General features: G+C 40.3%; 2 protein-coding genes across 3 annotated transcripts; one reads left to right on the plus strand and one right to left on the minus strand.

Moving 5' to 3' along the window:
• Positions 1 to 39,930: 39,930 nt before the first annotated feature.
• On the minus strand, positions 39,931 to 163,700 carry PARP8 (poly(ADP-ribose) polymerase family member 8). 2 transcript variants are annotated; one of them, XR_008463834.1, is made up of 27 exons: positions 163,577 to 163,700; positions 162,754 to 162,808; positions 110,177 to 110,214; positions 105,350 to 105,439; positions 103,978 to 104,048; positions 101,435 to 101,512; positions 96,093 to 96,187; positions 92,520 to 92,580; positions 91,376 to 91,466; positions 87,806 to 87,872; positions 85,941 to 86,066; positions 83,252 to 83,816; positions 80,889 to 80,942; positions 80,690 to 80,785; positions 64,999 to 65,091; positions 58,147 to 58,272; positions 56,556 to 56,621; positions 55,142 to 55,209; positions 54,734 to 54,782; positions 53,814 to 53,926; positions 53,574 to 53,646; positions 51,553 to 51,622; positions 49,630 to 49,706; positions 48,629 to 48,698; positions 46,621 to 46,705; positions 44,574 to 45,983; positions 39,931 to 44,227 (listed from the first exon to the last, which is right to left on the minus strand). XR_008463834.1 is itself a non-coding variant. In XM_054185827.1 (26 exons), the coding sequence occupies exons 1-26, from the start codon at positions 163,665 to 163,667 to the stop codon at positions 45,881 to 45,883; spliced, it is 2,571 nt and encodes an 856-aa protein (XP_054041802.1). In that variant the 5' UTR covers positions 163,668 to 163,700; the 3' UTR covers positions 39,931 to 45,880. The 2 variants fall into 2 exon arrangements, 1 of the variants encoding a protein (XP_054041802.1); XM_054185827.1 differs by having other exon boundaries at positions 39,931 to 45,983.
• A 31,938-nt stretch (positions 163,701 to 195,638) lies between these two features.
• On the plus strand, positions 195,639 to 221,357 carry EMB (embigin). The gene is made up of 11 exons (XM_054185761.1): positions 195,639 to 195,840; positions 200,811 to 200,897; positions 203,096 to 203,185; positions 204,449 to 204,532; positions 206,758 to 206,932; positions 208,154 to 208,242; positions 211,778 to 211,905; positions 213,057 to 213,339; positions 214,108 to 214,141; positions 216,130 to 216,202; positions 217,439 to 221,357. Exons 1-10 carry the CDS (start codon positions 195,705 to 195,707, stop codon positions 216,185 to 216,187), a joined length of 1,164 nt encoding a protein of 387 aa, XP_054041736.1. The 5' UTR covers positions 195,639 to 195,704; the 3' UTR covers positions 216,188 to 216,202; positions 217,439 to 221,357.
• The last annotated feature ends 67,001 nt before the right edge of the window (positions 221,358 to 288,358 follow it).

The raw sequence follows: 288,358 nt of genomic DNA on the forward strand, positions 1-288,358 counted from the left end.
ACCCCCGTACCCCCACCTTCCGAGGGAGCCGCGGAGCACCCCCGGGGTCACGCTGGGGCGAGCGCTATACCCGGGGCAGAGGCCCCTTCCTCCGCCGCCGGCAGCGGGCAGCGCTTTTACCGCGGGCTCCTGCTGCCCCCTGGCGGGCCGCCGCCTCGCAGCCTTGCGCGGCAGCGGCGCGGATCGGCGCGACCCCCCTCCGCACCCCATATAGTCCCCTCTTGAGGAGTCTGGGGTATGGTGAGGAGCAAAAAGACCTGAATTTTCATTAGAATTGTCCGCCTTTAGGAGATTCTGCTTCGGTCTTGTGCTGGATGAGTTGGGACGGCCTTCAGTGTTGCTAACAATACCTAGGGTGAACAAAATGCTGTCTCACTTCTAAGGTAAGGAAGTTCCTCTTCGGTACCTTCAGAATTTGGGTTAGTCTGAGAGCAGTTGATTTGACTTCTTGCGTCTCTCCCTGCACAGGCTTGTTTTGGTAGAGCCAGCTGTAGGCTGTAGCTGGGGATCTCGCCGTGCATAAAGCTCATCCACTCTGTCCGGCCAAAGGAGTGCCAGGGTAGAATGCCCCGGCAATCAACAATCCAGGATCTGAACACAAGCCCATTGGATGAGCCATTTAAGCTGATAAGGAGACGACAGTGATTCCTAGCAGGGTCCGAGGTGGGTAACTGGCAGATCACTGCAGTTAAACCAGGGCTCACCTGTCAGATGTGTTAACTGTGGAGATCCTGATGGCAACCAGGTTTCAGTGGGTCCCAGATCACAACCGGTTTTCTAAGTACGCTTGCAGCACAAATTGATGAGCATTTGCCCTATTATTAGACTGGTATAGTTATTCATCATTAGCTTAGCATAGTCAATTATGATTGGCTTTGTTCTATGGCAGAACTAAAGGCCGTATTTCTTGCCTCCATTACTGTGTACGCAAAAGGCACAACCAGTCCTGACTTAATGGTATGTTACACACTTCGAAGTACTTATTAGCCACAAATCCCATTACAGGTATCCAGTGGGCTTTAAGTTTAGCCCATGCCTCCCTCTGCTAGCTGCACATGTTGGTGTCCTTTCATTAGCTCTTTCCTAAAATCTTAAAAGTTGGATTCACACATAAGTAGGGTTAGAGCACGCTCAGAATTTTTACATTTATTTCCAGATACTATTAGAAATCCACAGGTCATGGGCACTTATGGATCAAATGTTCTCACGTTAAAGTACTTCAGAATTCGTGGCTGATTTGTGTGTAAATTGCACACAGAGCCATACTGCCTGTCAATATGTTATCAAGCTGAGAGCAAACGGCATTCTGTGCTTTGAAGACTGATAGCTCTTGCATCCCTTCTGTTACATCCCCCATCATCCCATTTAAATTAAGAACTTTATTGACCACTAGGAACTCCGTAACAGATTCTTTCCCCAGGCAAGACAAGGGATCCCAGCTGACCAAACAATGAGGTGAATGGTTTCTTCATTATTATTGCATAAGTCTAAAAAATCCTGAGTGTGTTCCTTGATTCTTAGAATGTATCACTGCAGGAATCACTCCTAATAATGTTTAACTAGCAGCCATTTGTTAGACTCATTGAGGACTAGCAGCTTGAAAGTCAATGGCACTATGGCAATTGCCCCTACTTAGGATGTGGCTGTACCAACTAGAAAACATCTGTAACAAAATAAACTAGCTACAGAAATTTCACTTGTCTTTTTCCAGCAGTCTAATACAATGGCAAATAGACCCTTAATTTTTTTTCTGTCACCGCTACTTCTCTGTTTCCTTTTATTGAAGCTGTTGAAAATAAAAATAAACTATGAAACTGTTTGGATGATCATTTCATCACCTCCCTGGGAGAAAAACTACATGCATATCTATACACACATGTATGCACATATATATATATATGTGAAAATTATTTTTCTTGCCATGACAAAAGACCTTCTCCACTAGTCTTGTGTGTAACTCTATAAAAGTTACATAGTATATTATAATCCATTTAGGCTATCTGTTAGATGTTTATTACAGGCAAGCAGATTAGTAACTATTAGTAATGATTAGATTATTAGTAATTATTAGATACACGATTAATAATATCAACAGTAAAGGCTATTAGTGCAACCTCTACCAAAACTACAATAGAAATAACAGCCCCTTTCTCCCAGGCTGTACATTATATACCTTTGTTTTATTCATTAATTTACAAATATTAATAAGAGTGTCTCAAAAGCATCTCTCAAATGTATGCTGACATATCACTAATAACCATTAATATGTCTTTCTTCGCTCTTTAAATACCAGACAAGTTCAGTAGCTGGTGGGCTGGTGTTCTTTACACGATTATATCAGAAATTTATTTGGCCCACACGCCTGCCTAATTCAACAAGTCCAAGCTGGTGCCTCACGTTCTCTCTTTACACTTTGATTGCCCCATATCACTGACATTTCCACTCTGCAACGTGTGTTTTTCAGCCACTAATTTTTATCAAGATGTCTTAAAGATCTACAAAAGAATTTGCCATTTCAACATTACGTCTGTGTCCCCCAGGCTTTAGTTACACCTTCCGCTCTGTGGCAGAAAAGCCTATTACATCATTTACTTTTACCCATGCTCTTTTTTCCTGGGAGAGAGAGTTGTGGGAGGATCCTCACAGGGGTTCATACCCTCCTTCCATTGCTGCCTCATCAGTTCTGCTTCTGAGACAATTGCCTGGGCAAAACTCAGAGAGAGCAGCTCATGAAGAGGCAGCCTTTCCACAGGTGAGGGCAGGAGCTAAGTGCAGCAGCCGAACCAGTGCTGAGCAGGGAAGTGACAAGAGCACTCTCATGATGGAGAGACTGAGAAGGATGTGGTTTCATAAAAATCAAGAGTGCTTGGGAGCAGGCCAGTTAGAAAGAAGCAGTGTGCACTAAAGCCCAAAGCATCTGCTCTCCATGAAAAGTGCAAAGATGGGAAAAAAGAAAAAGATTCCCTTTAACAAGAAGCAAACCTATTCAGGATAATACATCAAACCTAAGCTTAATACATGGCCATGTCTACGTTTGCATCTGTGGACAGTACTATGAACATGCGTTTTGTTACATTATAAATTTTCTGGGTCAAGTACCATCTGTGTTTGCACAGGCTTGGAGTATGACTGGGGACTGCAGGAGTTACCACCACAGGCAAGCCAAGCACCTGCTTTGGTGCGATTCAGGACACAAGAAATGATGTCCAACAAACCTGTGAAGGTCTTAGGCCTTATGCGTAGCATCACAACTACAGGAATAATAGCTTCAATGAAAACCACTGTAACTGATTCTTATAATTGAAATATGAAGTCTCTTGTACCTTATGGGAAATTCTGTTCTTCGGGCTTTTTTTTACTGCTTTCTCTTTCTGACAGAGTTGGGGTAGATCTGGGCATTTCTTGCAATTCCAAATCCAGAGTCAGAAGCTAAGGAGGGCTGTGAAGTGGGGAGATCCAGAAACTAATAGGGTTCACTGTCATGCGGCAGTTGCTCAGGAAGAGCATTCCTACAGGCACCGTGATTATATCAGAAAAACTGTACTTTTAGCTTCCTTACGGAATTTAGCTAGGACTAAATAAAATCAACACATTGTCCAGATAAACCAATAACAAAACAAAAACCAATGCATCAGAAGATTAAAATTTTATAGAACAGTGTAAATATTCCTCCTCTGTTAAACTCAAAGAAATTTAGATGAGATATTAGGAAGAAATTCTTTCCTGTGAGGGTAGTGAGGCACTAGAACAGGCTGCCCAGGGAAGCTGTGGATGCCCCATCCCTGGAGGTGTTCAAGGCCAGGCTGGATGGGGCTTTGAGCAGCCTGGTCTAGTGGGAGCTGTCGCAGCCCATGGCACGGGGTTGTAACTAGGTGATGTTTAATGTGTCTTCCAACCCGAACCATTGTATGGTTCTGTGGTTCTATGATTCCACGATTCTATGATTCTATGATTATGTGCCCCGTGCCATACTTCTCAACCAGCAGAACAAACAATACACCAGTAGAATAAAATGAGAAAAAACACTGGAAAATTTAACAGTTGTCTAGATGTTTCCACACAAAAGAATCATTGATGTACCTCTGAAATTGCATATAACTAAAATCCCAAATATCTGCAAATGCATGTGATGGAGATTACTGCTGTGTAAAAACAGTTGCTGTGCAAAGAAGGAAGCCCACAGTACCTCCACAGATTGTAACTAATTCACAGACAGTTTTAACAGCAGAGAACTGTGAGGTAAGGCTTGGTTTCTCAGGGGCATGTGTGAGCGGGAGCTTGTGAAACCCAAGAGAAAATTCAGCTACTGCAAATCTGTCTTGAGGAAGGAAGACAGAAGCGCAGCCGGCAGCATCCCTGCTGAGACAATAGGTAATGTTTGTGCTTCACTCCCAGTCATGGACAGGCCCTTAGCTAAACTTGCACAGGACACACTGACTGTCCTGGTGTTTGTCCATAGGAGGTTTTTCAGCCTGCACGGATTTTCACAGTGCTACAACATCTTGTAGTTAGCTAATTTAAGGCCAGGTAAATCCTTCCCTCACAAGAAGAATTATATAAAACCTGCAGAAGTAATGAAGTTCCAACAACGTATAATAAACTATTGCTAAATACAATTCTGCATTCAGCAGCCTTAAATGTGGGGTAACAATTAAGCATGCCTGTTTAGAATGGAGTTGCCGCGGTGTCAAAAAGCTCCTTTCAGTTTCTTCTTATTAGCTGTGCCAACTAATGCAAATTAATTCTGTATGTTGTATTTGCAAGCAATCATTTTCCTGGAAGCAGGGAAAAAAGCTGTCCCTTTGGGTCCAGCCACTAAAGATGTATTGCAAGGTAGATGAGTATTGAATCATTGAAGAAGGTAACTTGAAGAGCTGGAACATGGTGCATCTGTGTGTAAAACTCTCCAAAAAACTTCTTTGTACAGTACCACTTCAAGTCAAAGTCTATCTAGGAAATAAAAAAGCCCCAATGCAAGAAGGCAGCGCTCTGAAACAGCAGTCTCCAAACTCTTTTGAGTGCGCACCCCAGAGATATGTATATTTATTTGAGTCATGTACATATACTACTGAGGTTCTAATGTTTTCTTCCCACACCGCAATGTATCATCTTGTGCACCCCCCTGGAGTGCATGCACTCCGCTTCGGAGACCACTGCTCTAAAAGAACTTATTCTAATGCTGTACACTGTCCTAAGAAATATTTTGCAGTGTCTTAGACAAGAAAGACCCAAGAGAAAAACAGCACAGTTTTAGCTAAGGGGAACATTGGTACTAAGAAACATCTTTATCATCAGCACGTTAAAATACTCAGAGGCTCTGAAGCACCATATGTATTCCAGATAAGAGCTTATTATGAACACAAACAAAAGATTGTTGCTAAAATGTGACTACAGGATTAAACCGAGTTTAGCTGTAGGCAGCAGATAAGCGTGTTTAGAAGTGGTGTACCCTGGACAACCTCCAGAGTACCTGGAAGAACAGAGATCCCCATCATTATTTCTACCACAATAGAAATGTAAACAGTTATAATGCTTTCTTTCTGCTCTTCTAGAAATCCACATTCTGTTAGCTAACTTGGTCTCGCTTACACCTTGAGACTTGATATAAACAGGATCAACATTATATTCTCCATGCGAACTGCCACCATCGAAATGTAATCAAATTCTAGTTACCCTGCTCTAAGAATTTGTCTCACTGCTGAGAATGCTAAGGACATCTTCTTTAATGACAAGTATATTTCTTTTGTCCCTTTTGAAGTACAAAAGTGATGTTCTCGCACAAAGTGATGTTCTGAGAAACTGCGGAATGAATAATGTGTGGGTTAGTGGTTTAGCTTGTGACCATCCCAGAGCTGAGTGCTGAAGCCTTTGAGTTAGACATAAAACACCCCTGACATCAGCATTTCGCATTGATCCTCCACCCATCCCCTTGGCATGTGTGAGGCTCATTACAAGGCACCTAGTGTTCCTGGGTTTGGCATGGGACCAAGCTGCTCTGTACTGACAAGGCTGACATACTTCAGGGCATGCAAAGAAACAGAGAGAGTGAGAATTAGCCTCCTAAATCTGGGGATCAGGATCGCTTTCCTTTGTGACTTTCCCAAGGTTACAAAGGAGGCAGGTGAGGAAACAGGGAACCGAGCCCTGGCAGCACAGCCCTGGTGAGCTGTGGGGTGGGTGCAGGAACAAGCAGCCTGCAGGGATCATGGGATGACACTTAAACCTGCGTCTCTGCCGGAAGTGGAGTACATGAGGACCTGGATGTGAGTCAGTAACAGGCAAGAGGAGTGCCAGGGGTGGTCTGGAAGCAGAACCGTGTTTTTCTTTCCCTTGCTGCTTGGCTTCACTCTGGAAGTCCCCATCCTGCATATCCAATCTCTGGCTGCTCCGTCCGATCCTTGCGCCCCTGATCCACCCATGCACTCATCTGTGCACTGGGAGCAGTTGAAATTCCTTTTCCTTCCTGCCCCTGAGCAGAACCTTAATTCTGAGTGACATGCAACCTGCCTGCATAGGGGTTTGGCAGACCCAATCCAGCCAGTGGATTCCAAATTTCTGCTCCATCTTTTTGTGAAAAGAAAAAAACAAACCAACACCACCACTAATAGAATGGCAATTATATTAGTCTAAAATCCTACAGAATTTGCTAAATTTTATCATCCTCAGAATGGTTTGTAAACACTAGACAGTATAATTGATAGAAATCACCAACTCATCTATAACATACATTTGTCAGAATAAAACATCTATGGAAAAGTTATTCTCTGTTAAAAGCTGCAGGCTTTTTCATTAGGAACTGACACTTTATATATTTCTCATAAAAATTCTGGCATCTCCCACCTTTTGGCACTGGTTTCTCTCTTTCATAGTATTCTTGTGTGCTACAGATGATAAAAGAGATGGCTGAGTTTCAGTGGGCGATCGTCAATGAGATGATTACTTGTCAAACAGTTGATCCAATTTGTCATGCTCTATTGGGATTTAAATAAATGAAGGAGGCAAAAAGGTGATTTGCATAGAGTCAGAAATTGATCCAAACTTTCCTTGCCCCAACACACTGCAGAGAACTCTGAACACTTCAGCTTTTTTTATTATTATTTTTAATGAGAGAAGACCAAGCTATAAATCTCAAAACAAGATTCTTATCCAGATTTGAACCATGATGACGATCAGGATATTTGGCTCTAGGTTTTAGGTCATCCAATTACAAGAGTAAGAAGTTCACTGTAACGTTTAAGATTCAGATCATCTTAGTGTTTTCTAACATGGAAAGACGTTTTGATTTGGGGTTTTGAATACAGAACAGGTTGAGTTTATCTTTGTCTATGTTTCTATAAGTGCATTTTCTTCCAAAAGCAGTTTGAACTCAAAGCTCTGCCTGGGGACAGGAGCCTTGCTCGTGCAAGATTTCAAAGAGAAAGAAGGAATAGAGTATCTCTCTAACTAATCTATCAGGCTGAGAGGGAACAGGTTGGTAAAGTTTTGCATACATTTGGACAAAGCATCTGCACTTTTCGGTGATTATCTGAAATGCTGTTCCCAACTTTTGGAAAGATGTCTGGTACTTATCAACATCGATGAAATACTATTCCCTATTGTGTAGGAATCTGGATTAAAATAATTGCACAAAATCCAATGGTATCATGACACCGTTGTTAGACTACTGTAAGAACTGGAAAACAAGTTCTCACACTCTAATATTGATCTAAAGCAAAGCCTTCCTGTTTATTTAACTCTCTTTCTTATTGTCAGTTACTTTCTGAAAATTGTTTTTTTAAAGTCAATCTGAAGCTGACTGCAAGAATCTGAGTACTTGGCATGGTTGCCTTGTTTAGACTTTCCCTGCATGACAGCTGTGAATAGTGTTACTGTCAATCTGCTCCACCAGACCAAGCATTTCTCAAACATCTGGAGTCCTTTCATTTCTTCTTGACCAACCTAACAGCCTTCTGCAGGGCAGCTTTCTAAAGGCCATCAAAACGAGCAGCATCTCCCAACTCCTGGAGAGAGTAATTTCCACAGATGGGATAGGCAGCTGCATTCAGAAACCACCTGCCTTAGGAGATGTCGGTTACATCCACTGTGTCCAAAGTTTTCCTTGGCTAACAATTTTTTATTATCTGCTAAGGAGTGATGTTGGCAGCACTTTCTTGCAACATCACTAGAAGAGCAGTAGGAATGATTTAAAAGCCAGGAGCTTTGAGTTATTGTTTAAGGTACTTCATTAGCTGTGTACTGTATTGTCCTCGAATTTGTCTACAAGAAAAGATGCATTTATGGGAAGTTTTCCAGGTCTCTCTTCATTAAAATGAAGAGGTCACATTTTATTTGCTGCTAAATAAAATAGTATATTGCATTGCAGATTATTATACCTAAGTGTGTGTGCTTGGACGGTACTTCACAGAAAGCAAGTCAAGTGCAGAGCTATAATTTCTTTCTTCTTGAGAGCCATCTTGGCTCAGAAAAGACCTTTTCTCTCCAAATGTTAAAGGTTTTGTGGAGCACTTCTAATCTTGCATTCTCTGTATCATAATTTCAAATGCTTTCTTTTGACTGTTTAAACATAAATCAAAGTACAACAGGGCAAATTTTGCCTAGCAAAGGCTTGGAAACCGAGCCCTATTGGATTAGAGCTTTAAAGGAGACGTATTCAGTTTTGTAATGTTCGACTTTCTTGTGTACTTCTGCCTCTTGAGTTTAACAGCTCCAGCTGTGTGTCCAGCATGCAATTAGACAGTCTAAAAGGCGTTGTGACTTAAGCATTGATCTCACACTTTAGGAGTTAAAAAAATGAGTCCTCTCCTTTGACACAAAAATAGTCATACATGAAACACCTCCATCCCATGTTTTAGGAATATTAGATGTCACAGCTTCACTTTATGTAAATAATTAAAGATCACAGGACAGGTAGCAATCAGAAAAACTGTTGAACTGCGGGAGGAGTGGTACATTCACCCAAAGGGACAAGTGGAACAGGTTGGTGAGACTACCTGCCTGGCCACGTCTTCAGGAGCTCAAATATTTCAGCTAACCACAGCCTTTTCCTTCATGGTTATGTCCCAAAGGGTTTCAGTCCAGACCACAAAGAATATTCTACATCCACCTGGCATTTGGAAGCGGTGCCACGTGTACTGCACGGGTTCTGATGCTTGTTTGCTAATTCATTTATAACCATTGTGTCTCTGTGGCACTGATAACTTGTATTTGATTTATTTTTGCAGTTAACTTGCAGTTATCTTGGAAGTTCCAGCACAGAAATCAGTTTCATTCCCTGTAGTTCTTACATCTGATCTAATAGTGGATAGAGTATTTGTAAAAAAATGATTGCTTTCCTTGCTAAGATAGAATGGAACAATGAGGTGTGTTCTAAAAATAGCAGCTTCATAGGATTACAGCGTCCAAGGGATGAAAAGGCCTTGAAAGGTCATCTGGTCACCTATGTGCCCCACAGTAAAATCAATTATACCCCCATTATTTTTGATAGATGTTTAGCTAACTTATTTTTCACAGCCTCTGAGGATGGAAACTCCACAGGGTCTAGCGCTTCACTATTTATATAGTTAGAAAGTTTCCATAATATCCACTCTGAATCTTTCCTATTGCAATCAGAGCTCACTAGCACTTGCCCTCTACTCAAAAGTTACAGACTACAGATCTTTCTCTTTGCAACAGCTTTTGTGTAAGTTTTTGTATTTCCCCTCATGCATCTCTTCTTTGGCAAAACAACATAGAAAGCGAATGCACATGCTGTTTAATCAAAACAGGTTATTTTTTAGGCTAGGTTTATATGCCAAAAGGAAGAGAAAAGACCAGAGTGATGGCGAGATTAAATTAAACGTTCAAGTGGTAACTTATTTGCTATGAATTAATACCTCAGCCATACCTTGGCATAGAGGTCTGCAACTCATTTCATGTGGGATATTACTTTATTTAGTGTCAATTCAACATGCAGAAGCATGCTTACAGAGATGAACGAGATTGCCAGCTCAGTAGCACTGGAAAGATCTGGTTCCTCAAAGGCTTGTATGTAGGTTACAAAAAAGATTTCTCCTAGGTCTCTTCTTCATCGGTGATATCAGAGTCATGGTGTATTTCTGTCCTCTTACTGATGTTATTTAGCCTGCAAATAACTAACTATATAATCCAATCCACTGTATTTTTCCCAGCAGCTGTAATTATTATTTGAGATGATACTGGAGGCCATAAAGACTTAGCAGGTTAAGTGAAGTGGTGGTAAGGCACAGGATCTGCTTGTGACCCGGAGTTTATCTTCCAAAAGCGAACCAGGTGCCAGACTTGCACTTTTGGGAGTGCTAATGTACAAGTTGAGGCTAAAGCATTGCTGAACTTCTTGATACTGTGGGACTTCATAATGCTTTGGAAAATCATGACTTTTGTGAGTTTGGGTATTTGGTGGCTTTTAAAATGTTATTTATACTAGATACTACAGACATTGGTATTTCATGTATAGATCTTCTTCTCTCTTCTCTTATGTAGAAGGTTCGGGAGCTGCTAAGGTCCAGATTGCATCCACTTAACTTCAACTCTGGGTACCCAAAAATAACCACTTACACTACCTGTATCATGCACTATAGTTCTCATGAGCCTAATCACAATACCCCTTGTTACTTCTTTCTTTTCCTTTCTCTCCAGCATGCGCCTTCCCCCACACATCAGGTTCACTCTACAGTCTCATATTTCAATTGCCCTAGTTTGAGGAAATGTCATGTTGTGTTGGAGTCTAAGAATAGAAGGTGCTCATCAGTCAACATTTTTATAGTGTTCTAATCGTCACTGCAGTGAGCTGATTTGGTACTCTGGATTTTGGCCACTGCCTTGGTCAATCACTGAACAGCTCTATTCATCATCCACCCTATTCTTATGGATTTGTTTCCATCATGGTGACCTAGACTAAAAAGAGACAAGGGAAAAGAGGACAAAAATGATCAAAATTCATGTCTCCAGTGAAGAGTATTCAACACAATCTGAATTCAATAAATGCTGAAAATAACCTACTTTAAAAAAGAACACACATTCACCCCAAAAAATTGCAGTCTAGACTATGGATAAATATATACTATGAATAGATGAGGGAATCTGATTTTATCAAATAGAAGTTTTGTTTCCAAAAAGAAGTCACTACTTATTAGAAGAATGGTTTTCTTTCCTTAAAATGGAAAAGTTATACTTTCTGTGTATTGACATCCTGTAAAAAAAATGAACTTTGGATGCAGAACTTTAGTGCTTACCCCTGATCATTTTTTTCTGTAATTAAGAACCAGCAGTGTTACTCTGGTTAGAGCTTAAGTAACAGCCATAGTCAAAGAACACCTCTACCATTTGTGTTATGAAAAGTAATGTAGTAAACATGTCGGACAAAAGGATTAAGATTCTGATACACTAATGCTCTCACATTCTTTTATGAATGTCTCAGCTACTTTTGACAAGAAAGAACAAGTATACTTAATAAATATATACATATCAGGCAAGAATATATATAGTCATATATATGTATAAAATGTATGTAAGAAAAGCAAGTACACAGATTCAGAGACTGTGTTCCAACCCATTTCTCCACAGCTACAACCTCCCATGAAGTATAATTTTTCTCTAGTTAACCTTGATTTCCTAGCTGAACTGAGGGAGATCTGATGTGCGTGCCACATGGAAAGGCTTACCCTTCCTGAGTGCCAAAATTTTGTACTATCTTATCAGACTACGTAATGATTATTGAGAGCACCCAGTAACAGGGGTATTTTCCTCCCTAGTGGATTGCTGTCAGTAAATCAGTTCTTTCTTACTGGCCTGTACGTCCCAGACACGTTAGTCAGGAAATAAAGTTGATCAGACTCCAACAAGAAATAAAGTTGATAAGATTCCAAATTTGCTGGGTTCTGAGAAAAATCCTTGCAATAGTATGCAGGTCCTTTTCTGGGATCTTTGACAATAGCACCAGTATATCCCAGTCCTGAGTGAGCTGTCTTACCAGTTTGAGTGTGAGATTGCCCAAGCCAAAGTTAGGGTCCATAACATCAAGACTACTGTCCCACAGGAAAATGTCCGTTTGTGTAAGGAAAATTATACATTTTAAAGGAATAAGGGCAAATTGACAAATGAAAGTATGTCCTTTGTGAAGGGGGGTGGATTTGTGTCCAAGATTTAATTTAAAAACATGGGAAAAGGAAGGCAATGACCTTAGTGAAGAAAATAAAAGTGAAAAAATCAGAGCGTAATCTAGTCAGGTCTAGCTCTATTACAAAAAATAAAATACTGTGCCCTATTCACAGAATCATAATAAAAGTCTGGCTTGAAAGGGATGTCTGGAGGTGAGACATGTCTGTGTCCTGCCTGAGGCCAGGATAACTTCAAAATACGATGAGGTTTCTCAGGGCCTTGCCTAGCCAAGGATTGAAGCTCTTCAAGGGCAGAGATTCCTATGAGGGACTCACCTTTCTAGTTCACTTTTTTTCTAACCCCATTTAAAAAGATTGTTTATTGAAATATTTCATCATTGAGCTTCTCCTAAGTGTATTTTTGAAAAGGCTCTCATTTCAGATTTACTTCAGAGACCTCACAAATGTAAGCTGTTCATTTTGTGTTTATGAAACCTGATGGCAGAGAGGTCCGTGGACTCACCACACCTGCTACAGCAGCAGGAACCAGGTGTGTAAGCTCTGGTCTTGGCTTGCTAGCTCATCCCAGCCTTTAAAAAGTTCTTCCTCCCAAGGGGCAGTGGTCTGCTAGAATGATTTTTAATGTCAAGGAAAAGTATTTCAAATAGGAATAATTATATTCATCCTCAAGGAAGAAAATACAATAGCTGTCCTCATCCTGCAAATATTCCTGTGCTTCCGTATCAACACAAGGACTTCCACTACCTTTTGTAACCCATTGATTTTGGTGGGATTTCACATCTGTCTACATCTAAGTGTGCTAGTAAGTGTTTGCAAAACACAGGTATTGGTACTGAAGATTGCTGAAACTCCTTGTGCTTTGGTGCCTGAACAGGTAGGAAGAGGTACACTGAGGGTACGTGCCAGAGAGAGGCACCACAATTCTAAGCCTAAAGGGAGCCCTGTCCAAAAGGAGTGTCCTGTGTCATAGTCAGAGGAACCTGGATATCCATCCAGGATTTCTGGGCACATTGCAGAGGTGCTGCTACTGCTTTAGGGCTGAAGAAACCTAAAAATGTCATAGGCCCCTCAGTGACATTTAAAAGCAAGGAAGGGATAAAGAGCAACTTTAGCCTCGTGGTGTTCTCTGGTGGCACAAACTCTCCTGGCATTCCCCGCAAGCCGTGACAGCTGTGCTGCTTCCCAGGATGTCATGGAGCCGGAACCCGAGGATGCAGTATGATGCTGCTCTGTGTTGCTGATTTATATTCTAGAATGAAATATTTTAATTCAATTATTGTGGAATGAAAATATGATAATTTTCAGTAGACAACAGAGTAATTGGACATTAGAGGAAAATGAACTGTGACTGGGGCAGCAGTTTAGTACCACAGGAAAATTGCAGTAATCCTAATGAGGTGCTAAAAAGCAAAATGAAAGGAGTCCCAGTCAGATAGTTGATTTAAAAACCCAGTTGCTTTAGGGCTTTCATGTAAAATGTATCAACCTCATTCTTATCTACAACACTTTATCTATTATTGTCAACCACTGTCATGACAGTGTGAGCTTCACCAAATGAGCACAAAGACAAGGGGAAGTTGAAGTTAATTAAAAATGTAGCATTTTAAAAAATTAAAGTCTTATTCAAGCCCTGGTCAAGTATAGACTCTGTTTTACTGTATTAGTTCTGAAAGTAACATGAAAAATTGAAATAAACTCTGAAAGGCCTTACTATTTCATAAACAAAATATGTATACACAGGATATCTTCCAGCATGGCTGCCTAACTCACAGATAAACATTATACTAAATATTCACCAAAATAAATCCACTTCTACATCAAAATACATTTGCTCTGCATAATATATAGTGCATTCATACAGAGCTCTGGCATAAATGCATTAAGGCATCCTAATTTCAGCATTTAGCTCCAGTCCATGTATAATTTCTTTCTTTGTATCTGCAGTGTTATCTGTTGTCTGATTTTAAAAAAGATTTTCTCAAGCAATAATATTCCTAGCTTCAGTCTGATCACTGAATTCATGCTAGGCTCATGAACTAGCAAAGCTCATAGTTATATGCTTAGTTGTACCTATGCAGATAGACTCATTGAGCTCTTGTGTGGTAAGACCTGGACACAGTTGGGAGTGTTCTTCAGGATCTTCCCAAACCGCCACTATTTCTGGTTGAGAAGGTGTAGGAAGGTCAAGAGAGTGAGGGAGGCTGATGGTCCAGGACTCAGAAAAAGGAATTTCAAAGAAGGGGCTTTGTTGCATTATATTAACGATTCTGCAAATAGAAAGTTAGATGAAACGTGTGTTCTACTCAGTTACTATGTTTGGAAGAAAATTAAAATCAGGGCACGAGGCTGCACACTTCCCACACTCTCTTTGTGTATAGAATATCCCCAGCAAAAATGATTTTTTAATTAAAAAGAAGTGCCAGTGAACTGTTGATATATTGTGAAGCCAGAGAAAGTCTGACAGTACAATATGCGGACCAATCAAGTGAGAAAGTGGCTGAACTTTGAAAGAAGATTATAGAGCAAACAGCAAATCGTCTCGATTGTCTCTGCCGCCCAAAGATTGCCTTACTTTCAGGGAGACAAAGACAAGACCTGCCGCACCGCTGAGTACCAGCCTGGCGGTTGCCACCACTTGCTGTCATTGTGACTCGGCAGAGCATCTCACACAGGCCGCTGTTTCCACGGTGGTGCGAGCCTGACATCTACCGTGGGCTGCAGCTCAGCCAGCTGTGCAGCGGGGAGCGCTTTCAGAAAGAGGGTGCTCTTGAAGAAGCTATTGGCTTCATACACCCCACCCCACCCCCCCAAAAAAAAAAATAATTATGATGTAACTATTCCTGTGTTCTCTGAATGTTTTTTTCTCTGGCCCTTCTGAGCCAGTAAGTATTTGTCAGGTAAACTATACATCAGTACTGAAGCTTTTATAATAATTTTTAACTTTCTCATTACTCAGTAGCAATTTCATAGATATGAAGTATCTAAGGCAATGAACTTTCAAGCAACACTGAACATAATTTCAAATCTGAAATTAAACAAAAAAAAAAGGAGGAAAATAAGAAAGTTATTTCAGCCTGCATAGAAACTACTGATTTCTGTGAGTTGGTGAGCTAAAGGACACAGTAACCTGAAAGAGCTGGCCCTGAGCTCTGCCTGACCCCTCTGGCTGAGAACCTAGAGCCAGCTAGCCAGAAATACTAGACACTGGATTTAAGATTGGCGTGAAGCTGCCAGAACCCAGCTGGAGGGGGAAATGCTGCTAATACTCTGTCACATCTTCAGTAGAAAGATAATGAAATGCTTTAAAAAAATTTGGGCAAAGCTGGTGTCCAAAAATAAATTGTAAGATAAAATTTGCAAAGTCAAAGGTGGACTTTAAAAAACATTTAGGCACACAGAGGTACACAGTGGGTTCAAAAGAGGTAAAGCAGACTTGGATCCTAACTCCTTTTGATGCTTTTTAATTGTTTTAATTTATGTGGTTAATATACATAGATTCGGGTAAAAACTTCAGCTTTTTGATTTGTCAGCTAGGCATCCAGCTCCCACCTAGAACTCAGTTTGATTCCCACCTGGAAACAGGTCTTAATCAGGCAAAAGAAATAGGCACCTCCACATGCTGACCCCTCCACTTAAATGTACATAATTTAGGACAGGCTAAATTATTCTATAGAGGTTCTTACTTTTTCCCATTGACAGAGGAGAGAAAATAATTACTTTGACTCTTATATGTCACTCACATTAAATGACCTTATATAATGCCCTCCCCTGAAATTGCCTGAGGAATTGTACACTAACCTAAGAATTTATCTGGTTGATCACTACCAGAATAGGGATTCTTGAAACAGATGATTTCCTGGATGTCCTCGGCTGGTATAGAGAACATGACAGTCCTTGAAGAAAGCATTTTCTTCAGGGAGACGCTCTTCTGAAAAAAACAGAGCAGACCCATATGCAAAAGACAGGAAGAGAAAATCCTATAAATTGACTTAGATTTTATTGCCATAAAAATTCAAAAATTCTGCAAGCACCACTGAGCTAGGACTCTGGAGCAGGATGGCTCTGCGAAGACTCATCCTTCAGGCACATCTTCCACATTGAGGGCAACCAGCAGGAGTGGCAGGTGGGGTTTTTGTTCTGCCTGCTAGGACAAAGAGGAGTAAAACAACATCAAGAATTTGGCCCAATTTTTGTTAAAATTTTAGCAGAGCAGAATAACATGTAGACATATACATCAATTCATTATTTTTAAAAAGTCCTCTGAAAATACCATTCCTTAGACCTAATCCAGACTATAGCACAGCACCTGGTGCCATTAATCAGTTCTGCTGTTTTCATAGCTGACACTGGGAATAACCCTGAATAGGCCACAGTTCCCCAGACTGATACTTTATGGCACAGCCCTAATGATTCACTTTAGTAATTTTAAATTAATTCTCACTTTTTTCCCCATCCTCTGATTCAGTTTTCCACTTTCTGGTAACTGTCTTAGACTTTTATCTCGATCAATAATGTTGTGAGTAGTCAGAGTACCTGACAGATGACAACATCTTTGTTATTTAAGGAGGTCTCTTATGACATGGGACCATCTACTAAGGACATTTTCTAAAAAAAAAAAGCTTTTACTTTATAATATACTGCAGATGCAGATGGAAAGTGATGTATTATGTGAAGTACTAAACAAAGAAATAAATAACCAGCTATAGGAATATTTTTTTCCTTCCTGTCACAAAGCAATCTAAATTTTAGTATTTATTCTAGAAATGTCTTAGCCTCTTAGAGGCAAATTATGCATGAAATAATGCAATTAAAACTGAAATAAAAGATTTAAATGCGGCCTCTTGAGGCATCAAATGGCACCACACTGTCTCACTCTTTACTGCCTCTTAAAATGAGTGCTCAATTGATAGGAAAACCTTTCCAGTCCTGGCTCTTAGAATCCCCTGGTTTTGATGGCACTAATCATAATTCAGTTTTCCCTATGCCATGGGAACACATCAACATTTCCCTCATGCTCTAACATGAGCAAACAACTCAATGACCAAACACAACCTTCTTACTCCATGCAAGGAGGCGTGTCTTTAGTACTGATCTCTTGACTGGCTTGTTCCAGCTTTTTCAGAAGACATTCATTCTTATATCCATACTGAGACTCTCAGTTAATAGTTTTGTCATTGGAAGCCTTGGGAATGATGCTTGGAAAATCACTCATGGCACCACTATGAAGTGAGGGATCTTTGGGAGTGGTGGATGTCATCTTCAAAAATGATATAAATGTTATGTCTCCAACACTACCAGTGAAAACGGTGGAAAAAAGACACACATTGGCAGTGGTGTATCAACTTGCAAAGAGGCTAAACTACTACTTTTTTTCTCTTCCCTACTCTAAATTGCTAAAGAGTTTTTGATTACATTCAACAGATAGGAATACCAGCAAAATAAATTAATATTTTTTTCTGGATTCACTGGGCAAAAACAATGACTTCGCAACTGGTTTCATTTGTGAAGAAAAATTCATGGTGAAAGAGGAAGGGGTTAGGTCAATTTTCAGTTCATAGAACTTAATAAATAGGTTATATTTATCTACTGGCACACCAGGATTGTAAATAACTTCACTAAAGTCTCTCTGACTATTGTAAACTACAGTACATAATTTCAGAAACTGATTTTCTCAACAAGAACAGAGATCAATCTATGGAAACTTCTCTCTCTGACTGTGAGCAATGAAGGGCTATCATGAATGACATCAGAATAACTTTAGGCAATGCATTTGTGTTGTAGAAAATGCTGTTTAAGAGGGTGTCCTGGTTCCGGCAGGGATAGGGTTAATTTTTCCTGGTATTCCATGCCATGTGAGCCATGCCCACCCCGAGCTGCCGGGGCAGGGGGCAGGAAGTAGCTGCTTGGAGCGAGCTGGGGCGTCCCGGGTCCGGTCGGGGAGCGGCGGGGAGCGGCGGTTCCGTGATCGTGTTCGTGTATTCCTCTGTCCGTGTTGTTGTTGTTGTTTGCTTGTCCCCTTTGCTGTCCTGTTAAACTGCCTTTGTCTCAACCCAAGAGTCTTGCCTTTTTCGTCTGATTCTTCCTGTATTGGGAAGGCCCGAGCGAGCGGCACGTCGTTCTTTGTTGCCGTCTGAGGCCAAACCACGACAGAGGGTCACAGGTATGGCTTTGCTAGCTTGAATAGCTGAAATATCACAGAGGAACATCAGGATTTGTTGTCACACTATTACTGTGACACTGAGTTTTTTAAGAAGCAATCTCACAAAATCTCAGTGATGCTTTTATGAAAACTGTCAAACCAAAAAGACCCACCAGCTGGAGATTTCAGAGCTTGTTACGTGGTTCGTTTGAAATAAATGCCATGAACACAATCAACATTTGAAGCAGCCCACAAAGTTAGATTTTGATGGTTTCCAGCAGAAGTGAGTGATATGTTATCACCTGAAGACTTGCCGACATGGATACACCAAACAGGGCACGCCGTGAACATAGTCGTACCCAGCAAGTCCTGACTTGCCACAGCCAGCAGAGTTTCTATTTACATGACCTGCTGTCAATGATCCAGAAAGCCGCTTGATTATCCCCATGTGGTGGGATGGTAGATCACTGCTGGCAGCAATACCACGCTGCAATTTTGGTAAGGTGCCAGTTTAAACATCACACGTGACCATTCAAAGCAACATAACCTTCCAAAATGTTAAAGCATACAAGAAATTGACAGAAGCAACATCTCACATTGCAGAAAGGCCAGAAAAGCTAAGTTGGCTTCCCCTTCATCGTATAACAGGTGTATGTTTGGTAAGTGTTGGTTTAGCTGGTGTTGACAGAGATAATAGAATTCATTTTTTAAGGGGTACACTTTTTTAGCAATCTGCTTAAAATAGTTTAAATAATTTACCTGTTGCAAATGTTCCAAAATGAATGCTTTGTTTAATTATTAAACATCATCATTAGATGCTACTATTAAATCAGTATTTAAGAAGGATAGAAATTTGTACAGAATCCTTTAAGCAAGGCTTCCAATGACATAATTAAAGTCTTTTAGGCCTAAAAATGCAGCCAATATTATTAGCATATTAGCATGTTAGCAATACACTAGTTAATATGTTCCAAGTAACATATTTGAAAGTACAACAAAGGCAATGCACACAGCCTTTAACATCTGAGAAGTTGTCTTTGACTTCTGCATGTGGTCTATCCCTTCTTTCCTCAGACAATCTTTTCCAACCTGTAAATTAGAATATTGCCTCATACCATTTTTCTTGTTGTGAAACAAGCCCCAGAAAGCTGCAAGTCTCCACCGGTGGCAGAATCTAAAACGTGTAAGAACAGCATTAGATGTAGATGCAGGTTGCTTCCCAAGACACACAGAACTTACCCCTAGCCCAAAGTTAATGACAAAACGTCATTAGTGCCAAAACATCACTAAATCTCACAGAAGAGGAGACAAAGTAGACTAAACGTGTTACAGAGATATTGCGGTTTGGGCTGGGATGTCCGCTAAAACAAATGACAGATGCCCTCTTTTACTTCTCTCCCATTCATAGAAGGGAGACGATCTCCCTTCAGGGAGAAAAGGATGAGAGAGAAAGAGACTTATGAGTTTAAAAGAAAACTGACTACTTCAATGAAATATTAATAATAAAATACAGAAAAGATAAGATAATAATATCAAAAATGGAAATAATGAAATATATACAATATATATAAACCCAGTATCAAGCTCCCAGGATGATGATCACATCATTGGCAGGCACTGGGGAAGTCCCAGGCTGGACTCAGTGAAGGACGGGAGCTGGATTCCAGGTCTGGATTCAGGAACACACAGATCGGGATCAAAGGCAGACAAACAGGCAGAGTTCTCCTCAGATGCTGTCCACTGAAGAAAGAGAACTGACCCTTTGATCCCTCGGCTTTTATACTGAGCATGATGCAGATGGGATGGAATACCCTGTTAGTCAGTTTTGGGTCCCCTGTCCTGTCTGCTCCTCCCTGCAGGTGTGACCCCTTTATGCTTTTCTGTTGCCAACCCTCCAACGAGGCAAATAACGAAATTAGCTGACCTTGGTTGTTAGAGCAATAAGTATAAGCAGGAGCGTCTCTGCGTACTGTTTCTTCATATTAACCAACAACATCAGATTTTATCTCTGCTAGAAGTAGAAACTGTCTGAAAAATATGCCATTAATTTCAGAGAGTTCAGTTAGTTAGAAGAGACTTAATTGAAAAATAAAATTACTGAACAGAAAATTGGTTCTGTTTTACCTCAAACCAGGACATGAGATGATAGTACAAAAAGGTATTAGGCAGAGGATAAACTGTATCAGGCATAAAAGAACAGCTAGGAACAGTGTATCCTGGTTGTAGACATGGTTGAAGACAAGAACACAGCATGTGCTAACAAAAAACATTGTGACTGAAAGCATCTGTAAAAAAAAATTATTTCTGTCACTGCAGACTTCAGAATAGCCCATTATAAAACCCGTGTGCTAGATAACCATTATTGGCATGTGGTGTTCACCCATTACTGACCCATGGAACCAAAGCAGCTAAAATGCCAATAAGAATCTGGAGGTCATTACAGACACATCCAGATTTGTTGTGTAAGTGAGTGGTACCGACAGAACATAATAATGAGAAACCTGATTTATAGAGCATGGACTGTGCTACAGAGGTAAGTAAGCAGAGCCAGAGATAAGATGTTTTGTAGATACTTAGTCAAAGAGTGTATATATAAATACCAAAGCAGACCATATAGTCTTTGATGGTAGAGTTTGATGATGTCTAAAGAAATGGGGCGTTTTACAATGACTCATATCATAAAAATGAATCACAATGTACCAGCAGCTGTTCATGTTGGCAGAATTATGCTTGTTTGCCTTAGATGTATATTAAAAATACAGAGCTAAACTGCCAGATAGGAACAATAGAGAAGGCAGGAGAACCTATGGAGTTAGGTGGTTTAATTTTATGAAGAAGCGTCCTCTCACTCTAAGGGACTAACAGCAAGGTTCATAAATGTGTGAGGATTTGGTGGGCCACAAGGAAGAAAAAGTCTATAGTGTTTGCAGCTGAGGTCTACACAGGAAAAAGTGAGGGAACAGGCTTACAGAATACAGTCAATGCTGAGACATTATTAGTAGCATTTCCCTCCTACTGTAAATTTTCCTGCAGAAATGTTGCATTGCTACTTTCCACAGGAACTTAAAGAATCCCAGCTAAATTAAAATACAACCCACCTCCCCCCAAAACAGAAGAAATACTACAGCCTGTACACATGCAAAGTATTTCAGCTACTGAAACAAATCCAGGTAGCTTAGCTATTAATGCAGCTAATGAGTACTGGCATGGAAAAAACAATTGGGAGCAATGTCTCTAAAGTATGAGGGGGTTTTTTGTTTGTTTGTTTTATAATCAGGATTATCTACTTTTATCTGAAGAAAATTCATCTGTTTGAACAGACATAGAAATGATACTGATACAGTCATTGCCCAGGATTCTAGACTGTGGAGCAATTTAGTAATTAAGATGTTATCAGCCACAGTAGTACCCAGGGCAAATTCTTGGGGTTTCATGGGTAATTCCAGTATCACTACTGAAGTCATCACCAACTGCAAAGCTGTTTTTCCTTAGAATTCTGCTGGTCTGGTAAGAAGTTGCTAATGTAATACTTGATTGTTTATTGGAAACCGTTCAGGATCTGCCTTATGTGAGTTGAAGTCGATATCTGTTTTTGCACCAATCCTATATGATCGATAGTCCCTTACAGAAGCAAAGGAAGATATATGCTCATTGAAGATCACCATTTCTATTCTGGGTTATCAGAGCTATTTGTTATTTTATCACTGTGTGCTTTGGCATTTTTTTTTAAATCCTCAAGGCAGAAGTGGGTGCTGAGAAGAACCCAAAAGAGATGATACTATTTGTAATGGTGTTGGTACTGTTTGATACTAACTGTAAGTATTTGTATTCCTGGCTTTAAGATTGACTTCTAAAACATAAGAACATTACCATTATTTTATTATTATTATTGTTACTCCTATTATTATTATTATTACTCCTACTGTTGTAGCCTTCCACAACCATGTCATTGTGCTAGGCACTGTTCAAACACCTCAACAGTCCTCCCCCAACTCCTTCTGCAAAGGCAGTTGCTTGGTGGCCGCAGTCCTTCCTGCCATGGAAAACCCTGGGCAGCACTTGGAGCAGTTCCACAGAGGCTACAGAGATCAAATGCACTCTGCCATCTTAATCTTTGATCTCTCCCATGTTTCAAACGAGAATTTCTAGTACTTTTTGTAGTGTGTCTCAGGTGTTTTGCAGTAGCTGAGCAACGGCTGCTTAGGAGCACTCACAATATTTTCCATTGTTTTGACTGCACAGAGCTGTGAAATCACCCCGCTGTTTCGTATTCTCTCAGAGTATGCATATTCTCTCAGAGTATGCATTATGAAAATCCAGGAGCACACCTCTATCTGATTTAGACTTTTCATTTTTCATCTGTTGGGATCCATTTTGTGTGGAGTCATCCCAGGATTTAGAGTCAGGGGCATTTTCAATTTATAAAAATTTGTGCTTCATGCTTTCTTCTTTTTAAAAAAAGGAATTTTCACTCCCCTTTCAATATTAGCTTAAATTTCTGAACAATTTCCTGCTCATTTTCAAACTTTTCCTCCACATATATCCCTATCTTCAAGTGCAACTGTGACATACTCTATATAATTAATATTAAATTACAGCCTTTATACTTCCTGATCTCATCTCACTATTTAATGTGAATGTGGGATTAGTGCCTTTAGAAGACATGCGAGCCTGCCCTTTCAAAGCAATTATTTTATGAGGCATTTCAAAGATTGCTTTATTTTTACATAACGCGGAAAAAAAGTATCAGGCTCTGTGCGTCTGAGCAGAAGGCCTGGAATTTTATCAGCCATGCAGCCAGTAGGGGTGTTTACACTTCTCTAGTTACAGCTTCCTTATGCCTACAGCCACCGCATCTTCAGCTGATCGAGTTATATGCTGTTCTGAGTTTCGAAACAGTGGAGGGGGGGGGAAGAAAAGGGGGAAAGCGAAATAAAGGGAGAGGAGTGAATTAGAGGAGCCGGAAGGATGCAGGAAGACATCAAAGTCTGCGGAAATCAGTCAGAATCTTGTTTCCTCTTGGCTACATTAGAGCTGGAAGGTGAACTAACAGGCAGGAACTGGAAACCGAGTGGTTGTTTTCTTGTAAAAAGATTTTATAAAAAATGTGAACTAAGGAATTACATTCATAGGGGAGCCAAGAATCATGTGCCTAGTGGATGCACACCTGATGTATCCACATCATACTTTAGGAATCCATTCTCTCTGAAATATACTATCTTTTTTCTTTTTATATTATAATCTAAACCCAAATCAGCCTTTGAGCTGCCAGATAAAATAATTGTTTTGAAAGTGTGCACACACGTGATTTCAAAAGAAAGCAATCTAACCCTGCACTTCTACTGAGGTCAGATGAATTTTTTGAGGCAGCTACTACCTGCTTCCTTCAATTCTCTGTTAAGTTTCCCTCTCTACAATCCGTCCAAAAACTATTTAACAATTAAAACATAGATTTAGAAATCCATTTACCAGAGCAATTATGAAATGTTTCCTTTCTCAGACTCAACAGAAAACCTTAAATGTACAATCCACAATGGAAATATTTCTTCCTGCCATCATGCAAATATGAAAGGAAAATAATTGTAAAGACTGATATCATCAGAAAGTGTTAGGTGAATTTTAAAGCAGATGTATAATCTGGTAAGAAAAATCTGGCCAGACAGAAGCCCATGGTTTTCTCAGTAGCCTGCCCACAGCAATGCACGGTAGCAGCCATGTAGAGAAGAGTATTAGAAACAAGGCAAATACAGAGGTTTGATGTTCTTCTTTCCTGATTCACCCCCTTGGCTTCTGCCTGTAATTACAGGGACTTTCTGAGCTACAGATAGAAGTAGGATCACCATATCATCTGATGGTTTTATCCTCTCTTAATTTATCTAATCCTATTTATTTTATTAGCCTCCACAGTATCCTGTGGCAACGCATTTCACAATGTCATTGTGAGTCATGTGGAAAGCACCTCATTTTTTATGTCTGATTTTGTATATTTTATTATGTGCCTTGAACTGCTTGTGTTGTAAGAAATAACAATGCATCATTTCTATTCACCTTCTCTATGGTGCTGATGACTTTACATAGCTTTTCCCCTTAAAAAGACCTTTCCCACAAGCTGAAGAGTCAAAGCCTGTTTATCATACAGAGCATCTAGCCATATATTCAACCCCCTGCATTATTTGTAGCTCTATTATAAAATTTGTAGATCTCGGTGTCTGAACAGTATACAGACCACAGGTGACCCTAGTACGGTGGTCCATATTTCACTCTGAAATTTCTTCCTAGTAATTCCTATAATTTAATTTGTCTTCTAAACTACAGCTGAGTAGAGAGTTGATATTCTCAGAAGATTGTCCACAATTACCCCACAATTTCTTTCTTGTTGAAAATTCTTTGCAAATAGTAGCATATTTCTTACCTCATTGCTCATTTTTGAGGAAAAGGTTGTCTCATTATGAATAATTTTTCCTGTGAAAAACAAATGAAGTTACTCCTATACAAATTGTTATGCCTGGGAATATTTTCATTCGTTTTGGTATTCCTGTGCTTGCCACCCCTTTAAAGACTCTGCTTCATAGTCAATGGACTTGGAATGATCCTAGTGGGCAAATTCTTGCACATTCAAGTAGTTATCAACAACTTCTAGGCAGAGGTTTGTAGCAGTAAAATTGCGAGATCCAGTTTTTACCACTTTTCTAAGTAGTTCACAAGAAGAGTGAAAGACTAATGCAGATTTTTATAGATTTAATATTGTGAAAAATAGACCTTCCTATCTAATCTGAGTTTCTGCATAGCACATTTCATTGTGTTTCACCCTGTGAGTCCTGTAACAAGCCTTATAGATGTCTTTGAGAAAGATGTATATTCTTTGCATGAAATCTACAGGTAACTTCACCCCATTCCCAGTGGTTACACCTGCTAAAAAACTGAGTGTGATTTTGCATCCTGTTCGTCTACTAGGGCCAAAATTGTTTTGATCTTTCTCTGATGGATTCATGAGTTGCCTTTTAGCAGATCTACTTCCCTCTCTCTACTGAAGTATCTCGAACACTGCACAGGGTGGGAAATAAGAGCTGTTCAGATGATTACAACCAGACATGATTTGTTTTCCCCTGGAAGGATTACTTGTCCAATTACTACTTCCAAACATGTTGCAGCTGATGTTATGGGACCACGTGGAGTTAGTGACTATATGTTTACAAAAGCCTTTAGAAATCAGTACAGATTTCAAAATGGAGCCACACAAGAATAGTGGTAAGCATGTCTGGAGGAAGAAAAGGGATAAGGCTTTGAAGGCTACTACAAAAGTAGCTAGTTTTTTTCCGAGCAGAATTCACAAATGCAGTTTTATCTCACTGCTCCTAACTCATTTAGGCAATTCTGTAAATGTCACTAAGCCTCTCTCTGCTTTACACCTGCACAAATTTTGTCCAACAATGTATTTTTTAAAAAAGTTCTCACCAATACCATATATTTTTGATGCTTTCACAGACAGACCAGGTAGAGGATAGGAGGTGGAATACAAAACAAGATGTGAATAGCTAAGTGAGAGGAGGTAACAGAGGCTAACATCCCAAGACGCTCTGTTCAGAGACATTTTTCTTTTAACATGTGTTGAAATAACCTGAAGTGAAAAAACAACTGTAAACTCAACGTTCTTTTTTCAGAAAAACAAAGTATCTATAAAATAAATGAGAGGTTGGTAGTAGAAAAAGACATGTATTCTGTGCAGGCCAGAAAATTGCTTACAAATGAACGCAACACAAACTAGAATTATTACTCTCTTCAGAGTTTGGGGGTGGTACATTATATCAACTTACACTCCTGTTTGGGGCACAAAATGTGAAGAAAATGTGGCTTTGGGGGGCATGAAAAGAAGGTATGTGAACTGTTTTATGAAGACTGTGGTATAGCTGATCCTCAGATGACTTGACCAGTGTAGGGAGGGAAAATAAAGCAAACACTTTGAGTGCCAGAATTTTCACTCAGCGCTAAACTCAGTGAGGAAAAATTTTCTTTCCTACAGTGAAATATAAGCATTAAAAAATTGCTACCAGATTGGAAAATCCAACACAAATAATTCTGAAATAAAGCATTAGATGTGGGTATGTTTCAAGGACTCTTAATGAACAGCTCAACATCCTGTAGAAGGGCTGGGGGCTGGGGCTCTGGGCATGGGGTTCTGGGGCACGGAGCCTCTGCATCCTGAGATACTCCGGAGTTTCCGTTTTCAGAATGCCCTAGCAGAGTCCCAGGGATCCCCAAGTATCCTTGGGAATTTTGTGCTACAGAGCAGCGCTGCAGAAGCAGAGATCCCTAATGCTGCTGGGGGCTGGCTGGCTGCCCAGGAGACAGAGATTTGGAAGTACAGACTCAGCAGTGCATTGGCAGTGTATCTATTTGTCTCTAATATTTATTCACAGAAAACAATACATCACCACAAAACATCCTGAAGCCTTATTGAATTGCCACTTTCAGATAAAATTGCTTTTTCTTCCAAACATTCCTGTGCAGTCTTATTTCAGGGGCAATAAGAAATCAGATATTCTGTACATTAACACCTAACTGGCTGCTCATGCCCAGAAGTGGTAAAATGTGTAGAAATGCAGTTCTGCTCAAACCCAACAAGCTGAAGAAATGTTTTTTAAAATGGAATTTAAGGTTCTTGGACATAAAATCTTTTGAAAATTTCACTCTTGATCTTTGGCCAGACTGCAGAATTTTTCTTGCTGAAGAAGCAGTCGGAGGCAGTTTAGCTGTGAGCATGATGCTCAGGTAGTCTGTGGATCTTGCTGTGCAGGTGACAGGAAAAACAAGTCTAAGAAATGGCCTCTTACTGTGTTTGCAGGGCTTCCATTAAGATGTCCTGCTTCTCCGCATATTTTTCAAGGTAAAACTTTATCACCTCCTTTTCCCTCTATCTGCGTAACCAGAAAAGGTGTTTTGCAATGACTTCTAAGTCATGCTGTGTGCTGCCACTAGTATCTCCTCACACACAGAAACTTGCCAGCCACCTAAGGTAGCTCCCGGGGTGGCAGGGCCCATCCACTGTGCATGGCAGAATTTGACATTTTTACTCTGTTTTTCTGATGAAATTGTTTCTTTTGGTCATTATCAAAAAGAAAGAGGGGAAAGAAAAGACCACAACTTTGTTGCTTCTTCTGTTTCTTTCCCTTCCTTTTCTTTAAATTAAATACCTGAATCATTTAGGCACAAAGTGATTATGAGAACTGATGACCTTACTGTCATTTTGAAGATTTAGCAAAGGGCACTCATTTGCTGTGATTTGCCAGAAAGTTCTGTTCTGCTTTGTGACACTGGCTGGTACCTTTCCTTTGTAAAGGGTAAAGTGCCGAGTACAGTTGTGACCCAAATGCCTGTGCCCCAGTAGAGATCCCCAAAGTTCCCTTGCTATTCAGTCCAGAGGCAGGAGAACTAATTATGTTGCTTAATTGCACAGTGCCAGCATCCAGGAATCTCAGCCACAAATGAAACCTTATTGTGTCAGACATCCAGATGCCCAGAATCAAGAGCTTACCACCTCACGTTCCTTCTGTGTCCTTTCTACCAGCCTGCTGCTGCTTCCACCTTTGCATTAATCACAAATTTTACCTGGACATACTGGCTTTCTGAGGAACAGCATGTTGTACTCCATGCCAGAGGACATTTTATTGCTCAATGATTCAGTTTCCCTTTCTCTAAAATGGAAGGCCTTGATAACACTTCCCTTAGAAATACTGTAAGTAACTCTTAGTGCATTCAACATCATAGGTGTGAATTGCCTAATAATGGCGAAGATGTAAGTAAAAGAAATATCTATTAATGAATAAGATGTTACAATCAATCACAGCATTGCCACAATGAAGACACCGTAGTGGGCAGCAAGCATTTCTGATTAAGAAAGACAAGAGACAAACAGGATATGTTGGGGATATCCCACCAACTATTTATACAAAGTCTTTAAAATACCGCAGTCATTTTGTTTGTATTAATTTTATTGCCAATAAGCCATCTAGAGCACCTGGCTAAATCAGTGCCCTCAGAAACAGGCTGAACTACATATGTGGTCTCTGCAATAGTTCCAGACAAGCATATGTTTAAAATGAACAGGCGTATCTACTCTTATGCCTTGGCTAACAGCTCCAAGCAGTTAAAGATTATTTTTACTTTTGCCAGCAGTCTAGTTTTTCTCTCCTTTTGAATATATATCATTTCATTTATGTACCTGTAAAGAGAGGAACAGGATAAATGAGAGGAAACATAGGAACAAAGACCATCCAGAGAGTGCTTGGGAGTGGAATATGAGCCAGCAGTGTGCCCAGGTGGCCAAGAAAGCCAATGGCATCCTGGCTTGTATTAGAAATAGTGTGACCAGCAGAAGTAGGGAGGTGATTGTCCCCCTGTACTCAGCACTGGTGAGGCCACACCTTGAGCATTGTGTCCAGTTTTGGGCACCTCAATATGAGAGAGATATGGAGGCCCTGGAGCAAGTGCAGAGGAGGGCAACGGAGCTGGTGAAGGGCCTGGAGAATAAATCTTATGAGGAGCGATTGAAGGAGCTGGGACTGTTTAGTTTGAGGAAGAGGAGGCTGAGGGGAGACCTCATCACTCTCTACAACTACTTGAAAGGACATTGTAGAGAGGTTGGTGCTGGTCTCTTCTCACAGGTAATTAGCAATAGAACAAGAGGGAATGGCTTCAAGCTGCAACAGGGTAGGTCTAGACTGGACATTAGGGAAAAATTCTTCACAGAAAGAGTGGTTAGACCCTGGAATAGGCTGCCCGGGGAGGTGGTGGAGTCACCATCCCTGAAGGTGTTTAAGAGTCATTTAGATGTGGTGTTGGGGGATATGGTGTAGGGGAGAACTTTGTCGAGTGGCGTTGATGGTTGGACTCAATGATCCCGAGGGTCTTTTCCAACTTAAACGATTCTATGATTCTATGATCTTGTATATCACTATTTTTCAGTTACCTTGTGAGATGGTAACACATTTTGGCAAGTCAGATTTACTAAATGCATCCCATGTGTACTCATGCTGACCTCAGGGCCAGTGTTTCAACAGGGAAAAGCTTTTTCTTCTTTGCCAGGGTTAAATATATACAAATGTTTAGTCATTTAACAGTTGCTGGCATGCCAATATACATCTAGCTTATTTTCTTTATTTTTTGAAGACTATTGCTAGTGTTCTTTCCATGTACAATACAACAAAAATCTTGTGAAATAAGCATTCTCTTAAAGTGTAAGCCATATAAAATATAAATGTTCAGGTTATATGCCATACCATGAACCTTAACCGGTATCCTCTTGCAGCCCTGTTCTGGATGACACTGCAGTGAAAAGACAACCCTTACTGTCATACTGAAAGAACACGGAAAAAGAATCATATCATATTCCAAGAGAATCAAATCTCCGAGTCTAATGCTGCAGGAAGATCAAGTAACGTTACAGGTTTTTGAACTGTCCATTTCACAGACATAAAAATTAAGTATTCACCTATTCATACAGATAATTTATTTTATCCTTCTCCGGCCAAGAAGATGCATTAATCATTTGTGCTGGATGAACACTATCAAAGATTTACAAAGTCAAAATCTAAACCTTAGGGCTCATAGATCCTTGAAACTCCCTGTGCTTAAGTGCTTCCACATTAAATGGATTTTGGCCATACAGTTTGTGGCGAAATGCCATATCTGATAATGCTTTTCAATGCCTCAACACAGCTGATAATGATAATTATCAGTTTACATAATTCATTGCAGTAATAAAAATGGAGGCAAATGACAAAAATCTACAGTAGTAGGAAGAGGAAATAGTATCAAATCTAATCCTGCAGCTCAGCAAATTTAGAAGAGAATTACTATGGTTGCACAGCTCATCATTTCCCCTCAGATAAAAATATCTAATAAAACTTAGGAATGCTCATTTTACTGACTTAACTTTTTTTTTGCCGTTACCTGCAGGGTTAACAAATATTACAACTGTGCAAGAGATCAAAGTTAAAAATACGTTTTTAATACATCATTCCTTAAGGAAGCAAGCAAAACACAATACTTTACTCAGGTGACAGGAACAAATAATTTGCTGAGTTGCTTTTAAAGTTATACATGAGTCGATTCTGGGAGAAGGAAATAAATTACTTCAAAACCAGAGCTTCAACTTTATAGTCCATCATTATTCCCCTCCCTGCTGGCTAACATTCAGGTCCTAGAATAATTTCGGAAGTCTAACAAGGTCTGTTTGTAAAAACTGGGATTACAAGCCAGAAAGCATGAAGATGACTATGATAGCTGGATCTTAACAGTCAAACCAGAGTGACTATGCTCCGATATAATATGTGGAGGCAGCTGCACCCAGTAAGAAGACATCTTAAATCTATATACAAACCAGTATTTACTTAAAATTCAGAAACATGAAATACGTGGTACATTTCCTGAGATCAAGCGCCTGCTGGGCAGCTGCAGGCGGGTGTTTCTATAATACAGGTACGGAAGGTAGGTGTGTTATATCTACTCTTTTAGAAAAACTGAGCACATCTGATTTTCTTTTTTAATGGTTGCCAAAAATGGCACTGGCTTTTATGAAAAAGCCCTATAGTTTATGACTAGTAAGAGACTTGGATCTATGGTTTTCATCCTTATATTGAGATAATTAAATTTCGTATCTACTCCACTGGGAAGAACAGACCAGGTTGTGTGGGACATCTGTCACCCTTTCTTCGGCATGACTTGTCTCTTATTTTGGCTTTAGGAAATGCCCGATAGCCCAGTCTGCTGCAGGAATTCCAGTAACCAGGTTTATTCTCAAGTTCAGAAGCAGGGCTAAAGAAAGTCCTATGAGAATGATTCATTGGAGTTAGTTGTATGAGAAAAGAACAACTATAAAGACAGCACCACTGTTTATATGGAAAATAATTGGGCACATAACATTGCACGCACACTTCAGCATCACCCGAACACTACCCAGAGCCCAGTCATTCACTGGTATGCAGGTAGAAAATGCATTGCCCATACTACCAATTTTCTGCACCTCTCATTCCATAAAATCATGGTTTTATCTTTCACAGATTAATTTCCCTCTCTCCTGAGCTTTTCTACTGACAGCTGATACCAGCTGGGACTCTCAGGCCTGAGCCCCCAGAAAGGAGCTGAAGGAACGTGTCCTCAGCATCATCCTTGAGACAGCTTTCCTCGGGGACTGTTTTGCACTGTTCGTGGTGATGAGGAAGAGCTCTCCTCTCTGCTCGTGCGACCAATGACAGACCCCAGAAAATACTCGCTTTCACTGTGCTAATTAGTTTTACAAACTAAAGGCAGCTTTGTGTGTTGTAGAATGTGCATTCTCTGTGCTTTCAGTTGTTTTTGGGGTGTGTTACATGTGTGGTTGTATGCCACTGTCCTCACTGTCTTTTTGAGTTGTGTCTTGGTGTGCCATGGTTTTCCATGAGTTATGAGTTGAGAACTACTGCCCTGCAACACGAGGAGGGTAATGGAAAAGAGGTTTTTGGAACAGACGGAAGAACCCAACCCACCTCCTATACAGAATAAATAGCTATCGTCAGTTCCTGCATCTTTGACACAGGGCTGCATCGTGTTCAGAAAGATGTTTCTACCCCCACAGGCACAGCTTTCTAGTGATATTTTCTCCTACGTATGACACACTGCATGCACGGCTGTAGAAAGACTGAGTTTTTGAGGCTGAGCTCTTCCAGGACTGCTGTATGCATGTGCAGAAGGCAGGCTCTGGCTTGAGTTTAGCATGCACACATGTATTTCAAGGGACTGCAGAGGAAACAGTATAGTGCATTCATCTCACATAGCACTGATGAGAATCTAGATCTGATTATGCTGAGGTGAGCAGAGAGTTTGACAAGTGTTTGAAAGCTCAGGCTGCTACAGCTTTGCTACTGCAATGCCAGTATTAGATGTCAAAAGTATCACTTCCTAAGTCCAGCAGGGAGTTTACACATGTTGTTTATTTTTCTATCAGCTTATACCTTTTACACAGAAGAAGAATCATTTGAACAAAAACATGTGATTGGCGACTTCTCTGGTAATACGGCAAACCGAGCTGGTAGAAAGGCCAGCTCTTCTGATGCTTAGCCAGGGCCTGTGCCCCAGTGGCATGGCCATTTTTTATGTGAAACTCCTGTAAGCAAGAGGAGACTGAGGCAATAATGTCTAGAGTGAACCCAGGGAAAGGTGAGGAGATGAGCTTTCAACCCACAGAGATTGCCCAGGAAAGGCAATATAGACATAGCAAGGTGATCTTGCCTAGTAGGTGTTCTCCATAGAATCACAGAATAGTTTCGGTTGGAAGGGAGCTTTAAAGGTCATCTAGCACAACCCCCCTGCAATGAGCAGGGACATCTTCAACTTCATCAGATGGAGATCAGAGCACCATCCAACCTGACCTTGAATGTTTCCAGGGATGTGGCATCTACGACATCTCTGGGCAACCTGTGCCGCTGTTTCAGCACCATCAGGATAAAAAAAATTGTTCCTCATTATCTAGTCTCAATCTACTCTCTTTTAGTTTAAAGCCATTACCCCTTGTCTATTGCAACAGGCCCTGCTAAAAAGTCTCTCCCCATCCTTCCTGTAGGCTCCCTTTAGGTACTGGAAGGCCACTCTAAGGTCTCCCTGGAGCCTTCTCTTCTCCATGAAGAACAACCCCAGCTGTCTCAGCCTGTCCTCATAGGAGAGGTGTTCATCTGTCTGATCATTTTTGTGGCCATGACAGGGTATATTTCCAAAACAGAATTGAAAAAATAACTTTTATGAAAATGTTTAAAATGTGAGCACAGAACTAAGTGCTTTCTTGAGCAGGAATGCATGCTCTACACTATGTGAGCCTTTGGAGATGCTGAAGTTGAATTAAAAAAAATAGTTCAGCTTGAACCTCCAGGAAACAAGGGCAAATGCAGCTGGGCAAATAGGAGAAGGTGAAAGAGTCTGTAGCTCAAGTATGACTGAAGATAGCCCTCGGTTCAGAGGGAATTTGCGTTAATGACCAAATTTCCAGGCGTGCTCTCTGGTGCACCCCGCAGGAGGTAACCCCTGCCCACTAAAAAACAGCTCAGAAAAGCAGTTCTCGCCCAGGCTTCCTCGTACCGTCAGTATGGTCCAGTATGGACGCTGTAGGAACAATCCTGTAAGTAAAATTGCTTCCTCAGTTAAGTAGCCGTTAGGTGGTTGGCCCAACATCCTGACCTAAAGAAATCAAGTCGAAAGTAAAGATACAGAGATGAGCTCACACCAGCAGAGGAAGGGGAGAATAAATTTCACTTACTGCTCAAAGGGCTCAGTGAAACAAAAAAACGCTCCCCAACATTCCCCTTCAAAATATCTAAGTACTATAGCATGATTTTCATCAAGTGATCACATTATGTTGATTAATCACTGCAGGAAATTAGTACCTCAATTCAAGTTTTATGCAGACCAGCAAGAGGGTGCAAGGAAGTCTGTGTTGCATATTGCTACTATACCTTTCAAGTTTTTATGGCCCTCAGGAGAAATGAAGCATTCATAATGTGGGGGAAAAATAAAAATCATAGAGAGCACCATAAATCTCAAGGACTAAGTTGTGGAAATCACATCTTTAAACTGACACAGCTGTGATTAACTGGCAATGGCTTTTACAGTTAGAAAAGTTTTTGGATATAGTTATTTGCCCAGAGAAAGTTTCTGGTAGAAAAAAAAAAAAAAAGACAAAAAAAGGAAAAAAAGAGCAAGTACAAGTATTTAATCAAATCCTTGTTTTGGAGCTGGTGGGATGGAATATGTTAAACCACAAACCTTGCACCTCAAGAAGCTTGGTTTTGAATCTGTTCTGATCACAGAGACTTAACTTTCCAGTAGACGCTGGCTCATATTTTTTTTATAAAACCACCCACAGGATTCAGTAGTCTCTGTTCAGCAGAGCACGGGAATAAATCATTGTTCATGACTGAGCTTTACTTGCTCAGCCGTCTTTGCAAGTTTAGGCAGTCTCTGTGTATATAAAAACAATGGTCCCCACTTGCCTGTATTCAAACAACAACTTGCCAATCAAAATTAAAAAGGAAATCTGCATGTGTATGTATGTATAGTTAAAGAAAACAAAGGTAATTATTGTTGATATGGAAGTTTATATAGAGGCCAGAATGATAATTGACTTAAATGCTGCGGAATAACTTGTACTTACTCAGGATGTAGGAATGATGCTACAAATCAAAATAATAGCATCCTTCAGCCATTTTGCATTTTCTTCCCCCACAGGAGACTCTACAAAATGAAAAGCAAGCACAGCAGTGCCTTAGGAAATGTAATCTTCCACCAAGGAATAGCTTTACCGCTACAGAGCAAAGACCTAGGTCTAGACAAACAAACCTCTCGAGTCTGACCAGGACGGCTGTGCCTGTACAAAGCAAATTGAACAGGCTTGAGAACATTGCTGGGCATGAAAAGCAACTATATGGCTCGTAAAACTGCGAGAGCAATCCCATGCACAATTTTACCCCACGTACACTCCTTCACAATTTCCAGTCAGCATGGACCATAAACCACTTCTTTAGTGTAGCTTTGTTTTTCTCTTTGCATTCATGCATGCTGGAGTTGGCAAGAATATATGTGAATAAATATCCACAGAGCAGCCAACGTAAAGGGACAGTTTACACAATGTAACATCATTTGCAGATAATAGAATTAGATCAGAATGGCCAGAATTTTTATCTTTATCTAGTGGGTCAATGATACCCTAAAAGCCAAAATCAAAATCATTCCTCATTTGGACCAATTCATAAATTGTTGCACTACACCAAAGCATCTGCTGCTCAGGCCATGGAAATCCCATTTACAAAGGAACAAGTAAAAAATTTTCATAATAAGTCTCATATACACATGCCACCAAATCTTTCAATCCTCTAAGTAAAAGTTTGATTGAAGTAAATAGACTTGGGGCTTACAAACGTAAAAAATATCTGTGGAAAGAAAGTAAATGTATATGGTAGCTTATTGATGAAAAAGCCCATTTCAAACCAAATTGTGGACATTTTTCAAGTAGATTAATCTAGGAGATCAGTAACATTCCTTAAAGTAACTAAGACCGCAGTAAGATTTACTAATAATAACAACACAGGAAAAGAAGAATCTGGGAAGGAAAGACCATCAATCCAACATGAACCCTATTTAAAGGCATTGTCAGAACTACAGGTAGGGAGTATTTTAAACTTACAGTGCCAATTTTGCTTAGACGAAAGGAAATTATGAGACGAAATTGTGTATATAAAACTCCTTAGCTTTTAACAGCATCCTTCTTGGCATACTCTTTCAGGCACACATTCTTGTTCTCATGTATAAGTTAATAGTTTGTACACATGCTTTTCATATTGCAGGACTGCAATTTCCACACTTTTATTATTCGTGGTGACACATTTTTGCATTTTAACTGAAATATCCTCAGTATTGTATTTTAATGCTAATATTTGATGCTTTTCTAAAGGCTAGCTGTGTGAGCAAAGGAGTGAGTGACAGAGAACTGCAATTGATCAGAAATTCAGGTCACATTAGCATAGTTACACAGCACATGAAGTCATTGAATGTAACAAATGGCAAAATGATCATGTCCCCAACAAGCCCTCTCTTTTTTATACAACTTTTTGGTAGTGAAAGAAACTACTGGAGACTTAAAAAAAAAACAAAACAAAACAAAGATCTAGACAAAAAAGATATGCCAGCCTGTCAGAGAGAGAGAGAAGTGCCACAGCTCAGGTTTAGCAAGTTGTTTAGCAGCCACTCAAAGACCGTTTTAACCAGGGCATAAAATGGACCAAATGCTACTGGTACTGTCAAGAGATGTGGCCGAAAAAAAGATGCAAAGGTCCAAAACATACAGTATCTGATGGAATCTGAAGACAGGTTAATACTAAAAAATAAGGCAGTAAGGGAGACCTCGACATTTCCTCCACAAACAATAGTCATAAACCAAGATGGTTTTTAAGCTGAAATCCCATGTTACAAGTAGGAACAGCTCAGCAGCCATAGAACAGACTTGAGCTTTTTTATATTTATGTTCTATTGATTAGCATGGCAAGCATGAAATCTAAGTTTGCAGAAGATAATAAAGAGCCAAATAGTGGAATAATACAATTTCACACAGATAGAATATTGCATGAAGAGCAACACACCAGCTATGTGGTAACACGTACAGAGTAGGCGTGACTGGCCCCTAGAAATTCCCCATGGGCAAGAATTTAAAAGCCTCTAGCAAAACATGTCATTGCCAAAAAGACAGCAACTCAGATCTACCAAAAGCTACAACAGTAGGGTAGTTAAAAACCCTATTTGTAACAATCTGCATTTGTCAAAATAATGTTATAATATCCTGATCCTTAGTTCTGAGTAAATAGAACTGTTTTAATTTACATTCCTATATAGTTGCAAATATATTTACATTTAAATATATACTTACATACTTACATTAATATATACATTTAAATTAGCTTGGGCTCTGACTCCTCTTATACTCAAACTTCTTCATATTGAATTAAGCTTGGTAGATGACTGTGAGCAGAAATACCCCCAAACCTCAAGCTATTTGTCAAGGAGGGATGGAGGGAACAAGATTTTCTTCTTAAAACATAGGCAAAACTGTTCAACAGCTCACACAGGAAGAATAATCTCCTGAGAGTTGAAAACCAGGAAGGGAAGTATCAGCCACCTATTCCCTTTCTGGACTGTTTTACCTGTACAGGCTCCACCAGAATATGTAAATAAAATACAAGATAGGCTTCAAGGAACTGTCAGCTAACTAACTGAGCCATTCTTCATTCTGCCCCAGAACGTCACTGACTACTGTCACAAGAAAGTCACTAGTGCTGTAAGTAAGCCTGCTACATGTAAGTAGAGTGGGACATTGCCCCAAGCATGCTATTAGACTGGGCTATACAGCTACAGGACAGCAGGTTGCCGAAAACTAACATTATTTTTTTTTCTCATTTCTCCCAAACAATGGAAAGCTTTCTCTTTAAAGGTCACAAATTAGAATTGCTTTGCTGATGATAAGCTCTGGCTTTTGTTGAGCAAACCTTAAGCCAGGAGTTCCTGTATTTTTTTCCAGACTTGATCTCTGGAGACTTACGCTGCTCTCGCTTCTGCAGCAGTCACTGTTCCTGCTGCTAGTGTTATTCCCACTGCTTCAGCATTTTCCAAAATGCCAGTTTTCTTGAACTGGCTGAAATCCAATAGCTGACGCCTTGAACAGGGGCTCGCTACATTCAGTGCTGCAACTAAAACGGTCTTATGTCCCGTTCAGAGGCTTCAATTTCTGTGTGTTGAATTACACTTCTCTCTCTCGAATGTGAATGGAAAATGTTTGCCACATTTAAGAAAATCATCCTGAGGGAGCTATTATGTGGCCTAATAAAAAATGCCAATTTAAAATCTATGGGTTTTGGTGGTTTTTTTGTTTTGTTTTTGTTTCTTTTCTTTTCACGTGCTGTTCCTTTTTCACCTGTTTTGACACTAGGCTTTTGCAAGGCAATGAGCCCTGAAGTAAGACTTTGTTATATTCCTTAAGAATTCTCTTTAATAACTAAAGAGCTTGCACTGTGATGAGAGCTGGGGAATACTAAAGTTGTGGCCCTTGGTTACTATTTGCTTCATTCATTTAATGCAGCTCTATTTAAGCAGCCTCCCTGTATTTCAGGTGGACAAATCCCTCTTGGAGAGGGCCCAGGCTGTGTGACTTGTGAAAACAATATTTGCTGCAATCTGCATTGCACAGTAATTCACAAAAAAGTACTTGGTCAAGCATGCAAACATAGTTTAATGAATACAGCACATACTTTCTCCAATGGCCATATTTTCTTAGAAGATTTTCTGCTCTTCCTCCTTTCAAAAAGGCAATAGAATCATAGAATCATAGAATTGCTGAGGTTGGAAGGGACCTTTAAGAACATTGAGTCCAACCTTTAACCTACCCTGACAAAAGGCACTTCTAAACCATGTCCCTAAGTACCACATCTACCCTTTTTTTAAACACCTCCAGGGATGGTGAATCCACCACCTCCCTGGGCAGCCTATTCCAATGTTTAATAACCCTTTCAGTGAAAAAATGTTTCCTAATATCCAATCTAAACCTCCCCTGACGTAACTTGAACCCGTTCCCTCTCGTCCTGTCACTTGTCACCAGGGAGAAGAGGTCAGCCCCCATCTCTCTACAACCTCCTTTCAGGTAGTTGTAGAGGGTGATAAGGTCTCCCCTCAGCCTCCTCTTCTCCAGGCTAAACAACCCCAGCTCCCTCAGTCGTTCTTCATAAGGTTTGTCCTCCAGACCCCTCACCAGCTTTGTAGCCCTTCTCTGGACACGCTCCAACACCTCAATGTCCCTCTTGTAGTGAGGGGCCCAACACTGAACGCAGTACTCGAGGTGGGGCCTCACCAGTGCCGAGTACAGGGTGATGATCACTTCCCTAGTCCGGCTCACCGCACTGTTCCTGATACAGGCTAGGATGTGGACTTGAAAGCAGCTCTGGTCCATTGCAATAATTTTGTATTGCTGTCAATTAATGTTTGGATTGTTAACCTCCAAGGTCCCACACTGAAGTGTTCAACAGGTGAATACAATATGCCGTAAACTTTCTCAATGGAAAACTGATTATTGATGCATATTGAAAGAGCTCTGAATGCAGCGGCTTGGAAATGGAGTAGCAATCAAGCCAAAGCTGGTGGTATAAATCCTGTCCCTCCTGCTATCTGTGGGTACTGGTTTTAGTGAAGTCTGAGATTTCACCATGGATTCAGCTCCTGTTTTGCGAGTCTGGAAGTTAACTGTTTCCTCCAACTTTAAGGTCCCCAAAATACAGAATATCTCTGCCAGTTTAGAATTCAAGCTCCAGCCTATACACTCCAATCAAAGGCAAATTATCAGTCATTTAGAGTAGCAATGATGTATTTTTTCCTCTCTCGCATAGTTGTATTTGTATAAAATATTTAACAGCATTCAAAATAATAGTACCACCTTGACTTTTCCAATCCAAAATCCACAATAAAAAAATAATAAATTTAACAAAGCAAGAGCTAAAATTTTCAAAAGATACAAGTTAATATCCACCCATATAATTAAAATGAGCTCATACGCAGTGAAAAAAAATAGTACACTCACTGAATTAATAACCAGTCCCACAAATGTCTGTATATTTTATGAGCTGCAGATGTGCATTTATACTTTAAACATACCCACATTAAAGTACTACATGGTTTGTCATATATTTGCTGTGTTTTCATGACAAAAACAGGTCTACACAAAAACGGAGGACTACTTTAAAAGCAATTATAAAATGCATCTTGATACATCCTTATGCATTTTATATGACATTGTACATACAAAATACTGCTTTAATTCCAGTATCTCTATTTTGAACCAGATGTGTAACCCATTCAGATAAACATAGCATGGAAAGCTGGTTTTATTGTTCATCTAAGTGTTTTTAAAATTATCACTGCAGGAAAATTGTACTAATTTTTTTTTTAAAAGCATGGCATAACCTTTAGATGTCATTGAGATTAGCAAAAGTCAAGAATCTCCTTCAGACGCAGTTTCATTCTTAGATGACTGTTTTAACTTTGAACAGTGCTCTCAAAATAGTGCCCAAATGCACAGTACTTGTTGAACAAATTCTGATTTATTGAAAGTAAACGTTTACATTGGCTACAATGTTATAACTGTTACAAAGCTGGATAAAAGAGGCTTAAATAGCAATAGAAAGCAAGTGCAGTAAAAAGTGAATAGAGAAAATATTTGGCCTTAGTGATCTTCTGGCAGTATTTACATTATGTACATTTTGTTAAATATTTGTAGTAACTCTAAGGCACCATAGGCTAAATAGCAGGCTGCAGTACTATTTTGTGCACAGAATTTAATAAATTTATTTGGAGAAAAAAAGGCTGTAGAGTTAAAAGAAACATAGGCATATTTTATGTTTACATAAAGGAGTGGCTGCTTCTTAAAATTCAAAGATACAATACATACTGGGTAAACTAAAAAATTATTTTTAGAACATTAAATTATATTGAACGTCTGTATATAACGACTATTTTTACTGACTTGCTGGTAAATGTTTAATGTAATCTATTCTTCAACAGGTTTTTCACACACTAGATATGTTCATCTAAAAACTACTTGACAGAAGTCTTACAACTAGTATGTATACAAATCCCCAATGCAACGTGAAATGGGTAGTAATTTACATCGTAGCCGTTCTGCGGCGGACTGAAACTCGGCAGGAGCCACGCCATCAAAATACTGGGGAACAGCAGCTGCAGGCACTGGGTTCCCCCCGCTCCTGCTGGTGGCCGCTGCTGCAGCCGGTGAGCCCAGCTGTGGGACCGCCACCCCGGGAGAGACAGAGGGGGTCAGCGCTTCCAGACCCGGCCGTCCCAAACCCCCGTCTGGAGTCAAACTGCTGGAGACATCCTCGCGCGTTTTATATGACACCGCGCCCGCAGAACGCCGCTCTGCTTTGAGTAAATCTTCCCATTTTTATTTATCCCCTTCTGAAGCACAAGTGTCCATGCACTCCTGAGTGCTTTAAGCAATAAATTTGATTATTATCATAGGCCTGACTGACTGGGCTCAAGATCCTTTCAGAACCACTTTCAGTGCTACACGTATCTTAATCGCTCTCCAAACAACAGAACCAGCTCTGTTTAGTCAACAGGCTCGTTTTTCACCTTGAGGTAGCGTTTGTAACGAAGAAATTGCGCAGGACACCAGATTAACGCCTCAGTTTTGCGAATACAGCGTGGCAAGACCCTACGTGCCCCCAGAGAAAAGTGGATGCCTGGCCATAGTGTGGGGGCTGCCGTGATGCTGCCGGCGCCATGGCCACAGCGCCGGCAGATGGCAGAGGAACCATGCATGGCAAGGCTGGGCCCAGCTGTCCGTCTCTCCCCCTCAGCCTCGCCACCAGGGCTGCCATCCGGCCATAGAATCGTAGAACAGTTTGGGCTGGAAGCGCTTGAAGATCATTGAGATCCAACCCCCCTGCCCTGGGCAGGGACACCTCCCACTAGACCAGGCTGCTCAAAGCCCCATCCAGCCTGGCCTTGAACACCTCCAGGGATGGGGCATCCACAACTTCTCTGGGCAACTCGTTCCAGTGTCTCACCACCCTCACAGTAAAGAATTTCTTCTTAGTATCTAATCTAAGTTTCACACAGCCACGGTGCAGATGAGTCCTGCCAGCTCCTGCCCAGGCCTACAGGCCATGCAATGTGTGGGTGTCTACACGCTGACCCCATGGCCACAGGCCTTCACCTCAGTGGCTTCTGAAAAACTTACCACGAGAGCGAGGAGCGACTAGCACAAAAACCACCCACATCTGTTTGAGGGCTGACACCCAGCACCTCCCATGGGTGCTCAGCACAAGGCGGGATCGGGCCCCAAACCTATCTGCTGTGAAAATGCTAAGATTACAGCGTGCTTTTGCTCCCGTAGCATCACCTCCTGCTTGGTCGTGGCTCATAGTTTCTGTTATCTGACTTACGTTTTCTAGAGCCAAGAAGAAATCCATATAAATTAATACAGTGCTTAAGTAACTAGATACTGTTTTTATATTTGTTTAGTTTTTTTTTTTTTAGGTGTGTCTTTTTAAATCATGAATCTTTTCATTCCATTGTCCCTTTTCGTTTTTTTTTTTTTTTTTTTTCGCACTTTGTACTCATCTGTGTTGGAAGTATGCTAATTGCTTCCACAGTAGTAAGTGGTTTACAAGCAAAGTGTAATTGATCTAAGCACAAAGTCTTCATTTGGAGTGATCTTATATTTGTATTAACAAAAGCATAATCTTAGCATTATTCATCAGATGCATTTTTAGTACCAACAGCTATAATATTAAAATTATACATCATCAATAACAGTTTTTCAAGGGCTGCAGAGGAAAAATATAAGCATAAACAGTCCCGGTGTCATTGGCTAGTTCCTGTAAAAGATTAAGCAGAACATTACACAAACTGGCCATTTTATGGTAAGTAATATGCAACCAAAGACTCAGGTTATCAAAACAGTGTAGCACTGCTGAAGAAAACAGACAAAAGATAACTCAAATTGCTTAACCCCTTGAATGCTAAATATCTGCCTGAATCTCAGTAAAGGTTTAAAAACCTCTTTTTGGATTTCTTTCTCAATGTTTAAAATATTCAGAAGTATAAATATGTCAATTCATAATTAGGGTGCAACATTAAGCTATTAACATAATTTTCCCATCAAGGTTTCCCCATTTGAGGGCTTGTAATTTGTTGTGGGATGTAGGAACAAGTTAAAAATTCTTTCCCAAGAATTCCTTCGGTTGCTCTGTGCTGGACATGGTCACAGCTAGATAGGTATGGCTTCATAGACATTTCTACCAAGAGAGATAGAAGAGCTACGGGGGTCTATTTTCTTTGATTATAAGCTATCTGTGAAGACCTACAGCTTTATAGAGGGAGATACAAAGATTGCTCTATCACCAATACATGCGCATGATAACAGACAAAAGGAAATGCAAGGGCTTTGGGGATAACACAAGGTCCTTGCTTAGATGGGCCTGGCTTTTTATTTTTCATTCCCTGGAATCCTTGTGAATGCAAGTATTTGGAAGAATTTGGCAATATGCAACTTCTGCCCCTGGATAAAACCTTTAAAGAAAATCTCATCCTTGAGTTTTTTTCATTCCAGTTCTTGGTGATAAAGTCTTTGTTTCAGCTGTGAAGTTTGCTATAGACAGGCTATTTACTGTTGAGTAACAGATCCCCAAAGACCTCCTTCTTTACCCTCACCTTTTAAAAATTATGAGAACTAGTACTTTGTTAAACAATGCTCACCTGCAGATAATTTAACACCTTAGAAGAAGCTTCTCGTTAATATATTGGCTAAAGAAAAAAGTGACTGAGTTACTGTGCAGCAAGTGAACTGTGGTTTAATTCAACTGATGTTTGTTTGTCACTGGGCTTGTGTCCTTGCACTGTCCCCTAGAACGTGACACCTTCCCAAGTGTCCCTGGGCATGAAGCTGCCCCATACCTCTGTGAGCTGTGTTTCCCCATGCTGCAGCTTCATTCTCACAGTTCCTTTTCCTGCCATGCAGTGTGTGGGACCTGAGCTGCTCATGCCACTTGTTAGTAATTCTGTGGCTCCTCATTTTTTATTTTTTGTTTTGTTCTTTCCTACGAGCAAACCCCTTGTCCCTTCAGAACTACCTTTCTCCCTGAGAGGTTTTGCCCTCTCCCACCGCTATGTAACACCTGTGCTTGTCACACTCTGCCTTTTACTCTTAGCTACCCTCCTTCTCCCCAGTACGTAAGCCCATCACCTCACCGCTCCCTGAAGTGGGCACCTTACAACAGCAAGGCCCCCATATACCTCAGAGCCCTGCTTTCCTCCACACTGTCCCTTCCTGCTGCTCATCCATCTAAAACAAATCTCTGAGCAGCCTTAAAATTTGGTACAGATGTATTTTCCCTCCCCCTTCCGGTGGTTATACTTACGATGGCACTGGGCATGGCCAGTATCATGACCCCACTGTGCAACCCAAGGCTGACTCGCTGCCATAGCTACATTTCAGGTTTCTTCCTCCAAGGGGTTCACTTGTGACCCTGCTGCAGCTTGAAGGGACAGGGAAGATGACTGCTTACTTGGCTTCTCCAGTTGACTCATGGTCATCTTTCTTTTCTCCTAGTTTTTTGAGGAGGCCTCCCAGAGTGGTGGACTATCAGCCCAGCAAGTAAATGTAGGATATCTTTGTGGATTTGCTTCCCAGTTTCTTTTTGTTATGCAAAACATAGTGATTGAGACACATATGGCAGGACAAATTACAGAGAGATGGTCATTCCAGGGTTTCAGCTCCACTTCTGAATTATGCTGATTTTGTGCAGCTGCACAACGTAAGGCAGTCCTTACGCAGATAGACAAATTTCAGGAATCCTCTTTGTTTCAAGAAGTTAACCTGCGTCCCAACACAAAAGATAACAATTAGAGTAGTGATTCTCAAATTAGGGGCCCACCAAATGGAGATGAAATTCAACAGAATCTCAACAGCAAAATGTGGATTTGCAAACAGGATTGACTTTACAAGTCTAGATATGAACCCGGAAAAACTGAAGGCCCCAGCAGATAAGTCTGCAATGCTAAAATACACCTCCAAGTATGCACTCCTAGGCCCAGTAACACTATTTTACTTGTAGGGCGCTTCAATTGCAGCAAGTAATAACGGAATGTAGCTTGAACTAGAAAGAAGGAATCGCCCATTACAGCATTTCTAATGCAGTTCTGTTTAAAAGAAGCAAACCCACCCATGCTCTGTTATGCTGTCACTTGGTGCTTCAGTATGTTTATTATGAAAATAACATAATAGTGGATTCGGTCTATTTTTGCTTTCTGAGGTGGCTTGTAATAGTTGCACAAATAGGTAAGTTGAACTGCTCTCCGTACTCAAGGGTGTCACTGATGCTCCAGGATAGCCACTGTGAGGCACCAAGGGCACTCACTAGGGCGCAGGATATGCTTTATGCCTTGGAGATTGGGCCCCTTCCAACCTCTGTTGCCATCATGCTCACTTGGAAAAAACAGTTCTTAATTTAAAGGACAGAGAGATCTGAATTGGTTTGTTTTCCCTCAGGAATAAATTAATAAAAATATTTCACAAAGAGAAAATCAGTAAAATTTTGCATTTGTTTGTATTTTCTGATGTACCAACAATCAACTCAATCATGTAAAAGTCTTAATTCAGCACATACTTTTATGTGGCTAGATTTAACCACAGAGCAGTTTCACTGAAGTTAAGATGAAAACATTAAAGAACCTTGTTGATCTAAAGAAAATGTAAAATCTAGTATACAAAACCCAAGTTTGACAAAAGGAAGTTAACAGCTTCAGGATTTCCAGATGCTTGCTAGGCTCGTATAATTAAAAAATGCAACTGAGCTGCTTAATGGATAAGACAGTGTTTCCAGAGAAGATAAAGAAAACTAAATATACACGATCACATTCACTACTTTTTGCTTTGTTTCACTCATTAAATAGAAAATGTCTTGTTGTTTTAACCTTTGACTCTAAATCCTAGCTGCATTTGTGTAAAATAAAATGAATCAAAGATAGCTGCAAGTAACCAATCTCTTTAACTTGACATGTTCCAGACAACCTGTTTTTGTGTTTAAATATGAGAATATTTTACTTATTGCAAAGTATCCTGCATAATACAGGTGCTCCGCTATAAAATCTTCTCGCCTATAATTCAGTCATTCTAAATTTAAAATACCAGTATACAGTACTAAAACCTCCAATTGAAGTTTAATATAAAAATATCAGCACAAAACTCCTTTTTAAAGTCTGTTTATTGTGAGCAACCCAAATGCCTGTTTAATTATTATTAGTTGTAGTATATTAATAGACTTTGCACCCCTACAGTTGCTAATTCATACCATCTCAGGTATTTTGATGAGATAAGAAATACTAAGTAAGAAAACAGTAAGTATTCAAAGGGTTAATTTGCTTAGAATAATAATAATAAATTAGTTTTTCGCATCTTCTTCAGTTCAAAATCCAGCTTTGAGACTGAGGAAGGCTTCCAAATCACATCAATTAAATAAGAGTGGTCCTTTTAACCAGTAGCAGTTTGATTGCCAATGACTCGAAGAATCTCTTTATGAATGCTTGGTTCCTGTGTATTTATACTTGTATCACCCACTTGACCATCTTCATAACTAAAAGAAAAGGTACAGAAAATAAAATCAAATTAGTGTATTATTAATCTAACTAAAAACATCCAAAACTCCATTTCATTCAATAATCGAGAGCGCTCATTCCATATGTTAACATGTTTCTATTAAAATGCTCTCCTGCACTTCACCATGACATGCAGATCCTAAATTCTAGAGAGCAAAGTGTGGTAAAGCTGCCATTGTCATTGAAACTCCGAGGCTGAATAAGCTGCTAGGACCCCAAGGGGACAAGCCATAGGTGAGAGGGGAAATGCTCACATCATAGACAGGAAGCCTTCAATGAATTCCCCATCTTAAAACATACGGCCAAATAGATATGATATTTTATGATACATGGATAGACTTACTGTAACATGAGGTAACGCTATACAGTGGGAAAAATCAGTAACTCTCCATTAATTTATCCTGTAACAAAACATCTACTAAACCTTTGTCACTTGCTTACCCATACATTTCCTAACAAAAGTAAGTACAGAGAAAGATAAAAAAATGAAGTAGCACTGAAAGGAATTAGGAAGAAACGTCTATTATCTACTTCAGTTTCAACTGTTGGAGCGAACATGGGGAAAAAGGTCTAGGATGAAAAGAAGTTGAATGTCAAGAGAAGCTTTGTACTCACACAAAGAAAAATCTTGTACACACATGATCCGTATTGGGAACTACCCATATCTCTCCATGTTTGTGCAGATCGGATGAGGTTATCACTATGAGGGAAAGTGTAAGTTTCATAGTGATGAAATCATGCCTGGAAAATAACGCTTTAAAATATTTGCTTTTTTATACACTTCAAACAGTCTTCTGTGAATGTGTTGTTTTCCACTGCATGTCTGTGGTGTGGCGCTGACTGAGTTCGCTTCTAGTACAAACAGGGAGATGAACTTCATTCTTGTTTCCAAAATATGTTACGTTTTCCAGAAAACACAGATACTTGTCTTATGGGAGCCAGTTGTTAGTTGCAATGAAAAATGAAAAGTATATTTATCAAAAACTGGTTTTAAATGGCCACAGGGCTGCTAAGGAGGATGTTTAGAAAACAGTAACGTAGGATGCGTGGGAATGGTTCAAAGCTGCATGAGGGGAGGTTCAGAGTGGACATTAGGGAGCATTTCTTTACCAAGAGGGTGGTCAAACACTGCAACAGGCTTCCTAGAGAGGCGGTCAATGCCGCAAGCCTGTCAGTGTTTAAGAGGCATTTGGATAATGCCCTTAATAACATGCTTTAACCTTTGGTCAGCCCTGAATTCGTCAGGCAGTTGGACTAGATGATTGTTGTAGGTGTCTTCCAACTGAAATAGTCTATTCTATTCTATTCTATTCTATTCTATTCTATTCTATTCTATTCTATTCAATTCATAGAATCATAGAATGTTTCAGATTAGAAGGGACCTTAAAGATCACCTAGTTCTGTTCTGTTCTATTCTATTACTACCATGAGTAAATGCATATTCAATTTTCATACCATTTCTTCCATGAATTGTAATTTTTAACAAATATTTATATCCTGTAATTAATTTTATCTAAAATCTATATTAACCATCTCCCCATAACACTTCTTTCCACAGAAAAATGAAGTGAATATGAAGTAAAATATACTAAATATTTTAAATTCACCTTTATAAAATCAATAATCCATTAATAAGCGTGAAGAAAAAATTACATGGATTAAAAAGTCCCTGTGAAAGATGTGATTTATATTTAGGAACTTCAGGCATTAAAGGCCAAGTAAATTCTAGTAAACCCTAGATTCATTTCATATCTTTTTCTGAAAGTTTTAGAATGAAATTTGTGTATTTTTCTGTCCAGATCAAATTGCATTTTCATGTCGACTGGCATCTCTTCAATCACATTAAATATTTCACTTGAACAGTCTCAAGTATATATATATAAATATATATACAAAAGTAGCATACATAGCTTAAAGCTTCCATTTTGAACTAAATTCTACTGTCTGTCTTAATTGTTACTTTTAAAAATAAACAAATGCTCCAAATGAAGGGCAAACTGAGTTTCATATAATCTCTTTTTTTTTTGGCCAATGACACTAAATTTCTGGTACAATTCTCATTCAAATTTCATAATTCTTTGGTCTCAAACCTTTCTGATGTTTCATTAGTTATTAAAAGACTAGCTAAATCTTTCAAGAACGACTGTACTCATATGCACTGGATTTTAACTTCACAAGATTTCTGAAACAGTCAGAGAGAACACACTAGCTACCAGATGAAGAGTATACTTGCTTGAACAGTGAAAAATCATTTGGAAATTCAATAGGAAAGCTGTTTTTTTCTGACTTTTAGGTGTTTAATGCATTTGTAAAGAGCTTGCAAGAAATCAGTGTTTCAAATAAAGGCTATCTTCAAATAAAGATTATCTTGATGGCTCAGGAATACAGTCACATTTCAAAGACACATCACATGATCAATCAAGCATGTGTTACAGGTTTTGTTCGACGAGGGAAATGTTCTGAACTGAAATATAAAGGTCAGCTATTACACAAGTACTCGTATGCCTACCAGTAGTCTCTTTACCTAAAACCAACCAATACTGGAACTAAAGGTTTCACTGATTTGCATCCAGTAACACAGTATCTATGACTAAAACACTTTTTTCAAGGGCTTTCAGCTTACCTTCACATAAGGCTATGCATTTTAAGTTACGGCTTTGCAAAAATTGTGACTGTTGTCCTTTCTTCTGTGACTGAGATGTAAAAACATGAGAAAACGTAATTAGTGCAGTAAGACAAACTGAGCGAAGAAGTAACGAAGGAGAGCGCTGCTATTTTCAGTGCTTTATTAGTAAACAAAGATAGGGGCAGTCTTTCTAAAAAAAATCTATTTTATTTCTAAATTTAATAGAAATTCTAAAAACATTTATACTATTTGCTTGGATTATTGTAGGAGGGATTTAAACTCCTTTATCCAGAAAGAAAAGTTCCCAATTTTTACAGAATGAATAATATTATTAGAAATATCAGTGTTACCAATAAACAAATTGTAGCCAAAAAAAAAAAAAAGGTGAACGTGATCACCAATTCTTTGGACACTACCCTGATATTTTACTGGCCTTCCCATTTCTGACGGTTTCTGCTGTTATATACCAGTCTCTCTCTGAAGCCAGATTATTCTGCAGTTTCTACGTGTTAACTATGGAGACAGATGTAAGATTTCTTTCTCATAACTTAGCTGCACACATAAATGCTATGAGTTTGCTTTACATAAAGTATTGTAATGCTTTAACATGTAAAAACCATGAAAAAGAAAAACTGCTATATATGAAATGATATTCATTTTCCAGAAATAAGCACTCTCAATTCTTTTTGCATCATTATTCCGCAAGTCTAGAACTCAGAAAGCAAGGGCTTGCTAAAAGTCATAATGCAACCGGTCTTTCATTTTCATTCTCTTCCTAGATTATTCTGCTTGTAAAAAAAGGGCATGAGACCTGCAGTGTACTCCATAAATTGTTACGAAAAGCAGTTGTATTTGATGTTTTCGGTCTCTGAAGTTGTTGATTTCATTCAATAAAATAAAACCGTTAGCTTTCACAAAGGGAATACTACCTGCTTTTCAGCTATCAAGTTCCCAAACATAAAATCATAAATCTTATAGAGATGACTGATGTACTATACCTGTGATGTACTACTGCTCTTACTGCCTGAGGCTGGTTCATCTTTAGCTGACACCTTCTGCTGCTTCTTATTCATCCCTAAGAATATTAAAAATCATTTAAGATACCCTGGCATATAAATACCATAGTAAGCAAAGTTACATATGGAGAATGAAACAGGTAGCACAGTGGGAATCACAGTCCTTTGCATTGCACCCAAAAAGCTTGTTAACTTTGTCATAGAGTATCTCAATTTAAACCTGCAAATGACCAGTGCATCTGTATGTATGGCAAAGACCTCAGGAAAGTCAAGTTAGCATTAAGCAGGTCCAAAGACAAATAAACATAAGCTTAAATGCCACTGAATTCAGCTCAGGAACGCTCTTAGGTGGTTGCTTAACAGAGTTGCATGTCAGCATGTCTTGAGTCTAAGTGACTCTACTCAGGCTGAAGTAACACAGTCTGATTTACTGTGTGTGGGATAGTAAAATCATGAGAGAAAGAACTTTAGATATCAATCTTTAACACTTTATTTAGAATCATTAAAGGTCTAATTAATTTTTAGGAGTAGTTAATTTTTTTAAAGTTTTAAAGCCTACCTTGGTTTAATTAATTTACTACATGTAACAGTATTAAATTATTTGTCAGCCACACTGGGTTCAATTTCCATCTCAGAAATCTAAACACCATGTTTGTGCCTCAGGTCTCTCTCATATTCCTCATGTTGGTTTACGTAAAATTCCCGTATTGTATGCTACTGCAGGCTTCCTTGCCTTTCCACTATCTCGTATTTCTTGGCAGTTCACAAACACAGACTGAATTATGGGGAAGTTTAACTCTTTGAAGGAACAGCGAGTGTAGGACTCCATGGTTTTTACTGGCATCAAGTATTACATATTTCATAGGAACGTAGCCTCCATTCTAGAGGAGACTGTATGGAAGGGACCAAGAAAGTCAGAGAGATGAGAAAAAACACACTGGAGTTTACAAAGCAGTGTTGTCCAAAAAGAAGGGCATTTTGTTAGATAATGATACTGCAACCTGCACTTTTAGTCAGTCCTGAAAAGCTTCCATACTCGTGTAATCTCTGAAAAGCTAAAAGTGCATGTGGAGATTATTGATATTGAAATTAAATAAATAGTAGTAAAAAATGCCGAGCATTTAAGATGAATTGTGACATTAACTAAAAATACTGAAAATCAGAAAGCATAACAAAAACTCTCAGAATTATCTACATGCACACAAATACACATTCAACTATACCAGCACTTTTATATCTGAGGAAATGGTAAATACAGCATACCTAAAGGAAAAAGTAAAAAATCTCTTAAGTTTCTTAATGTACATGTAGGTATATCTTGTTTCTATTATGTTTCTATTTATGATTTAATTCTTATATGGAGAAATCTGCACAACTCACTTTTGGATTTGCTAGTGGGACAATTTAAGTTCCCTCCCCTTCTTACGCTAAAATAAACACGCTGTTCTGTACTTTCTGTGTAATCCTGACATGGTGATATTGGGAATACTCTTAAATATACAGAGTTGAACATGTCTATTGATGAATTTTTGTTTTGTCGGATCAGGTTGTAAAAGCCCATGGATCCATAGATAATGTTGGATGGACTTAGGCAGATATTGACAAAAAATCACAAACATAAGGTTGCATTTCCACTGCATAATCAAGACCTGCTCCATTACACACAGCATCCAGCATTAGCAACTATTTACTTCAAGCAGAGTTTCAAGATACTCAGCACACTGGAAAATAAGGACAGGTACTTAATAAGGGAATTTATATTTTCTCTTTTTTGAATAAATTAAATCTTGATCAACAAAGATAAAATTTAATACAGTGTTGTCAACAGTGAAGCTGGTAAGAAAAGCAGTAGACTAAGATACCCCCGTATGTTTCTCCAACTTTAGAGTGATTTATAAATATCACCTGAGTAACCAAATGATATGCTTGACAATGGACTAAGGTAGATTCCACTTCCAAACATTGCACCATGGAGCTGAAAAAGAGCGCAGTGATTGTTTAACATTAATTTGGTTATCTGGACACAATAATAATGATAGGCATAGGTCATAATGTAGATAAGCATCTGCCCTACTGCATGAATTTATTGCCTGGTAATAAGTAGTGTTCCAAGAAGTCTTTAAGTATATTCTGGAAACTATGTCCAAATGCCCAAACATAATTTTACATCAGATTTATATATAAAATAGCATCTTCAGTTTTTAAATCTAACATTACTATGGCGGATGCCTACAGAAGGTGCTTCTGTACATGGCCAAATACACCTCAGCCTTAGTAAGGCTGCGCAGCCTCAGCACGTGTCTCAAATCAACACCTTGGCAGGAAGCGCAGCCTGAGCCAACCTCCGTGAATCAACAGCAGAAACAGCTGCTTTCACCTTCTTTAAGGTAAGAAATGAAGAGATGGTGATCACACTGGTCATACGCTATAGAAAAATTTAGTGACTATCTCAGCCTGAGTACTGGAGGAATGGCTTACAATCTAGCTTTTGCCTGAGCCAATTCAGACACGCACATTACATCACTCAGAACTGAGCTTTAGCCACAAAGTCACCAGCTGTCTGAAAAGAACAGAGGAAAGGGAAGACTCTTCTTCACCAATATCACTGTTCCATGTCATGAAGCTTGGGCTAAACAACAGAAGTGAGCACTTTTTATTAGCCCTGCAGTCATTTTCTTGTCTGGAAAGGGGGAAGTATGGGTTTCACTTCTCCACCAGGGACCAACTGCTTTATGTGGAAAAGCCTTTAAAGAAATACATACCAAGTAGCTGCTGGAGCACAAATGAGAACCCAGAGTATATCCTACCCAGGTAGATGTTATGACCACTGGGCTTCAGAGTCATGCTCATCCTTATTTCTTTCCTGTGGCCCAGTGACATTTACATTGTCTCTGCAATGTGCCAGAGCTCTCATAGGAATGTGCAAACATGCTTTCACTCCTCCAGATCCCACAACGTTGTATACAATCCTTGGTGAGTACATATTTTTCCTGACTGGTACTAATTTAAATAGGATGAACTGGGCTCAGGATATGCCTTAGGTGTATAAGAGAATTAAAAATGACGACTTGTATAAAATAGGGCTTTACTGCTTCCTCCTACTTCCAGTATCTCAACCCTCAACAAAAAAGTAAGCATAAACAAAGGGGTTTACTTTGGTGAATTTTGGTATGTAAATCCTGCTTTCCTGGGGAATTATCTTCCAAAGATACTAATAAAACCACTCAAACCACTAAGAGGAACAGCAGAGATTTCCATTTCCTTTTTTTTTCAGTGTCTTCTGTACCCTGATCCTTAGTCAGCACCCTGGGATCCTCCTCCAAGGTACCATGGATTCAGCTCTGGGGAAGAGCTGTCAAAGCCATGATGCTTAAATACTCTGAGTTACAGCTCCCCAGTCGCTTTGGTACTGCCTACTTCGTTCTGCAATAGTGGTCTCCAGATCATTCAGTCTGAGAAAACGAACCAAGGTTTGGAATAGCTCCCTCCTGGCCAGTACACTCATCTTTCCATTCTCAAGGAAACCAGAAGAGAAGATAAGATGCTGCAAACCCAGTTCCTGTAAATCTAGTAGGCTTTTGGATCCTGTAATATGGAGATAGTTTATGTAGCACCAAATTTTAATCCCAAGACTGCTTTTAAGCAGTACCGAGATAAACCTCCTGGAGGTGCTGCTCTGCAATGTAAAACTGAAACACTGATTCCGGCAATGGGATTTTCTAGCCATTTTAGCAGACGTATTATTTTATTTTAATGGCATCGGAAAAGTACTTTTTCCATGAAACAAGACAGTATTTGAAATCATAGAATCATCCCTTTTTTCCACCTATATGACTACCAGAACCACACCCCCTGAAAACTTGCCTAAGCTAGTATGTAATCAAGCACACACAGGTTAGCTGAAGTCAACTTAGTCTACTATTTACCTGCAGCCTCGTATTGGAAGCAACAACTAAGCCGTTCCTCAGGATGGAATGCCAATTTTCAATGTGTGAACCACTGAAAAAATGAAAGAGCAAGCATTACAATCCACGGGGGTAAAATGCAAAATGAAACCAGTAATCCTTTAAAACAATAAATTCACAGCTGTAAACCTCAAATGGCAAGAACAAAAAAATAGGATGGCATTTTGATAACCTTTGATTAATACAAATACATGTACTTACTGAAACGCAAAAGTACTTCCGTAGAGATTTTTAGCAGCTCGGAAATTGGATTCTTTGGCTGGTGGACTGCTGAGAAGCAGGAACTGGTGGGGAGTGTGCATAAACTTTAGTTGCTGTAAAATATAACAGTGCACAAATGAAAAGAAGTTGATTAACACAAAAGCATCCTATTTCCATAATGGTAGTTCTTAAGATACCACGCTGTTTCGCACAACACAGGGCTGTATAAAAATAACCTCATCAACTAAGTTGAAATTGGTCTCGTTACCTCAGTTTTTACCTGAAATCAAACAGTAAAAATGTCTTTCAGTTTATGAAACATATGCAAGTTTCTGAAATAAATTTCAGCCTAATATGGCTCTGCTAAAGTAATTAAATTGAACAATTTCATCATGGTATTCTGATCAGACCTGGCTTTGAATTCAGGTTCAGATTTGAAAGGCTGCAAAAAAACACGTCCTTAATCAGGGGCACACATACTCAGAAATTAATTTCAGCACCACCCGTCTAAAATTCAAGAGCTATACTCTTTTTGAGGTGTACTCATTGTGGATCTCCTGGTACATCGTGTTGTGTGTACTGCTTTCTGTACAATTCTGTATCTAATACTCTATACGGTAAAAAACCAAACAGTTATTCTCACCCAATCTCAGATGGCTACAAGGGAGACACTTGTATTTGAGCTACTCACCTCAAATAAGCTTTTTCTGAGCACTATTCCTTTGAGCTATTTTAGATATTCACAACAGGACTCTATGAATCATGACCTGAAACTGCCTATTTCCGTCCCTTGTCCATTAATGGAGTCCATGTGATTATTTTGAATGTAGACACCTACGTTTGGCTAGGAGACTCACACCTAAAATGCTAATACAAGCCATGAGAAATGAGAAAATAGTAAAGAACCTGCAGACACTTACCCTATTCACCGGTAGCTTCACAATATGTGATCTATTACTAGAAATAACCCTAAAATAAGAAAAAGTTAGATGTATTAGACATTATAACCAAACGGAACTTTTCTTCTTAAAAATGTGTTATGAATGGCCACCGCAAAGCACCCAGCTGCAGGTCTTTGAACCTATCAGATGGAAGTAGACCAAATCTTGACTAGGACATTAGATCAGAGGCTGTACAAATAAGCTGGAGTCTTTCCAGTGTTTTCAGAGGGCCCAGATGAGGTCCAGAAACAGTCCAGAAACACCTGCAGTTGCAAATGTCAACCCTGATGTTAATTCTTAGGGTGACCTTATACCAAATTACACTGGTGAAGTGATTATTCATTAAACTTGGTAATAATTATCATCTTATGTGAGTCAATTTTATACCATTGTAGAAGAGGATGTGCAAGCGGGTCTTGTTTATCCATCTGCTTCTTTATTTCCAAGTAAGGTGCCTAGAAAAGAGTAATTACGTTCTTTATTTCTAGTTGAAATCGTAAGGTTAAATTTTATATGTTACATTGCCCATGATTTCATCTATTAAAAGGAATACATGGGACTCATTATTAGGCTTAAATCACAGTTTTACTGACATTTAGTGTTGTACAGTTATAAATGTGTTTTGACAACAAGAAGAATTAATATAGCAATTATTTTCCCTGGAGTAAAATAATAAGCATATAATTAGCATAAAAATTAGTATATTATAGGAAACATTGGTGATCTCAGGGAGAACTACATAAGATATCTATTTATGTTCAGCTCTTGGATTAAGAAATTGGACTGGAAATTCACAAAATTAAGTTGCTCAAAATACCCCAAGATAATCCACTCCATTTTTTTTAACTGTTTCATGGTATAAACTGGTCAAGTAAAATACTGTATCAGTTTATAATCCCTTTGAAAACCATTTTTGATTTCAATCACAGTGTAAAACATCCCTTTAAAACTCTTCAGTCCAAGAATTATTTTACTATTAAAAAAAGGCAAAATGGTTGTTATTTTTCTTTTCTATTTAAAAGACATTATATCAGGTAACAGAAATACCTGATTTTTTAAATATTTACAAGACATTACCCTAAGTAACAAAAATATGTGAATTTTCATTTTTAATTTATTTTACTCCTCTCTATACACCTCATTCTTCATTCCAGAATCTCGAAGTATTTTAGGAATACATATAGAGTAAGATTTATAAACTGTTGTGAGCTGACATTTGTATAGCAGTTGGAAAAGCAAGGTACATGGGAGAGATTTCAATAATCAGTTATAATCAGCTGGGCTTTTGGGAAATGAAGTGTAATAATAAACATAAGTATTGCTATCAGATTCTGTCCCAATGTGAATATTGAGAAATGATAAGGTAGTAATCCCAAGAGACCCAACCTTCCACGTCCCCAACCATACTTAGTTCATCAAGTGTTTTGCTATAATAGAAATAAAGCTATCACTCAGAATGCTGTCACAAAATCAGTTTCTCTTGCTTTGGAAATGAAAGACCCAGTTTGGCTTTCATATTTCCAGAAATGCAGTAGTTGGTGATTATCAAATTACAGTGTCCCATTCTGATGTTATCTCTTATTTAAACTTCAAAAGATCTGAGTTCTGCTTCATCACTTTTATTTGACTGCCATTATGGATACTCTGGGTTTGTTATTTTTAACACACATTTTAATATTATTAGAGCTCTATAGGAAAGAGATGATACTATTGACTTCCCCACCCATCACGGGCAAGCAGTAGAAACATTTTCCTAGTTCTAGAAATAATGATTAAGTTAGGTAAAGATTTTTAAACTCACCTGTGTCATCTCTCTAATAGAAGTGATACTGTCCAATGCTTTCATGACACGGTCATAGTTCTTCTTCTGATGTAGCATAAAATTAGAAAATAAATTAAAAGAATATTAGTCTTTGGCTCTACAAAAAGCTGAATTTCTTGTGTATAAAACCAAAGCTAGGACGAATGTTCAGCAAACCAATCCTTTCAAGTGTTTCTTACCAATAGCCTCCTTCTACCTCGCACACAGACTCTCATTCCTAGTCCAGGAAAATTCCCTGAAAAAGTATTATCATGATGGTTTTTCTTTGAATTTCATTGGAATCTCCAACACACTGAAAAAATTAGCTCACTTTTTAAACAAATATTTTAACTAAATACAGATTCTGACAATTATTTGGATAACATGTCATTAAGTTAAATAATGCAGTGACCAAACAGATTTTAAATAAAATGCTAAATAAACAGACGTGTTTACTTTGCAAACAGCTCTATAAAATGTCAGAGATCCTTCAGTTGTTCCTCTGCCTCACTATGATCCTTGCCTATCTTCTGATGGGAACCGCTACCAGACAGCTGCACATTTTCTGCATAGATGTGCTTAAGAGTCCATGCTTCACCATCTCCGCATGTCACATTGCCTTCACAAGCTTCACTGTTCCCCACCTTTAGGTCTTGCCAACTTCTGCCCAATGGCATTCACTTTGCCTATGCTGGCAAGAAGCTGGGAGGAGGCAGTGTGCGCCTTGCCAGCCCACGGGCTCTCTCCATTCCTCTTTCGCTATGACCCTCTTTCGTATTCCCTCGTCTGCTTCAAACTCCTGCCTTGCCCAGCCACCAGACTAGCTGTCTCCTTGTCAGCCCCTTTCCAAGCACCTCCTGGCAAGTCTTTCTTCCCACATGCTACAGTACATGCTTGCCCCTTCCAGAGGAAGAATCACTGCTAACTGGCCTTTGTTCGGAAAATGTGAAATGCATCCCAATACAGGACATCCAAAGTTCTCATTTGTGCCCTTGGGGATGGCTCAAGTGAGATGTAATATGCAATAGTTCACGGCCTCTCGAGGGCTTCCCTGAGAGGTGGTACTTCCAGGCTGAGAAGCAAGTAGTGCAAACACAATTCTTTATCTCAAAATTGATGCTTGTACAAAACTAAACTATTGTGTCAATATTTGATAAGATTACATTTAAGGACATAATTGCTTGCAAAGAGAAAATGAGATGACAGCAATAACCACTTTAAGAATAAAAAGATAGACTGGAAATCCCCCAGTTTACATGGTCTACACCTCCCAAAGGCCATCTTTATCTTTGTGTCCAATGTACACTGAGAGAAAGACGCTAAGAATATAAAATTTTGCATCTAGAACTTGTACCCTAAAAGAATTTATTGGTTTCAACATAACTTTGAACACAACTTCTAGTTTATACACAAATACCTTCTCAGCGACAATTAAAAAAGCTACAAAGTTCTGAAAATAGTCACATGTTTGTGCTATAGTCTAGAGATGTATCTTTTAGAGTAAAGGAGACTCCTCCAGAAGAAGGCTTTGCTTTGAAATCTCATGCATGACTAAAACCAAACTATGACATAATGAAGGGCAGCTACTTACCCTAGGGTTAAAGGCCAGCATCTGAGGATCATTAGGATCAACTACAGAAGGATATGGCTCAAAAATGACAACTTTCCTAGGTGACTCTAATGCAGACCGACACATGGATACTAACAGATCAACCACCTAGGGATAAAGAAAAATATTTATTCAATATATGTACTTTCATACTGTATCTTCCAGTTTGCTTTTTTTGCACATTATAGTAATACCCTATTTCATTGTTATCTATATAACCCAAACCGTGTTATCCACAGGACACAGTTTAGGACTGAAATTTTCCCACTGATCTCAAGAGGCTTCAGATTCAGCCCTGGTACATTATTCCATGTGCATAAGTAGCACCAGTACCTGGTCTGAAATGTATTATCACGTCAAATACATTGCTTGCAGCCCTGCTTTCTCTTACGCATATAAGCTAATTCTTGGATTGAATTAATTCTCTAGGGAAATTAAATCATGCTGGACCTATGTATTTCTGTACAGTAGAATGCCAGTGAAAAATGTCGCTCAAGAACGAAGAAGTTTGTGAATCTGTACCACTGCCTGCTGTTCCCCTGAAGACTGTAATCATAGAAACACCTGTAAATATTGCTTCTGTTAAAAGACAGAACAGGGCAGTGATTTAACAGTCATCTGCACGGCTCACACTGGGAGATCCTCTTCCTTCCATCCTGTTGTACAAAACTACAAAGTGGCTTTGAATATCTATGATTTACAAGACTTCACTGTAAGATCATGCATGTAATGTGTACACAGGTATATATTCACATATGCACACACAGGCACATGTGTGCCCCTGTACTCGGCACTGGTGAGGCCTCAAACTGGTGTTCCGTTTTGGGCCCCTCACTACAGGAAAGACACTGAGGTGCTGGAGCGTGTCCAGAGAAGAGCAACGAAAGCTGGTGAGGGGTCTGGAGAACAAGCCTTATGAGGAGCAGCTGAGGTAACTGGGGTTCAGCCTGGAGAAAAGGAGGCTGAGGGGAGACCTTATTGCTCTCTACAGCTACCTGAAAGGAGGGTGTAGCGAGGGGGAGGTTGGTCTCTTCTCCCAAGTAACAAGTGATAGGACAAGTGGAAATGGCCTCAAGTTGCACCAGGGGAGAGGTTTAGACTGGATATCAGGAAGAATTTTTACACTGAAAGGATTATCAAGCATTGGAACAGGCTGCCCATGGAACTGGCAGAATCGTCATCCCTGAAAGTATTTAAAAGACGTGTAGACGTAGTACTTAGCGATACGGTTTAGTGATGGTTTTTGTCAGTGTTAGGTTGATGGTTGGACTAGATGATCTGAAAGGTCCCTTCCAACCTAGGCAATTCTATGATTCTAATATTCTGTGATATACAACTTAGCAACAGATTTCTGTATAACTGTTTCAAAATTTGTAATTCAGAGATTAAAAATAGAATACAGCAATCACAAACCAGAGAGAAGGCAGATGTGAAAACTAAATCCAGTTCAAAATGAAATTCAAAGTAGCTACATAAAAATGTAGCTGCAAATTAGCTCATTTCCCCCTGTCTTTTCTGTGCCTCCTGAAAACATTCCTGTCTGAAAACAGACTTTTCGATGAAAGAAAGGAAAAGCTGAGATGAGTCGTACTTAGTAGGCACCCCTGGTTCCTCCCACAACTCCACACGAATCAAATCTCATCTCACAGCTCAAGCTGTTCTAGAAGTTTTTATGTATTTGCCATTGTGTCTGACCATTTGGAGGAAGAAAAAAAAGATGGCCCTTTAGAGAAGCAGAATGAAAATAAGAATCATGATGAAAGGGAAAACGAACTGAGCTGCAGTGAGTCATGCTGTTGCCATTCTCCTCCTCTGCTCCTTTAGCATGTATGAACAATCTTCTCCATCAGTTTAAAAATACTCTGTTAGTTCCAGTTACTAAATATCTCACATATATTGAAAAATGAAGTTATTTAAATGATGATCCCTTCCTCCATGGTGCTCTGATTACTTTCCAGTTCATAATACCTCCAAGTGTGATGAATGCTTCGAAATAGGGCACCTGCATTAGCATTTGCAAAGGAGACACAGCCAGGTCAGGCAACAGGCCTGCAACCATGTAAATGTATTACCATGAAATTGAGCCGAAGTTCATACACTCTGCTTCTCAGAAACACTTCATAGTCTCCAGTTGCAAAACACTACTAGGGAAGAGCTGTTTGAGCCCTCAGATCTCTTAGTGCAGTGACTCAAAGTTGTCTTTCTTTATGATTTGCATGATGGACTTTGTCTTAAAATTGGCACAATTCCTCATCCGAAAGCCCTCCTTTACACCGCCTGTTGACTCCGATTTTGTTTCTTACCATGATACCTGCATATTGCTCTGACATGGGGGAAAAGTGCACACATTAGGCTTAGTTAAATGCTCAGTTTCCCCTAAGATCATTGTTTTGAGCTGATGGAACATAGGGCAATTTAAACTGGGAGGCAAGTTTAATACAAACATTATAATACAAACTTGCGTATGTGTTCCTTGATAATAGAAAGTACTGTGGATCTAGTAAATGTCCTTATACCTGGGCCTGAACTCCTCTTCCTTAACAGTAGGTACTGAAGTACATAAGTAAGGATTAAAATATTTTCAAGAAGGAGAAGATGACACTTTCTGATGACAATTCCCTCCTATGACATCAGTCTCTCAGACAGTGCCTCTCCCTCTCCAGAGACTCTCCACAGGGAGTCTGGACTATCAACAAATCAGGCCTTTAACTTTCAGGCATTTTGACTACATAACTAAAATAAGCCAAGGTGAGTTTGTGCTTGAAAGTTTTATAAAGTACAATCGCTTCTCATTAAGGAAGAACCATCAGAATATTGCGAGTGACAAAGTAGGGGTGTATACCTTAGGAAACTAGCGGAAAGCATAGCAGGAAAAAACAGGATGTGATTTCTAATAATGGGAACCTATATTTAGACTCCTTCACTACACAAAATGATTTGGAGGAAGCTTCACCTGACAAAATGTAGTGATTCACAATGCGAACACCTACCTCTTACTAGTCAGCCTAGGCTCTCTTTATAATCAATGGAGAAAATAAACACTGTGCTGATAGTCTATGCTGTGATTCACACTATCCTAAACTAACGTCAAAAATAGCTCAGATGAATCAAACCCTAGAAGTGCTGAATTCTTTCTGCAAACAGGAAGGGAGCTCAACCAGATCGGATGTAGTGAGATAGATGCGATTCTATCACTAAAGTGGAACATAGCAAAATTTAGTCACCTAGGTCCAATGGGGCAATTGACCAAACCTCTTATCCAACTTAAGCACCGTTAAGCTTGTAATCACTTCAGTACTCTACAGCAAAGCTCTGCAGATTTGCACGTGCCTGCAACAGTGATACCTACATAAAACACAGACTGAGAGCTAACTAGGACCACCTCTTCTGTCAGATGTATTTAAAAAGAGAAGTGAGAGCTACTTGTTTGTACCTAATATACAATCTAAATGTAATGTACCATCTAAGTTTGTACCTAATTTTTCCTGAGTTTAGAAAAGCAGACTTCCAGCTCTTCAAGGAGTTAGTCAACAGGACTCCCTGGGAAACTGCCCTCCAGGATGCGGGAGCAGAACAGAGCTGGCAGATCTTTAAGGATGCTTTCCAAAAAGTACAAGATCTCTCAGTCCCCAGGTGTAAGAAATCAGGAAAGGAAGGCAAGAGACCAGCATGGTTGAGTTGAGGCCTGCTGGTCAAACTTAAGAGCAAGAAGGAAATGCACATGGAGTGGAAGCAGGGACAGGTGTCCTGGGAAGAGCACAGGGACACTGCCTGGTTATGTAGAGATGGGGTCAGGAAGGCAAAGGCGCAGCTGGAGCTGAACTTGGCAAGGGACGCAAGGATTATTAAGGGCTTCTACAGGTATGTCAGCCAGAAAAAGAAGGTCAAAAAAAGCATACAGCCCCTGATGAGCAAGACTGTTGGCAAACTTGTGACAACAAGCGAGGAGAAGGCTGAGGTACTAAACAACTTTTTTGCCTTAGTCTTCACTGGCAATCTCTCTTCCACACCTCTCGAGTGGATGGACTACAAGGCAGGGACTGGGGGAGCAAAGAAGATCTGCCACTGTAAGAAAAGATCATGTTCGCGACCACCTGAGGCCTGAGGAACCTGAACATACAGAAATCTATGGGACCTGACGAGATGCATCCCAGAGTCCTGAGGGAACTGGCTGATGTAGTTGCCAAAGCCACTCTCCATGATAGTTGAAAAGTCATGGCAGTCAGGTGAAGTCCTGGTGACTGGAAAAAGAGGAACATTGCACCCTTTTTTACACATGGTAGAAAGGAGGACTCTGGGAAGAACTGACGTGTCAGCCTCACCTCTGTGCCTGGGAAGATCATGGAACAGATCCTCCTAGAAGCTATGCTAAGGCACATGGAGGACACAGAAGTGATTCAAAACGGCCATCACGGCTTCACTAAGGGCAAGTCCTACCTGACCAACCTCATGGCCTTCTATGATGGAGTGACTACATCAGTGGACAAGGGAAGAACTACAGATGTCGTCCATCTGGACTTCTGTAAGGCCTTTGACACATATCCTTCTCTCTAAATTGGAGAGATACAGACTTGATGGGGGGATTGCTCAGTGGATGATGAACCGGTTGGATGGCCGCATCCAGAGGGTAGGGGTCAATGGCTCAATGTCCAGAGATCAGTGACAAATGCTGTCCCTCAGAGGTCCATAATGGGATCAGTAGTGTTCAAAATCTTCATCAGTGGCATAGACAGTGGGATCAAGTGCACCCTCAGCAAGTGTGCAGATAACGATAAGCTGAGTGGTGCAGTTGACATGCCTGAGGGACAGGCTGCCATCCAGAGAGATCTGGCCAAGCTTGAGAAGTGGGCCTGTGTGAACCTCATGTCAACATGGCCAAGTGCAAGCTCCTGCACCTGGGTCAGGGCAACCCCCAGTATCAATCCAGGCTGCGGGATGAAGGGATTGAGAGTAGCCCTGCGAAGAAAGACTTGAGGGTACTGGTGGATGAAAAGCTGGACATGAGGCAAAAATGCATGCTTGCAGCACAGAAAGCCAACTGTATCCTGGTCTGCATCAAAAGAAGCATGGCCAGCAGGTCAATGGAGGTGATTCTGACCCTCTGCTCTGGTGAGACTCTGCCTGGAGTAATGTGTCCAGCTTTGGAGTCTCCAGCATAGGAAAGACATGGACCTGTTGGAGCGAGTCCAGAGAAGGGCCACAAAAGTCATCAGAGGGATAGAGAACCTCTCCTACAAAGAATGGCTTGAGACAGTTGGGGTTGTTCAGCCTGGAGAAAAGAAGGCTCCAGGGAGACTTTATTGAAGCCTTTCAGTACTTAAAGGGGATCTACAGGAAAGACAGGAACAAACTTTTTAGCAGGGCCTGTTGTGACACGACAAGGGGTAATGGTTTTAAACTAAAAGAGGGCAGATTCAGACTAGATCTAAAGAAGAAATCTTTTACAACGAGGGTGGTGAAGCACTAGAAGATGTTGCCCAGAGAGGGGGTAGATGTCCCATTCCTGTAAACGTTCAAGGTCAGGATGGACGGGGCTCTGAGTAACCTGATCTAGGTGAAGACGTCCGTGTTCATTGCAGAGCACTGGACTAGATGACCTTTAAAGGTCCCTTCCAACCCAAACTGTTCTATGATTCTGTGATTTTAAATGTACGTGTAATGTACCATGTAAGTGCCTGAATTAAAAAAAATAAAATTCTAGCTCCCCAGAAACAAATAGCTGAGGTCTTCAGAGGACTTCAGGCTGAGGAAGAGGTGGGACTTCATCAGGACACCTCACTCCATTTCTGACAAGCTTACACAGGTATCACAGCATTTGGTATCTTAGATGTTGCAAATACAGCCATCTAACGTTCTTCAGACATCACAGGAAGAGCTGATGTTCAGATCCTGCAATTGTATTCTCAAGTGAGGAAGCTGATGTACATTACTGCAAGTTTCTTCCTTTGAGGATATGCCCATGGTGGGTATTCAGGCACTTAGTCGAATAGCTTCTTTCCAGTTGCTAGACTCACTAATGCTAGCTAAAGTTAACTGAACTGAACACTTGCTCTTCCAAAAAAAACATGTTGCTTACTACATAAATGCACAGTGAGTGACATATATGTAGGAAATCAGAGAGGAATGCACTTTTCTGTAAGATGTGTAAACTTTTAACTTAAGATCTTAAAAGGATCTTAAACATAATACCTTTCAACTTTTGTACTTACTTTAATCTAAGGTTGAAGGGTGATTTGGAAACATAGTTTAAAATACTTTGATTTGAGGTACATACAAAATTAGGAAAGAAAACAATGATATTATAACTACATGAATAACTGAGCTTAGAGTCAGAACGCAAGCTTATATTAAATTCCTGATCCTTGAGAAGAGTGAGAAAAAACTATGTAGCGACATGAGTAAGGACTTTCCCACTGTTATTTAATGATCAAAACAACAGATGCTCAGTGGATAGCTGCATCCCAACACCATGAACAGGAAGTAGCTTATTAATTGCACCAGAGTAGTAATGGCTCATTAGGTGAAAATAAATGGGAATTATCTCCAAATGACAATGGCTGTCTTTATTAACAACCCAGGTGACCTAATTGAATAAAACAGAACAAGAAAACAGGGTTACTCTAATTACATGGTAGCAAAACAATGGCAGCACCTCATTACTGTTTGAAAGTGCCATGCATAAAGCAGTGTATTTACAGCTGTAAGAGTGGACAAATAAATAATACTTACCAAAGAGCACTCACATGGGGAATACAAATCAAAATAAATAGTAGAAGACACTGAGAAGACTGAGTATAGCAAATCAGACAAGAAATAAACTTTAGATAATTCTACCTGAGCCCCAGTTGCAATTTCATCAGCAGCTTCGTTCATCACTCCTAATGTTTGGAAAGCAAATACACAGAGCTCCCGTTCACAAACAGTGGGCTAAACAGAGAAAGAAAGTTAATTATATTTTATTTCCAGTTTTGGCTTGTTGGTTTTATCAGGTAATACCTACAACAAAACCCAAACTCATTGAGTGTTAATTTTTTTCTTCAGATATTAACGGCAACATTAATTTCAAATTGTAAGTACATGTAAATTATTGAGGAGGATACATTAGAGAAGTATTTTAATAATCTGCAGAAGAAGCGTGAAGAACTCTAAAACTCATAAGTACTCACAGAAGCTAATCTTGAAGGGAATCCAAGTAGATTACAAAACCAAAATTACCAGCATAGTACCCAAATGTCCTTAACAGTATGCTACCAGACTCTGAAAACCTCCTACATAATTAAAAATTAATGGAGGATAAATCCAGAAACTAATGGGGCCACACCCCCTTCGTAAATGCAGGTTCATTCTTCAGAGCTTGTTATTCTGCTGTTGAGAAAACAACGAAAAATCTGATCTAGAAAATAAATTTACTGAAGAAGCACTTTTAATTTATTTTTTAACTAATTTAACAATTTATTTGTAAACTTTAGGAAAATGCATTATATTTTTATAAAATAAACACCATATTTGGGGATGCCATATGTTATTTTAATAAATAAAGGTGCTTCCACCCTTTTTTCAGATACAAAAAAAAATAAGTAAAAAAACTTGCTCTTGAACCATTTTTTGCCTATATTTTTGAAAAATTTAATTCACAATGCCATCACAATGATCAAATAAAAAAACTTATTTAAACTGCATATTGAGTGGGAGTTGAGCATTCTGCCTTCATATAGCAAACAAAACAGAAACAAAAAAGAACACAGCTTTACGTAATGAGAATAGGCATGACTTCATAGGCTTCCTTATTGGTTACAAGCCTTACTGCAACTCCATGCTTATTTATTGAAAGATAATTAGCAGATCAACTTTTTAAAGGCTCAAGTAATGAATCACACAGTGAATTGTTATAAGCATTCAAAATGATAAACAGTTGGCAGAAATACAAGAAAGAATGTCCCTTATTAAATTAAAATGTTCCTTAAAATTGACCTGAATAAAAATAACTTTTTGTTACAATGTTGAAAAAAACCAAAAATATTTTTTGGATACCATTTCTTTGAATCCGCATTATTAAATCCTAGCTAACCGAAACTTAAAATGATCTTTGGTAGGGACTACTGAACTTTTGTAAGTAAAATTCTGACTCTTAGCTACAATGACAATCACTAAAGCATTTGTAGCAGTATGCTTTGAAGTTCAAGCCAATGTCTCTAGGAAGCAGTTGCGGAAATGAAAAAATGAATTGAGCACACAAAGAAAACATAACATTTAGCTGAATTCTGTTTCAAGCAACAGCTTTGTCAGTAATAAGCATACTGCTGTATTTGTAGTCACTTGTTTCATAGCTCTTAAAATATGCATTTGCTGAGTTTCAAAGACTCAAGACTTCAATAAACATCTGAAATCTACTTCATTGACATATTCTCACATCAGTTGCTTTACAAGAGCTATCATCTTTCAAGTCTAATAGCGTGTCACTCATTTGACTTATTTTATCTGCTATGTTAGATTGCATTAGGCAGCAGACGAAGCCTAACATGATCCAATTTGCTGTGCCATGACACGCGAGACAAAAAGTATTTACTATTGTCATTATTCTTAGGTTTTCCACATTTAGAAGGCGGTTAAATCATTTGCTTAGGCGGGAAACATGGTGGCACCACCACTTTGACTATCATAATCAACCCTATACACAGACTCCCTTATTAGAGCAGATATAGCAGAGCAATCTAAGTTTAGCCATGCTTGCCATGAAGAAAAGTGTTAAGAAAATGCTTATTTTTGACATTTTGTTTACAACCTCAACAAAGTAAGTTATCCTGAGACTTAAAGATGGCAAAGAGAACACAGGATTTGTCATCTTTGCTTTTTTTTCTTTTTATTTTTCTTTTTTTTTTTCCTTTTTCTTTTTCTTCCCCCCCCCGCCTCTATGTTATGATCCCAGAAATGTCTGAGCGTCTGAAGGGGGAAGTTAGGAAAATGGTCATTTTACTTATGTTTGACATTTGAAAGGCCTTTCTTCTCTCAGGTGGACACCGGGGCTAAGATCTTAAGGATAGAAAACTGTAGATATAAGGAGACGCAGGACAGCAAAATTTGAGCTCTGAAGAGGAACAGGCATTACTGTTAGGGTCTATACAATTATTCTGATTTTATGTATTTGATGAAGCTTTATGCCCACTGAATAGTTTGACTCTGCAGTCTAATGGGGAAAATAACCCAATCCCTGTAGCTATACAGACACTTCAATAGCCTGCCTTCACATATACACCTTGGATGCTTTCTAACCCAAAATGCAGCCATTTTAAGAGCACTTTTGGATCCTGTTTCTGAAATTTATCCCAATTTAATCAAATCAGAAGCCTTTAACTTAAATTTCCCACAAGTGTTAGTAAAGTGTTCCAAGAGATGTTGGTATCACCGTTTCACTGTCTTCTACTGCAGTCATTAGTTAGGCTCAACCATTTAAATTCCTTTCTTTCCCTCCAAAATGAAAAGATTGGCTTACAACTAAGAAGCAAGCATTTGGAGGGCTTTTGTTTGTCACACAATGGTGACTTATCTATTCAGTGTCACGTCTCCATATTCTGGTTTGTCTGCAGTTGTGCATGCTAGAACCAATGAAAACATACAAAAACTAAGTTAATAAATCAATTCTAGAAGACAGAGCCTTAGGAAAATCACAAGCTTTATGGGAAAACTGGGATTCAAGGCTGCTCTTATACTGCTGCTAATGTTTTGCATACTGCCAGTGTGTTTCCCTTTATGGCGTCCGCTTGTGTCTTCTCTTGTAATAGGATGTGAGCCCTTGGGACAGGAACAGTCTTGTTCTGACTCTGTATCATAAATATGAGAAATGTCCCTAGCCACAGTAAACAAACATGAACCACAACACTAACACACTTACAAAAGCCACGTTGTTCCAATGTCACTTTGGGATACTCTTGTTTTGGTTGAAGTACAAGTACTATTCAGCTAGCTGAACTTTCTATGAACTTTTGCGTACGTACATGGAAGTATAGACAAGTTCTTACTGATATGGATCCATGTCCACTAAGGTACTTCTATTAGATTATTAGTTTCCACTGTTTTCAAATGGAAAACACATGACAAAATACTGCTTATACACTTAAGTATATATTTCTGAATGTGAACCTCATCTTAACGTGCACACAGAATTTTGCAGATTACAACCATCACCTTGAAGGCATGCAGGGCTGACTAGCTGGGCAACTTTGTTCTCCACTACCTGAAGAGGGCAGCTGTAACTTCTCTTCAACAAAAGCAGCCGCTAGCGATCTCACATGTACTTTATTTTTCACTTGAAAAGAGAAAATTAACATAAAGCCATTGAATTCCACAAAACTATTAGCTAAGTGAAGATCATTGGTGCTGAAAGACTATTTAGAAGGATAATTATTCCAGTGGGGAAAAGCCAGAAGAAAATAAGAGCTGGGCCGTTAACTTGAGACTGCAAGCGTGTGGAAGCAGAAGGCACTGACAGAAGCAGAAAGCATTTTTTGAGCTTTTGAGGTTTTTGGACTTTTCCTTTAGTGACCCCCATTCTTTGCGTGCTCAGTAGCATCTACCCGACTGCTGCTGTGATGAAAATGGGCTCAATGAGGGTTTCCACATGTTACAAGTGTCACTTCTCACAGCAGTGACTGTGCATGGCAGACAGGCAAATCACCTAGTTACTATGATATATTATGGTTCCTGGACTCATACACTACTTAAAATATTTTCCAGACATTTATTCAACTTGAAAAAGCTGAACTTTCATAGCCAATATTGATCTATCTTGCTACTTTCTAACGTGTGCTGCAGCTGTGCTCCAAAGAGCAATGTGACACCCCTTCCTGTATCCTGAGGGATGTCATACCGACACTAATGAGGCTGCAACGTGACTGACACACCTGAAAACTCTTGATCTAAAAGGAGAAGCTCAGGGAAGGCTCATAGTATGACTTACAGCAAATGTAACAAATGGTAAAGGTGAAACCATTAGCGACCATCTCACTTCTCCTAACAAAAGCAACAGGCACGGAGATGAAATGTAACTTCAAATTTCTGTTCCGTTTCCTGCTTTCAACCATGGTAATTGTTAGTTTTTCCATATGAGGAACTTCTCTCTTCCTCTTCATTACACTCACCAGAAGAATGAGCATATAACACAGCAGCAATAACATTGAAAATGTGGATAGACAAATACAGAGAGAGAGAGAAAGAGCAAGAAACAGAAGAAAGAAGAAGGAAGGAAGTAAGGGAGGAAGGAAGGAAGGAAAGAAGGAAGGAAAGAAGGAAAGAAGGAAGGAGCAGGTGAGAGAGTAGGGACAGAGGAAACAAGTCTGGTAGGTATAGGATTCTTTTGCAAGTGAGCTTTCAAGATTTTAAGGTTTATTACAGTTTGTGTCAGTTATGCATTTTTAGATATGTCAGCTATATTTGTAAGAAAAGGCAAAATAAGATTGGTTGCTAATTCTCTACCACCTGAGTCTGTATTACCTAAGGATCAGTTATATCTGGAGTAGTGAGAATAACATTACTAATTCTGAAACAGAATGCAGAGCTGTAGGAAAGGACCTCTTCCAGCTCTCTCATAGCTCACATCTCTAATCCACGCTTTCAGATGAATTAACAAATGCTACAGAAGCCTTCAGTTGCATCTACATATCTGACACACAGGTAAAAGTGGTACCTGGAAGCCAGGCACCGATGAGGCACTTGTATACTTTCTACCAGTGCTGCTTAAACATCGTATGTAAAATTCTCATTCTCTGTAAGAGAACTAGAGCAAAGCACGTTTATGAGTTTAAAGCTTTTACGTTTTCCTAGAGTATGACAGTATTGACACATCAATTCAATTAAAAATTGATAAAATAAAAATTTGTAGGTAATGTGTGCTTTAGAACACACTCCCACAGAATTACAAGGTAAATATTTGAGTCAAAACTGTATGATTTCTGTATTTACTTAAATCGTTACTGAAATAATGCAGAATTACCTTTAACTGTAACATAAGGTTCATTATGCTTCAGAATTTAAGCAATTTTTAATTATTAATTATCAGTATTATTTTGAATGGCAAGTTTAATGCACCTCTGCCTACTCTGCCATGGTTTATACTTCTGAGTGAAGCATCCAGCACTAGCTCATAGTGGATTAAAAAAACCTAAGATTCATTAAAATTAAAATTCAGCTTTGTATTTTAACAACCCTTTTTGCTTTATACTAAAACATATATTTTAAAAAAAGAACTTATTCAAATTAAGTATGTACCCACTAACACTGATTTAGGAATTGCTTTAAAATGAAATAATTACCAAGAAGTACACCTGTGTCCTGATTTTTCAAATTAAGTCAAACTATTTCAGGGAACTGCAAACCTGTTAGTCCAACCTCATTTCCTGGAAAATTATGGAGAAGATCATACTGGCTACTAATGAAAAGCATTTAAAGAACAATGCAATCATCAGGCTGAGTCAAGATGGGTTCACAAAGGGAAAGCCCCATTTAACTAATGTGACACCCTTCTATGATAAGGATATCCCACCCACCTAGTGGATGAAGGGAAGGTGACAGATGTAGTTTTTCTGGATTTTAGTAAGGCTTTTGATATTGTCTCTCACAGCATCCTTCTGGACAAGTTGTCCAGCTGTGGGCTGAGAGGGTTCATGGTGCACGGGGTGAAGAACTGGCCTAAGGGCGGAGCTCAAAAGGTTGTAGTGAATGGGGCTACATGGGCCACATCTGGCTGGTGGTGTTCCTCAGGGTTCAGTTCTAGGGGCAGGTCTGTTCAATATCTTTATCAACAATCTGGAGGGAGAAGTTGAATGCGCCATTAGCAAGTCTGCTGATGATACCAAACTGGGAGGTGCTGGTGACTCTCTTGAGGGACAGGAGGCCTTGCAGAGGGATCTAGATAGATTGGAGCATTGAGCAATGGGATGAAATTTAACAAGTCGAAATTCCGGATTCTGCACCTGGGACCAAGTAAGGCTGGGCAGAAGTATAATTTGGGAGAGGAATGGATGCACACCAGCTCTGCAGAAAGGCATCTGGGAGTGCTGGTTGGCAGCAGGCTCCACGTGAGTCAGCAGTGAGCCCTGGCAGCCAAGCGGGTGAACCGTATCTTGCAGTGCATCAAACACGGCATGACCGGCCTATCAAAAGAGTTGATTATCCTGCTGTATTCAGCATTGGTATGGCCTCATGTTGAATATTGTGTGCAGCTCTGGGCCCCACAATTTAAGAAGGGTGTGAAGGTCCTTGGACACATCCAGAGGAGGGCAACAAAGCTGGTGAAAGGGCTGTCCTATGAGGAGCAGCATGGGACTTTGGGTTTGTCTAGTGTGGAAAAGAGACTGAGGGGTGACCTCATTGCTCTCTACAGCTTCCTGAGGAGGGGATGTGGAGAGGGAGTGCTGAGCTCTTCTCCCTGGGATCCAGTGATAGGATGCGTGGGAATGGGTTCAAAGCTGCACCAGGGGTGGGTTAGACGGGACGTTAGGGAGCATTTCTTTACCAAGAAGGTGGTCAAACACTGCAACAGGTTTCCTACAGAGGTAGTCGATGCCCCATGCCTGCCAGTGTTAAAGAGGTGTTTGGACAATGGCATTAACGACATACTTTAACCTTTGGTCAGCCCTGGATTGGTCAGGCCGTTGGACTAGATGATTGTTGTATGTCTTTTCCAACTGGAAGAGTCTGTTCTGTCTGTTCTATGCTATAAGCCCAATGAAGTCAAGCTACAATAAGCTCTATATTGGTATACAGACTGTCAGAGAGTAAGAATAATTTATTTAATACCCTATCTCACTATAAATCTACAAGGTAAACTCTCTGAATAATCTCACAATATTCATGTGATATGTGGAACATGCTGCTGAAAGGCACGGGAGATACCTCAGTGGTGAGCAGGTAAAACCTTTAGAAAGATGAGAGTAGACTGAGGCTGAGTGAAAAATGTCACTTGTTCCATTTGGTTTTGTTTTGGCTGTTCCAGATTTTATTTCTGCTTTCCCTTTTTTCTGCGTTCTTGGACAGCTTATACACACTTTTTAAATTTATTTTTACTTCCCACATATATAAATAGATGGCAAATAGACAAGCACTATGGAGTGCTAGCTGGGCAAGGTGCATATGGGTAAGCTCTTGGTGACAAGAAAAGCTATACTGCAGCCATTTTTCTCTCTCACTAAAAAATAAAGTGATTGAAATCCATTCTACCAAAGTACTGGTTGTAACCGGGGAGTCTTTTTTCATAAAGAGATAAAACCAGCCTATATCGTGGAGAAATGATAAGAAGAATCACGGCGTTATTCCTCAAGCATCCTGGCTAAACTCCAGTCTGGCTAAACATATTTGCACACCTACACTTTTATTCATAGTTCAATGATGTTTATTGTATTCCAAAAACCTCCCAACCCTAAGTGGTGTACTGTTTCTGGAACATCAATGCTACTGTGTTTCAGTGGTGACTAAGAATCTTATATTCAAATGACAGAGAAACTGAAGACCTCTTCAAGTCAACAGGAACATAGCAAGGCCAAGATTTCACCCATATTGAATAAATCATGACTGAGCACTTTGGGATGAAAAACTTTCTAAAAATATAAGCTTACTAATACAAGAACAGATACATCAGAATGACCAAACTGTACTTATTTTTTACAGCTAAATACAAACAAATGATATTTCAAATACTGTTTTACAGTATTTTACTATTCATATTTTATGGGGAAAACTTTAAACATCAGAGATGTCTATACCAGAGTACAAATTTCAAAGATACTAGCTTCAATATTTAGTTTTGCTGAGTTTTTTTACTATTTCCTGCTTTTGTTCTAAAAAGGCTTTAGTCTGAGGTTTCAACACAAGATGGCACTCTAAAAAGATCTCTTGACTGAAAGAAAAATTATTGATACAGAGAGGGTTTTTTTGTCACCTTATTGAATATATTCTGAGATTTTTTTGTCCTGTATAATTTTCTGGATTTTTAAAGGTCTTTAAAATCCATTCAGTGATGCTAGTTTAGCAATGGCTTTAGTATTTGTAAATGAGGAATTCAGGAAGGCATAGACAGTAAGATAGACATTAGTCACACAGATTATACTATGTAAAAGCTGAATATGATCACAGAATTACAGAATGATTAAGGTTGGAAGGGATCTCTGGAGGTCATCTGCTCAAGCAGGCTCTCCCAGAGCCAGTTGCCCAGCACTGTGTCCAGATGGCTTTTGAATGTCTCTATGGATATAGACTCCACAACCTCTCTGGGCAACCCACTCCCATGCTCAGTCACCCTCAGAAAAAATGAAAAAGGTAGAAAGTGTTTTCTGATGTTCAGAGGGAACCTCCCGTGTTTCAGTTTATGCCCATTGCCTCTTGTCCTGTCATGGGCACCACTGGAAAGAGCCTGTCTCCATCCCTTTTGCACCCTTCCTTCAGGTAATTACAGACATTAATAAGATCCTGCCTGAGTCTTCTCTTTACCATCCTGAACAGTCCCAGCTGTCTCAACCTTTCCTCCTAAGGGAGATGCTCCAGTCCCTTAATCATCTTAGTGGCTGGACTCTCTCCAGTAGCTCCATCTCTCTCTTGTATGGGGGAGCCCAGAACCAGACACGGTACTCCAAGTGTGGCCTCACCAGACCTGGGTAGAGGGGAAGGATCATATACCTCCACCTGCTGGCAATTCTACCGATTAATGCAGACCAGGGTACCATTAACCTTCCTTGCCCCAAGGGCACATTGCTGGCTCATGTTCAACTTGGTGTCCACCAGGACCCCCAGATCCCCTTCTGCCAAGCTGCTTTCCAGCTAGGCAGTCCCTAGCATATATTGATGCTTGGGGTTGTTCCTCCCTAGGTGCAGGACTTCGTGCTTCTCCTTGAACTGCATGAGACTCCTGTCAATGCATTTCTCCAGCCTCTTGAGGTCCCTCTGAATGGCACCGCACCGCTATGGAGTATTGCCCACGTATCCCAGTTTTGTATCATCTGCAAATTCACTAAGGGTACACTCTGCACCATCATTCAGATGATTAAACAGGACTGGACCCAATATTGACCCCTGGGGTACAGCACTAGTTACTGGCCTCCAACTAGACTTTGTGCCGCTGATCATCACCCTCTGGGCCTGGCCATTCAGCCAGTTTTCAGTTTACCTCTCTATCTCCTCAACCAGCCCAGCATCAACAGCTGTTCTATGAGGAACTTATGACAAACAGTGCTAAAGGCCTTCCTGATGTCCAGGTAGACAATATTCATAGCTTTCCCCTCATCTACCAGATGGGTCATGTCATCACAGAAATTTATCAGGTTGGTCAAGCATGACTTCCCCTTGGTGAAGTCATGCTGACTACTCCTGATGATTTTCCTGTCCTTAGTGTGCCTGGAAATGGTTTCCATGCTTAGATGCTCCATCACCTTCCCAGGGATCGAGGTGAAGGTGACCAGCCTGTTATTCTCTGGGTCCTCCGCTTCTCACCCTTCTTGTAAAGAGGAGTGACATTTGCTTTCCTCCATGCTTTGAATAAGATAATACATGATAATATACTTTTATTATACTTCTTTTAATCAGATCCTTAAATATAATAACTTTTGTTAATGATTCATGATCTCATTATATTTAAATGTTTGTAACAAAAGTACATGCTGAATTCCTAAACCAAGGTATCTCTCTACTATTATAGCAGCAAAACTGTTGCATTATTAAAATGTAACTTAGTCCTTCCCTAGAATATTATTATCAGCTCTAGAGTAGCAGAAAGAATATCATATGGCATTAAAAAGAAGTTAATAGCCTTCTAATATAGAACCAAATAACGCTGAACTTTCTTTAGTACATTATTATATCTGCTTTGGAAAATACATTTTTTAGCTAGATGAACGAAATCATATGGTTGAGAAGTACCTTTGGAGGTCAGTTAGTGCTTTTATTCTCTCAGGGAGGACTGGTTTTATCTAAACTTTATCTGAACTTTTAGAGAAAGCTAAAATTAGCTTTCTCTAAAGCTTTATCAAGCGTTGGAACAGGTTGCCTGGAGAGGCTGTGGAGTCTCCATCCTTGGGAGTTTTTCAAAAGCCAGTGAAAGACAGTGGATGAAACAACCTCTGGTTTCAGGGGCTTCTCACTAGAGATACCTGCCCTGTGGGAGAATATCTCAGTACTTTGGAATTGACTTCATGGAAGTCGTTAAAATTTCCTAAGTTTAATCCTAATGTTTAGTCTAACATGGTATTTTGACAGAAATCAGGATAGTCTATTTATCTATTATAACAACACATATGGGAATTATACACTGTTGGAAAATGTCAGAAAAAAAGCATTTCAAAATATGTTTTTGAAACAATTAAAATCTAACCATTAACTACAAGCAAATAATAGTCCACATCTCACTCATCTAAACAACTTCTCTATTGAGGACAATTCGAAGACATTAAACAGGAGGCTAACGATTCAAATGAGCAGACCCTTACTGCTTTCAGTAGGTTTATGAGGTCTGACATATCTCTCTCCTCACCACAAAACCTATGTCTGACCTTGTACTTCCCACTGGTTTTCGAAGCTGAGCAAAGAGCTCCTTCACAAGAGACTGATGATAGAGCTCCTGAGAGCCGAGCAGCACAGGTCGCCTTGCAGGAGGATGCACTGTGATTCTTTACATGGATAAGGGAGCTGTTTGGATGTAAAGGCTGCAGTCCCAACCCCTGGTGATGATTTCAAAGCTGTTTCTTAATTCTTCTAGGAAGAGTGAAATAGGTAGGATTCAGATCACTATTAGGAATAACCCATGAAATAGTATGGTCTATGTTATGCAAGAAGTTAAATAATAGTTCTTCTTCTTAGGCTCTATGCATTCACTGAATTTTCCCTGTGCTTTGCAGAAAGACTGCAAATCATGCCATGCAGTGATTCCAGGGAATTTGGAGTTTTCGGTGGCTTTCTATTTAAGTGTGTATTTCTAAACATCCAATTTAGCTTTTATAACTTTGGGTGCACCGTAAATAATCATTAGATCTCACTGTGCTCTTGAAGTAAATACTAAAGAAACATGCTATGATGAGAAATTACATGTAACCTCATCCCATATGGGAAAGGTGTGACTATGTACAGGAAAGCATTGCATTTTTCACTGTTTTTTTTTTAAAAAGAGGATGGAATGAAGCAATGGACCATGGACCTTTAAAACAAGAGTGTTACAGCTTCATGATGCGTTATAGTACTTCTCTAGGACTTCTTCCATTCCAGAGAACCTCTGCACTTCCCCTTCACGGTAATACAGCTGCAGTTCCTTGTGACAGCATTAGGTTTGTGAGTATTTCGAAGTTACCCCATCTACCTAATGTGTTTTTATCTACACACACACTTGTGGAATACACACAGGAACTGTAACTGTATCTGTAATTCTGGTCTTCTGTACTTCAGGGAACTTTTGGAGCTCAAAAGAAAACTGGTTGTCCTGAAAGATCCATACTTTGCTCTGTAAAGAAATTCCCAAGAGAAATCAAAGAATTTTGTCCTTATTTATCTTCAGTAAGTCACTACGGTAGCCTCTTTATTTACCCTCAATAGGTGACCAAGACAGCCTAAAAAAATCCAAAGATTCCTGTGTACAACAGGATCCCTGAAAATTTGCATTATTAGATTAGTACCATGGGCTCTGGAGCAAGACAGGTGTCCACTGTAAGAGCATAAAGGCAAACATACGCAATTGTCTTATGCAGCTGCTCTGCAACAGACTTCTTGCATACAATGGCGTGTCTGCCATGTGGATCTAGTGTCTAAATTACGCTATATAAAAAGACGCATCTTCTTGTCATCAAGTTACTCTTATCTTATGGGAAAGAAGATGTCAAGATTTTAAGAAAGCAAAGTAAATTGAAATAGATATTAAAAACAGAACACCTCCCAGAAAAAGTTATCTAGGAAAATGAAACACAATAATGAGAAGGAAGCTTGTGCTGAGAGAGACTGATTTAAAGATACTTTATAACTAAGATAAAAACATAGCCTGTAGAGTAAATCTGCAGAAAGAAAAAAGTTATCTCTCAGTTTCACTTGCTATATTCAGTTGTCCTCAGGATGAGACATCTGAATTATGCAAGTCATTAATAACCAGCACAAAAAATTACACTCAAATATGAGAGTTTACAGTATTAAAAGAATGTAATTATTATGTGATGGCAATACAAAATCAAATTCTTTACTGGTTCCTTGCAATTGCGTAAAACTCCCATTAAATACCAGAAAATCAAGCCGAATTACACTTTAAAATAATTTCTCAAGCAGTAACTTCATATGCCTTCTTTGTTGTTGGAAAAAAGGCCCAAATGGTAGAAGGGAAACTCATCATTAAGGATGCACACACCCAGAAAGGACCCTGTGTGCATCTGTGTGTGGGAGCTAGTCTTTAAAGGAAGAGACTGGTGAAGCATCCAGAGTGATTTAGTCTGTGGCATCTCTTGTGATACAACCAGCTACAGACAGAGCTAAGTAATGCCTTTGAGATGCAGACATCTGTAGAAAATGGGATCTAGACACAGAATCTAAAAATATAAGCAGACTGTAGTAAGGTTCTGATCATTATGAAACGTGGTGAAGTTACTGCGGTATCAAAAGTACAAGTGCTCTAAATCCCTTTATGACGGCCAGGGACACTACATAAGGGATCCATTAAGTGACATAAGGCCAGATTGCATGTAGCCTTGCCTTAAACGAAAGCCCCTTGCATTCTGCTTAATAAAGTACTGTATTTCTGAGATCCGCTGTGGCAGCAGTATTAAACATATAGCGCTCTTTCAGTTGGGTCATTTTTTATGCAGTGTGCCCAGGTGGCCAAGAAGGCCAACAGCATTCTGGCTTGTATCAGGAATAGCGTGGCCAGCAGGAGCAGGGAAGTGATCGTGCCTCTGTACTCAGCACTGGTGAGGCCTCACCTCAAGTACCATGTTCAGTTCTGGGCCCCTCTGTACAAGAGGGACATTGAAGTGCTGGAGCGTGTCCAGAGGAGAGCCGCCAGGCTGGTGAGGGGTCTGGAGACCAGGTCATATGAGGAGAGGCTGAGGGAGCTGGGCATGTTTAGCTTGGAGAAGAGGAGGCTGAGGGGAGACCTCATTGCCCTCTACAACTGCCTGAAAGGAGGGTGTAGAGAGGTGGGTGTTGGCCTCTTCTCCCAGGTGAATAATGACAGGACCAGAGGAAATGGTCTGAAGTTGTGGCAGGGGAGGTTTAGATTAGATATTAGGAAGAATTACTTTACTGAAAGAGTGGTCAGGCACTGGAACAGCCTGCCCAGGGAGGTGGTTGAGTCACCATCCCTAGAGGTATTTAAGAAACGTATAGATTTGGCGATTTTGGCGATTCAGGGCATGCTCTAGTGGCAGAGATTGTAGGGGTTTGTTTTTTTGTGTCTGTGTATGGTTGTACTCGATGTTCTCAAAGGTCCTTTCCAACCATGAAGATTCTATGATTCTATGATTTATTCTCTTTAGATACATTATATATATGTATGTAAGTGTATGTGTACGTGTGTGTGCAGCTGACGCACATAAATAAACCCTACAGTTGACTACTTTAGGCTGCCTCTGCCAGAGCTCTCAGTAGAGTGAAGGATAAATTTCCTTAAGACCTTTTGGCAAGCTCTTGCTCTATTCAAACTGAGATCTTTTCTCACCTTCTACAGAACTGCAAACTCATTAATGGCTCTATATTGGTTATTGAGTCATTCAAGCATACGCAGAGCATGCTAGATTTCTTCCCGCTATCTCCTTCTCCCAGGGTTATGTAAGGACACCCTTTCATTTTTGCAAAGCTTGCTAGCTTATGCTGCTCGCAAAGGCACTGACGAATATGTGCTTAGTAGAATACATGTCTGCACTCTCCTCTGTTTTGAAGCGCTGACAAGCTCTCAAACAGATAGCAAAAATGACCCCTCTTTAAGCTGAAGACAGTGAAAAGTAATTCTGAGGGTTTTAATCTCCAAGGTGGGAAAGCAAGAAGAACTAAGATTTTTTTATTTAGAGCAAATGGCTTTCCATCCTGTTTTCTTTTAATAGTTCGTCATGTGAACAGGAATAAATCCTACCGTTTGCTTTGTTCTATGGACAATAGATAAAACCCAATAATTCAAATAATTATATTACCCAAACTTTACTCACTATCCAAACATTACTCACTTCATCTTATCTCATCCTGTCACTGGTAATATGCATAGCAGTGCATTCAAAGATGAACAACAAGGAACTGATGCCTTTTTTTACAGGCTTCTAATCAGGGTTTGGTTGCTGATAAATCTGGCAGAAAACCATGCTTTTAAAAGGTAGATATGAAGAGGCAAAACCCCACCCGACTGGATTTTCAAAAGTACAGAGGTTTAATGATGACTTAAAATGGTGTTAACTGAATATGCAGATGCTTTTGCAAATCCTATTAGCAGCCTATTTGCATACCCTGCTTGCAGTCACAATGCCTGACCACGGTGCCATTGTCAAGGGAGATGACGCTGAGGTGACTTTTACTATGTAAGCAATAACCTTCCTGAATTTAGTTCCATGGAACTATGACAGATGATGCCTGCTTCAGCTTATGTATAGTTGCTCACCACACTGTGGAGAAATTGGCAGGTGTCAGACCATTCACACACTGCTATTAAACAGTTTTCCATGGCTTTAATCTTTTAAGATTACTCAGGTTTCCATAGCATTCAGGACAGGTGAAACAAGGATTCTAAACTGCAAGATCAGTCCTAAAGGTAAGAATCTTATGCTCCTAATATACTCTTTCACAAAGCTGTACTGATCCAGTAGTTCCAGGCAGAGCGTGTCTCTCATGACCAACCTTACTCTTTTTCACTCTATGCATCCACCAGCAGCATGTGAGGGTACAACTTTCAGCATGCAAAACTCCTGGTTCCCCATTGCACAGGAATGAAAGGAAGGAAGAGCTGCTTCACTGGCCAGACTTTGCGCATACTGAACCACAACAGTGGCCCTGGACGAGGTCACTGCTAGATCAGACACGACACCGAGCATCTCCTCCTGATGCCTTTTTTATCACATTACAGAGGATGGCTCATTCCAGTGAGCAAAAGAAGATCAGAAGAACTTCACAGCCTTGTGGCATTAACACCAGTCTATCTGAATATGCTGGTCATGGCTTGATAAGAGCTCAAGGACTGAGGTGACCCTGAGCTTTTAAAAGAATGCCAGAGGACCAGGAAAGCACTCTAATGCACTTCCTCTATCTTATCTGGTTGTCACTACTGTAGAACAATAGTGTTCAGTGAAATACATCCCCCCGTTTATGTTTCTATCATATTATACGAGCCTGATTTCCACCTCCTTGCTTGCAGTACGTTTTATTTCAAATTTACAGCAACATCTAGTTAATATGCGTTACACTGTTGCATCTTAAAAGAATATTAGGACAGAACACATCTGAAATAATAATTCAATAATTTTGTAACAGGTTTGTATGGTCCATTGCTATTTAAGGCATCAGAAAATGCATTGTTTACCCCAGCAAGCACACCACTTACCCTCAGCATAGGGCCATTCTGGAACACATGGGGTTCGTCACAAACTACACAGTATTCGTTCAATACTGGTATCCGCTGCTCAGCAAATTCAATAGTCTGAGAACAATGAAAATGAGAATAACAACATCTGCTTAAAAATAATTAACAGTCAGCTCAAGTTCCACAGTGTTTTATAAATGGGTAAGATATGACACCCTACCTGCACAAGAAAGCCACGGTCTCGTACTGGAATGCATTTTGCACCATAATTTTGCTGCAAGGAAAAAGTTGAGGCAACTTCAGTGTTGGTAGACTAATTAAAAGGAAATGATAAAACATTTGTATTTTTTGCATGCAAATATTTTAATTAACCAATATTTGCATCTAAAAAGAACTCTCATTTGCATAAGCCAGCCATTACAACTAACCAATCCTTTTACTGTTTCCTAAGTGTGGGGCATATTTTTAGCATTTCTTCTTAGTCCTTAAATCTGATGAGGTTTTGCATCTCAGCAACCCAAAAACTCTACTCTCAAATGGAAACACCAGTGCCTTCACTCTATTCTAATAAACCGGCATTTGGTAACTCCCATTACATTTTAACTGCGGATTGTCTATCCAAATATGGGCTACCTGCTTAGGCTTGAAAGACTAATGTAACTCTCAGAACGGCTGAAAATCTTTTCCTTTTATATTTACTGACATCTCACTTCCATAAGCACCATGCTAACAGATCTCCATGCTCAGATCCCACTCAAATTATTTCTGCCTTATTCTTTCAACACAACAGCAACATAAATTAGAAGGAATTTCCATTACAGGAGCCAGTAAGGTACAAAATTCCCTCTAGGCTGACACCTATTCCGATCAATCCTTGTTTTGAACAAGAGTCAGATCACCTCCATTTACAGCTTTTTTTTGTTTTTGTTGTTTATAGGCTTATTTCCTTTCATTTCTCTGCTTAATTGGAAACTTTTCCCTTTTTTTCTCCTGAGAAACAATCCTCCTAATTGTATTCATGTATCAGATTGAAATACTTTAGCTGAGAACAGAGGAGAAGTTAGGGTCCCAATTCATTGCTTCCATATTCCATTTGACTTCAAATTGCAGTTAGGCACCCAGGCTACCCATATATCTGATGCCTGCATGTAAGATGGACTGTTGATTTCCTTCCGCTAACATCAGTCAAACTGCACCTGACCATGTGTGTGATGATCTTCCTTCAAAGTACATGCATTCTAGCAATAAATTACTGGTATTTTTTAAAGACTGCCAAGCAGGGCTTGCATTTTTTCCATATCAGCTGATAACATCAGTAATGAAACCACTTGGTCAACTTTTCATTATCTTATCAAAATCAACCCCCCCAAAAAATGGGACTTTTCCTTCTAACTTCCGGAGAGAAAAGTCTTGCTATGTTAAAACATCCTCTGCTGATTCAGAAAAAAATGCATCTCTCAACTGTAACATGTAAGAAGTCTGTCGGCTCACCTTAAATTAATATTGCTGTGCACGTTACAGGAACCAACCACACAGCATGTATATAAATTATCTTACATCATTTTTGTATATCACTGCTTTTAGATCTGATGAGTATTGCTCACAGCTTATTAAACTAATTCACCATGAGACATAGCACACTCAATGTAATTTCATTATGCAGAATACACTGTTTTGAATATATGTACGGCATTTCAAGTGAGAATCAGCGTTTTCTTGCTGAGAACATCAAGGTACCACCAGGCTAAGGGAGTGGAGAGGGCCGTCTCCTAAGTGCCCCTCCACAGATTTAACAGAGAAAACAGACAGGTGCCTTGAAAGAGCTCAAACAGACTCACTCTTTCCTCTAAAGTATAAAAGCCATCTTTTAAGAGGCAGAAGAATTAATTTTGAGCGCTCTTTCTTAATTTTAAGAATATGTGCTACCCTTTGTTTTCCCAATCGATCGTGTCTCTGGGGAAAGAAAGGGGGGCAGTATGGACCTAATTCCTTCCCTGACCTCTGGCTGCCACCAGCACGTTTGAAGGTTGAACCTTTCACAAAGCACAAGTGCACAAGAGGTGAGCTGAATCATGACTGCGTCCCTTCCCCTGTGATGATGACCACAGACACAAAGACCAGAAGGAGAGGTGACCTGGCACCCAATCAAGCCAATGGACGGTTGCTTCCTCCACAAAGCAAACTGAAATGAGAAAAGATCTGTGTGACAAAGCCGATTCTGCAGCGCAGAAGCGCACACTCTCCCTTCTTCCTGCAGCAAGAAAGGAGGCAGGGAAGGAAGTGGGTGACTGAACTTTTCCCATGGCCAGCAGGTACACTGAGCTGTATTCAACATGACACATAAAATCTCTGTCTTAACCTAAGTAAATTTTGGTTTTATAACTTAAATATATGTGCATGAATAGTTGCTTACATCCTCCTTAAAAAGCTGACTCCGTTGCTCTTGTCTTCCAATACGCTCAATATATCCAATATATCCACTAACACATGTTCTAAGTATTCATGCCTTTGCATAACAAGCTAACAGCATGTTTGGAAAATAATAGGAGGAAAATGAGCAGAATAAAAAAAAATATTACGCACAGCAGCTTGTGAAGGTGATGATGAAGATGGTGTTAAGATACCAATAAGCCCTGAGGTAAGAGAGAGCCTCCTGCTCTCTGCTATGGTGGACTCCTTGAAAGGCTCCATTTTGGATGATTTAGGGGCATTGGAGTAAGTCTTGCTGAGTAACTTGTGATTCTTCAATCCATCCAATTCTTCCATTCTAAGATTACTGGAGCAGGACCTGCTTAAAAGTTTGTGGGGCTTCAAGGTGCTGTTGTGCTCACATCGAGGATCCCCAGAACACGACCTACTTAACAGCTTATGGGGCTTTAAAGTGATGCACTCCTCCTGCTTGACGGCTGCAGAGCAAGATCGGTTCAACAGTTTGTGCGATTTAATAGCCATTGTCTGTTCAGCCCTCGGGTCACTCGACAACGAGCGGCCAAAGGTTCTGTGAGATTTTGTGGCACACATATCCTCCGCCTTGACTGTGCTAGAGCAAGTCCTTCTCAGTAGCTTGTGAGTTTTGGAGATGCCATCCTGTTCTGACTTCAGTTTTGATTTATTTTTACCACAGCCAGGTGGAGGATAACTTGGCGACCTTAAAAAAAAAGGAGAAGACCAAGTTGGAGAACGATCAAAATCTTGTGCAAATCAAGCAAGATCACACATATGTAAAAATTTTTAAGTGTCACCTGTCCTTACGTATTTCACTAGTGACAAACGCAGCACAACATTAAAAAAATAAGCAATTGTACGTAGCACTAATTTTCCAATACCAAACAGACATCTTACTCCTATTTACACACAAGCTCATTGATCAAAAAGACAACTAACTGCTGAAGTAGAAGTTAGAGCTATAACCTTACAGCTCTTTTAAAGGCCCCTATGTCCCACAACAAACCAGTTATTCAGGAAGTTATCTTTGAAATGAAATCCACATATTTCATAGGAGATTATAACACATTTTCATTATCAAAATCTATCTTTCCTATGTAATAATCATGGCACAATCCCATTAAAGTTATTGTCTTCTGGACCCAGCATAACAAATTCTATGTTCAGATCAATGGAAGATATAATTAGCAGTGAAACTTGCAGGTAGTAAATCAAATTTAATTCAGCTGCAATAAACATTACTCTTAAAAACCTTATAATGACCTGGGTGCTTTGTGCAAGACAATTTGATGCCCTTCTTTCCTGTTTTAGACAAATTCTAGCTCTGTAACACTAGAATTTAGAATGTGAGGGACTTAAATTATGAATGCGTGAAGTAAAGAGCAAAATGTTTTTATGAAACAACATTCACATGAACTGTCACATTTCTACAAGGCTCACATATATTTGCCTGTCCTTTCAAAGCATGTAACTGGTAGGCTGAATAATTTTTTTATGCTTTATAGCAACCACAGTCTTTGGAGTATTTTCTGGCCTTGGATGGAATAGAAAAGAAGTGAAACCCCAAGGGAAGAGGCTGGCAGGTTTCCCCACCCTGTTAGCAAGTGGTGACAGTAGAAGATGCAGGTGGAGGTTGCTGACTCACTGTTGCAGTTGTGTCACCACCACCCTCCGGCAGACAGGAGGCAGGAATGGTGCTCCAGGGAGAGGGAGGGTCCTTGCATGTGGCCTGAGGCACCTTTGGGCAGAGACCCCAGCAGCAGCCAAATCAAGAGGAGAAAGACTGGGCTGGCTTTTGCACGCCCTTTCTGAATAAAGCCAAACCCCAAGCTACAGCTCGCGCTAGGCATGGCGTGTGGCACGGCAGGGTAAGCCTTCTACTTAAAACACCACCTTCCTCTACTTAAAACACCACCTTCCTCAACGCTACCTTTGGAAAGACGGTCTTTTGTCATCCCTGACATGCTTCCCTTCTCTAATGCGAATGATCGCTCTACTCCCTCTCTTTTTTATACATGGAATTTAGAATGGCAAAATTCATCAAAAAGAAGGAATGTTCAAAGAGGCATTCATTTCAAATGTACAGAAGGGGTGATCTGTCAACCCTTCATAAGCAGGAAAACACGCTAGACTAGTCACATCCCTGAAAGAGGTAAAATCAGAGCCTGATTTTACATACACTTAGGAGTATGAGTAACTGGCAGAAGTCATAATGAATTCAAATGAACCATTCACAAACTACTTTTTATGGTTTTAATGCCTTTTTTCTTTGAAATTCTGTGCCTGCATTTCAAAAGTGGTGAACATTAACGTACTCAAACAGTGGAGAGGGGTGGGTGCTCAGCAGCTCTAAAAATCAGTCTTTCATTAAAGACCATTCTAGTTTTAAAAAATAAAAAATATACACAGCTGTGGAAAGAACAGCTAGACAACCACATTTTTTAAAATATATATTATATGTATGTTATATATTACTTGCATATATGACCTATATTCTTGCTATTCAAGTAACAGTCAAATGCTACCAAGCTACAAAGATACAAATACAACAAGTTAAATAACGTAAAATTAATTATTTTCAATTCTAGACGAAACATGGCTGTTTCAGACAGCAGAGCGCTGAAATGCTCTGCCTTCAAATAGTCTTAGAAACTGCAGTAGTACTGAGTTCACTTTTGATGTCATGCAAGGCAAGGACTGGAAACCCATGAGGTAAGATATAAATAGAGCACTTCTCTGTGGAGAAAAGTCAGCGTTTCACCTTGTGAAGTCTGCTGTGGATTTTGAACAGGATATGGTGTTAACAGCTCATTTTCCTTGCTATTACCTGCGCAACGTAGAAAAGATGTGCAGAGGGGATTTCACCTTTTTATCAGACACCTTCTTATTGTGCGTACAATTAGATTTCTCTTTGCTGTTCTTCCACTGTTGTGTAACAAACGTCTGCATGATTCTGCAAATTAAGAAAGAAAAAAAGATTTTCTTATCCTAGCCAAGATATATTTGCTTTAATACCGGTGTCTCTCTGTTCACCACATAGGTGATATGATGCGATGTCCTCACTCTACAGGTAGCTGTAGCAGTCTCAGCTCCTCAAAAATGTTGGGGTTGTTTTCCACATACAACTTAATTTACACTGAACTTTTACTGAGAATACAGTCTGGGTAAACAACTACTGCAGGACTTACACAGGTATGCCTCTCATGGAGATCTAGAGACAAACTGATTCAAAGGCATCCCGTCCAGCTGTAGGCATCTGACTCTCCAGTGACTACAGAGATGGGGTACAGCATCCACACTGCTCAAGTAGGAGTATGTTCTCCTACTTCACAAATGTGAAGGTAGGGATGTCGAATATTAAACTACCCAAAGAGGGTTTACAGAGAAGACAGAGCAAGACAGCTCCCAGAGATGGACAGCAGAAGGCTGCGGTCACAGCTGTAGCAAGGAAAGCTAAAAAACATAAAAGCTATAAAAAGAAGACATCCAGAAGAAAAGTAGTTAAATACAATCGGTTGCCCACAAAGGCTGGAGATTTCACAGCTAGGTTGCCTGAGACTCAAGAGTTTCAGGCACTCTTCACACTCTAACTGAGTTAGAGGAGTGAACTTATCTAACTTTGAAGATAGAGGAGGTTACCTGGAGCAGGAGGCTGCACTGGGTGACCTCCAATAGCTCCTTCCAAGCCAAAGTACTCTGACTAATCTAGCAATGGGGGTCTTTGAGTGATAAAATCCAAGTGGAAGTTGGTACAGATTTTATTGAAAATTTAGTGAATCCTCAAAGATGAATATCCTGTTGCTACAGCCATGAGGGGCCATGGGGTTCAGGGGTATTCTGACTTCTGCTCAACTGTGAATTATGCAGCTACGTCCTTGAAAATGTCTTATGGGAACCCTTTGTAATTGCCTGGTGCACAAATCAGAGGCAGTGTTAAGTACTGAAACATTTTAAGGGACCGTTCACTCTGGGGAGCTTTTTATTTTTTTTCTTCAAAGTCATGGACCATAGAGAGTTTAGTAACATTACTTCATTTATAAGATTATGAAAGTGGTGCACTGAATTTCTTTAAACACCGAACAGCAAAAGATTCTTTTTTTCTTAAGGGATTCTTATGTTGTTATGGTCAGATATTAAAGCCTATATTCTTGTCATTTTATTACACATACACGACCATATGTGAAAAGATGACTTGGCAAAATTTTATTAAATTGAATTGTACCACGAACATATGAAACTGCTAATTTTTCCAACTGTTCTTCCCTCTTGTCCTCGAAATGTGAATGGCCTAATTACTGTGGTAATATTAAAGGCGACCATGAAAGCATAGCCCCCTTAGGGTATGCATGATGCTCAAAAAGCCTGCTCCAGAGGTTTCACCATCTAAGCAAAAACATGAAATTGAAAACTCCTAGCTACAGTCTTTTGAACTTTTGTAGCTTACTTCCTAAATGGCAGCAAAGTGACAGAAACCCCCGGCAGGCAGCACAAATCAGGTTCTCCCCAACAACTGTCAAAACTGAACTTAAAAAAGAAAATCCTGTTATTTTTTATTTCAAGAAAAACAAGTTCAAAACAGTTTGATCCAACCAACCTGACAACCTGTGAATTTCATCCTACTTGGCACGGTCCAGGAACTAAAAGAATGTGATATTCTCCTAAAAAAAGGGGTTTACGCTTTTCTAGACTTACTTTTTCAGCTGATGTCCCAGCCCAAATCTTTCCTTAGTAGAGATCTGAAATACATCCACAGTTGGCACTACAGAAAAAGGAGATATTGTTGACATATATGAACTTAAAGCAATAATTGAGAACTCATGACCATGTAAGTCATATTTAAGGACCCTGTTATATCTGGACCTTTACTATAGACAATGCCATTGAAGAAATGGTGAAAGGGGGACATGTCATCTATGCCTATTAAGAAATGAATGGTCCTTTTTGGAATATCACCCAATATAATTAGTAATTTTACAAACGAGTAATTCAGAAATTGAATTCCCCCAATTCCCACTAATTTTAATTACAAAAATGTGTCTTTTTTTTTTTTTTTTTAAATATTGTGCAGGTACTAGAGCAGCATCAGATTAAATGTATCTGGATTGGTAATTCATGTTGCCTCATCTCTTATATTTGTTTTCAAGTAAGTAGTCTTTACACACATTACATTTCCTGTGACTATGAAGAAAACTGGCATAAAAATGCCTCTTTCTGGAGGCATTTTAATACAAGATCCACAACTGTCATCTAAGTACCTGATATGCGAATTCCAGTGGCCCAGAATTACCCTGACTTTTCCTCAAGACCCGTCCTATCATTGGTATACCCATATTCATCTGTCAGAAAACTGGAAGTGTGCAGGGTGAAGTCTGGAAATTAGCTCCTGGTATTACTAAAATCCTTTAATAACATTTACTAGATAGAAGTGGCAGATGGAAACCAGCACTTGTTAGGAGAGCCTCAGGTCCTCAAGGCAGGACAACAGCCAACACATATGACACGCCCAAATAGACCTGATCTTTCATATTACATAAGGTAGTAATGACTACAGTAAAATAAAAAAAGGAATGAAAACAAAAAATCTGGGGTTGGTTCAAATTTTATTATAAAAAGTAAATCAGTATTTTAAAATCTGTATTCTCCTGATCACTCAGAAAGCCAGACTTTATTCAGAATGTCAAATTGTATCCCTTAATTTCACTTTAATAAATTAAATTTAAAAATAAAATAAAATATATCTAACCTGGCTATCCAATTTCACTTAGTTCAAAGCCCTGTAGATACCCTTTCTCTAACGTTATTATTCAAATATAATCCTGTCTTTTAAAGACAAACTGATGATTTTTTCAAAAGGGATGAATGATTTGATCAGGGATAGCAATGTCTTCAGACCGACAAATTTAGAACACATGGTTGGGGGGGGGGTAATATATTCAATGAGAATCATCATACCTAGACCAGCAATCTTAAAATCTGACATTTAGACTACAATTGTTGTCTAAGTTCCACGGCCAGAGGAGACAGCCTGGTACCTCCAAAAGCTGATTCATCCTCATCTAAGACACGTGGGAGAAACTGCCCACAAGTACAATAATGAGAGAAGCTATTAACTAGAAGAACGACTATCTAAAATCAGGATATTACACAGCTACAGGGTGGTATGAATACCCCCCATAGTGCTTTGGAGTACACTGCATTTCCGTTTATCAGTCAACAGAAAGTACTACAGGAGAAAAAGATGTATCATAACGTTATGGCCCAGTAGTCTCAAAACAACACAGAATCACAGAATCAGAGAATGGTTTAGGTTGGAAGGGACTTTAAAGACCATCTAGTTCCAATCCCCTGCCATGGGCAGGGACACCTCCCATTACATCAAGTTGCTCAAAGCCCCATCCAGCCTGGCCTTGAACACTTCCAGGGATGGGGCATTGACAACTTCCCTGGGCAAACTATTCCAGTGTCTCACCATCCTCACAGGAAAGAACTTGTTCCTAATATCTAATCTAAATCTACCCTCTTTCAGTTTAAAACCGTTACCCCTCATCCTATCGCTACACTCCCTGATGAAGAGTCCCTCTCCCCATCTCTCCTGTAGCCCCCTTCAGGCACTGGAAGGCTGCTGTAAGGTCTCCCAGAAGCCTTCTCTTCTCCAGGCTGAACAACCCCAACTCTCTCAGCCTGTCCTCATGGCAGAGGTGCTCCAGCCCTTTGATCATCTTTGTGGCCCTCCGCTGGACTCGTTCCAACAGGTCCATGTCCTTCTTGTTCTGAGGACTCCAGAGCTGGATGCAGTACTCCAGGTGGGGAAGTATTTAAAGGGGAAGAGGAATTTACAGAGATATGGTCTTGTTGACACAAAAGATGGTGGACATCATTGTCTGGTTTTTGTCCTAAATAAAGAGATATGGCTGCAACAGCAGCTGAGCTCATAAAACCAGTATCAGTGAAGCACTTGCCTCTGGCCCTGACTTTGCCTTTCTTGGTACTCAGGCACTCCCGCAATCAGCTGCAGGACTGGGAACTTAGGTTCCCATTCTAACCTTGTCAACTGTGCAAAAGACATGTTGTTGTTACTCCTCATTTCACTAGATCATTTCTTACTGCAAGCTGCTCTTCACGCTTCACCTTCTCTTATTTGGTGCACTTTTTTATGTTTTAAATTACATTTTGTCAGAAATATTCTGAATACTAACACTGCTACCTGCAAATACATATTTTAAGATCTGCATATTTACAAAAAAAGATTGAAGCAATAAAATACACACAAAAAGACCAAAGTCAAGCAAAAAAAAAAAAAAGATAGATTGATCTGAGGAAATGCTTATTTGAATGAACAGAATATAGCTTATAGTTAGCACCGGCAGGCAACATATCCTACAAAAATAGCTCACTGGGACAGATTTTGCTAAACGTATTATGGCTAGAAATATCTGCTCATTTTCCAGAGGCAAAATTCTCCCACAGATACAAGCCTGAATGGACAGCTTGCACTGGAAGCTTGGCAAGTTATGGTCCAAACTGCAACTTAGTTCTGACTTCCCACTGTAATAATATATCTGAAGTTGACTCTTCCATATGAATATTTCCAAATCTTCAAAATCAGCTGATTCTTCAGGAGTTTGATCATTGTTACTCTCATGAGGAAGCTTTACTCACTTAACAACTCATTCAAATCTAAAGATTCCCAGAGTTCATACAGTCATAGAATCATAGAATCATAGAATCTTCATGGTTGGAAAGGACCTTTGAGGTCACCAAGTCCAACCATACACACACAAAAAAATCATATAGAAATCAGAAGCTGAAAGGATAATTATCATGGCCTGATTCTTCAAAGGTACATGAAAAAGCGCATACTAATGCACTGCACAGGTCTGTGTATGTATACCTTATCAGTGGTATCTCATCTGTGCAGATGATCCCTGATTTCCAAAATCAGGAAATCACATATGAGAAACTGAAGCTCTTTATTCCTTAACCCTGGTTCCTAGGGGAAGCAGTTGCATTTCAAAGGATATCGGGGAAAAAAGTTTCAAAAATCAACCTATGAACGTTTAAATTAGATGCCCATGTCATTTTTGAGGGCCGAGCTACGCAAATAGATGTATACTTAATTTCATACCAGTAGGACTGCTCTCAGCAGTAGACATAAGCACAGGCAGGGTCAAAGATTTGGCAGTGAACGAGTATGTATCACCCAGTACATGGCTCAGACCGAGACACCATACAAGGCACGTGAAGAACACACGGGTGACTAACCTGGACCATTTAAGTACTGCGTAAGTGAACAGTGCAATCGCACTATTATAGGCTCTGTGCGAATTACATCCCAGGCCACAGCAATCTCTTCCTAGTTCAAGACAAAAAGAAAACAACAAACACTATTAGCCATCATGACGAACTGCCACATTTTGTCAGTCTGCCTTAGGGTTGTTATAAACATCATCCATCCATTTACCCAGTTGTGGAGTATCTACTCCAACTTTAAACTCGAGACTTAGGACAAACTATTGCCTGCTGACACCCCTAAGAGCAGCGTTAGACTGCTTCCAGTTGTGGAGTACGATCATTTAAACTGAGCACAGCTTTATATGCAATACTACACTTACAGTGCAGGCAGACGCCTTCCCTTCTATCAAGAGATACTGCTTGAAAGCTGAGAAGCAAAGGAGCAAATAAAGATGGAAAGGAAACTTATCCCGTAACACAGGGCAAAGGAAACATTTGCTCCTTAAGACTGATTAAAATAATTCAAGGTCTGATTGGATTTTCTTAAATTTTAGAAAAGCCCTATAACATCTTATGCTGTGCTAAGCTAAGAATATGACATATCTGTGCAGAAGCTAACGATGCCCCTAAAAGCAGTAATTTTTATTCTCCATCTAGAGGACAGGAAGTTACTGCACAGACGAGGTGAGGAAGTGTGGAGTTAATGACAGCGCCGCTGTTACAGAAGCCACGCTGCCAGCCGGCAGCACCGCTGTCCTGTGTCTCCTTTGCCACTCGAGCCTCTCCCCAGTCAGCTGCAGATGCTGAGAGGCACACAGCAGAGCCCCTGACAAAGTCTTCTGCCCTATGAAGTGCCTTCACCTAACTAATGTCTAGGATAGCAAAAAAAGAAATGTATTTCATTTATATCAGTTAAAACATTTACCATGCACAAAGCATGTCTGAAAGGCAATACACATGCAGTAAATAAAAGTCTACAAAGCATTTTAATGGTGTGATCATAAAAGGAAAAGGAAACCTTTCCGCTGAGCAGCAATCAATAATGCGACAGGCACTTTTGAAGATCAAGTCTCCAAAAAAGGAAAGTCTCAGTGGTTGTCTAGAGAGTCTGATGTGTAGCAGAATTAAATGGATATTAATGTTCATTATGTAATTCTGTGATTAGATTACTTACATCAAGAAAGCTAACATCAATATGCAGATCAATATCTACATCATCAATGGCTCCATATTCCCTGAAAGGAAAGAATTACATTACATTAGAGCTCTTTAAGATACTCCTCAGCCCAGGAGTACTTATAACAGGGAAGATTTTATAAAGGATAATCTTGTCTGTAAAATGAGAATGGTTATAAAATACACATTTACATAGATTGGATCAATATTCCCAGTGGGTGACCGTCTGCTGCACTGGAACTTTCTTTCAGTGGATCTTGCTTAAACAGGCTAAATCTTTTTTTCTACTAATTCCCTCAAATTTTCTTTCCATTGCTGCTATGTATTTTTGCCTTGTGTATTGCACAAATAAATCACGAAAACAATAATGGTAACGTGCTGCTCCTATATTTACGACAAAAGAAAATCCTAGTTAATTTTCAAACGTATTTCAGGTTAACGGCCAGTAACCTAAGGAGAGGCTTGAGATAAATCATTGAAGACAAACACAACTTAGCCTAGAGGGTGGCATATTATAACGGCGAGATTGTTTCATACATTCAAGCATTTGTTTGTCAAAACATAAAGATTGCCCTGTAATGCACCCAAGGCAATAGCTGCCTAATTTTATCTGTTATGTGTAGTACTGCTGGAGTCCCCAGGGTTCAGATTTAAATTATTTCATTACCATCCGAAATCTTACATTTAAAGTGTGACTTTTCTGCCTCTTATTTTCTGACTCGTTCTAATTGCCCTCCCTCAACGTACTTGAAGACTTCTGAAAAAAAGGGCTAGAAAATACTCATTCATACGCCTTAATAAAAAATTGGTTTCCTTTCATTTAAATTACCTAAGTGGACAATACTGTAAAAGTGCAATCACTCTCAATTTTTCAAAGATTCTAGTCACTAGGTTTTTTTCTTTCCACTGCATTTATATCCTTGTTCTCACATTGACTTCCACGCTTTTCTATTAAACTAGACTGAGACAGCACACAGTGACAGTCGTGCATAAATAAGTTGATACAGTAATTTTGAAATACAAAAATATTTTTACGAATATAACTATCTCCTACCAAAGTGGCTCTCAGCCCATGGCAGGACGTAGCTCACACTGGAAATGCCTTGACCTCTTGCGAAGTCTGGTGGAGGGAACCCCTTCCACTGAACCTCAGCATCCCAATGGTTCTCTCTGGGAAGGGCAAACCCAAAGCCCCTCTCTAGGTCAGACATGTCCACACAAGGCACACACAGGGCAGGACGATGGCTGGCCAGGGCTGTGCTGCCTTGAGGCTTCACAGTCACCTTGAGAGCTGCTCCAGGGTTTGCTCACCCAGAGCTACACATACAGGTGCTGCCTGACCTCCTACACCTCGCTGAAGACCTGGCTTTGAGACAGTGAATTTCTCCACCTACTGAATGGCTTAACCACTGTCCTGCACAGCAGAGGCCTCAGATTTTTTTTGTTAATTTTCCAGAAGATCTAAAGAACAGATTGTTATGAACTCTTCAGTAATATTTATGAACACAGGCTGGTGTTACTCACATGACTGAGATTCAAAAGGCTGTCAATAAGTGTAATTTTATATATTAAACAGAAATGTAGCTGAAGTAATGAAACACAGAAATATTAATGGAAGAAAGGATCACATAAAAATAAGATATAATTGTGGAATTTCCATACTCATTGAAATCCCTTTGCCCCTACTCCATTGCCATCATAGAAAATGGATTTTAGACACATGATGCTGACTGTTGTTTTTCTTCCCCAAGCTGAAAGGCCTGGGGGGGGATGGGGGGGGGGGGGGGGGGGGCGTGTGGGGGAGAGAAATCATGCAGCTTATGATCTGCCGCCTGCAATGGCTCCATGAACACATCTTGATTTTGAAGCTCCCAGAGGTCCTCCGTCCATCAATGCACAAGCAACGTAAATAGATACTGAAGAGTTTGGATCAGTTGGTCCAGGGGGCTTTCTCATGGCTTTGGTGGACAGATTTCAAATGGCAGTGGTGAAAAGCATGTAGGTATAGGAATTTCATGTTTATATGTACAGTTGATTCTGTGACAGCAAGAGACTACTAAAAGAGGGTCAACTGTCTAGGAAATATGCATCTTAGTGGGTGCCACTGTCAGACAGACTTCTCACTCCACAGAGAAGTGGAGCTGCAGGAGAGGGATGAAATTGAATGGTTAACGCTGTGTTCGTCATTGCCAAGAATTTATGAGTATTTTCAACTACAGCGGAGTGGAAGAAGCATTAAAGTTTTCCACATGCCAAAAGCGGCCACATATGCCAATTTCTACTACAGTGAGCTGAAGAAGATCACAATGCTTCCAATGAAACAGTTGATTCAATAAATTAGAAGCAATAAAGTTTTTGAAAGGTTACATACAATGTTTCAATTTTAGGAGCTTGAGGGAGCCTATTGTCAAGGTACTCTCAATTTCACAGTTATCAGTTTGGCAGCTAAACATTTATCTCATTCACTTCCTAAACCCATATACAACTATTTGGATTTCAGTTCCCCAGGTCCTCAAAATGTAATGAAATTTCCACTTAATTTGAAAAGGTATAGTACACCATAGTTGTAGACACGCTTTCTCTTCTTAGACAAAAATAACAGAGCTTATTGTTTAGAGGTTAATGGGAATTGTTACTTGCAATATAAGTATGCCTAAGGTTATTATCTTCTCTGTAGTTTATTACTTAGTTTGTATGACAACTTTGATATTTTCTTTGTAATACAACTGACATGTCTGTTACATCTTGCCTACCTGTTATTTCTATGAAATTGTTAAAATTGCATAGATGGAAAATGAAGTTATAAAAGACCTGAAGCGTATTAAAAATATCATACAGTTATGCCCTATGGCAGAATCATGCATGCTCGTATATGCCTGACAAAATTTTTGTGTAATTACACCTCGCAATCCACCTCTGACGGAGGTTCCACCACTTCCCTCTGTAGGATACTTTAGAGTCCCACAATTAAAAAGCATTCATAAAATCTAATCAAATCCTTTTTTGTTGCTAACACAGCTAGTTTCTTATTGTCTCTCTCATGATGACAATAGAGAACATTTGATCACTCCTATCTACAAACAACTTTTTTGAAGAAGAACTGTTATTATGTCTTCCCCTTCTTTTTCCAGACTAGACAAATCCAGTTCCTTCAATCTTTCCCCAGGCAAAACATTTACTAAATCTCTTAACGTTACTCTTGTTCACCTCCAGGGCAAAAGACACAATATGACAGAAAAGGAGTTTAACAAGGGTTTACAGTAATGCTGAACAGTAATTTTCAACAAAATGCAACATTCTGATCAAATACCAACTGAACTGCAAAAGACAATGATGCTTTAGAACAGGATTCCAAGGCTTGTTCTCAGCACAGCCAGTTGTATCAGTACCCAACCACAAAAAAACCCAAAACCAGCATTATTGCTAGCCAGCAGTGCTCCTTCCTTTTGCCACACAATGTGCAGAAATCGCTAGAAGGGCTTGTGCTTTGGGGAAGTGAGGGAGGGTCCACACAGAACTCAATCTCCAAAACGTTAAAATGTTCTGCGGTATGGAAAAGTCAATGACATACCTGAGAGATACTGCATTAGGTCCATAGATCTCTCTCACTGCTGTCAAATCAGCCTCCAGCTGTGGGTGCTTGTGAAGTTCTCCATCATAGCTAACCTACCGGGGAGAAAAAAATATCCTAGGAGTTTTTATTTATTTCATTACTGGCACCTGACCTAAGCTCTTGAAAGTTCCCCCTGCAAAATATGCTACATAAAGATTCATTAATGCCATGCTCAGAAAGGACACTGTGTTGATAACCTGGAGCACTGATGTGGTCTAGCTCTGCTAAGCAATGAGATTTGCAAAGCAGGCACCTCTGTGTTGAAATTTTTTGAGGGTCCCACTCCTGTTTGTGGGAAGAGAAGCTGCAAAGGACTCATCCCTCTGTCCTTTCTTGTCCTGGAGTTTGTTCTGGGACCCTTGTGCATTTTAAAACTGTTAAGAAGGAGAAGAACCGGATCTCCCCAGTCATATCATCCCAGTTCAACTGCTGCAGGACAAAGGTTTGCTCCTTCTTGCTTATTGTCACAGTCTCAAAAATATTAGCCACAGAATGGCTTGGGCTCAACAAGAGAAGCATGAAACTATTCTATATGCCAAATGTCTCAGCATTTAAATTACATTTTCGGTCTGCCAAGTGGCTGTATTCTATCCATCACTGCAATGCTACCAGATTAAAAAAAAAAAAAAAAATGAACGCTTTCCCATTTTAAGTATTTTACCAGAGAAGGTGTAAAGAAACATGTATTTAGATATCATCCCCATTTTTTTCAAAATCTACATGAAAAATGGAAACAGTTATGTTAGTGTTATAAAGCAAAACTTGCGAGCTGGTTTGGTTGGACTGCATGAAGTCAAAATAATTACTATCTTCTATGTTCTACAAGGACGAAAACACCTCTTTAGGCTTGTAACAGTCTATTCACAGACTATTACTACTTTCTCATTAAGCATTACGCTCCTGATTGTGTGAACCTAATTCTACTTCTTTACAACAATTAGAATGACCATAATTCCACAAAACTCAATGAACTCCCTAGATTTGAACAGATTCAGAAATGAGAGTAGGATTTGGCTTCTACCTTTAAAAAGTTCAGAGAGCAAGGCACAAGACTGTAATTTATCCCTTCAGACACACATATATATATATAAATCTCCTTATACAGGAATTCCTGCAGAGAATTCTTGCTATTGCAGAACCATATCTAACTGCAGTATTCCTCCTTCTGTTTGTACATCCAAATCTGTAGGAGACCAGTGCTGTGACACTTTCAGCTCTGCTACCTGGAGATATGAGATATCTATATCTGATTACCTGAATTTAAATAGCTTTCAAATAATAATCAGCTGATCACTTTTTACATGTAAAAATTGGCAAAGAATAATTAGATTAGACTTAGGCACAGAACTCATCAGCACAGCATGGGCACGCGTTTATCGGGGATATCAGCGATATTCATGACCAGAAGGCCATAAGCCAAGCACCCCTCCCTTGTTTGAGCAGGCATGTCAGAACAATTTTCCAAGTAGAATAGCACGGGAATAAAACCTTTACTATAATTTTTATTTTTTCACTTCAGCTAGGAGAAAACCAATCCTTTTCACATGCTCATTACTCAAAGATGATTTCTTTAAAGATGCATAAATAATTGCTGTCCTGCTTCCAAGGAGAGCACAGCAATCATTTCACAAATTGTAGCTGTGGCACACCTGCCACCTTTGTTGGTCCTAAACTGCATTTTTTAATCAGTCTTATGTACCAATAATACTAAAGTCCAAAAGGAACACTATACAGAACACTAAACTGCTCAAGATAATGCCTTCTCCAATCTATTTTCTGATGGTAAGAGGTTATGAACTCAAAAAGGAAACAAAGCAGTGTTCTGGCAAATTATAAGACCACAGTATGGCATTTTCCAGCCCTGAATTTGTGCCACAGACACAGCAATGTATGCAGAGGAGACTGCCAGGGCTTTGTGTATCTGCATTTGCAAGTATGTCCTGTAACTGAAGCACAAAAGAGAGGGGGAGAGAGCGCCAAAGGCAGTAGTATTACTGTTTCAATCTGCTGTTCTCGTTCGCAAGTGTGGAAGACAGAGATTCAAAGCAAGAATTAACAAAGAGTCTCAGAGAAAGTGAATATAAAAGCTAAAAAATCTGATAACTTTGCTGTGTCTGAAAGGTCTGTGTTTAGAAAGTTTCAGTTTTTAATCTGAGACTTGATTCAGATTATTTTGTCCCACATAATGACAAAAGGTTGCATTTTTAAAGGAGATTAAGTGATTTACAAACCTAAATCCCATTGAAAATCAATAGGACTTAGGCTATTGAATCACTTAGCTACTTTAAAGTATTTATCCATTAAATCCTTAGGGAGGATTACAAGCAGGTGCCTAGGAAGCGGATACAAACATTTACTTTATGACCAAAAGGTCGTATCTTGTTTTCACTGCCCATCAAATGCCATTTCCCATCTTCCACGGTCCTTGTTTCATCACCAGCTGCTCTCTTGTCTTTCCAGCTGTAACCACTTAGAAATGTTAAGAATTACCCCTGACCTCCATCTTCCCCGACTGTATTACACACGTTTGCACTGGCATCTATTCCCTCTAGTTCCTAAAGTCGGTATTTTTATCCCCGTTCTCTGTGGGCACAGCACACACTTGTCTCAAATGAAGTAGCCTGCCTTGCTTGTTCCCCACATATACAGCCAACTATTTTGTCCTGAAAATCCATCTGGTGCCCACTTAATAACTCTTACAATCACTTTATTTGAAAAAGGACTGTTCTTTTTATCGCTAGAGGGACTTTGCTCCTTACCTGATTTCCTATTTATTTTCTGAGTCCTCAATATTTTCTTCAATTCTACAGGTCTTCTTTAGAATTTTGTCTTTTTTACCATGAAATTTTAAATTCAAAATTTCCTTTTTTCGCTTTCTTTAAATATACTTTCTATGATGTCCTGTTTTGGCTTTTTTTTGTTTTAGTTTTTTTTTTTTATTTTTATTTTGCTTTTTGAATATTCTCTACTCAAGACTTTCACAAAGATACGATATTTTATTTATATCGCTGATCTCCTTGTGTTTTCTTTTTTGCCAGTTATAATTACTTTAATTAAATGTGTTACCTTAAAAATATGACAATGCAATGTAGTTTCCACTTCAAATACGAGCCAACCACATTCTAACCAGTACCGCCTATTACACAGCTCTTGTACATCTTGCAAAATGATGTAATGCTTTCTGTGTTCATATCTCATAGGCAGCATCAATATTCATTCATTCATCTGTGCACTGGAAGGCATCTTTTACCAAATGTACTAGTGCTTGTTCAAGAAATAAGCACTCCCCAGCTGTTTGCTGCCTTTTCCTTCACCTTGAGGTTACTGCCCTTTCTGCAGAGTTGAAAAATGGAGCCAGTAAATGCAACTCATCACCACAGGGCAAAATCAGAAGACTTTTCCTCTCAGGCAGATTAAAATAAGACATCACTCTGCATTGAAATCTGTGTACACGGTCCTCCCTGGCGCTCTGTGGGGCTGTAAGAGCCAGCAGCTGAAGGGAGGCAATTCATAGAATCACAGAATGGTTCGGGTTGGAAGGGACCTTAAGGACCATCTGGTTCCAACCCCCTGCCCTGGGCAGGGACACCTCCCACTAGACCAGGCTGCTCAAAGCCCCATCCAGCCTGGCCTTGAACACCTCCAGGGATGGGGCATCCACAGCTTCCCTGGGCAACCTGTTCCCGTGTCTCACCACCATCACAGTAAAGAATTTCTTCCTGATATCTAATCTAAATCTACCCTCTTTCAATTTAAAACTGTTACCCCTCATCCTATCATTACACTCCCTGATAACGAGTCCCTCCCCATCTCTCCTGTAGGCCCCCTTCAGGCACTGGAAGGCTGCTGTAAGGTCTCCCTGGAGCCTTTTCTTCTCCAGGCTGAACAACCCCAACTCTCTCAGCCTGTCCTCATAGCAGACGTGCTCCAGCCCTCGGGTCATCTTCATGGCTCTCCTCTGGACTCACTCCAACAGGTCCACGTCCTTCTTGTGCTGAGGGCTCCAGAGCTGCACACACTACTCCAGGAGGGATCTCACCAGAGTGGAGTAGAGCGGCAGAATCACCTCCCTCGACCTGCTGGCCACGCTTCTTTTGATGCAGCCCAGGATGCGGTTGGCTTTCTGGGCTGCAAGCGCACATTGCCTGCTCATGTTGAGCTTCTCGTCCACCAGTACCCCCAAGTCCCTCTTCTCAGGGCTGCTCTCAAGCCATTCTCCTGCAGTCATTTCTAAAGTGAACATGAGTCAATCCCTCATGTCAGTTGTTTCTGACACTGAAAATACACTCTTTCAGTTTCAGTTTCAATATCACTTTTAATAGCCCTTTAGGGGCATGCTCTGTTTGGATTTTTTTAGAGTGAAACACCTCAACATGCATTCTGTGTTCAAACCCCGCCTCACTGTTGGCTCTGCAAAAGAAGAGGCTTGTCAACATCCTGCTCATCAGCATCCCACGCTCTCCGCACTGACCCAATGCGCACCCACGGCATGGGGGCTTCAGCCGTGTGGCAACTTTCATAAATAGCAAGCACCACTCATTAAAATGTTCATCAAAATAAACAGGTCTAATAATATAAGTGAGGAATGACTCCTTTGGGGCGATAGCGAGACTAAAAAAATAAGAAAAATCGTAATAAAGAGAATGGAGCATGAAGCACTCTATTGACATTGCAAAAGGAAAAGAGATGAAGAGATTTTATTTCCCAATACATAAGAGAATGCAATAATAACTAGTTCTGCTGAGGGAATAAGAAGGAAAGACACAGAGCAGTACATTCATCTAAAAATATGCAGCATTTTTCAAGGTGAATTTAACTGTAGAGCTCAGAAAAAGAATGGACTATTGCCTACATCAAAATTGTTTTGTAATAACCATTTTTACCATTAAATTGCAGTGCTCTTGACTTTACAAAATTGCAGTCCTCCAGAAGGAAACAGATTTGGATCCAGCCTGACTTCCCATTTGTATCAATAATGGGATAAGCTTTAAAAAGTGAGTATCTGTTTCCTGGAAGTAAGCAACTGCCTTCTATTTTCAAATGTTCTGAAGAGTACTTGCTTTTCCTATTCTTACAGCTTTGCAAATATAAACAAACTAATCTTATTTTAAATTAGATGTAATTATACAGCATAACACACTCAATGCTTCTGCTATAAAATACAGTGTAGACATACACATGGCATTCTAGTCAACGTTGAATAAACATAAGAAATTATTATCATAAATTTATAATGGAATGAACAACAGAAGCCTTCGAATTTAATTTCCTGAAACTTGTGCAAAAATTTCCTCCATTACCTGTCCTCCATAATAAAATTCCTCCGAGTCATTATCTCCTTCAGAGTCTTCTTCAACTGTGCTGTTGTGCCATGACTCCTTAATGGAAAAGGAAAGTTAACAATGACACAAGCAATATGCTTATTTTACATTTACAGTTCCAATTATAACTACAGGAATAATGTTTTTACAAATAAGCTCGTAGCACCCTTTATCAAGTGATCTTTTAGTATCATTTTTCCAGAAGATTACTAAGGGCCTGTTTTAAGAGTAGTGAAATATCAGAAAAAAACAAGCACCTACTAACTGGGCACATAAAACCAACGTGAATATACGTTGGAGAATTAATACTTTTTCTGGCTACAGACACAGTGTGGTATTTTAAGGAACTGGGGAATTCAGTAGACTATGTGGGAATACTTCACTGGGCTTTTGCTAAGCAAAGCATAATTTACCCACCAAGACAGGTTCTGGATTTAATTAATTTGGTGTTTCAGTGACCCAATAAAATTGTAGTTTACTTTATTCTAGTAAATCAATTCTAATAGATTAAGGAAATAATTAAAGTCCGAGCATGGGATCTCTTAAGTTCCTTTCTGTTTAAAACTGACACGTTGCTGCTTAATTATTATTTCTAACAGAAGTACCAGCCTGTTGCCAGGAAAGTTCAAACTTAATTTTCCGACTAGCTCTGCTCTGAGACTTTGAAAAGCAAGGATTAGAAAGTAATATGCTTACCCACGTAAAACCTGCTCTAAATAGGCTGCTCTGTGAATAATTGCACTCAAGTAAATAGAACTGATCCTGGTACAGACTGCAACTCAGCATGAGCTGAAGTGTTACACTCTGCTTCCCACCAATGGAACCTTTACTTATAATTATGTAATTGCTTGAAGATACTAATTCTCTTTCCCACAGTCCTGTGTTATTTCTAGGCCCTATGCTGACAACGATCCCCTAAGGAACACCTGTTAAAATCACAATTCTTCACTTCAACCTGAACATGATGTACTTGCTGCTTATTTTGTATTTATGTCCTGCATGGAACTGCCATAATGGAATAGAAATCAGATGTACACGTCAAAGAATAGAAGTTACCCCTAAATCCCATATATTCACGAATGTCAAATATACCCTTATCACCCATTTCTATGGTCAGACATTCTAATCCAATTTCCCTACCTTTGCCTCTAAATTTGTGCTCCATTCACTGTATGTATACATAGAACAAAAATTCTATTTCAGACAATTTCACGGCAATTTTCTACAACAAGGCATAAAAATAATTTCTGCTTCTACTTTGCTGAAAAGAAACGAAGTGACTTTAGTCTTCTTTGTTTTATAATAACCTTAGCTCAAGGGGAAGTCTGTCTGAAAACAGAACTCAACTGAACAAAAATTCAACACAAGACAAAGAGAAATGAAACTCTCATATTAGAATAGTCACAAACCCATCCTATCCTAACCAAACCTCAGTCTAGACAACAGAAATGGTCAGTGTTAGAAACCTTTTTTTAAAGTTGTTTTTTTTCCTTCACTACTTTCATATTTAAGTACCTCATTTCAACTAAAAACAAAATAAAAGCTCAAATTCTGTCCCATAGAAGCTAACCATATCTCAGGCTTTTAATCAAATGGGTAAATTCTTCCCGCACTTGAATTTTTCTAAAGTTTACCAAGCACTGAATTCAATGTTGAGGCAGTAGAAGCAAAGTATTTCCAGTGCAGCTTTTTACATCAAATCAGGTTCCATCCATTAAAAAACCCAACTATACACATTAGCATATCTGTGCATGCTTATCTCACCTTTCCAGGCTCAAATACAAATTTGAGCCTATAAAGCAGCCTATAAAAGCCTTCATCAAGAAACTCAGCCACCACCCTTACCAAGGGAAGTTTTTGAAGTCAAGCACGTGAATTCTTGATACAACACTCAATTTTTTGCTTGGGGTTGGAGCCCATCTGATACTCTCTTTGAGCCCACAACACTGTCAAGCCCTGTAGACTTCACGTTAGTGTCACTTCTTTCTTGAGTTAATGTCTCGGTGAGACTGGTCAGGGAACCATGCCAGAGGTACAGCACAAATGCGACCGTGATGGAAGGCCTTACTACTCCAGACACTACTTATGTCAAATAGAGTCATGCAGAGGTCTAGAGCCTCCAGTGGGGCTGCCGTGGGCCGCAGGAAGCAGCAGTGAGATAATGAATGGGATGCGGTCCTATGCGCAAGGGTAGGTTAAAAGGTAACGTCATCATGATCAGCTTCTCCAAGAGCTGTGTGTTTAGGGTAGACAGCATCTATAACGCTGTTGAACAAAAAATGAAATAAACATCAAAACCGTATTTCCTAGGATGGGAGCACCGCTATCTCAACTAAGTGATTCACTGGCTGATCCACGTATGAAACCCAGAGAACTATGCTTATCTTCTAAAACATGTAAACGTGTACAGTTTGCGTAAGCACACATTTGATAGGAAATTTATGGTAAACACTCATATTTTATTATTTTCTGTTGTTTCTTAAAATAACTTCTCTTAAAATATGGATACAAGGAATACATACCTCTCCATTCTCCCTCTGTAATTTTGATTTTATGGATAAGCAATAGTTAACATCACTGGTTTTTCTTAATTCTTAAAAGAAAAGGGAAAATACGGAACATCTGTGAAAAATGTGAAATAATTTTGCATATGCAGACCTGAAATACTTAGTTGCAATAGTAGAACAAATAAGGAACAAAAAGTGACAGATCTGAAAAGCATCAAACAGTTTACAATACAACAGTCTAAAATTAAGAAGCCCCTACGTCTCAGAAGATTCATATTTTTAACTGTGAAATGAAACTCAGCTGGTCCATCTAGATTTGTTTTTCCCAATCTGTGATTTACAATTTAGTGTCATTCATTAATTTTGTATACTTTATAAAAGAATGAAAAATCAAAACCCCTCAGCAAAATTAAATCAGATCATCTTCTATATAAAACATAGGTTTTTATTGTATTTCAAATGTCAGGCTTTATTTCTTTTTAAATTACAGAAATATTTGCAAGTAAAATTTATCTTAAACTTCGGACTATAATGGCCAGTTTTTGTTTGTGTGACACTGCACCGACTTCAGTAAAATTATTCTTGATTTACATCAGTATAAATGAGATCAGAGACTGAAGATCATATTGGTTTTCCAGTGGAAATCAAAGTAATTCTGTGTTACGCAAAAAAAAAGCCCTAAAGCATTGTAATAATAATAAAAAGACTGCAAAGTCAAGTGTTCCTAACTGAAGAACTGCCAGATTTAAGACTGCTCTATGCAGCTTCTCCTGCAGCCTGAAATCATCAGGGAATTTGGCTGCTAAAATCTAAAAACTCTCTATGGAGTATGCACAAATCTTGATTATATATTGTATAAATGTGCCTGTATTTCTGAAAAGCATGCCCTTTCACGTATCAAATACTTTTTGAAAGTATGGCAATAATGTCAAATGAGATGTTCCCAAAAACTAGTCTAACTTAGTGAAACAGCTGAACCATTTTGTTTGAAATTTCCTGAAATAATTCACCAGAGGCAACGGTAGTTATAGACTGTTTCATCCCCAGTGGTGAAGATTTAGTGAAGTTTTAAGCAAGTGAGCATGAAAACTTATAATTGGGAAGTATTAAGCACCTCTAACTGTATTCAAGGAGAATTGCTTTAGCACAGGCTGCAAGACATTAAAAGAATAAAATATATTCTGCCTACACAATCATGGTGATCCCCAGAAGAAATATTTCAATTTCTTCTACTCTAAAATGTAGGACAATTTACTACAGCAAGACTGTGAGAAAACAGCAAACTGCATAGCTGCACACATTAACATATCTCCTTTCAAGTGCAGGCAACATCTTGTCTTTCCTCACAAAACATGAACTTGATAAAACACTTGGGACACAAGATTACCTGTAGCGATTTGGTGGAAAATTACTGGAATTGGCTCTGTTGTAACTAACACATCTTCATCGTTATCAGAACTGGAAACGTAGGTGTTATCTACGAAAGAAAAACACCCGGGATGGTGAAGTCCAGTTGTGTTCTGCCAGCCCCTTCCCGCATTGTGCGTCCCACCCTGGTACCATAAGGAACCACTCCCCGGCGCGCTATCATCTTGCTGGTGTGGGTTTTTTTCCTCTTGAGATTGCTAATGAAAAAAAAAATACCAAAAGGATGGAAGATTTGGAAAATTTTATACAAGGAAACCCCTGGCGTCTGATGTCATGGCTTTTGCGAATCACACCAAGCACTACTCTGAACTGTCCCACAAGGCTTACGGGGGTTTGAGCCAACCTTTTCCCAAGTGAAGACTTGTTCTATGCTTTTTGCTTTGCCTGACACCAAAATTCAAGCTAGATCTGCTGTGCAGAGTGAAGGCTGCATTTGGAGCTGGGTGTTAATAGCCCGTTATGCAAAATACCTGCGCCTCATTTTGCCTAGTCACATAAAGGTTGTTTGAAGTATCTTCTAATCAGTGGATAACCTTTCTTGTGCCTGATTCAGGAATAAAAAAAAAATGCCTCCCACTTAACAAAAATGTTAGGTATGAATATGAATATAGAAAGTCTATCATAAATTACCTTACAAAATGTAGGGATTAGGCTGAGGGGGGTGTGCGGTGCTTTTCTGGTTTGGTTTCTTTTTTTGCTTCCCAACCAAATGCTTAGTAACAACAAACAAGGAGCAGCAAGTTTTTATGTACTATACCTGCAGAAGTTAATTTTGCATAAATTGCTGAACAGTCCATGAAAGTAAGAATATTTTGTTTTCTACTGATCTGGGCTGGATTGAAACTTATGCTGTAGAGCAGAAAGGCTGACAAGATAATCACAGATAAAGAGACAAATAAGGTAACTGAAACAAGGACTTGATATATCGTAATTCCAAACACTCCAGTCCCACATCAGCAAAGTGTGGGAACTCAGGTGTGACTTTAAGCATGCTGCTGCAATCTCAAAGCCTTTCACCACAGTGAAAGTTCCAGTGAACTGTTAATGGTATCAACATTAATTGAGCAGTAAACTCAGTAATGTGACCCTTTGTATGACAGAGGCTCTTCGCTATCAGGAGGGATGCCGGGCGCTGCCGCCCTTTCCTTGCCGAGGTGCAGCTGCGCAGCTGCGCCGCCACACAGGGACGTGCGCCTGGGGCTTTCCCAGCGTGGGAACCAGCCCTTCTGCCACATTCGCACACATCTACCCAGTCTGACGCCATCCCACACCTTCGCCTACTTCCACTCCTGTGCTGTCCCGCCAGGCAGTCCCGGCGATCGGTGCTCATACACACAGGCGCTCATACACACAGGTTTGGGAGTGCAACTTATTGCTATAGAGTTTACAGAGGCCACCATTTGGCTCTAAACATACCTAACACCATATATACGGATGTGAGAAAGGAAATCCATGTGCTGAACTTATTGCTGTATGAAAAAGCGAGAAATAACAACAATATGTGCTGTACAGAATAGACAATTACCAAGATATACATATATGGAAAAAAGGACTGCTCAATTACAGTTTTTATAGATTTTAATTATATTTTTATGCCCATTGTCATTCTTTTTTGGCAGCTGGATAATGCGATTTTCACTGCCAAGTTTTTGTTTTCCTTTTCTATTTGGCAGCCATAAGGGTTTTTTTTCTCTTTCTTTCCATCAGTCTAATTAAACTTGAAGTTAAGACACTGGTTTTGTTTTGCTTTCTTCAACATGCAGTTTCTAACACACTACACCTCTCCTAAGCGAAGGACGCAGTGCCTGGACCTAGTGGAGGGATGCACGAAACCACTTGCTGACAAACTGGTTGTCTCCGTCTCTGCTGCAGTCTAATGAGGTCTAAGAAAAGGATGTTCCTGTTAACACGTGTGTAACCCACAAATCACTGGGATAAAAGACTACAGCATTATGGCAGCCAACACGTATCATTCCGAACATATATTCATTAGCAAAATGCTTGCTGCTGTAATGGTTCTCACAGGAGTCATGATCCACTCATATTAATGGGACTTTAGTCTACTCATTGATGTTAGATTTTATAACTGCTCCTTAGGAGCATTATTTTTCCCCAGTTGTGTCAATGTTATGAGAAAATAGTTACAGAGATATTTTGCTGGAACTGTTATTACCTGCCTCTAAAATTTTCAGTGATATTTTCACAATTTCAGCAATGTGTATACAACTTTGAGACATTACTGTCTCAACACTATTCCTATTAAGTTCTTCAGTGTGCCTTTGTAAGCATATTTTTAGCTTTCGTTCATAATTACGAAACTTTCAAACACCTTCCATTATCGAAAGTTGTCATGTCATATTACGGTTCCCATAGGTATGATTTTATGCTCAGCTGTTTGTAATCTTTTGATGCTTTATGAAGCAATTCAGCAATAGCTACACACTGTTACCAGTGCCAAAGCAGCAATGCTGCATACATAACAGCAATGCAGGGAGCTAGAGGATACGCAGAACCCAAAGCTCTTCTTATAGTATCTAAAATGTACTTGTGGCGGTATCACTTTTAGCCGAAGGAACATCATTTGTATAGTAACTCAATCTCTTCTATTTTAATATATTTATTGCATGTATTAGCAATTTATCGACTCTGACGGCCTCCTCTCTGATTTCCAAATTTGATCCACTGTGTATTACATGCTATCTCCAGAGGACACAACTTTGGTATAGCCAAGCACTAATGGACTGAAACCTTGGTCTGTAAAGATTTATCCTATGAGAAATTTAATTTGATGAGCACATGTTGCTCTGAACTCTATCAAATAGCAGCAATACTTGAAGATCATCTTCCAGTTGAGGAAGAGGAGATCAGCACACATCTTCCTAGACTTGTACCCTGACATGTCCCTGAAACATCCCTGAAAATACATGCTAGAGATGAGAGCCACAGCCAGCAGTCATGTTAAGTTAGAGATGTAGGACAAAGAATCTGGCTCACAAAGTCAAAACGAGTATTTTTACGATCAAAGCTGTAAAATGGCAAAGAGTCATTCTCATTCCTAACACACTAAACACCTCTTCATCACAAAGCAAACACAGATCCTGCAAAACCTCAAGACACGAATGAAATCAGCTCTTCCAAAGCCTTGGTCAGTAAACATGTGCAGCTGGTTTACGCCCCCCTCACCAAGTTAGCTACGGCGTAAAGTGCTCAAATTCTGTCTGGCTTTAAAATATAGGGGGTGATGGCAGAGAATATTCATGAGGTTTTAGAGCCACCAAAGTCACTCAGGCGCGTAGGCCATCATGGCATGCTGCAAATAGCATCTGTAAGGAAAGTCTGAGGTCTGTCAGCCAGGATTTGGCCAGGAGATGAGATCTCATGTGCTGTGGTTCAGTGCTCCAGCTTGCACCCCTGACTCCAGGTGGGGGGTCCCAGAAAGCAAGTTTTGTGCCTTCATAATAGCTTAATCCCTGAAATGAATAAATCCATTACTGACGTTTAATAAAGCAAACTGTTAATAACATATGATGCAGATTTTTTTCAACTATTTGTGCTCCATTTATTGTCAGGTCAATGTTGTAATCAGTAAATTAGCTTGTCACTAGTATGACCATGTATTTTATAAATGTCCATTTCTCCCTTACTACGTGTTGAATAGATTATTATTAGTAGCAATTTTCCCTTCAGTTTTTACTGGTAAAAAAAAATCTCTCTCATAAAGGTTGTTAGCATTCTTTCATATAATCCATCGCATTTAGCATCACTGCTGATGCCGATTTCCCCCTATATCTGCTTCAAACACCCTGGTGCTTTGAACAGACATACTCTACTGCTTATCCGTGAAGAAGATCAAAGCCTCACTTCTTTAGAGATTCTAAAAGAAATAAGAAATATTTCTTTTAGAAATATTACAGAGATGTTATGGATAAAGATCAAAAAAGGCCAAAAGGTTTCATATCATTTATGGTACTTATGCTATTAAATACTCCCAGGTCCAAAATACACAATGTGCTGCAGTCCAACAGTACTACCCTGTGCCTTTACTGGCACAGCGCCTGCCTGCCCTCATCCCCTTCTCTCTCTCCTGTTCCTGCTAACTCCTGTGCCGCCTGAGGTATCTGCGCAGTCTCTTTGTGAAGGAAAGTGGGGACATAAACTAGCTGAAAACTTGCTTTTGCTCTTGCCTGGTTGACTTTCGTGTGAATTAATCCCCTCGTCCAGACTGTCCGCACAAAAGCTTTTCCCAGACCAGCTCGGAGTGTGAACGACGAGGCAGGGCTGAGCAGCCGGGAACAGTTTGGCACGCTGGCGTTCCCAAAGACATAGCCATGCACAAACCCTTGGCTCCCACTGACCCCGAGAAGCATCAGCGAACAGTCCACAGGCTGAGCTTGAAGCACGTGAGGAGCCTCATTAAGGTCTAGAGCAGAAGTGCTTTGCTGGCCCCGTGCCAGGCTGCTCAGCCTCTTGAAATATCAAGCTTTCTCTACCATGCCAAAGAGGAATTGGGCACTTTCACACTGCGACCACCGCTGGCCCCAGACACGAAAAGCATCACAAGCTCCCGTCTCCGTAAACTTGTGAACCAGGTTTTCACGCCCTGACCCAGCTGACAAATGCCGCCTGAAAGGGAGAAATGAGTGTGAAAATAATCTAACTAATGGAAAATGATTAGCACAAGGATGCACCTGGAAGACATCAACGCCCTTTCAGATATTTTCATCTGAATACAGCAAATTGCGGTAACATGCAGATACGTGTCATAGACAAGAACACTGCACTGTACCTGGGTAATCCTCAGAGACATGCACTGAATAGGATACACTGCAAAAAGAAAAGAAAAAAGAAACAACAGAATTAGTAACAACAACATTAACTGCTGGCATAACATTTTTTTCCTGCTCCTGTATTATTTTATGTTTATTTATAGGTTCCTGACAGTTTCCAGGACAGAAGGTAACAGCTATTTTGATGGCTTTTGAAGTGCTCAGCTAAAAAAAAAAAAAAATGTCATGCCCATTTTGAAAGCTTACTTTGCTAAACTGGCACATCCCGATTCCAACCTTCTTAAAAAGAGTATCAAGACTGCATTATATTCACTTTAGAGTAACATTTCACAATATCCATACTTATCCTTAGGAAAAAAAAAAAGTTGCTCTTTGAACACCACAAAACTAGAAAAGCCCTGTTTTCCCTGCATCTGGTTTCTGGTTTTTGACTCAAGACTCGGTAGGGAGCCTTTCTCACTGGCTGGGGCTCTTCTGTATGTTCCTGCTGGTCTCAGCAAAGGCTCTGGACGGCTGGGGCTCCTTCCTCTCTTCAAACCCCCATATTTATAACCGTTGCAGCAATTGCATTTGATACCCATACCTCTTTGCTGAGCCACGCTCACACTAAAGGGGAGCTTCACTACATGGATTACCTGAATCCGTTTCATCAGAAAAGGGTCATGCAAACACACCGTCCCTGTCCCCCAGCTCAGCCCACGCCTGCTTTCCCTACTGCCCAGCGAGATCTTCGCTAAATTCACTGCTGAGGGCAGGACAAACGGACACGATGGGCTCAGGTATCTAACTACACACCGGGTCCTTTGGATTTTTTTTTAAGGTTAATGTGCGTTTTCATTTTGCATTAAAAACATTCAACTGTGCAGCATGGTGAAAGCTTTCTGTTGTACAATTCATGTTCGTTCCAATTCTAAATCCTATAAATCGTATGTGTCAACTTGCACATTCAAATAATACATGGCGTGTGTTCACGTCTGTAGTGAGTTACGCAGACAGGAAGATCCACTCAATGAATTTTCAGCGATGCACAATACATGCCGAAATTTATGAAGAGGGCTGTGCCATCCTGCCTTTGTTGTAGTGAGTTAAGCAGACAGATGAAGGCAGGATGGCACAGTCCTCTGTGTAAACTTTAGTATGTACCCTTCATCGCCGAAAACAACCTCCATGTAGACTTACAAAATAGAACCATGTAAAATTTTTTTTCTTTTTCTCTCTCAAGAGCTTTCATTAAATGAGCTCCACCTTCACAATCCAGTGACTGGAGGGGGCAATCAATGCGAGAAAGCAGATCCCTCACACTTTCCTCCATAAGTCAATGTTACCGCACAGCTCTGTCACCTGTTTTTGCACATTATCTATTCTAGCATAATTCATTTTATGTATTGTTTGACTAAGAGGCAAAGATGCCTGTTTCTTCAACAGCTGCAAATGTTCACATAAACTGAAGCAGAAAGAGTGTTTATTACAGCTGACAACAGATTTAGCCACACAACTCTTGATAGCCTCAGTCAAGCCAGAATTAAATCCCATCATTGTGGTGAAGTCAACATTTTGCGATTGTTCTCTTTTAATTATTTTTCACACATTTCGAATAGGCAACATCTGTATCCCCTCATCTTGGAGCATTTTCCCTAAAGACTGGGGTATTTAAATCTACTTAATCTGTCACTGCATAAAATATCACTATATTAAACAGCGAAATATTCCAAAATAAGAAAATGTTTTATCTCAGTGCAGTTATGTGTAGAGAGTTTTGCCCTGTGGTGAAAAAAAAGAACAAAACCACCCCACACCAACAAAACCCACAAGAAGTTAACTAAGGACCTGTTCCTATCAAAACCCACCTTCTAGATGCTGTGTTTCTAACCATGACTTCTTCCTTCTACTACCGAAAGAGGTACCTTGGTCTTACTCTTTTAGACTGGCTGCTTGCACATCTCTCTGCTGCCTCCAGAACTGCTGTGTAGGGGTTTGTTTGAGTATTATTATACAGGATTATCTTCAAGTGTGGACTTTTATTCCAAGAAAAGAAATATCTTTCTAGAACTTACTCCACACTCTGATTTTAAAAAAATCTCAATCTGATTTAAAAACTGCAGCAAAGCAAGGAAATTCCACACATGACTAGAAGAAAAGTTCTTCATATCGAGACTAAGAACAGGGGCTTAAGAAGTTACAGAATTTCCATCAGTGCAGATATTCAAAACTCAACTGTGCAAGGCTCTCAGCAACCTAATCTAACGTTGAAGCTGGACTTGACTTTGAAGTTAACTTCTGCTTTCAGTGGGAGGTGGACCAGGTAGTCTGTACAGGTCACCCTCTCCCCCAATTACTCCATGTGCCTATGTGCAGAAACTCTGTGAAAGTGTGTTTCTCTTCCTTCTTCTTCATCATGTGGTACCTGTGGCAGCAGCAGCTGTGGTGACGTTAAATGGAAACTAGTGAGAAAAAAATATGCTCTGGGTCTTGTGAGATGGAACTACAATGAAAAGGTTCATGAAGAAGCAGATTAGAAATAGTCTCAAATCAGATCCGGTAATGACTGTAAGCAAATTCAGAGTCTGACCCAGGGCGCACTGAATCCAGCAGTGGTCACACTACTAAGATGAATATTATTATCAGAGAGGCGAAAGGAAAGGTAAAAATCATGTAAAGAAAAATTATTCTGTGATCCCAGTAATAAAAAGTCCCCTTACAGAAAAAAAATTTCCACAAAAATCTATGTCACCTTCATCTGAAAAGCATTAATAGAAAATCTATCTGCCAAACCAAAATTAAATCATAGAATCATAGAATCTTCATGGTTGGAAAGGACCTTTGAGATCATCGAGTCCAACCATAATCGTAGTATGTTGGAAATAGTAATGTAATCTGATGAGCCTGAGCTGTCACTTCAGAGAAAAGCGTTTAATGGAGATGTGAACCAAAGATTAAAGAACAAAATGCCTGAAAAGGGGATATTTACTTCCAATTAAAATAAACCAGTAGTTTCTATTAGTAACACTGCTGACTCAGATTAGGAACTAAAAAAACATAGCTTAGTCCTCAACTCAGCAAAAGTATTGGTTTATTATGCTGGGTGTGTTTAATCTAAAACTCTATACATTATTAGTTCTAGCCCATGCCCCGCCCCTTCCCCACCCCCCAAAAAAAAAAAAAAAAAGGAATGTCTAAATGTCTTCCTTCCATCTAAATTCACATTTTCAGCACATGTTGGGATCTCTCTTCAGTGTCCCCAGATCACTGTGCCTGAGAAGTATTAATGAAGTATTATGCCAGAAAAGGCTCTTGTGGGAACAGCCTTTTAGATAGCCCATTCCTTTCAGATGTATTTAAACTCATATTCGGGGAGAGTAAATGGCTTGTTTGAGCCCCCAGAGAGAGGTGGTGGTGTTTTGCTCAGGCTTGTAATCTTATGCTAGTTATGTGCAGGCTATGGAAGAAAAAAGTGGAAATGAAGCTCCTGAACAGAACAAAATTTGGTTTTGTGTCCCAGCTTGCCCCTGTGATTGTCACGTTGGATCACACTTTGCCACATTTTTCTGCACTCAGGTTAAACTGCTTCCTACTGATTGCGCACCTGGTTTGTCAGAAAACAAGATATACCAGGCTAACAAAGGTCTCTTACGAGGCTCCTGTCCTGCAGCCACCCAAGCATTTTCCCACTGACTTCAATGAGATTTAAAGCCGAGACAGAAACACGGGACTGCGATGGCTTATAGCACCTTACGCAGCACAGACTCCAGTGAAGATGCAGATGTTCAACGCCTCGTGGTGTTAAATCCTCTCAGAGCCAAAGAAAGCCTTTACTGAAGCAGCTTTCTCGTTTAAGTACTCAGAAATGCAACTGGAATTAATTTAGGCCTGGCCCCCACATAGAAGTACAACGTGATTATTCCAGTGAGGGATGTGATTTTTCCTTCTGGCAATACAGTTCCTCTGTTCGACCCTATTGCAGTTACATTGCTATAAATACAGCTTATAGCACTATAATTTATTTCCATTCCCATAAACACATTCTAACCATCGTCCTTGCCTGTTCAGTTTTATTACTTTAGCTACACGGACACAGTTAAAACTCTTGGGTGTAAACAAAGCCTCGGTGATGGTGTTATTTCTGTTTTATTCAGCTTAGACCCTCCGCAGAAGGCATCCTGCAGCACATATGTTTCTCGACCCTTAAGCTCAGAACAAGCTTCATAGTAGAAATGGCCTAGTAAAATTTTTGTTATTTAACAAACAGTAAAGCACCACATGAGAAATTAGTGAGAGCTGTCATGTTTCAGTGGTTATGAGTTTTTAATGTAATCTCCTTATTGCTTGAAATAATATTAACATGTAGATCCACGGCCTTAGTTTAGTAACAATTCTACTCACAGGGGACTCCTTGCAAGCATTTTCCAATGTGATTTAACCGAACTGGTTCCTTCTTCAGAAAGATTACCCTGCAAAGGTCCATCTGCATTTGAGAACTCATTCATCAACTAGATGGGGATCCACCATGTAACTGCTATTTTTTGGATTAATCTGTCCCAGTTTGATACAGAACGGACAGATTCACCTGAATTTGACATTACTGTAATTTCTCAAAGCTAGTTAAAAAGGAGCCCAGAGTCCAAACTGATTATACTACCAGGCAAAATATTACCACAAAATTTAAGGTCCAGGGCAAAGAAAAAATCCATGAAAACTGGAAAAGGCAGCAAAGCAAAAATTACTGTGACAAAGGACATTCATAAAAAGGGAAAGAACCAGCTTCACCTCTTTACATCAGTTTGTAAGATTGTCTCCTGTGCCTTGAGCTGCAGTTGTTACCTGTCGTGGTACAAACCCCAGGATCAGAGTGTCCTGAAGCCACAACAGCGACGCTGGAGCGCATGATGCATCTTCCCATCAAATTCACGTGATCTCAACTCTATGCTACCTGCAGTTTCTCTCTAGGAAAGAAATCCTTTAAGCTGAATTTCCAGCTGTTTTGCACAGCAGGAACAGCGTGAAGCATCTGGCACAAGTCTAAGATTTATGCCCATGGAACGGTTATGACAATTCAGCCAGCTCTGTCCCATGGCAACAGCTAACTTACTGCCTTATTAAGTGTGGAAATTGTGATCTAGTTCCTATTCCAGTTTTAGCTGTCTCTAGTAGAGCCAGAGCTCCATGTGCTAATGTTGTAGCTTGCAAACTTGCTGTAGAAAGGAAACAAGATTTTTTGTCACGTGGAATCTTATGGTAGTCTAATGCCAATCTATAACAAGATAAAAGAAAAGAGTAAATAGGAGTTCCTTAATCCTAATGCATCTGGAGCTACAGAATTCAGAAGAGATTACTTTTTGTTTATGTTACCCAAAATCCCAGATCTAGCTCATCAGTGAAGTAATCCAATAAGTTAATAGAATGCACGAAGCTTTATACCAGAAGAATACTAAGACTCAGCAAAGCAAGCTATGGACAAATACATAAGATTAAATGCTACTGTGGTATTGATTATATGCCAGGATCAACTTCTGAACAAGTCAGTGAGCTGAAGAAAAGGTAGTGAAACCACGCCTTGATATGAAAAATAAAATTATACTGGTGAAAAATTTGGGCCGAAGGGCCTTTTTAATGACCTGTGTAGTATTTCAAAAAGCACAGCATGAACACAGACCTGATGATTTTACTCTCTTCTAGGTAAGGCAGTAAGAAGGAATAAGAACATCTGTCCAACTGAACAGATGCAACTGAAATCATATTCTTTTACCAATTTCTAGCTATCATCTCTCAAAATTACTACTCATCTTCCGTATTTACACATAATGTGCCACAGTAGAAAAACATTTCATAAATATCCACTTATATAGAAAATATTCCCACTCTCATCGTCGCTCCCTTGTTTCCTTATCTTTGAAAATGCTTCCGAATTCTTCAATGGATTCCTATTACTTTCACAGCCTTCAGCCTCCTCTTCAACAAGACCACAGTTTGATCCTGAAGCCAGACCTTTCATACTATTTTACTTCTGATCAGCCTTTTTCCTCAAATTAAAGAAAACTGGTTCCAAAAGGATTCCCCAACGAACATGGGCCACTCTTTTCTAGTAACTGGTCTGAGATCCATTTGAAACCTAATATCTTGGCAATAAATCATAACACAAAGACAGGGCGGAAATTATGATTTTCAGATGATGTTCCTGTGGGATCCTATTCAAACAAAACTTTCAAATTGCATTCCTGAAATATCTGACCTTTGAACAAGTGCCTTGAGAATTGGTAGGAGACGAAGGCATTTAGATATTGGCCAGCTGAAAAACTAGGTAGGCTATTTACACAAAAAAATTGGAATACGTAACAAGAAAAAAAATCCATTAATCTTTTTCTTTTTTTGGTGGTTGACCTTATTTGAATTAGGAAATTCTCTGAAGAGAATTACAATTCAAAACTAATAGTTAAACACATTGCAAAAGTCTTCAATGTCAAGTCTTCCTTCCAATTTGTATGAAGATCACATGCATGCAAATAACAGCAGAAGAGACCCAGCAGCCATAAGCAGCGTTTTTCTATGCCAAAAAGATCTCTTCTGCTTAATGGACACCACCAAAAGACAAGCTTTCCAAAGTCACAGCCTGGAAACAACCATTTTGTTCTATGCTGAGAACAGAAAAAAAACCAAAATAACTATAAAAGCAATGGAAAAATATGCAAAAATTATGACTGTGTTATTTACAGCTAGGACAAAGAAACTTAATGTAAACTCTTTTTGATGTTCAACTGACACAACCATAAGTGAATGATAAATATTAGGGTTTTTGACAATTTATGAACAAGTGACTTAGCAAAATACTTCATCACTTGGTATCTATGACTACTGTGCTATGAAATACTTCATTACCTTTCAATGGAGCTCTTAAAAAACAAAGCAATTACACTCCAGGATAAATAATCTTGCTGTCCCACTCTGGAGCGTTTGAAAGATTCCATCCCACCCAGGACACATCAGTGGAGGAAGTGTTACACTGAACCTCATATTCAGAAATATACCTAAAACTATGGCAGCATTCTGAATTTTCTTACCAGGTAAATTTTGTAATCAACTATTGCTAACATCCATGATGTCTTTAGTAAACAATATGGAGACTTTTAAAATATATAGATAAAATATATAATCATAGAATGCACATTTTATTGTACTGCAAATCACATTAATGAGTGAAGTAACTACTATTAGCGAATACAAATCAGCATTCCATTGATTCATGGTACCTTTACAATACAATCCCAGTAATGTGACAAAAGCATAAATGGAACTGAAAAAAGTTCCAGTTGCGTAAAACAGTAACCACAAAGTGGCATACATCTCCAAACAGACAGACAGACGAACAGTAATTAGAATCACACGAGTTAGAAATACGGAAGATAGCACAACACATGACATAGTTCTGAAAGTAAAAGTTTGCATATGGCTTTTTAAAATTCAAATAAATATACAGGCTTTTTGCTCTTTCACACAGTGAAGCAATTATTGAAGCACAGGACTTGTGCTTTTTTTTTTAAGCAGTGAAATAAAAACTGACGTCATTAAATAAAATAACAATTACTGAAAATAACCTTATAATCTTCTGGAAAAGAGAAGTAGAAGTCTCCACAATGAGACAAAAATTAAAATGAGGTGGACCTAGGTTTTCATGCACATATTAGTACAGCTACGGAAAAAGCGACTGTTAATCAAGGGCAGCAAGAATAATCTCACTATCTTAAAATCTATTTTCTTTTCTGTTACAGAATTTAGAACTTGAATTAAATCCCACTGAAGTCCAATGGAGACTTTAGCACTTGACAAAAAAGATTACAGACAAGGTGCACAGAAAATACAAGACTTCTGGCCCCTCACACACTCCTGATATTTCTAGAAACAAGTACTCAATTGCTTTGCTGAAAATTTCAAGATGTATTCCAAAGAGTGCACATTTTGGTGAGTACTTTTTTTCTTTTTTTTTTTTTTTGTATTTGCAGCTTGCTGTACTGTGAACCGTTTCACATCCATGCTATTTTATGGATTCCTGATTAAAACAAGCTTCATGGCTTTCTAAGCAGCTTTTGAAGTACCCTTTAAAGTGTTTTGAATGTGCGTGTCTGGTTCTCAGCAACTTGTTTTCGGATATACAGGCCACCTTAAATCTCCTCCTGAAACGCATTAGTTCAATGAGTTTCCGTATCCCTTGTGATCCAGTAACTGATGACCCAGCATCAGTCACAGCTATTTTTTGCTGCCAGATAGAGCCAGGTGCTTGCAAAGAATTGAAATTCGTTCACATGCTCTTTTCACTATACATCAAAACTCCCCCTGGTGCACCAGCAATTACACAGAACAGAGAAACAAGTGACTCTGAGTAATCTTTTCCTCTGGATGTCGGAGAATGTGCGTGTGTGATGACATATGAAAAGTCCCAGGCACATCTATTGATGACAAATTAGAACTGTTCCAAAGAGAGAGGAGCAGTGTCAAAGCGTCAAAAATGGCACTGTGTTCATTTCTTGACATAACCTGGAGGAACAGAGGCGCTGAGTCAAAGTTATTACATGTTTGCATTTGTCACTAAGAATAATTGCACTGCTGGCCCTTTCACACAAACAAAGTGCATCTGAATCAAATAGTGAACGTTACTCATAAAGCCCCGCTTGATTTAGCATGTTATTCAAATAAAGGGGCTACAGAAGACTGCAGCTCAACCATTTCCCTTTTGCAAAGCATCCAATGAAAAAGGCACAGCAACTTCTAGTAAATGCACCAAAGTCTACAGGATTAATCATCACTCCAACAAACACAAGGGCACTCCTAAAAATAAAAATAGCACTTATGAAATAAGCGAATCAAGGACACTCCCGGGGAAAAAAAGTGCATCCTGTGTGTCATTCTAGAAAGAGTTACATCAAAATATGGCTACGTGTGCAAGGCCAGGTTGTCCACAATCAGACTACACCAGAATCATGCCATTCCACCCAGAACTACAAAAGCCACCTCTTCTTGCAGTCACCCTGTGTCTGACCAGGTCCAGTTCCCTCCCCTCCACACGGATACTCTTTAAACCCCTGTGTTCTTCCTGCTCTGGAAGAGCAGGTTTAGATTCTGGTTTAGAATTCCCCCTCCATCCTACCCATTCGCTCTTCATCCAATTTCAGTCTTCCCCAGGACACAGAGTGCAAAGCAAACTCAGGACAGTAACCTCTGGACCCAGCTCAGTTGCAGCGAGAGCAGCATGTATGATCAAAGCCTTTGGGCTCCTTATTTCCAGGGCTGGGCCCATCTTCTCCCACCACATGTATTCTACAGTTTCCTTTTTTTTTTAAAAAAAAAAAAAAAAAGGAAGAAAATTTTTCGTCTCTTCAGCTTCTTTCTTTTCATTTTGGAGTGCTACCGTCAGAAGCAACCATGATATGCCCTTTATGGGGCCAGTTAAGAGTTATCTTAAAGCCATGAAGTTATTTTTTGATCCACATTGTTCCTATTGGAAGGCTGTTCTGAGGCTCTTGTGGCTGTAATTCTAGTAACTCAGTTTTACATTCGTATCAATTGAACAGAAACTCCTTGTCCAACCCCTACAAGAAGCCTCTGTGTTGAGATCTTTCAAAATAAAAGGACATAAAATGGAGCAACCGCGATCCCAAGGCAGACACAAGGCAAACTGCAAACTGAACAGTCACAGTGATCCAAGCAACAGAAGAGAGCGTCTTGCCATAGGACCCAATCATTTTAGCAGATAATTCCAGCACCTTACCAATCATTTAAAAAAAAATTTTAAAAAGCCCATATAAATCCCTGGACACATTAGTTTAATTTCATTGTGTCCCTAACAGGTGGAATGGCTCCTTTCTTTTATGTGCATTGCTCGGCAATGGAGAAAAGTCCCAGGCATCCTTCTTCGACCACTCTGCACATTCATTAATTAGTTGGCATTTTGCTTGTTTATCTAATGAGGTGTGCAACAGCCACTGCTGTGCAGGGAAAAAGTAACAAATTTAAATACTCTTTCTCTTCAGTTCTTTGAGATATCTCACAGAATTGAAATTTTTCCCTTCCCCCTACCCTTCTCCCCCCCCCCAATAAAGTCCCCAGTACTTCTTGGTATACCTGAAATACTGTATTTATCGACTAGAACTATTTTTTTCTATAAGTTCCACACATACAGCTTCCAGTAACATCAGTGCAAACTCAGTATATTTCCAAATATAGCATTTGAACATCAAACTACAGCTTTTAGGAACAGTCTTAAACTACAAGTGCATATTCTTGCACGCATTCAACATAACAAAATCCCATAGGGCAAGACTTTCAATAGATGTCACCTATGAAATTGCCCAACCCAGTTTATTCATGCTGATACAATGCATTCACGTCATTCATGACCACTGGCATACCTACAGCCAGTCATTTATCTATTGCTTACAGGTACACCCAGTCTCCTGTCAAGTTGGTAAGGCGGTGTGCAGCACCTCTGAACATTGCTGTGTGAAGATACACCGCCAACCCACACCCCGCACACATTTTAATCCAAGGCCACGATCCCTGTTCCCAACTCCTCCCCCCGAGGAGTCAGGGGAACTGCAAGGGTTGCTTGCAAACCTGAGGGGGCTGGCTCATCCTGATGTCCAAAGATGGACTAAAATGGCCAAAACCAGACCGTTTTCGGTGGTTAGAGACTCAAAAGGAGGTACTAGCCACAATGCCAGTGGGCTTTGCCTCCTGGGCCCCAAAGACCCAAGAATGACAGTGGTGCAAGGGACAACACGAAGCACGAGACCAGGTCAAACTCTCACCCCTGGATCCTCACTGGGACACCTGTAACGTCTCTGACGCTATACCACAGTCATGAACAGGACGTACTCATGAACAGCAAATAACGTGGAAAATTCAGCATGAGATGACAAGAAAAGGTTTTCTTATTTGTTTCCTTTCTTTCCAAATATGGCAGTTTCAGTCTGAGGGCACAGGTACACTTCAAATGCAACGTTCAGTCCTGTGTGTCCTTAGCATTAGAAAGATGTCAGTAAACTGAGGGGAGTGCAGGAATCATCAAGAAACAACCACCGATCTGGCAGAACAGGCCAGCAAGCAAAAAAATTTAAATGGGTTCAGACAGGTAGGTATAGAGAGCATGGCAAAGCAATGAGCAAGCGTGGCAGCAAATGCGATGACTGCTGAGACATGTTTTCCAGAGTGCAAACATGAAGACGGATATCATATTTACATCATGGCGCAAAGGAAAACGGCAAGCCATATTCAGGTGAAATTAGAGGAAAAAGTATAACTTGGCTGAAAATCAGAAATGGAGAACCCCATTATACAGTGAATTAGTCTCTCAGGGAAGGGTTAGAGGGCTAATCACGTAGACATCTAAAGTCAGGATAAAACAGGAGCTTAAGTAAGATTAATGGAAACATTTTGCATTGGCACGTTAGTAACAAATATGTTTCCCATTACTAGTTTCAATGAGTTATGAATGAGTAAAACTTTACTTGCCTTTCTCAGAGAGTAGTTCGGAGAACGAAGTTGTAGGTTGAATATGACATTGATGACTCTCAATGTGACTCATGGAGAAGAACTCAAAGCATACCCCTGTACTATATTTCAGTAGTATGCAGAACAATAGCAGCAGGGAATTTCAGTTCAAGCGCTTTTTATTTATTTGAAGTGGCAGCGTTGGCTAAGATCTGAAACAGTTCTTCCACCAACTTCTCATGAATTTTAGCTGTTCCTGAACATCACACACACTGATTTCTTCTTCATGACAGAATGCAATAGAAGGCATACTGCACTATTTTTTTTTTTTTTTTTTTTGCATTTAGGTATATTTAATAACAGCCCATCCAATAAGGAACAATTTCTAAATACATGTGCTGTCCTGGGGCCGAAGAATGCTTCTAGATGCATGACTGCTCATGGAATATTAATTTTATACTATACCCAAACAACCATACCTTAATATAGTCTGGCGGACATTCCTACAGAGAATCCTAAGCAAACTATAGAACAAATAACAAAAGATAATTTTAGTACCCTCCCCCAACATGTAGTTAGATTCTGAATAGCATTTTAATTTGTAAAGATACAATTAAAAAATCCCTCCACTAGTCTTAATTAGATCCCTGTCTTCTCAAAAAACTAATTACATGTCAGATGAAGCACTGTCTTAGGAAGCCCCTGTATTCTTGCAAAGGCAGATGTAGTTCTATTCCCAGCTGTGTTACAGTGACTTGCTATATGCCTCCCAGCAAGAAAAAACGCACACATTTTCAAAAGGCAATCAGTAACTACAAAGCTTTCTAGACACTGATTTACCTTTCATGTGCACTGAACCTCTACATCTCCAGCAGAAATCAGTGGGAACCATCAGCAGTTTTGAAAAGTAAGCCTTACAGTCCAGACTTTAAAAATAATTAAGCAACAATAATTGTGCAGAAATGTCAGTTAGACACCTAAACTGTTTATATTCCCTTGAAAATCCCATCAGTACATATCCACCATTTTAGATAATTCGTTATACTCACAAAGGTATAAAAATGTCCATTTTATCATAGATTTCTATAAAAATCTAGGTATCTTAAAAGGGATTCCGCTACCTAAGCAACTTTTATGAGGCCAGCATGTAAGTACCTCTGAGAAACTGGTAAAGTAACACTCATGCTAAGGTACACAAAATTGGTACATACTTTTCAAAATAGACAGTGAAATCCTGGCCCCATTAAATTCAATAGGCAAAACACTCACTGACTTAAAAAAAAGGGAAGGTTTATCTTTGCCTCAGTCACCAGCAAAACTGCAATGAAACAATGTCAGAGATGATCCATCCCTTCATCGCTTCCTTAATCCTTGCTCCATCTGTACAGTTTAGCACACTCGGCCACCACAATGGTCACCAAAATTTGAAAAGCATCCCGAAGATGGGAAACAATCTGTAAGCAGTAGGTTTTGTAATCAGACGTTCTATTATTAAGTATTTCCAATAAGTCTAGAGAATGAAAGTAAAAATGGCCAGAAAACTTCAGTCTTCTGCTAATATGAGATTAAAACCAGTAAATCTTTAACTAATTCAGAGCTCTTAATCTGAAGATCTCCTCAGAGCCTTTAATAAAGACAGAGCTACGAACATAAAGAAAAGTGAGATGGTATAAAGAGAACAAAACCCATTAAGCTGTAAAATGAAAGAAAAATGGATCAAACACCAGAGAATAACTCTTCCTTCTTGATGTCTCACTGACACCATATGCACTTGCAGTGAGTTGAAGAACTGTTCAGCCAGCAGCGCCCCAGGCTGCAGAGAAAGCGTCAATGGAAGCAGTAATGCAGCTGCAAGTGCTTGTCACCCTGTTAACTGAGGCCATTGTACTGAGGAACCTAAATATAGAGATAAAAAAATCTGATTCAGCCATTTACATCATAAAATCTGGGCCAGTTTTACCAAGATCCAAACTGTCTTCTCAGGCATGTCGGGATACATAAAACGTACTCACCACTGGACAACTGAACTGCGAATACTTCAAAGTAGGCAGAGTCAAAATAACATAAATATGAACACTAGGGAAGATTATTTTTTTCGTTTGAGGGTTGGGGTCTTGGGTTCTTCCTGAGGGAGGAGAGTTCACAAAGAAAAACCTTCAGACATACTGCCCCAAGTGGCTGGGCACATGGCATTTTAATCTCCGCCAAAAATCTCCCCCGAAAAACTTACCAGAAGACATGGGTTACGCTGCTCACGTGATTGTTTATCATCGGAGTCACCAGCGACACGAGTCATGCGACCACCGCGATCAATAAAGCACCCCCACTTCTTTCACAGCCCCCCCAGGCGCTACGGGGCTGCTGCAGAGGCTGCCCTCCCCAGCAGAAACCCAGGACCCCGGCGGCAGAGTGATTACAGTTCACTCCGTTTTGAAAGGTCACTCACTTTCCATCACCTGATAGCATCATTAAGCCCAAGAGAAGTGGGATAACTGTTCGAAATTACTGCCTGGGGTGAAATGGAACAGTAAAGCCGTATCACTTATTTGCACCAGAGAAATTGAAAGGAAAAATAACCATCTCCTTTCACACCAGGACACACATAGCAGAGGGCCTGAAAAATATAGCAAGATTTTACTGCTTAACGAAGTACTTACAGTGATATATTAAGGCACAGAAGTTATTACTGTGGGATAGTCCATGATGTATTAATCAAAACACATTTGAAAAGCTTCATCGTATTTTTAAATTACGCTAGACTGTGTGTGACCCAGCCTCGCGAGGACCCGGCCACCTCCCAGGGCGTGCTGTGTCCTCAGCTCCTGCCGAGAAGGCTGTGGGAGCAGAGGATGCTTAGCACTTTGCAGGATAGAGCCCTCAGTGATCAAAGGAAATTCTAACCTAAATTTGAGCTAAGTGACTCAATCAGATCAAGCAGCTTTAATTAACTTTCAACAAGAACATAGTTAGTGATGGAAGCAAACAAATTTCAAGGTTTTTTTTTTTAAAAAAAAAACAAGCAAAAAACCAACACCACACAACAACTTAGCACTATTTCTCCTCCCATGTTACTCAGCAGCAAAACTCTGGTTGAGTTGAAGGAAACAGAAATAAGCCTCTCTTCCACACAGCCCCCACCAGCTTGTCTAGTTGGTGGACCACCAGAGGACATCCCTACTGCTCTTGTTCTTGACTGCTTTCTCTCTGCGCCTCAGCACTTGTGGAAACACCATCAGAAGTGCTGGGACCTCCTGTTTCATAGCCCTCCTGTTTTACAGGTGGGAAACAAATGCCCAGGAATAACGCTGAACTGTTTCAGCTCACACATAGTCAGTGGTAGATAACAAGAGATCTTTTCCACCACAGGCACCAGCTGGAAGACCACCCTTTCTCATATAAAGTTCTTCAGTGCTGGCAACACTATTGCTATACATGACTCTCTCACATCCTCCTGCCAAATACAGGTATTACCAATCTCAAGAAAAGGTTTAAAGTTGACTGAGGTTTTGCTACATTTTTTCAAGTCATCAGATATATATAATAAAATATATGTAATAAAAATGTTACATCTACTGCCTGCCTGATTTAGCTAGGTGTATCCAACTATGAATATGTGGTGCAATGAAATTCCAACTAGTAAAGAAAACACAGCTTTGCTCCTCTGCAAACTGCAAAACCCTGCCACTTCCCTTTTTGAAACAACAAAGTAGAAAGACTTACATGAAGGCACATGCTACGCATTTCCAGTAAAATAAAGATTTTGAGTTTTACTTTTGGATCACCCACTATACATTTTTTACCAAACTTCCACCAAACGTAGTCACAGCAGTTGACCATTCAATTGTCGCTGCTTTCCGGGGCAAGGGGATTTTACCGGCCTCACAGTTGCTGAACTGTCTACAAATAGTTGTAGTAGCTGAGTAGTAGATGAGTAGTAATCAGTTTGGTTTTTTTAAAAGCTTAAAAATTTTACAAACATTATGTCCTAAAAGTAGTATGAGCAGCAATGGGAACAGGAGGTAATTCCACTGGGAATAAGAGGTGTAGCTATACCTCTTATAATTAGGACAATGCATTTATACAAGACTTTACTGAGCATGAGCACTCTTGCACAGTCCTACCAAAGGGACCGATCCTACCATCGCCACAACCTTTACAGCAGCGGCAAAGCCAATGCAGAGCTCACAGATACAGCAACGCTACAGAAAACTGGTAAGCAAAATTGGACAAAAAATCACACAGAGACAGCTAAGTGACTTTAATTTACAGACGAACAAGTCCTCTGTTTATAGATGTTCTTCTGGTTTTTTTTTTTGTTTTTTTTTTTTTTTTTAAAAAAACATTCTTTGCAACACGGATCACATCGAAATATGAGAAAGAAAACCGCTCTTGTATGATACACTTCACTAATGAATCCTAGCTTTAATGAGAAATTACAGTAATTCAAATTCAATCTCTTAAACAATTTGTTGTCCCTCACCTTCTGTGAATTTACCATGTCATTCTAACCTAATGAACATCAGCATAATGCACCCTACATCTCTCTAACATCAAAACCACTTGCCTCCCAAAATGGTAATTAGAAAGAAATGAAATTACAGAGAAATAACATTTTGTTTGTTTGATTTGTTTTAAAAATAAAATGCAGATCCTGCAGAACACTGGATCCACTACTGAGTAAGTGTGAAATGAAGCTAATTTCATTTGATGTACTATATTTACTTTATTAGATCAGGAGAGAAATGGAAATGCAGCAGCATACTGTAAATGTGCCTAATAAAGTAGGCAAACACAGGCATCAACAGCTTACACAATGTATTTCCAGTGAGCTATATTTGTTTTCATCAAAGTATTTGTGTAAGCAGAAACTACAGCCTAAATCTAAATCTGAAAAGGAAAACAAAAATGGTACAGCTCATTCAGACAACTAGAAGTCTAGGCATGTAAACTATTTAATTTAGGCATCTATTATTCTTTTCAGGGTCATGCAACCCCCCCCGTGACCTCGGTGGATCTTACTTATGCCCTCAGAAAAACAGAATTCTAAGTCAAAGGTTGTTTGTGTTTGCCTGTACACCCTCTTCTTTCAAATCCACAAATGAACCTCCTTTCCTTAAGCAAGAACCGAAAACAACATTCCGGCCCCTCTTCTGTAGGAGAGGGCGGGGGAAGAGAGGGGCAAGCAGACGGTATGTTTTAACCCAGAAAGTGTGGGACCTAGAAGATGTGGAGAGCGATGTGAACTAGCAATGCTTAGCAATTAACATTTCTCAACCAAACGGCTCCTAAAACCAATGAGAACCCTGACATCCATTTCCACAGGGGAAAAAAGCTTCCATGTGGCTACAAACTCCATAAAGGCTCAGGCAAAGAGAGGTTTCAGTAAGTGAGCATCCAGGATGAGAGATGCAAGTGAACTGCCTGCTTTATGAACTATTAAGAGATCTAGCCATATAGAAAAAAAAAAAGGAGAAAAAAGTCGTAATTTGCCCGAATCAGTTTGCACTCAAATCACACTTAATTTAAATAAACAGACACAAGGGTTCAAGGAGTTCAGCTCTGCCTAGGCACAAGTGAAAGTAATGCAAGATGGTTTATTAATAGACAGATAAAATCATCCAGAAATGGCCTGATGAGTCAGTACAACTCGGCAGCAGAGGGAGATCTCCACAGCTTTCACACATGATGGCTGCCTGTGACAACAAGGTCTACAGCTGAAGGCCCAGTGCCAGCACGCAGCTCTGTGGAGCTGATGGTGGGAAGCGCTGAACAGCTGTGATGGAAAGAGAGGCACTCAGCACTTCACTCCAGCTGCTGTCAGGTTAGGTGATCATTGCCAGACGCAGTCACACTAGCCAGGGAAGGAACAGGATGGAGTAAGGGGGCCCCAGGGAAGTTATGGGCTGAGACCCAACATGGGGGTTCAATGGGAGAGGTTCCCCGCAACATCTGAGGGATTCCTGACAAGGCACATGGGACACTTTATGAGGTGCCGGACAAGAGCACTTGGCAACTGCCCAAGGCTTATGATGGGAAAGACCAAAGGTGGGCAAAGGTGGTCTAGGGGGGAATAAGCAAAGTAAAACTGAGGGACACGGGGATAAAAGAGTTGACATAACAGTATGCTTGCCTGGCCATGCCCTGCATGGCTGTGTGGGCTGGCCTCTCATGAGCACCAGGCTGGACCATATTGTGCCTACTGGGAATACATGCTCAACCTTGCTTACCAGCTGGACTTGGGGACACAGAGCTGTGGCAGCCTCACCTCTGTCAGGCTACCAGCGTTGGCAACTCCTGGCAGATACCATCTTTGTGCTGGATTTACACAAATAATTGTCGACTCCTCATTTGATATCCAAATAGAAAGAACTCTATACCTACCAAAGTACAGTTACGGATATCCTAACTATAATCCTCACAGCTCACAAACTTCCAACGATCAGTTATCATGAAACAATATAGAAAGCTTCCCAGATGTTCTACCTGTGCAAGCTTGGTATCTGAGAGTTAATACTAACAAATCTAAATAAAAGGTGTAATCATGATGTAGAAACTGTAATAAACGATGTAGCCTTCTACTGGGGTAAAATACTAACTCAAAGTCACACTGGCTTCCCAGAAAACAAGTTTGGGGCAAAAAATACTCATCTGTGTTTGTAGGTTTGCAGCTTCACATTCAGCTGAGCCATCAGCACCTCTGAACAGCTGAGACTGACAAAAGCGTAGTCCAGTGGAAACAAATGAGGATGAAATACAAGCTGTGCACCTGGCAACTGATGAACTCCTTTACATGGCTTTGAACCTCATGCTTCCTCTTCCCCTTCTGCAAAATGCTTTGAAAACTACAGATGAAAAGCCTATCTTTATTAGACACTATACTGAAGCCTTATACTCCAAAGCAAGATACAAAATATAAAAGTAAATTAGCATCCGAATTCTCAGATGGTAAACAGCAGCTTCCTCCCCATCCCAGCTGATAATTTTCTCAAACGAAGAGGTTGGCTCACAAAACAGCTCTTACTTTTCACCTGTGACAGGAAACTTCTCAAAAACTGCTTGCAAAGCTGTGTTATGTCAAAGCCTCCACCTGCAAAAGCAATAAGGTCCCTGGGCACATCCAAGAGAGCTGAGGCCAAGCTAGCGAGCCAGCCCTATCCTGGCAGAGCCACCATGCCACCACAGGCTGGGCTTGCAAAAGGGCCCGGGACAATCAATCTCTGCTGAGGATCTGCCCCAGTTTCTTCCGAATACAGACTCGGATAGCCCAGCAGCTTGGCACAGCCCTCACAGCAGCCGTGTCACACAACTGCCAACGTGGGAGCCACGTCTGAGCTGCTTGTGAATTCTGGGCAGCCCACGTTGGTCACTTCTTGCTGTGACTACTTGGCGGTTCCAAAGAAAATAAGATCTGTGTAAGGGGATGCAAGCAGGATCAGACCTTTTGACTGGTAAATCAATTGACACAGGGTTTGTCTGAAGATCAATGTTTCTCTAATGTCTGTTGCAAAGTAAAAATATCTTTTCTTGATGACTCATTTTCCACACTAAAGAACATCCGTGGGTGGGAGAACAGAGCTGAAGCAATTCTATTTTTTTCCTCCTGTCAGTATTGTAGCAGCTCTAAACTCCAGCATGAAATAGAAATGAAGCACTTACAAGATGTTTCCAGCAAGTGAACTGAACAGCACTGTTTTGTTACCTCTTTTGTCATCATTTTTATCCAGATGCATATTATATTCAAATCATTTCAGCACTGTTATGTTCACCCTCAGAATCTGACCTTCCAAACAGAGAGGAAGAAGTGGAGTTTTTATTGCATACACTACTCAAATGGATGGTGTGTCATTTGCAAAAACCTCTTCGCTGTTAGTGTTGTGAGTCCAATTACGCTTTAGTTAAGTTAGGACCAGAGTCCCTATGCACTGAATGAGAATATATTTATTGCCCAGGGCTGGACTAAATGGCAGCCTCTCAGAGGAAGGAGTGCCTCAGAAAACAGCTGCAACGTTGCTGGACTCTCACCAAACTCTACAGAGCTTTGCAAGGGCTTTCTCCTGTCCCAGTGCTCCCCTACTACACTACACTTGAAGTGGAGATGGTACATCATCCCTTTTGTTCTAGATGGGGAAAGGCGTGGAATACTGACACCTAGTATCAGGATAAGTAGGTGATCCCAGCATCCTCCTAGGGAAGGAAAAACTTTCGTACATTCAGAAGGCGGGCAGAAAACAGCCCACAGCTTCTGAAGAGGGTGCCCAAAACAGAAACAGCAGGAAGTGTGGGAAGACTCATCATAAAAAGAAATTTCCTCGCCTCCTCCTCCTTCCCTTGAGCAAGCTGACTCATGGTTTCTCAACAGCACGAGCACAGAGTCTTTCCCAGTGATGGCAAAGCATCCATCCTGGGAGCAGCTGTAAGGAAACTCTGGTGGGTTGAGAGGGGATGACAGAAAAATTGAGGGTTTTTTAAAGGTAGAGGGCTAGGAGAAGCTAGTTTCAAGGAGGATCAGAGAGCTCTCATGAGGTGGTAAGAAAGACTGGGCACCTCTTGCCCTCCAGTGCCCCACCCTGCTCCCATACACCTCTAGTACCCAGCATCCCTCCAGCAGGAGCCGGAGAGGCCCATTGCACACCGTCCTCTGAGCATCCATTCTGCCCTCACCCGCCTGCGCCTCCCTGCCTGCCGCGGAGGGCAGAGGACGAGGCCAGTCGAGGGAAGGGCCAGTGCACCTTGTTCCTTGCCACCACCGAAGCAGGAAGCATTAAAAAGAAATTTATCTGGGTGGGGAAGGAGGCAGAGGAACCCTCTGTACAGGAGGCCATCCAAACGCAGATTGCTCCAACATGTCCTACGCTTTGTACATAAACGTAAATCAAGAGTTGCCTTGTTCTTAGCTTAAAAGGGAAGGCATTTACACTCATTTGCAGTGAAATATGAATATATTTTAATTTAAACTCAAGTGCCTCTTCATATTTTGAGACAATTTTCTCTAATACTTTGCTGTGTTGCAAAAGGCGTTAATTTACAGGGTTGTCTGTGACAACTAAGGAATTCCTTACCGTGTTCTTTCCTTATTTGCTAGATAAACTTATTTATTTATTCAGGTTTAAACATTACACAGCGGTAGGTCCATGCTCTGTTAAAACCATTGAAAACGCAGGTGTCCAGTTAAACCTGTCCAATAGCAAATATTTGACATGGTTCACAGATCTCTATCAGAGATAGTACAGTCTTGCAGACTGACTTTGATTTTATATTTATAAGGGGAAAGGATCAAGGTTTGCTCGTACAAAGAGAGAGGACAGGTGCTTTCAGGCAAAGACCAAAATGTTCCCAAGCGACCGCAGGTATACCCAAACGAGTAGGGCTTTCAGAGAGCATTTGTGCAAGCGGCCCTAAAGATATAGACAGAATAATGAGTCTTCTGTGTGCATGAACTCCTCAACCCAGCAGCTGCTCATCTGAGAGCAGATCTGAAGATGCCGTTTCACACTTCATCTCTCAGGTCAATACCAAATATGCAGCTACAAATGTATCTCCCAGATTTCCCAACATGAACTTTTTACTGACCGCAGACCCAAAGATGGGTAACACCAAGCGGATTCACTAATATTTGTAGTATATGATGAAGAAACAAAAAAATGAAACAGCAGAGGCATGAGTGCTCCCAAACTGCAAAACAGTGCATCAGAAGAAGCACTAAGGTTTCCTGCTCACTACATTTCCAAGCATGACTTTCTTGAAACTGCTGACACAGTCGAAGTGCTGACAGCTGTCATGTATGGACGGTTATTTCTCTTGGTGAACCTTTTCCCTTCTGAAATCTTGACAAATGCAGGTGCTAAGCCAAGAAAAGCTAGCATAAGTTACTACCCTATATTGACCTCAGTGAAGCAACTGCCCTCGGCATATCTCCCAGGATTAGGAATACAACCACGATAAATAGAGTACATTCACCAGGTAACTCTACTGTTATAAACAGGAGCCATAAGCTGTCCCTGTCTGTCTGAGCCTGTAGTGCAGAAACACTAAGTAAACACAGATCATTCACCAAACAAGAGGCAACTATTTTCAGAAGATCTTTAGAACTTCAAAGAGCTCAGGTTTCACTGGACCACTGTCCAAGGACAGCATCTTCACTCAGGATTCAGACTTCATGCTAGTCGTGAGTAGTCATAACTCATCTAAAATATCTGCAGGCTTATCAAATCTCTCCTTAGTTGAGAACCTCCAAAGCAATATATCACTGAAGAACTCAAGATTTGTCCTCAGGGGGCTTAAAGATTCATCACTTTTTCAAGGTAATGTGTTATACTTTATTTCTTTTAACTGGAGGTCAGAACAGAACCCTCAGGCAAAATATGAAAGATCTGCAAATTCTTGTCTCAGAGGGTTTTTTAATCCATCCATGCCCTACACCCTCACACAAACAACAATGGAGAAAGGTTTATTTCTCTTTCCCTCAATTTCAAACTCATCTAGATGACAATCTGGTACTTTCTGTGATAGCTTGTTACGTCCTTTACAGAGAGATAAGCTTTCCACCCTTGGCACTTTATTTAGATATGGCGAGGTCAGAAGTCTGGTGGAAGTATCTTTGCTGATACGTATTTCACAATGATCAGTAAGAGAAACAGAAAGGAAACAAAAGGCATGCGAATAAAAATAGAAGAAACCCAATGGCAAACATGGCACACAATCCTGTAGGGGTCTTGGAGAATACTTTTAAGGTTAAAAGAAAAAAAAAACCACCCTCGTCCCTCTCCCCCACTATAAAGCGGTTTGTTTAGATGACGTGCAACACTTGGCTTGGCGAGAAGAATTCCAGCCGAACTCTGCCCGGGTGACCCAGGGCCTCTGCCACCCTCATCCAGCAGACAGAAGAACACTTGTTTTCCACATCCCCAACTAATTTAATTCTCAGGACTGAGCAGCCTGAAAAAGTACTATTCATATTCCATGCCAACGTACTTTTCTATCCTGTAAAAAAAAACTAAGCGACAATAAATTCAGGGCTATTTTTAACTTAAAAATGTGTATGTTACTATATTTTCAGCATACGAATAAAATCTGGTGGCATTAATTTGACAGTTTCTAAAATCTAAATTTCAAATACAAAATAACACTAGGAAAGCACTGTCACCCATGAAAACAGAAGTCTGCAGATTTTGTGGAAAGCTAAGATTTCCAAAGCATTTTTAATAGTTTGTGTTTACAATATTAAAGTGCACATTTATTTATGAAAGAAATTATTAAAATGACTTTTGCTAAGGATTCCTGCACTTCAAATTACATTACTTTAAAATTACTGAAGAGGCAATCTTTTGTTTCTCTTTGTTCCGTTCTTTTAATCACTTACTGATATACAGACAAACTTCATTTGATTCTAATATGGCGAGACCATTAAAGCCTCCGTTCCCTCTCTCCCCTAAGAGGTCTTTCTTCCTGATTTGCCTATCAGATCCTCTCCTCTTCCCAATTTTCTTCTGCATTTTATTTTCTCACCTTTTCTTCCCAGCCATTTCTCCAGGCCTGCACAGAACTCTAAAAGGGCTATAGTCAGTATGCTAAATGCAATGGGTTTAAAAATTCTTGATCGTTTATTTAACCACTGAAAATCATGCCTACAGTAAACCAAAAAATTCCACGAGAAGCATATGCTTCCAACAGATGAGCTGTCACTCAAAATGGTAAACATCTTCCCACTGAAATATTGTTATACATCCTTAGTGCATCCTGGAAATTGTAGTTGAGGAACCTCATGTCCTTTGTGGCCTGAATGGAGTAAGCATCCCATATTTTAACACGGTGTTGGACCCTCTTGCACATGATCCACCACCCCAGGCAAATAACCAACCAACCAACCACACATTTCATTGCAAAGAGATTATAAAAGGAACCTTAGAGGGAAAACAGGCGCAGAAGCGCCATGGGAGCTGAAGTGCAAAATGTCTTCGGCCAAAATAAGCAATTTAAACTTTGCCGCATGGAGCTGCCAGGCCAGGCAAGCCCAAAGGGCGTGGGAGCAGCAGCCCAGGGGTCACCAGGAACAGTAATGTTCATTAGCTTTGCCGTTGCCTTGCCAATAACACAATAAGGAAGACAAGAAATAATATCTGGCCAGTATCTAAGCTGAGATGTTTACAAACTTTTATAATTAGACAATTTATTACCAAAAAAATCACTTTAATTGAGTTTAATTATGAACAGCTTAAATTAATTACTTGTACAACATTAACTCGGGCAAGAGTAAGGCTCCCTGTGCCTTGCACAAATCTATATTATGAGAGTACCTACCCAAGCAAAGCTACAGTCACATTCGATCAAAGTCTTATACTAGAAAAACACACAAATACGCAGCAAAACTGGACTAAAAGTCATGGATTTAGATACGAGATCCTGCATGTAAGCAGGGAGGGAATGTCCATACTAGGACTCTGCAAATACATAATGCATAAGATGATGTGGCTTTTCTGACTTTAATGTAGGTTCACCTATATATGTTAGACAGATGTCTGACCTAGACCGTCCAATTATTTTCCATCCTGCTAGGATGGGTGACCTGACGGTGACAGCCATAAAGCTCAGCAGAGAGATCCTATGCTGTGTCAGGAGGCACTAAGATGATCTTTTAGAACTCCTGCAGACAACCACTGACAAATCCTCACCACGATAACCAATACCATAGGAGAATAAAGAGTGAAAGAAGGGTAATAGCCTTCAGTGAGTATTTCCGTACAAAAAAAACCTGTTATACAACTAGGAACAGTTTAGTTGATGCCGATGCCATCGAGAAACAAGGTATATGGCAAAATAAGTTTGACATAAGTCGTCAGGGAGGCCTAGCCAGTACTGCTCCGTGCCCTCAGTTTATTCAGTCCTTCTAACGCTTACCTCAGCACCACTTCCACCAGGGACTTTTTTTGCCTCTTGGTGGGAGAGAAAAACAAACTTCAGCTGAAAATTGCACTTCACAATTAAAATCCTCCCTGGGCTATACTTCCAAGTATTATAGAGTCTTTACTCAAAAGCACTAAAGGGGGTGAGATGCATAAGCCTCATTAGAGAATACACAGACTTTGTATTAATTTAATATTCTCCCTCTTTTCCCCATTCCTATTAGGACACAGAATTAACAATTCCCATCTACGTGTCAATGGTAATAAATAATAAAAATAATAATAATGCTAGTTGCAAGCACAGGAGACTCTCCACAAGCTGAGGGTATAGAAGGTATATTTATTATTCCCCTAAAAGACTTGCCACATAGGCTATATTGGTCAAGTAACAAAATAAAGCACAGAACCCGAATCCCACTGTCCTCATAATGACTAAATTATAATATTAGTGCAAAGCTATAAAGGCCATTTAATATGATCCTCCTGGAGTTCCACACAACTGTTTCACCTTTTGCCTACTTACAAATATATTGAAATGTATCCCAGCTAAATTACTGTTTTGGTTACTTTGGAGTCCGTTCATTAGCAGAACCCCTGCTTTCTCCATGCATTATTAAAATTCCTTCCTTAATGAATCTTTCTACACATGGAAATATATTATTGACACGACTCAGACACAGGTTTATACTGTGTCAACAATGCTAAATTATCTTCATTACACAGCAAAGCAGAACTGAAACAAAAGCTACAGCAGTACATCATTTAATGCGGCATGCCAGGCTAAATGGTCCCACTTCAAAAATAGTCCAGAAGTCATGGATTTCAAAGAGAAGAGCATCTATTTATTGAATACAGGAATCTGAAAGGCTTACACAAAAAGAGAGAGATTTCTAACTCCTCACTTCCTCTAAATGCAGAGCGAGAGGAAAATAGATCTTTTCCCTGAGGAAAACAGAAGAGCTGAACAGAGAATGCATGGAGAAAAATAGCTCATTTTGATCATTCACCCTTCACACAGTCAAACATCCCAGAATCAAATGACCAAAGCCAGAAGGTAAAAATATGAGACAGTAGGTGTAAGAAAGAATAATATTAATTCAAGTAAGTTAGAAAGTCATATCATATAATATACTCTTCACATCAATTCCGCCAAGTGGAGCAGAAGCATCAGTCCCAGGTAGGTACCTAAAGCCAGGTGGAATACATCTGCATCCATGTCAAGAGATCCTACAAAATTTGAAGACACGCGTTGAGGAACGAAGGCACGCCCTTGCACAAAGACACACACATGTGAATTGAGTCTTGTCGGTGGGCCTGGTCTGCAGCTCGCACATCGCTGTGGCTCTAGTGAAGCCTGCAGAACCAGCTTATGCCAGTCCTTCAGTACACAAAGCAGAAGTTGGTAATTTGTAAATATAAACCCAAGTATAGCTTTATCATACCTAGTGTATCAGGTGCAAGCACAAAATACGCACCAATGAAAAGAAAAAAAAGAGTAATGCAGCTTTTATTTTTACACTCAGGGGAAAAGAAAGTACTGCTACAGCCATTTTTGAGCTATGTCTATATGCCACGTATTGAGACTCTTCACCAAGGTCAGAAAACCAGCCATCTGAATTACAAAGTATTCATGTATATTTGCATTTGCCTTACTTTTATCCTAACATATCCATTTTTTATATAGAAGAAAAGGATATCCATCCCCTTAGTCACTCGGGTAGATTTTCCAGATACAATTTTTATTACCAGAACCCAGGGCAACACATGCTTGCAATAAAGTACTGAGAAACTTCTTCACTCCACGGGCTCTTCCTCCACCTCTACCATATGTGAACCTACAACTTAACAAACTGTAGCGTAAATAAGTTGTTATAATGGAACAGCCTGGTCAACAAACGAGACTGTTAGACAATACCAAGGAACACTGAGTTCCTTCATTTATACTATTGTCTTACACTAAGAACAGACGGTTCAAGAGAAAATGCAAACATTCCCTTATGAGATGACAGGTTAATGGCTGCCACTTTTTAAATGGCTGAAATCTTTTCCAGCTGAGCAGAATAAATGAAATGCAGCCATGAACAAGAAGCTATGGCCTTCACTTACGAATCTCTAATTTAGAAGTCTCTTTCTTTTAATCATATATAATTGTCAAAAGTGCAGTTTTTACTGCACTACTGATTTACTACTTTTTTAATAGTAAATTTACTACTGATTTAACAGGCCCTACCTAATGCAATAAGCTGCAGCACAAACACAGAGTTTATTTTGCAGCCTGAAATCAGAAGTCATGTCCCAGGTTCCCAAACTGAATGATAAGGTAGAGGGATCCAAACACAGAAGCCAAGAAAAATCAAAGCTGAGATGAGTTTGGCTTGTCCCTGAGAAAATTCCAAAAGAAAGAGCAACCTTTTAATTTAGAGGAAAACATCTGTGCAAGAACAAGAGGGTGGGTGCTGCTTTACTACCTACAGTTAGGTCAGAAACGGCAAAAGTTTCTAACAATGAAAAGAAAGGTGTCTAAAACTGTCTCTCAACATCATTAATTTACCTTATATCAAGATTTATACATCTTATCCAACTGGACAGCTTGGATTCAGTGTAACAGAATCTATTCAGTTTTATATTCAAAGCTTCTGCCAGGTCTGTCACCAGAATACATCATCTTGAGAAAGCCCGTCTCATTCTCAGGGTATTCTTAGGGAGGCAAACCCCAAAGTACATCTAACACACACCCGCTCCTTTCCCAGTTCTGTCTTTACGTGTGAGGACGTGGCTCGCAGCCTAGTTACCACAATTACCTGCTTTGGCAGATACAGATAGTTGGAAGTCATAATACCATCGCTGCTGCCCTATAGTGATTAATATTAAGGCTAAGGAAAATTTCTGATAGCTAATTCTCAACCTGTCAGCTCTAACCAGAGCCTAGTGGGAGCGGAACTGCTCCTGAATCCTTAACTGCTCTGCGTGCAGCAAGGATGTGCCTGCTCCTGCCGCTGCAAGACAGTGAGAGATTGTCTCAGCGTGCTCTCTGCATAAAAACATGAGTCTGAAGGAGCAAATGTTACAGTGTGCATCACCTCTTCTCTGGCGTCACTGGAACTGAACACCAGAAGGTGTACGCCTAATGAAATCCAAACCAGACCACCGGGGAACAAGGCGAGATGCTTACGGCTTTCTCTATCGGAATGCGTATGGCACACAGCTACGCCTGGGATGACAAATGTATAAATACAGGGAATGAAGCAAAACAAGCCAAAACCAAGGGAGAGGGAAATGTTCTGACTGACAGGGGAGATATGCGCACACAAGGACAACAAGTTATAGTGGTACTGAAAGATCTCACACTTAACTAAATATGAGATCCCCAAGAGAGCAGCTTTGTACTGCCTTTAGTTGGACCTAAACAGGCAGCTGCCACCAAAAAGAGACATCCCCTTCTCTCCCCTCCTCTCACCACCTTCACTGCTTTGGAGATCCAGCTACCCATGTAGCCTCTCCCTTGTGCTGCATCTAACGTCTGTGCAGCCATAATCATCAGTTCTCTTAACAAATCAATGCACCGGTGGAAGGGATGGGATGTTAGCATAGCCACATATGCCTCTTTTTAGGGGGCAACGAAAAAGCTGCCTTTGGGCAGCAGCCTGCAGCTGCTTGGATTACATACAATGAGGAATCGAACTCGGGAACTGCCCAGCCTCTGCACCCACACTTTCCTAAATGTTTCACCCATTTCAATCTTGAATTTGCATCATCTGTTTCCTTCAGTTTTCCAAACTGGATAGCTGTACACACGAGAGACCATGTTGATTATGAAGACGTTTTCCCCATCTAGTCCCTATATCCCTATATCAAGGGATGTCAAAGCACCCGGGAAAATAACGAGCACGGCCACAAGCATAAACTGTGAACGTAAATCCTTGTAAATTCTTGTAAATCATTGAAAAGCCAAGCACTGAAATGTCAAATCCTAAGGTACATATCCACAAAGACTTAAAGTACCAACTGCATACGTAGTTCAAAATAAAAACGAATGTCAATGTTGCACAAGCAAAGGCAAAAAAGAAAAAAGAAAAAAGAAAACGTGGTGATGTTTACTAGGCAAGTAAATGGACTACCTTATAATTTTCTCACTAGCCACAGCAGGCGAGCACACAGAGTTCAGATGGGGGAGCAGAAATCATCTAGCACTGAAACTGCAATTGCTCTTGCAGTAATGATGGCAAAATTTGACAGTTCTGATTTAATATTGATAAAGCACCATAAACTAATCAATCTCAGAATACTACCAGAAGGTAAAGTAACATTATTCCCATGCGATATTGGTGAAATTGAGGTACGAAAAGAGTTGACAGTTAAGACACTATTTTCTGGCTTTCGGGCACGTACTCCAGGCTTGCTTTTTTAAGAATAAAATATTTTCTGCAACATACTGAACTCACTACACTGATCATGTGTTCTCTGACCATACGAAGATTAAGAATGTGACAGCTGAGAGCCAGAAAAAAAGAAAAATAGTATTTTCGATTTTTGCCAACACAGTTGAATACTATATACTACGAAATAGGTGCTTAAAACATACTAACCTTTCTGCCAAATCTCTACTGTAAAGTCACTGAGTGAACACCTACACATATGGAAGAAGTAGCCTTTCAAAAAATATTTTGTGCTCATCACATTATTTCTGGCAACACACAATGAGCTCTTACCCACACAGGAATCCCTTTGAAACTGATAGTTTCCTCCTCCAAAACTGCTGCCCAGAGGTATCATCTTCCCTGACAAGTATGGCAGCCTTCCCTTCAGCCCTCACACACAGGAGCTGTGTGATTCTGCGCAGGGTTTGCCGTGCAGGTGGCAGCAACTGCAGCTCGAGGAGATGAACCCTGCACAATGCTAGGTGCATCCCCCCCCTCCAAGTTCCAAGTCTCCACTCAGGCACAAAAACCCCAAAGAAAGACAGGACAGCAGAAGGCAACATGCAAGAGAGAAGCACCTAGAAAAAAAAAAAAAAGAGTATCTCCATTGGGCATCTTAAGCCTGGATTTTTTTCATATAGAAAAGATGCATGTACAACTGGAGGCATGACAAAAATTTTACAGAAAGAGGGAGACAGCACAAGCAAAACTTGAAAATGTTGTCTGTAGTGCCGTGGGTGAATCTGTGTATATAAAACACACAAATTCTGGTTTGCCTTTATGAACTGCCTCTATTTTTATGTCTAACAGCTGCTTTTCACTCTCACAGCATATTGAACTGTGCTCCTTCCGCTAGAAGAAGAGCAATAACAACTACCAATTTGTCAGGGAAAAAAAAACACACCACAGCAATTAAGAGCTAGTAAGTAATAAGTACGGTTACCTCAACACAGAATGTCTTTTCTGTTTTTTTCAGAAAAAAAAAAAGTGTTAAGCATGGAAATAAATAACTTCCACAGCAACAAAAAATAAAGAGTCCAGGCTCCGATGCTGCCATCACGGACAGAAGCTCCAAGCCTGAGAGGGGCCAAGAGGCAGCAGGGCTCTCGCAGCAGGCAGGCAAGACCCAAGTCTGGGGGTCAGCCTGGGCTCCAGGAAGGTGGTGTACACAGATGAGAGCCAGCAGAGAAGACCTTGACCCAGGGCCACAGGATGCTTCACAGCAGCAAAGACACAAGCCCACCAGCCTCTGCGTATAATATGGGCTAAATTACGCAAATGTGAGACAAGAAACCCATGCTGAACCTACCTTCTACTTGTTTCCTTTACCTCTCACTTCACAGCTGCTAGTTAAAGCCTAAACCCACCCTGGAGGTGAAGCTCTGGAAACAAACGTTAATGAGCAGTGCAGAGCCTGAGGCATCAGCAGCAGCACTGGGACCTGCAGGCTACGTGGTCCCAAGCCTGGAAGGGTAACAACAGCATGCCTGTGCCCGGGTAACGTGTGAAGAAAAGAAAAAAAAAGAGTGGTGGTCTCTACAAAACTCAAAGAAATGTGGAAGCTACAATTACACAACCCAGACTCCACCTCCCACTGACAGTACAGGAGGGGGCAGAGGTAACAGCAGCCCTGAAGCTTTCCTTGTCGTGCCCTTCCATCCAATTCCCTGTCCTGGTTTACCCTTTTCTCACTGCCCTCACCACCACTTTGATTTTGGAGGAGGACCCACAACAGTCAAGAGACAAAGCTAGTAAGTCTGACCTGTTTCTAAAAAGCTGCTATTGTTATAAAGTGTATGGCCCAAAAAAATGCCTTCGTTCTCTGGAAGATGAGGATCTGGCTAGGGAGACCTACTGGACTCTGGTCAGACAATGGCGCTTTTCAAAAACACCATGGGTGACCAGGTAGACCTGTACATGAAAGCCACGGTCAAAACAATCATCTGGGAAGATCTCACTTCCCTAGGGGCGATCAGCTGAATTCATACGCTGAGCATCTTTAGGATACGTGATAACCCTTTCCTGTCAGACAAAGCATTTCTAACACACACAAAACAGCATTCATAACACAAAATGCCTTCTATGCAGAAGGCACAGCAGTCAAAATGCTTCTTGCAAAGGGAGAAGTGTTCAGTATCAAGAGCTACCTTGTACACAAGAGCCTCAGGTTCCTTAGAAAAAGAAGCCAAATATCTACAGATGTTATGTATCTACAGACATTGGAGTTTTTATATACACACACATATATATATATTTATATATACACACACACACAGAGATAGACAAAGGCCACTTTCACAGCAGAATCAGGGCACTTATGCTAAACGGGAGGAACGTTAGGATAGTCTGAGCATATTTGGTTATACACCGGGGCTTCCTATGCAAGCCGGCAGAGAGTAGACTGGGAGTGTCACCAGTACATCCCACCGTTCAGACAGAGCAGTTCTGCACGGCAGAACACAGAGCTCGTGCTCTGCCTGCAAACGTGACCACCGACAGACCTCAGTGGCTGTGCAGTTTCAGCAGCAGCAGATCTTAATGAAACACTCTGGAAGGGATGCTGTTAAGAAACAGCATTGGCAGCAGTCTTTTACATAAATCTTATTCCTCTTCCAGAAAAGAGGAAACTCTTCCAAGAACGGGAGCCAGGGGGCTGACATTCCCACTGCTGCCTCCAGAGAGTACACAGATGACTGGCTCTAACCCACAGCCCTGTGCTGCTCTGAGGGTGCACAACAAACACTCTTCTTTACGAAATGTATACACTGAAAAACAGTTAATGGGACCATATATTTTAATTTTAAAGTGTCGCAGCACTCATGGATTAAATACACGACAGCATAAAAATGTCATTCGTCTTTCAGGTCCGCTGAACATCTGAGTTCCCATTGCTACTGTAAGTCTTAAATTAAAAAGGAAGATCTGAATTAAATCAGATTCTCCCTCAGACATTTTTTTTCCTCATGACTGTTGAACAGCAATGTTCAAAGGTTTATTCTAAAGTGAATCAGTGGAGGAAAATACCTTTTGGTCAGGTAAACAAATCCTCTGAGTAATAAAATGCAGAATGACATCTTGACCTGACTTAACTTCCTTGAACCCGGAAGAGTGGCCCTGGTGTCTCACTTCACCACAGATTTTTGTTTCATGCAGATTTAATGTCTACACCTATATGAAACACAAGGCATATAAATTAAAGCAATCTTACGAACAAATATTTGTTTAACATGCTTCAATTACATTTTAAAACATTTAATGGATTTTATGCAAATCCAGGTAGGTAGCAATTGTTACAATTTAAGATCAAAGTGAGCTATAGTCTGAGATGTGGGAAAGAAAGGATACAACAAGATTAAAAGAGGTGGGGTTTTTTTGCTTCGTTATAGTTCCATCAAACTTTTTTGATTTCAAAGGAAATTGTTCACAATTTAAATGTCATTAGTGAGGGGAGAAAGGGACTTGCTGAGCTGCGAAATAATTAGCAACTTATTTCCTTCTTCCTGTAGGGAGAAAAATTCCCATAAATGCCAGTGTCAGTGCAGACTGACATACGTCCTCTCAGTTTGTGCTAGATATTTCAGTTTGTGCTAGATATTTCTTGCATTACCAGTATGAAAGTATGGTACTGTACTGATTTTGTCTGGGATGCAGTTAATTTTTTTCATAGTGGCTTGTATGGTGCTGTGTTTTGGATGCGTGACCAGAACAGTGCTGATAACACAGGGATGTTTTAGTAGGCAGTGCTTATACAGCTTCAGGGCCATTTCTGCCCCACCAGCAAGTAGGCTAGGGGTGGACCTGAGTTTTGGAGGGAACAGAGCCGGGACAGCTGCCCCCAGGAGGCTCCCACTGGGGAGGGAGATCCAGCAGCTGTGGGGGCTGAGCCGCCCCACGGGGCTGACCACCACAGGCACCAGATGGTGTGTGCTGTGAAGTTAGATTTCTTGTAGCAGTATGGACATCTCCAAATTTGAGTGTTTCTGTAAATATTTAAATGCATCCAGATCCACTTTTCTTCTCCCTCTTCTCTATTTTAACTTGGGTGGGTCTCAACAAGACTGTACATCTCCAGTTTAAAAGGAACTTTGAAAAGAATCAAGCATATTACCTTTTCAGTGATGTCCAGTCTTGTCTCAGGTATTGACTTCAGGAATACAGAATCACAGAATGGTTCGGGTTGGAAGGGACCTTAAAGATCATCTAGTTCCAACCCCCTGCCCTGGGCAGGGACACCTCCCACTAGACCAGGCTGCTCAAAGCCCCATCCAGCCTGGCCTTGAACACCTCCAGGGATGGAACATCCACAGCTTCCCTGGGCAGCCTGTTCCACTGCCTCACCACCCTCACAGGAAAGAATTTCTTCCTGATATCTAATCTAAATCTACCCTCTTTCAGTTTAAGACCCTCACCCCTCGTCCTGTCATTACACTCCCTGATAACGAGTCCCTCCCCATCTCTCCTGTAGGCCCCCTTTAGGTACTGGAAGGCTGCTATAAGGTCTACCTGGAGCCTTCCCTTCTCCAGGCTGAACAACCCCAACTCTCTCAGCCTGTCCTCACAGCAGAGGTGCTCCAGCCCTCTGATCATCTTCATGGCCCTCTGCTGGACCCGTTCCAACAGGTCCATGTCTTTCTTGCGCTGAGGGCTCCAGAGCTGGACGCAGTACCCCAGGTGGGGTCTCACCAGAGCAGAGCAGAGGGGCAGAATCACCTCCCTCCACCTGCTGGCCACGCTTCTTTTGATGCAGCCCAGGGATGCAGGAATATCACGAGAGCTCCTTTTAAAATACACATAAGAGGACCAGCAACAGCCCATATGTCACTGCAGCTCCCGTCTGTAACTCTGCCTACCACAGTCCCCACATACTTCTGCAGATTTCATTCTGAATCCTTACCTGAGCATCCCCCGCCGTAACCTCTTTATATGAGTAAATTTATGTGAATCAGGATTGCAATCCATATTTAAAACTCCACTGACAATTAGACAGATGTTACAAACCTCTCCTCCATCTTTATGCATGCAAATATGCAAGTATTTAGTTTTCAGACTGCAGCCAAAAAGTAAAGTATTTTAATAAGAAACCTAGGCCAGATACATCCAAAAGCTATTCTATAATTAACACAGATTTAATTTGCCTGAAATGAAAATGCTAGTTCAGACAGGAGTTAGATCCAGTGATTGCTATTACAGTTTGCAATAAGACTCATACGTTACAGGGACACAAATTAATTTAAAGCCAAATTTGAATCTGATCAAGGTACACAGCATGGGCACTATTAAAAATGTCCTATGATTTTATCAGACTGCAGTGTTTTAGGGGCAGCTTCCCCAACAGATTATCTATCTTGAGTTTTCTCTTTTAAAAGGAGTAAAATCTAAAATGGGCCTATAATTTCTAAGAATGAGACTAATAAAGACTATGTTCTTTACCCATATGAAAAAACCACATCTTTGCAAGACCTGGAGGCCTCATGCTTTAGATCAAGAACTTGATGACTGGCAAGAGAGAGGCAAGGTTTCAGTCTATATGGACTTTTGTCCATAATACATACTAATAAAACCCGCCTTATTCTACAGAGCTGCACTGAATACATACACAGTTACACACTGTTCTGATTTTTAACCCTATTTTATTTTTCTGTAGTCTATTTTATGCCTGTAAATCCAGCCACAAAATGTATCTTCCCCTTCATTCCTAGCCTATTTTAATCATTTCAATGTGGAATGGTATGTTTCTTTAGCATATAACACATTTTTAAATCCTCTCCTTTTTTTTTCAAGAGGTTTTTTTTTTCCTTTTTTTTTTTTTCCCAAGAGGATCTTTCCTCACATGCCCTCACTGGCGGTGTTTTCTCACTGATTGAAGCTCTCACACCTGTCTTTCTATTTTCCCTTCCAAAGCATGTGTGTATCTCCTTGTCCCTGCCTCTACGCTTTCTATCAGCATCCAGACATCTTCAGCTCCCCATTCCCCGCCGCCCTGTTTCTCCATCACCATCTCCTTGTTACCCTCTTCTCTACACCTGTGGTGGCTCTGATGGGGCAAGGCAGCTCCAGCACACCCAGCTGAGGATTGGTTTTGTCTATCTAGGCTGAGCTATGAATTTCCAACCTGCGAAGCTGCTGGAAGGCATGAAGCTGGACATGGGGCAGTGAAAGAGCATTATTCCTGCAAGGTCCAAAAGCTCTCCAGCGAAGGCAGGGACACACCCTGATGTCACTAAACCTTTGCATTTGTAGACTTCACAATGAAACGAGACAAGAGCCTTCACTGAGTTGTGAGACGTGCACCAAAGCTACATTAGGGCAAGACTTGCATAATCATATTGCTTTAAAATTGACCTGACAGCATTGTCATGAGTGAGATACACAGATGCCTATGCTGATGCAACTGTATGTCACCTTTCCTTGTGCCACTAAGTAACACCTTAACATTATTTCAGATATCTGAATGCAAGTATATGCATTCATACAGTACAGGTGTTCAGGTTCATAAACTCATGATTGGATTACATCTTTTCATCAGTGCATACCCATCTGTGAAAGATAATCTAAGCTAGACCTTCTCTTCTATTATCTCTAACCTTTTTAAAAGGAAGAGGTTCTCAGAAGGAGAACGTATGAGATCAGAAACTGGTTACAACCCCCGTTGCACCACAGCAGCTTGAGGTTAAGTTGTAAGAATGAGATATATTTATTTGGGGATCACAATACACAGACCTTAACAGTGAAAAAAAATATTAGCTGTTATTTTTCTTTACTGATGAAATATATCCTAGATGTCAAGGGCTTGATGTACCCTTCACAATTCAGTGGCTCCCGAATCTCACACAGAAGGCGCGCTGGAGCTGCAAATGTCATTTTACTGAAAACACCACAGTGAGGCAAGAATCTCACAACTGCTTTGTATTAAAAGATGGATTTAGAGCAAAATTCCATTGAAAAATACATGAAGCTATGTCAACTGACATCAGAAGAGTTTCACTTCACAAAAGGAACTCATTAGCTGACCCAGGAGACAGAAGACTGAATGCTCATTAAGAAGTCTTTTGACATCTCCGTTCCTAACCAGCCGTGTCCCCTAAGCACCTACGTTTCTGCTCTGGACCCTGCATCCAAGCTGCCGGGGTCCAAGCAGTCTTACACAATTAGTCACAGGCGTACAAAAGGATTTAGGGATCGTGAGACCAAATTTCAGAAACCTCCGCAGCTGAATGACAAAGGAGAAAGGGCCTGGACAATGATGGTGTTTTTAGAAACATTTATGGTCTGTGTTCAGGCCAGAGGAGCCTAATTGTGGGGCTGGATGTGCTGTGGAGTCTCACAGTTGAGCATCCCCCTGGAACTAGAGCAGGATCACACACTACTGAAGAAAAGGGAACCATTGCCACAAAACATTTAGTTGTATTTTGGAACAAAAGGTCTGGTGAAGTTCTCTCAGATTTTATTCTAAAAGATGAATGTTTTTACCATGCTGCTCCTCAACACACCTCCGCAGGGTCATTTGCCATTTTACCAGTGTAACTGTGAAGTAGCTGCTTATGGAGTAATGAAAGCTGAAAGTTCAGTGACCCAACTTCTCATCATCAACAGAAATATGTGCTTGTATGAGGAACATAAACATGGTAATGTCACGTGTTGGAGGAACCTGATGGAAATCTCAGACAAAGAATTCCTCACAGGTTTAATTAATGGATAGTCCTCATACCAGTTATTCTTCTCTCAAAATACTATTGACCATGACATCGACCATGTGAGATGGCCAATGTTAATACAAATAATACGAACAAAGGAATCACTGAGTACCTGAAGCCTCTGTAAATAAATATACATTATGTACACACATAAGGAGGATTTTTAGCTGGATAGATGGCCAGGCAGATACACAGGGTTAAGTTCTTTGAGTGTAAATAAAAACAGTATCATTGCTTCAGCTTTACGCAGATGACTGCAGCTACAGGTATTAAAACAGCAAAACACATCAAAGCAATTTGAACTATAAATGGAATTCTTTTCAAATGAAATTTGGCCAAACATTAAATATTTGCCTCAATTACTTCAGTAATCTCTAACTGAAATAAATGGAATGATAAAGGAAAAATATGACCATGTAAAGGAAATTGAACTGCTCTTTCTCTTTAGTTAGGCTTATGTCATCTCATCAGTTTATATAGTCTAGAGGTGGGGAGGAACAGGCTCAATGTAGAAACCTTTTATGCATTTCATTTCAGTCAAAAAACTGATCAGCAGCAAAATGAAAATGTTTATGCAATAAACTCCTGAAACTTACCAAGTACAGCAATAAAAACCTCAGCAGTTCTGACCGATTGACTTCAAAACAGAAACAATCTATGCAGGGAAGTCCCAACGTCACCCCAGCCCACTCAACCTTCACCTCACAATTCAAGGATTTTTCAATAGAGTGTATTATCTAGTTAATCATAAGCATATTGCAATCATTAGACACTGAAATCACTGAAGCCTGAGAACCGTAAAGGATTCTCACTCAGGAGCAGCTAATGTCCCATCAATGTACTGCCACTGCAGAGCCATGGGCAGCATCTGACAAGGAACTTCAAAATACTAGGGGCAGAACAGTTCAGCCGTTTTACCTACCTGAGCTTTGAATGCATGTCAGTCAGATGCATAAATTAGTTCTTCTAAAATTTTGTTTAGAAATATTGGAATAAGGTGTGGTATTGGCCATCCTCAGCTCTTCTAAATAAAATGAAACAAAACTTGGCATTGTATCTCTGGAGGAAGTAACACTATCATAGTGAGTAACACGCCCGGGTTCAACCTCTTACCAGAATTATTCATTATCATTAAAAATAAATGATAAACAACTCTGAGAGAAAATACAGAGGTAAACAGATAATGAGAAAACAGGTATTTACATCGTGCATATTGTCTTTTAAAGTATTTCAATTGCAGGTGAAATTAGATGGCAACAAATAACATCTTATTCTGTCTTCGCCGTTTAACACACTAATAAAGACGCCTTTCCACATACAGCCAGGCGTCCACTTTGCACTGATGTCACTCAGAGCTGAACGCCAACCCATGCTCCTTCTTTATACTGCTCCCTCCAGATTTCTCTGCTGTAGCCCTCCTTCACGCAACAGCAGCAGCGCCGAAAAGGAAATGCCGAACCTCTTCCTGCGAGGAGGCTCCGCCACGTTCGGTCACACATTAGCGCTCCCCCAGGCAATGGTGCAGAACCCCTGCCACCCTCCTGGCCACTGTGGCAACTCACCAGGAAACGGAGAGGCAAAACTGATTTGCATGCACATGTATAAAACGCACACCTATTTGAGTCACAGAAAAATGCAGCTTTCATTATGGAGAGCTCAGATGTGTTCAGAGCTACAAAACCTCTGAGGAAGAAGAAAGGAGAAAGTGCTAAAGAGAAAGCTGACACCACTTGTCTAAAATCAACGTGCATGCATGCATCAGATATGGTCTGGAGCGGCTGCGTACGCTGCAGCTTTGTGCATGCTACATTACTGTATGAAATTAGCACTGGAAAAGAGACACTCTCAGCTTAGGTCCTCTCCAAGAGAAAATATTTTATGCTTAAGCTGAAGGACACCGAGCCCTCCAGGAGGCAATGAGAAAGGTCTGTGATCCGTCTTCAACTCTTCATCTGAATTTCACAGCTACTGAACTCACAGAATTCCTTCCATCTGCCTGATAAGCTTTCTGCTGGCAACAGAAGGGTTTCCTCCAGACACATACCTATTATTTCATTGAAGTAGTTAAATATTAATTTTACCTGACCTGACTCCCGCCAAACGGTCCTGTGGAGCTCTGCTACCTGCCAGTCTGCCAGGAGTCACACCTGTCCTGACGTGGGAGGAGAGCAGTCATTCAGACACGGTTGGTCCCATGGCAGGATGCCAGGCTCTGACCCACAGCCGCAGCACTGCACTGCACCGCTGGGAGCAGCTCTTCTTCCCGCTCTCAAACATCTCCCATCAAAGATGGTCACTGAGGTGAATCCCAGTGCTACATTGACTGAGGTGTGGAGAAGCAGCCTTCAGGGAGGGTATGTGCACAAGAATTTCATCCTCCCTCCATTTACAGCGTTGTCCAGGGCACAGCCCATGGCCCATTCCTCCAGTTGTACCTACTGGCACACTTCCCCACCAGATTTCCTTAGCCATACAGGTCCTGTGTGCTGAGGGCCTGTGCCTACAGGGTGGGTGATCTGCACAAAGGCAAACCCGGTTTTCAAGCCTGACCCTTAAAAAACCACAGGAATGACCCAGGAGTCCAGCTCACCCTTGTGAAACTCCACCAGCAGGTTTGCAAGAGGATGAGTTTTTCACTGGGACCTAATGCTGTTTAACATCTTTGTTGGAGACGTGGGCAGTGGAACTGAGAGCACCCTCAGCAAGTTTGCCAATGACACCAAGCTGTGTGGCACAGTTGACATGCTGGAGGGAAGGGATGCCACCCAGAGGGACCTGGACAGGCTTGAGAGGTGGGCCTGTGCCAACCTCATTAAGTTCAACCAGGCCAAGTGCAACGTGCTACGCTTGGGTCACGGCAATCCCAGGCACAAATACAGGTTGGGCGGAGAATGGCTTGAGAGCAGCCCTGAGAAGAGGGACTTGGGGGTGCTGGCAGACAAGAAGCTCAACATAAGCAGGCAACATGCTCTTGCAGCCCAGAAAGCCAATTGTATCCTGGGCTGCATCAAAAGAAGTGTGGCCAGCAGGTCAAGGGAGGCGATTCTGCCCCTCTACTCTGCTCTGATAAGACCCCACCTGGAGTAGTGTGTGCCGCTCTGGAGTCCTCAGCACAAGAAGGACACGGACCTGTTGGAGTGGGTCCAGAGGAGGGCCACAAAGATGATCAGAGGGCTGGAGCCCCTCTGCTATGAGGACAGGCTGAGAGAGTTGGCGTTGTTCAGCCTAGAGAAGAGAAGGCTCCAAGGAGACCTTATAGCGGCCTTCCAGTACCTAAAGATGGCCTACAGGAATGATGGGGAGGGACTCTTGATCATGGAGTGTATTGATAGGATGAGGGGTAATGGTCTTAAACTGAAAGAGGGTAGATTTAGATTGGATATCAGGAAGAAATTCCTTCCTGTGAGGGTGGTGAGACATTGGAACAGGTTGCCCAGAGAGGTTGTGGATGCCCCATCCCTGGAAGTGTTCAAGGCCAGGCTGGATGGGGCTTTGAGCAACCTGGTCTAGTAGGAGGTGTCCCTGCCCAGGGCAGGAGGGTTGGAACCAGATGGTCCTTAAGGTCCCTTCCAACCCAAACCATTCTATGATTCTATGATCTGTCACTTACATCATTATAAATCAAAGCAGAAACCAACAAACGAAACCCTCAAGTGGTACCATAGAGGGCAAAAGGTCACCCTCAATCAGTCATATTACTGGACAAATACACTAAAAGAACATTGTGATGATCCCCAAAGCAAGTACTGAACACCCTGTGAAGTGTGGAGTAACAATTAATAGTATAATGCACCTAATGATACATGCATTGGTACTGATGGAAATACCAGAAGGTCTCCTATATTTGGGGGAACAGCATTAGAAGATAGTTACTGGAGAGAGACTCCCAGAGGTCCATAAAGAATCTTTTTTAAAGAGTAAGTAGGCTAGTAGCCTGTAAAATGAAGAATGGGAAACCGTACAAAGCAACACCTTTTTTTTTTCATTGCTTTGCAGTTCTATTTAAAACATTTCCTGTAACACATAAGACCATACAGCTTCTATTGGTTCAAGCTAAAATGCATTCCTAGACCTGTGCAGCATCTACAGTGAAAGATCTGAAATACAGGCTTTTTCTAAACACCTCTGTTCAGTCTTACTTAGGTACAACAGAAATCTCAAAAACATCCCAGGTAAAAGAGGTTTTTAAACCTAAATCAGCAAACAACTCAGGCTGCAGCTGCAATTATTTCAGTAGTGATTTTTTTTCTAGCCACCCACATATTAGACACCGAAAACAGAATAACGAACAGCAACAAACGTGTGATTGCTCTGATTAACAGTCTGAGCACCCGTTGTTAGTATGGTGAAACTTCCCAAGAACTGAAACCAGAACTTCAGGTTATACGTATAATCTGAAGAGAACTGGGAGATAAGCTATCTATAGCTGCTCCATGTTGTTAACTTGCATAGTATAGCTGTTTAATAACAACTATTTCACATCTGTCTTCAACAATATGAACACAACAGATCGCAGTTTTTGCCAGAATCAATCAGTATGCAGAGCACCTCTCTGGAAAACAAAAGGCCAGAAGGAATGGAAAGAAAACTGTAATTTGCCTACGCTCTCCATCAGCGTGGCTGAAATGGAAATGGCATGGTCAGGGTTGGTGTGAAACCTTCTTTAACTTCTGCAGAATAAAGTCATCATGATCTCTCAAGACGCAGTGCAGAGGTGGTACTTTCTGTGGGACAAGACCTTCCTTGTGCCAGAGGGATCCTGTGGGAACATCTGCGTTGCACACAGACAAGCAAGTGCTGTGTCAAGCTCACCCTAGCACTGAAAATGCAAAAAGAGACCAGCGTGGTGTCTTGGCTAGTGCCTTTGCTCATGGGGTTGCACCACACGTGTAAACCCGAGACTTGGGTGCCACACTGCCGAGAGCACCTGTTTGCTATGCAGGAGAACTTCTCAGGTCTCTATCACTTCAGGCATCTCTGCCTTATTTTGCTGTCATCCCTCCCCTTCAATACAAGCCATTCCCAAAGAATATAATTTAGATCTCACTTTATCAGCTTCCATGAAACTTGTCCTTACCTTGTAGGCTAAAATTCAAACACAAATAATGTGTAATTTCACTTTGGTATATAACTAATCACGCATATATTAAACTCTTCCACTAGAAGTCAATGAAGATAACATACTGCATTTATATTTAGCTTTGCTCTATTTAAACTTCCTTAACAAGATGAATATAATTATAGACAGGTCCTCAGTGCTATAAGTTGGCACGACTTTACTGAATTCCATGGCAATTTGTCAATTTAAATTAGCTGAGAATATGATAATAATGTTACATCACATAAAGTACAACAGAGAAATAACCTGGGACAAAATACAGATGGGAATAAGCTGCAAGCAAGCAGAGGAATGGTGAAAGGCTCATTAATACTAGCAATTTATGATGATTTGCTGGGCACTTTTGTCAAAAGTTCTGCAACTGTTACATGCACTGAAATATGCTGGAAACACTCTAGAAATTGCCACGCCAGACAAGACGTGACACCTTTCACATGGCCTTGCAGCCAGAGACTTGACCCACTCTGCTGTTGGCTGGTGACACCTTGTGAATAGGGGAAATGAGGAAGGACTTTGTAAGCACGGTAAATGCTTTTCTTGGCCCTAAATGATGACTGGTTTATGTGCTCCACGAGTGAAATCAATAGCTTTTGTAATTTTTATCCCGACTCATGTAACTTCAACTCCTGGTCTCTTCACAGACAGCAAATGCCTAATCCTTATTAGCACACTGGGAGGCCAGCGTCTTCCACACATCCATGCCAGCCTTGAAGCCAGACAGTGCTAGATGTAAAAGGTATTTGCACTTCGTATCTCTGTGTGTTTGTTGTCCTTGGCAAAGGTCAGTTTTTAGCTGAACCACAGGATGAATGTTTTTTCATGCCTTAAAATAAAGGCATACGCTTTTTAATATCTAGTTATTGATGTTTAAACACAGAAACAGTACAGTAAGCAATTATTCACCACGAGACAGACAATATAAAACAAATAAAAGCTTATCAGTAAAATATAAATTCAGTTACAGAAGAGCCTGAAGTCTCCTTCAACTCATCTACTCCTTATAGTACGGTTCACAGGGAGAATACATTTCTTTTAATTCATTCTATATAGCTAAAATAAAATAAACACTAGATTGTCATTTTAAATGAGAATACCAAAGCAAATAAAAAAAAATGTAATAGCCAAAACATGGAATTGTAGATGTCCTTAGATTACTGAGCAAAATACCTTAATAAGAACTAAACTGGTGGCTGCTAATCCATGTAATTTTACTTCAGTAATGAATGTAGAACAGCTTTAACCAACACTGAAGTTTGATGTAAAAAGTCCAGCAAAGCTAAATCTGGCACAGTGAACATGTAGAAGCAGGACTCTATGCCAGAGGCGATGCTGTGCTTGTGTTATACAGGTATTTGGGGGGAAAAAAAAAAAAAGAAAAAAAAACCAACTACGGGCACATATGTCTGCTAAAGGCAAGAGAGCTTGCACCTTTGGTGGGCTGACTGACACTTTACTTCACGCTCTAGAGACCGATACTAAACTAATTTTAAACTTCTGTTGGCCTGAGTTAACAAAACTAGTATATGCCCAAGGAGATTCTTGCAGAGGTTATGGTCCTCTCATTGCCACCTAAACGTATCCGGTTTCACTCTTCCTGTCACACACTGGCAAAACATGAGTCCTCCTTCAACATAGAAGCCTACAACATCCTACTACTGAAATTTTATGCCAAGCCTAACAAGCCTTGTTCTATAGGATGATTAGAAGCCTTTATAGCAAAACAATTCTCTAACTTAAAAGAAAAGAATTAATAAGCTGTTTTCAGCTGTAACGCCATTAGAGCTACAACCATGCACAAAAGATTTCATGTAATAGTCATAGAACTGTATTAAAGCAGTAGACTACCTTAATTTATATAAATCCCTATCTATAAGAGAAGGCTGTTTACAGTGTCCATAACTGCCATACCAAGACATTAGCCAAATATATGTTTTCCAAAAGTTTTTAATACTTGCAGGTTACATTTTTTTGTCTGAAATACTGAAATAAAACTATTTTTTTTGTTGTTTTTTAACATTTCCACTGTTTTGCACAAATATATACTGCAATGGCCAGATTTCACTTTCTGGACAAAGTCAATATATTCCTTTCAGGTGTTTCCACATAATAGTCCTCATTAAGAAATCACCGTTTCTATTTCGACCAATGGTTATACCTATACAAAAAGCTCTGAAACCATGTTGGGACTCAGCTTAAGATTTAATACTGAGTGGCTGAAAGATAAAGAGGTTTTCATGTGGCCTAGCAAATTATGTTCTTAAAAGAGGACTCTGTGACAACCAGGTTTTCAGATGCTAAGGCTAAAAGGACAGAGGAAGAAAAGCATGGTTTTGACAACTGGCCTTCTGTCTGCGCTCTCTGCAACACCAGCGACTTGGTAAGAATGCATGACAGCAAGCTTTTTTCCTTGGATAAATTGCAGCTCTCCCACCATCCAGAAAGGTACTGAAAAATGAGAATACATCTGGAAAGATGGCAGAAAACAGAACTCTGGTCGTCGTAGCTCCCCTCCAGGTGAAAAAAATGACCTGGATTGCCATTCACTAAGAGCAAGCAGGGTCAAATAAAAAATTGAGCAGCATTGCTGTGGACCCAAGCGAGCCCCATCACATCAGAGGAATTACTCGGACTCATACAGCTGTAATTGAGATCAGGCAGCTGAGTATCAGCAAGTACTTTTATGACAACGAAGTGCCTCCTGGTTTTAACACCTTTATCAACCTGAGGTACTAATCTGACAGAAAAGCATCCTAATTATTTTCATATTTTGCTGTATGTATGATTATTACGGGGTGAGGACTCCCCATCAAAGACCAAGTTTTCAACATTAAGGAAAAAGAACAAGCAAGAATGAGCAACGCCACAAAAATAAAATAAAATAAAATATTCTACCATTTGCAGAAAAGCTAATGACCTGGAATACCACGTCTAACCCATAGGCTGTTTTTTTTCACTTGAGAGCAAATGCTGTCTGTCACAAACACCTTATTGAGTAGAAGCATGACAGCTGAACGGTGCAAAGTTATCCTGCCTTCTAGCTTGGCTCTTAAAATATGAAAAATTCGTATCTATAAACATAAAATGGAACATTCATTTAAAGCAACAAGATGACAAGATGGCAACCTGTAATATATGAGATGAAATGTAGAATGCTACACAGTTTGAAAGGAACTTATTCTTTAATTACATACTTCTCTCTACAAATGGTATATCACCATTTTTTGTACTCTCTTTCGGCAAACAGAACATTTCATTACACAAGAGACACGCTGTTGTCCCTTGTCTTTCTGATCAATGCCTTGAGGCTGGAAGCAGACATCCAGAGGGTTTGTTAGTTTCTTTGAGCTTCCTCTTTGCCCTCGATTCTTTGCTCCAGACAGGCTCCCACTGAGCACTGCAGAAGTCTCCCTCAGAAGAAAGTGATTCAGCTCAGTCCTCATTGCCAGGACACACCGTGGTCTTCTGCAACAGCCAGGAGAAGCCAAAGCCTTCTAGAGGGCTCGGGCAGGTACCTGCCTTCAAGCAAGCTACAGGAAGAAAGATGTTCACCCTCCAGCCTTTCCCCAAGACTGTTTTCTGCCTTGTTACCTTAGGTGAGCATGTGCCGAACCATGACTTAGTCCCACAGGATTACACCGTGCCAAAAGCACGCACGATGGTGCTTGGCCCTTGCAGTAGGGGAACACAATGTCTGACATAAACCTCCCTGGAGATAATGGGTCCTCCCAGGAGAAGTCTGACTCATAAAAGCAACAATTGTTCCCAGTCCTTAGGCAAGGCTCCTTCCTCCCATAGAAACAGGCTGGATGCAATCTTGTGTGAGCGTGCAGAAGGCTGTCAGAGGAAGGAGATGTTACTTCTGTACCTTGTTTAGTCCCTCTTCTTTCAGTGAGATTTTCTAGCTACTGCCGTACAGGATAGTAGGCTTATCTTTATGAGTCAATTTTACCCTTACCAATTTTAAAGGAGCTGCTTTTCCTCAGATGAGGCCAGTTCAATGAAACATCTGTAAAAATCTGCACCCTCCTGTAGCAAGGAGGACATTAATTCTTAAGAGCTGTCCTCTTAAGTGGGATTTATTTACTGCCAAGGCAGAATTATACATTGGAGTTTTTCTAGATTTACTCACATTTCATCCCTTTCTTAGTTTTAATTGTAACTAAAGTGAACTATCCCAGCAGTTTAAAATTTACTTTCCAGCTAGGTGCTGAAGCTTTTTAAAATAAGTATTTTGACTCTGAGTGATTAGACTCTTGACTGAAATGAGAATTCATATTCTGCACAGTAAGTAATCCATGGAAAAAATATGCCAACAGGTATCTCCATCTCTTTATTTATGAGCAATGAAAAATACGGGGAATTATTAGAGACTAACAGGAAAAGCCAGAAATGGCATTAGTCCCAATACAGAGAAAAGTGATCTAAATTAATTTTGTCAGAGTGGACTCTGCTTTCAAATTTATTTGTCTTATCACATTAACACTTTAACAATGACAGCCTACAGGTCTATTTTTAGGTACTTAATATGTTAAAATATGTGATGAAAGCAGAGAAAGAAGAAGTTACTGAAAACGTTTTCTGTAAAGACGTTCAAGCACTCAAGCAACTCTGTGCTGGTGAACCATTCAAACAGCAGTGCATACATTTGTATGGCAGCAAAAACACCTGCATAAAGATTGTGATGCTTTTTAAAAGTGCTAAGCAACGGCACAGTAATACTGAGACCACTACATGGTGTGGGAGTTCAGCACATCTGAAAACCAGGCCATTCATTTAAGCGCCTAAAAACACGTTTTTCTCACAGAAAGGTAGATGTTCACAATTTGAATGTATTGTTCTTAGTATCAGTACAGGGTGCAGCTAAAAGAGGACAGCCACTCACTTCACCAGACCAGTAACACATCTCCACAAAACCATGCTCTCCCTGAAGGATGTGATTTTTCCAAGATGCAATGATGGGGACTGGGTTAATTTCAGACAGAGCTGGTTTTCTAACAGCAAGGCGAGAAGAATCTGTTAGACACAAGACCATCAAAAAAAAGGCAAGCTCAGAAAGACCGTGAGTAGAATGGTGTTGATTTTGCTTTTCACAAACCCTCAACGTTGCATTTTTTCACATTGACTTTTTTACTATGGTGTTGTACTAGATCTCTTTTTAGAATGAATCATTTGTTAAATCACACCTACTGAAATTCTTGCAGTATCTATCAAAAAACTATCTATAGGAATGTATGGGTAGGTTTCATGTACATACTGCACTCTGCCAATACTAGAAGGTAGTATAAAGTCAGAATAGGTATGGTAGCAGGAATTCACAGAACGGAAAATGCTTTTTGATTTTAAAACTGAAACTTAATTAATACCTGACACAAAACTGTTTTTAAAAGTACCCAAGGCTGTATTCAACCTTATTTAATCTACAGAACCTTTAATGAAGAAATGGAAATCATAATGCTTGCCATGTTATATCTAAACTAGATTCCTGTCTCATATCACAGATTTCTGTCACAGGAAATGGTGCGGTCACAGGAAAAATGTTAAGCCGTATTTGATAAGAAAGTTAAAATTGAAAGACGATGTACTATCAAGGTATTTTGAAATAGCAATAAACAGATGGCTAAGTACAAGCTGTGTACCTAGTTTTCACCCTTCTCTTACTGTAGTAGAGGTATATTTTAGGAATGTAATTACATATTTAATAACCTGAGCACAAAGTTAAGCACAGCCATCAGCAACAGAAGATGAACTGTGCTTGTGCCAGCCCTTCCTAAGCCCTGTATAAATCCGATTCCAGCTAAACTAAAACCATTCAGAGCAATGGATTCCAAAAAAATCATCTTCTTAAGTCATACTTTCATGGATACTTTTCATCTTATGTAAGCCACCGCTGCTTCCAAAAGGAACAGTCCAACCTTCTCTTCCCAAACCTTGCATAGCCAGGCAATGAACACTGCCAGGCAATGAACACGACAGAGCAGCTAGGTTAAAACTAACCTATCCAAAAAAGGCTGGTCTTAAATTACATCATTTTGGAAAGGAAAGAAAAAAATGAAAATGCTCAGAAAACTATTCCACTTCGGTATTTTCTGATGGACACAATTTTATGTTTCGGTTTAACAAATGTTTTTCAGTTCTCTCCTTCCTCTTTTGCTACAGTATATATAAACTGAACATAAATTTTAAGATAAAAACACTCATCAGTTACCCCCAAACCATTTTTCTTCACCACTTTTTTTGTACTGAAGACTTTCAGCGTTATGAGAGTGACATCAGAATTTCCAAATTATTCACCAAATCGAATCTCTCATGTAGGCAGTTTTATTTAATTCATGTAAGCAGCAACAGGGCATACCACTAACAGGGGAAAAAAAAGGTTATCTGTATCTATTTATCATCAAGTGGTTCAAACACCTGGTGGACACAATGTGCTATGACTGCCGATAGTGGTTTTCATCTCTAGCTATAGAAAGCCACAAGCAATTTAGTTACTCTTTCAGAGGCATAGCTCCCCAGCTGTGAAATATTTCACTGCTACAGTGAGGTGGGAATTAATTCATCAGTTTACATGAAAATTTCTGATACTACAATATTAAGCACTATGTGGTAACCTCTTGAATAGAAAACAAAAAGCCAAATATTCAAAATCAAAACAGCCTAAATTAACAATTTGTCATTATTTTAAGCAAAAAACACCAATTACTTCAGACCAAAACTCAACTTTTCTTGCTTCTTCAGAACTGCCATTGTTATAATCATTGTGCTAAAGTATGGAAAGCAGAACACAGGAGTCCTCTATGCAAATATGAGATGGGAATTTTGCTGACAAAATTAATGTGTTCCATTCTTACAGGTCTTATCTAGTTTCTTTACAATATGCTGCAGTATCTGATCTGTTCTCATGCACAGCCTTATTGTCATCATCCCTTTCTGCCAATGGAAGTTAAGTACATATTTGAATGAAGAGGTATTTATTTCAGGACTGATATGATGTCCTTGTTTAGCCTCAGAAAAAAAAAAAAAAAAGGGAGGGGGGGAGAGGCGAGAAAAACACTAAAAAAAAAGGAAACATCTTTTTTTCCAGGACAACCAAGCACTGCTTCTATGTAAACCATGTCAAATGACATACCAAGTGAAAACAACTTCAGGGCATCATGCATTTTTATTTGAAAGATGACAGTTCAACAGTTCTGTTCAGTCTGCACGGTTTCTGGAGGAGCAATGTTTCATACAGGGGCAGAAAATAGGAAAAAGGAAACGAGATTTTTTTTTTTTTTTTGAAAAAAAGATAACTTGACATGTTCACACTTTAATACCCTTTTTTAGATCCTGCAGTAAAAAGCATAAAAAATCCAGCCATTTCTGACTTTCTGCCAGATGTAGTTAAAGAAGAGTAAATCTTGCACAGTCACAGCGCCCAAATGAACACCTCACTTTATAAGCAATCTATCACCCTACTTAGTGCTTTCTGACAATTAAATTAAAAATTATTAAATTGATAAATAATCTGCCCCGTATTTAGTGCCCACATTATGCACAAATATGCACTTTCGCTAATAAATTGCTGATTACAGCCTTCCCAAACTGGGAAGCACCTCTGCAGTGTCAAACAACTCTAATTGTTTGGAAGTGTGAACGCTGTGGTGTTTTTATTTTTAAAGAAGTATAGTGAAATACAGTCCAAAAAGTTTAACTGAACTACATAGGTAGGAGATCATTTATGATAATTCACACAATATGTTTGTATTTACAGAGATTATTCCCTTCTAACTTTTCAAGAAAAATCCTGCAAATGCACAATCTCCATGAAGCGTATTTATGCCCATCCAGTGATCATTTACACATAGATTATTTACACAATATAATAGCTTAATATCACCTAAAGGTCAAATGTTGGAACAGGTCTATATGAAGAATAAAAAAATAATAGTTTTCAGTTGGTTTCCCTGGAACTTCTGTACTTGAACAAAAGCTAAGTCATGCCCTCGGGGTTTGGTTCGGTACTTTACTGTGGGAATACAAGTTAACTCCACTGAAGTGATGATAAATGTGCTCTGGATCAGGCCCATCTATTTGGATTGATCTGCAGCGTGGTTATGTACTACCTCAATATTTGAATAGTACTAATGTAGGAAGAGGCTGTGCAATCAATGCAAGCAACAGGGGAAAATCAGATAAAGACAGAGAAGCTGGCCCCAAGAAGAAAAATCTCACACAGATAAACTTAACAGTTTAAAGAACAAACACAAATAAATCTTAGGTCTTCACCATAACTGAAATAATATTGGTACACTGACTTCCATGGACTTAAACTGATTTATTGAGAATCTGGCTCTCAGTTTATAAAATAAGACTACTGATAAATGGACCTAACAGGCACTAGATGCAATTACAGTATGCAGAGGACAACGCTCAGTGATGTTTAACTTGCAAGTATTGTCACCTGCCTTTTGACAAGGGTAAGACAAAAAATCCACCTTCTCAAACAGAAAGCTTACTGCCTTCTTTTAAGGGTTTCCACTCTTGTATCTAACTGCTATGGCTAAAACAAAGCCATAATACACACTGACCTAAAGGAACATCAAAAGGAAATAAAGCATAAAAAAGACTTAGTTCCAAGCACGACTAATGAGTGCTACAGTCCTGTAATCTTCCTTACACACCATTTTTACTCTTACTCATTTAAATCTGTTTCTTGGTTTGAACAACCACCCAGTGAACATCCACCCCTTTGCCCATTACTCAAAAGCCCGCATCCCTGTCAGTTGGAAAAACAAAGTAATCAGGATGAATATCTGAAGTAGGTGGACAAGGCCTGCGGATGATACTCAAGTCTATGATCATGAGCTAACAGAGGTTTTGTAATTCAGGGACAAGTCCTGAGTGCAATAGTCAAAAATGGGAGTCACCCCTCAGGCAGCTCACAGCTGCAGCAGTGGCAGGAAGAAGAAGAAAATAATCACAGCCAAATGCAAGAAAAAGATCCTTAGAAAGCCTTGTGCTCTCCTAACCCAATACCGCGTACCAGTGACTGCTGTTGACCCTGTACTGGAGACTTGCCCGAATGCTGCACAGTGCAGTATGGCAGCACCTTCTCCCAGAAGAAACCAATAACTCATCTTCCATGTGAGAAAATGAAGTTTGGCTCTTAATAGTCAAGGCTTAGGGTCTTCATTTTATGTACTTCACAAGAGAGCTTACTACCGTAAATTGGCCACTCAGTACACCACTCTACACTAAGAATATTGTAAAAAGTCTTTCTAAATCACAATACAAACAAGCAGAGAACATGGAACACGTATCTCAGAGGATACTTTTTAAATGTCCTTAAAATGTGAAAAGGAAAGTGAAATTTGAGTATGCTCTAAATAATAACGCACTTCCACCATTTTCTGTAAGCATAATGTTTGTTTCTCAATTCAGTTTGTATTTTCAAGGTCCTGAGACTAGTTTCCAGTCAAGTTTCCTAAGCAAATGCTGACCCCAGGAAAAATTCAAGGCTGCGGGATGTAAGGTCGTCTTCCGTCTCTCCTTGTACAAGTGACAACGTTTTGTTTCAATATTTATAAACCAGTTTGTTTCCCATCAGTTATGCCCTCAGGCTTTTCACTTTATTCAGCTTGGAAAATGGAAACAATAGACAGGTTTCACTTCCCGATCTCTTGCTGCAATATTTGGTTTAGAAAGCTGAGCAAAGTAACTTTCAAATTAAATTGTTTTAATTACATGATAAATAATATTTCTGATGTATAATTTTTACTGTATCAAGCCTTTCAAAATTGTCTTTTAAAACAAGACCGAAGTGTATGTTTTCTTGTAGTAAAATCCTAAATGAAAGAGTATACTACAAGCAACCTAAAAATGCATTGATTCTCAGCTGCTGGGTGAACTATTCCATTCCATTGAAAAATGACAGAAGTTGTCTTTTCTTTTAGTGGGAAGAGGCAGGGTAGCAAACTGGGAAAGCATTTTTCCAAGCAATCTCTCAGCCTGTGGAACATCTGCAAGCCTGGTCCTGCAGCCAGCCCACGGAGCATGCACGGGGGAGAACCGATGGCTGCGGGAGTGCTGTCTGCACTGAAAGGTTCCCTTGCAAGGAATACAGTACTTTAACCTGGCATACCCCAGGAAAGAAAAACAATTGCCAAAGATATCAGATGAACTGGGGCGGGGGGGGAATCAAACCAAGACTTATTGCCAAGTCTAATAAAATCTGGCTAAAAGATAAGAGCATGACGTAACATATACTGTTAACACCTTATTAAGTAAAAAGGTAATGAAGAGACAGGGAAATGAAAAGGATGTGCATTCACGCTTTTACATGTATTTCCTTCTGAAAACAGATAAACACAACAAATGCTGAAATATAATTAAAAATGTGTACATGCACAATCCAGTTTATAACCAAAAGCTCAGAACCACTTAGAAATAATATTTAAACTGCCATTCAATAACAGCATTTTTTAGCCTTATAAGCTATACTGACATTTCACTTAATGTCTCAGGAATCTGATTTGGTCAATCGCTCACAATCTTGCATCTGTCATGGGACTAAATATGGCTCTCATGCAAGAGAATAAGGTGCTGATGTGAAATTTGCCCTATTGGTTATTAAAGTTGTAACTTTTCGCAGTTTTTTAACACGAATTAACTTTATATCACGTTGACACCTTTGCTATGCTTCTGTTAAGTTTATACCTAAGCAGAAATTCTGCATATCCACATAAAAATGAAAAGAAGAGAAACAGTGCAGAGCAGCACTCAGAGGAATGAGCCTCTGACAAGTAGGATCACCTTTCTGATCACCTCCCTCCACGCTTCCTCCTCCTCGGTTTACGTTTGCACGAAGGCAGATGATTTACTGATCCTCCTTGCAAACGGAATGGAAACAAAAGAAGCCTGCCACTGTGTTGAACCACTGCACCTCGCTGCCACCAGGAAATGATTTTTTGCTAAAAAAAAAAAAAAAAGTACCTTTTGGAGCCTCCAATATAGGTGAAGGTAAAGGTGGAGTCTGAATACCTGAAATCTGAAAGACAAAGAGATGCATTATTACAACTTGTCTTTATTTTGGCTGAAATAACCGAGGTTTTACAGAGCAGCATTCAGTTGCCGACAAGGGGGTGGGTGGAAGGGGGGTGGGGGGTGGTCGGGCGTGAATCAGACGAAATGCAACATCCCCCAGCCGCCCCCCGCCCCAGCCCCTCGCAACAAGTGCCTGGTACTATGGCAACGGCAGGGATTTCCATTGTCAGAAACGGCAACAGGCAGCCACAAGCCGGGCTCCTGCGACGGCCCATCGCGGCCGGCACCGCGCCGGCACCGCGCCGGCACCGCGAAACCCCGGGGGGAGGCGGGGGGGAGAGGGGGGTGCTAGCACGGAAAGGTGGGACGCTTGTCGCCGGCCGAGCGGGGATAAAGGCATGCACCGAGGAGCAGAAAGCACAGGGGCTGCGCCGGGCTGCGCCAGGCAGCGGGGGGGCCACGCACACGGACACATTCGCCCACACCCGCCCGGGTTTGCGTGTGGCCGCTGCCACCATCCCTGACTCGGGATGTGTCGTCGTCCCCCCCACCTTTCCCGGCCGGCGCCTGGTCCCATCTGCCCTCACATGCCCTCCGGAGGAGGAGGAAGAAGGGGGCCGAGGGCAGGCACACGCCGGCTCGGCGGTGGCCCCTCGCTGCCGGGAACAGCGGCGAAGGGCACGGCCGCCGCGGCGGCGGCAGCCCGGTGCGGGGCGGGCGGCGGCGGCAGAGCCTCCGCGCCGTCAACCTGGCGCCCGGGAGAGAAACTCACCTGCAAACAGGCAGTCCTTCTCCGCCTTGCACTTTTGGATCACAACGTCAATATCCTTCTGAATCCTCTCTTGTCTTGAACACATCCCCATGAAATAAATCCCAGGGGAAGAAAAAAAGCAGCCTTTATTTCCACCCCACCCCCCCTCCCCGCGCTGCCAGTTTTTTTAATATTCAGTCCGAAAGATGGACCCTGGGGCTGGCGGGCGGGAGCCTCCCCGGCGGCCCGGAGGGATCCGCTCGGCCGGCTGGAGGACGGAGGAGGAGGAAGGCGGCGGGAGCCGATCTTGCATGCCCAGATGTGCCCGCCCAGATGTGCCGCCGCTGCCGGCGAATGGCAATTTCCTCACAACGGATCCAGCAGCGGAGGGTGGCGGCGGCGACACGGGAACCCCCCCCTCTCACCCCCCACGCCCTCTGGGTTTTTTGGGGTTGGCTGGCTGGTTTGTTTTTTTTTTTTTTTTTTTTTTTTTTTGGAGGAGAGAGGAAGGGAAAAAAAAAAATAAAGGGGGGAGGGTGGGCAAGCCGACCCGACCGCTCACATCCCTGCCCCTCCCGCCAGCAGCGGCGATCGCCGCGCAGCAGCAACGCGGAGCCGGCGGCGCCCGCACCCGGTCCCTGGCGGCGCGGCGGGGCCGGCGCTGCTGCAGCGACGCCGAGCCGCAGACCCTCCCCTCGCTGCCGGCCCGGCACGTACGGCCCCCGCCGGCTCCCCCGGCGGAGGCGGCGCGGGGGGAAGGAAGAGGCGGATGCACAAGAGCCGTGCGGGCGGCCCGGGAGGCGGCGGGCTCGGCGGCCCTGGCCCCGCCGCCGGCTCTCGCCTCCTCCTCTCCCTCACCGCCCTGGGCATAGGCTTCCTCCTCTTCCTCTTCCTCTTCCTCCTCCTCCTCCCCAGCATCGGAGAAATGCAAATGGCAAGTGATCTGGGCGGCGGGGCGGTTCCCGGGCCGGCACCGGGGAGGAAGCGGGGAAGAGCGGCGCTTCCCTTTCCAGCCGGGCCGGGACAGCGGGGCTCCGCTCGCCCTTTGTCCCGGGGCGGGGATCGCCGTCCCGCCGCGTCCTCCCCCGGCAGCCGTCCCCCCGGGCCCGCCCGGCTCTCTCTCCCCGCCGCCGGCCGCCTTCCGCTGGCCTCCGCGCCCTTCCGCCCCCGCGGCGGCTGCGCCCCGGCCCGACACCGCGGGCGGGCGCCGGGGAGCGGTGTTCCGTCCCCGGGCAGGGACACCGAGCAGCCCACCCCCGTTGCCTGCCCGCCCCTGCCCCATCGACGGGGACGCGAGCCCGCGGGAACGGTGGAAGAGGAGGAAGGCGTTTGTAGACCCTCTCCGGCCACCGGGGGTCTCTGCCGCGCCCCTGTCGCCGCCGTCTCCGGCAGAGCCATCTCCCGAAGCTGAGGACTGCGGGAGGGGGCTCGGGATGTCGGTACAGCGCCAGGCGGCCGGCACTGATCCCGTATAGGGGACAGCCCTAGCACAACTCGGAAAGAATGGTCAGGTCTGCAAAACCAAGCATTTTTCATCAAAGTGCAAAGCGGAAAACAAAACAAAACAAAACAAAACAACCAAAAAAACCCACCCCAAACGGGTGTGAATGTAGTAGGAACAGTTTTGATAAAAAAAATGGAAAGAATATGCACAAAATTCATTTTTTACATATTTAGCCGTCTGTAAACAGCTCCCATGGATTATTCATTATGGAGCTCAGTTGTTTTAGTGTTTTTTCATTAAGCAAGTCTGTATTAATCATGTATTGTTGAGTTCAAACACTGGACAAACACAAATCATTATTTTCTTATTTGTTGTTAAGTGGAAATAGCTAAAAAAGTGAGGATAAAAATATTCTGTATGTATTCCTGTGTAGATAAGATTTTGCATCTGAAGGAAGGACCAGAAGGGAAATAACAAAGAAAAGCAGGTAGTGTTTAAAGAGAACAAAAATCCATCACGTGATAGGACTCTGTCTCTAAGAAAATAATTTATCTTTGAAGGGATGTTTCCAGATGACTTTTCGGTGCTGTTCACTAAATTCTGTTCTACCACAGCAAGACCTTTCCAAGGCAGGACACAGAACGTGTCACTGTAGTCAGACATACAGTGTAATATGGTAAGACACTGTCATTCTGTTAAGTTACGCCAGCTTGGTCAACGAGTGACGCTTTTCTAGAGGGCTTTTTTTTTGCTATTCAGGATAGGACGTCAGCAGCCATGTTTGCTGCCTTCCCCTTAATCATAGTTAGAAGATGTAATCAGAACTTGATTTATTCTGGTCGGGTGTTGGTCCTGAACCTTGTAGGAAAAGGTCTCTGTTATCCCTCCCGCATGGACTGGGAAGGAGGGAGGTTATTAGACAGTTACAGGATATTTATGCTGACAATTCTGCTCACAGCTTATTTTGACCACAGGGCTCTTCTCAGTGTCATGTCAATTAACACAATTCTTGGCTGCCTTTTCAAGCCTCAGACTATTTTTCATAGGCTTGGTAACAGTGAATTGAAAAGTCATCCACAAAGAAACACCACTGTTTTCAAGAAAACTAATATGGGTGGTATCTGGTTTCGCAGCATCAATGGACTAGAACAAGAAGTCTGGAAATACGGTTGGTTATTTATCCCATTTATTGTTATCTATTGTAAGGGGCTCTTGAATTTCTAGATTCTTGGCCAATTTGGCCCTTGATTTACCTGATGGCTCTAGTACTGTTACAGCAGGAACGGCTGATTTCAGTGCAGAAAAGCTAGATTGTATATTGAGGTCATTCTATTGATTAAAATACCAAAAATGGAAATGTTGGAAAATCAAGGTGAATCTTTGGAATTGATCCCTAAATTTTTAAAGATTGACAAGATGCTGACATCCAGGTAGGATTATTGTGTTATTGCAACAGTATCTGTATGCGTGCTGTAATCTCTATAATGATGGACATTATACCACCCTCTTGAAGAAACTTTCTGAAGAGCTTTACAAGTAATTCCATGAACGATAGGACAGCTGGTCTTGGAAGTAATGGTCGTGGCTCAAGGGAATTCAATGTATGTCTTTCCAATTGCTTTTTCAACCTTAAAAAGTGTCCCATGTCAATTTCTAGTTTTGTCTCAAGTTCAGTTCAGCTCAGATAGATTAACTGACCTGATTACCCCAATTAAGTAAAAAAGAAACACAAGTAACTTTTGTGTTTGCATTCCTGAGAACCTGAAAACATTTATGGAGGTGTAAATGAGGTAAAATGAAATTTAAATCCGTAGAGCTACATGATTATAAAATTCATGTGAGAAAATTGGCTCAAAATGTAATGGGGACAATTATCTGAAGAGAAACAACACAGTGAATGTGTTGCAATAATGTGTGATGGAGAAAGTTGCTGAGGAAATGCATAGGTCATACAATTTCTGCTTGTAGATGGGTTCTGCCTCCTTTAGCCTAAGCGATATTTTTTTCATTTTATGCCAGGAAAAAAACACACTTTCCATGTATTAGTAAAGCTGTTAGATATGCTTCAGTAAGCATCAGGACACCCTATTCTGTCCCAAAGTATCTTCTTTATGTATTTTTCTAAACATGTTCCTGTTACATATAAACAAATATTAGAAGTCTTAAAAAAAATAATAGTAGGCACACTTGCCATTATAGGGAATATACAGAATTCAGGGCAATGTGACATGGCATCTCTCCCATACTTCTGATATGGGAGAACATTCAAAAGGGCAGAGATAAGGAAAAGAATCCAAACCCCTCCAAAACACCAAATTTCTATCAACCCTCCAAAACAATAACAAAAACCTGTCTCCACTTTTACATGCTCCAGACGAAACTGTAGCACAAAACAAACTAAACCTCTGCTTTTCTCCAATTTCAAGGACTATTTGTCCGTCACTGATACAGCAAAGCTCGCTGATGTCTGTAGACAGTGAGCTCTGGGAGGTGGAACGTTTAAAGGATCAATACCATTCCACGCTTGCAGCATAAAACACAATGCTACCCTTCCAGTAAGATGCTTCAAAATGACACAATCATTTCTAAATGACACTGTGGCATTAAAGTCTGAAAACATAGGCACTAAGTTGTGGGAGATGTAGGAGCAATGCTTAGCTGTCCCCACCACCAAAGAAGTGACACAAAGCATAAAGAAAAGCTTTAAGTTTCACTAGAACTCTATTGTTAGCAGTTGCAATCTAATATTCAATGCAATATTCAAGTAAATACACTGAGTTTATAGTTCATTTCCTGTAAGCCTGTTCCAGTTTCAGACAGATAACAAATTGGCTGTCCTTTACGGCATTGCTCTCAGTTGTCCATCCAAGTAGTCATTGCCACTCTGTGTAGCCACAATCCTTAGCCAGAGCAGTCCATATTAGAATACAAAGCCACTCAAATCATGGTGAAATTATAAATAGATTGTCTTCTTTGGGTCATCACTGTAAATCTGTGATGATTTTGATTAAAAAAAAACCACTAGCATGGTGGACCTATCATGATTTAAGTGTGGATTTCACGGTGAATAAAGCATCTTAACTGATTTTTGGAGTGTATTAGCACTGGTCCATTGGTAAAAAGCCTTTGTTTTTTAAAAAAGAATGACAGTTAAAATGGAATTAATCGCATGATTTAAAATACTGCGTAATTCTTAATAAAATATTTAAATATTTTTGCATGATAAAATCTTAAGTAATGACTTAGATTACAACATGGAACAATAGCTCAAACTATCACCTGTCCAATCCTCCATAAGTTTTTAAAAATCATTTCAAGCCATCTCATCTAGCCTAGGGGATGAAAAAACCTTCAGCTAACATATTTTAACATTACATATTTTATTTGCTTTTTGGGGTTGGTTTTTTTTTTGATAGCAATGGAGGGGTAAAAAAAAAGCATTGACGTGATATACCAGAGGACCAAGGCTTACTTTTTCAATTCAGTGCTGAAATTTCCAAAGCAATTGTATTTTATTTTTTTTTAAATATATGTTAAACAGCAGCAATAGTCACTGCAAACAAAACAAAAGGATGCACAGGCGCTACACACAGATGTGTGGACTGCTATGACAGTGACCTCTAACTTTCCATCAAAGACCAAGTACTCATCCTTCCAGATGTCACTGAGGCCCACAGTAGCTCAGGCTATGGCTGCTGGCATGATAAATGCTCCTAGTCATGTCAATAAATCATGCAGTCAGAGTCCCAAATGACACCACAATTTATTGCAACTCTTAGCATTACACTTTCTAATGATGATTTTGACTTATTCTTGTTTTGCCTCCTTTGCTAATATCATGTCATCTCATCTTTCGGTCTCTGCCTGTTAGCCTCATTTCTCATATTCCGTTTTCCTTTCCTCACTAACTCTTACACCACTAAGGCCTTTTTTTTTTTTCCCCTAGTGCATCTTATTATTCCCTCTTTTGAACTCTTACTTCTGTCTATGCCATCCATTCAGTTTCCCTATTCCACCTCACTCGTGGCAGCTCACTTCACGAGCAGCTCAAGGAAGAGGGCTATAACACAATGGGAGAAATCAGAGTTTTGCAGGGGAGGCAAGCAGGAATATTTCTAAACCTTTTATCCATGACTTTCTGATGTCAGTCACAGACAAATCCAGAAGGGGGAACCCTGTGTTTCCTGCCAGCTCCTGAAGCAAGTTGCCTCTTGCCAGCTTCCTCGTTATTTCCATGAAACGTGGACATTTCTGGCTGCACACTGGCATTGCTCAGTAAGGCAAATAACAGGGGTGTCCACCTCTATTACTCTGAAGCCCAGTAGCTAGAATATTTCTCTAGAAGTTGAGAGCTGTGAGTGTATACTCATAGGCTAACATTAAGTTCACGCTTATTGTCTCCACAACTATCTCTTATCAGAGTTACACCCTAAGGTCAAGCAGTGATCAGTGCTGAAGGTACAACCATCCTGCCTGAGCATAACAAATGGCTTTCCAGTCAGTCTGAGGCACCTATCTCAGGGGTGCAGATAAGCGCCTAAGCCCAGGCAATAGGCAGAATTTCAGCTCCGTTCCATTCCTTACTTGGCCGTGGGCTGTGCTCCCTTTACAACTATTCTAAATCCCCTTCCCGAGAGCTTTACTGATCCCATTCACTGCGCAGGGAACCTAGATGGCTTAGCTATGCTTATGGAATACCTGCATTTACGGCCTGCGGACAACACGTAAGCGCTGCTTCTCCCAATTCACATTTAGTCCCAGACAATAATGTTTAGTGAATGGCTCCAGGGTACGCAGACTGTTTCTGAAATCTGTAGTATTACTGATATCATTTACTGCAGCTGAACTTATTACCTGGCAAATTTCTCAGTTGCTGAGCACATACATGGTTAAAAAGCCTTAAAAAAACCCTCCTCTGTTGCCTATATCCAGATTGCAATTTCTTAATTGCAAATAGTCATGCCAGAAAGTACTCACTGTAAAATACTTACCTGCTAAAAATATTCCATTTAGTCCATTTTCTGCAACAGTAAATATGATTCACCATGTCACCATCTGTTATCAGGTACCGATGCTTTCCTGCTGTAACAAGCTCCATTGCAGCCAACCTGTGCCTGATCTTAACTAAGAATTTGTAACCCCAAATTAAAAGGAATTGTCAAGTACTCCTAGTTTAGCTGACATTGATAGGGTGGGAAGCACTCAGCACCTTACAAGATTAGCCCTTAGAAACTGAGGACTAATTCCATTGGTAGACCACGTCTCATTCTGCAAGCTGTGGGGTACTGTTTTGATCTCTGACCAAACTTTAAATGAGAGGCTGAAAAAGAGGGAAAATTAGCACATACAGGGTTTCACGCTGCTGCAACTACGCTGCTTCCTGTACCCAAGCAAACCCATTTAGTGTTTGCTCAGCTATTGCTGCACAACCAACTGTGTTTAACCTCACCTATGTAATTAGACTTGGGTGCCTGCATTTGTTCCCTTCAGAAGACTGGAACCGGGGGTTAATGCAATGTTCAGTCAGCCGCTTTAAACAAAGGCACTCTTTAATCTTAAGGAACTAAACATAAAAGAAAGTGACATTTACAATAATTAATGAGCGTTTGCAACTGTCTCATTTAACTCTTACCAAAAGCATCCCAAGCTTGCATACAACAGCCTAACTTTCAGACTCCATATGGGTGTCTTCCTTAGTCACTTTCCCACAGTCTCTTGTCCAGTGCCCCTATGGCTAAGAAAAGGATTTTGGCTTTTTACCTGTTTATAGGCCATCTTTTATGTTTGTTTCCTATTGGTAAAACAGTTGTGTAACCTGCAGGAGCCATAGTAGGTTTTTTTTTCTTTATAAATAATAGTTGACATGGTATTTAACATTAAACTCTTACAAGGGAGCACATTGTGTGGGGTTTTGCTTATTTCTTCAGCTGCTACGAAACACAGCCAAACGTGTCCAGTATTCATCCCATTGACCATTTATTTTGGTAGTTACCCAGATAATTTGATGCAAGCCATGTTCATGATTACTACAAGTCATCCCATTCCCTGGTTTCCTTGTTATCTTAACACTGAAGTACACTGTGAGCCAAAGGTATCCAGAATGCAGAAGTAACTTTTAACTAAATAACCCATAATCTAAACTAGTAAAAATCTGCGGTCACTGCTATGACCCAAACAGACTGGAACAATTCAAAAAATGTTAGGCAAAAAGTCTGTGTAGTTATAAACCAAAACCACCAAAGTATTTGGAGAAATAAATCCACTCCCTTTCATGTATTTGCTGCACTGTGTACAAAATCATGCTTACCACGTATCAAGTAAATGTCTTTCCTTTTAAAACCCTGTGCTAACCTCAGAAGGCTTTTCAGTAGATGACCAGCTTCAGAGGTCCAGTGGTGAGACTGCTGGATGCCTACAAAATAGGAAATGGGTAAAACATAAGCAGTGTCAATGAAACAAAATCTGACACCCCTCAAGGACATATGTATCAAATGCAAAAAAAAAGTGTGCAATATTTACAACAAAAAGATCCGTTCGAGGTTAATCTACAGTCTGGCGAGGGGAAGGCAAGGGAGAAAGGGGAGGAAGAAGGTAGGGAAATTAATAAAAAAAGTTTAGAAATAACTGGGAGAAAAGGAGTAAGATTGCTTTTACTTGGAAGAGAAAAAAATTTAAGTACTTCACTTGATCTTCTTTTTAAAGGAGATCATGTCAGTATTCTTTCTTCTTATTAAAAAAAATGTCCATGGGTATTAACGATTAATAATGAAGACATTGATTTTGCAAATCACATCTAAGCTTTCAGTATGACTAGTCCCAGTGATGTGAACAAGACAAGGTATGAATTAAAATGAAATTATTAATTAGTTTTTTAACACAGGTCTTAGTTGTGACACATCCATACTTTGATTTTAAAACCCTTAAGTTTGTATGCAGCATAGGCATTTTCTGTAAGCCTAGTGAAGCTTTGCCTATTCCAGTAATATTATTTCTATATATTTCTAATATTATTTAAATTAATATTAAAAGCAAGTTTCCTTAAATACAATATATTCTTGAAAAGAATACCAAAATAATTCACTGTCATTGTTGAAAATATTCATAAATGCCTTTGTGAGGAAGGAGGTTGGTATATGTCCATTAATGAAGCAATACCTATATTGTATGGGTTTGAGCACTCACAGTGCTATCTAGCTTCTCAATTCCTTCTCTGGTACATAAAACTTGCGATATGACCAAGGTTCTATTCTGAAAGTAAAACAAAAATATCCTCTTGTTGGCAATTCCTCTGCCTTAGCCCTGCGGGGTGCCATATTACTTCAAAATCACAAAATTAATGAGGTAAAACATGCAAAAAAAAAAAGTTTCTGGATTAGGTGTGTTTTTGAGATCTTCTGTGTGACCTTTTTCTCTTCCCTCTTCTTCCTCAATGCTGCTTTGATTTTTCTCTGAAATGAGATTTCGGCTGCCAGCAGTGAAGTAACCCATTTCACAAATCCTGTTGGAGCCCCATCTGTTTCAGTTGAACTTTGTATTTATTTTGTCCCATCTAACACCCATAAGCACTAATTAAATACATCGAAAGATGTAGATGAGCGGTCTTGTGACTGATAAGGTTGTTTTACAAGGCTTACAGCGTGTTTATACTAAAACTTGTGTGGTATGAGACCAATTTCTTCTAACATTCACAACATAAAGTATATACTTGTGTAAACTAACACAATTATACAACTATCCTTGCTCTGTGGGAATAGTATAGAAAAACAGCCACAATTGAATCTAGGCCATTGTTACTGATTTCTAGATGTAAAGTTCAGTTATTTTATATCTTTATATAGCATTTTACATTTTATGCTTTCCTTTTTTTCTTTCAAAATGGTGAAAACCATGAGGCTAACATGTACATTTTTCAAAATATTTCAAGGCTGAAAAGAAATTTCCTGTAAAAAAAATAATCAGTTGATAATGTTTCAGCAAACTTTTCTTTATACGTTTGCCATGCCCCGAAATAAATTATTAATATGTCCATCATTGTCTTTAAGCCATTTCAGTTTTACTGAGGTGCTCTATGAGGTTTTGCTGTGCAGAACAGTTATAAAATGTTACATAAGGAGATTTGTCTTAGTTCTTGTGTCTTGGTGATTTTTTTGTACAGCTACAGACGGTTGTATACTATAAACCCTATTTTAATTTTCTTATTAAATTAATTTTTCATCTTCCTACATAATTATCTAAATTCTGTAAACTGCACAGATATAGCTCTTGGCACAATATTTCATACTGACAAGAGAATGCTAAAAGAGAAATACAGCTGGATAGACTCCTAAAATACTCAGCGCTGATTTATGCATTTCAGTAAGCTCAGTCACAAGAGCAGAGCTGGGTAAATAGTAGGAAAAATTATTCATGGAGACATTTACAAATCCCTTACAATTTGGCTATAGTCCCACCCCTTATATTTTCTTGTTTTAAAAAATATTCAGCAGGATTTTTTTATTGGATGATGTCAATATGCAGCCATGATAATTCTGGTAACAGTATCAGTATTTACGTTTGAGCCAGAAAATTATTTTTGACTGTCAAGATAGACCCAATATTGTGTAACACAAGTCCAATGCATATCATACAGTATTGTAAATTATTCAAAATATTAGAGTGAGCACTTTTCAAGCAATACAGTACTTGATAGATGTTCACATAAAGGTGTTTAAATAATGAAGAAATGATAAATGCGGTCATAACAATGGCAGGGCAAAGGGCTTCAGCATTCTAAGGTCCTTTCAACCGGGACTTCTGCTGTTGAATCAAAGAAAAAGGAAAATCATATCTGGTTTCTATCAAGCTAAACTTATTTTTGTCATCTCTTTTTGTGATTGAAATAGAGCATAGAGAAGTTCTGATCCATTTAACACAAAATTGATCTTTTCAGCCTGAAACAAAAAGTTTCATTTTGGGACGCTCATTTGAGGAAAAACCAGAAGTCATAAGACTGCACTATGAAGAAACATCCTTTTATTCTGTAGCTTACAAGTCCTGAGGAGACCTCATGTTGATGTCTCACATCTTGGCCTCCCGACATTTATTGAAGTATCTTATAGAAGGTCAAACAGCTTCAACAAGAGCACTCCACCCTAGAGATTTCCCCCAGCTCCTAGCTAGAATACTTGGCAGAAGCCAGGTTTGGGTTTGGTCTTGCCTCGATAGGAACAGAGAAGTAATGAACGTTCAGCTCCATTGTTTGAACAGTCACTCATGAGAATTCCAGGCCCTTGCTCAATGTACTTTTGGTTTAGACAAAGAGAAACAGCTTTACAAGTGCAGAGCAAGAGCACTTGTCTGAGAGCTGAGTATTTATGGCACTCTTTTAGAGAAGCATAAGATCCGTCTCCCAAAGAGGAAGGAACTGAGTTCAACTTTCCCATATCTGGAGTGAATGCACTATCCACATTACTCAATGAAGGAGGAGATTATTTTCTGCTGGGGAAAAAAAAAAATCTATCCATAAAATTAACCGGAATAAATAATTCAAGATTTCCCTTAGAGGGCATTTTTGTTACTTCATAAAAAGAACAATTGTTCATATATCACTCTGATACTTTCCTAAGGAGGAATAAGGAATAAGTATGAGAAATGTTTAATATAGTATAGTTTGAGCACCTCTGGAGTTTGGAAATCCTTAAATCTGAGAAAAATATTTGATTGACATTGTCATTAGTGTTCTCCAGGGTCATGTTTCTCAAATGGTCAAAATATGATCAATTAAGTGGCTGTAAAATAGAAGATTTTTAAGCATACAAACAAACAGGGGAAAAATACAAAAGGGGATAAAGAGATAAAAAAAAACACAACAAACAACTCAGATGAAACTTTAAATAGGAATTTATATTTGAATGTAAACAACAGCCACTGCAATATATTGTACAAGGTAGTTCCTTCATTACCCTCCTCTTTCCTCCACTGAAAATGATGAAATTTCACAGATTAAATTCAAGCTTCCACAGTCCACTTACCTTCTGCCTTTGGCTGTTTTTTTCAAGCCCCTTTGCTTGACCAGCATTGGAGCTTGTGCAAACCCACATTGAGCTGGTGCGGGGAATGAAACCAAAAATCGGGTATAAATAAAAAGCAATTTTCAACAAGATCAGCTCTTGAAGTGGCTTATTTAAAAATGTTAAGTGACCTGCTGATTCAAAAGAGGGGACAGCACCACAGCTAATCCCATTGATAGGTTGTAGCTATTCTGAGAAGTTTCCCAAGTCCAAATCTGATCTCACATACCCTGATTATAGTCAAGTAGTCTACTTACCCCTTGCACAAGAACAGAAATCATATAGTCTAAAATGTAAACCTTCTACTAAAGTATGGAATATGTCACTTCACATCAGGGGTGCGAAAAAATGCCAGTTGAGCTGTACTGCATGAAACACTTGATGTGAGAAGGACACAATAACTCATCACAAAGTGGAGTTTTAGAAAACAGAAGGCCAAATAACATGATGCAGTTATCTCAGTTACTTCTTTACCACAGAGGTGACAAGGATAGCTCGGACCTGGAGAGGGGGACACTGCCAAGTGGTAAGGACACAAAATAACCAGGAAGGAATGCTCACCGTGATAACGTAAACTGCAGTCTCAAAACCATTTTCCAGATAGTCTAGGAACAGATTTGTGGGTCCCAGTTTATGAGGGCACAGAGCCACAAGTCAAGTAACTGCCTCTTCACAGCCTGGAATAACAAATGTCATCATTCTACCTAAACAGACACCAGCATTTTTGATGAGGTGAGCCTCCCCACTGCGTGATCCATAGAAGCAACCCTTGTTAAGACCATCCCTCACTTCTGTCCTCCTACCCAGGGAGGAGTGGTGATACTATCCAATAAATTATTTTAAACACCACTGTGTAGGAATATAATTCAGAAAATATATTGCAGGAAAAAAAAAGGCATAGTTACTCTCCACATAAGCAGTTGATCACAACTTCAGAAACTAATTTCCTTTATTAGCATATGGCCCATTAAATTCGTTCACATTTTAAAATTATGTATTGTCCTATGGCCATATTACATTTTAAGGAAGTGATGTAGCATTTCTAATTCTTCAGGAAGAAATGAGTGTGGAGACCTATATACTTGTATTCATTCTTTGTCCGTTGCGGTATTCAGCTTTAGTTTTTAGTCAGTTTACCCAGGTTATCCTGAAATATTTTGTACTGGTAAAAACAGTGTATTGGAATCAAATTTTTCCCAGTCACTTCAAAGAATAAAGCATTTTATGTGGCCTTTTGCAGGTTTCTTTAAATATTCTGTGCGTTTACTTTCTGATACACATCCGGAAATCACTGGGAAAAAAGGAGTAAGTTTATGCTTTCATAGCTTCATACTACAAAATGTAAAAGGGATTTGAACTGATAGGATTTGCTAAATCCTACCTTCATATCTAATTATCTCTGAGATTATAGCAAATAATAGACATCCAAATGAGAAAGTAATTGTGCAAGTGTGTACCACAGCCCTACAACTGTGTATAATCAGAACTATTAAGTTAGGCATCCGAGGCCTTGTATATTCAATTTTTTTGAAAGCTAAAAATTGGCTTTTGGCTGTACGGATTCTTTGGGTTTTAGGACAGCTCATTTTATCGGTGCAATTTTGTTTTCTTTGGGCTTTTCTGGGAGATGGGTGGGATTAAGGGCTTTGAGAAATGGGAGGGGGTTTAACACAAAGGAAATATGGTAGGCGGGCAACCAAAGTGGATAGCTTAGTTTTCATTTAAAAGTTGCCTCCCATCATACTTCTTTTTTTCTTTCCTAAGCAACCATGCTTTTATATATTTCTTCCAAGAAACGCTCCCCTTGGCTCCTCATCAGTGTGCTGATCACTGCTACAGGTAATAGCACATGACAAAAATTATTCGAACACTGAGAGCTGGGGCATAGCTAATTGTGGAGATGAGGCACCTGTATGTGGCCTCAGCTGCTCTCTCAATAGCTGGAGGCAAGCAGTCTGTCCTACTAAAGTGCATGCGTATGTTCTGAAACCCATTTTCACTGTCTGACTAGTTGCAGATGTCTTGAGGTAAGCAGAGCCTCCTCCTCTGCTGTGGGCTGGAGGCGTCCCCAGACTAGCTGCTTGTTTCTGCCTTCGACTACCTTCAGTTTCTTACACTCTTCACTCTTCCCCTTCCTGTTGTCTGCCAGGCTGCGAGCTCTGCAAGCAGTTGTAGAGAAGGCTTAAACTCCATTGTGCAAAGAGATTTCCTTCAGTATCATAAGGGGGGACAAACAAAAAGCAGTGATGGATTTTCTTCAAAAGACATGAAGTTCATACAGCTGAAATATGCAGTAAAACAAAGGCATGGACAATGTGATTGCACAATTACCATGCTGGTAGAAAATCCACTGGAGGAATAGTTGCAGAAAGAAGCTACAAATACCCTTTTTGGCTACAGTCAAAGTCAGCGCTTTGAGGTTAAGCAAGCAAAGTCTCCTACAGACACTGTATGGAGGACCAGATGGAGTCTGACTCTCTTTTATTGGTGTCATAGTTTAACCTTGATGTTCTAGTTTAACCTTAGTATTTATTTGATAGCGTTTCATTGGTAAAGTATATTATCTTTCAAAAAATAATACAGTTTAATATCTGTAAGCACCTGAGATAACTGCCCCCTCCTCCCCCAATATAGCTTCAAATACATGTACATATCTTCCAAATACTAGTTTACTTTCTCATATGGACGAGAGATTTCCTCTTTCTGAATTAGATCATTACTACATAGTGCTACTTTCTGTTTTGAGAAGGAGAAAAATGACTCCTGGGTATTTGAAGAAACATGACCACTTGTAGTTTAAGCAAAACCAAGTAGGAGGCGTTTATGTTAAACTATCATCTTGTGGTTAATAAACAGCCATCCGTATATACAGACTGTGCTGTACTGGGTTGTAATAACTGTTCCGTTTAATAATGCTGGAGGGCAGCCTAAAATCAGATATAAACACTTTATACAATTTTGAAGCACATGCAAGATTTATCACTGATAACTGTTTCTGTATTTTATATAAGGTTGACAGTATATATTGCATACAATTTAGTAATGCAATGTTAAAGAATGAACAAAAAATGAATAGATTATAATATATATCTTATCAAAGAGTTATAATCCAAGAATGTGTTGACAGAAAAAATGGGAGAGGAAAGACTGCAAGGGGTAAGACAGTTCAGAGACTAGTAAGAGCATAAAATTTAAAAACAACCAAGGGACATCTTGCTTATTTATTGTTTTACATTGAAGACACTAATTTTGCCTCTGTAGTTATATTAATATTCTTTGATGCCTCTTCCAGAAATTGGAATCTCAGCTCTAATAGCATTCTGTTCATCCCTAAAAATACAGCTGATTATGGTAAGTAATTAGTTTACGAGTGTTATTTACTGTATCACAGTAGCACATAGTTTATTCCTTCTCCAAAGTGAACTATAAGCAGTTTTCTCTGGTGAAATAGAAGTCTTGAAACTGTACTAGAGACCATTAAAAAAACCCACTGAAATTACCCTTTGATCTGAAAAGGCGTTTAAATTTTTGCCACAACAAAGTTTATTTCACCTTTGATGGTGGAGAAATCTCCCCTTAAATGACCACGATGCATCGGTCAAAACTGATTTCATCATGTTATTGACAGTTCCCAAAGGAAGTGATTGGAGAGATGCAGATGAGCCTCTTCAACTCTTCTCTGTATCTTGATGTTTCAGTACTTGGAATTACTTAACCGTCTTTTGAATTACATGAGAATTTTAAACATGGTCATCAGAAAGGACTAGACATCTTCAAAGGTATCAGCCAGCCAAAGTGCTTATATTAGACAATTTATTGACCTTTCCAAGTCTTCCCAGTTTGGAATTATTCTATTTGTTTGTATGTTGTTTTACAATACCTTCTTAAATTATTTTGATTTTCAACATAGTGCAAGAAATGCACTGTGTTACAGGACAATTAAGATTGTGTGCAAACTTCATGATATTATCCGAAACTGAAATGCCATCTGCTTTAGTTTATAATCATTCTGCCACTATACCTTCTTCTGCTTTCTGCCAAGGAGCCTCAGGAATTTTTGAAAGTAGTAATTTTTGAAAGGAACGCTGCAACTAGAAGAGACTATTTAAGAAATCATTGCCAAGCCCTAAAGAGGCACAAACTGATGACAAATTGCATGCATAAAAATACAGGCAAAATGCTGACTATTGTACAACATAAGCAGTTCTTACTGAGGCTTAAAACTAGTGGGTGAGCAAAACTGTACATAGAGGTGTATTTTTATTTCAAGAATTGCTAAACCACTAAAGTTACAGGTAGGATGATTTTACTTCGTTCAGTTGTATGCTGTTAGCAAGAATTCGCTGCTCTACTTCAGAAACAAAATCATAATTAAAGGAATACAACCTACCATACTTCTCCTTGGACTTTTTTTTCTTTAGATAAAATGAAATGCTAAAATCCTGGACCGTTACCAAATCTAGACTTCCCTGAATGAGAATAAAAGAGGGCATTTAAAGACTGAACTATGTAAAAGTGCTTCAGTTTTGAGGAGATTCACAATGACAGTAACAAAAGAGTTTGCCTGTCTTGAGGCAACAAAAGATTACTTTTTTTTAATAGATTATTATGTGAGTCCTTTAGAGAAAATGTAACCCTTAGGAGGTATGTAACAGTCAAACGACAGCTAGTATGAACCTGGGTTAGATCCAGGGAAGAGAGAGGTCCTTCATGTAGGCGTTCAGAGAAGAATTAGCTACTCAGCCTAAAAACACCATTTAGCTGGCATGTTACCTTGGAGACACCCAAATGCCACAGGGTGCCACGGGCTGTGCCTTTGACAGGCGTGCCTCAAATGGGCTATGTCTGTACATCCTGCTTTTGTTTTGATGGGACTGAGGTGCTCGGCTTCTCCGGCCAGACTGCACTATAATCCCTGCGTGTGCCTCTGTGTTTCGGGATGTTATTTTTAGCACTGCTAAGAACCAGCTCCCTCCCCGAGGACAGCCAGTCCCCCAACACCAGCTCCTTACAGGACAGCTTGGAGACAGCCCCATAGCAAGTCCCAGGAGCCAGAGTTAACGATGAGCAGGTAGGACGCTCCCATAAGCAGGAGAAAGAGCTGCTATTCCAAGTCCCTCACCCAGGGGATGTCCTCAGCGCCCGTCTCACCTCGCCCTCAAGGCCAACTCTCTGCCGCCCAGAGTCCCTGTTCAGTAACCGGGTTGCAGGGGCTGGCAGTGTCATGAAAGGAATTTAACTTCACAAGGGCCTTTTCCTGGTCTTTGCTCCAAGGTCTGCTATTAATTAAACTGTCATTAGATGAAACACCCATGTAACGACTGGAGCAAGGCCTAGCACACCAACGGCACCGTCGCCTGCTCGTGCTGCCTGCCTTGGTGGCCTCTCACACCTCTGCACCTTCATGGGCTCCGCCACAGAAATACCCCTCCACCCCAGCCGCCCACCTCCACAAAATGAGAAATAAAGACGTACCCGAAAGAGGCAGATGTCTGGTCACAGCGGCCATCACCCTCCAGGCAGCCCCGTCAGGAGCAAGAGGAGTGAGACTGCGGACAAGTGGCAACAGGGGCCTAACCTCCCTCCTGCGGGCAGGACCTGAGACAGGCCACAGAAGACACAGCCCAGGCAGGGACTGGCAGCCTGCTCTGGGTGGAAAGGGGGGCACGGGCAGGCTGGGGCGGCTGGGGGGCCAGGCAGGACCTGCTGGTGTCCTCCGGGCCTGGCGCACACAGGAACCCGGTGGGAAGAGGAGGGCACCGCCTCTGCGGCTTCATACTGCAGTTGCCTTCTGCGCTCTGACCTTTCGAGGAAATGCTCATTTTCAAATTTGTACCCAGAGGTGCTGGAGTTACCAAGAGCACCATGAACACCTCAGTGCTGGGGCTCGGCACCTTCCCCTACCACTGGGGCTTCTTTTGCTTCCCACCATAGGGCTGAAAAATGTTTTCACTGTAGGAAAAACACAGCTTGATACCTACTGGATAAGACTTTCACCTTGAAAGGAAAATTTGAAATACGCGATGAAATGAAAAATTGGATTCCCAACACTCTTTCAAGAACAGTTACTGAACAAAGTACGTAAATGGGGTGTAGAGTATTTCCAGTCACTCCCCAGCGAGTGCTCTGACCGCACGGACACAGATTCATGCTCCTTTTCAGTCTGTCTCTTTGATCCAATTAATCTTTAATTACACTGAGACAAATGCAAGAGCTATTGCAGAGGGGGTGGGGAACGAGGGATGGGGCTGTATCCTGCCATGGTTAAAACGCAAGTCCCATCTCAGTGCCGCCTCAACATGGGGATTTTATCCCACTCTGGATGTTGAGAGGATGTAATTTCACAATTTCTCATTCATCAAACAATTTAGGTCAGGGTCAATCCTTAGGACAGACAGATCTCTACAACTGTTCTAACTATAAATGTAGAAAGGACAATTTAGTTGGGATGTTGGTATCAATAACTCTTGCCTTGAGATCTAGTTATGTACTTTAAGTACCGTATTAGAGAGACAAAAGCAGAGTTGATTTACCTTCTTCCTTAAGGAAATCAATATATTCTGATGTGTCTGTACAAGCATAGCTACTGAAACAATGAAAAAAATTCACAAACAATGCCAAACAGGTACAAAAATAAAAGCATTGTCTCCATTCTTGGACCCAGGACAGAAGGGAGTCTGTTAAAAGGACAAAGCTCTGAAGAGTGTCAGGACAAGCCTGAGGGATAGAGAAAAGAAAAGACAATCCCTTGTTGAAGGGGAGAAGTGTGAATTCTGGGAAGATACAAATGATGACAGACTACAAGCATAAAAACATAGTCAAACTGCTGACTGTAGTACTGAATATTCTAAATTCAGCATAACGATAGGTGAGCAGATTTTCATGTGCAGGAGTACATGAATTCCTTGCTCCAACAAAATAAACAATTGAGACAAAATCTAGAACAACATTTAGATTACAAGCAGAGAGAACTTGGTGCAAGCAAAGACAGGAAAAAAAGGACACAAGTCTTACTCTGAGGTGCAACTTTCTCAAGTTGCACCTTTTCTCACCATGAAGGGAAACGCGGAAAACATTGAATTCATGGAGGTTTGGGTAGGTACAGCAAGGGAAAAAAACAGTAGTAAGTAGGTGCTGACTTTACACACAGGGAAAGACATGCAAAGTAGTAGTAATACACAACAACCAAGTTTTTTGCAAAAAGTGGTTTCCCTAGCTTTCCCAGTGGTTTTGCTAGATGCTGCCTACAACGTGAAGCATCTATCACTTAAAGATATTTGAGGTGCTGTGCCAACAAACCTTTAAGGACCTGACTCATGCTGTTGCATTTTTTCCCCTCTCTTTAAAAGAAATGAAACCTCTCAAAAGCTCGTGCTGACATTTTTCACAATGTATTTATCACCAGCACTAGAACTCTGGAATTATCAACTACAGTTAGATAACTAAGGCTTTGCTTTAGGTAATTACCAGATTACAGGGATGTCCTCAGTAACATGTATGCAGATATGCCAGGATTAACTGTAGCATTCAAGTGTTTGAAATAATGCACTTCAATGTTCACAAGGAAGAGTTAAGACATTGTTTCCAAGGCCGTCTCCTCATTTTGCGTTGACTGCAAAAAAAAGAACTCTTTGCCAACATTCACTATTCAGTATCCTCTCAGATTTCTAAGTGCCTGAAACAGACCCAACACTGTCACCATCCAACCTACTACCATAATAGGCATGAGAGAGGTGAATAATGGTTTGAAATGTTCAGTTGATTTAAGCATTATCAGAAATAACAGCAAAAAATCACATCAACCATGTTAAAATATTTACACTTCTTGATCTAGTCATACGACCACTATTCATTATCTTGCAGCTTGCTATCAGAGGAAATGAGACATTCTTAGATGCAAACCTGCATACTTACAATGTCTGTTTCTCTTGACTGAGGAAAAAGCAGGGGTCTGATACACACTGTTTGGTAGCAGTTGAAAATCTTTCTCCTTTTCAAACTTCTGTTCAAAACACTCTGTTTAACAAAGTTTATTTTGTTTCTTCATGGTTGCACTAGTTCTTCATGACCATGGTATTTCTGATGCTTCTTTGAAATTCTCTGTAAGCTTAAGTGCCAGTGCTGTTTCTTTATTAGAGCTCACTGTGGAAGTAATCAATATTGAAATGGCATTAAAATCTAGGGATAAAGGACCCCTATAAAAACACACAGCTCATTTATTATTCTAGCCTTTCCCCCCTCTGTTTTGACCACAAACTCTCTGCACCTCCTTTAAACCACCGATACAATAAAGTTCTTATTTTTAATATGTCTTGTACACTGTATCACTGCTTTAATTATTTTATGCAACACTCAGCAGAACAATATAATGCAAGTCAGAGAGAACTGGCAGTTCAGCAATTCAATACTATCAGTAAAATTCAGTTATTAGGAACACTGATGTTATGACTATGACATTCCACTAACCGTATGATTTACCACAACCAGTCTCACCTCACTCCTGTCACCTCTATTCAAAAAACCAAGATCTCCTAAACAACCAAATGGTACCTTCTAGCAAGGATCAATGAAAATTTTTTACATTTAAAACTAAATAGTTGTTTAGGGGTCTCCAGAAAATGATCACCTTTCCTTTTATCTTACAGGTCATCAGTTCAAAACTAGCTTGTCTCAGCAATGAGTGAATGCTGTTACCTTCATAAAAGTATTCAGTGCTCTGTAAAATGCACTATAAAGTCTTGTTGCATTCAGAGCTTTTTATACCAAAACATTATTGCACTACATGGAGTGCAAACATATTGTACTCTATAGAGATAATTTTATCACATTTAAAAACAACTGGATATTTGCCTTTAGATATGTCCTACCTATAGAAGAAATAACAAGCTCAGAAAAAGGAAAATAAGCGTAGTCTGAACACCTATTTTTTGAAGGAATATGGCTTTAAAACGAAAGGATAAAGGGACTAAATGTGCGAGCATCCAATGCAGTAATAAAACACAGCGGGAATCTGTGTTTTGGAGACTATGCACAAAAAAGTACAAGAATGTTATTTATTGTAATAGAGGAATGCTATCAGATTCTTAGCTATGTTTAAAATAGTACCGGACATTGTAGTCCCAGGAGTTTCCCTGCAGTCTCAAAGTCAAACATGAAAAAGGGAACTGCTGTTTGAAAGTGGGCTCACAGTGCCCGCTTAGCATCGACACGCTGCAGCTTACAACCTGCTGGCATTTGGTGTCCAAAACAGCCTGGCTGCAGGGACCTTTGCCGCAAGGCGCTGCACCTCTGTTGTCTGGAGCAGGAATTCAGGAGATTCACGATTTACGCTGAGTATCAGGGTGAGATCAAGCTCCCCCATGGGGGCTGGCTCTACTCTAAGATTTCTAGTCATAAATACAGAAGAAACTAGATGGCGTGCCAGGAGTAGGTTATCCCTCTAGCTCATTAGACAGAACGGAGGTTCAGATATGCACTCGCCTAGCCAGAGAGCATAAATGTGCCCTACCTAAAAAAAAAAAAAAGCATAGTAGCATAGTAGACATAGTAGAAAGTGCAAAGAAGTGAAAACAAATCCAATTTTCTTTTCTAACTTATCATTTTCTAATGATAAATACTTGTAACAAGAATTGGTGAGAACTCAGAGAAGGGCAGATTCTGTATCCATCTTTTAAGATGGATATTACTTTTCGTTGTCCTTAAAAGGGAAAGCCTTTTCTTAATATGTGTTAGTGATTTCTGTTATACACGAGTTTAACCCACCACTGAATTATTGCAGATATGTGCGCTTTTCTTCTTGTTAGCTTAACAGAGCTTAGTGATTTGAAAAACAGAGACCGTGATTTAAAAATATGTTTAATGGTAGACTGTGATAAAAGCTAATTTATCTCCCAGCTGAGCAGAGATCACCTTCTTCCCCAAAATAAAATAGCTGCCACCGCCCATCTACCCTCTCTACTGTCACTGAATCCAGCATGCTGGCAAGTGTCGATATCAGCAGTGAAATTGCCTAGGGATAATGAGGCAGAACCTATAAAGAGGTTTTCTTTCCTGCAGAGTTGTGCCCCAGGGCAGATTACTGTTATCTGTGAAAGGAAACTAATGACTTGTCATTATCACACAAAAAGTTAATTTTGCATTGGAGAAAGGTTTCTTGTTTTGTTTTAAGCCCAATTTGCATATTCCTTGTGTGTTTGGTTTTATATAAACATGGCTTGTTTTGGATATGTCTACACTGCCTTCCAGATACAGACCCAAACCTGCACTCAAGTCCAAATTCATCCATGCCAGAAGTCCCTGGACTTTGGTCAAGATTCGACTATTCCTAATAGGACAGTGCATCAAATGTTACTGTTTAGTATGATCCCAAGCACGTTCCTGCCTGCTCTCTGATCAGTGCCTACTGACAGGAAAACTGCTGCCTCAGAGACAGTGTGAAGAACTTAATGCATGTTTCCTACTAGCCATATTTTTGTGCCTGTAGTTCATGATCTGGTTGTATTCTACAGACAGCATTTTCCATCTAGGTCTATGTAGGAAGAAGAGCGATAAAGAAAAAAACCCTACATAAAATTAGCATTAAGGAGATGGTACTCACATTTCTTATCTCATCTTCTCCAATAAGAAATACAACTGATAACTGTACTTCTTCATTCAGATAATACTCATATGCACACACACAAAGAATGTCAAAAGCTATTGCAGGTAGGTAACCCCGAGAGAGCAAGAAACAAACATGCAGTTGATAAACATTATTCTCTAGCTTCTGCTGTAAGTGTGAAAAAGTAGCAAACACTGCACAAAGGTCTTATCTGAACAAGAGTCATAAAAGTGCTACTTGATAGCACTGCTGTTCTCAGTAGGAATCTTCTGGAAAAATGTTTGCGCAGTTCCCAGAGAAATCCAGTCCTTTTGTGAGATATCTCCCTTTTATACTTTGCTTCCTTTTTAAAAGCCCAGAAGTTAAATTTTTCGAACTACAGAGGATGCCTGTTTAGAACTAAATGTGGACAGTCATACTATGAATCAGATAAGCTGCATACTTGGCATACAGACAAAGAATTGGAAACAGTGATGCTTCCGGCTTCAGTTGACTTCAGGTTGCCACTACAAGATCCTGTCTCTTTTGAAAAGTTCCTCTTTTGAAAAGTTCCTCTTTTGAAAAGTTCCTCTTTTGAAAAGCTTTGAGTGTGGTTTTTTTGTGTGTTACACAATGTTATGTAGTATGTGCTTTAGGATAAACGCGGACAGTAAAAATATCCCCCTTTCTTCTGACATCAACTTAACACCAAGAAGTATGTGAAAGGAGATTAATCTTTTTGCAAAAAAAAAGAGTGTGAAATGAAGTAATAGAAAGGCAATTAGTCCGTTTGTGAGACTAAATTAAGTGTTGTACGGACCGTATGATATTTCTTGTTACAAACCCATCTAGAGATGGGCTTTCCTTGCAAGGATCTCTGTTTCTTCAGTAATAACACCTGTATTGCTTCTACCTGCAACATCACAGAGCATGCTTCGAAGGTCTGCTGAAGAGTGCAAAGGTTTTCAAGAATGAATACATTGCCTAAAGGGGAACCTGCCAAAAAAGTAATAAATCCACAAGTAATTTCTTTTCATACTAGGAAGGAAAGATGTGATTCATGGAGTTTCAGTGGGCAGAGCAACTTCTGCAGCACACAACAGCTGGAAAAAGTAGCACACTGTCATGAGAGCTGCCTTAGAACTGGTTAGAGAAGCTGTAGAAATGGTGACGAATTATACTGCACTGGTAACCTGGTATGTACTAGATGATGCAGGAGATCTGTTCATTCCCATACAGTATCATAGAATGGTTTGGGTTGGAAGGGATCTTTAAAGGTCATCTAGTCCAACCCCACTTAACAAGATTAAGAACAACAGTGACTAAGAAAGGCACGTGAAAAGAGGATAATGTATTTTCCAACCACTCTAGTCACAGATTTCTGGCAGGGACTTCTGCAATCCGGATTTATTGTCCTATTTTTCTGCTACTAAGTTCAATTAACTTACTGGATGGAGGTCATGGTCTTTGTGTGAAGTACAAACTATTTAATGATTACTTTAAAAAATGTAATTAACACCTGCGCTGCCCCTGGCTTGACGCATTGTAATAGTGAGGCACCATCATCCTCAAGGGTGTATTATCAAGGGAAGAAAAAAAGCCTTTAAGTAATTTAGAATTAATAAGCTTTGTTTTAGCAACTTTATGAGAAGCTTTAAATAATTTTATAAAGCTTTCAAGCATGTTTAAAAGAAGTGTCTACCAGTAAGAAACTGTAATTGAAATTTTACTTCCAGTTTGAATATCCCAGGGCAGTTCAAACGTAGGAGTGAGCACACCACTTTTACTGTAAAGCTGTATTTATCTGTAAAGTGTAGAAAAGACACCTCTGTAAGAAGCTTCAGCTTAAAAAATAGTGTTTTTCCTAGTTGATATACACTAGCTCTAAGTCCAGGAGACCTGTAACCATCAAGTCCTGGAGATCTACAATCAAATCCCTTGAAGAAATCCTAGAGGATAATGAACCTGTTGCACAACAGCAGTTTTGCAGGTCATTTGTACTTGGAATCTAATTTCCAACATAATGCCAATGTGTAAAAGCGCTTAAACATTTGCTTGAATCAAAATCACCATGTTCATGCAGCTGTCTGCAGTCTCAAATGCTCACCTTGCAATCTGTGCTGTGTGTTAGAGAGGGCAACTCAAATTCTTCCCAAGCCAAGACCAAACATGCTGTCTGTACAAAGGGCATGGCTTGCTCTCTCCTAAAAGAAAGAGGAGTAATAAAACAGGTCAGCAGGGAATGCCTCTGACTTTTTCAGTGCACCCTGACTAGTGTTTTTTACCTACTCAGCTTTATCCTGGGGAATCAGAAAGAACCTGGCACAGGGCAGAAAAGGCTAGAAAAGAACAGTCAAGTGTAACACTTTTCCTGGGTTATCTCAGGTGACCCACTTAGTGTCTTACCGGAGTTAACATTACCCACAAGGCTGATGTGAGGACAAACACATTAAATGTTGTCAAGCATAGGAAAAGGGTCCATGTGGAGAGATCACATTTTCCTCTGACCTGTTTCAAACACTATGAGAAGTCAGTGAGAGGAACATAAGTCATCTAAATAGTCAGAATGGACCAACTTCCTCACAGTAGACCGATTTACATTTTTCTCTGAAACCTTATTTTTCCATTAATAATTATGCAACCCTTAGCAATACGCTTTCTAAAGTCTTACCGATGACACATGTAATTTATTACTTATTCTCCTTATCTGAGTTATTTAAAAACTAAACAAAATTATTTTTTCTTTTAGAAAGCTGTCTGAGTGTTACTAACTCTAACTTGTGGCTGAATTAATCAAAACACAATAATTACAACAAGCTAATTCTTACACTATACATTGAAATTCTACAAAACCATTAGTTCCAGTAACTCTCATAACCAAATGAAGGTGAAACAAGGAAGCTGGGACAAAAAATAAGATGCTTTTTTCTGGCATTTATGGGGCTTACAAAACCTGAAATAAACTCCATAGATCAGCCAGGATAAGCTGATTTACGTTATTGTTGAAAAAATTTACATTACCTTTGTAGATTTGTCACTATTGATATGTTCTGCACATTCTTCTCTTCATGAGGAACTCTTTTTTTTTTTAATTGTTTTATTGAAAGGTAAAACTCAATTAGGGTAAGTTATCTTTGCATAATCCTCCCCCAGCTTACTGACTGCAGAAGTATTTGGAAATACATTAACAATTTCTGAATCAGACCTAAAAGTAAAAACTACTTATTACCATTCTTTTTCACTTGGAAATTCACATTCTACACACTAAAATATTTTAGGCTTCTTTCACTTAGAATATATATATATATGTATTTTTTTCCTGGAAATATTGATAACATTGTCTAAGTTATAATATAACCTGATAAATCCTTTCTGGAAATGCCTCAGAGAACAAATCTGCTGTTAAAAAGTCACCTTCAGAAGTTCATCTTTGAACCCTTCTGGTGTGATGTAAGCTGAAAAAGACATTTTAACTCCATTATTACCAGTTTCAAATAAAATTTATGTATCAACAGGACTAAAAAAGATACATAAGATGACTGTCTCACAGCCCAGAAGTTCCTCTCTCACAGATTCCACTGGACACTTCTAATGGGGCGGTTTACAGCTCTGGATGAAAATGTCTCCCATGGAGAAGTACAGAGTGCACACTGCTTTAGGCATCAGAAAAACCGTAGGATTATGATGCATAGTCAGACTGAAAAATACAAGGAGGGAAAATGGGTTTGTACAAACAAGTACTCCACAAATTCTAACACGTAAAGCCTGACTCCTGATAGTCTTTCTTATTGCAGACAAGTAAGTTTATTGTAGTTCTGGTGGCTTTCCTTCCTTTGTCTGAACTTTGTTTGCTACATGCTGTTCCTCCTTCTCCAACAAGATATTTGCAGACTGGAAAACAATCCATTTCTGAAAGAAGCTCTTCCACATGCAAAGAACTAGCAATGTTTACAGGCTGTTTTGTTTTAGAATGGTATTTTCCTTCCCACTCAAAGAAGAATATTCAAGACCACCTCTCTCTGGACAAACAGACTTTTTTTATTAAAGAACTAAGCTATCCAGTTCTGAGTATACATCATTTCAGAGAGTATTTAAATAGTTCTGTACTGTTACATAAATGTTCTGTTTGTGTGGATTAAAAGCTATGAGAATTATCACTGCGGTAAGCCCTGAAACTGAATTTTCTCTTTACAGAAATAGTACGGTAAAAGAAACATGGGTATATTCCTGTAGCGTGCAGATGCCAGGGTGCATTTGCATGCACTGTCTTAGATGGCGTGGTTCTGCCAACACAGATTCTTAAGATTTAGGAGAGTGAATATTCATGTTCACTAGAGTCACTACTGTCAGGTATTCCCAATGCAGACGGCCTGAGGTCTCTGCCTCTGTGCTGATGAGGACAGGGGCATACTTTACCTGTGTTCCGCAAAGTTATAAAGTGATCAAATGGCAGCATAGTTCTACCCACTTCAGTTCTTCAGTTTTGGCTATGATGACTCTGCAGTCAGTAAAAATGCCGATGATTTTATCACAACATTTGCAGTCGTTTTTCTTCTTTCTTTTCTGCTCCATTCCTGGAGTCCTGTGATATCAGAATAGAACCTTAACTTTCATTTAAGATAGAAAATAATTAAATAGTAAAAGACTAATAAAAACTGTTTAAATACTCAAACTGAATATTTGAAATTACAATTGTAATGGAATTTACAAATAACAGTTTTATTTACATAGCTTTCTCCACTTTTTTTTTCCTGAAGCCCTCTTTTCTTTCTAAAATAATAAATATATGAAGACTGAAGTAAAAACAATGTTGAAAGTGAAAGAATGCTGTTAGAGGTAGAGTTTCTGAAGTTTACTGAAGTTGACTAATAAATACTTGGTGTGCCGTTTAACTTGAATGATTTCCCTCCACCACGAATATAATCAATAAGGCTTAGGCCACTTTACTTGTTACTTATTTTACGCTGTCTGATCTTCAGATCTTATCTTCAACATTATGAACACATTTCCAAGTAAAAAAAAAATCAATTCAGAGAAACTAACTTTGTGTCAACTAGCTGAAAAAAAAACAACCGTAGCAGAGGAAAACCATAAAACGGGTCAGTTGAATGAGACAAAGTCTACCTTCTGTCACCACATCCACAAAAAAATAGAAAAACCATTATCTTGAGCAGCACACGCATTACTTCCCCAGAGCAGGAGCCCCACATAGCCCAATTTAAATGCTGTAAACAAGGCACTTATTGCTGCTAATAATTGAGCACACACAGTAGCAGCATGGAGGAGACTTTTCTGTATAGTTTATTGTACACAAGGCCTCTCATGACTTTTTTTATTTTTGCAACAAAAGAGAAAATATTTTTAAGAGTTTGAAAGGCTGGAAAATGGAGAATTCATGAAAAACTTACCAAAGGTGATCATCTGTTAAAGCAGTAGGTGGGACTGCGTGCCCTCAGCATAATTTCAACTACACAAAGTAGTTGTTCTCAAATTGTATTCAGATCAGAGGCTGGCTTTCTTTTTCCAGGTGCACTACTGTAATGAAAAATACTAACTCCCTCAAAGTCTGTTCTTGTGTGCGACATTTAAAATATTTTCTGCACATTTTGAAGCAACAGCTTGCAAAACAAACTGTGACGGGGTGGCAAGGTTTGGCATCACAGTGAACTTTATTTCTACATTAACTTAACAGATTGTAGAAAATTCTTTAGATGTCTGTAGATAAGGTTTCAATCTAAATAGAGTTTTAAACAAAATATATTTTTTTCATTATATTTTCCATTAGAAAATACCAATTTTGTTCAGGCTTGGGGGAGGTGGGAGGTGGAGGGCAGGACAGAAAGGCAAAAAGAACTGTTTGCCAAAAATCTTACTTGGCCGACTTTCTGGTTGCCAGTTCTGATGGCGGTATGTTTGCCAGGTGAACAAAGCCTTTTCTGAGCAGAGCCATGCTGCATAATCTGCAACCCTGCACAAAATCAAACCCCACACAATAACAATTGATATTGTATCTTGTATGGTAAGTATTACCAATCTCAGTAATTGGTTTTGGCAGCAACCTATGATTTTTAAGAAATATGTTTCTAAAGCACTACAGCCCAAATTTCTGTTTCATCTACAACGCAGATCTTAGAACACGGCATTAAACCTTTGATAAATGGCAGAATTCTCAATGGAGATTATATGTTTAATCTTGCAAATTGCCTTCAAGGAGGTGACAGGAAATACTGGGATTTACAGCCACCCAGCAGGATGCAGACATTGCAGAGTCTGCAGATTGCATAATCTGGCCTGTAATTTTAAATCTAGCCAAGAGGTCAGTTCAGTTAAATCCTTCAAAGACAGCAAGCAAAAGATAAATGTTTGAGGAAGACAATCAAATTCCGTTTTGTAGTCTTATACTGGCATTCAACGTATTGTTTTGGCTTTCAGAAACATATGCATTCTGCATTACTTTTTTATTTTATTATAACCTGACTGTTATTGTCGAATGGGGAGCGCATGGGGGTGTTGCATAGCATCTACTCTGGCACATCTTTTTGGTAGTGGTCCATAGATCAGTAACACAGTATCTCCTGGCCTCGCAAAATTATCTCCTGACCATGCTTGCAAGAGTTATTTCTGAAATAATTCTAAATTGTTTCTCCTAATTCCCACTGCTTATTTTCATGCTTTTCCAATTAAAATTTTCACACACATAAAAAAATCTGCCCTCATTAAAGTTCCTTGAATGTTAGAAAATTCTAGGTAGAGTCTAATAATGTCTTGATGATTCAGCTTCAGATACTGAAAGCTGCTAAGCACCAGCCCTGAAACACATCTGAACCACCACCTCAAGAGATTTTCCGTCCCTTTTGATAGTTTCTTCCTTTTCCCAGTTCTTCTCACATACACGTTAGTTAACTTCTCACAGTTTGAGTGGATTTAATAAAAAGCAAATCTCCATCCAAGGAAACTGCTGAATCAGGTATGTCCTTTGGTTATTTTACTGTTGTTTTAGTCATCATTATTATTATTTAGTTATTAGTTTACTGTTCAGTTATTATTTAGTTATTATTTTACTGTGTTTAGTTATTATTTAGTTATTAACAGAAATAAATGAATGCCAAAGATTGAGCTTTGAGAACATAGACTTGGTTGTTGGAGAAAAGGAGCTGTAAAAGAACAAATTATCATCTAGATTTTTTCTTCAGCCAATAATCAACATATCACAGCAATATTCAGAGTTTCATTTACTTTCCTTCTGCCACAAAAGGTTTTGGCAAATATGTTCCAGCTGAATAAATCAGCAATTTCCCTGTATTAAAGGTTTTATTAAATATAAAAGTTTTCTTGTAAGAATATGGTTCAACATATGAATCCTCGTTCCAAAACGACTGTCACATTTGCCAAGGAATTACCATGTGAGAATAAGTCAAAGTTTCTCTCTGGAAGTGAGAGAAAAAAATTAGCTTGAGAGAGAAGAAAATATGCTTGATGTTAATAGATGGAGCAGTTAGTCTTAGTATGTAAAATTTGAATAGAGGTATTTTTCCTGAAATTCCTAATTACTCACCAGTCAGTGTTTCCAAATGCAGGCAAATATGACAGCGGTTTTTTTTAATATCCCCAATATTCTACTTTCTCATAGTTCATTATCACTAACTTTGTAATTTCTGAAATCTCTCACTCCTGCACTTTCAATGATCTACCAAATCCAGCTGTAGTACCTGGGGAATAATCTAGTATGAGCATATTATTATGGTAAAGCAAACTCTGGAGCACTGAAACCCTTAAAGGGCTGTTTGGTTCTTTGCTCGAGTGGTTCCTCTAAATTCTGCTCCCTCTTTGCCTTTCCCCCTTCCATTGCTTTGTAGCTTCTGCACCTCATACCTTACAATAAACAACAGCTCCCTCAGGAGTAGTTTAATAATTGTTTTCTTCCCATTCAGCATCAGGTAAGTGTGGGATGTACCATTAGCAGACAACAAGCCCTGAAGAAGATTTGAGAAGAATCCTGCAAAGGTATTCATCACGTCTTCAGACTGATTTGATGCTCTACCCAAGATGACTGGTGGGAAAGACAGAAGCCAGTCCTAAAAAGGACATATTGTCAAGTCACTCAAAACAAATCATCTCTGTCAGACCCTCTACAATTTCCCCTGAGCCAGAACTGATTAAGCAATAGCTAGGTCCTAGATCAGACTGTCCTAGCAGCTCCATTCCTCCCAGCTGGCGGAGGTTAGCCATAGATTTCTACATAGACTTGCCCCACGCTAACCCATCCACGTGATTTCCAGGTGGTTAAAATCTGCCTTACCAAAAGGTTCTGCATACCCAACTGCTAAATCAGGTGAACATAAGGTTTTCTTTTCCTCCATTCCAGGGAGAGCTAACTGGAGCTACAAACCAGCCCCTTCATACCCTTAGTAGGTAGTCGACATACCCTTTTATGTCCCTTCCCCCCTCACAAGTCTCTTCAGGCCTAACTGGTTCAGATAAAACAGCTTTCAAGCTCCAGCCAATTTTTTTTCCCCCATTAAAAGCTGAAGACCTTCTGCCACTCCCAAACAGCCTTATCTGAATTGTATTCTCTCCCTGAATCCCATCATCTCTGCAGTTGTAGCAGGCTGTCAGATTAACAGAATTTGGGGGGTTCAGCCTCTCCTTAGAGCGCACTGGTACTGCCTGTCTATCACACCACGCCACAGAACTACAGGATGCAGCTAAATTTCAAAAGCAGTTGATTTACAGCTGTATAGGCACCACTGTGCATTGACTACTCATATGACTGCCTGCTTTTCTATGTGAGCTAAACAACCTTAGAGCTGGAGCCCAGAAGGCTCCATCCTATTGCTCCATGTATATGAAAGGCGTTTGCTCTTTCAACAGCAGAAAAGGCTCCTATCTATATACATAGTCCCATTTAGCCAGCAGGAATACTGAGTCTTCCTGAGACGCGTAGCAAGGGCTTAGCGAAACAATGTTGTACCCAGTCATTTGCCATTAGGTCTATTTATCGGGAGGTTTCATGATGTAAAATTTTAATCTGAAGGACACTGTACTGGTGTGGGAGGACGTGCATGAACATGTGCAATCCTGGAAAATCAAGACATAGGGCATTTGACTTATTCCTGCTCTGCATAAACTCCTACAGCTCTGTCAGCACGAGAGAGCTAAGATGATGTAAAGACTCAGATGCAGTGACCTTTTTGCATTACTGATACAAACCTTACACACAATTCAACTTTTGCATTAGGTGAAGTAACCGTATCTTGATAGGAAGAAAGCAGCAGCCAGTACCCCATTATGGAGACCTTCCTTCAGAGAATGCCACCCTGCCAGATTTTATGCTGCAAAATCCAAATGCAGTTATTTATCAAGCAACAAACAGAAATGTGCATATATATATATATGAATGGGTTTACTATACATGTACATATACATACAGATTAAAACAGCCTCATCAATTAAATTGTGATTTTAAAGGCACCAAGCAGTACCAAAGTCCTGAGAATCCCTTGTCAGAAATGGTGCTCCCCAGGCACCGCCGCCCAGGCCAGCAGATTTAGAAAAACAGATGTGCCAAGCTGCAGCTCTCATACAGTATAACCCGGCTGCCCTGGAGCCACTGACCCTCAAAGCTGGGCTCTCCAGATCACCAGCCAAAGGGCAGCCACAAGCCCACACTCCGCCCGTGGCCACCTTCTCTGGGCAAACCCCACCAGCGGGCCGGTGAGCCGAGGTGCCAGTGGTCCTGCAGCAACGACCGCTTGTCGGCCAAAAAGAAGACACAACCCCAACCTCCGTACGTGCCCTATCAGCTCCCAGCCGTGCCAGCGGCGAGGGCCCCGCTCCAATTCGCCACCGGTGCTCACCCACGCCCTTCCTCCTGCCGCATAAAGCCCGGCGGGGCCGTGCTGGCAGGGCCATGTCCTCCGGCTGAGGAGGAACAGTGGTGCCTGCAGCTCCTTCCCTGGCGTTTGCCTTGTGCGTGGATTTGGGGCTGCAGCAGCCGGCTCTCCCTCACAGCCCCTCCGGCGCGCTTGAGGCTTCCCTCAGCAGCCGCTGCCCGCGGGCGGTGCTGGGCCGGGCCAGATGCCTGTGCGGCGGCGGGGGGAACGGCAGTGGGAGCGCGGCGGCGGCTGGGGCACCATGCCGGCCGCCTTCTCCGGGAACCGCCTGGGGCGGCTGCTGCTGCTCTGCCTCAGCCTCTCGGGCGGGAGCCCCACAGGTAAACGCTCCCTCCGCTCACGGGCTGGGCCGGGCGTCCCTCACGCTGCAGCCGCCCCCCTCAGCTTCGAGGTGGGCTGGGGCGAGGGGGACCGGGGGAGCAGCCCGGGAGCTGCGGCCGAGCAAAGGTCCTCCCTGCCCCGCAGCATCTCATGGGGACGGAGCGGTGGCGCGGCGAGGCGGCCGCTTCTCGGCCCTGCCTTTTTTAAATGACTGAGGCGTTTCTTCTCCTCAGCGGCACCGACCCTCCCCGGGGTCGCAACTCCCCGGCGCTGCCTCCTCCTCCCCGCCTGCCGCCCCGGCCTCCCTCCTCTTTAGCGTCAAACAGCGGCGTTGGGGTTCCTTGCAGGCTGGCTGGAAAGCGGGGGGGTCCCTCCTCCGCTGCCGGCCGGCGAAGGGCGAGGCGGCCGCCGGCCGGTGCCTCGCCGGCAGCGGAGGCGGCGCGGCACCGCACCCGGGGATGCTCAGCCCTTGGCCTAACGCCGGCCCGGGGTGGGGGGTGCGGGGGGTGTCGGTCCGCTCACGGGTGCGGGACGCGGAGGCTGAGGCACAGTGCTTTCTTGTTGCCCTCTCCTTATCAATTAAAGCGTTATTTAAGTCCTGAGGGGGGAAAAAAAAAACAAACGGTATCAGTAAATACATGACTAAAATGTGACTATGCCTAGCAGGTTGTGAGGAACGTTGCTTGGAGGATCGGATATTGCGTCTTTAGATGTGACACTATTCTTCCTCTAGTAGCTTTCAGCAGGCCATCCGCTCCTAAGGAAATAGGAGCTTATTTCTAAAACTAGCGTATTTCTGTTGTTAATCCCTATTTTTGAAGCATCACAGAGTACTACTGGATGGTAATGGAAGGAAATACCAGATTGCTGGTGTTTGCAGTGCAAGATGTGCTTGAAGCATGTCTTTCCAAGGCTGCATGTTCTGCCAATACATGTGTGTGAACAATATTGCTGTGTCTTTCATTACCCATCAGTGGTTTAGCTGCATTTTCAGTGGGTGATAGGTAACTAGTTACATGCTTCTTCGTGCCTCAGTTGGTCTTCCTAGTACTGAGAGGAGCAATAGTGCTCCCTGTGTGATGATAACTTACGTAAAATTTGTAGTAGTTTCACATAATGTGAAAGGACAGAAAATTCTCAAGGCTTGTTTAAAATACATGTATTTATGTGTGTACACAGGGGAAAAATCTGTTCTATAGTTCTTAAAGCTTCTTTAAAATATGTATGTGTATTTATATACACACAAAAAGAACTTGGAAGTCCTTTCTAACAGTTTTATTTCATTGATCGAAAGGTTTTGTGACTGTAAATGGCCTGATATTTGTAGGAACCTGTGAGTCATATTATGGCAAGTTAGCCACATGGTATTTATTTATTGATGACTATTACTGCTGAAAGCTGTACCTAATGGTGGTTGAAGCAATTCTAAGTTTATGCAGAGCCATCAGTGAAATTATATACTCTTCTGAAAAAAAGACCCAAACAAAAACCAACCCAAAACAGAAACCCAACTAAAAAACCAACAAAAACCCTATTTGTGTCTCCAAAATTTCCATAAAGCTGCCATCTTCCTAAAGAGGTGGATATCATGTCTGGGTTTGTGTAGACATCAGAACTGAGCCACCTGTTTTAGTATCCTTTATCTGTTTAAAGTCAGGCTGCTGTTTTTCGGGCTTCTATTTCCACGATGATTTAAATGTGAGGCAGAGTATTTAACTCTTCCATTAGTTATTAACCAAATGTGCAAAAAGCTAGTCAAGCACAGGGACTCTCTGCACAGGTGCACCAAAGGGAAGTTCATGCTCCCTTGGAGGGAGGAGAACTAAAACTGTCTTCTAGTGAAGTCCGCAATCAGTGTGCATTCTGGAGATGTGGGGGTTCAGCACGTTTCTTCAAGCAAAAGGAATGTTTGCAGTGAAAGCAACTGTCTGGAGTGGTAGGTGCACAAGGACTGAGCTGCAGGAAGCGGGGGTTGCACAGCCTTCTCGAGTTGGTGAGGTGGCTATCACAGGAGGCCCCTTAGATTTTTGTTTTGAGATAAGTAGGTTGAGGAGAGTTCTTATTATTCCTTCTGTCTTTTAGTCTTGTAACTGCTTGGTTAATTGTTTTGAAAAATTTAAACCATTGCTTTTATTAGGGTAATTTCTAACTAAGTGTCGTAGCATTGTTCTTCAGAGTTTGCTGCTTTGTTTGGTTACCATTGTGGCTGCCTAATTTGGTTGCAGGACGTGCTGCCAGGTTCCTTTAGGAAAAGCAAATGCATCACGTCTTGTCTCCCAGCTTCTGCCCCTAAAGATACCAAGGAGTTATATGAGTAGAGGATACATCTCTTTTCTTACAGACTTTGCTTCCAGGTTGAGTTTTTATGGCTTGCCCTGAGGGAGGGGCTTCTGTCAGGGCATTTGGAAGTCCTTCGTGTGGATCATGTGGCTCAGTCTGCACCTTTTCTCTTTTATAGCAGCATTAGGAGGTTCTGGTGGCTGGTTTTGGATACTGCTGAATGCTTGTGTGCTTGCATAGAGTATAAAATTGATATTAAATTAATTGACACTAATTATTAAATTAATGATGTTAAATTAAACCAAATTGTATCTCAGCCTTTTCCTATTCAGCCACTTTTCTGGCTGAAAAAGACCGTGAATAGATTTTAAAGCCTAAAATTGCTCTGATGATGACAAGTACGGTACATCCACACTTCATCTCCCAAATATTGGCTGCCGGAGGGAGCAGAGGTAAGGTAGAAAAATAAATTAATGACCTCATACTCTCACCTACTCCTTCCTACATAAGGATCAGGGCAACAAGAACTCAGTAAGCTACCACACTATTGATTAAATCTAATGCAAATCAATTACAGGCTAAGGCATGCAGCCATGACTCAATAGTTTGAGACGTAAGTCCACTTGACTTGCTTACATCATGACCTGGCTTGATGACACTAATTATGTGGTGCTGGATCATCTTGATCTCTGATGCTATTCATCAGGTGTATCTGAGAGAAAAGGGTTGCAATGTTATCTCTGTGCTATGTAGTTTGACATATGGACAGATAAGACCTGAGATGTGGAAGCAGTGGTGACTAAAATAACACTACTTGGCTGCTTTCACTTGGTATGCGAATCAAGGAAGAAAGACAAGATGAGAACCCTATTAGTATGCAAACCGTGTTGCAGGTTATCTGCCTTCCTTGCAGAGAGATAACAGAGCTGCTGTTCAGCTTGGCACTGGCACCTTCTAAATTTATCATCTTTGGGGATTTTAATTACTGTGCAGGTGATGCATCTACTAAGCTGACACAGTCAGGTGATCCATGACATCCTCAAGATGCTGCAGGTGTAAAAATTCATGGACCTCTCTTCAACCTTACCATGGATATCAGCAGCATAATAACTCTCCCTGCTCTCAGCACCTCTGTCAATCAGAGAATAAGACTCAGTCGTATTACTGGGTCATAAGCCAGCAGGTACTCAGAGCAGGTTTCTTAAGTTCTTTGGTTGGGTGAAGGGCTGCAAGGGAACATTTGCCTGTGGAACCAGTGGACCAGTATGAAAAATGAAGAGCCTGTTCTTAAGAACCACTAATGCTTAATTTTGTAATCATATCCTTTGACTACCATGTTTTACTCTTGGTCCAAACTGGTTGAAGTATGATGGTTTCATTGAGAAAGCAGATGGTGCAAGCTGGGCATGACTCCGGCATAGTCTGGAGTGCCTGCGTGCTGGAGGTGCTGATTGGAGAGTCCAGGTTGTCTGTGCCCATAGTGCTGAAATGAGGCAGGACTGTTTGTAGTGTTGTTCACTTGTACTGGCAGAGTGCTGACTTTACCTTCTGCTGAAGGCACACAGTTCTCAACAAGTTTGAACATGCTTAAAGTATGACGTAGATTTTGACTGTTCATCTGTGCTTTCTGCCATCTTGTAATAATCCACACACTTGCCCCAAACTTTATTACAGCTGCAAAATGCATGTCCTTTTTTCCCCCCTGTGTAACTACTGGCCAAATGTCTTAAAAGCTACTAATGTGAAATTGCTCTGAATTTGAGGTAGAGAAGAGTGCATCCTGCTACTGTGGGAGTAGATTATGTCCTGGAATACCTAAGCATGTGAAGACACAGTGTTTAGTTTACACTAACTAATTCTGCCACCCAAACTTGGGAACAGAAAGGAAGGAGCAAACATCTCCATTTTTATAAAACATCTAGGGACCTTGAATTCTTAATAGAAGAGTGACACAGCAACATACTCAAACTAAGCAAATCTTCTGCCTCTTTCCCTGCTGTCCTTTCTCCAGTCAGGAACATAAAGCAGAAGCCAAGTCTCACCTGGCTCTGACAAAAAATGTATTATAGGAGCAGAATCAAATTTGTAGTGGTGTTCAGGAAGATGTAAATAGTTATTATTATTACTGGGTGAAGTCTATGGTTGACACAGATGCCTTTTGTTTTGCTCACCAAGGTGATAGTACAAGGAAAGGAGGTTGTTCACTGTATTGCAAAACAGGGTAGACATGTAAGGGTGTAGTGTGGTCCTTTTCTATTAGTGAATCTGCTAATCTATGTTTAAAAATAATCAGCTAGTGTCAGTGTCATAAGCTGAGGTGGTCTAACACCGCAAACAAGACAGGATTTGAGTACAGGTTATAAAGTTTATTGGTCTGCTGGAATATTCTGAAGAATGGCTTTGCCTGACTACAGACTAACTACAGGAAAAGATCTGTACATAGAAATTACAGGTCAAACAAATACTGCCTCTGTTCTTTAATAGTTTCTTGCCTAAAGTAAGCTAAAGAACTGAAGAAAAGTAGTTCTTGCACATTTTGGGTGTATATGCTCAGAACTTGGGGGGAAAAAAAAAACAGCAGTAGTAGGCTGAGGAGGTTCTGTTTGATTTTCTTTTTGTGAACTAGATCCTTCTAACTCAGCTCAACTGAGAGAGAATAAAGTTTCTTTAAACCTTTTTTTCTTTTTAGATTCAGCTATGACAACAGAAGATACCAGTCAGCCTCAGGCAAACTTTTTGACTAAGATGCAAGGTGGACTTAATGAATCATCTGCTGGTAATTATTTTATTTCAGTACACACAAAGCTGTAATACTTTTTCCTAGGGATACTAAGTTATCACATGGAGTTTACATTTTCATACTGAAGTCTTTTGAAATAAGATTGTCACTTTTCATAAGGAACAAAAATAAATATATCATCTAGGTCTTTCAAAGCCACTGCAAGAGCTTAAGTGTTTTAAGCATCTCAAGGACTGTGAAAAAAGCTATCCAACTGCCAGTTGCGTGATCTATTGCCCTTATGCCTATAAGCCATAGAAACAGGCAGCGACCGTAGACATGGGACAACTCCCAAACTAGAACCATCATGGGAGGTTCTGTTATAGCACTTATACTTGATAATTTTTCTATGTGAGGACTCCTCCTTATGGTCTTGTATTAGTGAGAGGTAGAATAACGCCCTTGCATCAATGAAGCCTGCTAGCTTAATCTGTCTGTTTTTAATTATGGATGTGTCAAAACCTTCTGTTGTCCCCACACTTTATTCACCATATTTTGGGCTTCAATTGTGGATTTGATGGGGAGCAGAGAATAAGTTCCAGGCAAGAGAAGAATGCGATGATTGTTGATCCCACCTCTCCTTTCTCCATAAAGGTCAGAGCAGCAGGAATTCTGCAGCGTACCAAAGTTTATGTTGATAAATGCAAGTCAGATGTGGACTAAGTTATATTTATACAGGAACTCAAGCAAGTTCTGACAAGTTATTCCATCTACATGGGGAATGTTGGGGGATGAGAGCGCTATTTATCTGGTGCTCATCTTCAGAGCTTTTTAGCACAATGTGTGTGAGAACTAGAGGAAGTGCAATAAGTAATAGATTCAGTAACTCTTTTCATATATAAATATACAAATGCATATGAACTAAAATGTGTAAGTGTTTTTTATAACGTGACCTCACCTGACTATTTTCATTTGATTTGTGAATTGAAGAAGAAAGTCAGTATGAGGATCCTATTAGTGCACAAGACATTTTAAGAGTTGACTCTCTCCTTTTTTGTGGGTGGATAACTACCATATGAACTGGCACTGGTGCCTTCTGAATCTATCATCATGAGGGATTTCAGTAATGAACCAGGTGATGTGTGTACTAGACTGACATAAACTCAGGTGATCCGTGACAACCTTGGCATGCTGTCAAGGTGTTTGCACACACAGACAGAGGTGGATTCCCCAGAACTCTTTCAGCCTTCTCATCTTATTTAGGGGTAAATACTTGGAGGAGATTGTTTCTCCATCAGCAAAAATCAAAGCTTGCTTGTGCTCTCGTCTAGAGGAATGGGACTTACTATCTAGTCTAGGAGACAGCTTCAGGGGTTGTTTTTTTTTTTTGCTTACAAAGCCATTTTGGACTAGTAGCTGAGATTGACAACAGTCTACTGTCAATAACCCCCAAACAAACTAGCCTGAAGCTCTATTTTTTCCACATTGTCCACCTTAATATACAGGTTTATTGTTAAACTGATTGAAGCATGAGGGAAGGTATGAAAATGCAGATGGAACAAGTTAGGCAAAAGCCTGATTGCCTGTGGTGTGGCATTCCTTGTGTTGTGAGCTGACATGTTGATAAACACTGCTTTACAGAACAGGCCAGCAACTTGGAAGGCATGCGGTACCTTGGTTTATGCTTGCTTAGAGACCTTTTGATGCAAACTACTAGCAGGGACCTCCTTCAGCACAGCCAGATTCTCTAAAGTGTAGTCGAGAGGGATGTGTTTAAGTACTTTGAGGTAAAGTTCAGTATTTTATGCAGGAAAAGAGAAGGAGTAATTCTGAGAAGATCTAGGCTTTCAGAGATGACTATCTCTACTGCACAGTGATCAACTCTGCCACCCAGTGCTTCTCTCAGTGAGAAGACTGAAGCTGTAGACCAGTTTTTTCTATTTTCCCAATTGTGAGTGGGAACCTTCTCAACCCATGGACAGGAGAGATAATGAAGCCCCTTTCCTTCTACAAAAACTAGAATAATTTTCTTATATAATGCTGTATGATTTGACAGATTCAATCCATAATTACTATTTATGTATTTGAGATGCATTAATAGTAATTGACAATAAAATTACTTTGCAAGCATCCAAAACAAGTGGTGTATTTTATCTGCTGTGGAGCAGGGGGTAGGAAACCTCTATTTCTTTTGTCTCATCGCTAAATTGAAGGAAAACTAACTTTTGTAACAGGTTTGTTTTTTCACCTTTCAGAGCCCATGATAACTACACAAACTGTCAACTGGCAAACTCAGGGGAGCCCTTCAGATCTTTTGACACTTGGACATAATGTATCTACACTTGGTAAAAGCAATCACATGTTGTCTTCTACTCAAATTCCTAAATTTGAGTTACCCTAAGGTTCTACCTTTATCTTTTAATCAAGGGGTCATAGAGCATTTATATTAATTGATAATTACTGTGACAAAAGTTTGATATTTAAAGCTGTATGGAAAGTAACTGTGGAAACTGAAAAAAATGAGAATTGCTATAACTGTATTGAATTGACCTTCCCTTTAAGCATAATTTCTAATATCTTTTCCCATGATGTGCTTCAGTTTAGTAGGAACTTTTATGCAGGTGGTACAATACTAATGAAACAGTTATGTGTGTAGATGTGGCAGGGTGATGCTTCCTTAGCTGGGCTATCTCTGTTGTTAAAGCTGTAGCTCATTAATTGCTTTCTTGCTCTATTCTTGAAATGCACAGAGCATGAGACCAAGTATAGTGGTGTAAACAGACTGTTTATGCTTAATGGCCTGCCTGATAGCTGTATCAAGTTTTGTAGAGCTTTATAAAGGTAGTACCTGAGTAGTAGGCTATCTGTAGCTCTACAGAAAAGGGATTTTGCTGGCCATATTAAGTCTTTTAAATGCAGTTTTCCATCACAGAAAGAAAGGAGTATATTTTAGTCAGGCAGGATGGTCAATATTGATATTTTTTTATGTATGGAAGAAAATTCCCTGCGGTATAATACAAGTTTTGTGAAGTCGTGAGGGACTCTGACCATGTTGCAGGTCATGTTGCACAGGGTGTTCTTGCCTCTGTATTCATTATAGCTGCATTTAGATTAGGTAGTCTACCTCCAGCTTTCTGGCTGTGTTGTCAAATTGTAGTGGCCTTGGGAATGGCAGTGTTCTTTCCTTCTGTTTCTTTTTCTAGAAATTACTACTTTTCCAAGCTCTCCTTAAACATTGATGTAGTCCTGTACAGTTCTAGGACCTACCTCTAAGCTGTGTGTGACACTTTGAATCAGGCTGTGAGATGTATAGTTATGAGCTCTTTAGATAATTGACATTTACAGTTACAACATTATATTAAAGGTAGAAACAGTCTTTTAAAATGACATAATTACTATAACAGTGACTACACAACACTGCTGCTTCAAGGTTTTGGCTGTTAACACACAAGGCACATGAAAGGATCTCCACAGTAGTCAGCATTTGGCAAGGTCCTTTTTCCCCTCCCTAGGATTACTATAAGAAACTATTGCAATACTGTATTGACACTCAGTTATATGATTACCTTTATTAAGATCATAACATATCACTTTGCTTCCCCCACCAGATCTTGTGTCACAAGAGTTGAAGCAGGCAACCAAAGAGAGTGTGTCTAATGTTACTTTTGTGGAGTATGAGGTACTTCTACCAGGTAAGTGTGTTATTTTCTCTTCCAGTTATGTTATATTGAATGCCTGTGACTGCACACAGTCTTTTATATGAGTTGTTTAAGTATCTAGGATGCCAACTTCCTGATAAAGTTAAGATGCTCACAGCAAGCATGTAATGAGCTTAGTAACAGGGAAGATGAATAAGTTTATTGCACTGTTAATTATTGTGTTCTAATAACTATTTTGCAGTGGACAATGTGATTCTTACTTTTTTATTAAAACAACCCATAGCTATCTGTTTCCCCCCAATAAATTCAAGTGGCAGTTTCTTTGCAGTAGTGAATCTACTTGGAGAGACCATGTGAGCTAGGGTACTTGTTAACCAGCAGGTGTTAGTCAGTTTTGCAGCATTACAGGGTTTAAAGCATGGAGAAAAGGCAAGAGAAGCCTCTTCCTAAAGTAGATGTGAAGTTCCCAGTTGCCAAATAATCATTTATAACTAATTTCTTGGAGAACTGGAAAAACCGATCTAATCAAAATAGCTCTCAATTGGAGGAGAGCAGTTAGAACTCCTTTGCAAAATACAGGTACAATATCTTCAGGACATAATTGCCCAGCATTTATGCTGTATTTTTTTTTCTATCAGGAAACTTAAGGTAATATCTATTTCTTGTTCTGGTACATGTACTCTTGCAGAGATGCCCCAGATATCAGTCTTGCTAGTTGTTAATCTTCAACAGTGTAGGATTTTCATGTTCCACTCATCTAAAGTGTTTGTTTTTAAAATAGTCTCAAAAAGTATGAATTCTATTTTCAGCCAGTGCAATTAATCTGACTGTAAAACTTGCTACTGTGAAACAATTCCATTTGCAAAATTACTTTGATCATAAACAATCTCAACAAGGTTAGTTATGCTTGGCTTATTTATTGAGTGTAATGGCTCTAATAAATGAGTTGCAGTAACTGACTTTGCTCTGCTATGAAAGACTGAGGTGTTGCACCTCTAAGTTTAACTCCAGTTCAGCAGATCTATATTATTTTGGCTGGGACTTGGAGTTCTGGGCACACTGTACTGCAGGCTGTAAATGTCTCTGCCAGACCCAGTAAAGTTCAAATATTCTATGGGGGTATCTGGTGCTTCCACTTCAGCCAGACTTTGCTGCTTCCTAGGTATGACTTGAATTACTAAGTCAGTGAGCTGTACCTCTCTGAAAGCATTTGAGCTCTGAAATACAGATGTATTTTTTTGACCATCAAGTACTACAGGGTAGGTCTAAGATTGAGGTGAGGCCTGGAGTAAATTTTCATGGAGTAATCAGATGGACTAACAACAGTTGTGTCTGGAAGGCATGAAAGAAAAAACAATTATGAAATAAAATCTCAGTGCTAATGGGTACAAAGTCAGGTTTTTTTATCTGTTTGTATGGATCAGAGAAGTTGTCTGCTGTTGAAGCCCTGTTTCTTGGATGTGCTCATTTTCTGCTCATAGAGCTTGTTAAAAGCAAAGAAAGTATTAGGTTTTTCTACTGTATTGGAATGTTTTCACATTGTAATTCTACTGGCTTGCCACTAGGAAGGCAAAGGCAGTGATAAATGGGTTTGAAGATGATTTGGTGCCAAATTGAGTAGCTGTAGCATGAAAGGCCAGTTCCAACAATGTTAAGATTGTGGATTTTATCAACAACTTCACTAGCAACAGGACACTACTTATGATCTCATAGTATCATGAAAATCAGCTGGCTAAAACTTGGATGCTTATAGATATTTACAAGTCTAACTTTTTGCTATTATATTGATATAACTTTGTATATACTTCTAATATTTTTAATCCAATAAATCCTGATTTCTTTTTTAATACTAAATGTGGAGTCAGAAAGAAAGTTTAGATTGAGAACAGACATTGTGCCCCCTGGTGAGAGCTAAGTTCTTAATATATTTTGGTTTGGGTTAAATTATGTAAAAGTCTACCTTGCTTTCAGTAAAATGAATATCTATGTTTCTATATTAGAGCCCCCTAGGAAGTTTACCTACAGAATGGAATGACTGTCATTTTTGTAATGGATGTATATCATAACTCAGTTATGGCTTAAAAAAATTACTGTCAAACACTGATGGTCTGAGTTTGCAGTTTTACACCCTGGAAAGTATAACAGCAGCCCTCTGTATCTACCTGTAATCCAGCATATGTAAAACACAATCTTTGAATTTCTTCTTCCCACAGAATGAAGTATGTTTTTCTTAAACAGCTTTTTTTAACTTCTTTTAGGTGTTTCTGGTACTTCCATAGAAAAAAATGTCACTTTGGACAGTGCAACTAGAATTGAACTTTCATGCAGATTGGACAATAAATATTCTCATTTGAAAAGTCTTCAAGTGATTTGGAAGAGAGGAAATGAAACAATCAGACACATCAATAAAACTGAAAACAGTTGGAGCATCCAGTAAGTAGCATTATTTACAATTTTACTTGCAGGTTGTCATGAGTTATCACATGCATATACACTGCCCAGTACTAGCCATGTATATATTAGAAAAGAGCCAAATGCAGGTATTAATATTTGCCCATAATCAACATTGAAACTGCAGGAAAGGAAAAAGGTTGCAATTACCTTGAGCCTGGATGAAGAGTTCCTGTTCTTCCTCCAGTGTTGGGAAAACAAACTTTCTTCAATACAGATATAGAATAAGGGCAAAATTTTTTTAGGTCCAAAACTCTGTTCAGTAAGTAAAGTAGTAATCTCAGTCTGAGAATGGTAAAATACCTTCATTCCCTTTTTCCACATTCTCTTTTACACCTCAGTGCTGCTTTGCAGAAATCTAAAAGGCATCAACGGCCATGTTTTTTCTTCATAATTAGCACAAGAGAGCAAAGAAATTAGCTTTACAGTAAAGATGTTTTGGATTATTTTAAAGGTTTGCTTAACTCTTTCAAACCTCTACAGAGACTCAAGAAATATTGTAGAAAACTTTTTTCAGTTGATACAATATATTGTTAGACTTTAAAAATCTGTGAATGGGTTAATTTTAACCAGGTAGCCTCCACTTGATTTCTGTATTGCTTTGGTTTCTTAACATCAATAATATTTATTTAAAATTTGTATGATAGAACATGACGAGAATGTACTGCCACTTTTCTGCTACTCCATGTACACAAACGCAACCATGTAAATCTTTTTCAAAGTGCCTGTGAAATGTATAGTTTGCCAGCAGAGAAGATGCTGGACTTCATTAGATGGCAGCTATTTAAAAAACTGTTCTGTGTTGAAGCTATGCTAGCCATTGATTGACTGGCTTTAGAAAGAACAAACCATTTAAATAATCCCTTCTGAAGTCCTACATAACATGTGCTGTTTAGTTCACATGGTGAACCCATGCCTAATTCAGTAACCTGTAGATCATACTGCTTAAAGATGATCTTCTGTGAGTAGCAAGGATGATAAATGATATTTACGTTCCCAGGTGTGCTTTACTTTTCTTAAAGGTGTCATACTGTTCTACATTGCACTAAACCTGGATCCTACTGTTTCAGCAATGTATGTTTTCTGCTCCTCTTACTGATCTCTACTTATTTCTTTAGAATGTTAATTAGCAGTCACTGATAGTTGTAGAACAAAAGAAAATACAAGCTAAAAAGCAAATTGCTGAAATATCTTTTTTTTAAGATTGAGGATCTTGGATAACAGTAATTTGGGAAGTTACAGTTGTACTCTGAAAGGTGAAGAAGAAATCAGCGCTATGTTTCATTTACAAGGTAATTGTATTAATTTAGATTTATTTAATTTTAATTTATTTTAAATTTTGCTTCCTTTGACCATTGAAATCCTGTATTACTATGGTTTCTGCATAGTATGGAAATTGCAACTTAATTTGATAAGCAATGACTCATATGGTCAAGCTAAGTGAGAATCACTATCAAAGGCATTTCTGTAGCATGGAGGGAAGAACTTTGAAGCAAAAACTAAAAGGCTTTTTAAGAACTTGCTAACAACCAAAAGAGCATGTAAGCCTATTTTTTTTTTCTAAATGAGTAACTGATTCCCCATCCCTCTCCATTTGTACAGCAGTGGTGAATACTCATCACTTTCTAGGAGGTGGGAGGAGAGGATGGTATCTCAGATAAATTCTTCAAAAAGCAGAGCTAATGACTTGAAAGTTTGGCCTGAGATTTGGTGTTACAAGAAAAGCAATGATTGGCAGAATGGAGGCAGGTTTTTGAACAAATTCAGTTGTATTTCTGAAACACCAAATTATTGCTTTAATGCATCTTTTGATCTGTATAATGTAAGGACAGAACTTATATTAAAAGTTAGTGTGCTTCATTGGGCAGTATGAGTGCCCTTCTGTTTTGTATTCTCTTCTCCAATAATGTTACCCCTGACAATAGTAGGTGAAGTCCAGTTGAATAGAAGACATGTGGAAATGAAATAAATACAAGCTGCTGAGAACCCTCATCTCTAATGGGAGCTATTCCCTTCTCTGTTTGCACTGTCCAAATTTTACAAGGAGGAAGGCAAGCATTTGATCTGTGAAAGCTCCACAGACTGTGATATATAAGGAAGATTCTTCCTGAACACAGGCTCCTAAAAACCGTGACTCTTCAAATAACTACGCTAACCTCAGCTGAACTAACCAGCAGGGCTTTAACTCAGTGCTGTAAGGTGCCTTTGTTCAGCGGGGTATCTGGTCATATCACTTGAAGAAATTCTCTTGTGTATGTTCAAATCTTGAATACTAATGTTGATATCTGCTTTCAGACCTTCAGCCAGGGGAGACTAGCTTGCAATACTGAAGAAGGACAAAAATTGTAGCTTATTGAGACCTTTTAATCTCTAAAAATTATTATATATTTTTCTTGTCACATGTGGGTAAGGTGTAGTTGAATGGCTACCCAAGTCTGTTTAGATTAAAAAGTCGAAGGAGACATTATTGTTTTGAAAGTATACAATAACTATTTTAGTAAGGACAGGAATGACTCAACAGGGAAGTAATCTTTTCCAGAACAGTTGGTTGATTTATCACAAGAAGATGGGAGAACTGCTTCACAATGGTTGAATGCTGCCACTTCTGATGCCATAAAAAGTACTGGCTTGACACTTTCCAAGATTAATGCAAGAGTGAAGGAAATAGGAAAGAGAAGTCCTTGAATCTTCCAGTCGATAATGCAGAGAGAACAATTCTCAAACTGAAATATGAGTAATGTGTTGGTATAGACTCTGGCTAAAGTCATCACTGCTGTAACTAACTGCAATAGCTTTTCCACTAGGCAGTTCAGCATTATTGGATGTGTTGCCTCTCCTTCCCTTCCCCCATCCTGGCTTGGCATAACCCTGCAGATTGAGAAGTTAAGCTTTTACGCAGGTCTGCAGAAAACAATGAGATATGTATAGGAAGTTCAAAGCATGAAACAGGGAGACCATTCATGGGCATTTTTAAATGGTGTGAAGTGTTGTAATAGCTATATTAAAGGGTAGAATAGATTAATTTGTGTTAGGCCTTTAAGGGATCCTTAAGCAGCTGTCCAGGTGTACGCATTATGAAACAACTCTGGTCTTTAAACCAGTGTGGAAATCTGACTGGTATAAATGTTGGTGTAGTTATCTCTCTGTTCATTTCCTAAATGGTGTGTTTTTTCTGTGCAGCAGCAGGTTTTTTTTTTTCACCAAATTCTGGGTGATCTACCTGCAAAAATACCTGGGACAAAGCATATTACTTCCTTGCACAGATTCAAGGATTAACCAGTCTGTTAGAGCCAGATCCCAGAACTCATGGTGGATATTCATGTCCTTAATCATGGCTAGTGTGGTCACATGTATTGCTGGTATGCCTGTAGCTGTGCTTTGCCACTGATCAGCATGGCTAAATCTTTTTGACTGCCACATAAACCTGTTGTGTTGTGTATAAGGTTTTTTATTTGTTTTCACGTGTTCCATTCTTTTTTCCCAGTCTGCTTTTGGTTTTGTCTTCTATAAATTGCAAAGGAGGTGGCAGCAGTTATTAGTAAAGTTGTCCCTTTTATTGACAGTAGTAAAGATACTCTGCCACTACTCTTTAAAAGAATAGTGTTTAATGATTAAAACAAATACGTATGGAGTGAGAAGACTTCACTAGTAAGAGGATGGATTAATGTATGGTGCAGAAAATTTTGAGGTTGTAAGCAATGTTCTTATTAACAAATTGGTTTCATACATATTTCTGAAATGGAAATTTTTAAGTTTGAATACTCATGAGAAGTGAACTCTTTAGGACAATTAATTTTTGCTCAGCCGGTCAAGAAGGGGAGGGAACAAGAACAATCTTAGTTTATAAGAAATTGTTCCATCATAACTGCTGAAAGCAAATTCTTGTCCTGTTTAGTCTTGTGTGACCGATATAATTTAGAAGATGTATTGGGTATGTACTTACAAGATACAGCAATGAAACTTGAAGTAAAACTTTAATAAATGGATCTGAGGGGAAAAATGCTGGTAAACATTTTAACAAAGATGGAAAGAAGGGGGAAGGGGAAATACGTACTCCATCATGATATATTTGCTCAGGTCTAACTATACCTGTGGGATACCTCAACATATTCAACAGCCTTTTTTTGGCTTTTGCTCTTGGAAGGCTGTGGGGCATCTGCAGTTAAAATGGCTAGGACAAGTAGATCTAATCTGAGGTCATGTGCTTTGTGGCCATGCTTCGTCCTTAGCAAGATTGGGCCAAAAGTGTATTTTACTGACATGCACTCACAAGTCATTTCTTTGGCTTAGAAAATGTTTGTAACTTCAAAGTTCCCTCAATCTACAGTTTTGTCATAATTACAAAAAAAAAGTTCTCTGCATGTCCAACTTGTCAGATAGCACTATGCGGTAGCATTATGGCTGGAATAGATTTCTATCACTTTTTGCAGATTAAGTGAAATTGCAGAAAAATTATGTTTCTTTCTAGTGTACTAGAACTGACGCATGTAGCTCACAGCTGTCAAGGATGGGAAAGAGGAAATGAGCAAGGGTGTAGAAATCAGTTTGATTATCACTTGGTTTTCAGTATTAATCGGCAACTCAAGATCATATAGCAACTTGAAACAGGATTCCTGCAGTCTTCTGCACAAATTCTGCATGTGGAATATCATCCTGAAATGACTCTTCATTTAGGTCATGTCATGAATGATAGAATATCTGTGTTTACAGGAAAAGGAAATGAACGGACTACTATAAACACGTACCTAAATATGTTTTACCTTTTGTAATGCTGTAATTAAAACCTGTAGATCTCACTTGGTGAACTTTTTCCTACTTGTTTCTTAGTACCAACAATTGAAGGAAAAGAAAAACCCATAGTCAGTTATGAAGGAGATACAGCTGTAATGATTTGTAAAAGTTCTGGCTATACTCCCATTGCTTGGACCTGGTATATGACCAATGGAAGTGAGCAGGTAAGGTTTCCATCTGTTGGCCAAACAAAACCATGTTGCAAAAACCAAGTAGAGACACATTAGGCTGTACAAATTGTATTCCTATTAAAGTTAATGTAAATCTCTGTACATGCAAAAAAAATCTCTTATATTTAAAGTAATCATTATTACTGGGATGTAGTTTTTGTTCTGGTTTGTGTGATGTTTCTTCTCCAAAAAGTCCCTGCCATACTCTTACAGCTGAGATAAGAGTAAAACAAACAAGACAAGTCTTGAGGTACTTGTTTTGGTTATGTTGCTCAAATCTTAACTACTTGATATCAAAAAAAATCTTATCTTAGCAGGACACTTTTAAAGACATGCAAGGTATTGGAGGCTTGAGGGAGAACAGGAGCATCTCTGTTCTCCTCCTCCTCCAGCTACAAGTAGTTCTGTATTTCCCAGCCTGTATGACCTCCATGGAGTCCTGAAGGAGGTCATCCTGTAGCGAAGATGGCTGTGTCATTTGATTCTGACGGAGCTGAAATCTCTTCTCACTTCAGCTCCTGCCTTAAAAGCTGTGAGGAAAAACCTCACTCAGCAGTTTTCCTCCTTCGCATACCCACCTTTCAGGATGCCACTTAGCCTTGGGAAGCACAGCCACTTTGTTCTAGCCTTTTTCTGGGGAAGCACTGTCAATGGAGAGGAGGTAAACAGACCAGTCTCCTCTGTGCTGCTGGAGGGTAGCACTGACTTACTTGTAAGACTATCAACATATTTTCCAGTGAAGCAGCATTCCTAGCTCGGCTTCCTTGAAAATGTATGCTTTCTGCTGTGGTGAAACCTGGACACTAGATCCTGACACCGAAGGCTGCCTTTGTCAGTGGAGAGTCAAGAGAGTCAAGGCTATCTTTCATCTGATCTTAAATAAACTAAAAAAAGTCAGACAGCTTGCTCACTAAAAGTGCATATTTTCCTCCACTGAATGTAAAGGAAACCAGGGATGCCAGCTAAGATAAATCCTTCCCTTGGAGGTAAACTAAACATGCTTCACGAATGCTACTTGTTCTTAACTTGGTTTACATCTCTCACTGCAGAACTATCTGGTAATATAGATAATTTGATTGAATGCATTTTCATTGCATTAATAAGACTTTCATCTGTGTGTGATTCTGTGTATTTTTTATTTTCAGATTGCCCTTAATGACTCTTTGCTGGCAGACAAGTATGCAATTAATAAAATATCTGCCAACGTAACCCACCTGAAGATATTGAAGCTCACCAAGGAAGATGATGGTGTATATTGGTGTGAAGCTGCTTTTGAACTAGGGAAAAGTAAAGGAAAGCTGATGCTTAAAGTTCTGTCCTTCATGGTGCCTCTCAAACCCTTTCTAGCAATTGTGGCTGAAGCTGTTATTTTAGTAACTGTTGTTTTCCTTTATGAGATCTATTCAAAAAAGAAAGAGAAACACGCAGGTAAGTATTTTTTCAGTCTCTTCTAGCTTTCCATTGAAATTGCAGCCAAAGATAGAAAGGTATGAACTTCATAGATGAAGTTCAGTGTGATTTTTACATCTGTATTTTTTCTGATAAAATACTTTCTTGTAGAACATTGCGTTATTTTAGATTTTTAAATCTCTTTCATGAGCCTTGACTTTAGGTACAAAATGCTTTCAGTAAGCAATACTTTTCTATGAGGGGTTTGATACAGTCCTTATTTTTTCCTTACAAAACAAAGGAATTTAGAGGCTATACCTATTTGGGGAATGCTTAGAAGTGGAAGCAACTGTTAGTCATCTTGGTGGGCGAAACTTTTGTCAAGAAATTGAGCAAGAAGGAAAAATGCATTAAAACAGAATGTATTTATGTTGGTTGCTGAACCTAAGGCACAAGTAAGTGAGCCAAACTAGATGTGCAAGATGGAACAAAAGTTATATATAAAATATATATTTATGTCTGTATTATAGAAAAATACATGTATACATATATGTATATTTTTTATATATATTCTATAACATGATCTGTATTAAAATCAGAATAATAAAACTTAATCAAAGTAAGCTTTTTGACAAATTTGTGGGTAATTCCATTGAATAGAGGAACAAAATGATTTAATTTACAAATTTAAGAAAACTAATAAAATGAAATAATAAAATTTTGTTTGGCTTATACATGGAGGAAATAATAAACAGAACTAGTGTTTGTTAAATTGAGACCTTATATAATTCTTTTTCTGTTGTGCAGAAGATGAAAAAGAATTTGACCAAGTTGAGCAACTGTAAGTAAAGAATTTTTATTCTTTTATATATATATAACTATATATAGAGCTAAATATTTGCTCTTTTGTGTATTACAATGTGTATATTACAAGGTATAAAATTATACCTTGTTGTTGTCCCAGTTGGTAAGGGATTATGATGAATGTGAAAGTACAGATTATTTCCTTAAAACTTCCTAATTCCAGAGTGTGCAGAATGCTGTTTTCTGATTCTGGTGTTTGGAAGATATTTCACTTTTTGGTGGGAGCACCATGTGTCCTCATTATAAATTCATTCTAAAAGGCTCTAACTGTAAGGAAAACACCTTTCAGGTGGAAATTTTACAGAAGAGGCTTTCAATTTTTTTCTTTTTTTTTGCCCCCCAAAACATACATTTCTCTCACTTGCACGTGGTCAAAGCCCTGACTGTCCTAGGTAAGCCTGTAGCTGCTGGGGTGTTGGGACCTGGTATTGTTGGCTGTTTTGGTGGTAACTCCAACCTCTCTGTGAGGGCCCTTTACTGTGCTGGTGGCTTGGGCTCCTGGGCACAGGAACGGCTGCACTACTGGAGCCAAAGGAGCAGGTGTAGGCACTTCTGTCGCTGCTTTGCTGCTGGAGGGTCAGTGCTCCCATGGTGGCTACCCCTGTTTAGGATTATGCATTTCTAAAAGCTTGCTTGTGGAAATAAGCCATAGTTCTCTCCCTCTGCTCATCCTTTGAAGCCCAGTTGCGTTGGCCTATTAGCTTTCCTTTTGTTTTAAGATGCAGCCTAGCATCTTCTCTTTAGATGCATCCAATCTATTCCAGTTTTCTTTCCCCTCAGTCCCTTCTCTCATCCTGTGTCTATCCACCTCTTTTCCCCTCTGAGTAGCACTGTCTTTCCCTTTTTGAATTTCTTGCTGCAGTGACCTTTGTTTCCCTGTGTTGTATTCACTTTTGCATTCCTTTTCCCAGTGCTAGATGAAAACATATTTTGGTGCTTTTCCCCTTGTCTAAAGAGCTTTAAAGCTATAATTCAATTAGACTATAAAGTGGGGATATGTCTTGGGCATATAGTGTGTTGTTCTGCTACTGAGTGTTTGGGGATCTGTCTTGGGTTGAAAATTGAATAATTGCCTTTGTCGCACAGCCCTGCTTCTCATAAACATGCTGAAACTATTACAATAGGATGGTAACAGTATAGTGGACTAAAATAATGTTTTCATGCTTGATGAGATGTGGGATGTGGTTTTGATCAGTTGCTTGATTTTTTTACTTTGGAGTTCTATCTTAGATAAACACATGTGAGGAAAATATGTTAAACCATGTACTACTTGCCTAATTTTAATAACGGAAAGTTATCTCAATTACTGACTGTGTAGAAGATAGATTTGTGTACCAGAGAGAATGGCTCCAAAGGAACTTTTCTAGTCTGTTATGTCAAGTGATGACTAATTATACAGCTGAACTTGGTTGATGAGGCTATAATTAAAATGCCATATCCAACAGTGCATTAGGTGGGAGGCCAGTATTTAGAAATATAATCTTTTTTAGCAAGAGAATCATTAATTCTTGTCTGATTGTGACCACCGCTATACCACTAGTGGTTGGTACTCCAGAAAGAGCAATCATATGACTGTTTCAGCCCATGTTCTGAGGATGTTGAGCTGTGTCTTGCTTGTATATTATTTGAGCATTCACTTTATATATAAATTCTATACATTGAATGAAATGATAGTATAGCAATCACTTCTGGGAATACTATCACTGTTATGACTTCTGCCCAGAATTTTGTGGGATTTTTGAGGGAGATTGAGTTGAGCCTTCACTACTTGGCTGAACGACTTGAGGAGTTACTTTGTTTCTTTAAATTTTGTTTAATCTTCTCTTTTTTCTTGTAACTTCACATGCTAGAAGAGTAAATTAAATACACTTTGGATGTACTTTGTGATTGGATTGTGGGACTAGAATGACTGCTGACCCTATATGTAAAAGTTGAGGTTTGGATTTTAACATCTCTTTCTTACAGTAAATCGGAAGAAAGCAATGGTCTGGAAAACAGTAGCACTAGGCAAAGGAAAACTTAATCTTGTTCCTAAAAGGTAAGTAAGAGATGAAACAGACCACTGTTTACTCTTTTCCTGAGCAGCCTAATACAAGAACAAAGAAATCCACTGTACCATCCCCATCTGTGTTTTTTTTTTGTGGAAACAACATAGTAATAAAACCATTGTTTAGATAAAACAATATATGGTCATTCATGATGTAATATCAGCAAGAGAGTGAGCCTAATACCTTTTAATTCAATGCTGTGACCATCATTGTGATTTAATAGCTCAGTTTACCCATGCAGTCCTTAAAATCAGACCAAGATTAACCTCCTTAATTGCTTGGCTCCTGGTTGTGAAACATTCCTGTGAACACCAGGATAGGTGCTGAGATGCATTAGGATTGCTAATGTATCTGAAATCCTGCTCTTTCAGGCGGTATTTTGGGTGTTGAGTGAGTTTATGGAGGAAGAATGCAAGTGTAATAGCAAGTGGGAATGCGACAGTACCAGAGATATGAAACAAAGGATTACAGGAGTCTAGGAAAGAAGACAGAGCTTAATAGATGGTGACTGAAGGGATTAGTGGTAGCAGAAGCAAGCAGAGGATATGTAGCCCTGTGGAAGCTATATAATGAACTTCCCTGATTCTCTGCCCTCTTTACAGTCTAATTGCTTCTACTTATGCCAGCTGGAAATGCTTGTCAGAGGATGGCCTGTCAGCTGAGGACCAATCCTACACACTCTAGCTATTTCCCCTTGCTATTCACCCTCTGCATCTGGCACCCTGGTCTCTCCTCTCAAGATGAGAGGTGTGAGTGACTTTGCATTCATGTCACTGCTGTTACTGTTTTTCTTCATCAAAAGCCATCTACCTGAAGGAACATTGTTTCCATACCCTTTGCTTTAAAGAACAGAAAGAGAAGTGTCAGGTAAAGCTCATATAAAGAGAGTAACAAACCAGAAAACAATCAAGAAAAAATATTTTACAGGAGTATATTCTCTGCTCTGTCATCTTATTGTTGATCACTGTGACTTAAGTTCCCAAGGATTTATCCGATATTGGATCTAAGGTTCTATTCTTGTAAAGTTCTTCTGGCACATGACCCTCAGTGAATCACTAAGGATTCAGATTTGTAAATTAGACCACTGACAAAAAATTGAAAAATATAAATTGGAATGAAGTTTATTTTCAAACAGACATGGGAAAGTATGAAGTGGGGAAAATATTAAGCAGAAAAATAACAGAATTCATGTTATAAGGAAATGTGTTTATTCTCTTTTAATTCAGGAAACTTAAGCCGACTGAAGTGGAAATCATCACAAAGCTATAGAAGATGTATGGGGCTATGCATTTTAAACATCCACTGTGCTTCTAAGTAAACTCCTCTATGCTTAGGAGAAGTAAGATGCTTTTAAAGTAGCTGTGAAACTGCTCATTTTACACAGATCAGGATGCATTCTAATACACTGCATTTAGACCTTTGCTGCCTGTAACGCTGTTTGTCATTTTGCTGCTAAAAGGTGGTTTTTATGTCATCAGACTTCCAGTTGTTTTAGGACTGAGCTATTTGATTTTTATGTCCTAAACTGAAACTAACCTTGCATTCACTGAATGAGCAGGTAGTATAGAATGGTCCTGTTATCTACATGTTATAAAGCTGGACTTGTAAGATAAAGTATTTCCACCAAAGAAAATGCCTTTTACGAGTAGATTAAATGAATGTGATACAGACATTTTTACCAAAGAAACAGTGAAAGGGAAATCTTTATCATGATTTAAATGAAACATTAACTGTTTTGCAATTTGCTTTGAACAGTAAAATGTCTTCATTCAAACTTTTGTTAGCTTCATTTAAATGAAAAAGGAATACAGGTATATTCTGAATACTTAAGATATGAATTTTCTTAAGATATCCGGCCATATGTCTATGCTACTGTACTGTAATTCTAAACAGACTAAACACTTAAATACTGTACTGATGAGATTTCAGCAGTATTTCAGAGTAGATAAAAGAAACAAAGGGGATACAGTACCATATCATAATATAACTGAGATAATTCCTTATGCTTGCACAAATTACTGCAGGATCTGAGGGCTGCAAAACAATTTATGTGATTATAATTTATACAAAACATAGAAACTTCAAAAATATATCTGTATGGTTCTTATACATTCTGTCTAGTTGGTACTTTTACTTCTTGCAGCCTACTGTATTGTGGCTTAAACTCCTCTCAGCACAGAGAAGGTCTTGAGCAGCTAAAATTCTCAGGCTAATAGGATAAAGCAACACGAATACTACTATTCTCTTATACGTAAATTGTGACACTGCTGTTATGACTTAGCTCTTCTAAAGCAATATTGTAGTTGCCATAATTCTAAATATACCGTTTAGTTACATTATGCATTCAGCCTTTGCTTACTAGTCCAAAAGAAAAATAAGAAAAACCTCCTTTTTAAGGAAGGGAAAAGTAAAGTATTCAAAGAACTTATTATCTCAACAAAAAATGTACAAAAGAACAGACAACATTTGTAAGTTACCTAGGGAAGTCAAAGGAAAATACATCTAAACAGAATTTCCTCAAACTTGTCATTTCTCTTTGAACTTAAATAAGGACATACAGAAAAATAGAAGTTAAAATCAATTTAATTCCCTCCTTTTATTTTTTTTCTATTTTACTGTTCTTACGGGTTTACAAATATCAGAAGCCTATCATTGGCTGTTTTGTTGGGGATGAGGAACAAAATCCATCTGATCTGTGCTTTTTCTGGTTTTCATTATTTATTTTGCAGCTTTAATAACTACAAGTTGAAGCCCACTGTTTTGTTTGTTTTTTTTTTTATTTGGAAAGTATATAAGCATTAAGTGATTGACTGTAAGGGCTGACCACTGATAAAGATTTCCCTTGCTAATATACTGTGTTTATTGTATTTTGCCTTGGAGTTTCTATGCACTATAAAAAGTAGAACTCATTTACAGGTTTTTATATGAATGTTATTTGGTTTAGCACGTAAATGTTTGCAGTTTAAAAAGACTTACTGCTGTATACTAATTGTTTGAAACATCATTTTATTTTTTTAGAAAATAGACTTTTTTTGTAGGAAATTTGGTAGTAAAAAAGTAAGCTTGCCTATAGATCTAAGAATCATTTTCTGAATAAAGTAGAATTAATATATTTTGCAACCAAAACAAGGCTAGGCACTAGCTGGAAAAAAGACCACCTTTTAAACAGGAGTGGTAACAACTTGTATCTACCTTCACTTAGCATTCCTACCTGATCTAAAATTGTGGTATGAAGTCTTAGCCAACATAGGAGACTTACATGAATAGATACTTTTTTGGTGTTAGCAAACAAGGGCTGTGCTGAAGGCAGGCAGGAACTGGAAAACCTGGATTGAGCATGGATTTTAGACCTATGATGTGTTCCTCCTGTCAGGACTGTATTAGAGTTTGGTCAGACTGGCTGCTGTATCTGTAGTTTTGTCTTGACCAAACATGTTCTGCATGCCATGTCTGCAATGTGTTCGGTGTTTATTTTTAGGTTGGCAAGTAGCTGTTTTCTCTTGGTAAATGGCTTTATTCACTATGTGTCTGCCGAGGTTCAAACCTTCTTGGGTTTCTCTGCAGAGGGGAATAATAAATAGTACTAAATGATAAATATTAAATAATTGGCATAATAAATGGTCATAACTTCAAAGGCATAAACACTACTTTTTGAGTCCAGATACCACATAGGAAGCTCTGGAAATCTAGAAACGTAGGTTTTTTGAGAAATACATGTTGTATATGTTCAAACATTCCTAATGTGTTGCTTTGTTTATCTGTTTTATTATGCGAACATAGCCTTCAATAGAAAAAAAATTGGGCAACTTAAAAAAAAAACAAAACTAGGCAATGACTTTTTACTTTATGCAAGCCAAGAGATACCAAAGGAGAACCAAAACAACTCTGAAGATATTTCCTTCAAACAGCAATTAGAGCTAAGTGTAAGGATTCACAAAATTAGTTTTAATAACAAACATTATTCTGTAATAATGGACATATGGGCAGGCTAAGTCTGTTACATTTGTTTGGCAAATCTTGTCTTCCAAAGATCAGATCCTTGTTTTCTTGCAAGAAGTGATACGTTATTGGTTTCTATACCAACAAAAGCCTTATCCGTTTCATAGGAAAAGATGAAAGTCTGCAAAAGAATCCTGAAAGGCTGTTTCCCAATGCTCCAAACTGGTCACTGCAAATTCTTCCTTTCCATAGGTCTGCAGTAGACACAAGCAGCTGTGAGACCCGATTTCTAGTGAAGCATGACAAATACTAGAAGAGTTTCCGAACTGTGAGCTCAAATAGAACTGTATGATTATTTCCTTAGATTAGAGACCTAAGAATTACCCAATTGTGGGTGAAGATAATAAGTGATTAGCTATAGGTCATTTGACATACACAGTCCTGAGGAAGAGAGGAAAAACCCATCAGTATTGATATTGATACCGACATCAGCATCTGTATGCCTCTTAACTGTTTTTCAGCCAAAGAAAATGAGGTTTGTATTCTGCCTTTAATTTAACCATCACAACTTTTCAATGCTGCTGAGCGATTAAAATTAGGAAGAAACTGATTGGTGTCTTCTCTGTAGGGGGAGTGTTTCCGTTGAGTGATCTTAAGGGTTGAGCTACAGAGCATATGCTGGCTGACCACAATTAGGCACATTATGTTGCAGTTCTAGCTTGGACCTCCCAAAAATACGAAGGGGCAGGAGTGAGAAAGAAACCAGTTCAGAATGGTTGCAGGGACATAGGAAGAACCTCCAGATATTCCATAGGGGTTCTGAGGGACAGACAGCAGAAGATGACTTGCAATTAGATGCGTACATGAAGATAGAGTGTGAATCTGTAGGAGAGAGAGTGGGTTTTTTTAGCTGTGCCATTTGTGTAGGAAGTTCTGTCCAGTGACTGAAATCAATCTGCCATTGCTAGGCACTTGCACAGGTGAAAACACAGAGCTAAGTGATATTGTTTGTAAGAGAATTGGAAGTTACATCCTTTGACAGTCTTTCTGCACTGGTTTTAAATAGTTTTGCAGTCTTGTTACTTTCTTATGCCAGAACATGCATGTGTAATGCATTAAAAAATTCTTTATGAAAAATAACCTGTTACACACTTTACAACTTGTTATTAAAATAGATTGTCTAAATTTACTGTTTAATGAGTTCATTCTTGTAGTTGACTTTTATAAGACCTTTGACTTTTGTAAGACCTCAGACTTGTATTGTTTGTTCAAAAATTGTTTTTCTGCCATACAGAAATTTCATCTGATTTGTTCTTCTATTCAGCCTTTCATTGAACAAATAAAGATTTTCTTGTTCTTTTTTATTATTATATTATTTCTATCAACTGACTTCCTGAATTATTTTCAAATTGACATTAAAGGTTATGTAACAGTGCCTTGAAGGAAAAAATTTGTTTACCAGACTGAAGTTCACTTTTTCTCTTTTGCAATATATTTCTTAAAAGTTTCAGAGGAAACTTTACAGCAAAATCTAGTTTTCTAGTGAAAGACTACTGTGCCTAATGCTTTTATCATGCTTGTCTTGTTTTACATTCTGATTTTATACTCTGTGGTCACTCAACAGTTTCATTGTTTTCCTTGAGCAGTAAGATGTGTAGCCACTGTATGTTTGATATATATCCAATAACAAGGAGAGTAGTTGTGAGTAGTGTGAATTGATAATATTGTACTTAAAATAATTCCAATAAATTTAACCATGCAAAATCCATGAAGTGGAGAGTGAATTTATGCCTGGTGTCTTAGAGAAACAAAATCAGACTGTGTCTCTTTATTTCTCTATTCCCATAGATATTATTTTAGACCTAAACTGCTCATTTGCTTGAGTACCCAACTGTCTTTACCCCCATCTGTAACATTCTAGGTAGAAATTGCCAAAGACAAAGTGATGTCCGAGTAATTCTTTTCTAAATGCACATACGGCATCTGGCCTAGATTCTTCCCTTCTCATTTGGACATCTAAGTTAGGAATCTGTTGCCTCTGTTGTTTTTCTCTTCCAATAGAAGACAACAGTCTAAGTGGGATCTGAAATCTACCAGGGTAAATCCCAGACTCTGAGACAGTGTTAATTTTTCATAAAGCACAAGGTGTCAAAACATATTTAAAATGGTATTAGTCTTCCCATGAAGACAAATCTCCACACTTGGCTTGGAAATAGAAATATATACAAATTCTAAAGGAGACCTAAGAATCTTTCATTAGGCTGCCTTCTACTGTGATCACAAACAGATGTAATATGACGTTTTCTTAGTACATATTAATGCTGTCTCTACTGTGGTAAATAACACATCTCATCCTTGCTTATTGCCCTATGCGCCTGAAGAGCTCCAATGAGATTACATAATTAAAATGAACTACACAGCAGCAAATGTATACTCAGTACGCATTTTGGCAGTTTTGAATGTTTGTGATCATATGTTTCCCCCTAGCACAAGATAGTAAGATAGCTAGGCAGACCTTCGGGAGAGGACAGGGTACCATTAGCTGTATTTTTGCCACTTGGACCTTCTTGTACGGAAGTACCAATCTAGGCAAAAATATCACAGGTTAAAGCTAACTGCTACCAATAAACAGTCCCATCCTAAGCAGATGTAGGATGTGCATCCAGGATAACCTGCAGGACAGCTTACTGGAATAGAATAAAAGAGCAAAGCCACATGTTTGTAATACCATATACTTCTCTCTTGTCTTTTAAAAAAATTTGCCGTAGAAATTTAAAAGGCAGTATATAGAAAAGAGAGAGAGTAATAGCAGAGTGAGGCAAAGTTTGGAGTTCTTCCAAAAGAGAGGAGTAAGAGTATTTATATCCTTTGCTGTTGATGGTCATAGAATCTTCTAAATGCATGCATACTTCTGAAAACCATAAAGAGAAATAGAACAACACTGTTTTAAAAAAAAAAGAGTCGACAGCTCAAACAGATACAGTGGATTAGAAGAAAATCATCTTCACAGTGCAAATAAAGTAGCAGTGGCCTTTCCGTGTTGTTTAACAACTGTTGTTTCATCCCTTTAATTTACTGTTCCTGTGAATAAAGGGGCGATAATCATGTCCAACATTTTAAAATACGTTAGCTTATAAACTACTTGATAGATGGGTATCTACACCATTATTCTCAGCTCCCACTAAGACCATCAGAAGGAATGAGGTCATGCAGGTATTCTTTGAAGCTTAGGAAAGACTTTGTTTTTATGGTGATGTAGTTCTCTTGATGAGCTAATGTCAATTTGCCACGTAGCTCAACCATTGCGAGCAATTGCACAGCTGGGACTTGGGATGGTTCTAGGTTGAGGTGCAGTGGTCCTGCTCAGCAAGTGTCCATGCAAATCTCTGCGACCATTAACTTTAATGATGCAGAAAAGAAGGAAAAGAACTACAAAAAACAATCAGGAAAATGCTTTGAAGAAAGAAATGCCAGAAGATATAACCGCCAATTCAGAAAAGTAGAGTGTATGTTAAAGTTTTTACTGGCCTTTTTCCATCCAAATATGTATAGATATTACTGAGAAAATATGATGCAATTTGACACAGCCTGCTTTTGGAGAAGTAAATAAAAGCATTACTGTCAGATCAGTTAACTTGGGGAAACTAGCTTCCTGATCGATGTTTGTTATGTCAGGCTGGACAGAAGGAACTGCCATCATGAAGAAATAAAATACTATGGCTGGAAGCAGTTCAGGTGATTTTCACTTCTACCAAGCCTCAGTTATTGCCAATGCAGGCATATGGACTAATGAATATTCCAAGTTGCTTCCAGTAACCCTTTAGACTTACACACCTTTGGAAGAGTTTTACATTGCTTGGCTCTTTTCTGGCATTGGTATTAAGTAACAAAAGTGTGTGCAGAGAAGGGAGAACAAGGTTTCTCCAAACTCACATTTTAGAAGGAATGACATCTGCTATTTCAGCTTGTATTGGTAATGGAGTACATCAGACCTAGTAAAGGATGACATGCTCATTGTTCATTCAACAGGAGCATAGACATTATGTCAAGTTATCTGTCTACTTTAGGGCAAAGGAAAGCCTGCATACAAAGAAAAAGGTCCTAGAAAATTGGGGGGATAATGGGAAGAATTGTGGCTTTATAGAGAAGGAAAAGTTCTCTATTAGGTACTGTGCAGCCATCACTTCTGTGCAAAATTTTACCGCAGAAGACATGTGATGGTTTACTGCTGGATGAAATAGATATCAGACTTAGACAATGAGGCTAATAATTTTTCTGCCACATCCTAGATGTACAGGTACAACATACACTAGGTGACAGTTACACAGTTCATTAGGAAAAGCTCTTTGCACATCCTAATGTCCTTTTCTAAGATCATGCCTGCAATATGTACGTTGAGTGACAGAAAACCAAACAAAACGGCAGTGGATTGTTTGACTTTTCCTTCAAATCTAGAGACTTTATGTACGCTTCTGCAAGATCACAGATACCCTGTATGAAAGCTGAATAATGTGCCTTTGATCTTGTCCTTGTTGTGACCCCTCTTCTGAAAAAACGTGTATGGAAAGTATACTCTGTGATGTTGATCCATCACAGCACGGATAAACCATGCTACAGCTGAACCATGCTGCTGGCCATCCTCTCAGCAGATAGGTAAGGCAAGCAAGAGAGCATAACCTTCAGGAGAAGAGAGGAAAATGAAGGCGGACCTTAGGACATTGTTAAGTGGGCAGAAGGGCAGAAGTGACAGGATGTCAAGAAGAAGAGCCTGAGAGAACGGGCATGGACAAAGATGTGTGCCAAAGAAGCGTAAGGTGTTTGATGAATTCCTAGGGAGATAGGTGGCAAAAGCTGACATAGGTGGTGAATTCAAGCACACTTCCTTCAGAAAAGTGCTCCTCCCTGGTACCAGGCAAGCTCAGGAGTGCAAAAAGGAATAAACCAGGTAAGGCATCTAAGCAGCGCATCTCTCTCCAAGAGACATACGCGGCAGATACAGGAAAACCTGTCCTCCAGATCAGAGCCTGCTCTGTTCATTATTAAAGTTTGGAAAACGTCTGGAAGGAAATCTTTCAGGTGATTGATAGATGTCTAAGTCTTCATGTGTAAATTGGTTGATACATCAGTAAAGAATCAGCAGTAAATACATTAGCAGATACAAGTATAAATGCTATAACGAGGAAGAGTCAGCATGGGAGTAGTGTCACCGCACAACTCTGTAGGAGTTATTTGAAGGAATCAATAAACTTGTGGAAAGAGTGAAATGCTGTACCTGGCCTTCAAAAATGTTTTGACAAGGTACTATACCAGTGATGTCTGAAAAGAGCAGGGGGAAAAGCAACAGACCTATTGTAGACCAATAGCTGTTTTAACAAGAAACGAAGAAACATGCATAATGTTCAGCTTTCACAGTGTAAGGAGGGATCAATGCTAAGATCCATGTTTTTCAACAGGTTAATAAAAGCAAATAGGGTGCTTAGTCAGATGAGGAAGTTTGCTGATAGTTCCTAACTATGAATCTGAAAATGACTTCTCATAATTGTGGAAGAATAACATTTTAAACAAGATTAAGTGGCAGATAACAGAAGTTGATAAAAGCAAAACAACAGCTAGTTGTTGTTAGGTTGTAATTTTCCCATGAGATGTCATTAAACTGAGAACTAACTGCTGCAGCATATTGTGAATATCAAAGATTAAAAAGTAATTATGTAAATTCACAAATGAAAAGTCTGCCAGTAAGAAGTACTGATTACAGCCTTTGTCTCAAGGACGGTCTGATCCAAGGATGGTTCAAATCGTGGCAGATATCCCTGAAGCATATCACTGTTTGCCTGCTGTTCTGTCACACCCTTTCCTGGCCATCTGCTAAGGGCTGTGAGCAGAAACATGCTGAATTTTTGGTTGTTCTCTCACTTATGCATTAATACTGCAATAATTATAGAATAACTGCATAATACTGATTTGTTTGTTTCAAGATTGTGTTTTATCACTGCATAGGACTAAAAAAGACTTGAGATCAAGCAAAACTGAGGTACACTTTGCTCATTTTTTAATTTTTCCCTATGAAAAACACCATCTAGCAATCATTTACGTACTTGATTGAGCCACCAGTGTTTTTACTAGTGTAAGTATGAGTCTTTAGCCATATTTGCTCTATGATTTCAGTGGGTTTTTCATGCGAGGGTAAGTGGTACACTAAATATTTCAGAAGAGACGGTTAAAATGCTATTGATCTTCTTTTCTTCAATTATCTTTCCTATGTTAGAAGGGTTGTATTAGGGGTACGTGGCCCCGAAGTCTATGCTTCCCATGTTGGTAGGTAGCCAGCTGCGGGGGTGGTTTGACCCTGGCCAACAACCAAACACCCACCCACACAGCTGCCCACTCACTCCGCTCCCTGGTGAGACAGGGAGGAAATGGAAGGCAGGCAAAAAGACTCTCAAATCAAGTCAGCGATACTGTTAATAGGGGAAGCAAAAGCTGTGTGTGCAAGCAAAGCGGAAAGAGGAATTCATTCGCGATCTGCCATTGGCAGGCAGATGTCCAAAGGCTTCCTGGGAAGCAGGGACCAGCGTGTCTAACAGCTGCTTGGGAAGACAAATGCCATAACCACAAGTGTCCCCCCCTTCCTCCTCCTTTCCCTGAGCTTTCATGGGTGAGAAGGATGCTGTATGGATGGAACATTCCTTTGGTCAGTTTGGGTCAGCTGTCCTGCCTAGGTGACCTCCCAAGGTCTTGTCCACCCCGAGTGTACTCCCTGGGGGAGCAGAGCAGGGAAGAGAAAGCCTTGGCGCTGTGCAGGCGCCGTTCAGCAGTGGCCAAAATACTGCTGTGTATTGACACTTCAGCCAAAATTCTGAAGCACAGCACTATACGGGCTGCTATGGAGGACATTAACTCCCTCCCGGCCAGACCCAGTACACCAGCATCTTACAGTGACGAGCCTCCTTTGCAACGCTGGCCCTGAAGCAGACCACAAAATCTCTTCCTTCCCATATAACTCATAAACTTACAAAGCTTCTTGCTGTCCAAGTTAATTGATTCTGAATTTCTAGCAGCAGTCAAAACACCAGTGGTCTAAGTAATGAGAACAAGTATTTAAGAAATACAATGAATATTCCTCCCCCTGAAAACACTGACCATGAAATTTATCATTCTTTCAGGCATAAGTCATTCAATATTTGGCAATAGGTAAGACAAACATGCTTCGTTTGGGATTTTACAGTTTTTCAAATAATCTGTATTTGCTACTGATAGTTTTCAAGATTTGGGGGATTTCTACAACTAAACACTTTTCATCCAAGATGAAGCATAGATATAGTGGATTTAAGCCTGTTACTTGCTTTTTCATCTTTCTTCTACAAACCTTAGCAGAAGATTAAATATGATCTTCTGCTTTAAGTTTAGGGCCCAACTGGGAGATCGATCTGTGGTCCATCTTGCAATGCCGTATTTCCCAAGTACCTTCCTGCCAGTCAGTTGCACGGAAAAGAGCTAGATTATCATCTATATATGTGGGAGGGAATCAAGGAAAATAAAATTCTCATAATTCTGTGCTCCGCAGATGGGAATACAAGATTGTAATTTCCTTTAACAAAATTATGCATAAAAGTAAATTACCTCACGTTGCACAGTCCTTTGAAGATGTAAGTGGATTTTCCTATCTGATGATAATTAGATCACAGAAAAGGCACCTGAGGCAGTGGTGCAATATGTGTTTGGTCATCAGTTGCTTACTAGATCTTGGGCATCAGAAGATAAATTCAGGCTTGGAGCTGGGTGGTGTAACTCTAGAGATTCATTTGTCAATCCAATGATTTCAATGGCCATGGTAACCTATGTTTGAATATATTTATCCAGAAAAAAAAAGTATTGTTGTTTTGCATAAATTGGAGAAGAACTATTTCTGCAATTGCCAAAAAAGCCCACAAAAATTCACTTGTAAATAGAAGCAGGTCTTTCTCTTCTCACGCCTTGCCCCTGTGAGCCTGAATCTGAGTAACAGGTGACTCCCAACCTCTGAAAAGGTGGCACAATGCTGAGTGCTGCAAACTGTGCACTCCCAAACTGCAGGGACCAGCTGAGAAGTTACTTTGACAGGGTGAAGCCAGTCAAGAAATATGATATGGCACTTGATGTGAATTTGTCAGGAAATCATTTAAAGTGTTGGAAAACTAAAGGAGAAATACCAATGAAGGAAAACCTACATCCTGTTTATCAAAACCTGGTAACTGAAGTAAAAACGCTGCTTCTTTGTTATTACTGTAACAATAATAATGGTGAAGAAAAAGCTGATGAAATTTCACTTGCACATATACTGCCACCCAATTTCTCACTGAAACCATCTAATGTCACTTAAAGACTTGCTCATCATCATCTTTATCACTGAATGGAAGGAACCAGAGAAACAAACAAAAACACAGATGAGACGTGGTACAGTGATCTTAGTGAAAGAGAGCAGATAGAGATTGTTGCTGAGAAGACTACAGCAGAAAATATTTCTGGAAGCAGTCAATATTAACACAGCATTTGAAAAAAATCCTATAAGGAGAAGTGAGATTTCTGTACAGTGGTTTGGTGAATAAATTAAGATCCTCAAGGGGAAAGGTATATAAAGCACACCTTGCCTAAATTAAGGGCAATGGCAAAGCATCAACATACCTAACTAGGAGCATAAACAAGGTTTGTTATTTGCTTATCAATATACTAGTAAAATGGAATGGTTTTCTTTTTCTTTTGGGGTGATTTTTTTAATCACTGACATGCCCAACCACCCTACTTGTGAAAAAATGAGGTGCTGATCAATTTCGTTTTCCCTTTTTCTGGTGTCACACCTTAAGGCCAAGTACTCTAAAGAAAATCAACAATTTGCCCAAGTTATTAAGTGCCAGGCCATTTTTGAGAGCAAGTCTTTTCAGCAGTTCATAAAGTCTCAGTTGATCTAAAGGTACAGAACTGACACATCAGCTGAGTCAACCAACAAAAACCACGGTTATTCTATTCCCTCTGCTTTCACCACCAATTCTATACATCGGTGTCTATACTGATAGGTAACCCTTCAATCAAGGAAATCTTATGGTGACTTTCTAAAGACTTACAGTAAATTCAGTATGTAGAAAGAATAATATAAAGGTTGTCTGAACTAGAGTATCCTGGCACACTTCAGACACCCAGCAGCCTAACTTTTCCATCCATTTTCAGACAGTGAAAGAAACTGGGTGTTGGAATTTGCCATCGCTGTCATAATCTATGAAAACCCACATTGTGTGAGAAGTTCAGTCTCTGTGTCACTGAGCACTTATTTGATTGCCACACAGCATTAGAAGAAGGTAATGAAGATACTGTTACCATGCGTCACTAGAGATATATTACTCTCTTCATTCCCTTAGGTATTGAATATTTGTTAGGAGTTTAGGGTTTTTTTTTGGTTTTGTGGGATTTTTTTTGTGTTTTTGTTTGTTTGTTTGTTTGTGTTGTTGTTTTGTGGTTTTGTTGGGTTTTTTTAAAGTAAAAATGGTTGAAAAAGGTGTTTTTCCCTTCTCAAGAGTACATTCATTTAGTTCAGCCCAGTTCTAAAACATCAGTGTCCAAAGAGCAGCAGTACACCATTAAGATTGCCAGCATTAGGCAGTTCAATGATATCAGTGGAAAGCAATTAGGTATTAATATTTTAAAAGCAAACGGAGACTGCAGAAGAGGCAATAATTACTCCGTAGCCACCTCTACACCACCCCAGCTGGGAAAGTGTTTGTGCAAATCTCTTCTTTGGCCGGAAGGTGTCACTTTCCCACCGTCGTTTGCAGCCCTTTCAGGTTGAGGACGAGCCGGTGTCGGCCTGCGGTGCCCCGCGGTGTTTGGCCCCAGCGACTCCAGAGCACAGCTGCCCCCAGCACCGGGATGCCCCCAGCGCAGGGCCACCCACCGCCTGCACACAGACGGGCCTCTGACAGCGAAGGCGAAATGGCACTCACACTGCAAGCGTGCCCATCGTTTTCGGTTCTGATAGTTTTCTCTTTCATTTTCTGACCTAAGAATTACATAGTAAGCCCAATTTTCTATACCATTTTAGTACTCAGTTTTCGTTCTGCAAGCGTTCAGAGACTGCTGTTGACTTTGCGCATGCGCACGCACACACACACATCACAGGAGATATAGTGCTTGCTTTCTGTACAAAGAATTCAGTCACTTAAATTCCTGGATCATTTTATTTTGTTGTAAAAGACAAGAGACAGTGTTGCTCTTGGTAGCTAACAGATGACGGGGAAGCGTGTGACCAAAGACAGCAATGCCACTGAGAAGCGAGCGGGATGTTAGAGAAGCACAACAGCGGCAGAGTGTTCTCAGACCAGAAGTTTTCTTTCCTGACCAGGCACTTAACTCAGCCTCCCCACTTAGCCATCTTTTCACCTTACTCCCTCTGCATTTTATGGAGAGACAGAGAGAAATGCTTCCAGTGGCAATTCAAATTTAAGATAGCCTTAAAGTTGCCCTCTGTCTATAAAGCAGCCTGAGTTAAAGGACTTCTCGTTTGGCATCACAGTAAGATGCTGGACGTTAGCACTGTGATGAATCAGAACCATCTTTTCTTCGCTGGCCCTTTTAAACAAGGAAGGACAAGGATGCAAGGCTTGAAACATCAACTTACATCAGTCATAAAAGGTGTACACCTCTTTTTCCCTGGCAAGGCTCTACATGCTTCCATAACTTTTCCAGCATCACAGATTTTATCCAAAAGGAACGTGGGTACTCAGCAGGAAACTGCAAGTACCAGATCTGAGCAAACTCCCTTGCAAATATTCTGGGGAGTAGCGGTTTTTAGATAGTCACCTTCTGCACCGCCTTCACACACTGTCCCTGTCAGATCCGATTAGAATCATTGTGAATACCAGCACTGTGTTATTCCAACATTATAACACACTGTCACTAGCCATGCTAGTTCATGATGTGCTGTGCTAATATAACAGACATGACCTTCCAGAATGGAGCTAACAAAGCATTAGGCAAAGCATACTCATTCTATAAAAGCAGAAATGTGTAGCATATACTGTACAATATATGCAGAAAAACTGCTACTTGATATGCTTTCGCTCTTTATGATAACTATATTTCAATTTAGGAACAACAATAAACTTCTTTTGAGTATGCATGCTCCCGTCCAGTGTGTTAAAGAAAGTGTCAAATTCTTTCTCTGGCTCATACCTATATTAAAAGAATATCAGAGAGCTCTTGTAATTCGCTATTTATCTTAAGTAATCATAGAATGATAGAATGTGTTGGGTTGGAAGGGACCTTTAAAGGCCATCTAGTCCAACCCCCCTGCAGTAAGCAGGGACATCTTCAACTAGATCAGGTTGCTCAGAGCCTCATCCAGCCTGGCCTTGAATGTCTCCAGGGATGGGGCATCCACCACCTCTCTGGGCAACCTGTTCCAGTGTCTCACCAACCTCATTGTAAAGAACTTCTCCCTAATGTCTAATGCTTTATGGAAATGTTAAAAGGTGTGGAAAATATACAAGGAAAACATTGTCTTTATGCAGTATATTAAATATCAGGTTCTTATGATTTTTTCTGGAGAGACCCATGTAATACCTCAAGCTTAGTTTAGTGTATCTATTTCCTAAGGTATGGTAGGTGAAGTCTGAAAAATATTAGCATAATCAAAATGTATTTTGACCCCACAGCATTCCGCCAGGGAGACTGTAAAACGAGAAAGCCACGCACTCCTGAGGAACTCTCGGGAGCTTCTTCCTTTCTGAGAAAGACAGCAGCTCCAAGGGGCTGCCAAAACCTGGCCGCTCCGCAGCTCTCTAAGCTCACTGGAAGACAGACTGTGTTACTGTGTGTACAGTGCCTGGCATAATTTGCTGACAACTAGTGTACCATCATTATACCAATGTCTATCGTGTGAACTATGTAAGTGTTCTAGTTCGTTGGCTAAGCATGTGTTATTATTTGAAATAAATCTTGGTTATTTTAGCTTTATTCAAGCTTTTTCTTTTAGTCTGCAATATCTGTAGTTGTAAAATGTTTATGGAATTTTTTTAAAGTTTGCTTTATGAGCTTCTCTCAGTCCCTTGAGAGAAACACAATTCTTTTCTTATTTGAAAAAATTTTACACCAAATTTAAGTGTCTGAAAGAAATGAAGACACAGCGTGATGCTTTTTTTGAATACAGCTTTTGACTCAGTTTGGGACAACTGTCCTGGCTAAAGGTCAAAATATACTCTCTTCTGGCAAATAATCTAAAGGCTCTGCTCTTTTTCCTCTCTTTCCTCCAATTACAAACTCTCTTTCAGCAATCTCAATGGTCAAACCCACATAAAATTAACACAACAAAAGTGGTTGTCTTAACAATTTAGATAATTTATATGACTATCATTTTAGATAAAGAAAACTTTTATGTATAGCTAATATTGATGGACAGTGGAAAATTAAGAAAACAAGCTAAAATACATACGGAATATGTGTTTTAAAAAAAGAAATGCATGTTATAAAGTGAATATTATAGGACCATATTTTGTTGTTAGCTGTGGAATATATTTGTATTTTGCTTCCTTTTATTCTACTAAAACCCAGGTTTGCCTGCCAAAGTCTTGTCTAGCTAAATATGTTGTTTGTAGAGTAAGCTCACTTACCTCCTGTTGGTCTCCCAGATCTAATCAGTTATTACTGCCTTTTATCGTATGTCTACACTGGGATTTTGTTTTTCACTGATGATTAGGCCAGGCGGAGGTTAATGAGGAACACAGCGTGCACAAAATGTGACCTTGCAAAGCTGTTTTATCCCCTAGCAGCTCACAGAAAACAGTCCTTTCTAGTTTGCAGCGAATCATTAATTTTAGCTGACAGACCTGAAGGCAGCGTAGATATTGGAGTGCAGCCTGCAAGCCACCTCTCTCTGCTGACTTAACCAATGAAATCACTCTGCTGCCTACTGTCTTCTCCAATTTACCAGCAGTTTAGGAAAACTCCTCCATGTCCCCAGAGACACCTTTTCAAAATGACCCGAGTCTTACAGCAGTATGTTTTTAAGGGACTCACAGCTGTCCAGCCTAATATGCAGGAACAGTAATTAATATTTTATATGGTGCATCAGCAATTAAACAGGGAAATATCAAATTGGTAATGATTTATTGAAGAGAAGCTGAAGTTACTCACAGGCTTGAGTGGGGGTTTTTTTTGTACTGTTGTTTCTCTATGAGGAAATAGAAATTGGACAATGATTAAAGGACTTTCACCACCATTCTGTAGTAGACACCACTCTCACTTATTAGTCCTGATGTCTTATATTCTCTTCCTCAGTGTCCCACCAGGTATCATATTATTTGTTCAAAAGCTTTAATAAAATTACAACATTAATATGCATGAGACTCACTTCGGTTAGCACTGACAGCTGCAAGGAGTAGCATACATGGATTAAGCTGCATGATTGATAGTTTTCTCAATCCAAACAGATGAATCTGGAAAGAACGAACAAAGACGGGAAGTTGAAATATCGGAACAAGGACATTATTTTCTGACTGCAGAACTGAAGTAGCAAGATCAGAAGACAGAAATTAATTTCATAAAAAAGGGTGCAGGTAGAAATTTTCTAAGTTTACAGATGAAATTGTCTGTCTGTTTTTAAGATGTTTGTACTTCCATTTTGACATTATCTTTTCCAGTTCTTCAAAACTGGAGTTTTGTCTCCATGGGAAAGTTTATATTGTTTCAGTGTAGATAAGGCCGTAAGAACAGATATGTCTTGTTACAGGTCAGGAAGTAGAATTAGGTTGTGGACAGTGTCAATTTCCAAAGACAGAGGTTCCTTTTTCCAATTTGCTTCTGCCGAAATTAAACAGATGAGCTTAGTTTATATGTATGTCTGAGTTCATCTCACTGACAGTTCTTGCAGTTACGCATTTTGAATACGGTAGTAGCAGGTTTCCAAATACCACTGTCCTCAGTATTTCCTAGTAGGAAGCTTAATATGACCTATGTGGTGCAAGTGGTTCCTAACTCAGCATGATGAATTTTTCTGTGAATTTCTTTGAGGGATGTAATGTCAATGCTAAAAAGGAGACATTGCAACATGCAGTGCCTGTAGGTCTAAGCTTCCAGGTAGGCTCAGACTGCTGACTGCACCTTTGTAACAAATCCAGCAGAAGTAGTGACACCTGGTGTGTATGTGGTGGTGGGGGCATGCTGAGGCACAACAGAAGTGCAACCATGAGGAGAAGCCCTTTCCTGCTCATCAGCCCATGTCCTGTGGCTCTGACTCTGTCCCTGTGACCAGGTGGAAGGCTCATAAAAGTATAGGTAGAAGGAAAAGAGGAGTTCTGGCTTGAATGATGATACACTTCCCTATGCAGGAAGGTGCAAAGAAAGGTGACAGAAGACAGTGAAAGGAGTCTCTGTATACTCTAGCCTTATAATGAGGAATGATGTTCTTAACCTTTACCTTAATAGAAAAAATTAATGTTATGCTTTTAAACCTTGTCTATGATACACAGCTTTGTTTCTTAGGGAGATCAGGACATAAAGATATACCGTATCATTCTCAATGTGAATCCCAGTTTTTTGAGTGCCTGCAAATCTGCAAGACGTACTTCTGCCAAGGTTCAAGGACTAAGGCTGACACAGGGTGCTGTCCTTGGGGAATTAAATTTTTCCTGAGAAGAGTTAACTAGAGTGAATTTGCAAATAAGAAGAAAATGGGAAGAGAGCCTAAAACTCTGGGCTTAGTCCCTGCAGTTTGGTAGGGTGCAGGCTGGTGCTCTGGCTGTGGTGACCTAGCTACCACAAATGGCATGGTCACACCTCTGGGATTCTGGCATGACCCTTCCTATCCCACTGGTGCTTTTCTGAGCTCTCAGCCAGCCCGTTCAGAGAGTTCATCCAGCAAAAAAAAAAAAATCAATCACTTGTTTTGCAAGGGCAGTTTTCTAAAAGTCTCTCTGTGAACTGACTCACAAGGGCATGGTCTCCAAAGTGGGGTGCATGCATAGGCAAGTCCATTGAGTTTTGTGAATAAAATATTTTTTATAATCTTAATTAAAAAGTTTTTAAAAATTTATTTCAAAATAAGTGTTTATTTCCTCTTAGTCTCATCCTCTCTAATCTCTATTTTTGTGCATGCTTTATAGTGTACATAGTCTATTAATACAGTAGTAAATGTATATATATATACATACATAAATACATGTATCAGGGGATGTGCTCAAAAATTTTTTACTGATGGGGTCCACCATCAAAAAAGTTTGGAGACTAGTGCATTTGAGAGTCAGACAGTTGGTGAAAATCAGGGGAATAAGGGTGCAGCCCACACAAAGGGGTTGGAACCCCTCTTGATAGTAGCTGGCTAGAAGGTCAGCTTTGTTGCACCAAATCAGTCCCCAGTCATGATAGTTTTCTACCACTTCCTTTTCTCATTAATGAGGTTAACAGCATGAAAAAAAAATAGTCACATCCATGGCCTTGACTTTTTAAATGACAGACATCTCAGAGGCAATAACCTCTAAGGGAATATCTTGACAGACGTGGGAATCGCAGACTCTTAAACTGTGCTAGCATAAAAGACTGTAACAGGTAATTCAAAGATTTTAATGGTATTTATGTAAACAAGTTTTTAAATGCACCCTTATATTAAAATATTGATGTTTGTTTTCTTCAAGCTTTCAGACATTGGCATGTGACAATTTGGGCATTGTCATCCGCTCCTCTCTGGTCTGGATCTACTACAGTCAGAGTGCCGACTATAGTTACAGCATCAGATATCTAATTTAAAATGGACAATGAAACAATGCTTAACAATGTTATCTTCCTGAGTTATACTTAATACCTGCACTGGAGGAATCACCTTACAAATTGCAGTTTTACGAAGACATAATATGTCCAAATCTATGTGATGGCTTCATAGTATTTTATGAATGTCATTTTGAAAGAAAAAGGGACTTTTCTGTATATTGAGAAACCAGCATCTGTATTTGCATTTGTACGCATTCTAGTTCTTGCTAAACCTATAAATAAAACGCACACCATTAATTTTAAAATCTTGGGAGAAATAATCACTAACAGCAAGTTGCATTTGAGCTGTATTTGCCAGATGAGACTTTCTAGTGTGGAAAATTTCATTATAAGAAACAACAACGTTTGCTGCAGTAATTCCGAAGGGCAGTTTGGTTTCAAAGATATTACTGTCAGCATCCACGCTTCACAGGCAAGTGACCTGGCAGAGAGGGGAGCACATGTTGCTAAAGGGTTTTTTCAGTTAAAAGACCTCAAATTAACTGTGCTGGCAGCTCCCACATCAGCTGGAAGACTATGCCCACTTTATGGGTCAACAGACCAAAACAATTCTGCAATCTTTAGAAGGCAATCGTCACTCTAGATGTTCCTGATAAAAGACTATGATGCTAATCTGAGTTTTCACGTTTTCTTAATTTTGGCAAAAGCTTACAGAAAGTAAAGCCAGAAGAAGCTAAAATGATGCCAAATTAAAATCATCAGAGTGCTGATCCAAAGGCCTGCATAAATCAGGGGTCCATCTAACCCATTATACATGCTCTAATAGCTGACTGTAGTAGAAGCCTAAGGAGGAAAATTAGAACAGAATGAGCATACAGTATTTTTTTCCAAATGCTTTTGTAACCTTCAAAAACATGGAGGTCTAGGGCTTACTGACTGAACACAATGTGTCTGTATTCATAGCTTGCAGGGGATTTTCTCCCCATTGTTTTATTCATAAGCTTTTTGAATCCATGCAAAATTTCACTGTCCACGGCAGCTCGTGGCAGTAAAATCCCACAGTTTAACGTAACGTTATGCATAAGACCACCTCCTTTGGTTTGTTTTCATCCTTTTCACAATAGCTTCATTCAATGTTTCCTAGCGTGTACATTGGAAAATAAAATGTACAGTCATTCCTTATTCATTTTCTCTCATGATTTCACCATCCCACAATATGGTCTCCATAGGCTGGAGAGTTTTAGTCTACTTATTTGTCCCTGGTATACCCATTCCTGGATTTCTAACAAAGGAGAGTGTTTACACTAGGGTTCTTCAGTCCAGAAGTGACTGTAAGAAGGATTTGATGGAGCCTTGTATGTGAAACTTGAATTGTGAGTGGCACAAAGCAGGCAAATACAGAACTATTCATAGTTTCTTCCAGTATCAAAATTAGAGTCATTGTGTAATTGTAGTCAAGCTTTCAAATTTCTTGATGAAAGATGTTGTAGATGCTAAAACCTTATGCAGGATCTGTAACAACTGAATAAATATTTAGTCAATAAAAATGCATGAAGATACAACATGTGAATCAAACAGACCTTTAGTTACGAAACACTGGGAATGTATCCTGGGGAATTGCTACACAGTCTTCATCTTGTTTCTTCTTTGGTCCCTTCAGGATTTGCTGTTGAGCTAGGATTTACTGCTTTCTCAAAGGAAAAAAAAATACTAACGCAAAAAGCTATACATATTGTATCTTCTCTGGTTACTTGTCTGCCTGGTTCTCTCAAACAATTATTTCTTTTGAGAAAGAAATACCTTTTGATAACCTGTGTTACAGGGTTTTGGGCTCTTTGGGGCCTCAATTAATTTTGAATGAGTCATATGAGTTTGCTAAATAGTGATTTACTTTTACCATTTTTCTCTTGCTTTCCTAAACCAAAATATGCTAAACCAAGGCAGGCATGGAGTAAAAGTAAAAATAACCTTATTAAGAGCAATAAAGGGCCTAATGCATCATAATTTTCTTGATCATTTGTGGTGAGCAAAAAATAGTAAATAAGCTGAAAACTGTTGTGTCTATGGTATATTTTGTTTCTTGTCAAGTTTATCTCAACAGGAGGGAGGTCTTTCCTTCCTAGAAGGGATTATGTCAGAGCTCGCTCTTTATATACACCTACTGAGTCATTAGGACACCACATAGTTCTTGCACTGATTGATAGTAGAGAAGGTGTATAATAAGGAATGTAAACATAGTCCTTTAGTCTTCTTTTTCATTTTATTTTTCAATTTTTTAAAAAAATTCATTTTGATATGAAGGTTAGCATAATATGCTTTATTGGAGAGACAATACTTTGATGGTCTTGCAGAAACAAACAAACAAAAGGCTAATTTTCAGATTCTCTTTCCTTATAGTTCTTCAACTAGGACAGTAAATTGTTTAGACATTTTTAGTTTTTCTGTATCTCTTTTAGAACTACTGTGTGACTCAAGCTCAAAAGCAGAAGCAACTACTTCAACTCAAAGATCTAAGTAAAAGCTGATGAGCTGTAGAAACTGAGTCATGCTTTTTGTCTGTTTTCTGAGAAGCAGCTAGAATGTACTAGGAATATGTCTGGTGGTTCTGCAGAACTAAATTTTTTAATAGGACTCTCGTGTTGCATAATCTTTTGTTAGGAATTATAAGATAATGCGGTAAGAAATCTTAGAGGAAGATTACTGATGGTTAAAAGTCCTTGCAAAGACTCTTGAATTATAATCTTACATGAACAAATGAAATGAGAGGGCCACTTCAGAAAGAAGTTTAGATAAATCACAAGAAAATAAATTGTTTCATAGTAAGTAAAGAGTTTCCCTTCCATAGTTTCTCTATCATAAGCAATAGGTAAATTGTCTAGGTATAAGCAATGACTTAATTTATTCAGAGACAAAATTGTGGCACATAATGCAAATTATATTGAACAGGTTTTTCTGATAGGAGACAAGACAAAATTAATTTGTAATAATCACATTAATAGCTTGTGATAAAAAGAACATGATGTACACTGGATAGGTTAATGCTCAAAGGTAAATAGGATGAAATTTCTGCTAGAATCAGCCATACAGAAATAGACTGTAAAGGTGGAAGATTTTGTCTAGAAAGATAGCATAACTTCAAATATTTCTGGAATACAGAAGAACTGAGTGATCTTTAGAAATGAAGTAACATAAATGTTGTATGATAAAGTATGAGGGTGAGCACATAGGGACTAAAAAAATTGGGATCTTGAAAGTAAGAAAGAGGAGGAAAGACTTCAGATCAGGTGACAAAAAAGGTCTGGAAAAGTCAAAGGTCAACTCTGAATAAACCAGGTTACATGTATTCAAGAGAAATAAGGAAGTATGACTGTGTTTAAAAAATAGTCTCACGTATTCTCATGAGTATTCTGAGATATTCATCTAATACTAAGAAAGCTTGGTCACAAATTCACATAGTTCTCAGTGATATTTCTGTTTAGCTCACAACCATTTTAACTAAAGATACTAATATTTTCAAGTTCTTTTAAAGTAAGTGAAAAAATGTCACAAAGCCATGCTAAAATATTAGATATTGTAACAAGCAATTGGTACTGGTGGCAAACTTAAAAAGAGAAGCATTTATTGTGAACACAATTGTGCTAAACAAAAAATCAAGTCAAAATCATGTATTTTGTAAGCACAAAAACTCACTTACAGGCACATTGATCTGTTACGTTCCTAATTCCCTTTTTTTTAACTGACTAGTCTATTTACGCACAGAGGGCAATCTGATATATGTTTAAGTCTATCTATATATTCTGTTCTGTATCATTGGAATAAGACTTTTTTAATATACTCAGCCATCTTATGTAAACCATTTCAACCATCATTTGAAACCATCATTAGATTATGTAATTCTGACTGCAAGATTGCTAAACATCTCAAACCAATTGCCAAAACCCAGAGAAGAAATTTTAACTTTTGCACGTACAAGTATTGGAAACTTCACATGTGAGTGCACACACACACACAAATCACCAGCAAATCTCTAGTTCAGTCAGCAAAAATGTGCTGTTATACTCTCTCTGTCTAGTCTGATGCATGCAAAATGTAAAAACTCATTGCCTCTGTACAGAGGACAAAAAAAAATGCATATCCTGATACCCTGTGGACTGGGCATTTTCCAAAATTCCTGGTGGAAAGATAGGGAGGGTGAATGACTCAATTTAATTTGTTACATACTGTGATAAGTCTTAAATCCCTATTCCTAAGTACAATATCCTGAAGGTATACAATATACAGATATATGAAGGAAAAACAAGGAGTGAGCGACTGTCTTAGTCTTCCGATGTAGTTCTTTCTGTACAATATACGGCAGAATAACAGTGGAATGTGTGAGAGATCACAAATCTTTCTGCAAGCATGTTGTCTTATTTCCAGTGTCTGTAATGAATCATGGAAAGATCTGTCACTGATCCCTAATATCACTCTACAGTTAAATTCCCTCTATACCACAGAGCTAACAAAACGTGAAAAAATCCACAAAATGAAGAGCTGACAGGGGAAGGCCGAATGGGCGAAGGCCAAATGGGCAAAGGCCAGCTGAATTGCTGTCAGAAGATCCCTTCACTGCCTTTCATCCACAGAAACTGTCACTGACTCCTGTGAGGCCGTCCAAGAATGGTTGATCTGCTGTTCCCCACCAGCCTCCAGACAGCACCTATTGTCTTTAACAAACCACATTCCAAATGGCTGCTCCTGTGCACACCCAGCATGTGTCTGTCTACACCCATTTAAGCAATGCTGGAATCCTTAGAAGAAAGCCCATTTGGGAATGTTATTCATCTAGTAAGGCAAGATTATTAGACATAAACAATTGGGTTTTGTTTTTTTTTTACTAAAAAGTGTGACAGCACTTTTGACTACCTGCTAGGGACTGGGGCTTTTACTTTCAGCACAGTTTCCCCACATTTAAATTATGGTGGAATTTAGCTATTGTACACAAATTTCATATCTGCACCCAGACATACACCAATCTTTAGGTTATGCTTACTTAAACAACTCCTGGGAACACTTTGGAAGGTGATGAAATAGCAAATCCTGGAAGCCATTTCCAGGCACATGAAGAGCTGGAAGCTGATCAGGACTAGTCAGCACGGATTCACAAAGAAGAAGTCATGCTTGACCAACTTAACAACACATATATGTGGAGAGCAGTGGATATTGCCCACTTGACTACCTAGACTTCATTAAGTCTTTTAACACTGTCCCTATAAAATCCTCACAGAGAAGCTGCTGAAGTATGGGCTAGGGAAGCAGGCAGCAAGGTGAACTGAAAACTGAATAGATGGTCCCAGGGGATTCTGATCAGTGGCATGAAGTCTAGTTGGGGGACAGTAACTAGCAGGGTACTGTAGGGGTACATCCTGGGTCCAATGCTATTCAATATCTTCATTAATAATCTGGACGATGGTGCGAAGTGTGCCCTCAACAAGTTTGCTGATGATACAAAAATGGGAGAAGTAGCTGATACAACAGGGGGTTGTTGTGCTATCCAGAGGGACCTTGACAGGCTGGAGAAATGGGCTGACAGGAACACCAAGAAATTCAACAAAAGACCATGCAAAGTCCTACATCTGAGGAAGAACAACCCCAGGTACCAGTATGTGCTAGGGTCCTAACAGCTGGAAGGCAGCTTTGCAGATAAGTACTCAGGGAGCCCTGTGGACATGAAGTTGAGTATGAGCCAGCAATGTGCCCTTGTGGCAAAGGTGGCCACTGGTAACCTGGGCTGCATTAGGTGGAGTCTTAACCACACATCAAGGGAGGTGATCCTTCCCCTCTCCTCAGCACTGGTAAGGCCGCCTCTGGAGCAGCATGTCCGGTTCTGGGATCCCCAATACAAGAGATGGAATTACTGGAGAGAGCATCCAGAGAAGGGCCACTAAGATGATGATGGGACTGAAACATCTCCTGTACAAGGAAAGGCTGAGAGAGCTGGGACTGTTCAGTCTAGAGAAAAGAAGGCTCAGGGGAGATCTCATTAAGCTGTACAAATATCTGAAGAGAGAATGCAAAGTCAACTGAGCCAGATTTTTCCCAGTGGTGTCCACTGACATGGCAGGAGGTAATGGGCACAAACACAGGAGTGTCCTCCTGAACATTAGGAAACACTTTTTTGTGTGAGGGTGAATGAGCACAGGAAGAAGTTACCCAGGGAGACTGTGGAGTCTCCATCCTTGAAGACCCTCCAAAGCTGTCTGGACATGGTCTGGGCAAGTGGCTCTAGGTGGCCCTGCTTGAGCAGGGGGTTGGTCAAGATGATCTCCAGAGGTCTCTTCCAACCTTAATCATTCCATGATTCTGTGAACTTCATAAAAGGGACTTGTATAATCTGTTGGGTTCTATTTTTAATGCTAGAGCTTTAATTTCGTGCACTTAAAAAGAGCTACAGAAGTCCTGAATTGGATGATGAAAGCAGAAAAGTGCTGGCAAATAAAGGCGTCAGAGCTGTAATACTGTATTTAGTCAATATAGAGTTTCTTTTTGTTTCTCTCGTTTTAAAAATTTAGGAGTAGGGATTTATCCTCTACTAACCTTACTGCCTTCACTTTTCTCATCTAGAATTAAATATGTATGTATCATTTCTTATTTAGATTTAGAGATACTAGGGAATAAAATCTTCAGTATAGGCAGTACCTTTCATCCCAGGGAAATCTCAAATTAGCCCTATACAGGATAGATTTAAGGATTCTTTAAGTGGAAATACCTCTAGAATGAATATAGCACAGCTCTTATGAAAGACTTCTTAATAGTTTAGTTAAATAATTAACTAAGACTATTGTACCCATTTGAAACTGCCAATAAATTGCTAAATAGAGTGTAAACACTCCATGTGTAATTCGGTCAGGTCATTATGACAAGTACTATAAATTTTGCGAACAGGATCATAGTCAGAGTAACACATTCTCATAGGTTAGAAAACATGATTTAACCGTTACCCAACCTTAAAATATCTAAATCTTTAGTAACCTCAAGTGTTAAAGAGCGTAGATTAATCTATCACCCAAAAAACAGTGAATTATGTATGGGTCCCTGTCTTATGCTGGTAAGCATTTTAGGTTTTGTATATCTCAAGGGAAGAATGCCACCTGATACATCACAGCTTCCTGCAAACTATGCCTTTCCATTCAAGTCCTGTGCCAGCTGGGCTGTCCTGTGAGCATCACAAAGAACTTGTCCTAAAGTAATCTGGAATAGCATTACTCATGTATGCTTTTGCAATCTTTAATAAATATACATGTATATTAATTTAAGAAAGTGCTTTACTGCTCTTTTATCAAGATGGCAAGATGGGACTGGCAGAGACCCTCGACACCGCACAGCACAAGCTTGTGTTATTTGAGTAATTAGTGGAGCCTATGAGCATGGGCGCAGGTAAAGGCACTTCAATTTACGGACCTTTAAGATACCACACAAGGTGGGACAGACTGCTGGCACGCTGTGTCTGGATACAGCAGATGTGCCTCCAGATGACAGGGGAGTAGTCCTGAGGTAGTGAAGTGCAGCTGGCATTAAAATCTACCTTTGCATGAGGCTTCCAGAGAGCACAGATTATATATTCACATAGATATATGCAGATTATGTATTCAAAGTTTGGACATTCCCAATTAGAACAGAAACAAACTATTTCTTGAGATAAAAATCAACTCAGGTACTTGGTCAGTGCCCGAGACATGATTTCAACTATTTCTAACTCTCGCAATGATACTGTACATCCTAAAACAAAGTGAAAGTCTTTGGATACCTAAGATAGAAGGCTAGAATCCAGTTTCTCTGACAGAAAAAGGAAGATGTTTCCTTGAGGGATATTGCTGCCTCCTAATCAAATGAATCCTCATACAGACGCCTGGGGGCAGTAAGTCTTCACTATCTGTCTGTCTAATTTATGCTTCTTACTCTCTCAAAGCGAGACAAGTAAAAAGATTAAAAAAGGAAACTACTACGTTATCCTCAGTCATTTTGCATGCAGAATATAGAGTGCTGCGGGCTTTATATCATTGCTAAATCATGCACAGCAGTCTCATTATTTGTAATAACTCTACTGAAGGTAGATATAAAATGTTTATGCATTCTTTTATTGCCTTTGAAATGGTTTCAGGTGGTTCAAATATATTAGGGCCTATCGTAAGATCCACAAGAAATTACTTCACGTTCCCTTAAATGTCACATGACCTATTTTCAATTTTAACCTTCCTGATAGATATATGTGCTCTGCTGTGCTTTAATCATCAGTACAATGCACTGTGTTCCAGGTAAAAATGGGGTGATGTGCCAGTGTACCCCATATGCCGATATTGAAGACACTTACCATTACTAGAGGATTGCTTCCTTTGCAAGATTTTGTAGTTCTTTCTACTACAAAGCTTCATCTCCTTATAAACCATGTGCCTTGTACCACTATTTATTTCAGACATAAAATAAATAAGAGGAAATCCTTTAGTATGTTTGAGGTGTCTTTAGAAATTACCATTAGTAGTTTTTCTACAAATGTCTTCTTTTAGATCTGTCAGTTTCAGAAGGCAGTGGATCTAGAAACAACTGTATAGATCTTAAATATGTTCCTTCCTATATTTAATCCCAGTAACAATACAACATGATTTATAAATGGAGGAAATCCCTATGGTATAGGCACTTAGGTGCAGTCAAAAAAAGCTTAAAGTTTTCTGAAGAAATGGAAAAGGTGAAGCAAAAATAAGTTTTTGGTGTTACTATTCGTTACTATAGTATAAGCATTTACTGTGCTGTATCATTTCCACCACCTCCTAAGTCCATACACAAAAATCAACGATAACAGACAAGTTTCTGGAGAATTTGTGCTATAAGGAGAGAATGTCCCATTTGAGTACGATATTAAGGAGTTACTCATTCATCAGCACTAATTGTCATTGAATTTCTAGGCATTGTTACGTTTGGATTTTTTTGTTTGTTTGTTAGGTTTGTTTTGTTTTTTTGTTTTGGTTTCTGTTTAAAATAACCAGACTTGGACAATTTAAAGAATGATGTGAGAAAATTCTCAGGCTCTGAAATGACATATTTGCTTTTTCAGTCTGCACTTTACACTCCTTCCAAATTGTCTATACCTTTGATTCTCACACTTCTGATATTTTCATTAAGTCTCTACAATCTCTGATTAAATTATTGTTAGCCTTGAGGTACTGCAATTAATAACCTGAGAAAATGCAATTTCAGATCCTTATCATTAATTAAGAGCTAAGCGCATACAAATAATTAGATAATTAACATCACTCACCAATATGGATTTATAGCCATTCTTATTTGTAATTATTACATACAATGGTAGAGAAATAAGAGTATCACAGAATCACAGAATAGTTTGGGTTGGAAGGGACCTTTAAAGGTCATCTAGTGCAAACCCCCTGCAATGAGCAGGGACTTCTTCAACTAGAGCAAGTTGCTCAGAGCCCTATCCATCCTGACCTTGAATGTTTCCAGGGATGGAGCATCTACCACCTCTCTGGGCAACCTGTTCCAGTATTTCACCACCCTCAATGTAAGAAATTTCTTCCTTATTTCTAGTCTGAATCTGCCCTCTTTTAGTTTAAAACCTTACTCCTCATCCTTTCGCAACAGGCCTTGCTAAAAAGTTTTTCCCCATCTTTCTCATAAGCTCCCTTTGAGTATTGAAAGGCCACAATAAGGTCTCCCTGGAGCCTCCTCTTCTCCAGGCTGAACAACATGTGCTGAGGGCTGCAGAGATGGATGCAATACAGCAGGTGGGGTCTCACCAGAGTGGAGTGGAGGTTTAGAATCACCTCCCTCGACCTGCTAGCCACTCTTCTTTTGATGCAGCCCAGGACAGATAAAGGAAACTTAGTAAAAAAGAGAGAAGAAAGACTAAGGACAGTCCATCATTGGAGACAGTCAAAACTCAGATGAACAAGGCCCTGAGTAACATACATAGTAAGATGCAGAAGTAAGTCTTGCTTTAAGCAAAGGTTGGACTAAATGACTGTGAAAGATCCCTTCCTATCTCAGTTATCCTATCATTATAATCTAAAGATGCTATCACAGCAAATACAGAACCCATAACATATCTGAAGGTTGTTCTGATCCAAGCTTTATGAAAAGACATTGTTGAGAAGACTTCTTCCCGTACTGCTTCCTCTCCCATCCAGCTGGGCCCATCTTATTCCTCCCACCTTTGTGCCTTCCCCGAGACATCCTGGGGTGATATGAGAGATGGACTGTAAATTTCCTGACAAGAGGCAGAAGGTCCTCCAAGCCTTCGATGGAATGCCTCAAGCATTTGCAAGGAAATAAATAATGCAGGCCTGGCTTTCAAAGAAATGATAAGGCTAACACCTTATCAGTTAAGGTGCCTGAAAGTGTGGCAGAACTGTCTTGTGAAGAAAAAATAGTTCTACCACTCATGTGGTGAGCTTGCCAGTTCTCTGTTCTCGAGGCCATTGTGTCCAATAAGTGACCTTTCCTTCATTATCCAGGAAATGCATATGAAAGCACATACCCTGCATATGCTAATGAAGATTATAGAGATCGTGCTAAACATGTATGACTGTGGCACTCATCTCTCCACCCAAATCATGCTACACATCACCTGGGAGAAGGGAGAAACCTGAGATGAGGTTGTCCTTGGCAAGGGGGGTGGACTGTGCTAATTAAGCAAACATGAAAGGGGAAAACAAGTGCCCCTGGAGAGGGAACAAAGAAGAAGAAACAAATGAAGATCATGCCTGGGAAGATTTTTCCCAAGAAAGAAGACTGTACCTGGGAAGATTTTTCCCCAGAAAGAAGAAGATTATGCCTGGGGAGATTCCCTAAAAAAGACGCTGGAACCAGGACCACTGATCTCTTTATCTCTGCCTTTTTCTCCATCTTTTCCTTTCTGTATCCCTTGGTTTCTCTTTTCTCTTAGAGTTGTTAAGTAACGGCTAGAGTTCTTAAGTAACGACCTCAAGTACTGCTTGCCCTAAGTTACAATCATAGAATCTTCATAGTTGGAAAGGACCTTTGAGATCATTGAGTCCAACCATACACACACAAAAAACCCCCCTACAATCTCTGTCACTAGAGCATGCCCTGAAGTGCCAAATCTACACGTTTCTTAAATACCTCTAGGGATGGTGACCCAACCACCTCCCTGGGCAGGCTGTTCCAGTGCCTGACCACTCTTTCAGTAAAGTAATTCTTCCTAATATCTAATCTAAACCTCCCCTGCCACAACTTCAGACCATTTCCTCTGGTCCTGTCATTATTCACCTGGGAGAAGAGGCCAACACCCACCTCTCTCCAACCTCCTTTCAGGTAGTTGTAGAGGGCAATGAGGTCTCCCCTCAGCCTCCTCTTCTCCAAGCTAAACATGCCCAGCTCCCTCAGCCTCTCCTCATATGACCTGGTCTCCAGACCCCTCACCAGCCTGGCAGCTCTCCTCTGGACATGCTCCAGCACTTCAATGTCCCTCTTGTACAGAGGGGCCCAGAACCAAACACAGTACTCGAGGTAAGGCCTCACCAGTGCCGAGTACAGAGGCACAATCACTTCCCTGCTCCTGCTGGCCACGCTATTCCTGATACAAGCCAGAATGCTGTTGGCCTTCTTGGCCAGCTGGGCACACTGCTGGCTCATGTTAAGCTGGCCGTCCACCAGCACCCCCAGGTCCTTTTCTGCCAGGCAGTTTTCCAGCCACTCTTCCCCAAGCTTGTAGTGTTGCTTGGGGTTGTTGTGACCGAAATGCAGGACCTGGCACTTGGCCTTATTAAACCTCATACAATTGTCCTTGGCCCATCGATCCAGCCTGCCCAGGTCCCTCTGTAGGGGGAAGGTCCTACAGGAAGGTCCCTCCCTTCCTACCCTCAAGCAGATCAACACTCCCACCTAGTTTGGTGTCATCTGCAAATTTACTGAGGGTGCACTCAATCCCCTCATCCAGATCATTGATAAAGATATTAAACAAAACTGGCCCCAAAACTGAGCCCTGAGGGACACCACTGGTGAACGGCTGCCAAGAAGATTTCACTCCATTAATCACAACTCTCTGGGCATGGCCATCCAGCAAGTTTTTTACCCAGTGAATAGTACACTTGTCTATGCCATGATTCACCAGCTTCTCCAGGAGAATGCTGTGGGGGACGGTGTCATAGGCCTTACCAAAGTCCAGATAGACAACATCCACAGCCTGCCCCGCATCCAGAAGGCGGGTCACATGGTCATAGAAAGAGATCAGGCTTGTTAAACAGGACCTTCCTTTCCTAAACCCATGCTGGCTGGCCCTGATCCTTTGGCTGCCCTGCACTTGCCGTGAGAGCTCACTCAAGATGAACCTCTCCATGATCTTTCCTGGTACCGAGGTCAGGTTGACAAGCCTGTAGTTCCCCAGATCCTCCTTCCAACCCTTCTTGTAGATGGGTAGATTAGGAAGACTGTTGCCAGCAGGTTCAGGGAAGGGATCTTTCCCCTCTTTCAAACGTTGCTGAGGCCACCTCCGGAGCAGCACGTCCAGTTCTGGGATCCCCAATGTAAGAGATGAACATATTGGAGATGAAGTCAGAAGGACACTAAGATGATGAAGGGACTGGAACACCTCCCATAAGAGGAAAGGCTGAGAGAGCTGGAACTGTTCAGCCTGGAGAAATCTTGGGCAGATCTCATTGAGCTGAAGGGAGGGTGCAAAGCTGACAGAAGCAAGCTCTTTCCAGTAGTGTCCACTGACAGGTAATTGGCAAAAACTGAAACACAGGAGGTCCCTCCTGAACATAAGGAAAACTTTTTTCCCTGTGAGGGTTAATAGGCACAGGAACCCATTATGCCCAGGGAGGCTGTGAAGTCTCCATCCTTGAAGATCCTCAAAACTGGACATGGTTGTGGGCAAGTGGTTCTATGTGGTCCTGCTTGAGCAAGGTGTTTGAGCCAGATGATCTTCAAAGGTCCCTGACAATGTCAACGATTCGGTCATCTCTGGGGCTTTCCCAGTGCTGTCAAAGGGTGAGTCCTTCTCCCCTGAAAGCCCTTGGAGGAACAGAGTCAGAGCACTCTCTTTGCCACAAGGAGGTCACCAGGGTTCCCCACCTCCATTGCTGGGCTGCCCATTGCTGGGCCCTTGTTCTCAGGGGCACCAGCCTCTCATCACAGGACTTGAAAAGCTTGAGGTAAAACCCCTGCCCCACCACAAGGCAAGGCCACATGAAGATGTCAAACATCCTGTGAAGCAGAGTTTTCACCCTTAAGACGTTTGTCATCCTCACTGTGCAGTGGCTGAGGGGCAGCCCCAGAGACACCTGTGATGTCACTGCAGAGCACCTGAGACTGTCTGTGACCTCACTGCTCTTTAGCAGCCCCCATCACTGTCCCAGTACACTGTGTTCAGGGCTCCTGTGGGTACACACACATGGCATGCAGACTCAACAAGGACCGTGGGCTTTGGCTTGAGTCTTGACTTTGGGGAGCGCAGCAGTTCTGGGCACTGAGCTGAGGTCACCCATTCCCGTGCTCCTCTCCCCACTGCCCAGCCCTGGGGTGCTGGGGGTCCCACTCAGTGGTTGTCCCAGGAATGTGGTCCCTGCTGAAGACTCCCAGTGAGTTCCTCTGTCTTCCCTATCTCCAGGTACCACCTGTGAGAGGAAAGATCAGGCACGTGGCACGTCTGTCTGTGCAGAACATGGTATTGTATGTTGAGGAAGCTCCGGAGGAGAGCAGCTCTGCCGTGATGGCAAGTGGGAGCCAGCTGCAGCGGGCAAGGCAGTTGGAGGCATCAGAAGATGACCCATGCCCCATCTGCATAGGAGCAGTGAACAACGCATCCTGCATGACCTTGTGCTTCCATCACTTCTGCTTTGGCTGCATCCAGCGTGGGCTGCAAGGAGAGCTCTGTGTCCATTCTGCAGGTGGCCTTTCGATCGTGTTCTGCAGGTACTACCAGCAGATGACGAGGAGGAAGAGGACAGGGTCTCCTGCCTGCTTCCAGAGGAACATGGCCATGGAGCGGTCCCACAGCCAACGAGGAGAGGAACTTTGCTGGACCTTATCCTTACCAACAAGGAGGGGCTGGTGGTGAGTGTGAAGCTCAAGGTAGCCTCAGCTGCAGTGATCATGAAATGGTAAAATACAAGATCCTTTGGGCAGCAAGGAGGGCACGCAGAAAGCTCACTACCCTGGACTTCAAGAGAGCAGACGTTGGTCTCTTGAGGGACCTGCTTGGCAGGGTAACATGGGAAAAAGTACTGAAGGGAAGAGGGGGCCAAGAAAGTTGGTTAGTGTTCAAGGATCACCTCCTCCAAGCACAGGAGCGGTGATTGCAAGAAAGAAGAAGTCAGGCAAAAATACCAGGAGGCCTGCATGGATTAACAAAGAGCTCCTGGACAAGCTCAAAAACAAAAAGGAGGCCTACAGAGAGTGGAAGAAAGCACCGGTTGACTGGGTGGGATACAGAGAAACTGTGTGAGTGGCCAGGAACCAGATTAGGCAAGCTAAAGCCCAGATAGAATTAAATCTGGCTAGGGACATCAAGGATAACAAGAGACACTTCTATAAGTACATCAGGGGTAAAGGTAAGACTAGGGAAGATCTGGGCCCTCTCTGGAAGAAAACAGGAGATCTGGTCACCCAGGATATTGAGAAGGCTGAGGTACTGAATGACTTTTTCGCCCGTGTCTTCACCGACAAGGGCTCCAACAACACCGCCCAAGTTGCAGAATGCAAAGGCAGGGTCTATCAGACTGAAGAACCGCCCACTGTAGGAGAAGATCAGGTTCGAGACCATCTGAGGAACCTGAAGGTGCATAAGTCCATGGGACAAGATGAAATCCGTCCATGGGTCCTGAGGGAGCTGGCAGATGAAGTCGCCAAGCTGCTTTCCATTGTATTTGAAAAGTCGTGGCAGTCTGGTGAAGTTCCCGCTGACTGGAAAAGGGGAAACATAACTCCATTTTCAAAAGGAAAAAAGGAAGACCCAGGGAAATACAGAGCGGACAGTCCCACCTCTGTGCCTGGCAAGATCATGGAGCAGATCCTCCTGGAATCTCTGCTAAGGCACATAGAAAATAAGGAGGTGATTGGTGACAGCCAACATGGCTTCACCAAAGGCAAATTGTGCCTAACAAATTTGATGGCCTTCTACGATGTTGCCACAGCATTGGTAGATAAGGGGAGAGCAACTGACGTTATCTACCTGGACTTATGCAAAGCGTTTGACACTGTCCTGCACAACATCCTGGTCATTAAATTGGAAAAGCATGGATCTGATGGATGGACCACTTGGTGGATAAGGAACTGGCTAGATTGCCACACTCAAAGGGTTGTGGTCAACGGCTCAATGTCCACGTGGAGACCAGTGATGAGTAGTGTTCCTCAGTGGTCAGTACTGGGACCAGTGCTGTTCAACATCTTTGTCAGAGACATGGACAGTGGGATTGAGTGCACTCTCAACAAGTTTGCCAATGACACCAAGCTGTGTGGCACGGTCGACATGCTGGAGGGAAGGGATGTCACCCAGAGGGACCTGGACAGGCTTGAGAGGTGGGCCTGTGTGAACCTCATGAAGTTCAACCAGGCCAAATGCAAGGTCCTGCACCTGGGTCATGGCAGTCCCAGGCACAAATACAGGTTGGGTGGAGAATGGCTTGAGAGCAGCCCTGAGGAGAAGGACTTGGGGGTGCTGGTGGACGAGAAGCTCAACATGAGCCAGCAATGCACACTTGCAGCCCAGAAAGCCAATTGTGTCCTGGGCTGCATCAAAAGAAGCGTGGCCAGCAGGTCGAGGGAGGTGATTCTGCCCCTCTGCTCTGCTCTGCTGAGACCCCACATGGAGTACTGCGTCCAACTCTGGAGTCCTCAGCAGAAGGAGGACATGGACCTGTTGGAACGGGTCCAGAGGAGAGCCCTGAAGATGATCAGAGGGCTGGAGCACCTCTGCTATGACGACAGGCTGAGAGAGTTTGGGTTGTTCAGTCTGGAGAAGAAAAGGCTCTGAGGAGACCTTATAGCGGCCTTCCAGTACCTAAACTGGGTCTAGAGGAAAGATGGGGAGGGACTCTTTAACAGGGAGTGTAATGATAGGATGAGAGGTAACGGTTTCAAACTGAAAGAGCATAGATTAGACATCATGAAGAAATTCTTTACTGTAAGGGTGGTGAGGCACTGGAACAAGTTGCCCAGAGAAGCTGTGGATGCCCCATCCCTGGAAGTGTTCCAGGCCAGGCTGGATGAGGCCTTGAGCAGCCTGGTCTAGTGGGAGGTGTCCCTATCCCATGGTAGGGGGTTGGATTTCAATGATCTTTAAGGTCCCTTCCAACCCGAACCATTCTATTATTCTATGATTCTATGAATATCCCATTGCAGGCAATACTTTTCCAGTGTTGTCCCAACAATGTAGGAGAATTCCCTGGAGGGAGCAGTCACGTTATTTAACCTAAGTGCTACCAGAGAGCAGGCATCAAGGTCCTGAAGACCTGCTAATCCAGGTGCTGTAACCACCGTCCGGCTGATGGTGCTGTCCCTGCTGGGTCCTTTCTGCTGGTGCCTCCACACCCAAACAGCCCCCATCATCCTCCAGTCACACCAGTCTGAGCCTTTCTGTGACTCCTCTCTACAACAGCAGTCCCAGCTCCTCCAACTCAAACCCTGTCACTGGTTCCCAAAAATCACTCCTGGGAATCACTCCTGGGAGTCCCTTTTTTTGACCCCCTTTACCTTGGCTTGATCCCTGTTAGGGAAGCAAAGCTCTAAACCTCAAGCATCCTGGATTTCAGTAGCAATCCAAGAGCAGGCTGCTATTCAAGCAAAGCATAATTTTTTCACAGGCCTAATGTGTGGGGGAATTGGGTTTGAGAAACAGACCTCATGGGTTTGTGTTTTGCACTGCAAGGGACTGTTCTATTTTGATCCCATTCAGAAAGTAAATGACTCTGAAAAGTGTTATTTATAAGTCTGTCCATTAGAGCTACCACTATGAATGAAGACAGTGATAATGATGATCTTCAGTGCCCTTAGAACTAACATCAGCCATTCACTAGACAGTTTGCCAGTTTGGGAGTCCCCTAAAGGAGGGAGGGAAATGGGTCTTTCCCAGAGAGTGACAGAAAGCAGAAGAGGAGCAAGAGCATCAGCAAGGTCCTGCGAGCCTGCAACTCATACAGAACCTATGAACTGCTGAGCAGGGTGCAGACAGCCAGACCTCATGGGAAGAATCTTCCCACAACCAGAAAGAAGTGAGCAGAACTTGGAAAAAGACAGAAAGCCACTGAGTTGTTTGAAACCTTGCTGGAATGCAAGCACTTGCCCCGCAAGGACACAACGGGCAGTAGGGAAGTTATTTATAACTTCTTTTGATTTCTGTTCTCATTTACGCACTTTGAATTTTCTTCATATTTCTCTATAACAAAAGCTAATGAACTTAATTTATGATCTAATAAAAACTGTCTTTGAGTTTCTATGCCTTTTCATTCTCTTTAGGGAGGTCAATAGAAGAATACAGAGGCAGATCAACCTCATAGCATTGTTGAATGTGAGAGGCCAGATTTAGGCCAGATTTCTCAGATGTTGCTATTTGAGCACAGGCACCTGGCAATTTGTAGATAAACTATTGAGTTTTTTGGAATCTCCAAAGCCATTCACACTAGGATCTAAAGTTGTTTTTGTGAGAACTTTCTTAGTATTTTTAAAAAGTGAAAGGCTCTCTTTTTCTTATTTCCCACAAAACACAAAAGTGACTTTTCCATAACATTGAAAACTCTACAATCATTTCTCAGAGTTGTCCTGGAAAAGCAGATGACTAGGGCACTTGGCTGAGATTTGGCAGATCTAGAATCATCCACTGATTTTCAGAGGGAGAATTACAGAATAGAACTGTAGAACAGTTTGAGTTGGATGGGACCTTTAAAGGTCATTTAGTCCAACTAGTCATCCTGCAATCAGCAGGGACATCTACTACAGCGGGTTGCTCAGAGCACCATCCAACCTGACCTTGAATGTTTCCAGGGATGGGGCATCTACCACCTCTCTGGGCAACCTGTCACCACCCCCAGTGTAAAAAATTTCTTCCTTATTTCTAGCCTGAATCTGCCCTCTTTTAGTTTAAAACCATTACCCCTCATCCTATCGCAACAGGCCTTGCTAAAAAGTTTGTCCCCATCTTTCTCATAAGCCCCCTTTGGGTATTGAAAGGCCACAATAAGGTATCCCTGGATCTTCCTCTTCTCCAGGCTGAATAGACCAGGATACAGTTGGCTTTCTGGGCTGTGAGCACACATTGTTGGCTCATGTCCAGCTTTTCATCCACCAGTATCCCCAAGTCCTTCTCAGCAGGGCTACTCTCAATCTCTTCATCCTCCAGCCTGGATTGATACTGGGGGTTGCCCTGACCCAGGTGCAGGACCTTGCACTTGGCCTTGTTGTCATGAGGTTCACATGGGCCCACTTATTGAGCTTGTCCAGGTCCCTCTGGATGTCATCATGTCCCTCAGGCATGTCAACTGCACCACTCAGCTTGGTGTTGTCTGCACACCTGCTGAGGGTGCATTCGATCTCACTGCCTATGTCATTGATGAAGATATTGAACACTACTGGTCCCAATACAGACCCCTGAGGGACACCACTTGTCACCAATCTCCATTTGGACATTGACCTGGACTTCGGACATTTGGACATACCCTCTGGATGTGACCATCCAACCAGTTCCTCATCCACCGAGCAATCCACCCATCAAATCCCCCATGTTGTGGGGCACCATGTCAAAGGCCCTCCAGAAGTCCAGTAGACAACATGTGTAGCTCTTCCCTTACCCACTGATGTAAGCACTCCATCATAGAAGGCCACAACATTGGTCAGGCAGAACTTGCCCTTGGTGAAGCCATGTTGGCTGTCTCAAATCACTTCTGTGTCCTCCATGTGCCTTAGCATAGCTTCTAGGAGGATCTGTTCCATGATCTTCCCAGGCACAGAGGTGAGGCTGACAGGTTGGTACTTCACAGAGTCCTCCTTTCTACCCTTTTTGAAAAAAATGACTGCAATGCTTCCCTTTTTCCAGTCACTGGGGACTTCACCTGACTTTTAGCTATCATGGAAAGTGGCTTGGCAGCTACATCAGCCAATTCCTTCAGGACTCTGGGATGCATCTCATCAGGTCCCAGAGAATTCTGTATGTTCAGGTTCCTCAGGTGGTCATGAACCTGATCTTCTTTTACAGTGAGAGGGACTTTTCTCCCCCAGTCTCTGTCTTGCAGTCCATCCACTCGAGTGGTGTGGGAAGAGAGATTGCCAGTGAAGACTGAGGCAAAAAAGTTGTTGAGTACCTCAGCCTTCTCTTCGTCCATTGTTAACAGTCTTGCTCATCAGTAGATGGTATGCTTTCTTTGACCTTCCTTTTCTGGCTGACATACCTGTAGAAGCTCTTCTTATTATTCTTTGCATCCCTTGTCAAGTTCAGCTGCAGCTAAGCCTTTGACTTCCTGACCATATCCCTACACAACCAGGCAGCATCTCTATACCTTTCCCAGGATACCTGTCCCTGCTTCCACTGCTGGGGCATTTCCTTCTTGCCTTTTAGTTTGACCAGCAGGTCTCAACACAGCCATACGAGTCTCTTGCCTTCCTTTCCTGATCTCTTACATGTGGGGATCAAGAGCTCTTGCGCTCTATGGAAAGCATTCTTAAAGATCTGCCAGCTCTGTTCTGTTCCCTTGTCCCTGAGGGCACTTTCCCAGGGGGTGCTATTGTCTGACTCCTTCAACAGCTGGAATTTTGCTTTCCTAAAATTCAAGGTCCTGACTTTACTCTTCACCTGACCAGTATCCCTCAGAACTGTAAACTCCACCAGTTCATGATCACTGCAGTCCAGGCTGCCTCCAATCTTGACGTCACCAATTAGCTCAGTTGTGTTGATGACCAGCAGTTCCAGTATTGCATCCCATCTGGTGTCTATTACCTTACTTAAGAAGTTATCTTCGATGTATTCCAGGAGTCTCCTGGATTGCCCACAGCTTGCCGTGCTATTTTTCCAGCAGATGTCAGGGTGGTTGAAGTCCCCCAGCAGGACAAGAGCCTGCAAGCGCAATACCTCCTGCAGCTGGAGTAAAAAGCCTTCATCAATAGGCTCCCCTTTATCGGGCAGCCTGTAGTAGATACCAACCGCAAGGTTTGCTTTGTTGCCTCAGTGTCTAATTCTCACCCATAAGCTTTCAACCTCCTCATGGCTGTTTTTCAAAACAGCTTTTCACACTCTATACGTTTATTGATGTAGAAGACAACGCCTCCGCCCCTTCTTCCTCGCCTGTCCCTTCTGAACAGCCTGTAGCCATCTACAGCCACATGCCAGTCATGGGATTTGTCCCACTAAGTTTCAGCAATGGCAACTAGGTCGTAGCTTTCTAGCAGCATGGTGTCTTCCAGCTCCTCCTGTTCGTTGCCCTTGCTGCGTGCATTGGCGTAGAGGCCCTTCAGCTGGGCTGTTGGCTGTGTCACCTTCTTAGAGGAACACCCCTTAATTCCTTTGAGGTATTTCACTGGTGTTTCCCTATTGGTTTAGATTACCTCAGGAGCCCCTGGATCATCTCTGTAAGGCTTCAAGTGTGCTGCAGTGTACCCAGCATGTCTCAGAGCAGCAGGCTGAGGGCCCTCGCTAGCACCCCATCTCTCTAACCTTGGTGTGTCATCCCACAGCTTGTCATGGGCAAATCTGACATTATCTCCCTCCCCCTTCAAGTCTAATTTAAAGCGCTGCCAATGAGCCCTGCTAACTTGTGAGAAAAGACCTTCTTTCCCCTTTGAGAAAGATGAATCCCATCTGATACCAGCAAGCCCAGAGCCATGGGCTTTATTAAAAGGCCCATTATTAAAAAACCATTATTAAATGGTTATTTATTAAAATTATAAGGCCATTATTAAAAAACTCAAAATTGTGTCAGTGACACCAGCCATGGAGCCATGTATTAATAGACTGGGATCATCTTTTTTTTCCAATGTTGCTGCCCACCACTGGAAGTAGAGAGAGAAAAATAACCTGTGCTCCACATCCCTTTACCAACCATCCCAGGACCCTGAAGTTTTTTTTGATGCCTTCGGACTGCACATTGTGCTTCTTTGCCACCCACTCGGCAGAGCAGTAATGGATGGTAGTCTGAGGGCTTTACCAGGCTAGGAAGTTTCCTAGTGATGTCCTTAACCTGGGCCCCAAGGAGGCAGCAGACTTCCCTAAGAGGAGGGTCTGGCTAGCATGTTGCACCCTCTGTTCCCCTCAGAAAGGAGTTGCAGGCAACTATAACCTGTCTTTTTTCCTTGTGGAGGTGGTCTTGATACAGGGGGTAGGCCTTTCTGACCTTGGTAACACCTCTGGACCATCATCCACGTCATCCATTCACTGGCCTTGCACACCCAGAGCCTTGTACCTGTTGTACAGAAGGACCTGGGAAGGTGAGGGGGGCAAGGAGGGGGTTTGCCTGGTGTCCCGAGCATGGACTTGCCTCCATTCACGCATTCACTCCTTTCCTTTAAGCTACTGCCTTCTACCTGGCAGGGGAGGGTACAGGATCCCCTTGATCTTGGCTTTTTTCTGGTGGCTGTTCCTGTTTCTGTCTCAGGGAGGGAAGAGTACAGTTCCACCAGTCTATCTCTTTCTCAGACTCCTTAGCTTCCTCTCATAGCTCTGCCACCAGGCTGAGCAGATCATCCACTTGATCAGACCTCACACAGCTGTTACACAGAATCACAGAATGATAGGGTTGGAAGGGACCTCTGGAGATTATCTAGTCCAACCCCCTGCCAGAGCAGGGTCACCTAGAGCAGGTTGCACAGGAACGCGTCCAGGTGGGTTTTGAATGTCTTCAGAGAAGGAGACTCCACCACCTCTCTGGGCAGCCTGTTCCAGTGCTCTGCCACCCTCAAAGTAAAGAAGTTCCTCCTCATGGTGAGATGGAACTGCCTATGCTCAGGTTCCTGCCTGTTACCTCTAACTGTTCTCACTACTACCTGCTATCAGTGAAAGGCTCTGGCGCTCCCTGCAGCCCAAGAGCAAGATGGCTGCATGTTTCTGTGGGAGATCTGTCTGGGTTGCCACGTCCATTCTAGCGAGTGCAGAGGACACCGCTTTCTGCCAGGCGGATACCATAGAGAAGCACCTTCTGAGAGGGTGTCAGCCGTCAGTTGAACTCACCTCTTGAGCTGGTGGGGTGACTACGCCCTCCCTGCTGGACCTGCCAGGCAAACTGCCGCCCCACACCCCTTTTACTGGCTCTGGTCGCTCGCGCTGCCTGGGGTTCTTTTTACAGGGGTGGAGGCCTCGTCTGCAGCTCCTGCCAGAGCTGCCGGCTCCTGTTGTGTCTCTCCACTGCCCTGGAATTTCCCTGCCTCAGGAAAACCCCTCTGTGCGCCGAGACCTGCCACCCTGCTGCGGGCTGGGCTGGCTCTGGAACAGGTCCCCTCAGACATTGTCTGCTGGTTCCTGTTACGCCATGTACAAATATCCTGCCATTGCTCCGGCAAGGCCCCGGCCTCCTCAGCGTCTCCCGCCAGAGCTGCCGGCTCCTGGCCAGTCTCTCCGCTGCCACCTTGGCATTTCCTCACCTCAGGAGAACCCCAGAGATATTCTATGGCATGGTTATTGGCAATTAGTTCACTTTAACCTTTATTTGTCCTTCCATAAAATGGAAATAAATGATACTTCACAATCATAGGGTCGTAGAATCATAGAATCATAGAATGTGTTGGGTTGGAAGGGACCTTTAAAGGCCATCTAGTCCAACTCCCCTGCAGTAAGCAGGGACATCTTCAACTAGATCAGGTTGCTCAGAGCTTCATCAAGCCTGGCCTTGAATGTCTCCAGGGATGGGGCCTCCACCACCTCTCTGGGCAACCTGTTCCAGTGTCTCACCACCCTCATTGTAAAGAACTTCTCCCTAATGTCTAATCTAAACCTGCCCTGCTCTAGTTTAAAACCATTCCCCCTCGTCCTATCGCTACATGCCCTTGCAAACAGCCCCTCCCCAGCTTTCTTGTAGCCCCTCTTCAGGTACTAGAAGGCTGCTGTAAGGTGTCCCCCAAGCCTTCTCTTCTCCAGGCTGAACAACCCCAACTCTCTCAGCCTGTCCTCATAGCAGACGTGCTCCAGCCCCCGGATCATCTTCATGGCTCTCCTCTGGACCCATTCCAACAGGTCCATGTCCTTCCTGTGCTGAGGATTCCAGAGCTGGACACAGTACTCCAGGTGGGGTCTCAGCAGAGCAGAGTAGAGGGGCAGAATCACCTCCCTCGACCTGCTGGCCACGATTCTTTTGATGCAGCCCAGGATGTGACTGGCCTTCTGGGCTGCAAGCATACATTGTTGATTCATGTCCAGCTTTTCATCCACCAGTACTCCCAAGTCCTTTTCCACAGGGCTGCTCTCTATCACATCATCCCCCAGCCTGTATTGATAATGAGAATTGTCCCAACCCAAGTGTATGACCCTGTTTCTGGCAGATTAGGAAGAAAAAGCTATCAGCGCTTGTAAGGTAATCAGATAATACTCAAAGAATGCCTGAGAAAGCGTTCAAAGAAAAGCAGTTGTTTCTACAATGCAATTTGGAAGGTGCAAAGTACGCTGACACTGTGCATCAGACAGTAATACATTACAGACGAGTTGCCTCAGACCCGCTGTCCAGAGTAGGACTGCTCTTTGTAGTACCGTGACATAGGGTTGCTTCATGAATAATAGCTGCCAGAAATACAATAAAATATTTCACAATACATGCACATAGGCAAAGGAGAAGAGTTATGCACAAAGACAAGCAGTACAGAAATCCTCCATACATTCAGAGGAAACGTCTCTATATTGCCAGGTGATAGGAAAGATGCCATCAAGTATCTGACTCGGTTCAGCCAGAATTCCAACACACTCGCACACCAGCTGCATGGATGAATGCTAACAGAAGTTCACAGACTAAAGGTAGTAGTAAGATTTTGAAATCATAGGCTAGGTGTGTGTCTCAAGCCAGAAGGAGAAAGCAAGACCGTCTTTTCCAGGTGGCAAATGCATTTCTTCACAAAACACACCCAACCCAGCCATACTTTCTCCTGTCTGTCAGCAAATCATCTTCTCGGCAAAATCGTTATGATGATGAAGCACTTTAAATTGTTGGGAGAAAATAGAGAATGAAGGTCCTATTTATGCCATATTACATTATTATACAAATTTAGGGAATATGTTATATTGGCCTTTTACAATGGATGATGATAGTCTTAATAACCACGATACTTAAAGCTTTTCATGTATCAACCCTCTATAAATAGCAAGTTATTAATGCTCATTATTTGCATATTCTATAGAATATATTTTTTCCTGATTATATACATATGATGAGAGAAAAACTGAGAAGAAAATATTTTTTGTTTCCCTGTTTCTATCAATTACGTGAATATTGCATTTAATATTTCACAGCATTCTAACAGTTACATGTAAAACATTCACAGTGAATATATGCTGTTGCAAATCAAGCGATTAAAATTCTAGAAAAAGTTTACTTAGGTACATATCCAGATAAATAGACTGTTTATTAAGTTTAACATCTATCTGTGATGCTTAACACTACAAGAAAAACATTTCTAAATTTCCATAGCAAGTATAATAGTTACAATAATTAATGCTAAAAATGTAGTGTATACTATTAACCAATGGTTCACACTGACCAAAGTTACTCCAGTTTCCTGCTGTTGAATACTCTGCATTAAATTCCAAGTTTAATCACTCCAGGCAGTATGTTTAATTGCAACAATAACAGAACATAAACCTCAACTTATTTTCTGTTCACAGAAATTCAACTGTTCCAGAATTTTTTGCATGGATTTCTGAATCCTAAAACTAAGTCCTTTTAGAAAAATGACTGGTTTTTAGCTTTCTTATGGTTGGTTAGCTGGGACAGACAAACAAAATCAGGCAAGAAAACTATTCAGTCAGCTTCACTCTGCTGCCTTTTGACACTTACCAATAGACTAGGTCAGTGAAAAGAAAGCTCACACTGGTGTATTCATGCCCAACAGCTGCTTCAAATTTGAGATTTTATAAAAATATGCATAATAACTACTGGCGACAAGCCTGATTTCTTCTACCCATTTCACACAGAACACAAAACCACTCCCACACAACCCTTTCCTGCTTTCCTGCCCTCCCTGGATATTTCTGCAGAACTTCTGTTCTTAATAAGCCTGTGGTAAATGTGTACCATGAGGGCCACCTATGAATGCCACTAAAAGGCAATGCCGTACTGGCAGAACATGATATTCAAGCCATGCATTCGATTCATCAATATCCCATCCATATTACAACTTTAGAAAAATTATTTCCAAAAAGTCATTGTCTCTCCCTGTTTTACTACTTTGAAATTGTCTGGGGAAAACCTCCACATCTTATTTTCAAAAACTCCAGTGTAGTATGAAAGGTTCCCCTCTTCCCTCCCCCTTTTGTTTTTTTATTTTAAAAAGAATCCCAAATTTAGAACACCACCTTTGAAAATCTTGTTTGTTTCAACTCTGTGGGGTTTTTTTGATAAGGTAGGCTTGGGTGATTGCATTTGCACAATGTGAATTACACTTACACTGTGTGAATACACACAGTTTCACAATCAAACCCTGCTTTGAGTATTTCCACACAAATTAAATACATTCATACATGTTTCTGCTCTGACTATGAGTTCTTTGTGTCTGATGCCAAACAAACTACATTTTTACATGCAATGCAGAAAGACATCTAGAACAGCTGGTCAACCTTAAGAGGTCCACATCTGGGAGACCACAGTTTCGTTCAGCCTCAGTATCCTGATGACATTTTTTCTTGAATTCAAGAAAAAGGACCAGTATTACTTAACATTTTGAACTCAAAGTACAGACTTCAGAATAGCTTGCCTTCCCAATTCTCAATAGAGAACAGTCTTATATTTCCGCTGTTTCCAATGATGAGTGGAATAAATTTTATTTTGATCTATTTTTTCCATGTTGGTAAATTTTTATAAACAAATAACCCTAAGAGGGTTTTGAGACAGAAAGCACCTAAAAATCTTGCAATTTCATACATAGCAACAGCATATACATCTAGTTCATAGGTTCGTCATGTTTCCAGGGAATCTGAATTCCTTCCTCATTGCCCTCCTGGGTCATTTTCCTTTGCACCCACCAAAGGCTTCAAACTGACCTTATCACTACATTTCCATAGAAGCCATTTTCCTTTCTGCTAACCCAACCCTGGATTTCTTGGCATTATCCTCCTATTGTCACTTAAGAACAATGAAATTTCAGAAGCTTTTACCTGTTGCCTTTCTATCTGATAGCTGATCTATGTTATGGCCTTTATGAGCCGAACACAAGAGTCAGCTCTGTTAGGGATGGCTGCATGCGCTCCCTTTTGCTCTGTACTTGCACAGGTGTGTTGCTGTTGCTGTAGTTTATGTAACCTTCAATTCAGTTACATCCCTATAAAAAGCCTTACTGTTTAATTAATGCACTATTTCTAATCTTGGTAACACTGCAGCCTGGGATCAGTCTCTTACACTTCTCTAACTGATCACCTTAGGAACAATTGTATATTTTCACAAAACTGAACGTGAACCTTGGCCCATCACGTGTCTTCCTCTGACAGTTATAAAGCAAGCTTCAAATGTATGCAAGTCATCACAGCATACTAAAGATTACATTCTTTTGGCAGAAGGGAAGAGAGCTTTATACTCTGATTTGTGCCCTGTGCAGTTATTGGAGTGTTATGCTTTTATTCTCAGGACTCCACTTGCCTTATTGGCAGTGTAACTGTGGAAACGGATGTTAATCAAGCTTCTCAAACAAGGTCACGCATAGGACTAGATTCTCAGTGCCTGTACTGTTGGCCTGAAATCTTGCCAAGTCTGAAGCGAAAAAGACATTTTGTACAAACACAAAGCCACATCTCAGGTCAGAAGCAGCTTATTATGAAACAGGCAATATACTCTGACTCAAGAAGTGGGATTAGAAAGTCTTGAGGTGGTTCTTGTAATGTTCCTCATAGTGACAGAAAAGGTTCAGAGATATCGGGAAAGCAAGAATAGAATGTTTTCTCCCCTCCTCCTGTCTTTGAGGGTCATTTATTGTTTTTCACTAAATTTTCTTGGCATGAGAGTGATGACAGAAGTCCAGGCTGGAGCATTGAGGCAGATCTAACCGTATCCTTTTTTAAAGCACACGAAGATTACTGAAGACTGCTAAAACCTTAAACTGGGTCTTGGTTGAAGGTGAATGTTACAGGCCTTTCCAAAATAATGTGAGCAGCTCAAAAGGACAAAAAAAACCCAAACAAAACCAACAATGTTTACACTCAATAGGCAGATTTTATCTTAGCAGATGTTATGAACAGAATATTCCAAGAGAAGTAAAAAGGACCAAAGATTTTTCTCCCTTCAATCCACTGTTGACTTGTAGGGTGTGTTGTTTCCTTCAGGCTTTTTTCTCAGGTTTGTTTTTTTTTTTGGCTTCCTGAGCCACAGACAACTCTACATTGTCCCATCTTTCTCTCAGACCTGAAGGTCTGTGCCTGCTTCTGGTGCTCCTTAGCAATATCCCAGTCTTTGCCATACTAAAATCTTCCTTCTTCCTGTATTTTCTTTTCCCCTTCTTATATTTGTTTTATACTGCCCTCTGCAAAGTTTTCAAGATTGCTCTGAAGGAAGGTGGAGCTTCTCATTTTTTTCTTACAGTTTCCACATACTTTTGGCCAGATGAAGGCTCTGCATCCTAGACACATTTTTTCAGGAAATAAAACAGTTGTACCCATGACAACTACATAGCCAGGTTTTATTAGAGCTGAAATTGTAATAATGATGTTTTAAAACACTAATAAGGAGACAGAACAGAAAAGCAACAATCACATTTTGTGTTTGTCTTGGTAAGCAGGACCCTTCCCCCATTTTGTTGCATTTTGGCCCCAGCTCCCCTCCCATTCTCTTGTTTCTTTTCTGCTTGTCTTATCCTGTGCTCTCAAAAGCACTAGTCAGTGACGGCACAGTCTCTTCTGAAGAGCCCCAGTAGTTACAGGACCCAGTGGGCAGACTCTGGTGACTAATGACCTTAAACTGCCTTGGCTGGAGTGGTACATCAGTAACTTGACACTAGTATACTTCGTCTTTATGTAGCACCACAGTTTTTTGGGGACAGACTTGACACTTTTAATAGGTTTTTTTTGTTGTTTGTTTGTTTGTTTTGTTAGGGGAATGTTTTTGACTCCTTTTGTGTCTTCACAAAACTTTTTTAGCAAAATCTTTTCCCATCCTCTATTCTACCCACCTTGATTTGCTCTTCCTTTATTATTGCACTGGTATAGGATAATCTGATCTTCTAACTCCATCAGTGTACAGAATCCCTCATTTTTCAGCTGTGTTGTATTTAAGTAGCTCATACATATTTGTTTAAAGCCAAAACATTTTTTCCACACAGTACCTTTAGTGCAATATGTACATCCAGAGTCAGACATTTCCCTAAGTGCTTGAAAAACTCTCTTACCAGTCTATAAATGTATTTTTACCCAGGCTCTCACAGCCTGTGCTTACAAACAAAGCCTCTCTGGCATCTTCTGCAACAGTCTGGAGCAATGTTCAGAGAGATAATGTCATGAAAATTGGGTCTTGGCTGACAGGCTAACCAAGTGTTATTGTCCTAGAGCAGAAATACTTATGAAAATAAAATTTTGAACTAAGCATCAAAGAAGCGTCACAGCTTTCATGCAGCATCGTCTTAGAAGGCACCAAACACTGCAGCTGCAGCATACATCCAGTCTAATGCACCGGCTTCAGGAGAACTTTTGTCTCTGTGAGACCTTTGGGTAGTGTACCCTAGCACTCCCCTGTGAATAACCAATTACCTTGCAAGACAGAACACACAGAGGGTGCTATCTATTCACATCATCACAGATGTGAGGCTATCTGTTCACGTCATCACAGAGATAGCACCGGAATACATGAATGATGTCCACTTTTGTCATTATTAAGCCACAATAGTAAACAGATATTGAACCCTCTGTTTTTGAAGTGACCGACAATTGCCAGAGCAAGATCCACACTAAATGAAAATTGCCAATAGCGTATTAGATTAAATAATTTAAAACATTACTGAAGTTCCTAGTATCATGATTTATATTATCTGTTTACTCGAAAAAGAAAAAAATAAAATCCTTCCGTATTTTCTGCATTAAAAAATGCAGGGCAGACAGCAAAAGTGAAGTCACTAAATACAAGCATTCCTAAGAGAAAACAAAAGTACTGGAGAAAGCTGACAATTAAAGAGTGGAGACTTGTCATCCATAAATGTCAGGTCTGACACGGAAAACCTTAGGGGCTGAGGAACAGGTTGTATGCACATGAATAAACGTGAGCAAATGATATTATAGCTTTTAATGATATCTTATCAAAGCTTCTGTTCTACCCAAGGTGAACATGATAGGTGTTAGTGTGGAAAGGAATAGATAGGTAAGGTTTCAGAATCTAACAAATTAAAATCAGAAATGAAATTTTCTTCATATCCATGGTTTCCTAATGTAGTTTCCACTCCCACACACGTTAGAAGTAGATTAGATTCAAATGCAATCTTCTAGTGAAGATTAGATTCAAATGGAAACCTATTCTAAAGAAATCTGTTGCACTCTGAATTCAGAGTTTTAGAGTCATAGACTTGATGACCTTAAAGGTCTTTTCCAACCTAAATGATTCTATGATTCTGTGATTTCACTTGGCAAAACATTTCCTCTTTGCACCACCTTTGTGAGACTGTTTCTACAACGGCACTGTTATAGACCCAGAAATGACTCTCTCAGAGCTGCAGGTTAAGTAACAAAGCATCAAATCAACCTGAAGATCGGCCATCTGACAATAAAATGAGTGATTTCTCACATTGCTACAAAAGCCTTGCAGGTTGGTGCAAAGCACTGTAACATCCTGGATAAAGCAGCCGTCAAGTACCTTATGTCTGGAGATGTGAGGTGTGCACCAGGATCTACTAGAGCAACACTTTATTGTCTGACGAAGAGGAACAAGATACCTGAGTCAGCTCTCTGGAATGGTTCAGTACCATCAGGACAGGGACCAGTGTCCAGCCCAACACACAGTTCTCTCTTCTTCTCTCTTTTTTTCTTTTCTTTTCAGTATAACATTTTTCTTTTTTTTAATCTGTAAGTGCTCTTTTTCTGAGCAGGCATGAAATTCAAACTACGTTAGCTTCCTGTGCTAATAAGCCAGAAAATAGATTATACTTTTAAAAAATATATAAAATCCAGCAGCTGATCCCAGGTATTTGAAAATCAGCAGGTAAACGAGAATATTAGATTGAGAAGTGAAATTAGAACCAGCCATCTGTATTATACAGGTTTGGTGGGGTTTTTTTGGTTTTGGGTTTTTTTTTCCACATTTAGCACAGTTTAAGAAAAAAAGGCAGAGGAAAAGAGTGCAAAAGGTTCAGTACTGTTGCTTGACTATCTGAACCATAAAGCCATCAAAAGTCTACAGCTGAAAATCTGTCTCCACTTGAATTTCAGGCATCCTTTCAAAAAAAGATTCTTCTATATAATACCAAAAAGTAAATATGAAAACAAATTAGCATTTAACTTCCTCAGATATTTTAACGTGAAATGGTTTTTTAAACTCAGTTTTATAAAAAATTTATAAAAATTTATTAAAAAAAATTATATAACAGATTTTCTATGAAGTCAAAATCCCAATATGATGTCTTATCAACAAAGTATTCTGTAGCTGAGTATTTAGTTCTTTCAATTAAAGGTGGCATTTACTTCCACCTATTTCCTCAAAAAAGTTTGGTTTTCTTAGTGTTCAGTCTTCCAGTGGGCGTGCTACCTCCTTGCAATGAATAAGTTACCTTTATTTGCAACGGTTATTATTTCATTGCAGAAATCCTAGAAAAATACTTTATAATAAAATTAGACCTAAATTTCAAAAGTTTGATTTTTGTTTTTTACATTGGGTCAAAGTATTGGTCCCATCAGCATTCTCTATAACTGAGCTCAGGACAATATTTTTAAGCACTTTTGAGCAATTCAATCATTTCCCATGTAATCAGAATAGATAAGCTCATTAGAACTTAAGGAAAAATCACATAGTACTTCCTACAGCATCTGCGAGAGGGCTTAGTAAAGTCCCAAGCATGTTCTACTGTACTCTTAGTTGCAGCCTCAATTTCTTTAAAATTGAAAGCTGATCTGGCACAGTCTCAGTTTCCAGAACGCTAACTTCTCTATAGAAATAATTCTAACCCTGAATGTAAAAACCACAGATGCATGTGTTCAGAAAGAGACAGAAAGACCCTGTTATAGAAAGGTTTCTGCAAAAATGCTGCAGATGTTCCAATACATGGCCTCCTAGAGCATCTTTAATTTTATTAGTAAATTTTTCACTCCTTAACATTTCGAAGGCTGAGAATGGAATAAAGAAGAGGCAATTCATCATTATCTTTAAGATTACCTTTCTAGTTACTCTTGGAAATAGCAAAAAAATATTAAAAACTATGAAGAAAGCAGCAAAAATCATCAAGGACACCACTTACATTTGAAATGCACTGCAAAATACATCATGCCAACTGCAAATACATTTCTAGTTTGGGGTTACTGTCAGCAGCATTTTCTAGTGTGCTGAAAATAATATCTTACTGAATTATGTTTGTTTGGTGTTGTGTGTTTTTTTTTTCTTTTAATACATCTGGGTTTTATACCTACAAAAATTCAGTGGCGTATTTCAAGATGTCAGAAAATCTGACATAGATCAGCAACAAAATTATTCTAGCAAGCAGATCAAGGCCTGGCTTTGACTTAGTGACCGAAGCAGCCTGATAAGGAGGGCAAGATCACCAGCTGACACCAAGGTGCTCCGACAGCCTGACTGCTCTAAATGTCACTGTACCTCTGCCAGCTCCTTAAAACTGACAGACATCAAAATTGGTGGCTACAAACAGGTAGGCTTCAGTCCTCCAAAATTTTATTATCCACATATACTATTTTATATAACCAGTAATCCATTTAAGGAAGAATAACTAAAACTATTTTCATGGCCATGCTGACTTGAGGCAGTTTCCCTTCCCTTGCTCCACTGCCTTTTAGCAAAGCAATAAGGTAAGTAGGAATAGTGGTAATTATCAAGGTACACAGACGATCCACAGGTATAGAAAACTGGGGCAAGAAGGCAGTTCTTAACTGTAAGTCAAGAGCTGTAGAAAGAAAAAAAGGCTGGTTTCTAGCTACCATTATAGAGGGACTTGTGGCATGTTATGTCCTTCAAGTCAGTTCCAGATTTACCCCTTTGCACCATGTAATTCTTGTTGAAAGAGGATGCTCAAAAAACCTGCTACGCACACTACTCTGTCAGTCAAGTGGCTGACGAACCTGGCCTTTTCTCTCATTCGACAGCACTCGCAGGTTCAGAAACACTCAGGTTTCCTCAGGAACAATCCAAACTTATGATCTTTACTTATAACACCCTACTTTAAAAAATAGAGAAACCCTTTAAAAGGAATTAGGAAGAAGGAAGGAAGCAAAAGACCGGCAAGAAATAAAATATTAAATCTCCACCTCCCTGGCTGTAGGTTTACGTTCTGACGCTTGTACTGTTGAAAGGCTGTCAGAGAGAGATATAGCCACGGTTTTTTAATATGAACTGTTTCATCTCAGTGCATACAGACACACAGGATCCAGGCTCCTTACACTTACTTCATTGCTAGCATAATTCTCAGGGTTTCAGTCTTCATTTTGACAATCATGACTCCCAAATCCATGTCAACTTTTCTAAGCACTGTTTAAGTCCATCCTTTGACATACCATTCTAGATTCTATCAGGTGATTTCTCAAGACTTCCCCATAGCATCAAGTATATTTCCTCAAAGCCCATAGGACAACTGAAGAAAAACAGTAAACATAATTAAAAAAAATCTGCAGCTACTTCATTCACCACCTTTAAGCTTAGATCCAGAGGACTTGTTAACCTAAGTATAAAAATTGCTTCCTATTGAACTTTTCTGTGAAAATTGGTACATTTAATAAAAATATAATTTTTGGATATTCTTCCTTCTCTAGGTAAGTGTTTTGAATCTGAGGAATTCAGAATTTATCACCAACATAATGGAAATTATTTGTCAAAGATCACATGCTCTGAAGACAGCCTAGACTGTGAACTATCCAACAGATCGTCTTTTAAAAAATATTTTAATTTTGTGTAGGTTGAGTCTTGGTCAGTTAATTGCAATCTCCTATAACCAACACTATTAGTTTAGTTTGCCAATCCAAATAAGCATGCAGCAACTGTTTTATGTAAACTACTATATATACCAATATAAATTCAGCTAGAATAACTCTAGTGTGTAGATAGAGCTCTTTTGGGGGGTGTTTCTCAGCACCCAAGAGTATTGTGACGAGTTCACTGGGCTAATTACTCTTTGAAGTTACTATTCTGGCTTCCTAAGAAATAGAATTTTGTGGAAATGTGTACCCAAGATCGTTTGATAACCTTTGAATACTCTGGACAAGTTCAGCTAATGAAGAAAGTAATGAACTCAAAAAAATTCTCTGAAAACCAGTCTTCCAGTACTCCCACAGAGGGAAAACTGATCAGTTGATTGCTCATCTAATATCAGATAACCTAAATAGGATTAAAAGCTTAGGTGCTGCCCCAGTTGTAGAAAAAGCTTTGTTCAGACCTCACACTTGTTAACCTTTAATCCATAAGAAGCAGGGCTTACTTGAGATCAGTGTTCACAGAACTATTTTATTTCTTTTCCCTTCTGTGGATACCAGAAGGAAGTTTTATTTACTGATTTGGAAGACAGGGTGAAAGAACAGCAGATAAATGACATTGCTTCAAATATACAATATTTGTCGACTTCCTTATGTAGATTTACCCAGTTTTCCCACCTTGCTGTATCTGTCAAGGTATTAGAGACTTTAGTTAAAAGGTTCAACATTATCTTCAGCATTTTTTCATTAATTGCTTGGAATTCCTTTTCAAGATTTCCAAAGATAACTTCTCTAGGTACCTCGATACGAAGGATTTTTCTCAAATGTCATGAATTTTCATGTTGTTTTGTTATGTAAGGAACAGACCAATCAGCCCTCGGAAGTGTTGTACAACACATCCATCCACCTGCAATGTTCATCATGCCTAATATGATTTATCATATCTGTATCTTTTAGTGGTTTGGGGCTTTTTTTCCCCAGAGTGTCTCGTTTGTCTTTTAATCACAAAAGAGTTGAAAAATCAAATATTTGTACTTAAATCTGTCCTATCTAGGAAAAAAAACACACTGTGCAACAAGGCAAAACTTCATATTGTTCTTTACTTAACACAGTTAATATTTTAGGATTTTCTCAGGAAATCTCTCATTCCACACTACTACTGATAACTTTCAGTAAGATATATAAAACTACACAATGCTCAAAAATAGCTTCTATAATCTTACTCTCTAAGGTGGGGATTTTCTCTTTTTATCAGAGAAAGGTGTGTATTTCTTACACACCAGTACTTTGGAGGCTTTCAAAATGTAAGAGTTCAAAACCAGATTGGTTCTACCTGACAAATCCTCCACAGAGAGCAAATTCAATGCTGCAAAGCCTGTTCCCCCCTCCCCTCCCACCATTATCCTCAACACTGTTTTCTTTCTTTTTTTTTCATGATTATATAACAGAGTAATTATATCAACATTAAACTTTCAAGCTTCTCTGAAAAAATTGGAGAGATACCAGCCTCAAGTTCTGCAAAATCAGTTTTACAAAGCTGCTTTTCTTCAAAGAGTTAAGTTTGGTTACCTCCTTTCTTTTTAAGAAAGGGTGATCTATGCAAATATGTCCAAGGAATACACAGAAATAACCTTTACACAGAAACTAGAAGTTCTCATTAATTAGGCCAAAAATCACTTCAGTCTATCTTCAGCAAAGGGCAGATCTTTGTTGAGTATATCTTTCCCCTCTAAAAGAAAAGGAAGCGGGGTAATTACAGACTTGGTATGTTCTACCTAACTCTTCAGCCATATGTCTGTTACCCTCCAGAATTTCCTGAATTCTCAGTTTGTTACTCAGTTTCTAACCTCTCATTCCTCAGGCTTCGCAGCTGAGGAGCAGGTATCAGCTATAACAATTGGCCTTACCGTATAAGGAATTAGGCTAGTGCCATTATTATTTTGAGTCAGTCGCCAAAGCAAGCAGTGGCGCACTCTAGCATGGTGTACTGGGAGGATTCCTCAACCAGGGGAACCTCCAGGGAGCTGAGAGACCGGCCAGGCACCCACAGCTCGGGCAAGAGGGGCTGAGGAGACCTAGGCAGGGCCAGGAGCAATGGCAGCCAAGTTCCCTCACTGCAAAACAATGCCTTGAGGAGCGCGAGTGAGCAGGATGGGCACATAGGGTGCAGCACCACAGTTCGCATGGCTGGGCTCTGTAGCTCTGCCTGGTCTGTCAGGGAGCAATGGTACCTACCCCGCAGAAGGCCACGTCCTCTCTAAACTTCTCGACTGGCACGGCTTCCCAGACAGAGCTTCAATGGGGAGGTGCTGCCACTGATGTGCCAGGCTGCAGGCTGTGCCCTGCTCTTATGCCAGTACTGGCTGGCCGTAGCAAACACACCTGTGGGAGGTGAGCCCAGGTGGAGGAACTCCTCCACTTGGTCCCAGAACTCTAGGAGGAGATGAGTAGTTTGAGAATTATTGGGGGGTCTGAGAAAGAGATTGACTACTGGAACCACACCCTACTGTCCCTGGAACAGGCCCAACAGGCAGACAAGCTCATTTCAGGGGATTGGACTAGATGACCTTTAAAGGTCCCTTCCAATCCAAACTATTCTATGAATCTATGATTGTATGACACACGATAGATATGTGTAGATGTGGTGCTTAGAGACATGTTTTAGTGTTGGTTTTGGCAGTGTTAGGTTGATGGTTGGACTTGATGATGTTAAACATCCCTTCAAACCTAGACAATTCTTTGATTCTATGATATGGAGGATTTCCTATCGTCTTTCCCTCCAGCAGAACGTAGTGACTTAAGGGATAGGGGACAATGGCAACAAGTTCCTGCCTGGTGCAGCAGGTGCATCTCCTCTGTGACTACCTCAACTTCCCAGATGTCTTGGTACAATAGGTACAAGGCTGTGTATGTGGAACCAAACAATAACAAGGATGATGGTCCATATAGGTTGGAGGTGTCGGCAAGGTTAAAATGGCCTATGCCCCACATCAAAAGCACTTCCATTAAGCAAAAAAGATGGGTCACTGTCATAGGAGACTCTTTTCTGAGGGAAACATAAGGCCCAATCTGCCAAGTGGACCCACTTCTTAGAGAAGTCTGCTGCCTCCCTGGAGCCTGAGTAAAAGATGTTATGAGAAAGCTTTCTGCCCTGGTACAGCCCTCAGCTTATTATCCATTATTGATTTTTCATGTAGGCAGCAATGAAGTTACAATAAGAAATCCATGGTCGATCAAAAGAGACTTCAGGACCTCGGGATGACTGGTTAAGGGATCAGAAGTGTAAGTGGTCCTTCCAGTTGCAGGGAATGACAATGGAAGAAACAGGAAGACCCAGCAGATCAATACCTGGCTCTGAGACTGGTGTCGCTGGCAGGATTTTGGGTTTTCAATCATGAGTTGGTCTACACAACACCAGACCTGCAGGTGACAAATGGGGTACACCTTTCTCAAAGGGAAAAGGATCTTTGTACAAGAGTTAGCAGGGCTCATTGAAAGAGCTTTAAACTAGATTTGCAGGGGGAAAGTGATAAAACCAGCCACACTAATGATAAACCACGGGGCAGCATGCCAATGTTTGAGGGACGGTGTGCTTGCAACGTCCTTCAGTCTGCTCCACGATATACTGAGAACACTGGAGGACATTTGAAATGTCTCTATACTAATGCACACAGCACCTTAGCCATCTCAGTGGAGGCAGCAGATGGAGATCCACATGCCAGCAAAGATGCAAGGGCTGTTGATGTATTAGAAACCACAGAAGCACCTGAGAGCAGTCACATGGGAATTAGGACTTCTCCCCCCAAAAGGGTGACAGCATCAACAGCTCAACTGAAGTACATGAACACCAATGCATGCAGCGTGGACAACAAACAGGAGGAGTTGGAAGCCATTGTGCATCTAGAAAACTATGATATAATTACAATTACGGAAACATGGTGGGATGACTCACGCAACTGGAGTGTTGCAACGGATGGCTATAAACTCTTCAGAAGGAATAAGCAAGGAAGGAGAGGTGGGGGGGTAGCCCTGTATTTTAGGGAGAGTTTTGACTGTCTAGACCTTGATGACAGTGATGAAAAGGTCGACAGTTTACGGGTAAGAATCAGGCAAAAGGTCAACAAGGCAGCTATCATGGTGGGAGTCTGTTATAGACCGCCCAACAAGGATGAAATGGCAGATGAAATATTCTGTAAGCAGCTGGGAAAAGTTTCACAATTGCTAGCTCTTTTTCTCATTGGGAACTGTCATGGTTTAATCCCAGTCAGCAACTAGGGCCACGCAGCCTCTCACTCACCGCCCTTCTCCACCCCAGAAGGGTAGGGAGAAGAGTGAGAAAAGTAGGGGAAAGGGAAAAAAACCACTTGTGGCTTGAGATAAAGACAGTGTAATAGAACAATAACAGAAAATAACAATAATGGTAAAAGAATATACAAGACACAAGTCTCTCACACCACCTGGTGCATTGGTTGCCCAGCCTGACCTGAGCAGAGATCGCAGTTCCCTCTACCTCAGCCAACCCCCATTTATATACTGAGCATGATGTCTATGCTATGGAATATTCCATTGGCCATTCCATTGTTCTGTCTATGCTCCTCCCCAGCTTCTATGGTGTCCTGGTTCCGGCGGGGATAGGGTTAATTTTTCCTGGTATTCCATGCCATGTGAACCGTGCCCGCCCGGAGCTGCCGGGGGAGGGGGCAGGAAGTCGCCGCTTGGAGCGAGCTGGGGCGTCCCGGGTCCGGGCGGGGAGCGGTGGTTCCGTAATCGTGTTTGTATATTCCTCTGTCCGTGTTAGTGTTGTTGTTTGCTTGTCCCCTTTGCTGTCCTGTTAAACTGCCTTTGTCTCAACCCAAGAGTCTTGCCTTTTTCTTCTGATTCTTCCTGTATTAGGAAGGCCCGAGCGAGTGGCACGTAGTTCTTTGTTGCCGTCTGAGGCTAAACCACGACATATGGGAAGCTGAAAAAAGTCCTTGATTAGTATCAACATCACTTAGCAACAACTAAACCAATATGTGTTATTGACATTCCTTTCATACCAAATCTGAAAGCACAGCAACCACTAGAAAGAAAATTAACTCTGTCTCAGCTGAAACCAGGACAGGGACTTCAACTTATCAGATGTCTGCTGGAAATACAATACAGTGGAGAGGAAACAGTTGAGGAGGTTCCTGGAGTGTATGGAAGATAACTTCCTGCCACAGTTGGTGAGGAAGCCTGCTGGACATGTTGTTTACGAACAGAGAAGGACTTGTTCGTGATGTGATGGTTGGAGGCTATATTGGGCAGTGATCATGAAATGATAGAATTTTTGATTCTCACTGAAATAAGGAGGGGGGCCAGGAGGGGGCCTCAGCAGAACTGCCACTTGGACTTCTGGAGGGCAGACTTTGGCCTGTTTAGGGGTCTGATTCACAGAGTCCCTAGGGAGGGAGGCAGTCTTAAAGGACAAAGGAATCCAGGAAGGCTGGACATTCTTCAAGAAGGAAATCTTAAATGTGCAGGAGCAGGCCACCCCATATGCCAAAAGACGAGCTGGTGAGGAAGAAGACTGGCCTGGCTGAAGAGAGAGCTTTAGCTGGAATTCTGGAAAAAAAAAAGTTTATGACCTTTGGAAGAAGGGGTAGGCAACTCAGGAGGACTACAAGGATGTCATGAGGTTTTGCAGGGAGAAAATTAGAAGAGCTAAAGCTGAACTAGAACTTAATCTGGTTTTGCCATAAAAGACAATAAAAAATGTTTCCATAAATACATTAACAACAAAAGGAGGGCTAAGAAGCATCTCCATCCTTTATTGGGTGTAGGCCGAAACGTAGTGAAAAAGGATGAGGAAAAGGTGATGTACTTAAAGCCTTCTTTGCCTCTGGTCTTTAACAGTAAGATCAATCATTTTCAGGGAGCTAGAAGACAGAGATGAGGAGCAGAAGAGCCCCCATAATCCAAGGGGAAATGTTAGTGTTCTGATACACCACGTATCTGATGTGTATCTGATACACACACAGGTCTATGGGGCTGGGTGGGATCCACCCAAGGGTACTAAGGGAGCTGATGAAAATGCTCACCAAGCAACTTTCATGATTTATCAGGAGTCCTGGCTAACTGGGGAGGTCCTAGTTGACCACGGGTTAGCAAACGTGATGCCTATATACAAGAAGGGCCAGAAGGAGGATCTGGTGCTGGAGAAAGTTATGGAGCAGATCATCTTGAGTGCCATCACACAGCACTTACAGGACAACCAGGTGATCAGGCCCAGTCAGCACGTGTTTATGAAAGGCAGGTCCTGCTTGACTAACCTCATCTCCTTCTGAGACAAGATGACCCACTCAGCGGATGAGAGAAAGGCTGTGCATGTTATTTACCTGGACTTAAATACAGCCTTTGACACCATTTCCCACAGCATTCTCCTGAAGAAACTGGCTGCTCATGGTTTGGATGGGTGCAGGCTTCACTGGGTAAAAAAATTGCTGGGTCCTGCACTTGGATCAAAACAACAACCCCATGCAGCGCTACAGGCGTGAGGAAGACTGGCTGGAAAACTGCCTGTCAGAAAAGGAGCTGGTGGTGTTGGTCGACAGCCGGCTGAATATGAGCCAGCAGTGTGCCCAGGCAGCCGAGAAGGCGAACAGCATCCTGGTTTGTATCAGAAACAGTGTGGCCAGCAGGACTAGGGAAGTGATTGTTCCCCTGTACTTGGCACCGGTGAGGCTGCGCCATGAACACTGTGATGAGTTTTGGGCCCCTCACTGCAAGAAAGACATTGAGGTGCTGGATTGTGTCCAAAGAAGAGCAACAAAGCTAGTGAAGGGCCTAGAGCACAAGTTTTATGAGGAGCGGCTGAGGGAACTGGGCTTGTTCAGCCTGGAGAAGAGGAGGCTGAGAGGAGACCTTATCACTTTCTACAACTACCTGAAAGGAGGTTGTAGCAAGGTGGGTGTTGGTCCCTTCTCCCAAGTAACAGGTGATATAACAGGAGGAAATGGTCTCAAGTTGCACCAGGGGAGGTTTAGATTGGATATTAAAAACATTTCTTCATGGAAGGGGTTGCCAAGCATTGGCCCAGGCCACCCAGGGAAGTGGTGGAGTCACCACCTCTGGAGGTATTTAAAAGTTGTGCTTTGCGACATGGTCTAGTGGTAACTTGGCAGTGCTAGGCTAATGGTTGGGCTCGATGATCTTAAACGTTTCTAGGTTTTTATGATTCCATGATCTATGATATGATAGAAATATTGATATAGTACAGGTATACAGGTAGATACTACTTACATACACACCCTCACAGAAGGAGGCTTGTTTGTGTATCCATACACACCCTACTGGCTGAACATACTGAAATACTACAAAGGATCATGCAATAATAAATGTTAAGAGATTGCCTAAAATTTTAGAGAGCAGCAACCAATAGATGTTAAAAGAGAGTCTTTAAATAACAGAAAATATGAACCAGAGCTGTTTATAACCACTGTTTTTTTAATCAATTGAGCAGATAATCCAAGGTGTTGAAAAGTATGTTATAAAACCTGGGAAAAAAGAAAAAAAAAAAAACAAAACCAAACTCTACCTTCAGTTAACCTAGTACAGTCCTATACAGATAAATAAGATTGTGAAAGAAAAGTTATTGAGCAAATAAATTTATGCATGCTGCCACTGTATTTGATTTACTTAAAAAAAAATAGATCCTGTACTGTATGTTTCACATCCTCTATTAATTGTATAAAATACTTTCACCTTTCAAAGAGCAATAAAATCTTCAAGCCTTATTAACTATTTGAAAATTTCTATTGTTTTGTACATTACCTAAGCTTAAAATTCAAAATCTAACACAGGAAAATATTAAAAACAGTTTCTCAGTTCCAGAGACCTGGATGATTAAACTGCATTTGTTTCTTACTGTTAAGATGTACTAAGGCAGCTATAAATACAGCCGTTGCTTTTTCATATTGGGAATTGATGGTTGTTTTTTTTTCCCCCAGTAGTACATGCACAAAGAAATAGAACCTGTATAATCATAAAGAAGAGAGGAAATTGATCCATAAGATGTCTTCACATTTAAGATGGGAAGTGTACAATGAAGGACATTTGAAATCCCCATCCTACCAATATTTCATCGCATTGTTATAGACAGCAATATCAGTGACCTGAGAAGTCTCAGGAAAGAGAACAGAAAGGGTATCATGTGTCTAAGTGCCCTTGTTTATGCCAGAAGCTACAAGGAAAACAACAGGTAGTATCAGATGGCCAGGATCGCTTTTATTTACTTTACATATGAACCTTAACAACCTCAGCTTGGTTTCAAGTTAACCTCAAATAGGCACTTGAACTTCTAGGCTGTATATTTAGCAATTCCAAAGCAAAGGTTATGTGAAAAACCTGTTTACCAAAGTAAGTGTTGATACTGTTATTCACACCAACAGTACAGAATTTATGCTATTCATTATAGGATGACTCCAAAATAAAGTTACTTAAAGTCATCTAGTGAACATAAGCAAGTATACTGAAATGCAGGAGACACAGAATTCATTAATAAGGCACTCATTCTCCTCTCACTCATACATCCTTTTTACAAGGCTTTGGTTTCATTAGAAGTACTGCTATGTAAAGTCTTTACTTTTTCTTTTCTTGAAAAAAGACCAAAACGGAGTGAACAAAACAAATGGCAACGCAACCTGAGTGACCTGCTCTAGTTGACCCTGCTTTAAGCAGGGAGCTGGACTTGTTAACCTCCAGAGGTCTCTTCCAACCTCAGCTATTCCGAGGTTGGAAGAGACCTCCTAGAGCACCTTTGCAAACAAATATATTTGCTCACATAGAACTCTTCACTGTTAACCCCCCCCCATGTTTCTTAATTTTAAGAATATCCATTAAATAATAAAAAATTAGAAGACAGTTTCAACTCATTTGGGCTGTTGAAAGTTTCCAGCAGTGTCAGGCAAAGGGGCTACTCAGAGGCACTGCAGTTCAAAAGTTTCAAACTCCTTTTCCATCTGTACTTCCAGTTAACAATTTCAGACCAAGTGATCTTCCTTGGACTTGCTACCTCCTCATCAAGATCACCAGAGAATTTTATTTTTCCTGTTTGTATCTGGCTTTGTAGCTGTAAGGGCTTGGAAATAAGATTTTCTTTCATACTTTTTGCACCTTGCACAACACTGAGACTGAGTCCTTTTAGGACAAATATGTCTCTTAGCATACATAGAAATAGCATTGGAAGCTTTTTATTGCTAAAAATAGGGTAAGGTTTATTTAGTCCAAGACCAAAGACCATTATTTAGGCTGAGCCAAGTAGAACTTTCACCACCAGCATCAGTCCTTCCTCCTCCAAAAAGCAATACTGTGGGTTGTTTGGGACATGTTTTTTGTTTACAAGAAGAACAGCAAAATCCACATCACATACTTAAATGCTTCAGGACCTAGAGATAGGTCTTTGCAGTACGTGTAGATGCTTGGGGAATCTTTAGTCTTCAGAGTGCAGATTGTTTTGCCAGCTGCTCTTTCTAATACAGGCAGAATTTGTGTAGTCTTGAAGGAATTGCAACAGAAAATTGTGAGGAGTTCTATGTCCATTTTACAGTAGAAAGTAATTTTGTGATCTGAGACTTAGTAGTGCTGTCCAAGCCTACCCTGAAGAAAATTATGTACATGCAGCTTGATCCTACAAGATCAGTAGGACCCTACAAGCTCATTTTGTTCTGAACTTCGTGTATTTTGTAGTAGGGAAATCGGCTCAGGTCTAACAGCTCCCCCTTGACTTCTTTAAAAGAAAAGGAAAGTGAATTCATGATGGATTTATTTGAAAGGCAGAACTTGAAAAGGTTACATCCAGCCTAAGGCTTTTTGTTATGTATCCCAGAAGCTGCCAAAGAATATAGGTGATTCCTTCATGAAAATTTAAATAGTCAATAAATAAAGCTAAGAATGAGTGTAACAATGTTGATGTTATTCCAATTAGTACGAGCACAATCCTAACAGATATTAAAACTGAAGTAGTCCTGGCTGATATGCTTCCATTGGCTGGACAAAGTTATTGGTCATCTTTAACAGATCAGACCAACTTTCAGGAAGACCTGGGAGACCTACACATCACACATGCTGGAACAACAGATTGTAATTCTGTATTTAATTTGCAAGTGCCAAGCGATGAGCTGAGGCAAATGGCATGAGGTTCAACAAGGCCAAGTGCTGGGTCCTGCACTTGGGTCACAACAACCCCATGCAGCGCTACAGGATTGGGGTGGAGTGGCTCGAAAGCTGCCCAGCAGAAAAGGACCTGGGGGTGTTGGTTGACAGCCGGCTGAATATGAGCCAGCAGTGTGCCCAGGTGGCCAAGAAGGCCAACAGCATCCTAGCCTGTATCAGGAACAGTGTGGTGAGCTGGACTAGGGAAGTGATTGTTCCCCTGTACTCAGCACTGGTGAGGCCCCACCTCGAGTACTGCGTTCAGTGTTGGGCCCCTCGCTACAAGAGGGACATTGAGGTGTTGGAGCGCATCCAGAGAAGGGCTACAAAGCTGGTGAGGGGTCTGGAGGACAAACCTTATAAGGAACGACTGAGGGAGCTGGGGTTGTTTAGCCTGGAGAAGAGGAGGCTGAGGGGAGACCTTATCACCCTCTACAACTACCTGAAAGGAGGTTGTACAGGGATGGGGGCTGACCTCCTCTCCCTGGTGACAAGTGATAGGACAAGAGAAAACGGGTTCAAGTTATGTCAGGGGAGGTTTAGATTGGATATTAGGAAACATTTTTTCACTGAAAGGGTTATTAAACATTGGAATAGGCTGCCCAGGGAGGTGGTGGATTCACCATCCCTGGAGGTGTTTAAAAAAAGGGTAGATGTGGTACTTAGGGACATGGTTTAGAAGTGGTTTTTGTCAGGGTAGGTTAATGGTTGGACTTGATGATCTTAAAGGTCCCTTTCAACCTCAGCGATTCTATTATTCTATGATTCTATATTAGCAGCTGCAGAGAGCTGATCAAAGAAATTTAAGCTCCTGGTCATAAGCAGTATCTAATTCTTCACGTTTCTCTTCCTACGTTCACCTCTGAGACTCTTGACAAAGGAGTGCTGGCACTTTGCCTCTGATCCATACCTGGCAACAGCATGAGATAACCCCAAAGACTCAGTTTTCTTGGCCTCTTGGCAGAACATAAGATTAAAAAGTAGCATTGTGCATTCCTGGTAATTGTCTATAAATACTGTATGCTAAAAATGTTATCAGCCTGTTTATGGTGAACTAGACAGGTCTACTTCAGAAAGAACCTGAGAAAATGACCCCAAACATGCCTACAATATGTCAGGGAGTAAATATTACAATTGAGTCCTTTGCTTAGGCTAAAGAAGTGGTTTTGGTCCAAGCGGGCCAAAGATCACGTGTGTGCTGGCAGGTATTCCCTCAGCAGCAGTGCTGCAAGACACCCACAGCAACAGCACTGCCAGGTCTCTGCTGAGACACGTGAACTTCAGAAACAGATCAAGTACCTCAATGCTACCAACAATTCAATCCCTACCGAGACTGTCTTGTACCCGCTTCTCTGAAAGCTTTGTTCTTATGATTTAAAAAAACAATGCTCTGATTTCAGGAAGGCTGTCAGCGCTGCGCTCCCCAGCTACAGAAATAAGATAGGAAGAATGATAAACACTTGGATTTATTTGGAGCTAATTGGTTAGAAGAGCTGATGTACTAACTGCTGTAGTGCAAAACTAATGAATACCAAAACACATTATGGGATAACCTGGACAAGGCAAGACTATTATGTTTCAGATGTGAATGGGTACACTCAAATGGAGGCTGGGGAATGATCTCGTCTTTCATGTGTGCTTTACCTTAGACACATGGGCTTTGCAGCAAGACAGGCAATTGAAACTCATTCAGTGAATCTGAGAACTACAGGAAAGGAGGTTTGATGAGCTCTCTCAGAATCTTGGTATTCATCAGCAATACATCGTAATTCCTAAAGGAAACTGCACTTTTATCTGCATATAAAATTCCTTACCTGTTTTCCCATGAGGTGCTGATTAAATAAATTTCTTTTGAAGTTTTGTACATATGCATTGCAGAGTATTTCTAAGTCCTTGAAAAGACAAGGCTTTTTTAGTGGTATAAAGACTCATCATCACCCAGCATTCTGCAAGTTTATAGGAAGCCTACACATACTCACACAGTATTTTCAGAAGTATTTACAAAACGTAATGGTAAAACATTTTTAATACATGCTTGTACCTGTTTGCATTTTTTGTGTGAAAGATGAGCTTAAGCCTTCATAATCATGCTATTGTAGCACATTCTAAGCCTTGCAAATTAGCCATTTAGCTCAAGTGAATTACAGCATCAAGTCAGTTAGTGAAGCTAGTCCAAAACTGATATAACTGGAAGCTCTAGTCAAGCTTGGTAGGGTCCCAGTCCTAGCAAGAACTTCACATCTTTAACAAGGCTTCACATCTTGACGTTATATGAACACTGCTTGGGCAACAGGGACGTCAAACATCCTGCAGATTGTTGGTCATTACCTTGCAAGGTAACATCCCAGGTAACCTACTGCATCTTTCACTCATTTTTCTGTGTAGTCATTGCATACTAGTTACTCTTTGCTGTTTTTCAGCAATTAGAGACCTCAATAATATAGTACTGAATAAATCTTTCTAGGCTTAAACCACCCTATGGCAGAAGGCGTCATCCCATTTTCCATATGCGATTCAAGGCCATCAAGGGTGTAGGGTCTGCAGGTCCCTAAAGAGAAACAGGTCCTCTTTGTCCTCTCCATTCTCAGAAGCAGCAAGAACACTCTGCTCTGGAAGAAGCATTTATGAAAGGTGGCAGTTCCCATTACTGTGTTGTGGGATTTATTCATTTTTGTCTGCTTAGAGGTGGGAGCAGCTGTGTACACACAAAGGTCTCTCCTAAGGCATGCTGAAGTGACACACAGAGCAGTACAGATCTGGTGCTCTCTGTCCCACTCTGGTTCCTGAGGAGGTGGAGAAGTAGGATTATGCTCACCCTTTCCCAAGTAAAGTATCCAGGCTATATAAATTAAGTACACTGGGCTTGCACATGGAAGCTTTTCTGCATAGCCAGGAGGATTGCGTTGCTCATGTTTTTTGGGAAAAAACTGAGATTGCAATGTGTGAATATTACTCTATGAACTAGATCTTTGCATAGCACCGCTGTTACAGGTGGACACATTTATGCTAGAACAGAGTGAATATTTTGTTCTATATCTCACAAATCATGAGAAGACAGCATAGCTGAAGATGATGGAGTTCTAAATTCTCTCACCATATGTAATGTCCTGGAAATGAGTGCTATATTTTTCTCTCATTAAAAAGAAAATTGATTCCAATTGCATCAATTGCATTCTTTCTTTTTTTTTTTTTTTTTTTTTTACAAATGGTATGCAAACACTTAGTGCTTCCATAGTTTCATGATAAGTGAATAGCTTGTTGCTTGTTGCATTGAAAATATATTTATGCTGGTATGCTGGGAAAAAAATGGATTGCATATTAAAGAGAATACAGTTCTGCAATAGCCTATGAAATGTAATATTGATATAGACAACAAATGCTAGATAGCTTTTCTGAGATGCAGATGACATGCAAAAGGAAAGAAAAATGGGTAAGAACTGTTCTTGCCACAGAAAGTACCGGCACATAAAAGATCCTAACCAGACAGGAGTTCTGAGTCTGTCAACTTCTGTTTTAGTGAAACAAACAGAAGACAGATCCTCTGTTCTTTCTCCTCCTCTTTTGACAGCAGAGAAACATCATGAGAATAATTACTGCTCTAAAATCTAGGTAGCGAGGCTCAATATTTGAAGTTATCTGTGCTTTAGTTCAAAAACTTTGAGGGTGGCACAGAAATAATTATATAACTCACAGGAAATTCACTCTAAGTTTTGCTTATATTTTTATATAGAAATCTATAATTCATTCACATACAAAGACCCACAATTTCAAGATATCACAGCTTTCAGGTATTAAAAATGATTTGATTGATTTAAGAACACCTATAGCTGGAATGGACAGTTTGATTTTAGACAACATAACAGGAGGATTTAGCCACACAAGTAAATATCAGTAAAATTCAAAGCAGAATTACAGTTTAGCTCAACAATGAAGGAATTCTATATGAAAAGCCTAAGGAAAATATTTAACATGGAAAAATACTGAGGGATCTGCCAACTTAATACATTCTTTCTACATGGTGCCTTATGCAGTCTTTGGACATTAAAACATTGGTCATATTTGCAGTGATAATTCTCGTTTGTATAGAAATGACAGTGACACATACAGTGTTCTATGGCTTCCTTTTTGAAGAATATGTAATTCCCAGCATGATGCACAGAGAGATCATATTGCTGGGGATATGACAGTGAAAAATAAATTCTATAATGAGCACACTGTCTGCATTCCTGCAATGCTGTCAGAAAAAAGACACTGCTGTCCAACATGAGTCTATCTTCCGTATACAATTAACACATGTGCAAAAGGAGAATATATGGTAGGTTCAAAAGTAGTTGAATAAGATAAAGACAGATGTAAGGGACATGCATCCAGTTTCAAATATGGAATGCATTACTCCATATCTACTGTAAGCAAGCATCAAGAGAATAGAAAACAAGATTCATGGAGCCTGTTTTACAATACCCAGAAGTAATGATGAAACTCACAAAATGAACAGGAAGATTTTTTTCCCTGTGAAGGTCAATGATTTTAGAAAGATAATTACCCCTGATTTGTCATCCATACAGAGACATGCAATTAAAGCAGACAAAAAAACCCCAAAACATAGACGCATACGGTACTATTCACCAAGAAAAATAAAGAAATCATATCTTCTTAATAATTTTCCTTCAAGTGAATGACAAGTTCTTTCAGATTCCTTGCACCAAACAGTATGCCTTTCCAGTAGCTGCCAATGTATGAATTCTGTGGAGAGGCTGCCCTAAGACAAAAGAGGGACTACTTTCATGACAAGTCTGTAGCTGCCTGCTTTATTAATTGGGAATAAATATGCAGAAAAAAAAATCTGAAAGGTAGATGACTATATCAGATAGCTAATGACAGTTTACTAAGATCATGTATTACTTGGGTATTTGCTCTTCTCAAACTTGTCAGCATTCCCCTGAAGAATAAGAAAGTTATTCTTACATCTAAAAGCTGCATAGTAATTACAATCTTTCCTGGGATTGTGTCTTAGAGTTTTAAAAAATTATCACTTTTTCCACTGGTTTTCATATGAAAAAGCCTTATTGTATCTGGAAATAAGAATGAAGATAGGGTAAAGGTCTTAAGCAGAGAAAAGCAGAGGTGGGGAAAAAGAATAAAGGACAAATTTAGTCTTTTTATTCTGTCACTCTGCCCATAAGATGTTGATTAATACATTTGTTCTTCTGTCGCCATAATTATGACTATGTCATTGACTGAAAAGTATCAAACTAACGAAAGACGAGAGTGCAAAATACATTTTTTGCATACTTCTTACTTTATATTTTCATCTGTATTCATGAAATCTTGAGAATTACACATGGAAGAGACCAATTAAATCATCCAGTCATTCCCCCTACTGACAGCTCTGAATAATTCCCTATATTTTCAGGTCCTGAGAATACAGCATTTACATACAGATGACAAAATACATTTTAATGAGCCAGGTTCTTTTTCCTGTGCAATCTGAGCAGAACTGTTGAGACGAAGGCAGCTCTTTGTCACAACAGAAGACTTCTAAGGGAATATACACTTCAGCTAAGATGAGTGCATGTTACCGGATCAAGTAGTGTACTTAAACAGTTTATTATTACGCATTTCAGCATATCATAGGAAAAGGACACATGCTAATTAAGATCAATCAGCACACCTTCTGAAGCCTAGTGTGGCAACCAAGAGCTTAAACATTACCTTAGACATGAGGGAAGATGTCCCACTGAATAGGAAAAGGTAACCTTAAGTAAACTCTCTTCCTTGTCATTCAGTTAAAGATCAGTGAGAAACCACCATTAGTTCAGTACAAAGTCACTCTTTCACTAGTGAGAGGCTCAAATAACTATTTGGTTGTAACTGTAACCTGAGAACTTTTAGCTATTTATGGGTACTAAGATTGAGATTACTTTGTCATTCAGAAGATGGCCCGCAGGCTGGCCTTTTGTCATAATGTGATTCTTAGTGTGGAGTCATGATCAGTGTCTTGAACTTCAGTACAAACCCCAATTAGACATTACTGTCTTCCAAAAAACATACTTGCTGCCCAAAAGCCAGACCACATGTGATAAGATGGAATCTAAAGACTTATTGCACTCCCACCAGTATTAAAAAGTGAGTCTTTCACATTATTTTAAAGATTTTTTTAAGATTAAGATTTTATTTTTAGACATGGCTCTGTTTGACAATTCAAGAGGTGCTTAGACTCTGGATATTACTTCACTGTTCTCTCAAGCTGTTCTCATCTGGGGACATTCTGATGATAAACAACAAGGGAACCACCACAAACCTTAATGCAACATTTCTGAGGAACAAGTCCATCAAAACTTGTACAGATCAGACACCATGTGGTGCAGAGTACACTCGAGATTGCTCTAGACCAATGTCCAGGTGAAGGGCTTGACAACAGGGAAGTTCCAGTAACAACCATATGAATATTCGGACACTATTAAACAGAACTGGAAGTACTGATAAAAGTATGGTAAAAGATACTTCTATGGCATTTATCTACCCGAATATACTTTTTGTTTCCATATTTTTTACACCTTTGAGCAACAGTGCTGTATCAAATTGCTGGTAATAAGATTCAGACAGTTTCTGCATCTATTTTTCTTATCCTGCAGAGCTGTAACTGTACGCCTACCATGATTTTACTGTTTTGATGAGTTAGAGCTTTTTCATAATAATAGAATGGGTTTACAAGTAACTGTCTTAGCCTCTGAATCAGCCTATCTCATAAGGATAATATATTACAAATAAAGATATGAAGTCTTATGATCTATTAGCAATGTCCCCCAAGCAATTACTAACAAAACCCCCAAGCAGTTCTGAAAAGTGTGTACTGCTAGAAGTCACAGACTAAGTAGCAAGCACTTAAATATACCAAGTGTGCAGCTGATCTATTAGCAAACACTTTTATTTCCAGATACGCATACCTATTGTTCCAAATTTAAAATATTGTCTTCATAAAACATGTTTTTACAAGCTGTGATTTAATTAAGGCATTCTACATGTATTAGGTCATTTTCTAAACCCACGTAGTTTTCTCTGCTATTCATTTATATGGAGGAGATGAGAGCACCTCATGGAAATTATGAAGCAATGGTGTAGCATGACTTGCAGCTGTGCTGAAAAAGATTAATTCCAGAAAATTAACATACACATCCCCCTTAAAAACTCAGCTTCATTTGGTGTTTCATTCAGAGTCACATACTCTGCAATTCTGTATAGCACATAAGTTACCTGAAGCAACAGTTGACTATTTTAACGCATTATAGAAAGTCACGAGTGTGGGCAGGATCAAAGTTTGCTCACCAGTGTAATTTGCTCTCCACTGTGTGCATAAAGAGGCATTGAGAATTTAAAGGTGGCTTTATACTGCACACCTTTATCCCAGAAATCTGACTTATTATGCGCCATGCAAGTGCATAGAGAGGCTACTAACAGTAGAGCAAGCATCAGACAAAATAAATGTTGATCTAGACAATCCTACTGGTTGCCACCCATGCACATCCCACAAGATCCCCATGGAACCACAGACACTAAAAATAGCTCCATCACAGTGTTTGTTTTGTGTGCCAACATATACTACAAAACACGGTAATGCATATTGTCATCATTTATGATAGCACTTCAGTGACTCACAACCCTGTTTCCTCATATGATATGATATAAAACGTAACTTAGAAGTCCCTTCCAAATTTTCAATGTTCCTCATGGAGATGGTCCGTAACCAAAGCAAACCATTGCCACAATGATGACATCCATTAGCAGCATGATATGCTCCAGAAATTTCTCAGCCTACAGGACTGTTTGTGACAGCAAGAGACAGTTCATGCCAAAAATAAAATCAAAGCATTGTAACATATAATTGGAAAAAACTGAAAAAAATCACTAATCTCATAGCCTATGTGCAAAATGAATTTCCTTTTTCCAACTTTGCTATTTCACAACTGTAGAAAATGGAACAGATGGACAAAATGAGGCAAAAAAAAAGAAGGAAGAGGAAGGAGGTAAAAATGACACTCCTCAAAATCTTTTGACTCAGCGGAAGTAGGGAGGGAAAGCTCAGGTATTTGTAGCATTTGGCTGTAGTTGGAGGAATTACCACCTTTGCATTACATTTTTCTATCCGCATACTGACTTGCTACTTTGGGATTTGCTCAGTTACTACAGGAGCTGTTATTCAAATCAAAACTGAGCTGGCAGGATTCACACGGCTCTATTCCAGCCTATTGGTAGCAGATGGGGGAATCAGCTATTTTTGGCAACTCTACAGTATTGATGTTTTTTTCTTTTTTTTTAAGTTACAAAGCAGTGATACAGAATGCATCTTTTATTCATGACACACTGAAGATGTAAATAAAGCTTAACTTCAATGCTTCAGAGGTTGAAATACTTGCTGTTTGTGCAAAACATCTGCATGACGCTCTCCTGTATTTTGACTGTGAAGTAACTTGCCTCCTGTGGACGTCACTAACATCGTCAACCATGATCAATGTGTTTACTCTTTCTTTTGATACAAAAAAAAATGAATTCAGTGGGTGTGTACTATGGAGAAATAGCAGGTAAGCCTTCCCATGATCCATCTGAAAATGTCTGTCACACAAGCTTGAATGTAGTTGTCTTTCCTAGTGTACTTTATCTTGTTTTTAAGAGGGACCCAGGAGAACATAGTGAAAGATATGCAAATTAAACGTTAGATTCCCAAGGGATATGCTTGAGTCAAAAAAAATTTCTATCTATCCAAACTGTAACTAATGAACAAATGATTCAGTGAAATACATTCCATATTTCCATTCACCACCATCTGTTATTGGCAAGATACTTTGTTCCCAGCTACAAAGCTCGAGCAAGTGCATAACCACCAAACTAAGGGAGAAAAGGGAATGTTGCAAGGAAGAAGCATGGCTGCTTTTCACAGAAACGTGTGTACTTGCACTTCAATGGCTAGCAGAATTTAACATTTACCAGAAATGGTACCTAGAAAAAAGTCCAAGACAATCAAAGTTGCTTTTTTGGCATGAAATTCCCTTTCATTGCAGGGTGCAGCACTCTGGGCTATACGAAGCTATCAACT

Source organism: Rissa tridactyla, chromosome Z, assembly GCF_028500815.1.
Source record: "Rissa tridactyla isolate bRisTri1 chromosome Z, bRisTri1.patW.cur.20221130, whole genome shotgun sequence".
NCBI classification, from domain to species: Eukaryota; Metazoa; Chordata; class Aves; order Charadriiformes; family Laridae; genus Rissa; species Rissa tridactyla.

Excerpts from the sequence above, each read along its gene's own strand:
- PARP8 (XM_054185827.1), bottom strand. The coding sequence starts at position 163,667 with ATGGGGATGTGTTCAAGACAAGAGAGGATTCAGAAGGATATTGACGTT. Across the intron at positions 104,049-105,349 it reads TTTCCACCAAATCGCTACAG|AATTAAGAAAAACCAGTGAT; the intron begins GTAATCTTGTGT and ends TTTTCTTTTAAG. Across the intron at positions 46,706-48,628 it reads ATGCATAGCCTTATGTGAAG|TGATAACCTCATCCGATCTG; the intron begins GTAAGCTGAAAG and ends TTTCCCTCATAG.
- EMB (XM_054185761.1), top strand. The coding sequence starts at position 195,705 with ATGCCTGTGCGGCGGCGGGGGGAACGGCAGTGGGAGCGCGGCGGCGGC. Across the intron at positions 203,186-204,448 it reads ACATAATGTATCTACACTTG|ATCTTGTGTCACAAGAGTTG; the intron begins GTAAAAGCAATC and ends TTCCCCCACCAG. Across the intron at positions 208,243-211,777 it reads CGCTATGTTTCATTTACAAG|TACCAACAATTGAAGGAAAA; the intron begins GTAATTGTATTA and ends CTTGTTTCTTAG.